General features: G+C 40.5%; 16 protein-coding genes, 1 long non-coding RNA gene and 4 other non-coding genes across 31 annotated transcripts; 12 read left to right on the plus strand and 9 right to left on the minus strand.

Moving 5' to 3' along the window:
* The first annotated feature begins 2,623 nt into the window (after positions 1–2,623).
* On the plus strand, positions 2,624–34,240 carry hectd1 (HECT domain containing 1). Of its 3 annotated transcripts, none has more exons than XM_081603505.1 (44): positions 2,625–2,876; positions 5,599–5,757; positions 6,052–6,201; positions 6,291–6,525; positions 7,297–7,524; positions 7,608–7,889; positions 7,982–8,252; positions 9,043–9,119; positions 9,206–9,304; positions 9,396–9,510; positions 10,115–10,289; positions 10,524–10,662; positions 11,960–12,130; positions 12,556–12,778; positions 12,857–13,120; positions 14,139–14,350; positions 14,438–14,584; positions 15,520–15,614; positions 15,935–16,040; positions 16,117–16,251; positions 16,352–16,491; positions 17,778–17,990; positions 18,142–18,252; positions 18,340–18,506; positions 19,405–19,581; positions 22,059–23,039; positions 23,978–24,199; positions 25,483–25,616; positions 25,733–25,889; positions 26,222–26,292; positions 26,738–26,889; positions 26,980–27,034; positions 27,127–27,355; positions 27,583–27,665; positions 27,893–28,020; positions 28,205–28,406; positions 28,513–28,650; positions 30,166–30,644; positions 30,737–30,895; positions 31,891–31,969; positions 32,122–32,215; positions 32,943–33,093; positions 33,208–33,352; positions 33,439–34,240. In XM_081603505.1, exons 3-44 carry the CDS (start codon positions 6,062–6,064, stop codon positions 33,574–33,576), a joined length of 7,719 nt encoding a protein of 2,572 aa, XP_081459631.1. In that variant the 5' UTR covers positions 2,625–2,876; positions 5,599–5,757; positions 6,052–6,061; the 3' UTR covers positions 33,577–34,240. The 3 variants fall into 3 exon arrangements, with proteins under 3 accessions (XP_081459634.1, XP_081459631.1, XP_081459633.1); XM_081603507.1 differs by having other exon boundaries at positions 22,212–23,039; XM_081603508.1 differs by lacking the exon at positions 23,978–24,199 and having other exon boundaries at positions 2,624–2,876.
* Positions 34,241–35,123: 883 nt separating this feature from the next.
* Positions 35,124–38,515, minus strand: ap4s1 (adaptor related protein complex 4 subunit sigma 1). Its single transcript, XM_017302424.2, has 5 exons — positions 37,813–38,515; positions 36,418–36,504; positions 36,269–36,337; positions 36,183–36,194; positions 35,124–35,769 (listed from the first exon to the last, which is right to left on the minus strand). The coding sequence occupies exons 1-5, from the start codon at positions 37,948–37,950 to the stop codon at positions 35,641–35,643; spliced, it is 435 nt and encodes a 144-aa protein (XP_017157913.1). The 5' UTR covers positions 37,951–38,515; the 3' UTR covers positions 35,124–35,640.
* A 564-nt stretch (positions 38,516–39,079) lies between these two features.
* Positions 39,080–64,042, plus strand: strn3 (striatin, calmodulin binding protein 3). The gene is made up of 16 exons (XM_008398680.3): positions 39,080–39,544; positions 48,034–48,137; positions 48,755–48,828; positions 48,906–48,984; positions 49,247–49,408; positions 49,599–49,737; positions 50,753–50,888; positions 53,749–53,888; positions 53,999–54,177; positions 54,552–54,599; positions 55,941–56,062; positions 57,041–57,208; positions 57,839–57,979; positions 58,059–58,166; positions 59,031–59,117; positions 59,483–64,042. The coding sequence occupies exons 1-16, from the start codon at positions 39,293–39,295 to the stop codon at positions 59,650–59,652; spliced, it is 2,109 nt and encodes a 702-aa protein (XP_008396902.2). The 5' UTR covers positions 39,080–39,292; the 3' UTR covers positions 59,653–64,042.
* A 220-nt stretch (positions 64,043–64,262) lies between these two features.
* Positions 64,263–80,398, minus strand: scfd1 (sec1 family domain containing 1). The gene is made up of 25 exons (XM_081603509.1): positions 80,278–80,398; positions 78,314–78,384; positions 77,211–77,299; positions 76,177–76,267; positions 75,726–75,848; positions 74,497–74,584; positions 73,318–73,407; positions 72,615–72,670; positions 72,080–72,165; positions 71,093–71,192; positions 70,777–70,916; positions 69,821–69,911; positions 69,636–69,709; positions 68,737–68,818; positions 68,436–68,532; positions 68,254–68,324; positions 67,648–67,727; positions 67,031–67,093; positions 66,495–66,570; positions 66,191–66,244; positions 65,920–65,972; positions 65,794–65,827; positions 65,312–65,377; positions 64,532–64,600; positions 64,263–64,431 (listed from the first exon to the last, which is right to left on the minus strand). The coding sequence occupies exons 1-25, from the start codon at positions 80,306–80,308 to the stop codon at positions 64,408–64,410; spliced, it is 1,899 nt and encodes a 632-aa protein (XP_081459635.1). The 5' UTR covers positions 80,309–80,398; the 3' UTR covers positions 64,263–64,407.
* A 1,379-nt stretch (positions 80,399–81,777) lies between these two features.
* On the minus strand, positions 81,778–93,232 carry g2e3 (G2/M-phase specific E3 ubiquitin protein ligase). Its single transcript, XM_008398683.3, has 17 exons — positions 93,069–93,232; positions 91,590–91,660; positions 90,587–90,684; positions 89,764–89,865; positions 89,490–89,614; positions 88,036–88,204; positions 87,130–87,236; positions 86,427–86,540; positions 85,478–85,602; positions 85,268–85,361; positions 85,002–85,172; positions 84,775–84,929; positions 84,460–84,644; positions 84,197–84,369; positions 83,751–83,790; positions 83,451–83,622; positions 81,778–83,299 (listed from the first exon to the last, which is right to left on the minus strand). Exons 1-17 carry the CDS (start codon positions 93,098–93,100, stop codon positions 83,013–83,015), a joined length of 2,220 nt encoding a protein of 739 aa, XP_008396905.2. The 5' UTR covers positions 93,101–93,232; the 3' UTR covers positions 81,778–83,012.
* A 1,021-nt stretch (positions 93,233–94,253) lies between these two features.
* ehd4 (EH-domain containing 4) lies at positions 94,254–126,629 on the plus strand. 3 transcript variants are annotated; one of them, XM_008398687.3, is made up of 10 exons: positions 101,024–101,155; positions 105,560–105,659; positions 106,349–106,428; positions 110,762–110,938; positions 112,911–113,008; positions 123,018–123,184; positions 123,271–123,404; positions 123,554–123,665; positions 124,061–124,225; positions 125,677–126,629. In XM_008398687.3, exons 3-10 carry the CDS (start codon positions 106,391–106,393, stop codon positions 126,232–126,234), a joined length of 1,449 nt encoding a protein of 482 aa, XP_008396909.1. In that variant the 5' UTR covers positions 101,024–101,155; positions 105,560–105,659; positions 106,349–106,390; the 3' UTR covers positions 126,235–126,629. The 3 variants fall into 3 exon arrangements, with proteins under 3 accessions (XP_081459568.1, XP_008396909.1, XP_017158129.1); XM_081603442.1 differs by lacking the exons at positions 105,560–105,659; positions 106,349–106,428 and adding an exon at positions 94,254–94,331 and having other exon boundaries at positions 100,698–101,155; XM_017302640.2 differs by lacking the exons at positions 101,024–101,155; positions 105,560–105,659 and having other exon boundaries at positions 106,339–106,428.
* Positions 126,630–128,843: 2,214 nt separating this feature from the next.
* On the plus strand, positions 128,844–136,535 carry slc3a2b (solute carrier family 3 member 2b). The gene is made up of 8 exons (XM_008398688.3): positions 128,844–129,547; positions 130,669–130,859; positions 131,484–131,657; positions 132,413–132,510; positions 133,088–133,239; positions 133,986–134,301; positions 134,468–134,527; positions 135,131–136,535. The coding sequence occupies exons 1-8, from the start codon at positions 129,186–129,188 to the stop codon at positions 135,479–135,481; spliced, it is 1,704 nt and encodes a 567-aa protein (XP_008396910.2). The 5' UTR covers positions 128,844–129,185; the 3' UTR covers positions 135,482–136,535.
* Positions 136,536–137,528: 993 nt separating this feature from the next.
* LOC103458251 (uncharacterized) lies at positions 137,529–147,344 on the plus strand. The gene is made up of 8 exons (XM_081603443.1): positions 137,529–137,863; positions 138,805–138,926; positions 139,603–139,741; positions 140,288–140,409; positions 144,261–144,371; positions 144,456–144,562; positions 144,652–144,742; positions 146,645–147,344. Exons 1-8 carry the CDS (start codon positions 137,767–137,769, stop codon positions 146,756–146,758), a joined length of 903 nt encoding a protein of 300 aa, XP_081459569.1. The 5' UTR covers positions 137,529–137,766; the 3' UTR covers positions 146,759–147,344.
* Positions 147,345–150,263: 2,919 nt separating this feature from the next.
* Positions 150,264–180,969, plus strand: baz1a (bromodomain adjacent to zinc finger domain, 1A). 2 transcript variants are annotated; one of them, XM_081603440.1, is made up of 30 exons: positions 150,264–150,416; positions 150,755–150,887; positions 152,548–152,826; positions 153,682–153,843; positions 155,532–155,630; positions 157,929–158,016; positions 158,101–158,211; positions 159,891–160,127; positions 160,209–160,304; positions 162,567–162,705; positions 163,017–163,148; positions 164,199–164,519; positions 164,974–165,139; positions 165,341–165,433; positions 165,785–165,858; positions 166,033–166,145; positions 166,649–166,884; positions 166,967–167,181; positions 168,216–168,334; positions 168,417–168,571; positions 168,672–168,817; positions 169,752–169,823; positions 170,407–170,492; positions 170,589–170,753; positions 170,845–171,065; positions 171,134–171,316; positions 171,398–171,576; positions 173,190–173,377; positions 174,750–174,837; positions 178,596–180,969. In XM_081603440.1, the coding sequence occupies exons 2-30, from the start codon at positions 150,775–150,777 to the stop codon at positions 178,769–178,771; spliced, it is 4,452 nt and encodes a 1,483-aa protein (XP_081459566.1). In that variant the 5' UTR covers positions 150,264–150,416; positions 150,755–150,774; the 3' UTR covers positions 178,772–180,969. The 2 variants fall into 2 exon arrangements, with proteins under 2 accessions (XP_081459566.1, XP_081459567.1); XM_081603441.1 differs by lacking the exon at positions 150,264–150,416 and having other exon boundaries at positions 150,424–150,887.
* A 1,339-nt stretch (positions 180,970–182,308) lies between these two features.
* On the plus strand, positions 182,309–192,258 carry cfl2 (cofilin 2 (muscle)). Its single transcript, XM_008398689.3, has 4 exons — positions 182,309–182,464; positions 187,320–187,627; positions 189,662–189,738; positions 191,144–192,258. Exons 1-4 carry the CDS (start codon positions 182,462–182,464, stop codon positions 191,254–191,256), a joined length of 501 nt encoding a protein of 166 aa, XP_008396911.1. The 5' UTR covers positions 182,309–182,461; the 3' UTR covers positions 191,257–192,258.
* A 7,479-nt stretch (positions 192,259–199,737) lies between these two features.
* snx6 (sorting nexin 6) lies at positions 199,738–208,083 on the plus strand. 2 transcript variants are annotated; one of them, XM_081603275.1, is made up of 14 exons: positions 199,738–199,860; positions 200,010–200,060; positions 201,718–201,822; positions 201,920–202,030; positions 202,152–202,273; positions 202,911–203,034; positions 203,194–203,289; positions 203,386–203,491; positions 204,012–204,087; positions 204,858–204,897; positions 205,728–205,814; positions 205,897–206,056; positions 206,144–206,229; positions 206,465–208,083. In XM_081603275.1, the coding sequence occupies exons 1-14, from the start codon at positions 199,768–199,770 to the stop codon at positions 206,516–206,518; spliced, it is 1,311 nt and encodes a 436-aa protein (XP_081459401.1). In that variant the 5' UTR covers positions 199,738–199,767; the 3' UTR covers positions 206,519–208,083. The 2 variants fall into 2 exon arrangements, with proteins under 2 accessions (XP_081459401.1, XP_081459402.1); XM_081603276.1 differs by lacking the exon at positions 199,738–199,860 and having other exon boundaries at positions 200,010–200,131.
* A 947-nt stretch (positions 208,084–209,030) lies between these two features.
* Positions 209,031–214,781, plus strand: psma3 (proteasome 20S subunit alpha 3). Its single transcript, XM_081603573.1, has 11 exons — positions 209,031–209,141; positions 210,189–210,271; positions 210,405–210,528; positions 211,391–211,492; positions 211,569–211,642; positions 213,062–213,134; positions 213,223–213,288; positions 213,638–213,684; positions 213,813–213,880; positions 214,387–214,451; positions 214,603–214,781. Exons 1-11 carry the CDS (start codon positions 209,121–209,123, stop codon positions 214,645–214,647), a joined length of 768 nt encoding a protein of 255 aa, XP_081459699.1. The 5' UTR covers positions 209,031–209,120; the 3' UTR covers positions 214,648–214,781.
* A 339-nt stretch (positions 214,782–215,120) lies between these two features.
* arid4a (AT-rich interactive domain 4A) lies at positions 215,121–240,976 on the minus strand. 2 transcript variants are annotated; one of them, XM_081603571.1, is made up of 25 exons: positions 240,851–240,976; positions 239,882–239,932; positions 236,933–237,043; positions 233,918–233,983; positions 232,870–232,960; positions 230,691–230,770; positions 230,511–230,608; positions 229,289–229,421; positions 228,015–228,094; positions 227,754–227,830; positions 227,494–227,675; positions 226,422–226,494; positions 226,002–226,096; positions 225,711–225,808; positions 224,019–224,238; positions 223,718–223,929; positions 221,265–221,426; positions 221,021–221,102; positions 219,918–220,140; positions 219,784–219,846; positions 218,261–219,706; positions 218,085–218,189; positions 217,260–217,415; positions 216,933–217,079; positions 215,121–216,371 (listed from the first exon to the last, which is right to left on the minus strand). In XM_081603571.1, exons 2-25 carry the CDS (start codon positions 239,885–239,887, stop codon positions 216,268–216,270), a joined length of 4,110 nt encoding a protein of 1,369 aa, XP_081459697.1. In that variant the 5' UTR covers positions 239,888–239,932; positions 240,851–240,976; the 3' UTR covers positions 215,121–216,267. The 2 variants fall into 2 exon arrangements, with proteins under 2 accessions (XP_081459697.1, XP_081459698.1); XM_081603572.1 differs by lacking the exon at positions 240,851–240,976 and adding an exon at positions 240,029–240,166.
* Positions 228,909–228,995, minus strand: LOC145550107 (small nucleolar RNA SNORD53/SNORD92). The gene has a single exon (XR_014085956.1). It is a non-coding gene; the product is annotated as a small nucleolar RNA SNORD53/SNORD92 (small nucleolar RNA).
* On the minus strand, positions 230,120–230,206 carry LOC145550108 (small nucleolar RNA SNORD53/SNORD92). The gene has a single exon (XR_014085957.1). It is a non-coding gene; the product is annotated as a small nucleolar RNA SNORD53/SNORD92 (small nucleolar RNA).
* LOC145550110 (small nucleolar RNA SNORD53/SNORD92) lies at positions 232,222–232,310 on the minus strand. Its single transcript, XR_014085959.1, has one exon. It is a non-coding gene; the product is annotated as a small nucleolar RNA SNORD53/SNORD92 (small nucleolar RNA).
* LOC145550109 (small nucleolar RNA SNORD53/SNORD92) lies at positions 235,157–235,245 on the minus strand. The gene has a single exon (XR_014085958.1). It is a non-coding gene; the product is annotated as a small nucleolar RNA SNORD53/SNORD92 (small nucleolar RNA).
* On the plus strand, positions 240,502–241,847 carry LOC145550088 (uncharacterized). The gene is made up of 2 exons (XR_014085932.1): positions 240,502–240,637; positions 241,018–241,847. It is a non-coding gene; the product is annotated as an uncharacterized LOC145550088 (long non-coding RNA).
* Positions 241,848–242,654: 807 nt separating this feature from the next.
* timm9 (translocase of inner mitochondrial membrane 9 homolog) lies at positions 242,655–246,310 on the minus strand. The gene is made up of 4 exons (XM_008398693.2): positions 246,220–246,310; positions 245,915–245,963; positions 244,929–245,024; positions 242,655–243,113 (listed from the first exon to the last, which is right to left on the minus strand). Exons 2-4 carry the CDS (start codon positions 245,951–245,953, stop codon positions 242,979–242,981), a joined length of 270 nt encoding a protein of 89 aa, XP_008396915.1. The 5' UTR covers positions 245,954–245,963; positions 246,220–246,310; the 3' UTR covers positions 242,655–242,978.
* Positions 246,311–246,696: 386 nt separating this feature from the next.
* kiaa0586 (KIAA0586 ortholog) lies at positions 246,697–283,768 on the plus strand. 4 transcript variants are annotated; one of them, XM_008398690.3, is made up of 26 exons: positions 246,697–247,622; positions 248,342–248,438; positions 248,636–248,861; positions 249,358–249,428; positions 250,358–250,442; positions 250,534–250,600; positions 251,169–251,295; positions 265,470–265,626; positions 265,869–266,425; positions 266,696–266,768; positions 267,421–267,612; positions 267,705–267,912; positions 267,998–268,159; positions 269,445–269,563; positions 270,512–270,655; positions 271,672–271,815; positions 272,300–272,484; positions 272,558–272,682; positions 273,330–273,517; positions 273,595–273,748; positions 274,498–274,648; positions 274,736–274,980; positions 276,412–276,464; positions 277,848–277,958; positions 278,272–278,416; positions 283,461–283,768. In XM_008398690.3, the coding sequence occupies exons 1-26, from the start codon at positions 247,340–247,342 to the stop codon at positions 283,619–283,621; spliced, it is 4,230 nt and encodes a 1,409-aa protein (XP_008396912.2). In that variant the 5' UTR covers positions 246,697–247,339; the 3' UTR covers positions 283,622–283,768. The 4 variants fall into 4 exon arrangements, with proteins under 4 accessions (XP_008396912.2, XP_081459695.1, XP_008396913.2 ...); XM_081603569.1 differs by having other exon boundaries at positions 276,415–276,464; XM_008398691.3 differs by having other exon boundaries at positions 265,872–266,425.
* On the plus strand, positions 253,338–259,359 carry irf2bpl (interferon regulatory factor 2 binding protein-like). Its single transcript, XM_017302458.2, has one exon. It carries the CDS (start codon positions 254,445–254,447, stop codon positions 256,464–256,466), a length of 2,022 nt encoding a protein of 673 aa, XP_017157947.1. The 5' UTR covers positions 253,338–254,444; the 3' UTR covers positions 256,467–259,359.
* Positions 283,769–283,826: the final 58 nt, after the last annotated feature.

A 283,826-nucleotide genomic window follows, 5' to 3' on the forward strand; every position in this document is an offset into this window, starting at 1 on the left:
ACCCCCAACCAACCCCTCAGAGTACCAACGCTCCAACATTGATATTAATTTTAAGCCTTTTTTCTTGTTGCCAAAAACCCTGTCTTAGGACACTCTGAATGCTGCTGACAAAAGCTATGAGCTCCGGGAGGGAGGAGGAAGGGAGAGAGGCTCCAGCAGCACACAGCACGAACAGTTCAGAAACAATTCGGAATGAGATAAAAGCTAATTATAAACAGATTAACTCTTAACTCCTATTTTAGATGGCCTATTGCTAGCAGATCTTCTGACTCAGAGTGCAGCCTTTCTGAATGACAGCCTTATTGCAGCCGTACCAGTTTACTTTACTTGGACCTAAAGAGGAACGATCTGGAGTCGGTGCACAGCTTCAGTTATTACAACTAAAAGCAGCGATCAGGAACCAAAACCTGGGAGTAATGATGAACTCTGAACTGAACCTTCACAGCCACATGAAGACAGTTACAAAGTCGGCCTTCTATCATCTGCAGAAGGTAGACTAATGTCTCAGCGAGATCTAGAGAAACTCATCCATGAGTTTATCTTTAGTCGCCTCGATTGCTGCAACAGTGTCTTTACAGGTCTGCCTAACAAATCAATCAAACAGCTGCTGCTGATCCAGAACGCTGCTGCTCATGTTCTCACTAAAACCAGGAAGATAGAGCTCATCGCACCAGTTCTAAAGTCACCACACTGGCTCCCTGTAGCTCAGAGAATAAACTTTAAAATACTAATGTTAGTTTATACGTCACTCAATAGCTTATCACCAGAAAACATTAAAGATCTGCAGTTGTTGTATCAACATTTCAGACTTCTCAGGTCTTCTGGTTCTGGTTCTGCTCTGGATCCAGAACCAAATGAGGAGAAGCAGCATTCAGCTTCTATGCACCATAAATCTGGAACAAACTTCCAGAAAACTGTAAAACTGCTGAAACACTGAGGTCCTTTAAATCTAGACTAAAACGCCACCAATTTAGAGTTGCTTTTGAAGCATAATCAATTAAGAACTTAACAATGGGACTTGACTTAATGTAATGTTTTGATTGTTGATTCTATATTGCATGACGTTGTGTTTTTTTTAATGATGTAAAGCAGTTTGAAATGCCTTGTTGCTGAAATGTGCTATACAAATGAAATTTGATTGATTTTTAATGGATAAAAATTAAAGATGCAAACAATGACATGTTAATGATGAGTACTTATGCTCAAATTTGCATAGACAGAAATGTGCATGTTACAGAAATCTAAGGTTTCAATCTAAGGGTTAAAATTTATTAAGTCTATTTCTTTGAAAGCAAAAATCAATCTACTCAAGTAAAAGAAGAAATATTACTCAAAATAAAAAAAATAAATAAATAATCCAGTTCAGTAAAACTACTCTTATAAGTACTTTTTCCCCCCAGAAAATTACTCAAGTAAACGTAACCAGTACCCACTTTTGAACATAGATAACAACAATATCAGCAGCCTACTGTTGTTAACAAGGTTAAGGTGACTTCTTGGTAATTATTTAGCTAACATTACCAGCATCTAAAAACATTACTTAACTCATTTGGTTAGTTTGGGGGAAAAAACGTATTTACCTTTGTTGGTTTGCTGCCATGATTTTACGTCGCTGCCGCACAGGTAAAACACACCGGCACGAGCATCTTAGCACTCATGTTGAGTTTAAAGGTGGCTCGGAAAAACACGTTACGACATGTTAACAATGGATTAAGCAGTTGTAACGACTGAAAAAAGTGAGGGATAGGAATAATAGAAAGTTGGTCACTCACAGGTAAAAATCAAATAGCTTCCAGTCCGGGCGGGGGGGTCATGGCTGACTCTGTGGGTGGACAGTCCCCCCCAATGCTGCAGGGCCTGCTTAGAAAGTGGATGTTCTCATGAAACCATCCATCCATTTTATGTACACCATCCATTTTCTAACACCCTTGTCCCTAATGGGGTCGGGAGGGTTGCTGGTGCCTATCTCCAGCTAACGTTCTGGGCGAGAGGCAGGGTACACAGAGAGACAAACAACCATGCACACACACACACACACACACACACACACACACACACACACACACACACACACACACACACACACTCAACTTGACAGTCATGTTTTTGGTCTGTGGGAGGAAGCTGGAGTACCTGGAGAGAACCCACACATGCACAGGGAGAACATGCAAACTCCATGCAGAAAGACCCCGGGCTGGTAATCAATCCCCAAACCTTCTTGCTGCAAGGCAATAGTGCAACCAACTGCACCACTGTGCAGCCTCTCATGAAACCAGTAAACATCATTATCTGTTTCTATTACTCATGAAACCAGTAATAGAAAAAAAAACGATTATTGCTTTAAAATACAAATCCAACTATTAAACTACAAATCTAACTGTTTTTTCTTTTTATGATCTAAAGCATATGGTTTAAATTTTGTCGTTTTGTGTAAAATCAATAGGAAGCAAACAAAGCATGTCACATCGTTCCCCTTATTAACAACATGACTTAAGATACAGTGGCCAAGGTAATAACTTTAGCAGAATTGGTTTGAAAGGCGACATTTAAAAAATGGTATTTCCGAGCTCTGCCGTGGCACAGAACGCTGAAATGTGATATTTCCGAGCTCTACCGTGACACTGAACGCCACAGACTTAACTCGGCTCTTGCGTTCAGTCGGGTCAGCTAAGCGCACCCCGTCACTCTGTTTTGTGACCTGCTGAGTAGAAATGGGAGCTTCTTGATTTCACCCCTGACATCGGTGATTATAACGGATCCGAACGTCATTATCTGTGTGGAATAGCTTGATATTCACAAAGCTGGGTGTCGCTTCTTTTGACGAAGAAAAACTTCGCCCCGAAGCTGATAAGGAGCTTGGGCCCGTGTCGCTTATGGTGAGTGCCCGCTGCTGCGGTGCGGCCTCAGAGCTCTCCTGGAACTCGAGACCCGCGGCTTGCAAGTGGAAGATTAGGCCGCGGGGTGTTGCTGACCTATTTGAGTAGGTCAGTTTCTCGCCATTATAGTTTAATGGCGAGAAACTCACACATGCTTACGTCTTTCTGTGACCAATAATTATCGGGATTGATGTTGGACAGATGTAATATTGAAAGCCGTAATTGACGTACCGTGATCCAGATTAGCAGCGTTATGCTACTGAATGCTAACCGGATAGCACTGGCTAACATGTAACTGTACTGAAAGCTCTGGAGTTAGTTTACGAAATGTCTTTGAGAGGCCTGTTTATTTCAGCAATGTATCAAATGGGATTTGTTAACAATTAATTTTTGCGTAACGCAAACTTTTGGATATGTCCTAAAAAAAATAATCAGGGTAATTATGCTCCGTTAGCTTTGTCAAATATGGCTGCGCCTCCCTGTTAAATGCGCATAAAGTGACCGTGTTCGTCTTTTTAACACTTGATAAGTTCGAAGTTACTCTCGAAATCGTAGACGAAGCTACGTAACATACACATAAAGTATTTTTAGGTGAATTGGTTGGCAAATACTTAAGTTTATCTGGCTTGATACTTACTACTCTTAGTAGCTGTGTGTCATAGTGCTAGCAGTGTAGTGCTTCATTTGAGCAGAAATAATACAGTTGGGAAGACCACGCTGTCGGGTGACTGTAATCTTTTCCAATTTACAATCATAATATCTAAATCAACTTTCATCTTTGTATGCAGTTAGATAATTGATCTTGTTTATATGGTAACTAAGCTAATATCAAGACAAAGGTGTTCAGTTTTTTCTCCAGGTGTCCATGTGCAATGCAGTTAAGTTCAACCACAACACAAGACAATTAGGTATATTTAATGATGGATTGCAGTAGATCACATAATACCAACTAGTAAACAGTTGTCTCTGTAAAGAAACCAGCAGATCGCCTCAAGTCGTCGCTTAATGCAATCATGCTTCCTGAGCAAACACAGGAAGACAGTGGAGAGCAGCAGGTCAAAGCCTCCAGCAGAGTGAGGAGCCGCCTGATTGGTGAAACACAGACATACACAGAGGTGCTGGGTTTGCCATGCGTTGTATGAAAATAAACAATAGAGAGAAAGTATAGATTTAATAGCAATATTTACAGTGAGCAATCTTAAGAGTTGGTGAAGTAGGCATAACAGACTGAAAAGTCTGATTAATTTGTCCTCTATTTACAAATAAATCATAAATACTGAGATGGTTCAGGAAAAACTACACCTCTGCAACTATGAGCTTTGTCAAAAAAGGAAAGTTTTAATCTCAGTCTCAGGGCTAGGCAGAGGTTTAAAGAGGAGCGGCAAAAGCAAATGAGGAGGATTAGCAGTGCTTGACAACAACCGATGGTGTCATCTAGGACATGTTACTGTGGAATATTATATCTGCTGCCTGGATATTAAGCTGTGTTTGCGCGTCATGGTGGTCATAAAATTGATAAACTGTCTTCAGTCAGAGGCCTCTTCACATTTATTGCAAGACTGACTGCTACCGGGGAAAACTTCCAGAACTTAGCTGCATTGCACCATACTTTTAAGAAGCATAAATTGTATAAGTTACGACACTTCATTGATATTTGGGATAATTAAACCATTACTGAATTGAATTGAAAATTTAACAAGGTGTCTGGCACACAACGAGCTAACGGAACAAAATGCTCTCATTTCTGTTAAGTTTAGAGTGGATGCTAAGGAAGAGAAGCTAAAATCAGAGAAATGCGGTCTCAGGTTTTTTTTGTTTTGTTTTTTATTAATCAAAGCTCCTGCTTTGATTAATAAGCAGGAGCTTATTAATCCAGTCTGATTAATAAGCAGGAGCTTATTAATCAAACTTTGGATTTACTGATGTTGTTTTGCTGCTTTGTTTGCCTTGAAGCTGAACTCGGATCTCTGAATAGTCACACAGCCAAGCTGAGCACGCTCTAGTTGCAAATTAAAAACACACTCATTGTCACAAGCGATGGGGAAGCACTCTGCAGCTGTTGCAACATGGTAGCCATATTGAAGTGGGACCTCTGGTGGTCCAGGGCCCTTAAACTTGGAATTTTCCAGATTTCCCGTGTAAGGTTGGGGTTCTGGTAGAGTCGACCGGCCTGGAGCTCGGAAATTCTGACCGGGAATATTTTTTGGCCAGTCACACAATTAAACATTTATAAAATCCTCCTACCACTTCACATTGCCCAGTCAGCACTTTCGATCACTAAAGCCATTGTTTATATACTCCCTAGTTACTGGTTCCTAGCTGGCTTCTCTTCCTGGCATGGCCTAATGTGTCCAGTCGCTGGAGAAACAAACTGTTGCATTCTACTTAGTCAATTTCTGCACCTTTTTGCTGGGGTTGTAAAGAAACACATAATATAAGCTTATAGTGTTGTTTAAAGTAAAAATATACTCTTTAAATTAGGGATGCACAGTATATTGGTATCAGTCTGATTAATAAATAAAAAACTGGACAGATATTAACAACTTGTGTCGAAAGGCAAAGGAAATGTAAACATCGGTTCTCAACCCATATTTTCCTATTGGTACATTTCTTCTTTAAATTAATAAATTACAAATATGTTAGCATAAACGTGCTTGAAATCTGAAGAAAAATGTTTAGAAAATGATCACCAAGCCTCTTAACTTCTTGCTGCTGTTTGCAGAGATCCTGTTCCATAAAGCTCATTTAGACGAAGGAAGCACCTACACACACATGTTCCAGTCTCCTTCCATTCAGTTGATTGAATGAGTAACAAGCAGCCTCACACCTGAGAGCTGTGATTGGGCACTGAGCCGGACAGGGCAGCCAACAGGGGAGTCAGGTGAGACCTCAGATTTTTAATTTTTTTTTATATATATATACATTTATTTTTTAAAATTTTATCTGGAAGAAAATGGTTGAAGGAACTAACATCAAAATTAATCTGATTTCTCTAAAACTTCTATTTCTAGTTTCAGGACACTTCTATGGCTAAAAAAAAAAAGAACCCAATTCATTTAGAGTTCTGCATTAAGACATTTTGTTGATTTCTGTTTTAAAGTCAATCATCATACCACCAAAAATGACCCGACCTACTTTTTCATATAGAGGAGATTGTGTGTTGCTCTTTCTTCAGGCTAGCCATCATGGCGGATGTGGACCCAGACACCTTGCTGGAGTGGCTGCAGATGGGTCAGGGCGATGAGCGGGACATGCAGCTCATCGCCCTGGAACAGCTGTGCATGCTGCTGCTGATGTCGGACAACGTGGACCGCTGCTTTGAGACGTAAGGCGTTAAAACCCAGACATTTGCATTCCATCTTGTGTGTGTGAGCTGGTGGCTCAGAGTGTCCCCTCTGCCTCTCCGTCTGTCAGATGTCCTCCTCGGACGTTCCTACCAGCTCTCTGTAAGATCTTCCTGGACGAGAGCGCGCCAGACAACGTGCTGGAGGTGACGGCCCGCGCCATAACCTACTACCTGGACGTGTCGGCAGAGTGCACCCGAAGGATTGTGGGCGTGGACGGAGCCATCAAGGCTCTGTGTAACCGCCTGGTGGTGGTGGAACTCAACAACAGGACCAGCAGAGACCTGGCGGAGCAGTGTGTGAAGGTAGAACGCCACAGAAGGCTGGGCGACAATAGACATGTGATCAATATGGTGGCATCTCAGAAAACCTGATATGCCACCAGTGTGGCTGTATTTCAGATATTTGAAATGAAAAATGAATCATTTATCGATATCGACTAATATGAAACACTTATACTGTGATACGTTTTTCAGCCTACTTCTAAGATTAGTGTACTGGAGTGATGAATTGTGAGGACATTTTTTCAAAAGTGACTGTTCAATAGACAGACTATACTTCGACATTTCGTGTCAAAGTGCACTCCAGTTATAGTCGGTGAGATTTCATCTGGGGAAGTGAGTCTACTCAGAATGCACATCCTTAAAAAGTCTTAAGTTCATATATTTAAAATTAGGGCCTTAAAATGTCTTGCATGAAAAAAAAATACCCAGTACATTTCACAAGCAGAGTGTCAACCTCCATGTTTAAACCACATGGTGCAAAAATGCACTTAAAACATTTCTGGAAACCTTTACAGAGATGCAGAAGTGCAGCAAAGACCTAAATCTGTTCCACTAAAACTAGTTGGTTAATACAATTTCAATTTTACAACAGGAACTGTATAGTAATGGGTGTTTTAAGCCTGAGTAAGTGGTGCCTTCCTCTGTGGAAAGCAACACACTCTGGGTGGAATCATGGAGAAAGTTTAAGTTAAAAAATGTCTAATTGAGGGTTTCCATTCTTCAGTTGTGAGAAATAGTTTCCTGACAAACTGTTTGACGTCAATGTCTTTGAACCCATGTGCCTGTGTGCAGGTGTTGGAGTTGATCTGTACCAGAGAGTCTGGTGCTGTCTTTGAGGCTGGTGGTCTGAACTGCGTTCTCAGCTTCATCAGAGACAGCGGCCACCTGGTCCACAAGGACACCCTCCACTCCGCCATGGCCGTGGTGTCCCGCCTGTGCAGCAAGATGGAGCCTCAAGACTCCTCTCTGGAGACTTGCGTTGAGTCCTTGTCCAGCCTCCTCAAACATGAGGACCACCAGGTCACTACACGGCAGGCGGTTGTAAATGAAGCCTCTAGATAAGGTTTTGGATGGTATAATCTTGAACTTGGTGTTTCCTGCAGGTTTCAGACGGAGCTCTGCGCTGCTTCGCCTCGCTGGCTGACCGGTTCACTCGAAGAGGAGTGGACCCGGCTCCTTTAGCTAAACACGGCCTGACGGAGGAGCTGCTGTCCCGCATGGCGGCCGCCGGTGGCACCGTGTCGGGCTCTTCCTCATCCTGTAAACCGGGTCGGCCTTCCACAGGCGCGACCCCCTCCGCCGCTGACTCCAAACTGAGCAACCAGGTGTCGACCATCGTCAGCCTGCTGTCCACACTGTGTAGGGGCTCTCCGCTGGTCACACATGTAGGTCCACACCATTTCTCTCATGCTTGTATAGAGGAGGAGAACAGGTTTGTTTGTGTGTGTGTGTGTGCTAACCTCCATCCCGTGTTCAGGACTTGCTGCGGTCGGCTCTGCCTGACTCAATGGAGTCTGCGCTGGGAGGAGATGAGAGGTGTGTGCTCGATACCATGCGGCTGGTGGACCTCCTGCTGGTGCTCCTGTTTGAAGGAAGGAAGGCGTTGCCAAAGTCCACAGCAGGATCAGCGGGCCGGATCCCTGGACTGCGACGTCTGGACAGCTCTGGAGAGCGATCCCACCGACAGCTCATCGACTGTATCCGCAGCAAGGACACCGACGCTCTGATCGATGCCATCGATACGGGAGGTGAGCCTGCTTTCATGTTGTTCTTTATCCAGGTTGGTTACCAGGCTACTAACAGATCATTAACATTCTGGCATTAAAGCTGCACTATTTAACTGTTGTAAAAAATTTTGTTTTTTTTGTTTTTTTCCACATTTGCTAAAACTGTCACTATGTTGTTACAGTATAACATGAGATAGCTAATCTGTGAAAAGACGGAGCTCCTCCACCTCCTGCTAGTGCTTCTACTGCCATCTGCAGAAATACACCGCTTGGTCAGAAATAACTAATCAGAGCCAGGAGGGGGGTCTCAGCGGTGACAATCAAGTTCATAGACGCGCTGCCGTTTTGCTGTAGTTGTGGAAATAGTGGAGAAGCAACTTAACTGTTACAGGAAAACAGTTTATCTGTCATCTTTGGTGGTCATGCTAACTAGCTTTAGCGTTCCTGGCAGGCTCTGTTGTGGTGAACCAGCGCAACACAGAGCAAGGGGGAGGGAACGAGCAGCAGGTACACAAGGTTGATTGACAGCACTGAAACCCTCCTCCTGTCTCTGATTGGTTGTGTCTGGGAGAGTGTATTTCTACAGATGGCAGTAAGATCACAAGGAGAGAGCAGAGGAGCTTGTTTTATTTTTTTTATATTTTCTATTTTGCTTAATATTAATAGCAAAATGTGTTTCTTATGCACAGTTTTGGTTTAATTAGTGGTCAGTTTTCTTTCAGCAAATGGCCTTTTTTAGAGCTTTTCTTTAAATAATTGAACTAAATTAGTTGACGGTTATTTCAACAATGTGAAATGTGCTCTCTCTCAGCTTTTGAGGTCAACTTCATGGACGATGTTGGACAGACGCTGCTCAACTGGGCTTCAGCTTTTGGCACACAGGAAATGGTAAAGAAACACAAACGCAAGCTAAGGGTTTCCATCAGACATGGTTTTTGCAAACGTGCTGAGCAGCTCTGTGCTTGTCGTTCCAGGTGGAGTTTTTATGTGAACGCGGTGCAGACGTCAACAGAGGTCAAAGGTCATCCTCGTTACACTATGCTGCGTGCTTTGGGCGGCCACAGGTAGCCAAGGTAAACGGAGGCACAGTGAAAAGAAACCATGTCAGTGAGACTGAAGCGTGGAGGCGTGTCAGTGTGATCCTGTGGGTTTGTCTCGTTTCAGACTTTGCTGCGTCACGGAGCCAACCCTGACCTGAGGGATGAGGATGGAAAGACCCCCCTGGACAAAGCCAGAGAGAGGGGACACAGTGAAGTGGTGGCTATACTGCAGTCACCTGGTAAGTTCAACCCATAAACCAGCTTCTAGATGAAATATTGATAGTGTTGCTCAGCAGCAGCGTCTGCTTCTTCACCTGTAAAGGGACAGTATTACGTAAAATTTACCCTTTTGAGATGTTCATAATGTTACAATGTAATCTTCTCCTCAAACTTATACCTGGAGTGTTGGCTTGATTCTTTCATGGATGTTTGAGAAATCCTTTAATCTCTACGGCAACCATTCAGCTGTGCAAAACACCTGGGTGGACCTAGCTCCGCCTTTGAGGTGCAGCTCCTCCTCAGAGCTGCAGTTTCCAAGTTTCTGCCTCACTGAGCAGCTGCTGATAGTAATTAGCAGCTCTGCTGAGCTACTTCTCAGAGCATCGCTGGTAAAGCATTGTCAGTTTTCTTTGAAGTCATATTTGATATAAACAGCATTTTTGTAACAACTGGAGGTAACACATAGACTTCAAAGTGCTATTAAATGGCACAATGGGCCTGGAAACTACATAATGCTGCCTCTTGAAAAACTCTAAATATGTGTATGATTGAAGTAGATCATTTTCTGAGAAATATAATCCAGACTGGGACATGTTAACTGACCCTTAGATGTTTCTCTTTTAGGGGACTGGATGTGTCCGATGAACAAGGCTGATGACAAGAGGAAGAAGGATGCAAGTAAGGAGGAAGAGGAGAGCACTGAACCCAAAGGAGATCCAGAAATGGCTCCCTACTACCTTAAGAGACTTCTGCCTGTTTTTGCACAAACCTTTCAGCAAACCATGCTGCCTTCTATTAGGTAAACTCATCCACACTTCCACTGTGCATCACTGATTTTTGTAACCTTAAGTTAAAAAATTAAACATAGTTCTGGTAGTTGTTGCTGACCATGCAAAATTTAAGTAAACCTCAACTTGAATCAGAACTCCAGTGGCTTGTATTTTTATTTTTCACAAACAAACTCATGTGAAAGACCTTCCAACTGGTCAAAATGAAAAAAATGAAAAAAAAAAAAAAATTTTGTGATTTTTAGGAAAGCAAGTCTGGCTCTGATCCGAAAGATGGTTCACTACAGCAGTGAAGTTCTGCTGAGGGAGGTGTGTGAGAGCGAGACGGGACACAACCTGCCCACAGTCCTGGTGGAGATCACTGCCACTGTCCTTGACCAGGAGGTAAGCTACAAGAGAGCAGGGATTACAGGGGCTCAGTCCTCGTGAACAGCAGACACTCACCTTAAGCTGCTGAACTCAGGCTGCAGAAAACAGAGCAGCAAATAAATAACATATCAACTTTCTGTCTGATAAATCTGACTTTCTCTAAAAGACGCGCAGACAAAATAAATTAAGCTGTAGGGCTGCTCAATTATATATAAATATTTAAATCATTCATTTATTATGGAACAGTAATCCATGTATCCCACATGAAGCATGGAGCATTATATTGACCATAAGCAATGTAGTGTCCTTTAACCAACTAGACTGGAAATTAACATTAATGTGCAAGATTTTTTTCTGAGAAGGAACCCTAAGCTGCAAACTGTTAAAGTGGCTTTTAGTAGTTGTCTTTGGGAATTAAGCTCCAAATATTCTTATGTACTGTATTTTCCGCACTATAAGGTGCAGCTAAAAACCTTCAATTTCCTCAAAAGCTGACAGTGCGCCTTATAATCCAGTGCGCCTTATATATGGACCAATATTGAACCACAACAGGTCTAGCAACTACGGTAAGCAGCCGGTGACTTCATTTTTGCCCGTAGAAGAAGCAGCGCTCGGTGCATGCTGGGATAGTTGTCAGAACGCTGGTTTGTTAATAAAGTTTGACTGACCCATCTACCTACCGACTGTCTAGAATCAGGTCGTCTGCAGGTCATTTAGCACCACGTTCTCCACAAACATGCTGTGCGCGAACAGAGAAGGGTGACCAACGCCCTGACCTAGTTGCGGAAGGCTCTCCTCGCCGACCGGAGTCGGACTGTTTTGTTGACATTCTTTAGGTCAACAAAGTGGCTTTAGAAATTCATCCTTTAGTGCAGCTCCATCTAGTGGATGCATAACGTAACTCCAGCCGCTACTGTAATGTCTATTCTATGTGCCTTATAATCCGGTGTGCCTTATAGTGCGGAAAATACGGTAATCTAATGCTGCATATTGATTATTAACCAGGAATTAAAGAAATAAATGTGTTTAAGAAGCATAAAAAAAAAGCCAAGAAGTCTGCAGTTGGTTCATCTGTTCTTACCTGTTAGGAAGTTTATATTTGATGGGTTCACTTATTTCATTGTCCCTTAATATTAATTGGACATTGTCTAACATTGATACATATATTAATGCTTGATCATAATGGGAGAACAGGTTATTTTTTTTCTACACCTTTATGTAAAATATGTAGCATAACTCCCAGACATGTGGAATGAAGTCTTATTAGATGCTCATGTAATGTTTCTGGACTGAGCTGTTTGGTGTTTGTCAGGACGACGACGACGGACACCTCCTGGCTCTGCAGATCATCAGGGATCTTGTGGACAAAGGTGGAGATGTTTTTCTCGACCAACTTGCTCGACTGGGGGTCATCAACAAGGTGTCAACTCTGGCTGGACCTGCATCTGATGATGAGAATGAAGATGAAGCAAAGCCTGAGAAGGTAGACCCAGAAACCAGTGCTGCCATCCAGTTGAAACATCACTCCCACCCCCTTTTGTTTATTTTTGAAATAATTGATCCTTGAATGGTCTGCAAATGTTGGCGTCTTTACATCTGGTTAGTAATATGAAAACCTGCTAATCCCAGTGGCAGGGGCACTAGTATGTTTTTTTTTGTATTAAAACTTTTTTATTTAAATTTTTTTCTGAAATTGGTGCGTTTCCAAGCAAATTTATTTTCGAAACGGCAAATTGCGCAATTGTATGGTCAGTAGAAACGCATCTATTGTTACTGGTGTATCAAAAACCTCTTTAAAATAAACAAACAACGTTTGGTGGGGGGGCAAGGAAAGCCTGGAGGCCTGCCAGGCTTACGATATCCCTGTATACTATTTGAATTGGTAAACTGGATGGGTTTTCCCTGCAGGAGGACGAGGTTCAGGAAGACGCTAAGGAAGTCCAGCAGGGGAAGCCGTACCACTGGAGGGACTGGTCAATCATTCGAGGCAGAGACTGTCTCTACATATGGTCGGATGCTGCTGCCCTGGAGCTCTCTAATGGTTCCAATGGCTGGTTCCGATTCATCTTGGACGGGAAACTTGCCACCATGTACTCTAGTGGGAGTCCGGAGGGGGGCTCTGACAGCTCAGGTACTTTGGATCTGCTTTTATGCCACTCTGTCACTCAATTTGTGGTTTGTTTTATCGCTCACCTCCCTCATCCTGCAGAGTCTCGTAGCGAGTTCCTGGAGAAGCTGCAGCGGGCGAGGAGCCAGGTGAAACCCGTAACAGCCAGCCAGCCCATCCTGTCCGTCGTCGGCCCCACCAAGCTGACAGTTGGGAACTGGTCCCTGACCTGCCTCAAAGACGGAGAGATCGCCATCCATAACTCTGATGGACAGCAGGCCACCATCCTGAAGGAGGACCTACCGGGCTTTGTGTTCGAGTCCAACAGAGGAACCAAACACTCATTCACTGCAGAGACGTCACTGGGTGGGTCTTCATCTACGATTCAAAATGTCAACAAATCTCAATGTCCAGAAGTCGCAGCATTGTTGATGACACAATCTCCCAGTCCTCTCCCACCACAACTCATTGTTGTTTTGTTATTTTTTTCTTTAGTTAAATTTTTAGTAAAAACAACTACAAATTTTTATCAAAAAATGTGAACTCAAGACGTCCAAGGTCCAAAAATAAAAATAAATAAAAAAGAGAAAAAGAAAATTAAAGGTCCTCCCAGCATTTCAGTCTTTGAGGAGGTTATGGGTTCAAAAAAACCCTGACAGGTAAAAGAAGGTCAATTAGTAATCAGCAGTAAAAAAAAAAAAAAATAAAATAAAATATATAGTTGTACTGTTTCAAAATTACATCAATGGATTAAATTAATAAGTTTTACAGTTTTACTTGTTCAATAATTCATTAATCATATGTTGCACAACAACCATCAAGTCATTAAAGCCCAGACATTATAAGCACTGCACTAACAACGCTACAAGCATCAGCATTTCTAAAGATGTCAAAAACATCATAAAAATGAGGCAGTGGAAGTTTAGCTGAATTGTTAAGGACCCTCAAAACATTCACTAAGAATAATGTATTATCCTACTTAAAAATCTTAAATGGTTTTATACGCAAACTTATCAAAATTAAACAAACCCCACTGTGGAGTTCAGTAAACGCCAAAGTGGTAAAATGGACAAAACGGGAAGTAAAAACGGATCTGAGCAGTAAAATGAGCAACTCTCAACAGATTGATCCAAACAACTTGAATGTCAAGCAGCTCACCACTGAACCTGGTGACTCCACATCTAGTTAGCTTCGAGTTTGCTCCAGCCATGCACAGCCGTCTCTTTTTTATCAGCGCCCCCAGGTGGCTGGATGAATGAACGGGTTGGTGCATGTCAGCAGCTGTTTTCCTGATGTGGCGCCCTCTCTAAAGTGCTCCGACGCCCCACACTGTGAGAAGCCCTGCTATAGCTAAGTGTTTAGCTATGTTGCTGCATGTGTGCAGGCTCAGAGTTTGTTACTGGCTGGACGGGGAAGCGGGGCAGGAAGCTCAAGTCCAAACTGGAGAAGACGAAGCAGAAGGTGAAGAGCATGGCCAGGGAGCTGTACGACGACCACTTCAAAGCTGTGGAGAGCATGCCCAGAGGGGTGGTGGTCACTCTGAGGAACATCGCCACGCAGCTGGAGTCGGCGTGGGAGCTGCACATTAACAGACAGGTAGACAAACTCTGCCACACAACCTGTTGCCCATAGAGCACATCCCAGACATAGAGTGATCTGTGTGTGTGATGTTTGCTGTTGTAGTGTCTTGAAGGGGAGAACACGTGGAGGGACCTGATGAAAACTGCTTTAGAGAACCTGATTGTGGTCCTGAAGGATGAAAACACCATTTCTCCATATGAAATGTGTAGCAGTGGCCTCGTCCAGGCTCTGTTCACTGTCCTCAGTAATGTGAGTATCTGATGAAAGCAGCAACTTTCACTGTAAAAACTGACACATGCTAACAGGACTGCTTCTGGATGGCTGAATGCTACAAGTTCTATAGAGATGGAAGCTCCACCCTACACCAGGAGGGAATGGGGAGTAAACTCTAAATCAGATTTTTTTTTTTGAATTGGCTCCTCATTAAACTTAATCAATAAACCGTGACCCTGAAGCTAATGATTATTTTAGTAATCGATTATTCTGACAACCGGAAAAAAAAATTGGCACATTATGCAGATTTTCATTTAACCGCATAAGCATATTTAACCGCATATTAGAAATTCATGAGAAAATCCAAATAAACAAATAATTCAATCCTTTTTTTTTAAAATAAGAAAATATTTCTGTGCGCTTGATCATTTGTAGTAAATGATGTCCACAGTTCATATTTCTAAAGGATTTTTCTAAGAAGTCTCATGAATCATCAGTTTTTGTGAAACTCTTCTAAGCTGAATTGGTTGATTAAGACTTTGAACTGATTAAGAATAATAAATGTATTTGTTGTTGAGCTCATATGCCTATTTATTCAATACTTTAGCAGGAAAAAGGGGGTTTGAATTATAAATGTTTATTTTGTCTAAGGTTTCTGTTAAATTATTAATTTTGATTAGCCCTGCAATTAATTCCATTAAAAATTTGAACCACCCCATTGTTTCACTGTCACATGACCAAACCCCTCGCCCCCGAAACAACAAGGGCAATAACTTGTAAACATCAGTGATTAATATCGGCCAGGTTTTACCAATGGGAATGTCCAAAAAGTTAAAAACGGACTAACAGCCCATGTAAACGTTAATATATAATATAATGTGCATTGCTAGTTTTCTTCTTGAAGTTCAGTAGCTGTGTATTCTTCAGGAAGCACCGTGACTTGAAGCTGTTTTCTGTTTGGATTCCTGCAGAGTGCAGAGCCGGACATGAAACATGATTGTAAGCCTTTAATGGAGAGAATCAATGTGTTTAAGGCGGCTTTCAGCGAGAACGAGGATAACGAAAGGTAAGCGGATTAAAACTTTGGATTACTTTTTATTTCTAATGTGGTTGAAGAGATGCTTCTTGGTTTGTGTTTTAAAAAGGCAAAGCTTCTGATGAATTATACTGCTTAAATGTAGTGGACTTTGTAAATATGAAGAACAATGATCCTGATTGAGATTGGGTCAGGAAATGTATTTCTAATAAGGCTAACTAGATTATATTGAATATATTCAATATAATATAAATGGCATGTACCTCTTATATTATCTGGTAATAAATCCCAGCTTTGTGTGTGCGTGTGTGTGCGTGCGTGTGTGTGTGTGTGTGTGTGTGTGCGTGCAGCCGACCAGCTGTTGCCTTAATCAGAAAGCTGATAGCTGTGCTGGAGTCCATTGAGCGTCTACCTCTGTACCTGTATGACTCTCCAGGGTCCTCTTACAACCTGCAGGTGAGTTGCTGCTTGTTGTTGTCATGACGCCCGTCAGTCTTTTCCACAGCTGCTCAGAATGTGATTTGTGTGTCAGATCTTGACGAGGCGGTTGAGGTTCCGTCTGGAACGTGCGCCGGGGGAGACGGCTCTGATCGACCGCACGGGTCGCATGCTGAAGATGGAGCCGCTCGCCACCGTGGAGTCTCTGGAGCAATACCTCCTAAAGATGGTGAAGCCTCACGCAACATGCTACATCACCGAGCCAATCGGAGCACCTGGTGATGGCTAACTTCCCACCGGCCTTTTGTTCTTCTGCCTTCACGGTCCAGGTGGCGAAGCAGTGGTACGACTTTGAGCGCTCGTCATTCGTCTTCGTCAGGAAACTGAGGGAAGGCCAGACCTTCACTTTCAGACATCAGCACGACTTTGATGAGAACGGCATCATCTACTGGGTCGGAACCAACGCAAAGTAAGACCAGTGGCTGCAGACAGTTCTAAAATTCCATGCACACTGATATTGCCACCACTATATTAATGTATGCCACATCAAAGCTGCAAAGAAATGCTTAGATGCAATGGCTGTAAAATTTCAGAGACCTTAAATTTAGTCAGGAAGTCTCACTGGTGTCAGAAATCTAGTTTACAGCAGAGAGCTGGCAAACAATCAAATGTTTCCCCCTGTCGCTCTGCTTCCAGGGAGCCGTTAAGAAATGTTATGGAAATAAATGTCTTACCTAAGGTGAAACACTGAATCAATCAAGAATTAATCAAAATGCATTTTGATTATTATTTTATTAAGAGATTGATTCAGAATATAGCAGTGACTCCCCTGGCCAGACCAAGGAAGTGAAGAAAAGATGAAGGTACATGGCTTTTACTATCCACTAACCCTCTTACTAAGATGGGAGAAAAAGGGAGGATCCCACCAGTTTCAGTTTACTTCACAACTTTGGTATTTGCACCTGCAGACTGTGACCCTGGAGGGTTCAAATCCAGTTCAGAAATACCCTTTATTATGCGTTTCCAGTGAGCTGTCTCCAACATGAAGGGTGCTTTATGGATATGACTGATTGAATGAAATAAAACAAAGTTTTGACATAACAGAAACAAAGGCATTACTTGTTGATGGAGGTGAACTGATCTTCACCTCTGATCACTGATCTTTAAAGGAGTCTGGCAAACTGATTTCAGTTTTGGGCGATTTTTTGTGTGTGGGGGTGTGTGGTTTGTATGAAAAGTCACTAAATATATCGGCAAAGTCACTAAGTTGGCAACAATGGGGTGACTGTTAACTGTGAACTGAAAGTAGTTCACTGAGTAATTCACTAAGCAGAACTTTCTAAATGCAAAACAAATATTGTTGTCTATGGATGGTTAATAATGACCAACTGAATCATTATGAATGCTGTGCTTTTTGTACCATCATAAACTAAAAACAGTTTAAATGTTTAGATATGTCCTTGAAACTCTCACCAGTAGGCAGTCCAGCTGTACAGGAGCTCTGCTAATCAGCTAATAGTGGAGCCAGGTGTGCTGAAGCAGGAGGAATGCACTTTGATTTAAAATGAAACACTGAATCATGGTTTCTTAAAATATCTGCATGTAATGTTTTCCTGCAGCCTTAGCAGGTACTATAGTTAGGTGAAAGTTGTTCAGCATTTTCTTAATGTAATTCTTCTGTGTTACTAACCTTGGTAAGGACGCTAGATGTTAGGCGGGACATTAAGCTTACAATGGCCAATCTTTTCCCGTCAGGACGGCGTATGAATGGGTGAACCCTGCAGCTTACGGCCTGGTAGTGGTGACGTCCTCAGAGGGCCGTAACCTTCCTTACGGGCGGCTGGAGGACATCCTGAGTCGGGACAGCTCTGCTCTCAACTGCCACACTAACGACGACAAGAACGCCTGGTTTGCTATTGACCTGGGCCTGTGGGTCATTCCATCGGCCTACACTCTGAGGCACGCCAGGTAAGGAACCCCCTACAGCCTGCAGCCAGGCTCTGCAGCCAGACACATTGAGACAAATACTAGAAATACAGAATTTCTGTATGAAAGGTGCATTGTTCTCTGAAAAACGAATTATTTTTGAAACATGTTTGTGTGTTTCTTCTTCCTTCAGGGGTTATGGGCGCTCTGCGCTGCGAAACTGGGTCTTTCAGGTCTCCAAAGATGGTCAGAACTGGTCCACTTTATACACACACATAGACGACGGCAGCCTCAATGAACCAGGGTACGACATTCTCTTAAACTCCTCAATTGCAGTCAGAAGGGAGCCGCGCCTCTTGGTAAATACTAATGCTAGTCTGTGTCTCCACAGGTCAACGGCCACCTGGCCTCTGGACCCGTCCAAAGACGAGAAGCAGGGCTGGAGGCACATAAGGATCAAACAAATGGGGAAGAATGCCAGTGGTCAGACACACTACTTGTCTCTGTCTGGGCTGGAGCTGTACGGCACAGTCACAGCGGTCTGTGAGGACCAGCTAGGTGAGCCCCCTCTGCTGACTGCTGTGGCTCAGAGTAGCAGTTTTTGAATTTGTATACTCTAGTTAACAATTAACCAGTTACTAAATTAGTGGACGATTTTTTCAATAAGCAATTTATAATTTGTTACGATAAATCTGATTAATCGTTCCAGTCCTGTACTCACCCTATTAGCTTGGTGTCTGTTATTGCTGCTTTGCTGTTATAGGAAAAGCAACAAGTTGGGCAATATGAATGGATCTGTTTGTACTGATTTTATCTAAATAATTCATTTTTCCAAGTAGTTATTATAGAAACACGTTGCAACATGACGTCACTCTCACCAGATGTTTTAGCTATCAAGTTATCAACATAACTTGCTAAATATTAAATGTTTTTGTGGTTTACAAAAGAAAAAGGGATGCAGTTCTTTGCTACTAATTATCAACACTACAACTAGATAACAAGGTCCCAGGGTATCAAGTTTCACAGCCAAAGCTTCTGGATGGACGTCTTCTTGCCCTACAGCGTTGTGCTCATGCGCAAAATGTCTGGATGTAAACAATAACATGCTGTGCTCCTATAGGTAAAGGTAATTTTATTTATATAGCACATTTTCAGCAACAAGGCAATACAAAGTGCTATAGTGGTTCCAAATATTTTGACTGCAGTCCCAACTCGTTTCTCCAATCATCAGTCCTTCAGTTAGTTGCTGTAAGACGGCCCACACTCCTCCTTGTAAACTCCACTTACTGAGAAACGAGGCAAATTATAGTTATGACAAAGGTGGGCCCTGCTTCATACCAGAGTTGGCTCTAGCATGTAGCATTACTGTAAGTACTGTAGCTATTGGCTCCATTTACAACACATTTTTTTACCTAAGTGTTTACACTAAGCATTGTGTCCCTTTGTCCCAATGCAGGTAAAGCTGTGAAGGAGGCAGAGGCAAACCTCCGTCGCCAGCGCAGAATTTTCCGCTCTCAGGTCATGAAGTACATCGTCCCAGGAGCGCGGGTCGTTCGTGGTATTGACTGGAAGTGGCGGGAGCAGGACGGAAATCCGCCAGGAGAGGGCACTGTCACGGGAGAGGCTCACAACGGTGAGTTGGTGTCTGTTTGACCGAAAGCTAGAAGAACGTGCTCTCATTTCCAAACTCTCTGTCTAGACTGCAGGATTGGCCATTTTTGTCTGAAAGGTTGTTGAGGAGTGGCCATGTGCCGTCAGTCGTATCTGTCCTGAGGAGTGAATGTGGGCAGATGTTTATCCCAGTAAACACGTGAACTTGTTTCCTTTCCTGCACTGGTTTCCTTCCAGCTTTCTCCTCAAACATCCTGTTTCCAGTCTACCTCCAGCCAGTGTCTGGTTTATTCCTCTTTAATCAACCAGCTGGAGAGAAATCATTCTGAAAACATTCTCTCCTCATTCCCTACCTGCATTACCTTCAACAAGTCTGATTTTCAGAGATTGGCTTGTCTTTTTTCTCTGCTATTGCCTAATGTTGACAGACATTCACTAGTCTCTTTTTTTCCCCAGTTATTGGAAGTTAGGGTGGAGCAGGATCCTTTGTCTTCTCAGGTCAGAGCAGAAACGGCAGCAGTCTGCAATCATTTTCCAAAGTGTTGCATAGAGAATTTACTTCTTCTGAGTCTCTGACTGTATTTAGGGACAGACAGATTGATTTTAAAGTCAGCTAGAACTTAGAACAGCTCAAAACGCATTTGGCCACATTGTAAGCCATAAAACAGGTATTATTGCTGTTATGGCAGAACCTCTGATCTCAACATACTGGGATGATGAGAACTTCACTTGCCTCTGTGTGCTCTTCCATTTGTTCCACATCTCATATTTTTAGCACCATAAATGGGATCATTACTGTTTGATTCTATTTTCTCTCTTTTTGCTGTAATGATTTATTGTATATATTTCCCGTTTTTTTCTGTTTTTGTACCTGTCACATTGTTTTCTAGTCACTCCACTAGTGATAGAAACCTTCTGTTATAAACCACAACATAATCGGAGCAACAAAATGTTTTGTCAGGGCAAACTATTTCTAGGTTGGGTGCTAGATTCTAAGCTAAAGCCCAAACAACAGAAATGAAACACTTTCAGAATAAAAACAAAACTGCGTTAAGATACTTTTTATGTCGGAGTAGAAAATATATTAAAGTAGATTGTAGATTATTTTATGAATTAATTTTTCTGACAGTCAATTAATGACATAAAAAATTGGCACATTGTGCAGATTTTTCATTGGAGCACTAAGGGCTATTTATAGTGTTAAAAATAGATAAAAAGATGCAAACAAATTTTCTTTTTAAATAAGAAAACATGTAATTGCCTAAAATGTAATATCTGTATTCCTTTGTGAACACTTGATTATTTTACCTAAGGATTCATCGACAGCTGAAAAAAACCTATGATCAATACAGTGTACAGCTGATCTGTTGACTATTTTTATGATTAATAATTGGATAGCCAAAAAAGCATACTATGAGACTTTTTAAATATTTTTTCACAGAATTCGAACCAGCTGAAGCTACATCATTTGTTATGTTATGTCATGTTTAGAAAGGGAAACGATGCAGTAATAAATGCATTCCAACTAATAATCTATTCCCTGGTCCTAAAAAGACTGTTTGGATGTTTCTGTTGGCATACATCTGTTAAGTCAGGTTAAATGTGACCCATAAATATAAATAAAACCTGCTGCTTCTTTAGCAGATGTTCTGACTCATTTCCTTTGGAACTTATTTAACAAAACCTGCCTTAAAAATGTAGCAGGAAGGCCTGTCGCAATAAGCAATGAATTAAGTTTAAATAAATGAATTTTAATGAGCAATAAAATGAATCGCCCAGTTAATTACTGGATGATAAATAGTCAAAGAAGATATTGCGATAAATGATAATGTTGTTGTTTTGAGACCATTTTGAAGTAATACAATGGTAACGGCAGAATAATGCATAATAACACATTCTCACAGAGCAATAAACTTTCAATTCTAATGAACATATGACACTGGAACTGGGAGGTATTTTAAATATCCAAAATAAATAAACAAACACAACAAATAAAATTAATATTGAAGTCTCTGTAAACAAAATTGTTCTTCAAAAAAAGGGCTAGTTGAGACCAAAGCACCAGACTGAAGACTTTTGTCGTCCAGTTTTTGGTAGAAAGAGAAAAAAACAATACATCATGGAAATGGCTATTACTGATGTCATTTTAATGGATCATACAATTAATTGATGGATTGCTTATTGTGAGAGGCCTGGTAGCAGGTTTTCTAAGGATCTGCCCATCATGCTGCCTCAACCAGTCATGGATCATATCAGTAACCAGCTGGGAAGTCTGACCAAATCACTCCTCCAATAAACATAAACATAGCCCTGCAGGATGTTGTTGTTTGACATGTGCAGCTAGGCTGGAAGTAATATTCTGTCACTGTGTGGAGCTGTTAGGACTGTAAGCTGCTTGTCCGCTGTCTGCCTTCCTCTGCCGCTCTCGCCCTGTTTCCCTCTCTGCCGCCTCTCTGACATCCATCTGTCCGTCTCCCTCCTATCTCTCTGTCCATCCAGGCTGGATTGATGTAACCTGGGATGCTAGCGGATGCTCTAACTCTTACCGTATGGGCGCTGAAGGGAAGTTTGACCTCAAGCTTGCTCCAGGGTATGACCCTGAGTCGGCTGCCACAGCGCCAACACCCAAACCTGTCTCATCCACTGTTTCAGGTCCCGCCTCATCCACGGTGGGACCCTCTGTGACATCAACAGCTGTTGGCGGAACCACCACCACGTTGGCGTCGTTGTCCTCAACCTCGTCGTCTTCCCAGCAGCCCTCCTGGAGCAGCCTGGTGAAAAATAACTGTCCCGACAAAAGCGGGGCCAGCTCCTCCAGCAGGAAGGGCAGCAGCAGCTCCGTCTGCAGCGTGGCCTCATCCTCTGACATCAGCCTCAGCTCCTCTGCCGGGATGCCCGGCGGCGGAGCCCTGCAGCTGGAGAGGAGAGCAGAGGGTCTGCTGCTGGACCAAGGCGCGGGGCCCGGAGGGGTCACCGGAGGCGGCCTGGGCTGTGACGGCCACCAACAGGAGCCCATCGTGGTTTTGTCCTCCACCGCAGAGGCTGGATGCGGGTCGGGGTCCAGCTCCGGCACGCTCACCGCTGACATGTCTGTGACCGGAGACGAGCACCACTCGCCCACCGCGGCGGCAGCCGGCACCGACCCGGCCACGGCCATCTCCATGGGTCTGGTGAGCGTGAGCTCCCCCGACGTCAGCTCTGTATCAGAGTCGTCCAGCAAAGACACGCACTCCCAGAGGCCGCTGTGCTCTGCCACCAACACTCGCCTGTCGGTCAGCTCCCTGCTGGCCGCCGGGGCCCCAATGAGTTCCAGCGCCAGCGTCCCCAATTTGTCGTCGCGGGAGGCCAGCCTCATGGAGTCCTTCGTCCGCCGCGCGCCCAACATGTCCCGCACCAACGCCACCAACAACATGAACCTGAGCCGCAGCAGCAGCGACAACAACACAAACACCCTGGGCCGCAACGTCATGAGCGCCGCAAGTGAGTACCACACTGCTAGCATGCTAATGCTACAGGAATGAGGCACCACTTCAACATTGTAGCGCAACCAACAAAGCTAGTACTCAATAGGGCTGCACCATGTTAGGAAGACTTTCAGTGTCAATAAGATTGGTAAATATTTCTGTGATGATATCAAGCGCAATATGCTTATTCTTCTTTTCACGGTTTCTCAATTTAATTTCAATTCAGTTTATTTCTGTAGCGCCACTTCGCAATAAATGTCATCTCAAAGCACTTTACAAATTCCATTCTATAGGTTGAGCTTTAGCTGCTCAACCTCTAAGCAAGGTGGGTGGCATCAGTTAGCTAACTCACTTTTTGGCTACCTAGCAACAATCTGTTGAGTAACTTGTGTTACCTAGCAACAACTTGTTAAGCATATTGAGTGAAAACTGTGGCTAAAACAGGAAATGCCACCCCAAATGTCAGCTGAGGCAATATTTCAGATTTTTAAAACAAAAACTAATCGGTTATTAGTTGAATGCTGATAGATTTGATCCAGTGTGATGTGATGAAGCAGGAAACCCTGAACATGTCTGTGCTTTTCCCACACCAAGACTATTTTATGCATTTAAAACAAAACTCCCCTAAGACCTGGAGCCTGTGGTTGTTTGTAGTGGAAACGTTTAGGTGTGAGGAAAGGAAAGTGTTGCTGTAGTTTAAACGTTTCTCCAGGCTGAGCTCTGAACACTTGTGCTCCATATTAGGCTGTTTGACGTGTCCAAGGGGAACATTTGAGACAACAAACAAACCATAATTGTTGAGTTATTTAGAGAAGAGCATGAGTTCCCTTCCTTCAGGCGTCCAGTGTGTGTGTGTGTGTGTGTGTGCTGGCAGCTGACTGCAGCATAACCAACCTGTGTACTGCTGTGTCTTCGGTTTCAGACTAACTGCAACTTGTTTTTGTTTGTTTGCAGCTTCTCCTCTCATGGGCGCTCAGAGCTTTCCTAACCTCACCACCACTGGCACCACCTCCACAGTTACCATGTCAACTTCCATAGTAACCAGTGGCAATAACGTAGCCACAGCCACAACAGGGCTTTCAGTTGGCCAGTTGCTAAGTAACACTCTGACAACAAGCCTGACGTCCACATCCAGTGAGAGTGACACAGGACAGGAAGCTGAGTTCTCCCTCTATGGTCAGTGCCCCCCCCCCCCTCACCACCACCACAACCACACACACACACACACTGAACATCATGTAACAGCATGTTTGACCTGTTACAGCTACTTGGCTGCCTAACTGAACTCTAGTTCCAACTAGAGATCCACTGATCCGATATCAATATCTGTATCGATTCTGATATTTAAAAAAAAATCTAGATGTGGTATCGGTTACAGTGTGCCCGATTCATAAGGGCTGATCTATTCTGTCTAATTCTATGCTTTTTGCTCTTAGTGACATCATTATTTCTTTTACATTATATTCAAATTCCTCTATAATTGCACTTTCTGTATCATTTGAAAGAATGTTTTAGTTTATTTTGACATGTTGACCAAAATGGTCAACCTATTGTTTTTATCAGTTTCAGTTTATTTATTATTTATTTTCCATTGGCTGTTCTACTTCTAATTACTCTGAACAAATTCAGGTTGTTTTTCCATGTTTGACCAAGCTAGTGAAGCTATTAGTGTATTTCAGTGAGCTGTACTGGTGCAGCTCACTGGGTTGGCAAATAAATTTGTAATTCAGTACATTTAGGTCTGTTAATAAGACGTTTTAAGCCCGCTATGTTTCTGTGTTGGTGTTGCCCTATGCTAAACCTCAGATATTGATATCGGAAGTGAAAAGAAGTGGATCGGCGCATTTCTAATTCCAACTGTTCTCATTTTAGAAACAAGCCTGTTGTATTTTAGTGAGTTTGGTCTTAAAACCTGAATTCCTTGGTTAACATGGAAGGTTGAACTGGTCTAAGACGGTTCATGTTGGTTCATCCCATGGAGTTAAAGTCTTAACACAAGATTTGCTCAAATCTACAAACTAACTAAAAGCTAATCGCTGCAGAGCAGCAGGAAGCACCATCAGAGGGAATGTGATGCTGCATGTTCGGTATTCCCTGCAAGGAGCTTTTGTTGTGGTTAGGGGTTGAGATGTAGAGGTGATGTGAATGAAGCCATGCCTGTGCTACGTTACACATGCAACAAGAACGGATCCAATGTGCCGGAGCAGTCGGCGCGCCGTGGGAGCTCTTTGTGATTTGAAGTTCTGTGCACACACTCAGCCAGAACCTGGAGTCATCCATGTTCTGCAAGGAGCCAAACCCAAGGTGCATTCCCAGAACAGGTTGGAGTTTTTAGCGCTGCTTGATGTTTAGCAGCCTGCTGGCCTTCGTTCCAGGTGGAGCCACCATCAGGATCAGGGAGGGTCTTCACTCTGTCCTATAGCTGGAATCATGTCAGCTGTGTTTCTGTCAACCTGCAGACTTCTTGGACAGTTGCCGTGCCAACACACTGCTGGCAGAGCTGGACGATGAGGAGGACCTCCCCGAGCCTGACGATGATGACGACGAAAACGAAGATGACAATCAGGAGGACCAGGAGTATGAGGAGGTCCTGGTATGTAAAATAAGTTCTGTTCGTGGTGTTGGGTCTGACTCTGTCCTGCAGTAGTTTTGTTTTTGCTGTTGCTGTGTTGATGTCAGACTGTGGAACAAATGTATATTCTGTTGTAGGAGGAGGAAGAGTATGAGACGAAAGGAGGACGCAGGAGAACATGGGACGATGATTTTGTCCTCAAAAGGCAGTTTTCTGCTTTGGTCCCTGCGTTTGACCCCCGACCTGGAAGAACTAATGTCCAACAGACCACCGACCTGGAGATCCCGTCCCCTGGTATGCTGCTACAGGTCTACCAGCAAATCTAAACCTAGCTAGAATTTTTTATCCAACTAACTTTAACTTTAGTAAATATAAAAAAAAATTAATTGCAAATAAGTAAAATGATTAGAACTGTTTGGTAACAGTATTGAAATGAGTCAAAGTAAGGCGAAGAATTTAAAAAGCAGTACTGGTTCTGTCAACTATATACAAGCAGTATATAAATGCTTGTATATAAATGATACATTTATTCTTTTGGGTTCTGTATCTCTGTGTAAGATCATGTCAGTCTGTGTTGAATGCACAGAAATGATTATTTGACTGGAGCTGGTTCTGTTTTGGTGCAGGAACGCCTCGGCCCGAGGCCCGGGAGGAGGTGGAGTGTGCCCCTTCTCCTCACCTCGCTCTGACTCTGAAGGTTAGTCATGAAGACGAGTAACCAGCTACATTTACTCACATTTACTGAGTAACTCTTTGGAAAAAAAAATTAATTGTTAGGAGTATTTTTATTGTGCTGTATTTTTTTACTTCATAATTGCAAAAGTAAAAGTATCATTACTCTTGAGTAAAATTCTCTTCCCACCTCTGCAGGACTTCCAGTGTTTCTGTTAGCTTCCTGTAGTCGTGGTGGGACTCCATTAAAATGTTAATATAATTAATTATAGGATCTGTAATCATTTACTCAAATTTTATTTGAAAACCATGTATTGACAATATAAGCAACATTTTCAATTAACACCTATTTTTTGGGACATTTTAAATAAATTCTGAATGGTCGTAAATGTGAATTGGGATTCTTAAATATATATATATATATATATATATATATATATATATATATATATGTGTGTGTGTGTGTCCAGGTTCCCGGTCTTGGTACAACTAGAGAGGTTGAGCTTCCTCTGTCCAGCTACAAGCTGACCATCTTCTACTACGTGCAGCGGCTTCTGCAGCTCTCCTGCAACGGCTCTGTGAAGACGGATAAGCTGCGGCGCATCTGGGAGCCCACCTACACGTAAGAGAGGAGACCCCCCAGAACTTGACCACAGCTCACTTCCCGTGTTCACACTTCACATGTTTAACTCTTCGCTGTGTTCCCCTGCAGGATAATGTACCGGGAGCTGAAAGACTCTGATAAAGAGAAGGACAGCGGGAAGATGGCAAGTCCGACTCTTTCCTTTGCGCTTTGAACAGAGTTGGAACCGTAAACCAGGAAGGTGATGCTGACCCTCTGGTCCGTTTCTATCTGCAGGAATTCTTGGACCAGAGCACGGGGGTCGGGGGTCGCTGTGGGGGGCTCAGTCCGAGCTCGCTGTCAGTCAGTCAGAGCAGTGAGATCCTGGGCTGGGTCAGGGAGGCAGCGCAGGCCAAGGCCGGCTGCAGCCAGAACGCATGCGGCATGGAGGACGTCCTGCAGCTGCTGCGCATCCTCTACATCATCGGGAGCGACTCGGTGACCAACGCACGCACGCTGCAGGAAGGTACGACGGCCACACACGACGGCGTCTCCCTGCTGGACGGGTCATTTCATCCTTTATCCCAGTTTTGCATTTCAATCATGTGAAATGAGCTGACTGATTCTAAACCATGGAGGATTTTTATAAATACAGCAAAAAGCTAGAACAGGTTTCAGTGTTGGAACATTAATATTCTGTATGTGCATTTTCACCTGTTCCTCATGGTTGTTTTTTTTTGCCTGTATTTCCAGATGTTGAGGATCTGCAGTTCAACGCATCACCAGAGGAGTTCACCAGCAAGAAGATCACCACCAAGATCCTTCAGCAGATTGAGGTCAGCTTCTCTTCTGGGACTATTTATGTAAATGTACTAAATGTTAGTGAGATTAACTTGTGATTTAAATGTTCATTTGTCCCCCTTTTATGTTGTAGTTCTATAGAACATGAATGTGTTATTAACCATTCTGTATCTGTCATAATGCTGCTCAGGGCTTGAGCAGCTCTGTAGCAAACTCCAAGTGAAGCTAAGCTAACTGAATGCTATCGCTGTTTTGTTGCCAGGAGCCTCTGGCTGTGGCCAGCGGAGCACTGCCTGACTGGTGTGAGCAGCTCACGTCCAAATGTCCCTTCCTCATCCCCTTTGAGACCAGACAGCTGTACTTCACCTGCACTGCTTTTGGAGCTTCCAGGTGAGTCTGACAGGCGCCATAGCAACCACCAGGAGAGCCACTAATGATCTGGGGGCAGCAGGCCCAGATCTGCTTGCCCTGAAACTAATGCCCAGAAATGGAAAAACATTGCAGGCAGTTCCATCCAGTGTGACTGGGTTCTATCCTTTCCATGTCCTGACCTCTGACCCCCGTGCTCCCACAGGGCCATCGTGTGGCTCCAGAACCGGCGCGAGGCAACCATGGAGCGATCGCGGCCGTCCACCACTGTGCGGCGGGACGACCCTGGAGAATTCAGGGTGGGCCGGCTCAAACACGAGAGGGTCAAAGTTCCCAGAGGAGAAGCCATGATGGAGTGGGCGGAGTCAGTCATGCAGATCCACGCCGACAGGAAGTCCGTGCTGGAGGTGGGAGAGGAAATGAACGCTTGTTGAAAACTCTGTCTCATCTGTGCTATAACTGTCTTCTGAAACTGAATCGTGTGTGTGTGTGTGTGTGTGTGTGTGTGTTCAGGTGGAGTTCCAGGGTGAAGAGGGAACCGGTCTGGGTCCCACCCTGGAGTTCTACGCTCTGGTGGCTGCAGAGTTCCAGAGAACGTCCCTGGGTATCTGGCTGTGTGACGACGATTTTCCTGACGACGAGTCCCGACAGGTCAGTCACCTAGCAACCCCTGACCCATGAACTCATGAAAAACTGCTAAGAGGCTGTGAAGTAGAGCTCTATCAGTCTGAGGTCCATCTCATCATTCTGTGTCATGATCTGTGACACTGACAGAAGAAACTGCTCTCCACACACTTCAGGGTTCTATAAAAATAATAGATTATGCATTTTATTTATAGAATATGTAATATATATTTTACAGAAATGACTAGAATGTTCTATAAACTTTAGGAAAAAAATATTCATTTTGGAATTTTTCAGGGGCTGCACAGTGGCGCAGTTGGTAGAGCTGTTGCCTTGTAGCAAGAAGGTTCTGGGTTCGATTCCCGGCCCCGGTCTTTCTCCATGGAGTTTGCATGTTCTCCCTGTGCATGCGTGGGTTTTCTCCGGGTACTCCGGTTTCCTCCCACAGTCCAGAAACATGTCAGGTTAATTGGCCTCTCCAAATTGCCCCTAGGTGTGAGTGTGTGTGTGCATGGTTGTTTGTGTGTCTCTGTGTCTCCAGACTGGCGACCTGTCCAGGGTGACCCCGCCTCTCGCCCGGAACGTTAGCTGGACATGGGCACTAGCAACCCTCCTGACCCCACTGAGGGACAAGTGTGTTAGAAAATAGATGGATGAATTTTTCAATAACAAATTAGTTGGAATCTGATTTTCGCCGATTTTACAACAAAGTATTAGAGCCATGGCCATAATAATATAAGAATGAAGTCATAATGTTATGAGAATAAAGTCATATTATGAGAACAGTCGGCATTTTACGACTTTATTCTCAAAATATTATGAGTTTATTCTCATAATGACTTGCTCTCATGACATTATGACTCACCAAATTAATCAATGATAATGATTTTTTTTAATGAACAGTATCAGTGGTACCAGTCCTGTATATTTCCTTGGTTTCTTTGTTGATGCATAAATTCCCAGAATCACACACAAACAGGAAATCGGTTGTGTGTTTTTGAGCACCTCCATATTTAATGGAAGGATGTAACATGTTAACCCTTCTAGACTGGACCATGTCGGCGCCGACACCTCTAAATTTGCAGTATTGTAATTCCGCCACACGTAGCGCTATCTGAAAAATTCCAACTGTTTCTGAAAGGGCAGACATTGCACTTTCCAGCAAGTATCGGGTTAATACGGAAACGTCGTAATTATTCCGGGGGGCACTCGTTTAATAGACGGTATATTGCGAAAATAACTTGCTGGATATTGAAAGTTCCGGTTGTTATGGATACATGGGTAAGTATATCATCTAACAGGACATTTAAAGAACTACTTACAATTAAAATAAGGAAGATTTATTTAGGCAGACGCTCGAAAATCCGGCGCAACAGGGTTAATCAGAACTGCAGGAGTGAGGAGGATGCACCAGGTTTATGATGAGTATTCACCCAGTGAACAGGAACCAGGGCAATGCTTCAATGTGGTTAATTTGCACCAATTTGACCTCCGTCTCTATGGCGACACTGCTGACCGTGTGTGTTCCTCTGTCCCCTGTAGGTGGACCTGGGCGGCGGTCTGAAGCCGCCTGGTTTCTACGTGCAGCGCTCCTGCGGCCTGTTCCCCGCCCCGTTCCCGCAGGACAGCGAGGAGCTGGAGCGCATCACCAAGCTCTTCCACTTCCTGGGGATTTTCCTGGCCAAGTGCATCCAGGACAACCGGCTGGTGGACCTGCCCGTGTCCCAGCCCTTCTTCAAGCTACTCTGCATGGGCGACATCAAGTCCAACATGAGCAAGCTGCTGTACCAGTCGCGCGGCTCGCCGCCGGGTCACGGCCCCGAGCGCGCCCACCTGCAGGCGCTGCTGTCCGAGGTGCAGTCAGAGGCGTCCACCGAGGAGAGCCAAGAGACGTACTCGGTGGGCAGCTTCGATGAGGACTCAAAGTCCGAGTTCATCATGGACCCGCCCAAGCGGAAGCCGCCCGCCTGGTACCATGGCATCCTGACCTGGGATGACTTCCAGCTGGTCAACCCACACAGGTCAGCAGGTCATTGGGTTCAGAGTTTCCTTCTTTAATTTGGTTGTGAAAACATTTACTTATTTGGAAAATGATCCCCCCCCCCTCTTCTAGAGCAACCTTCCTAAAAGAGGTGAAAGAGCTGGCTGTGAAGAGGAGACAGATCCTGGGCAGCAAGAGTCTGTCTGAGGACGAGAAGAACACCAGACTGCAGGACCTGATGCTGAGGAACCCCATGGGCTCCGGACCCCCACTCAGCATCGAGGACCTCGGGTAAAATCCTCTGAGACTCAGCTCACTGTGAAAAGACAAACACAAACGATACAAATTAAACAAATATATTTTTGCACGTCAGTTAAATCCTAATTAAGTAATCACAATGGATCTTCAAACAAGGTCATGCCGGCCCAAGGCATAAATGAACCAAGCAGCTTCTTAAGGCCCATAAATGCTAACATTTTAACACAGAGTTTAATCTTTGTGTTGGAGGTCTGTTTGTTCACAAATTCACTTCAGCAAATAATAAACAAGGCAGAGGTAGTTTAACTGCTGATTCTATTAACTCTGTACTGATATGCTGCATCAGTACAGACTTAATAGAGAGGGGGAGGGGGGCGTCATATTCTGCTTAAGGCTCCATGAAATCTTGAGCCAGCCCTGGTCACATTTCAAAATAAATACAATGAAAATTACCAAAACGGATAATTAACTGTCTGCTTAACTAAATATTCTCAATGTGCAAAATTGAAGCATTCCTTGTATAAAGTTTTTGTTGTTTGGTAATATCTGCAGCTTGCCACAGTATTTTGATTGGCTGGTTGTTATTCATGTGAATGCAGCATTTTCCAGGAATACTGTGAATGAAGAAGACATTTTCATAAACTTCATCAAGTTGCAGCAGCACCAGGCGAAACACGTACTGAATGAGAGTGTGAGCCTTAAACCCACACTCTCAACGGGAACCGTTAAACACACAACTATATGTTAAATCATATTGTGGCTCATGTTGAGCAAGCAGAGCAAAGATTTGGTTTTTAAACTTGACGCCTACCTCAGTGCAGGATCCTCCCAAGAAACATGATCCCTCACAGATTGTTCGTGTAAATGCTGGGGTATTAAAAAGAAAAAAGGACACAGCCTCAACAGTCTGTAAAAGTTTCATAACGCTCTATTAAAATGAAGATACTGTATAGAAATAATAAGTACAGTGTTTTTGTACCTGCTGCTGTTCTAAATGTGACCTGATGAAGTGACATTTCTGTTTTCAGGTTAAACTTTCAGTTCTGTCCATCATCAAAGGTTCACGGCTTCTCTGCAGTAGACCTGAAGTCAAACGGAGATGACGAGGTAACGGCACACATCCACCCAGCTGCTGCTCTGGTCACAGGATGGACTGTGTGTGTGTGTGTGTGTGTGTGTGTGTGTGTGTGTGTGTGTGTGTGTGTGCGTGTGTGTCCCACTAAACCTGCTTTTCTTTTTGTGTGATTGTGTGAGGACAGATGGTGACTGTGGAGAATGCAGAGGAGTACGTGGAGCTGATGTTTGATTTCTGTATGCACACTGGCATCCAGAAACAGATGGAGGCCTTCAAAGGTGAACACACACATCACAACTACACACAGCTGGAGCTCACTTACAGCTCACACATCATTCAAAGTAATGGAATTATTATTTTCATTCCAAGCACTTGCCAAAACCTGCATAGTGCCCACAATCACAGATGAACCGTATCTTTGGGACACCAAACTGTTGAGATATTTATTATTACACTTAGGGCTGAAACAATTAATGGGATTAATAGTGATGAATTGATTAATTTAGTCATTGATTCGTTCTTAACTGGAGCATTCCAGTTTCAAAAGGCCATTTGCTAAAAGAACACAGAGCAGTTGGTAAAACAAAACTGGACATAAAAATCTGATTTGAAAAAAACCAAAAAAACATTGAGGTGCAAATGTACAATTAATTCAAGTCATAAATAAATTTAAGAAAATAAACATTTTGTTACCTGAAAGTCAATAACAGCACGCCTGTAGTGAATGCTTGATCATTTGCAGTAAAGGATGCATCTGCGCTAACAAATACAATTAATATTTGGAGCAAAAGGTGCTTCATAGTTAGTTTTATTACAGCATTTGAGTCGGGTGAAGCTAAAACTAAGGAGTTCTAGGTAGAACAGATTTAAAAAGGTTTTTGTTTTTACTCTTAAGTGCAAAATGAATAGATATTTTTAGAGTCTGGGTAACTAAATGAGTTGATAATTAGAATAATGGGTGGATGTGACTGAACAGTGTGGGCTCACCCTGTCTGCTCTCCTCAGAGGGATTTAATCAGGTGTTCCCCATGGAGAAGCTGAGCTCCTTTAGCCATAAGGAAGTGCAGATGGTCCTCTGTGGTAACCAGTCTCCTTCCTGGAATGCTGATGACATCATCAACTACACCGAACCAAAGCTTGGTTACACCAGAGACAGGTATGGGAACACACACACACACACACACACACACACACACACACCTACACACAGAGTTGATGTTTGAGGCTAAAAGCTGATCCTAACTGTTACATTGTGCCTGCTCCTCTTCAGTCCTGGCTTTCAGCGCTTTGTCAGGGTTTTATGTGGAATGTCGTCTGATGAGAGGAAAGCCTTCCTGCAGTTCACCACTGGCTGCTCCACGCTGCCCCCTGGTGGCCTGGCCAACCTTCACCCACGCCTCACTGTAGTCAGAAAGGTAGGTTCAGATCTTCTTCAGGCATCTTTAAAAGTCTGAGTGTGAGCTGATTGGCTGCTGTTCCTGTCTTGCCCCGCCCCCTCCAGGTGGATGCAACAGACTCCAGCTATCCATCAGTAAACACTTGTGTTCACTACCTGAAGCTCCCAGAGTATTCATCTGAAGACATCATGAGGGAGCGTTTGTTAGCTGCCACTATGGAAAAGGGCTTTCACCTGAACTGACCTCCGAGCGTCGCCACGGTTACACTGAGCATGCGCCCAAACCATCTGTCCGCGTTGCCAGAACATCCAGCTGCGTGACTGTCAGACACACAGAGGCTCACAGTCAGGATTTTGACTGAACATCTCCAACCCACACGTTTCACGCTTCCCTCCTGACAACCACGTCAGCATCCAGGGCCAAGACTGCAGGCTGGTGTGTGTGAGAGTGTGTGTGTTCGCGTTCGCACACGTCCCCTCTTCTCCTCCGTTCAGTTCAGTGCCTGGTTCCACTTAGTTTTCAGTTTCTCCATTAGAGGTTCAGGCTCATTTCTCGTTTTCATCTTTTTAGTTTTTCTTCCTTTCCATTCAGCTTGTGTGTGTGTGTGTGTGAGTGTGTGTGTGCGCGCGCGCATGTGTGAGAGCATCAGTTTGGTTTGTTTCAGACCTGATGAAAAGGTCAGAGTTCAGTTTTTGGTGTTTCCTCTCTGATTAAGCTAAAGAGAAAAAAAAACACTGATTGTGTTTGATGCACATCTAAAAAAACTCTGCTCCCTGTATTTTCTTTGTATATTGTAAACATTTATTTAACTGAAGTACTGAAGTTGCAGTTTCAGGTAAACAAATATTTTCAAATGTGTATGCTCCAAAAGATAATCAATAAATTGTTTGCAAAGTATGAAGTAAAGATTTAGTTGTGTGGTTTGTAGAATTTTTTTTTCTTTTGGTGTCTTAGAAACAGAAAATCCCATAAATAGCTTTTTGATTTAGTAACTTGAATTCAACAGGTGAGATCAAGCTCCGCCCAGCCAAGAGGTTCATGATAACTCTGGAGGAGCTGCAGAGATCCACAGATGTGCCATTTTTATGGAAGAGCATCAAATAGAAAACTGTTCAAACAGATGTGAGGACTCCATTTCCCAGATTCCCAAGGTTCATTTCAAGGACGGGTAAAATTTAGAAGTTGCTCTGCTCTAGATCTGAAGAGCTGTGAATAGCACAAAAATGCCTTAAAGAAGCAGTATTTATTTTCAAGGCACAAGGTGCCATTATAAAGCACAATCAAGTAACTTTAAATCTAAATAAAATAACTTTAAAGAAATATGACTTTGTAATTTAACTCCTTGAAATTGGGCCTCTGTCTCTTTAAAACTCCTGGTCTTTCTGAAATTTGTCAGAGCATGGCTCCTCTATTGACCTTTTAACAATGTTTACAAGTGTTGCACTGAGAAGTAGCTCTATGTTTTAATGTTTTATCTTATTTATCCACTATTGATGTTCGGCACTTTGTTTTAACTGAGGCTGATGTTGAAGCGTTTATAAATAAAGTTAATGAGCTCAGCAGTTCCACCAGATGTTTGCTAATAGCTGCAGGCTAATCTGAAGTAGCTGAGTGGGATCAAATGAACAATTAGAAGCTCTGCAGAGATCAGGAGGTAAACAAATGTGTTGGAGCAGAAACATTTCTTTAACAAGCCCCCAGGGATTGGACTAGGACGCCCCCGATCTAGTGATTGTGCACAACCCCCCCGCACCTCCCTAAAAAACGCTCAAACACAGAAATAACAAAATGAGGTTTCACCATGTATTATCAGCTGTCTGAGCCACAAACATTACTTCACAATTCACACAGTTGCAACCTGTCAGCAGTATTCTGTACTGTTCAGGGTTGCTGTGAGATGCACACACTGGTACATTAGCGCCTCATGGAGACCTGGCAGCAGTTTGCTCTACAAACACTAGGGGTGCACCGATTGCAGTTTTCTGGCCAATCGCTGATCTTCAAAATGCCTGACCTGCCAATTCTGAATTTTGTTAAATATGGTGGCAAAGTTGCTAAGTTGGCAACAGTGGAGTGACTGTTGTCAACTGCACAGATGCAGATGTGACCTGGTGACCCGGTGGGAGGTCTGTCAGGGTGGTTTCAGACCTTTGCAGTGGAAGATAAGATCAGTTTCACATGTGAGTTTCGGTTGATCACCCAACATTAAGGAAACCAGGACACATTTACCGGGGCACCCCTAACAAACACCAGTCCAATATTTCTCAGAGTGCTCCAATAGTCTGTGACATCATTTCCTGCTTCCTTCACCCATCCGCCATTTTGTCGATGGCGGTGAGTGGAGCAAGGATGCGGCTCTTGTTCGTTTCCACGATGTGGCCGTTCTGGATCATCTCGTCCAGGATGATGTGAACGGAGTCCAGATTAAACATGATCTGATTTCAAGGTCAAGGAGAAACCAGCAGGCAGCAGACAAGATGGCGGAACTGAAACATAGCCAAGCTCCATTTTTTCAGTCTGCCTCACTTTTTTCACAGTGAGACAAACTGTCTCAGACAAATTCAACAAATATGTAAAAAAAAAAAGTTTATAAAGGTCTTATACTGCAGCTTTGGTGAATAAAATTCTATTTGAAAACTAGATTTTTATGTTTGCCAGATAGTAAAATTGGTTGGATGATAGGAAACATTTTGATTCAACAAAAAAGGTAAAAGCAGAAGAAGACTAATGCGGAAAATACTTTTTCACAGCACAGTTTATACATAAATATTACATTTCAAAACTATTCTGGAGCTACAAATATAACCTAATGAGCTCAGACCTGGGAACCTCCCACCATAAAGGATACATCCAGTTCACTCTGCGGACAGATAAAAACAGACAGTTAGAGATATCATGCATCCATCTGAAGAGCTTCAGCACTGATGAACTCACCACACGGCTGAAGTATTTATCTAAAACCTCCACAAAATTCTGGATCAGCTCATAGATGGACAACTCATTCTGCGGGAGGATTCCATGAAGCACGAATTAGACAAGCAGGACAACAATCTGAGCGTTGTTGTCAGATTCTGCAGACTTACCTCGCTGTCCGTCACCCCCACCACAACATACAGCGCTGCATACTGGCGGTACACCAGCTTAAAGTCTTTATACTCCACAAACGAACACTGGAAAGAGGCAGACGTACTGTAAGCACATCCTGCGCACAGTGATGCGAGATGTTTACATCTACCTGTGATTTTATTGATGTAATTGCAGAATCCTTCCACACAGGGTGGAAAGATTCTGCATCAATCAGCTTCTAAAAACAATAATTCAGTGTGAATCAACAGGGTTAGAACTACACATGCAGGTTCAAGTATATAAATGCATCCTCAATAATATTTCTATATTTTTTTGTTTGTTTTTGGTAAATCTCAAGTGGAACATTTAAGTAAAGTATTGTCCAGCCAGGTTACCCCTGCTCCCATAAAATGTTTTCAAAAAATTTGCTAGGGCTTATGGTTTTTTTGTCAGGGTCCTTGAGACCGACGCTGGGTGTCTCCCAAGTATAGAAACTCCAGCATATTCTGACAGAGAGACAGAGCCCAGGTGCAGATAATTAATTACCATAGCAACGGGTCCCAGCCAGAGGCAGTGACTCACAAACAGCCGCAGAGAGAGGTCTTACAATGCATTGTGGGAAGAATACATATTTCCTGTGACTACTCATATTTTGTTTAGTTAAAATTATTATTTCTCTGAATTTTTGAGTATGAATTAAAATCCTTAGTATGAAGGCTGAAAAATTTCGAGAAATAAACAATTACCGACTGTCTTTATTTTTTTTATTTTGTCTTTATTTATTTTTATTTCATGGTGCCCCTCATGGTGCTGAGGGGCACCATGAAATACAAACATTTCTGTATTTCATGGTGCATTTTAGGAGGAAAAATCTACTTTCATTCTGGTACTTGAAAACATCAAATTTGAAGCAAAAGTTTCTTTGGTTTCTAGTTTGGTTTGTCCTTTCCTAAAGTCTGTAGAAATATTTTATCACAGATCAGACCCGATATATTAAGTTTAAAAAGACTAATCCGGCAATTACGGCTTCCGGAAAGCCGTAATTGCTTCTGGAAAGCAAGCCCCTGGATGGGAGGAGGCGGGGGGGATCTTAGAACAGCCCCACCCAGTATAAATAGTTAATGTAAATGCTTGGAAGGACGTAGACTGTATTTTTAAATATAAACAGTTATATTCTATTAACAGAATTCATTCTGAGAAATCTGCCCTCACAAACATGGCGGCATTGTTGCTGTGCAAACCTGCTAACTGTGCTGCATTTGTATTCAGTGGCTGCTATTACAAGATGTCCAGCTGTATAATCGCCACATATTTCTGTCTATAGTTTCAGCATTCGTTCTGAAAACTCTCCAGACCTCAACAGGCAGCCAGCCAAGCAGTCAGGCAGGCAGCTATCCAGCCAGGTAGTTTACCTGATGCTTCCCGCGGCTCAGGCAGCAGCGGACAGCCACCGCTTCCAGCGCTGCTCTCTTACTCAACTCCACTGGCTCATAGTATTTGGACAGTCTGGTCTGACCCTGCTGGTTCACCATTAGCACAAACTTAATCATCCTGTCACCTTCCACAGACCAGCCTCATCCTAAAACAGTTCACTAGTTTTCCTTCCTCAAACATAAACAATGACAATGCAGCTGAGAGGTACAGTACTGCCACCTAGTGGATTGGGGTTAAGGAGAAAGTCAGTAAATAGGTGGAAATGTTTTTAATAAAATTAGAGAGAGAGAGAGAACAAGCTCCTGCTGGAGAATTAGCACAAAAAGGTAAGACATGTATATTTGGTATATTTCTCTCTCTTTTTTTTACAATGATAATACAATATATAAGAAAGCTAGTTAATTTTTTGCTTAAATTGTGTCATATTTTTGAGGATAATTCATGGAAAGGCAGTGCTGTCAATCAAGCTTATTTATATAGCACATTGCAGTTCAAAGTGAAGAAGCCTTGAACTGAAGGTGCTGGTTGTGTATTATGTTGTTGAAGTGTAATCTTCTGCTGTCATCTGTTGCTATAGCAGCATCAGACCTAGGGACTTGAAAAAACTAAGTAACCTGATAAAGAAGGCAGGTTCTGTTCTGGTTCTGTTCTGTGGGATCTCTGCAGATGATGGTGCAAAGAAGGATTCTTCATTAAGCAAAGAATATTAAGAAATACCTTGAGGATCCTCTTTATCAGACAACAACGGTATCTTCAGTCAGAGGCTTCTTCTGCTTCACTGTAGTACAGACAGCTATGGAATATCCTTCCTGGATCTACAAAAACTCTGAAGAAATTTGGAAAATATGAGTACATTTGCTCGGGTTGAACAAAGAGTCCGCCGGGACCTCCCGCGTGACTGCTGCATTTAATTTCCTATTGGGATTCAAGCAATATATACATTTGATACAGAAAAGCGGACTTTACATGAAATAAATATTTTTATTACAGCGTTCATATGTATATGCAGCATTTTTGGATTCATGTATGTATTCCACTATTGTGTGAAATAGTGGATAAATACTTCTGTACTAAATATTTCTATAATCAAAATTGGGAAAAAGATGAAGGTGGTGAGGCATGTTCAGGTGTGCATTCCATACCAGCTAGGGGCAGTGTAGAACCTATTCGCTGGCTGCCCAAAGCCAGGAAAAATGTCAAAGACGAAGACGAGAATCCCGGTGGATGTACCGTCATGCAGCGCGCTGGGTTCTTCCAGAGAACAGAGATGGCGGCCGGTTAGAGCTACACGTAAACACAGCATTTCCATTAAGCCGGACTCCCCGAAACGCTGAGGGGCAGCCAGCCTCACGCACCGCCGCGGTGACACCGCAGCAGTCACACGGGAGGTCCCCGGCGGACTCTTCGTTCAACCCGAGCAAATTTACAAACCCTACTACCAAACAAAAACATTAAAACATGGACGAACACCCTGGAGGAGGTGCAGGAGGAGGAGCGGGCGCCCCGAGACAGCCGCCTTCACCGCAGCAGGGCAGCAGCAGCAGCGGCGGTCCCCCTATCGGAGCAGTCATGGTCCCGCAGCAGAACGAAGACTTGTCCCGGCCACATCAGCAATACACTATTCCCGGGATCCTGCACTACATCCAACACGAGTGGGCCCGGTTCGAGATCGAGAGGGCACACTGGGAAGTGGAGAGGGCCGAACTCCAGGTTAGCGTCGTAGCTCCTTCCAGGCTAAACTCCGGCTATCCGCTCAGCTCCGAGTGGTCCCCTCTTTCTCCCTGTGGTGAGGTGGTCGTAAGAGGGGACGTTTAAGAAGCGCTCAGCCCGTCATGGAGGTGTGAAGCCGGCTGGAGGGGTGGCAAACAAGAAAAAACACCAGCAGCTTGACTGGAGCTAAGCATTAGCAACACATCCCCACCATGGATCAGTCTAGCTAACTGTAGCATTGCCTCAGTTAAGTGTTATTGTCCCGGAGAAGCTGGCTGTCTGTTCTTTAGCTGAGCTGAGACAAGCTGAAGGTGTCTGGTGAACGAGGCCCTGTGCCGGTCCCAGCTCATCTGGTCTGGTCAGTCAGAACAGCTGGCGGTGGTGGTCATGTTGAAACATCTCTTGGGCTGATCGGAGACCTCCAGCTTAAACCAGGCCAGCTTTGGGTGTCAGGAAGTTTTCAGTTCATAGACACAGGGATTATTAGAGTAATCAGATCAAGGACCTGCTACCAGGATTAAACGGTAAGGAGAGACGGTCATCTTACTGCTACAGAGGAAAATGGTCATAAGAGAGAGATTCATTCTGTGACAACAATGAACAGATGGAGGATGTCTTAAACATCTAAACAGTCTAGTGATGGGAATCATTCATTCCCTTTATTGTTTGAATATTTTATTTCTTCTGTTGACTCTATGAGAGCATCAATAACTGCAACATTTATGACTCAGGACATGATCGGATGCAGTTATCACAGCTACGCTGCTTCATGTTGCTGTTGTAGTGAAGTAGCTGATTTGAAAATGATTTTCTTGTTGGAGCTGTTTGTTTTTTATGAAGCCGTCTGCAGGAATACATTTATAGCCAACAAAATTATGACTCACTTTTATCACATTAACAATCCCCCAAATTATTGTAATAAAATTTGAGGTCTTTTTCTATATAAATCAGAGAAGGTCAAAATGTTATGTCTCCACAGAACAAAGTGTCAGTTACCATTCAGTAGCCTGTTAGAAAGATTTCAGTCAAATTATACTCCATCTTATTTGTGTTTCATCCTAGCTGAGTGGTGACAGTCGCAGCCTAACTCTGAAACTATGTAGTTTATGGTTACACCTTGCAGCATTTTATAATGTTAACATTAATATTACAGGGATATTAGAAGTCTGTTTTTTGTGTCTCACATTTCAGGAATCTCCTTTGTCACTTTGATGTCAGCGCTCAGTTTTTTTCCCAGTGTTGGGTCTCTGTGATCATTCCTATTGCAGCAAGGCTGCACTTTGTGGTGTGAAATAAAGCGGTGGTGAATGGAAGCAGTTGAAAATCACACACTTCCACGCTGTGATAGTTTTGAGATTAAATTACCTGACAGTAGAGAGCATCTGTCCTGCCACTGACACTATCAGTCCTTCTGAAGGGAAAATTTCTTTCACACTCTTCATGGAAGGCGTTCCATGAGTGTTTTTTATTTAAAAAATTTGTTCTATTCATTCATATCCCTTTTTTGAGATCAGACACTGATGTAGGGCATTCTTTTTATAATTGTTTTTTTTCACAGAATATGTCTCATACCATACTGTCACAACATAGTTACAGTTTCAAATATCTAAATAATAAACATCCACTCTGAACCAAACTTTACTTATAGTCAGGCAAGTCCTGTTCTCCTGCCAAACCCAGACCAGCTCCTTGGGTTGGCAGACAGAGAAGCGTGATTTGTCCCTGACATGGTGATATGGTGTGGACCGCTGCATCAGATGTTCTGCATTGCACTTAGTGATGTAATCCTTGGATTGAGCAGTTGGGTCATGAATCTCTCCATGCACTCTTCTGGAGCTAATCTGAAGGCCACATCGAGTGTAGAGGTCCAGCGTCTGCCTGTACAGAAAGTTTCCAGTTTATTTGTACAGAACATTTCAGCGACGACGCAGCCAAAGTTCTTTACATCCTAAAACACAATACAGTCACTAATTATGAAACGAGTAATAAACATTACATTTTGTGAAATATGTTGATTAATGTTCTGTTTACTGCTAATCAAAGGCAGCTCTAAGCAGATGGGCTTTTAGCCTTGATTTAAAGGAACTCGGTGTTTCAGCTGTTGTGGAGATTTTGGACGTTGGTTCCAGAGAATTGTGTGCCTCATCCATGGCCCACCACCTGATGGCTGAGTTGTTGTTCCCACTCACTCCTGTGTTTTAATACCACTAACAGCTGACTGTGGAGAATTTAGATGTGAGGAAATGTAATGGCTGGACTTGCTGCACATGTGGCTTCCTTTCACGGCAGCTCCCGGTTTGTGTGCTGAGCAGATTGCTGCAAGCAAATATGGCATAGATATGATTGGAACAGCTGGATTTAATGGCTGGGAGACTTCTGGCAAATTGAGAATACTTTTAAAGCAGCATCTAATGCTTCATAGCAGGAACTCGCATCGCTTCCATTTTACATCGTTAATGAAGATGTCCACTGGAGAAAAGCAAAGAACAGCATTCAACAGGACATGTGTGCATCGGGTCAGCTTACGAAGGGGCAGAACTTTTCCAGGAACCTTCATTTGGAAGCCAAGTTGATGAATTTTGGAAATCTTTCAAAGTGGGAACTGTCATCAGGATTTATGGCATTTTCTGTCATTTCTAGGGATTGTTTAAATTGGGAATCACTAAAATAAAGTTTGTCATATCCAAACGTAAATGTTTTGTTGCAGATAGACGTCCATCTGACGTTTGTACGTTACTCAGTGACATCAAAACTTTGTTTACTTTATTCCACAGATGAATCTGTGGCGTCTCTGGTCTTGTGCTCTTGCCTCATAAACGTGGTCTCAGTCGATTCCACGATTCTGGAAGCCCATGGATGTGACTGTGGAACGCTCGGTGCTCCTGCAGTGAGCAGGTTGCTTTGCAGGTTCCAGTCAACGTGTCAAGTAGCATCGTGCCAAGAGTATTTCAGCTTCTCAAGCTGCATTTTCTTATGAATGTTTTAGTTGCAAAAAAATTAGTGAATAAATTGTAGTTGCGTTCCACAGAAAAATCTGAAGATATTCAACTGTGAATAGGATCCACTGTACTACCAAGTGGATCCTATCCTATACTAGTGGAAAACCCTCACAACCGCGCAGAGCCGTGCTGAGGAGCTGCTAGTGAATAAGAGCCATTAGTGACTCCAGGTTTTGGGAGAAGGGGCAGGGTCTGTGTGAAAGGAGGCTGTAATTAAACAGCTTGGCCTACTGGGCCCTGTGCTGACAGCCTGATCCCAGCTGAAAGCTAAAAGTAGACCAGCCCAAAATAACCGCAATACACACAACTTACAAACTAACTTATGCGTTCAGTCATGGGAAAAGAAGGTATCCCTCTGTCATGTCTAGGATTTTACTTTATAAGTAATCTCAACTTTACAACATTCACAAATGATTTAATTATAGCCTCTAGGACAAAACCACACAGCACAGATTGCACCATTTCACACTGCAGTACATAGGCCATTGTTTATAGTGACAATAGATTAATTGATTCACTCATTTAACAGAGTTAAAAGTTACCTTTCAGAAGGGGTCAAATATTCAACTTTCAGTGAAAAATGAAGAATCATGTCATACCCTTTGACAATCCAGTTTTACACCACATTAAAACCAGTTTCTTTTATAGTAGTTAAGTATTTATATGAATTATAGGAATAACTAATTATAGAAACACTTATCTGAAAACATTGTAATACTCCATTTCTCTAAAGGTACTCCTTAATCAAAAAATGGGAATTTAAATGTTGCTGTAATGTTAATTCAAGCAGGACTGAAGAAGCCTCTAACAGGCACTCTGCTGTCAGCCTCATGAAGAGGATGCTCAGGCTTGTCCATAATTTCAGAAGAAGAATCCTTCTTCGCATCATCATCTCCAGAGGTTCCATAGTCAAGAACCAGACCAGAATCAGAACTAAACCTGAACCAGACCAGAACCAGCCTTCTTTATCAGGCTATTGAGTGTTTTTATTTCCCCGACTCTGAGGCTGCTGCAGGGTTTCTCCATGTTTATTCCTGTTTATTATAAGCCTGGCGGGCCATCAGGCTTTACTTGCCCCACATCAGGCTAAGTGTCACTTGTTTGTTTTAAATATGGTTATTGATGCACCAATAACAGTGATGGTAAAGACGGATTAAGCTAGGTTTATAGTTGACTGGCTGTGGGGGTGCGCTCCAATTGTGCTGTGGCTGTACTTGCCCATTGACGTCACATGCTATTATTTCCAAATTATGATGCCTGATCATGTACCTCTGATTTTTTTTGTAACTGTTAACATTTTTGAGACAAAACATGGTTGGCTGTTGATGGACTGCCCTAGTACCCCTACCACTGAGCTCAGCAGATTTTCTAGAGGACACCCTGTGCTGCCCCAGCAGATGATGTCTGAAGAGATGACACTCAACAACAGACTTCTAGAAGATCTGCAGCATCTTGCTGCAAACCTTGAAGGATCTTAGTTTCCACAAGAAGTCCAGTCTGTGCTGCCCCTTCTTATAGACGCTTCACTGTTGAGTTTTCAAATACCTGTCCAGTCTGTCCAGATGAACACTGAGATATTTTCACAGTTCAACCACCTTCACTTCTTTTCCCATGATGGAAATAATTTTTGACTTTTGGGAATCTACAATCATGTTGTTTTTTTGTTCACATTCAAGATGAGATGATTGTATCCAAACCATAGTACAAAGTGGTCCACCAGCTCTCTGTACTCAGACTCTTGTCCGTCTCTGATTCACCCAACAACTGCAGACTTATCTGAGTATTTCTGTAGATGACAGGAGTCGAACTTGTGGTGGAAGTCCATACTTCTCGACACCAGACTGGGTCGAACTATTTCAAACAGAGTTCTGTGTTGTGTGATTGGTCAGACGTTTGCCATGTTTTATGCATAAATGCTCTCACATAGAAATACCTTCATGTCTGCCTTCATTAAGGCTGGGGTGTGGGGACGGCTGAAAAATTCTAATTGACTTTGTGCTTGTTTTACTTTACCTGCAAACAAAGTAATCTGGGTTTGTAGAAAAGGGATCTGTAAATGATTGTAAGATCTGAAAAATAAAACGGGTCTCGCACGTTGCCTTATTTCAAGAAAGACATGCAGTGTCTTAGATATTTTGTATGGTAGATTGTTATTTTCTAGGTGTATAAATGTATCTTTGGTCTATTCTCAGCAGCAGTAACACGATATGGACACTCCGTCTTTTAGAAGGCTCTCTGTATTTAGCGTTTTGAGGTGAGGATCATTTAATGAAAGGGCGTACCCAAGTCGTCTGTAGAGTAAAAATTTCCTTGAGTGTTTGTGTTTGTTTACTATGAAATCAGAAGGACAAGATGAATCGGAAGATAAGTTTAATTAAAAATATATACTTATTGTTATTCAAACCACTTTTCATTGTAGTAAAACTGAACAGTTTTTGTCACACCTTGCCCTATAAAAAGTATGTTTGAAACCTTCTTAAAGGTCATTTTCTAAAGGCACATTTAAGCAGACAAATCAGCCTTATCAGAATGTATATTCCAATTTATTGAATATGATTGTATGCCGTCCTCAAAATCTGGACATAAGATGCATGTCCATAAATGACCCACAGACCACTGTTATTCACAAAACCAGCATTTGGTGACAGATACATGCATAAATTTCAAACTCAGTAAGTTGAAAAATACTCAATACCATATTTCATACTGCAGGAGCAGTTTTTGAAAGCATCAATGTGATGATAGTTTAACTTCTTTAACTAGGACAAACTCAGTAAGTAGGAGGGAATTTGGCCCTTATTTAGAGAAAATATAGAATGTATAATCCATTTTTTGCAAATCAGTAGACAAGATGAACCTTCAGAGTCACATAAAGACAGTTACAAAGTTGGTCTTCTACTACCTGAAGAACATTTTCAGTATTAAAGGACTGATGTCTCAGCAAGATCTAGAGAAACTCATCTATGTGTTTATCTTTAGTCGCATCGATTACTGCAACAGTGTCTTCACACATGAACCTAACAAATCAATCCTCCAGCTGCAGCTGATCCAGAACGCTGCTGCTGGTGTTCTGACTAAAACAAGGAGGATAGAGAACATCACCCAGTTCTAAAGTCCTTCCACTAAGAGAATAGACTTTAAAATCCTGAGGTGAGTTTATAAATCACTGAACAGTTTAGCAGCACAATATATTAAAGATCTGCTGTTGTTGTATCAATCTTCCAGGACCTCTTAGGTCTTTTGGTTCTGGTTCTGGTTTTGGTTCTGCTCTGCGTTCAGAACCAGAACCAAACATGGAGCAGCAGCATTCAGCTTCTATGCACCACAAATCTGGAATAAACTTCGAGAAAACTGCAAAACAGCCAAAACACTGAGTTCCTTTAAATGTAGACTAAAATCGATTTCTTTAGAACTACCTTTTGACTAATATAACTGGAATATGGATTCATTTGAATCTTTATTCCAACATTTTATGATGATGAATTTTGATGACATTTGACAAAATGTAGTGTTTCTCTGTCATTTAAAGCAGCTACAATTACCTTACAGCTGAAATGTGCTGTACATGGAACCTTGTCTATATCAACTTTGAGCAAATGAGTAACTTTGAATATTTTTTTAAAAATTGATTGTATTGCAATTTTGATTATTTTGATAAACCTACGACATCCCTATTAACCTATTTGGCCCCTACTCTGCCCCTTTGGGCCACCGTAGCTGTGTGGCATTTTCACTCAGAGACCAGACGCTGGTCAGTAATCCTCCGCTTGTCCCCCTCCACCTCTGTGGTTTCACATCGAGCCCAGCAGACGTTGCCTCAGTCTTGAAAACTTGTGAAAGGACTGAAGTGTGTATTTGAGTGTTTTCATGATGGCGTTGTTCAGAGGAATGACCCTGATGACTCATGTCCTTACATAGCCTGCTCTGATTTGTCAACCTGGTAAATCTGGGACAGATGGGTCACTACATGTACAGACTACTTCGTCATGGTGTCACCCCATTGTTTGGATCCTACCTGTGCTGTGAGGGTGCTTCACCCGTCTAAACACAGAGCACTGGCCAGGCTTTAATCTTGGTGAGTGTCATAGAGCTGGGCAGCGTCATTCCCCTGAAGCTGAGCTAGACCCAGAAGTGAAACCTGACCCAGGGCTGAAAAATGGACCAGAATGGAAACTGAGGTACCGTGTTTATTCAGTGGTGGAAAATGTTGAACTAACTTCTACTGAGTGCTGCACTGGAGCAGCTGGCATGACTGCATAGTGTGAGCAGAAATATGAGGCTCCAAGTCATTATTACATTGTGCTGTCATCACACTGTGGTCCCCACCACTGCACAAACCTACGCATACAAACAGATTTACTTGCTTTCATTTGTTTCTGTGGTAATACTAGCTCACCTTTGCAGGGCAAGAGCAAAATGACAACTTTGTGAATTATTCATTTCAGTATCAGTGCTATATCAGCTTTTTCTTCTTCAAAAGCAAACAGCTGCCATGTTCTCCCAGAATTCTGTGTAGGGATCCGGTTTCAGGATTCATGCTCTTATTGAGACAACAAGCTGGAGCCTCAAGCTGTTTTTTGTCAATATTCTTGTGGAAATATTTCTCTCTCCCTTGAATCAACAAGAGAAACTCAAGAGTTCATTAGAATGGATTAATTTTGTGTGTTCAGTTGCAGATTTCTGTTGAAAAGCAAACTGGGTAAACGCATCGATTCCAGATTTCCTTCAAATCAAGTCCCAACTTGTGCTGAAAGATCCTTGCAGGATGTACATCTGCTACTGTACTTCACTTTGTCCACATTGATTCATTGATGATTTCTTTTTAATATAAAATGTCAGATTATTATTTAAAATGATGTTAATTCCAGTAACATACTAGGAATAGGTAGACAAGTAAAAAGGAGCAAAATATCCTGTTAAAAGTTTACTTTTTGTTTTTGATCATTATTTTTATGTGTGAAACATAACTCTCTGTTACATGAAAATTTGGGCAGATGTTATCTGATATTAATATTACCCTTATGGTCGATAACCAATATTTACTGAGATTATATATATTTTCTTACCCTTAAAAAAACAACTGCACCAATGGTTTCACCTCTGCTTCAGTTAGACTTCCCACAATGCTTTACTGCATCACTGTCAAAATGAAACATCAACCGATATCGATGTCAGTGCTGACATACAGTGGATCCCTCTGTGGCAGTGGGTCCTTGGGGGCTGGTGTCCTGCATGTTTTAGCTCTTCCTGGTTTAACACTCCTGGATCAAATGATGGCTCATTTTAAGGCCTAGTTAGTTTTGTACCTTTTGGCCCTCCATAGGCATGTCACTCTCATTTTCTATTGGGAAATATTTAGATGCCTACATGTGCCTGGGCTGTGATTAGTTTTAGCTTAGCTGTATGGTGTGTGTCTGTCTGTGTTTGTGGATGTGTGTAGACAGAGTGTTTTGAACTGTGTGTTTATGTTGTGTGTGTGTTTCTCTCCAGGCCAGGATAGCGTTCCTGCAGGGGGAGAGGAAGGGCCAGGAGAACCTGAAGAACGACCTGGTTAGGAGAATCAAAATGTTAGAATACGCTTTAAAGCAGGAAAGGTAAGAAACGGGTCTTAATGCTCTGTTTACTTTTCCATTCTTACTATTACTCATATCGCTGCTAAGATTTAGTATGTTTTTGATTCTGCCTTCACTGACTGACTCTGACAGACAGCAACTGAATTCATTTCTGGATCAGTGTAGAATTGTTACATTAATGTCAGCCTCTGTGCCTATCGATCAGTCGGCCTTGATTTCCTTCATTTTGGGAGACTGGTTGATGCTGGCATGAGAAACCAAAGTTATCCATCGATCTTAACTTTATCCACAAAGGTCTGAAGATCAGCCTCTGTCACTTTGCTCTGCAGAGAGAAAAACTGCTTCAGATCACTCAGCCTTCCTGGTGTTGTCACTCTGGTTCTGGAGAAACCATTTAGATCCTGATGGATCGGTGATGTTGGCTCTTCCTCACAGGGCCAGGCTGCTTCGGGCAGCTTTTTACTCACAAATGAAATGATAACCTGACATTCTTATTATGTTATATTTACTCAGGTTATGTGATGTCAAAATGTGTTTGATGAAAATATGGGAGTATCTATGTGGAAACATTTGTAATCATTGTGTGTGACGGTGACATGACAGATTAATTAAGGTTACTCTTTGTTTCTCCTTCTCAGAGCAAAATACCACAAGTTAAAATATGGAACAGAGTTAAACCAAGGAGACATGAAGATGCCAATCTTTGAGTCAGGTAGGTGTTGCAGGAAGCTGAGCTCCAGCTGTGAACCTGACAGGAAGGCTCAGCTTGTCTCTCTTCTCTCCTTGAAGACACCAAAGAGTCGGAGGTCTCTGCTGTCCCTGCCAACAGTCAGCTAATGTGGAAACAAGGCCGACAGCTCCTCAGACAGTAAGACCCGTCCTTCAACCATGAGAGGATTTGTAGAGAAACTATATGACAACATCCCCACCACAATGAGTCAATGAACTGAAATTGAATTAGCATTTTGTATTTCCGATATTGCGTAGGAAGTGCTTCAGTTCCTAAATTAAAAATTTGTAGAATGTGCCAGTTTTTTATCCGATTAATCACCAGAATCATTGATTACTAAATTAGTCATTAGTTGCGGCCCTAGTTCAGCTCAGAATCCACTGTGATGTCATGCCTTCAGGTACCTTCAGGAAGTGGGATACACAGACACCATCTTGGATGTTCGCACTCAGAGGGTTCGCTCTCTGCTTGGCCTGTCGGGTTCTGAGCAGAACGGATCGATGGAGAATAAGAACCTGCAGCACCTGATCAATGGAACGGAGCGCTGCAAAGACCCCAAGAGGTACACACACACACACACACACACACACACACACACACACACACACACACACACACACACACACACACACCCCCACAGACACACACACACACCTCAACCAGGCCCTCCTGCACCAGTCATCCATCCTCACCTCACCTCACCGTTACCTGGTACACAGAGCATGAGGGGTTAACGTGTTTGCTCTGTGCAGGATTCCAAATGACAATCTGGAGACGTTCAACTTCCTGGAAAACGCAGAGGACAGCGACGAAGAGGAGGACGAGGAAGGAGACCTGATGGATGACATCAGCTCCGACAAACAACACAGACCTAAAAAACACAAGCCTAACGTAAGGCAGCTGAACTTCTTCCTGTTGGGTTTTTATGACATATCATTTCTGATGGATGTGGTTCCTATGATGGCTGACAGCGATACCAGCTGCAACGCACCAATGGTTAAACACACTGACAGAATGCAAAGAAAAACGATGCAATCACAGAAAATAAAAGCAAAAATCTACAATCATCAAAGCAAATGCCAATGAAATATGCTGCCACCATAAACAAAATGCTGCAACTACAGGAAATAGGAACAAGGAGGAAAACGCTGCACATAGTAAAAACTATTTCTAATGTGAAATGCTGCAAATTCGCTCCACTGCAAAGCTCCACACTGAGTCGAATAAATAATCTTTTGGGACCAGACCATAGACATACACATGTTTAAGGTTAATAGGGACATCATGATTTCATGGGAAGTCAAGAACAACTTCATGTCTCTTTGAAACAAGCAGTCTTTTTGCAATATTATTCTAGGATGTTTATGGGGATAACTTTACCAACTCCAGACGCTATGGTGGCATATTAGGGCTTTAAGAAAAAGAAGGCAGAGTCATTCTAAACCAAACAATTCAGAAGTTTTTAGATTAATTTCTGAGTTTTAAGGCATTTATTCTACCATGTTTTTCTCTATCTTCAATGGACCTAATTGTAAGACTCCCCCTGGTGGTCTGGAGCGTTTCCGTTTTGTGGAGCAGCTTTCGTAATTGTCTGTTTTTTTTTATCTTTTATTTTCTTATTCTGTATTTGCAGCATTTTTATTTGTTGTGTAAAGTATAGCTCTTTGCTTCTATTTTATGAGATTGCAAAAAATTTTATCAGCAGCATTTTTCCATTGATTTTGTGTTTTGGAACTTGTTTGCATGTCAGCCTTCTATGTTTTTTTCTAGAAAATTTCTGAGGTTAATATCAGTTTCAGAGATTTTTAGCAGAAATGTACAATGTTTTTTTTTTCCTATCGCCCATGGCCATTGTATTTTCCTGACTCTGCCTCCTTCCTTTCTCTTGCTGCCTCGCATGGTGCAGATAGGAAACGAGGGCCTGGCATCAGAGGACGACGCAGACACAGAGGAAGCCCTGAAGGAGTTTGACTTCTTGGTGACAGCAGAGGATGGAGAGGGAGCCGGAGAAGCTCGCAGCTCTGGAGACGGGACGGAGTGGGGTGAGACCTGTAGGAAACGCTCAGCTGATTAACAGTTTAGATGCTCAAATCAAGTAACCTTGTAAAGAATCAAGAAAGACTGTCCTTCAGACCTTCATGTATTATTGGCTTCAGTGAATTGAAGGCTGGTCCTGTAGTTTCTCTTAGTTCTGCTGTCTAGAGCTGATAGGCTGTTTGTTTCTGCTCTGGATAGTCAGACCTGTCTTCCCCTCCACAATGAGCTTCATTCCTGTAAACTAGATATTCTTTCATGTCAGTCACTCTGTTAACCTGCTTCTCTGTGGAAGTTCTGCACAACTGATGCCTTAAAGCTTAATTTGTCTAATTTCATCTGTCAGAAACAGCTTAGTTTTCACCGTGAGGCTCCGAGTTGTCAGACTCGACTCTGAAGGACTTCCTGCTGATCAGAAAAGCTCCACAGCTCTGCTAGGTTTCATCTGTTTGACTGGAGCTCAGAGGAGCATCTAGATCAGTGTTTCTCAACCTTTTTTGGCCCAGCGCCCCCCCAGCCTTTATCCAGGTCCCTCACTGCCCCCCACCAAAGAATTTGTCGGCTACTTTGCACTGACTATTATTTTATCATTAATACAACTATCACTATTGTAGATGTTTTGATTTTTATGCTCGTTTCTGTATTTATCATCAAAAATAATTTCCCAGAGAACAAAAAAGCCATGAGAATAGAAATTATTTTCACAGGCGTCTACAAAAAATGCAATGAACATTCAAGTTAAACTTGGTAGGCCTAACAGCAGCCAATCAGTGTGGAAAAAATATTCTTATTCTTTGCCATTTTCTAGTTGTTAAATATTCCACAAAATGACCAGATAAAAGATGTTCAACATGCCAGTTTAAACTTTGAACTATTTGCAAAACGACTGAGCTCTGCAACATTAAAACATGGATAGAACTGTAACTACATTAATCATAGATCTTCTTGTCTTCAGTATTTCTGTCGGTTTCTGGTGGTGCAGCTCTGTGCTGCCTTCAGGAGAATGGGACATCAGAGTATCATCCATAAAACTTCACCCACATGGCATTTATTGTGCAAACCAGAGCTTTCAGTGGAAAAACAAGTTCCAGGTCCTTTTAATGCCATACAAATATGAGCTAGAAACATGGATTATATCTTTATATAGACCTGTCTATTGATTTATAGATTAATAATTTTACTGGACAGAAATTACAAAGAACAAATCTGGTTCTTAATCAAATCCTAATGAGTCAAATTGAAAGTGTCATGAAGTCATCAGCCTCATGACATTAACACTGACATGAAAAATAATATTGAAGAAATAAATATATCAAATCTAATTAAAAACATAAATAAGTGATCAGTTATTTACTGTTATGGTCTGTAAGATATATTTATTCTCAGTACTAGATGTGGTCTCAACAAACCCATGGCACTTCAACAATATTATTTTACCTTTTATCTGGAAATGGTGTCCGTTTATTCTTGCCATACAGTCCTCTGTATTAATTATTGCTCTAAAGGTCTTGCCATACCAGTTTATTCCTCTGTATTTACTTTAGTTTCTTAGTTTATTCTTGCATTTTGTTCTTCATTCATTTCCATTTAGTTTCCTTTGATTAGTTTTATCCTCTCTCGGTTTATTGCTATGTCCACTTTAGTTTATTTCCTGTTGCTAGATTTATTTTATCGTTTATTGACCATCAATAATTTTATCATTTATTGACCATCAGTAACTCATCACCTGCTGCGCCGCCTAATCGTCATGTGTTTCACATCATGTGTTGATTTTTCACTGTTCAGCATCGGATTCTCTCTTTTCATGCCATAATTCACATCTAGTTCGTCGCTCCGTTTTATGTCCCGCTTCTCCTGTTTCAGAGTTTTGCGCAATGTGCGCGTCGTTTGTTTTTTTCTTGTTTTTTTTACCCCGCATATGGTGCAGGGCGGTCGGGAAACGTAAAACATAAACCTTTTAAAACAACGGAAACTATTTCTGCATTCTGATTGTTGAAATTTAAAAGTGCTGTGTTGTTCTATCACCCCCGTTTCATACCGGACCTCTTACAGCACCGGTGTAACGCTATAAAATGAACACCCTCTATTGTGGTATCACCCATGGAGGGATTTCTTTATTTAAATGGGTTCATTTTTTCAGAGGGATACAAACCGCCCACGTTGAGAACCGCTAATCTAGAGCCTTCAGACAGCTTTTCTACAATATGACTCACTATTTTTATAGTTTGGCTGATACTCAATATGTGCATGTTATATTTTTCAGATTAAAAAAAAAGAAAGTTTATCATTTTCCTTCCACTTCATAACTATGCTTTACTTGCTGCCACATAAACAACAATATGAACGTCAAAGTTTGTGATTTTGACGTGAAAAACTATATCAAACTCTAGAGGAGCGTAAAAACTTCTCTGTCTCTTTCCTGACTCCCTGGTTCAAATGAATCTGATAGAAAACAAATATGTACTCTTATTCTTATGATGATTTATGTCAATTTATTATAGAAGAAGATTAGGGTCACTAATCTTAAAGTCAAGAATTCTGACTTTAATCTTCTGAGATTAGACAGAATTCTTTCTTTTTCAGTGGACTAATCCTCTTCCGTACTTTATGTATGAGCCTTGAAAGCATTTCAATAGTCTCATTAGTACATTTCCCAACATTGGTACATACAGTTTGCTGCTGAACATTGTTTTGTACATTAAACCTGGTAATGAATATGTAGCTCTGTAATGGGTTCCCTTTGTCTGCAGCAGATGTTTTATTTGGTCCGTGTCCGTCTGAAGGTGCTGAATATTTCAGACGTCCCTGTGATCGTGGAAGGACGCGGCTTTAGTTTCAACTCTTGTTGAATTGTTTTTCTCTTTGCAGCGGAACCGCTACCGTTCCCCTCCGGTGGGGGGAAGACCTTCCTGCTGGGGGGGCCAGACGACGTGCTGGAAAGCGTGTTGGGTTTGGGGGACCTGGCAGACCTCACTGTCACTAACGACGAGACGGACTTCGGCTACGATGTAAGAAAACCAGTTCAAGTTGTACTGGGAGAGAAAAATGTAATGGACAAAATCCCACTGTCCCTGTGTGTCCCTCTCTGTCCCTCTGCGTCCCTGTTTGTCCCCACCAGCTCTCGTCCAGTAAAGAGTCTACGTTCAGGAAGACGTGGAACCCTAAGTACACGTTACGGAGCCACTTCGATGGCGTCCGGGCGCTGGCGTTCCACCCCGTGGAGCCCTGCCTGGTCACCGTGTCTGAAGACCACACCCTGAAGCTGTGGAACCTCACCAAGACCGTCCCAGCCAAAAAGTAAGCTGACTCAGCACCACACCTTTTCTCTACCGTCGTCCATAGTTACATCAGATGCAGGCTTTCTTTAACACAACTCAGTATGGAGAATCATAAAGCTCATTCATTTCAGTCATTTAATCTAAACTCACACAGACTCATTACACACATTGATAATGTTTTAATCATTTTGACGTTTTCCTTTTAACGTTCCATTTATAAAGGATGCAGCCAGCACTTTGTGAGCAAACTGCATCTCTAGTCAGTTTCCGTTTTAGCAAATATGTAAAAACCCAATTTTTTAAAAGTAGTGCAGCTTTAAAAGCTCATTTAAGAAAAGGAGAGCACCAGCCATGATGAGCCGAACACTAACCTGGATCTCCTCTATGTTTCAGAAGTGCCTCTTTTGATGTGGAGCCCATCTACACATTCAGGGGTCACATGTAAGTATCCTCACTCGTATACAGACACACACACGCGTGTTTTTGTGGCTTGTGGGGACGTTACTTTGACTTCCTTTTGTTTTCTACTAGCTAACCCTTACCATCACATATCCAACCCGAAAACAGCATTTCCCCTCATGGGGACCAAGAAAATGTCCCCTCAAAAAGCAGTGGTCCCCACAACCCCATAATGCAGACAGAAATAGGTCTCCACAAAGATATAAAACACACACACACACACACACAATGTTATATCAAAAAGGTTTTTCAGAGTGGTAGATGAAGAATTGCTGCTTTATGAACCCGGGTCCTCATAAATGGTGCATTTAGTGTCTGAAGGTAGAAGTATTCATTTTCTACAGTGTTGAAGTGTTGACAGGCCAGCCTTTCTAAATTCTTCCACTTCACTCAAAAGCTCCAGCTGAATAAAACAGATTTGAGCCACAATCTGGAGAAGAGTTGGTTTTTGAGGTGTGAGTTAGGATGGAGAAAGAAAGCTGAAGTTTATAACATCATGTTAGTGACTTTATTCCAGGTCTGGTCGTCAGCATGCATCCAGCCAGATCTCAGCAGAAATATCTGCAATATGTTCACAGAGAACTTTTTTATTCCTCCCTCAATATTGGCCCTAAAATGAACAAATAATAATTCTGCTTATTTCAGGAACTTGATCAAGTCCCAGAGCATGATGCTGCCATCTCAGTTTTTTACTGGGGAAAGTGTGTTGTTTCAGTGATGGTGTCCATTTATGTAAAATATTTAGTCTTGGAAACATTTGATTTGTCAGATCATAACTCACTCTCTGAGGTTTGGGATGGTTTCATCCAGACACTGAGATTTTCTTTCAGAGTTCTGGAAACAGATGGTCACATGTAGATCGCTGGCATTGTTTGGAAATATTCCTGCTGTTTCTTAAGTTTAATTATATGAGACTTATGTCCACTTAAAGGTGAAAAAAATATTGTATATTATTTGAAAACTGGGATTTTAATAAAAGCTTTGTTCTTTATTTTCACTGCAGGTTCTGTTGTGTTTCTTGCATTTATCTGAATTGTTTTCCATCTTATTGTTTGATTTTAACCAACTATTTTATCCTTGGTTTGTGATTTTGTTTAATATAAAATGGTATTAGAAAGTTTTTAAAATATGAGAGAAACTGCTTTCAATGGGTTAAAGTTTTGAACTTCATCAAAGTAACAGCAGAGATCTGCTGAAGAGATTGAACCTTCCAGGCAAAAGAATCCACCCTGGTTGTTGAAAGATCACCATAACTTACCGTTATTAATAGAGAGTTTATTTCCTGAAGGAATATTTTAATTTATTTCCGTCTTTTCTTTCCAGCGGCCCGGTTTTGTCCTTGGCCATGACCTCCAGCGGTGAGCAGTGTTTCAGTGGAGGCATCGACTCCATCATCCAGTGGTGGAACATCCCCAGCTCTAACGTCGACCCCTATGACACCTACGGTACTGACGTGATCCACTGGATCACTGCCGATCACCTCCCCGTTCTCTGCTTTTTCACATTTAAATCAGAAACTTTGGATTTCTGCAGAATGTTGAGTGAAAAGTTTGACAGTCAGCCATCTTAGAAAACAGTTCTTATTGTTCTGATCTTCTTCAAGCTGCTTTCTGAGTCCTTAGATGAACTAAACACAACAGCTAACGATTACTTCAGGAATCAATCAATTATTCTGATAAAATCGAATAAAAAAGTTGCTAGATTCTGGAGATATTTTTATTTAACCACTTAAGTCTTTTGCACAATATTAGAAATACATTAAAATGTGGTGATAAATAATTAAACTCCTGTTTTAAATGAGACTTATTTTACTGGCTAAAATGTAATGACAACATTCTTTTAGTGAACTCTTGATCATTTGTATCAAAAGATGAATCAGCAGCTAAAAAATCCTTCTAATGTGAACATGTGAGAAGCTCAGGCTGGATTGATCAATACAGTGTAGAGCTGATCTGTTGATTATAATTTGGATCATAATTTGGACACCAAAAGATGATTATTTTTTTTATAGGATATTTGTTTTTAAAGGATTTGAATCAGGTAAAGCTGAAACTGATTATTAAAATAGATTATTTCAATAATCAATTCATCACAATTGATCCATTGAATCGTTTCAGCCTGAATGGAACATGAAAGGTTGATGAAGGTCCATCAGGCCCAGTTTGCAGCTCTGTGTGATGTCATCAGAAAACCTGAGATAAACTGTGTCTAAAAGCCTCCCAGCTTAAATCTGCATCTTTTCTACATTGTTTTCTACAGACACATTGATTCATTAGTTCTAATGACCAGAAAGTTGGATACACTATTCTTTATTAGCAGAGTCAATGAAGAAACGGTTCAGATGGTGCCTTGCAGTGAAATCAGAAGTTGAGCTGTAGCCAAGAAAAAATCCCTCCTATAGTTTCCTGTTGTGCTGCTGGCAGATTGCAGCGTCCTGGCGGGGTCGCTGCTGGGTCACGCCGACGCCGTGTGGGGATTGGCTTACAGCGGCATCAAGAACCGCCTCCTGTCCTGCTCTGCTGACGGAACCGTCAAGCTGTGGAATCCCGTGGAGAAAGACCCCTGCATCAGCACTTTCAACACAAACAATGGTGAGAGGCAGATTACACTAGGGACGCACCGATTCACTTCTTTTCACTTCTGATACCGATATCTGAGGTTTAGTATCGGCCGATACCGATCCAATGCAGAAAAACAGCTGAACTGACTTAAAATGTTTCTTTTTTAAAAACAGACATATGTATCCTGAAATACAAATTAATCTGCTGACTCAGCACCAGAACAGCTAAATACACTAACAGCTTCACCAGCTGGTCAAACATGGAAAAACAACTTTAATTTGCCTAGTCAGTGCAGTTAGGAGCCAATGGAAATTAAATAACAAAGAAACTGAACTGATAAATACAATAAGTTGACTATTTGGCCAGACATGTAAAAATAAACTGGAACAAACCAGAAAGAGCAATTATGAATTCTAAATATAATGTAAAATATTTAATAAATCATGACATCACTCAGAGCACAAAGCATAGAATTAGAGTGAATAGATCTGCCTTTATGGATCGGAAACATTGCCACAACACCTGATCTAGAATTTTTTCTAGATCAGGACCGATACGGGATCGGTACGTCTTTAGATTGTACCAGATTAATTATGAGGTCAGCAGAACGTAGCAGGAAGTAACTGAGCAGAACTTCCTGCCTTGCTTCCCTCTCTGCAGAGCATGGAATCCCCACCGCCGTAGACTTTAACGGTTGTGACCCCGCCCACATGGTGGCGTCCTTTAACAACGGAGACGTGGCGATATACGACCTGGAAACGTCCCAGACTGCACTGGTGCTGAAGGGTCAAGGAGACAGCAGTAAGGTTCACTCTGGTCACTGACGTTCATCTCCATAACGACCTGTCACCTCTAACCTTTCCTCTGCTGCCCCGCTCAGCCGTCCCGGGTTTGAATCACATCAATAAAGTGGTGAGTCACCCGACGCTGCCTGTCACCATCACGGCTCACGAGGATCGCCACATCAAGTTCTTCGATAACAAGTCAGGTCAGTGTGGTGTGCTGACCGCCGGGTTCCACCTGGAGCAACACAAATGGAGGGGATTTTATTGACTTATTTTTTATCGCTTTTATCATTTTGTCTTAACATACTGATTGTTCTATTATTATGACTTTTAACAATATTATTGCTCTCATCTTTTGTCAATTTATAAAGTGGGACGTATACAGCTGCAGGAGTGAGGAACAGAATGTCACCATTTGTTGTTTAAAAACCCCTGAAAATTCCACACAGTCTGTAAACGCATCATGACTCACTGTCACATGACCAGCTTCTTTCTGTTCCTCCATCAGAAAGGAATGGCAGCAAGATGGAAATGAACATCAGCCCAGTTTTATTTGACTGATAGAGAATGTTAAAGAATGACTAATATTACCACTGATAAAAGTCACTAATATAGATATATCTTACATTCCTACTCCTAATATAAAGAATATAACAGATTTAATGAACTCAACAGGACTTCAAATTTAAAAAGAAATTATTAATCCCAACTATACAGAAGATGTAACGTCTACTATAGACCCTTTTTGTGTGCAGGAAGGATGTCCTGCAGCAGCCTTTGTTGCATTGTATCTAAAGAGGCTTCTGACAGAAGACACTGTTTAACAATTCTCTCATAAAGAGGACACTCAGTTTTTCGTAGTTTTATTTATTTATTTTTTTTAATGAAATGTTGAAGAGATGTGATCGGCTCCAGTTTACAGGCTAGCTGCTGGTAGCAGGAAGGCTAAAAAAAACTTCAAATTGTGATGGAATAAATGGGTTTCACTAAAACTTCTGAGGTGAATTACTGTAACGCTGCATAGATGAATTTTCAGCCCAATCTGAAGGAGCTTGTCCTCTGTGCAGGTAAAATGATCCATGCCATGGTGGCCCATCTGGACGCAGTGACCAGTCTGGCCGTGGATCCCAACGGGATCTACTTGATCTCTGGCAGTAAGTCTCCTAACGTCTCATAAAGCTCAGAGTGATTCCAGGTGTTGAACTGTTTCTAACAGAGTCTTTTTAAAATGGTTGGACCCAGCAGGGCTGTGAAGCTGCTGGTGTGTTAAATGTGCTGAACTGTTGCAGAGTTAACAAATGACCGTGTGATTGTGTAAATTAATGTCTGTTTAAAAAAGAAACATTTTAAGTTGATTCAGCAGTTTTCCGGTTTCGGCTCGGTATCGACCGATACTAAACCTAGTGGTACCGGTAGTGAAGTCAGTGGATCGGTCCGTTGCTTCAGCTGAAGTAACTGGAACCATGCGGAGTGAAGCGGCGGTTCAGTCGACCAACATGTCTCCTCTCCTCCGCCTCAGGTCACGACTGCTCCCTGCGGCTCTGGAACCTGGACAGTAAAACGTGCGTGCAGGAGATCACGGCTCACCGTAAGAAGAGCGAAGAGGCCATCTACGACGTGACCTTTCACCCATCCAAAGCCTACATCGCCTCGGCCGGAGCCGACGCCCTGGCCAGGGTCTACGTATAGAGGAGAGGAGCAGCGCCGCGCCGTGGGCTCCGAGTCAGACGGAGCCAGGATTCAGGTCTGTTCACATCCGTCTGAAGGCAGCAGCAGACTGAGACGCCCACACACACGCAGCCGCCCCGTGCCATCGCCGCCTTTGGCCACTGAATGGAGCACATCTGATCAGCTCCCTCTCTATGGTGGCGTCCAGCAGGCTGACCGCGGCCAGCCCGGCCTCCTCGTCATATTCAACTCTAGTGCAATCTCCACATGCAGACGTAGGAACGTTAAAGGAAAAATCCCCCCAAATGCAGCTGATGGGTGGAGCTGCTCCTCTCTGCTCACAGATTCCGTCCATCCCATCAACTCTTTGGCTCAGTCTCCATCACTGTCACTTCCTTATTTGTGCCATGGTCAAACATTGCATTATGGGAGTTTTAGTTTTAAAACATCCACTCACAGCAAGGCAGTCGATAAATTAGTTTAAATGTCTAACAGTGATCTGTGTTTTCATCGTCTCAACGGTTCTCCAGTTCAAAGGATGAATTCTTTACATTTTACTGTTGCAGTACAAGTGGCTGCAGCAAGACTTCTGCAGTCAAAACAGCCTTTTTGGTCCTTTAAGTTTTCCGTAGCGACAGTTTCACTTGGAAGAATCAAGTCTGAAATGATTAACTTTATCACTGCTTTCATGTTATTCTGAGTGAAGGAGGAAGTTCTCACTGCCTTTCAGCCTCAGGAGGTTTTACAGTGAGGCTCAGTGAATGTCTGCTGGGTTTCAGGTCAGCTACGTTTACTGAAGAATCCATCTTCAGATAGTCAGGGCTCATCAAGCTGTCTGCTTAGAGAATAGATGATGAGGAAATGTGTCTGATCAGACCAACACCAGGGACAGATCTGGTTTAGTGATGCACCAAGATTTAAACTGTTACTTCTGGCTTTATCAGTTTTTTACAACTTGGTATGTAGAAAGTCAATGTTTCGTCCTAAACGGTTCTGTCCTCTAACACAACCGTCTGCTGATATTTCATTCAGCCTGAAGAACCAAAGACTCTGACAGCAGGGATCATGCAGGGAGACGGATCTGAAGTTTTGAAATGGGCTTCTGTGGAGAGTAGGGACCAATAATATATTCACCAATATTTTTATATATATTTCCTACGTGTTTCAATCCTGTGTAAAAGCAACTACAAGGTCTCTGTGACACTGCTCTAACTAAACTCCCCACAGTCCTGCACTTCTTCACTGTCACATGACTGAACGTGGCTGAAACACAAACAGCAACTAGACAGCAGGAAACATCGGTTATTAATCAGCCCACTTTTATCAGACAGATACCGATATGATAAAAAGTGGCTAACAATGGCTGATAATATATACCAATATATCGTGCATCCCTAGTGGAGAGTTCCTAATCAGTAACCATTCTACCAGTCCATCTGACTGGTTGGATCTTTACATAACTGTGCTCACATGATCTAACCAGTGGTTAGCCAGAAATATTATTCTGGTTTTCATCAAAGTGAAATGCTATTCCCAATCAAACTGTGTGAAAGCTTCACAACTTTAAGACACACAGCTGCAGAATTCAGTCAGCGAGCACCGAAAGGCTGCAGCAGTGACTCAGTAATAAGAATTAATATCATGCAACACTGAACAATTTCTGATTAAGCTAATCAGCTGACACATTTTTGACCAAAATCATTTACCTTCAGCCCCTAGTTGGGCTGTTGTAAAAAAAAAAAAAAAAGAACAAGATGGCGGCATCACAAGGAAAAGTAAAGACACGTCCTGACTCTATATCAGGATTTCTACACCGTTTATTCTGCAGTTTATGAAGCAACATAAACTGCAAAACAAGAAATACTGAACGTTCTCCACTGCAGGGAAGATATTGACTACTCTCAGCATAACCCCACTTCAAAAAGCAGATGGTTGTTTTCTGCTTCACCTGTTATTGACATCTTTATGAAATACTTTAAGTTCATGTGCTGCTTTCTGTTTGTATGAGGACACTAGGAAAGCTCAGTCTGGAACTGACAGGTTGAGTTGCTGCTGCCCCTAGTGGTGTGGAGGTTCAGTTTAAAGAAGTTATCTTTGAGAAAAAATCCTTTTTTTGTCTTTTGTCATTAATCTGTGGTGACTGAACACTTGCCTTCACAGTGGTAAGCATTAAAGTGCATCAGTAGTGTGTAGAGGAGCCAGCAGGGGGTGCTATCATCTATCAGGACACTAAAGAAGCAGAAGCGCTACATGATCTGAACTAATCGTGACAAATAAAGCCAGTTTGTTTAATGTTCATACCTAAAAGTTTGGGTAATTATTTTTCATTTAACTTTCTGAAGCTCAGCCTGAGAATCACTGAACCCGACAGTCAAACGGGGGATTTTTCCTTTAAACCTACAAAGACAAAGTCTGGACTGAAGTGTGAACATCTGATGTTTGATCTCCGGTTTCTCTCCTTTTTTAAAAAAAAGAAAAATATTTAAATGTGCTGATGTTGCCAGGAAAATGTTTTAGCAGCTGTACAGTTTTGAAGAAATTTAAATTAAGAAATAAAAAACAACAACATGAGTGAGTTTAGTGTTGGAAAAACCTGCCGAACGATCACGGTTGGTGAAATGTCTGATGGCGTGTAAATCTGACGAGGGTGGAGCTGCTCGGACCGCCGAGCGCAGCCCTGCGTCTAAAGCTGAGTATTTTTGTTTGTGTGAAAGAAAAAAAAAGAAGGTCTAGTTTTTATAATCCTTTTTATAGAAATATTGTTACTGGAGCGGAGCAGCAGTCCTATCGGCCGTCCCAGCGCTCACAGATTAACCGTCGCTTGGTGACTCTAACTTCACTGCCACAGATTAAAGAGCTGAAGTCACATGGAGGAAAGGAGAATGGTTCAGATGAAACACACTGGATGGATGGTTTAATAAGAACCTACATGTTATTAAAATCAGGTATGTAAGGAACAGACACAGGTCAGCACCATGTTATGCTGTTAGACAGCAGCTGCTCTCACACCGGTGTTATGACACCTCTGGTCCTACTGGGAAGAATTAATGGCAGATTACAGCAGCAGAGCCAGAAATAATCTGCTGTTCTCATAGTTCAGAAAGAGAAATCGATAAAATGAGTGTTAAGTCAAACTGGCCACTAAATCCAGATTCTCCCTCTGGAGCTGGAAAAATATCTGTGTGACCTAAAATACCCGATCTGATTATTTAAATGATAGAATGATGTTTATTCTGACTTTTTACATCAAAAATGTCGGAGATATGGATCCAAACTGTAAACTCGATGTCTAAATCAGGGGTGTCCAAAGAGGGGCCTGGGGGCCATCTGTGGCCCTTGGACTGATTTTTGGGTGGATTGAGAATTTTTATTTTTAATCAGAGTAAAATTATTACCAACATAATTTTCTTATAATGGAAAATGTAAAGTGTAACATAAAATATTCATTTTTACAACCAGGCCAGTATAATAAGCAGAACCTTTTACTTCCTGCTGAACCCAAATCATCTTTATGAAACTATTAACAAGCATTTTGAGACAAATCCTGTTCTGATTATAGACAATTGTTCAATAAATCTGCCCAAAGCCCAAAGAATTGGGAAGCTGGTGTCTTAATATAGCAAACGTGTAAAATCCTTTAAGTTTTGTATCCATGGTGAATAACATCTTTTTCCTGAAAGAAAAAAAAATTATCTGACCACTTTGTTGGACTGTAGTATTTATTTTTTTATTTCTTGGCCTGTGATTACTTTTGAGAGAAGGTTTGGACGCCCCTGGTCTGAACCACTGAGTCTTTATTTCCGGTGTTTCTGATCCGACTGAAGTCGTTTTCCAGTGACGAGACGTTTAGAGACCCGCTCAGCCTGAACGCAGCTGTGGTTCTTCAGGGCCGACCGACTCCTCTTCCTCACATCACCTCTGTCAGTGTTTGGCTCCTGTGTGTTTCTGCAGATGTTACTGACCTCGCACACACACACACACACATCTGGAGTGTGTTTTTAGCAGGAAGCAGCCCATTGGAGCTCCTAGAAAAAGTGGTCTTTGAGTAGCCATCTTTTAGGATGTGACTTCATTGTTGTGCTTTGTTCTGATGCACAGTTTTAGTTTGACTTTTTGTTTGTTTGAAGAGTTCCTAACCTGAGTGGCTTCTGCTTGATCACAAGTCCAAATAAATGCTTTTGTTTTAAATAAGACTAAGATCAACTTTTTAACTCTGTGTGTCTGAAGCATGGTTAATCCAATAAAATATTTTTTGTAGTCTTCCCATGAAAACAAAAAAAATGCAGTTTAGATTTTTTTTTTTTTTTTATAAACTGAACAACCATTTTTCAGAACTGTACCACAGAGCAGAATACAGCAGTTAATGTATATAAAATGTCTATTATGAGTAATAAATGTTGTACCTGTACAATTTGCTGCTTCACTTCTTGTGTGGAGTCTATTACTGCGCTCCAGCAGAACGCAAAGAAAAGTTCTAGAAGTTTCCGTTTTGCTGTTCTGGTTTCTTTGTAATGATTAAATCCGTTTTTGGTTTTCTCCTTTTCCACACTGAAAGCCGGCGTCCGGTTTGCTGCTGCTCAGAGAAAAACTGCTGGTTTTCTCGTTTACTCTAATGACTTGGAAGCAGCAGCGACTTCAGACTGTTCAGGTTTATTAGGCATGAGTGGATGGAGCAGATTTACAAAGACAGAAATATTTAGTCCATTTACAGAAGAGAGCTGATATAAAACAGAGGTTAGCTAGGAAACAGAAGGATCGGTTTTATTGGTGCACAGGTCACTTCTGTCCAAGTTGAGAGAGCTGAGGGAAAAAAACAACAAAAAAGGCGGTCAGCAGGGGGCAACAACACACACAGACCACAGTCATGCAACAGGTGAACAGTAGAGGTGTGTGTTCTGACCTGCTTCATAAACTGAGCTGCGTTGAAGAGCTCACTGCAGCCATAAACCACCTTCCTCCCCGGTTTTGACTGAAAAATAAGAAAAGACCAAGAGGATTTTTACTTAGTTAGAAAGCAAAACATCGAGACAGGAAATAAATCCACAGTTTCCTGAACATTTCTAGCACAGCTGGTAAAATGTAACGGAAGAGGAACCAGCCTGCTCATCTTCAGGTTGATGTTTGGACCCGGTTCTGACTATCTGGGAATTCTGGCCCAGTCATCGTTGATGGTTTTGTGAAGAAGACTTTTTTTTTTACCTTACAGAACTGATGACCTGACATACAGAGCTGTGAAAAAGGATTTGCTCCCCTAGGAGTTACAGTGGACCAGGCAACTATGAACAAGAGCATAACTTGGCACAGATGGGGAATTAATAAAAAAATAAAAACGTTAGCCATTTTCTTGACAAAATGAATAGTTCTGGTGTTGATTCATACATATCTGGAGCCACAGAAACCACATTTTGATTTTTCCACCTGGTCACCATTGTCGTGGAAAATATGTTTTTGCATTTAAATTGCCAATTAGACGTTTGGTGTCAAATCATAGCCACATATTTTGAATAATAGAAATCATATTTTTGGTTTATTCTGGTGGAAACTTTGCAAAATGGTTTTAATGGAGAATGTTTAAACTACAAATACAATTAGCTGATTGTGGAGATGGCTAACCAAAACGTTAGCTTCATAAAACGCTAATTTGTTAAATGAGAATCTTAGCTCTGCTTATGCGGCTAACCTTAGCGTAGTCCACCAGGTTCTGGTACTCGATGTAGTTTCCTCCTCCAACCACAAACACGATGGCCTGAAACACACAAGATCTCACTGAGGCACAGAGGAAAGCAACACACACATCCAACACATGATCACGTCCACACATTCAGCACAACACCAAGGAGAAAACGATCAACATCAGAGGGTTGTGGTGGCTTGCTGACCAGTTGAGTCCACAGTTTACAGGAAAACAGGATCAAAGTACAGATGATCAATAATTCTGATCTGTAATAGTTTTCTGTAATATGCTGCTAACTTTAAAATAACATTGATGGAGATGATCCAACAATGTTATTGATGGATCATCAATAACATTGATGATCCATCAATGTTATTGATGGATCATCTAACTGACCCTTTACACTAAACTTCTAACTTTCTGACTGTAAATCCATCTTGTTCTGGGAATGAGAAGGAATCCATCATAGTTCCAGACACTAAACGTACCTCCTGAAATGGATTTTTGTTCCTGGGAATGGAGCTGAAAAAGAAGTGAGTGAGATGATGAGACAGTCCGCACAGCGCCGTCTGATTCTGCTCATCTGTTAGGGGAGTTGCTGATTCTTGTCCTACCTCTCGCTGCCCCGCAGCATCTTTGGGTCAAAGTAGCGATAATCATCAGTTTCCTGAAAGAAAAAAACCCCAAAACATCATAAACAGAGAGATGACAATTATGAAAACGCTGTAGATGCACACATCCTACATTTTGAACTAGGGATGAACAATGCATCGGCCAGGATCGGTTATCTCTTAATGTATTGGTATCAGCCCGAAAAATAAAACGGGGCCAAAATGAAGATTTTTTTTTAAATTTTTCATCTTCAGCAAAGCAACAAAAACTCACAGGATGAGATTTCATTTCCATCAGGTTGTCCACAATCCGAGTCACCGGAAAGTTCTGAAGATAACACAAGTTGTATAAGTTTCAGTAAAACCTTTTTGTACACATATACATGACAATAAAATAACCAGACATATTGTCCAGGTTCAGGTAAAGCACATTTGTTCATGTCTAAACTTGACTGTTACTTGCAAATAAAGAAATGAAAACTGATCTAAACAAGTCTTCATGACTTCCTGCCATCTGATGGCAGTTTTTTTTTTTTTTTTTTGCTGGTCCTTTAAGTAACTAAACATATTTGACTCACATGTTCTTTGAGCACCAGGTTCTTCACTCCCTCAATGACAAACTGAGAGCCAGTGTTCATGACTCTGGAGAACAGCCTGGAGCAGGAGAGGAGGACAGCGTTATGCTAACGTACTTCCTCTAACGAGCTTCAATCAGGCAGCTACAACATCAAATACATGAAGACTTAAGATTTCCTCTGGAAAAGTACCCAAAACGAAAAACAGTTTCAGACACTGTTTGGAAAGTTTTCCTTCTTAAAGTGAGTGGGTAGAGCTTATATTCATGAGTGCTCAATAGTCCAGGTATTACAGTATTATTTTTTAAGCCTTCTTTTGTAAAATATAGTCAATTATAGGTGAAAGGTTGTGCTGTGACTGTAAAACTTTTAATCAAGTAATTGCAGAATCTGTAATTAATCAGATTTTAATCAAAAACTATATATCAACAAAAATAAGCACCATTGGAAATACTTAAAATCTAATGTTCAAAGTAAAATCCCTATCAGTACGAATAAAGCAGGCTGTAAGAAAGAGCAGCAGAGTGAAGGCCGGTTACCCCTTCGGTTTGACTCCACTGTTGCCGTAGTTAGCTGGGCCGGAAGCCATTTTGGTAAACGCCCTGAGGAGAAACACATAAACACAAAGTGAGCAACAAACACAACCAACTTTACTTTTAATGTTCCACCAGTGGAACAAAGAAACACAAAGAACATTTTTGCTGCTGTTTACAAATTTGTCACAAAATTCAGGAGATGCTGATTGAAGATCCCTTTACACTTCACAAGAACAGAAAGATGTCTTCTCACTGCCAGAGCTGCGCTCCTGGTTTCACAGCTCTTCAAGAATATTTTCTTAAATGAGTTTCTGAGAGATGTGAAGGTTGTGTGCAGCAGTGGGAGAGATAAAGAGGGAGTCCTGGGTCTGGGTTTGTGTGCAGTATGAAAATATTGTGGCCAGAATAACTTTGTTCTCGTCGTCTCAACGCATTTCTCTGCTCTTGAAAAACCAACATTTAAACCACCACAAACAGCCAATCTGTCATCAAACTGTTTGGAGGATTTATCTTTATTAAGCTAATTTATTTTTCCCTTTATATAGTGACTTTATATTAACTCAATCAGTATTCAACAGTTAAATGTTAACATAACAGACGGAGAGAAGCTAAGGACTTACTTCCACTGTTTGATGTAGTTTAGAGGTGAAAGGTCACAGCCTGCGTCCACCAAAGCCTTCCTGTACTGCTCCAAATCAGACTACCAAAACACACACAGAGCAAAGTTACTAACATACATGGACATTAGGATTTCTCACAGCTTTAGAACCTTACGGCAGAATTTAAAGGTCTTAGCGCTGTCAGTCCCCTTCATGAAGGAGAACAACTTCCTGTTCCAGGAAAACCGTTTATCCGTCACCGCCGGTGGCCATGGTAACTAGCTTGAGCATTCAGGACAGGTTCTGTCATTGTGAACTAGTTGTAGTGTAACAGAGAGCATTGGGGAGGGTGTGAGCAGCAAATATATGAGGTGATTGACAGCACTAAGAACTCCTGGCTCTGATTGGTTGTTTTTGACTGTATTTCTGCAGGTGGCAGCAGGACCACAGGGAAAAGGCAGAGGAGCTCCATTTGTCCACCGATTCTCTATCTCATGTTAAACTGTCACAACACAGTGACAGTTTAACAAATATGTAAAAAAAACAAACATATTTTATAAGTTACATAGTGCAGCTTTAATGCTAAGTGTGTGACCAAAGGCCAGTGTGCTGGGCGGAATGTGGTACCTCTGAAGGAACCTGCTGAGCTGTGATGTAGTAGATGAGGAAGAGTCTCATTTTATCCTCTGGAGTTCCCGCTGTCCAACAGAAACATTCACACACACTGTCAGTACATCGCTAACATACAACATGTACAAACATTTATAAGATGAGTGTGTGTGAGTGTGTGTGTGTGTGTGTGTCCGTACCGTCTGGGTCACCGATGACGTCCAGCAGTGACTTGTCTATGGTTGATTTACTCATCAGCTTCTCTTCATGCTCAAAGTAAACATCTAATTTACGACTCTGATGACAAAAACAGAATGAAGTCAGTATGACCTAAAAACATTTGACCTAAAAACTAGATAAAAAAATACTTGGTAAGATTTTGGTGCTTTTGCAAAAAAACTTTAGAAGTTAAAGATCCCAAAACCAGGTAATATGTTGGTATGTTCAAGTTTCAAACAGCCCTGCTGGCCGTCCTGCAGGCAGCCGGACGGCCTGCGGTACCTTAATGTGGTCGAGCACAGCAGTGGCAACGTTTGTGTGAAGATCAATCAGTCTTTTCTTCTCCAGGAGCTCAGGCAGAGAGCTGGAGACAACAGGACAATGGAACAACACATTAATGCTAAAAATGACATTACATTTCTCACAAGGGCCATTTTTCTAAAGAAAGTTATGCTTTAGACAAAGGCATTGTGTTGAACGTCTTCAAAACTGATTTAAAAATACAGACTGAGTATCAAACAGTGGGGGAGGAAGAAAAAGGCAGCTGACATAACCTGAGTCACGCAGCTCCAGGAGGACATTAGCAAAATGAGGAATGCCTTGTAATCTCTAAAAACCTTTGGTTCAATTAGGGAATTTCATCCATTTGGGGAAAGGTACGTTGTAAAAACTCAACCTTTCAGTTACTCAGCCCCTGCCTGGTCTAATTACTCTGATAGGATCAGCAACCCAGACAGATTTTTGTGATTCTGCGATTGCAGAAAATAATAAGAAACAAAAATATCAACAGATTCCTGCGTTTCTTTGCTCTAATGCAATTGCTATTGCTCTAATTTTTACTTCGATGTGAGGAGAAGAAAAAAATAATCACAAAATTTCTTGCAAATATTTCTGAAGTAGCACCACAAAATGAGTGGTTATTGCAAAAGGCATAAAAATAAATATAAATCACACAAAACAATCAGGAAATCCAGGACGGTCTGGAGTAGGCTAAGATAACAACATAACATTTTTAAAACTTATTCTTTAAAAGCTACAGATGTGCTAAATGTAACTTCCTGTTTCTGCTCATTCTATGATGCTTCTATTAAGGCATCATCTCTAAGCAAAGCAACATGAATCTAGACAGAGATCCATGGACTGTTTAAAGCATTGCTCTCTTCTTCTCTGTTTCTTCTCACCTGACGGCTGAGGTGAGCTTGGCTGTGTTGTCTGACAGCATGCTGATGGCTCCTTCATCCTCGCCGTCCAAACCCTGGACATGCAACACATCTGTCATTAGTAAACTTCAATCATTGTCAGACTGTGAAAGATTTCAGTAAAGAGTAGTTTTTAGGTGTTGCGTGTGTGTTTGTGTGAGGCTAACCATAATGCTTTTCAGCCGTTTGACCTCGTCTTCCTGGGCTCTGTATGCATCAAGTTCTACCTGGACCGACTCCGCCACCTCTGGGAATGGACTGTTAGAAAGACAGCAACGTAGCAGCAGAGAGACAACTGGCGTTTTTTTTATTTAAATACGGTATAGAAACCAAACCAGTGTCACAAACCTCAGTAATTAAAGGGGCAAGTGGTGCCATATTAAAGCACAATCAAGCAACTATGTTAACTTCAGTTGTTAAAAAAATTCTATATACCGTATTTTCCACACTATAAGGCACACCGGATTATAAGGCGCACTGTCGGGTTTTGAGGAAATTGAAGGTTTTTAGGTGTGCCTTATAGTGCGGAAAATACGGTACATTAAAAATGATGCTATTTTTGATATATATATTGTACACTGTTACGTTGTAACCCTGTAACAACATTTTTAATCAGCATTGTACTGAGAGGTAGCTCCTATAACTCAGCAGATGAGCAGTTCCACCAGATGTTTGCTAATTGCTGCCGGCTAGTCTGAAGGAAGAGGGCTCTGTGAGGCAGAAGCTGGGAAGCTCAGAAACTGCAGCTCTGAGGAGGAGCGGTGTCTTGGAGGCGGAGCTAGGTCCACCCTGGTGTTTTGTACAGATGAATGGCTGCCATGGAGCGTAAAGGATTTATCAAACATGCACAAAAAAAAATCCAGGTGTGTTTTTGATGAGGGAATAACATTATAATATCTCTTAATACTCGATTTTACATGATACTGTCGCTTTAACAACCTCAGATATACAGAAAAAAGAATCACTTATTAACTTCAGGACAGAACAGAATCATCTAGTTCTCATCTAGACATTAAGGTACAAGCTAAGTGAAATTTAAAATCAAATTGTTTTAAACTTGATTTAGAGAATGGCGGTTAAAGCTCCTGGTGATGTTTGTGAAACATGTTGCTTAGGAACTGACCTGCCCTTGTGCTTCTGCCAAAACATATCAGCAGCAGTGAGGTCATACGTCTTCTTGGTCTTTTTCTTTGGTCTGGCGCCAGCGTGTGATGGATCGGTCCCCCCTCCCTCCTCCATCATCACCCTATTCAGATGGAAATCCTGATGGACACCGAAAACAATCATGTTTACTCTGCATGTCTACCAAGAGCTAAAAGCTTTTAGTATACTGTAAAACATTAAAAATTGCCCATCTGTAAATGTATTTTTAATGAAGTTTGTTCTGCATTACAGGTGCACTGCAACATGAAACATTTTACTCAGACAGGCCAACTCACCAGGACATCATGGATCAGAGCCTGATAGGTCCAGGTGTGGTGAAGGGGCGTGGCCATGTCCATGTTGCGGTCTGCTAGAACCAGAAGGGGCCTCTGGAAACTGGTAAGGACAAAATCCATCATGGATTATGGAGTTCACAGAGTAACATGTCTGACCTGTTACAGAACATCACATCCTCTCTCTCTAGTAAACGTCTTTTGTATTTTTATGTTTCAGATTCAAACAATCAAAGTTTTTTTCAGCAGCTTGTATTTTTTTTCTCAAATATTCAATCATTAGCTCTACGCTGTTGTTAAAATCAACCTAGTGCTGGACAGTAAATACATTTTTCTGTTTTTGAGAATTTAATTTTTGGAAAATCAGATTTTTTTTTCCATCAATGCTCTCTGAGTTTCCATACTTCAGAGTGATGTCAGGTCACACAGCAACTACCATCTATTTTAGCAAGTGTGTTTTACAGCTTCTATTTAGTTCAACTATAAATTCAGGTCAACCCACAGAATGAAAGATTTAAATAATAGCAAGTTTTTAAAGATATTTGCTGTAATTTTTTAAGGAAAAAGTTTGAGGGAATTTTTTTTTAATTAAAATCGGAAATTAATTTTGGGATAGTAGTTCTGTCTCTCTCTTTTTCTCATAGATCAGGTAGCATTTATTAACACTTTACAAACCCTCCATCACGTTCAGCCCTAAAGATCCATCTATTAAGTTATGCTTCCCAAGCTAAATGTGCTAAATGGTGGCTGATAAAGCTAATAATTATGTACACAGAGTGAGTGACAGATGAAAGCTGCTTCTGTTGATATTTACACTTCGGCACAAATCAGGTACAACAACAGTGACGCTACTGAAATGTAAAATGCTAAACTTGAACAAAAAGTTAAAAAGTCACATTAGCTGCATTGTCGTTAATTTGAGCAACTCAACGACTGTAATGATTGATTAAAATCTAGTTTAACATAAAAAACATTCTACTGTTCACCAACCTGAACTGTCCGGCAGTCATACTGTCTCCAGTAAACAGACTATTTCTGGCGTCCCGCAGGTTCTCACGGAGCTTTTTATCCAGCTTCTGTACACACAACACAATATACACAAAAGACATCAATCTATTGGAAATTCTTACTAAGCAAAATCAAATGTATCCTGTTCAATATGGTATAATATCCTTTGAAAATGGAGAACTTAACTGCAGACAACAATAAGAACATAAAATAAAAATGAAAACTAAAAGTGGAAGAGATTCACTGCAGATGCTTCATTCCAGAACATTCCAAGCTTCATGGTCTGTTGAAAAACATTTAGAGAGAAAAAAACGACAGAAACACCAAACAATCTCTCTTTAACCCGTCTATTGATATTCAAAGGGTTGAGGATATTTTTGGTTTAACTGATCAATTCATATGATAAAAAAAATTAATTAGGCATATTGGAACATATCAGGAATGTAATTGGAAATGTTTAGCTTTCACAACACTTCCAAAACTTCCTCCAAAAGTGTCAGATAGAAGATAGACTTACCACAGCCACCATCTCTGCAGCGTTTCCCCTGGGGCATCGGATGATTGGCACTGCACCTGAATCACAATGTCACACACTGATTAAGTGTCAGAAATTTCATAAAGTTGGTTATTTTTTACCCTGCACTTAAACAGGAAAATGCTTTGGTAAAGGTGAACATAACATCTAACACAGAGGAATCTCAGCTTCCATGTTAGAGGTTGAACGAACATTTACAGCAAAATGGGAAGCTGATTTGAGAAATCATTGACTCTATGTACAGATAATTACGACTCAAACAATTTAACAATATATAATTAGTTTTATTAGTAGTACTTCAGCATAAGTAGACAAATCTTTGAAGAACAGCAAACGTTTACATGTTCCAATTTAAATGAAACAACTGTTAAAAAATGTACGGTTGATAGTAGTTACCCATTTATTGCCAACTTAGCAACTTTGAAAAAAGTCAATATCAGCCAAAATTAGATTTGGAAGATCAGGCTTTATAAAGATTAGTGATCGGCCAAAATAAAACTGCAATCAGTGCAATTCTTATATTTTCTTTCAATTTGCAAAATTAAATGTATAAGAAACTTGATGGGATGGTTTCAGTTTCTTACATCTCCTTTTTAAAATAAAGTGCATCTATGTGCAGTCACATGTGATCAGTGTGTATTGTGTGAGTGATTCCTCTTCTTTAGCAGTATGTAATGGTACTCACCCAGAGTAACAAAGAAACAGAAGAGGCTGTCTACGATGGTGTCCATTATGGCCTCCATGTCTGTGTCTTGGATGTCTGCTCTGTTGATGGCTGCACAGGTAAGAAAGGCAGAGACAGTTTACATTAACTAGGCCAGAACTGTAACTCAGTTGTGTATGTGTTTTAGAACGTTTTTCAGGAAAAAAGGAGCAGCTGTGAGAAGTTTGAAAGGTCAACATTTCCTTTAAAGCAGACATCAGCACAATGGTTGTTTATGACCTCAGCTAAATGAATGGTGTATAAATAACACCTCACTTTTCATTCCAACAGTGCCCTTATGCATAAAGTTCAGGTTAAATGATTACAAAAAAAAAAAACACTCATATGACTGAGTGATGGTTGCTGTCTACAGTTTCACCTCTGGACCTGAGTGTTGGAAAACATTTAGGACTCATCACATGTGTTCAGGCTTTTATCAGTCCTTCCATGATGAAGAATGTGATGTTATCCTTTGACGATACATTGACCTCACCAAGAAGGACATTCAGTTCAGCATTGATGCAACAGCATTGATCGGCCAGATATCAGAATTGACCAATTTTCTCCTGACTGGTTTTGATTGGCGATCATCATAAAAGATTGTTTTTCTCATTAAATAAATGCATCAAAAGTAAGAATCCCACTGTTTTTTGTTGTTGTTGCTTAAAAACACCTCAACATTTACGAGTAAAGTACTTTGACTTCGCTTTTTTGCTTGAATAAAAATCAGACAGTGGTTAGGGACAGATGCTTTGATGTAGAAATGGAAAAAATCTTGAAATTCCTTAATTTTCTGTTGGATAGAGTCAATGAAAGAATCTGCAGCACATGTTTTTCTCTATTATGTGTTACATTCTTTGAGGAAAAAAACAGAAGTGGTAAAAATAATAATTTGCAAGTTATAGCTCCAAGAAAACTGGAAATTCAAGGGAATGAATGATCAAAGTCTGGTCAATCCAGTACAACTTAGAAACCTCAACTCCTACAGACAGCTTCCAAACATAGTTCCAGTTATAGTGCTGAAAAATCCATGCTATCCCAGAGGAAAAAAACTATTTCAGAGCTATGACTGGAAGCAGATTACAAGTAAGAAAAGTGGAGTGTCATTACTGAGGTCACATAGAGATATAACAAGAAAAGATGTATATGAATATATATTACCATGGTAAGAGATGAGCTCTTTGTTTTGGTGGCAGAGGATGAACATGTCATCTTCCAGGGTGATGAAGTTCAGGTACTGATCAAACACCTGTAAAATAAACATTATTAATATCAATCCACTGAAAATATAGGAAAACCTGTAACATGGCTTCTCGTGTCATTTGCAGCTTATAGAAAACTAGTTTATAGAAGACTAGATATGTACACTTTGTTTTTTCTTTTCCAAGCTAGTGGGTGTAGTCAGATGCATACAATAGTCTGGAAGTTAAAAAATAAAAATCAGAAGGAAACCTCTGTAAGAAAATGTTCTAGCTGTCTTCTCTGAGTTTATTTGCATACAGCAGTTAGTGAGACCTGGATCCATGTGATCCCTCAATACTGATGTGGATGCCAGGGTTGAACTGGACCGCAGTACCGTCTCATTACATCATCATAGTAATGACTGGTAGCTTATATGTTTGTAACCAGGGATGCACCAATTCACTTTTTTCACTTCAGATACCAAAATCTGATGCTAAGTATCGGTCGATACCAATCTGATAGAAAAAAATCTGAGTTGAATTGACTTAGAACTTTCATTTGTTCAGTTAGTGAAATTAAGAATAGAACAGCCAATGTAAAATAAATAATAAAGAAACTGAAACTGACATAAACAAACGGTTGGCTTCTTTGGTCAAACATGTAAAAGAAAAACTGCAAAAAACCTTTAAAAAGAATTCAGAACGTGCAATTAGGAGATCTAAGTATAATATAAAATAAATAATAAAGCATGATCTTGGTAAGAGCATAAAGCATAGAATTAGACTGAATAGATCTGCCCTTATGGATTGGGAACATTATCACCGTTCCTCCATCTAGAATTTTTTTCAGTATCAGATATTAACATGGGATCGGTACATCTCTAATTGTAATGACATTTTCTCATTATCAATCTAAAACTTATAATATAGTTAATACAAGTTATTACCATCCAATAAGTCCATCTGATGATATGAACATATTTGTATCTGATACTCATGTGTTTAAACATAACATATTCAGCTAACACATGGCTAACATCAAACAGTAAATTAAAGGAAAGGACAAGACAGGACATGAGCTGCTTGGTAAGTTCCACAATGTCCCTCAGAAATCAGTTCACTTCTATTAAGATGTTCACTGTGTCGACAACATCTATAACAGAAACAAACTGAACTCTTAACAAAGTCTAAAAACGACTGATCAGTTACCTTGGTGACTTGGCTGACTGCATTAGCAGCCAGGGCAGCACTGGCAATGTCCTCCAGTTTACTCCGACTGATGGCAGAGATGAAGTTCAGGAAGTACGACTCATACAGCTGGCTCCTCAAATCCTACACACACAAAGTTATACACAAAATGCCACTATGTCACACAGTGTTATTTAGCCACTAAATCCAATGTGGTTCAGAAATTGCTAATATATACTCAACAAAATTCTAAACGTAAAACTATTTTTCAGTCGTTTTGTCCCCACTGGGCATGAACTGAACTCAAAGATCTTCTATGTACACAAAAAACCCCTCTCTCAAATATCGTTCCCAAATCTGTCCCAGAACCAGTCAGTATCTGGCCTGACAAAGGTTGACACATCGCCTTCACTTAGACTTAATCATCAAGCTGAGTCATGTTTCAGGTATCAGAGCTAAAATGTGGGAGCACCTGACAGATCCTGTCGATGTTCTCCTCTGTGGGCATTAAGAAGTAGATGGCAGGAACGTCGGGAATAGGATCTCTGTCCGAGTGAAGAAGTCTACACATACAAAAATAAGGTGTAGCAGAACACTGTTTACATAAATACTACAAAAAAACATAACTTTGTATTACTGCTCAGTGTATTTTAATCAGCAGACTGGTTCCTCTTGTAAGTTACAGTCCCTTTAAAATACAAACACCAATTTTCATTTTTGCTTTTTAACAAACCTAAAAGTATTAAAAATGCTTTTCAATTTATGACATCTAATTTCAATGGTACAATTTCAAGACATAATAGTTGCTAGGATATTATTTTCCTGAAACAAATCAAGAAGCTGTGTGTGAAAAATGAAGTTAACCCATTCTAATTTATATTAAGAGGGCATCAGCTGCAGTGGATCCAAGTCTTTGACTAATTCTTAGCAAAAAAAAAGGATAGTTAAATTTCTGCTTAAAGGATTAACCATATTAAATATGATAAATCGAATATTGAAATAATCTAAGTTAGTAATCTATTAATCATTAACTGGAGCATACAGACTCAAAAACGGCCATATGCTGAAAGAACAACACAATGAGAGCAGCAATTAAACCCAAATTATTTATTCAGGAAGGATTTTAATACTCAGTAGCTTTATAATGTTTTATTACAAATTTAAAACTTTTACCATTTTTCCTCTTCTTCTTTTTGCGACATTGCTAAAGCCTGGCTGACTGTTTTGTACAGAGCTATATAAAACAATAAAACTGACTGCAATACCTTGAGCAGGTGGAACCTGGCTTTAAAACCCCTTTATTAGCAGCCATCTTGCCTCATGCAAATTAATCATCTCTAAAGCCCTAGCAGTGATGAAGAAGAGTCAGACAAAAAGTGGATCATTTTATATAACTGTAGTTGGTGGCAGAAATATTTTAGAGTTGTTAGCTTCCATATAGAGGCAAGTCAGTACTGTAAGAAGGTACAAATCCAAATAATAAAAATACAACAGTATATTTCTTACAGATGAAGAGTGATGCCCATGTCTCGCAGCTCTTTGACCGACAGCAGTGGAGAGATGATATCTTGACCAAATCTGTCGTATATTAACACCTGCAGAAAATCAATCATGTAAACATGAGACGCCCTGTGTTGTGTTTCTCCTTTGTTCTGCTGCTTGGGAGCCTAAAATGCAGTGGTGGCTTGTTGGTAACAGCGTTCTTTTGCTTGTAGAAAACAATTGTGCTGTACGACTGTGGCTAAGGGTTTGAAACTAACGTCCATCTTGTTTTCTAAAAACTCTACTGCCTACAGAAGTTTAACATATTTATCATCTATAAAAGGATTTTATTCTGAAAAAGTCCACATTTATACCATGGGATACTACATATGAGCTTGTGGGTTACATTTTGATTGATGACAATGCATTCTGCTTATCAGTGCTCAACTTTGCTACAATTTTTGACTTTGTTTCTGTTCTCTTCTCACTTTTTGTCACCTGAACACAGATACTCTGTGGGACAGGGTTGTTCTTCACCATCTTGATCCTTCATCATTGGGCAAAGTTAGTTTGAAGGGTTTATTCATGTCCTTTCAAACTGAAACAGCATAACACTGTTTCTAGACAAAACATGACCTTAACCTAACTGATTGAGATACTTCCATCTGAAGCCGATCTTATCCACCGCTCTTATCTTGCTCACCAAAAATCTAAATATTAGCCACTGTCCTCTTCTGCTCTGCTGTGAGAGACGTTTGACTGACAGTCTGGCCCACCAGGTCATGTCTGCATGTTTGCTATTAACAATAGTCACTCCACTGTTGCCAACTCAGCAACTTTCTTGCTGTATTTAGTAACATTTCAGATTAAAAAAAAAAATCTGCATCAGCCAAAATCAGAATTGGAAGACCAGGCTTTTTAAAGACTGGTGATCAGTCAGAAAACTGCACTCAGGGCACCCCTTGAATCATTATGTATCATTATTTATTTAGGGACAGATTCATTTGGCCTCTGTGTTCATAAAATCCCTTAATGTGCGTGAATGATGCCACCCTACTAACTTTTTGCCTGTGACTTTAATTGACCCAGCAAAGGAGAAATGAGTGGCCCAGTGACCAAAGTGTTACCTTCCATACTGGCTCAGCTGCTGCGTTCTTCAGAGGAGGAGTGTTGAAGTTCAACATTCGCTTTAAGGCGACTGCAGAAACACAAAAACACTATTTACTCTCTCAACAAGTGCTCAGATGAGCATCTTCTCATCATAAATATCTTGAACTGAAAAGATACATAAATCAGACGCTGTTCTTGGTAAATAAAGTACATAGAGGACAGGTTTTGGTTTTTAGAGAAATCTTTGGGACATATGGGACCTTACATTATTTTATGCAATTGCCATGGGACTGGAAATTCTCTAATCTTATTCCTACAGAAATTCCAAAAAGCAACCAAAAACAGCAGCACTTTGTAGCGCGACAGCAATGGAGAGATGATAAACTAGAAATAGTAACAGCTCAAAATTTAAAAACAGATTGAAATAGCCAAAATGTTCCAAAATCACAATTAGCACCACTTTGTACGAAATTCCATGTAAGGTTGGTAGGTAATCTTTTCACTTCACTAAAATCTTTCTTTTGAATGGCAGTATTCATGTTTTGGAGCCGTCCATCCAGAGTCAGAGCATCAATCTGATTTTAGCTCCCCGTGAAGGAATCAAAACATTAGGGTGATGGGAATGAGGCCTTCCAACCCAGAGATAAATCATCAAAATACCAGAGAAAACATGCAAAAAGCTGCTCTGGAATTACAGCAAAGGTTTGATTAATCTAAACTAAAGACTTAGATTATAATCATAGTTCTAACAAACCATTTTAAAATCTATAAAGATAGATTTTAAAAAATCTTGGTTGAATAGAAATCACTAAATTGAAATCTGCTAGGGTTATGAATAGTTTTGGGATTAGCTGAAAATATTATTTCGTAGAAAGTCAAGGAACAAAAATGTAGTTTGTACATCCCTGACAAACAAATATTGTTAAGGTTTAACACACACATCCTGTGTGTCTGGATGTTGGGAAGACACACAGGACGTGATTGGTGTAGAGCTGCCCCATCAGGGTCATCAGGTACAGCGTATGGCTCCTCACTCCATGATGCAGGGGTAAAGCTGGCAGGCCTCTCCACTACACTGGTACTGATGGCCCACAGTGAGATCCAGAAAAATATTCTGATACAACCAGCTGCCCACTATGGGACTGAACCCTTTATTATGCTGGTTCTAAACAAGCTGAATCATTTCTATCCCACCAGCGGCCTATTGGGGAAATTGACATAATGTGAACTAAATTATGTACAATACGTGATCTTTTCTCTCATTTTATTTTTTTTAATAAAATGTTTTAAATTTGCAACAACAACAAAAATTGTTTTTAGCATTTACTTTTTATTCCTTTTGAATTACTTTGGCTACAACGGTAGCTGAATAAAAATGTTCCATAGGAATGAAATTTGATATATTTCTGCTGAAATGTTTGGACATTTTATGTCCCCTTTAAAATTATGGGTAATGATGATGACTGTCGGACCACAAGAATTAGACCTATACATTTACATCCCACGACTTAAAGAAATATAATTTAGGGATTGTCGGCAACATAATGTATGGATGTATGGATAGATTTCTTTGTAGATCCAGGAGTTTCACGTGAAGACTTGTGTTTGAAATACATGAAGCCTTCAGCGTTAGCAGCAGGCTAGGACCATCTAGTTCTTCCGCTTGAAACCTTTCACCGCAAACAGCTGACACACTGCCACTGCTACTGACACTGACACTGACACTTTCGTTATTAGGAATTTAATACAAGTGGTAGATAAGCTAAGGTAGTTTCTCCCGAAAAGCCGCTGCTACGGGAAGCGACTCCACCGGCGGCTAGCTTGTGAAGCAGGTGGGCTGTGAGCCGGTTAGGAGGCTGGCACGCAGTTATAGAGGCTCAGGTTCTGACCCGGGTCTTTCAGAGCAGCCTGCCAGTAATTTGGCTGCCCTCCTGCCGCACAGGAGTTTCTACCAGAAGAAAAAAAAAATACTTTCGCTCACCTGTTTGCTTTTCTCGGACAGATGTCGCCATGTTTTATGTTGATAATGATGACGAAACCATTGACGTGGCAGCAACCCGGACGGACGTAGTCCTGCTTTAGAGATTAGTGGATTGCGAAGAGGTATCACTCTGTTTTCTTTTCCTGGAAACTTCATTGTGTTGGATCGAGTCATCACTCGTTCTACACTGGTACTTGTTGTAATTTTCAGTATATTAGAATGTCATTAAAATGCCAAATTATTTCCCTAATTTAATTTAAATAGTGGAACTCATATATTACATAGCAACATATTGATAGTGCTAAAGTGCTTATTTTTATCAAGTGGAACGCATGATTTGCATTAAATTAAAAGGTTATGTTCAGTTTCTCACAAAAAGACATCAAACCAATAGTTTTTTTCCGCTATTTTCATTAACCAATATTTTACTACTTTTATGGCCCCATGTACCTGACTGTACTGTTTAATAACTAAACTACACTCAGTCATTTCCATTTACTACACTGAATTTAAATATACTAAATCAAGTTGATTGAATCAAATAAACATGAATTTTATCGTATATTATTCAATATGAATTTCCCTAACAAAGTACGTTGTGTATTTAGAAATAGATAGCAAAATTTAATTTTAGTATTAGGCTATAGGTCTAATTCCAACTTCCTCCTGTCTCATGACGATGTCTCCCGGAGCAAAAGCACTGGACCCCAGAATGCCTACAGATTTGATTATTAGTTTGTTCACATTTCTGAGTATGAAAGGGTGAATGCAGCCAAGTTGTCCATTTATATTTCAGTCCTTTATTTCCTGTCATTTTTATGACTGTGGCTTACAGATCATGAAAAATCCAAATTCAATGTCTCAGAAAATTAGGATAAATACTGGAGACTCATGGTGTCACAGCCTAATCAGAATGTCAAAAGAACAATAATGAAGAAGTTGGTTGCTCAGAGTGTTTCATTCAAGAATTTTCATAGAAAGTTGAGCAGAAGGAAAAAATGTGGTATAAATGAACATATTTTTCAAAAATCTGACATGTCTGTTTGGAATATCCCTTTTAATTGGATTTTTATGTTGTATTTAAATATTCTGAGACACAGAATGTTTTTATTGGTGAGTCGTAATTATCAACAGCAAAAGTAATTAAAGGCTTGAAATATTCCATTCTATGTGTAATCTAAATACAAGTTTTACTTTCTGAAATGGGTGGCGACAAAACTATTTTACACAATATTTTTTTTTTAAAGATCCACCTTTAGATTGCACATCTTAAGATGTGGCATTTAATTGGAATGGGTAGAGGAAACGTTTCATTACTACCTTTCCTTATGGCTAAGGGAGAAAGCATATTCTCATAGAATACCTACATTTTGTAATTTTGTTTCTATTACTTATATTTTTAAACTGACACTTAATGTCATTTGAATTCTTTCATTTTCAGCTCCAATTCTTTGTACTTTTCAAAGTTCAAACATCCTCCCAAAAATCAGAGACACAGAATGAAACGCAGAGCAAGAATTCGATTTTATGAAAAGCAGAAAAACAAACATGGGAAAACTAGCACCTAATTTCAAAGCATATATAAAGTAAGCACTGTACAAAATACAAGAGACGCACATGAAAAAAGTGTTGCAAAAAACATAAAAACTAACAGAATTGAAATCTGTAATATGAAATGATTCAGACGTGGAAGCGCAAAAATCTAAAAATAGACGGTGATAAAACCAAAGGAAAATTCAGTCCTCAGCTTTGGTCCGTGTTGCTGCTCATGCAGTACAACTGAAACAGTAAAGCCAGTAATAAAAACTAAATCAGTTAATTAATGCCATGAAAATACCTAATTCTGAACAAATCTTAAGTTTGAGGGAACATCATTATATAAAAACTGTTCCTAATAAGAACTTTTTCTTCAATAAATCCCTAGATGCTTTTTTACAGCATCTATTTTTAAATGCATCACGTTTTTCCCCCTCAAAGACAATCATTTAAAAACAGCTTCCTGACTATCGTACTAGAGTTATGGATGCCAAATGCTACTCTAATTTTGAGAAAAATAAAAACAAAACTAAAGCTGTTTTTCAGATGAGGGTTGTCTGTTGAGAGAAAACGGTTTGCACTATTACGTCTGTACACACTAGTTTGACCTGAAACTAGACAGCTTTACTTTGGGAGTGTCAAACAGAATTAAGAGACATAATTCCATGTTTTGAATCAAGATGCATAATATATTAAAAATAGCATTCATAGCTATATTAGTGAGTACAATCTTGCAACCCCAAAAGGTTGCTTGGATACTGCATTTGGCAGGCTATATAAAATTTTTGTACCACCCTTTGTGGTACAAATATTAGTGAGAAGGTCAATCACAACTGAAACCGTCATCACAATATTTAAAAATAATTATGGCAATGTCATGTTTTCTTGATATTGTGAAGCCTTAAAGAAAGTTGAACTGAAGATGGAGGAGAAACATGACCATAAACCACTTCTACTCAGATTTAAAACCTCATCAAATTGAGTTAAAGGTGATCAAATCTGAAAGGAATTTCTTTGTTTTGAACCAAAATATGACCAACATGCTAAAGATTATATGCAGTGTCTCTGGGACACTGAGGTAAAAAAAAAAAAAAAAAAATTGACCAACTTTAGAAAATAGTACAGTATATTTATCAGTCAAAAGTCCACTCCACAGAGGCTGGCATGAAAAACAGATCGTCTCGTGGCCTCGCCCGCATCTAAGAGCCTGAAGGGAACAGGTGCACATGATGGCTGATGGCCTGCTCCATGGAGCTTTTAAAGGCCTTGTAGGTGGAAGTAACAGGCAGGAGGAGGTGGTTGGTCGCTGGTTTGCTCTGAGGGAAAAGCCCGTCGTCCCATTTCACCCCGTTCTCCATCTGCTCCTCCAGCTTGACATGGTGGATGAAGGAAATGGAGGGAGGTGGGCAAAGGCCCACTGCTGGAAGCTCATCAGCTCCAGTGACAAAGTGAAGGACGTCGTGGAGGGAGATGGAGCTCCTTCCAACTGAGGACATGGACACCATGTTTTAAAGGGTTTTTTACTGAAATAATCTACGTAAGCTTCAGATTTAATCTGGAAATATTTTTACTTAAGCTTGTTTTGAATCAAGAGTATTGATATTGATTCAGGAAGCAAAGATAGATCAACATCCTACCCTCACACTCCAGCAGAAATTGTCTCCAGAAGGAGACAATAGGCGTCTCTAGGTTCCGTGTCTCCTGCTGTTCGGAGAAGTTCATGGTGAAGAGCTGGCTGAGCGTCTCGGCCGTCATCGCTTCTGTAGCATCACAGAAAACACCGAAGAAGACGGATGGGAAGAGCTGAACCTGGATCAGATCAAATAGAAGTTCCCATTTTCCTCAGTCTAACTCCGGATTGTGACATCTTTGTTAAATGCTGGTGCTGTTTAACTGAAGGGATTGTACTACTGTAATGAAAATCAGCCATAAGTCACCTGATCAAATACACCCAGCGTGTGGAGGCCTTCTCGTAACCTGCAGGTGGAAAAAAAAACAAACTGTAAAGTTATTGCAGGAGGTTTGAATTTTTGAATGGCAATTTTGTTTACAGAGACTTCATAATCCATTTTATTTATAGCTTTGGTTTTATGTAGTTTTTAATTTTCCTATTATTTGTTATTGTTGGTTGCTGTGTTTTATTTTGGATGTTTAAAATATCTTCAGGTTTCAATGTGAACCGTTTTGTACAAAATTAAAAATGTACTACTCTTTGAGAGAGCAAACTTGTATTTTTATGCCATTATCAATACTTGAAAATGGTCTCAAAACCATATTATCATTTATCGCAATATTTACTAAGAAAATTTGCCTAAAAATATTTGCTGTTGTGACAGGCCTACTCATGTTCAGCTTCACCTCCACCGCGCAGTATTTCCCTCACCTCTGCAGAGGCAGCTGCATCCTGGTGATCATGGTGAAGCTGACCAGATCCTCCACCAGAGCCTCTCTCTCATCCAGACTGGTGACTGGTCTGTTGCAGCCCGCCAGCTCCAGGAACTCCCAGCTCGCTTTCATCACTTCCTTCAGCTCATCTAGAGACTCGGCGGCTGAGATCTAGATGGACACACACCAGCTGGTCAGCCTTCCCCTTCAGGGGCCTCTGTGAGGGATGCCTCAGAGCGGCGGATTCGGCCCTGCACTCACCCGGTGGACTTGCTGGGTGAAGTGTGTTTCAGGGGTCATGTGGTTCAAACTGAGGGGGCAGTTGGCTGGGTAGTTAAACAGACACTGGTAGAGACCGTGGGAGAAAAAGCCAATAGGTGGACCACCATGGACCAGACAGAGAGCCAACAGGGAGCCTATGTCAAAGTACAGATCCTCACGCAGAGCTAAATAAAACACACACACACGTTTCATTTACGGATGTCATTTGTTTCCACAGTCCACAAAAGCGACACAGAGACACCCAGGAGGCTGTCATCCTGCATGACACATTCCAGATAAAGTCCGTCTGCTCACCCTGGGAGTCCAGTGCCAGGTTTTTGGATCCGCTTGGGCCCTCAAACGCCACGGAGTTCTGGATCTGCTGCATCAGCAGATTCAGGAAGTACTTTCTGGTTGCATCTCCAGCACAGTGAGCGCTGGGCAGGGTCAGGTGCTGCTCATCTTTGAATCTGGAGACAGAAAGCTGGCGGATGAAGAGAAGAAACGGCAGAACACATCTGAGGTCAAGAACGAATGTTTACCTGACAGACAGTGAGTGTGTGGGGTCAAAGTCGGGCCTTCTGACCAGGTCCAGGCCAGCCGATAGAGCCTGGTCTCTATGGACCTCCACCTGGGCGCTGACAGGACTAGAGTGAGAAAGTAAAGACCTTAGGAGCTCCTCGGGTGAGTCTGGTCTTACACGAGTACATGGTCTAAAGAAAAACAAAAAAGAGAGAAAAATGAAGAATAAAAACAATAATGATTCAAGCAGGTGGAGGCAGAGCTTTGGAGCGTTTTGTGTGTGTACCTTTTACAGCCTAAGGGGGAGGGCAAAGTGGTCAGATGGCGCTTGGACAGTAAGCTTCTCTTCTGGCCACTCTGAGGTGATGCAACCAGAGATGCTGGAGCAGACAAAAACACGAGGTTTAAAACTGCTGCAGCAGGAATGTTCTATCATTAACCAGAGCAGAGGAGATGACATGCATATTTCGGCACACATAAATCACAGAGAACCGACCTTTCCCATCCGTTGCATTTATGCAGTCGATGCAGGCCCAGTCTGTGGTGTTCAGCTTTAGATCTGAACATTTCCTGTGGGTTCCTCTGGATCCACAGAGGCAGCATCGGATCACCTCGAACCACCTAGAAACACAACGGACACAGAAGCTGCACAGATTACGTCAGCATTTCTGATCTCCTTCTGAGACCAGCCCCCTTCACCAGTTAACACTGCTGAGTCGTCTCAGCTGAAATGAAGTCTAATTGCTCAGCTTGCACAGTAAAAATATTGATGGCATGTTTTTGTAATATTTCGAGCTGCATATTGAACTCAACTGGTAACAGGATTAATCTAAATAAAGCTGCAGAAATGTACTTTAATAAACAATGTGAGGTTTCCTTTTTACATATTTGTTAAAACTTTCGCCATGTTGTGGCAGTATAATACTGACAGATAATCTGTGAAAAAATGAGCTCCTCCTCCCTGTGGTCCTACTGCCATCTGCAGAAATAAACCGCTTGGTCAGAAACAACCAATCAGAGGCAGGAGGATGGTTCCAGCGCTGTCAGTCACTCTCCTGTACACGCTGCAGTTATGCTAGAGACAGAGAAACAACTTAGTGTTGCAGGAAAACTGTTTATCTGCTGTCATAGGTGGTCATGCTAACTAGCCTTAGCATTCACTGAGGAGTGTACTGTGAACCAGCTGTAGTAAAGAGCAAGGTGTAGAGTGTGAGCAGCGCATACACAAGAGTGATTGACAGTGCCAAGACCCTCTTCCTGGCTCTGATTGGTTGTTTCTGAACAGGAATGGTGTAATTCTACTACAGAAATACAGCATTCCTGTTTCAGTCAAAAATATCACCAGGGTACCAGGACACTGGTGATTTTAATTTTATATAATTACGGAATATACAATTTCAGTGTCAATGTTTTTATGTTTACAGATCAAGCACAACATGATGTACCCCTTCTTAGAGTATGTGCGTCCCTCGTTGCAGAGGCAGATAACAGAGTCGCAGTGATTGTAAATCTCCAGAAGCTCAGAGTATGCATTTGCCTCCAGTTCCCATGATGCATCTCTGCACAGAACAAAAAATAAAAATAAAAATACTTTTAAAACATTGAACATTAGTATTAAACACCCTTGAAATATTTAGCACAAGAAGAAATTCTATGTACATTCTTACTCTGAGCAGTTTCATAACCTGCCGTTTAAAGGCTGGATAGATTAGTGAATGCAATAATTGCAATTACAAAGGATTGCTTAAACTCCATATTTTGTAGGTTTCTATATTCTGTGTCATGCACACATGCATGATGCAGCTGATCAACAAGATAAACTGTCCTCTATGCTCAAAGCTCATCTACATTTTCAGTGTCTTAGATCTTTAAACTCACAGAGGGTAATGGAGAAATTATGAAATGATAAAGAATAATAATAATTAATATAGTAATTATAAGAACAATAAGCAGAACACATGTGGTTTAATCATGACTGACATTGTTATTGCAATTTAAAGCATTAGTATTGCCCTGAATTTTTAGTTTATTTAAAAAAAAGTCAATTAAATAATGCACATATTTTCAGAAAAATTGTGTAAAATACTGTAATATTTAAGGTATAAATAGGGTCATGTTTACTGCAGATGTAATCTAGTTAACTGTTACCTTTCTGGGATGTATATCCCCATTCTGACCATCTCCTGCTGGAAGTTCTCCTTGTTGTTACACAGAGTACATCTGAAGAAGAAGAGTCCCGCGCTGTGAGCCTGATGCTACACACAGAAAAACAGTCAGAAAACCCTGTGGTTCCTGCAGGGATTTATTTAGTAGTGGACTAAAATGTCCTAAGTAGGATTACGAAGGTAGAAAACAAAAGAGGAGTAACATTAAGGCGGCATGTACAACACAATAAAATAAATGAAAAATAATCTAACTGAGTGCCACTAATTTGAAAGAAACAGTCCCAACCTGACTGTTTCCTTTATTTAAATGTCCTGTGATATTTAGAGTTTTCAGCTTTTTTTTTCAGGATGCTCATATGCAACAGCTTTTTAACTTCCGATATTTACTTTATAACAAAAACTATTGTAAGAGCAGGAGAAGCTATGAACGAGTCAATAAATCACTGCCAATCAGCAAGAGGAGCAGATGTACTGAACTCCTAAATTTCTTGGGTTAGCCATAGTTTCCTCTAAAGAAAGCTGAACAGGCGTCATCACTTTGCATCGGAATGCTGATGCTGGGTTTACATAAACTGAAAGAACAGCTAACTGAACTCAAAGGTAAGAGTTCAGTTAGCTGATCAGAAGAATAAAGCTTCAGGATGTCCAGCAGGCCAAAGGACTGTCTTCTCCTGAGTATTGTGCTACAAAACCTTTCAGGAAAAAATGAAGAAAAAAAAAAAGCTAAAGAAAAAAATCTGCCTTATTCAAAATCGGCAGGTCAAGCTTTTTAAAAAGCCAGAAAACTGCAACTGCTACACTCCTATTAATTAGGTCACATTTCCAATTAAAAGCCTTTCAAATGTATGTTTACTCTAAAATGCTAAAGTGACTGTGGGCCATATGTTACCTGCACACAGTCTCTGTGGAACCAGCTGGCATGGCAGGACGGACACTTGAGGACAGAGTAGGACAAGACAGGCTCAATAGAGTCTAAACATATTGAGCAGGACTGAGGAAGACTGAAGTCTGAGTCAACGCAGAGAGATTGAGTTGGACTGTGATCCTGACAATAAGACCTGCAGATGAAAAAACACATTCAGGTCAATATTGTTACAGTCTTTCACATTGCAAGCAAGATTTTTCTTAAGAGGTTCAATTTTGAATTCAGCTGTTTATTCCATATAAGTTTCATGTGTTTCCTGTTCAACACCTGAGCTTCCCAACGCTGAAAAATCTAATTTTATCTGGAGTATTTTTCACCATTCCTAATTGACCAAATTTGACTAAACGTGAGTTTGCTTTAAAGGCATTTTAACCCTAATATTCTATGCAAGAATGGATATGTATATTGTTTGTACAATCTTTATGCATATTACTGCAGCAGTTTATAAATAAGTTACATTCATGTTCAATTTTTCCCCACTTCCTGGTCATTGACAAATGTCTTCTCACACTTGCAAATCAGGTGTGATCTTACACACATACATTAATCATGGGCTTCATTATGGGACACCTCAAATATCTGGACAATTAGGGGGGAGAAATCAATTAAAATCAGAAATCAGATATGAATAGTAAAAAAGTTGGAGATTTTATTTTTAAGCCAAATTGCCCCAGTCATGCTTATTGGTGATATGTCATCCACACTGAAAATGTATCCAAAGACCAGAAAACTGCCAAAATAGGTCAGAACGGTCTTCAGATTTCAGTAAGTCAAAACAAAACTTTTTAAGATCTTTTTAATGCCACTTTGAAATAAATTTAAGACAAAAAAAAAACTATAAATAGAGGGGATGATTGGGGAATTCTGCTGGCTCATATGAGTTAGTGATACATTTGCACTTACTCATGATGAATGCCAAACAAGCTAGCTAGCTAGCTAGCAAGGATATATTAGCAGCTAGTTACCAGATGCCTCGAGTCACAAACTGCAATAAAGATGTCTGTGTGTGACTCAAACTATTGTCTGACAGAAAAGTCCAGCGAGATGAAAAGAGAAAGTACATACTAAACTACATCTTGCCACAAGTAAATTTAAGACCTGAGATTAATGTATTTGAGGCAAACTTAATTTTTTTAAATGAACAGATCATTTTAAGGCCTTAATTTTCAGTTGTCATGAAGGAGCTGAATAATCCCAGAAGTCATTTAAAGCGTGGAATCTGGAGAAATCAGCTGTAATATTAGTTTTATGGAGCTAATTAAACTATTCCTGTTGGACTTGTTTACTACAGTATAACAACAAATTTAATGTGCAGAGTGGGGGGCCATTTTGATTGCAATGTTAAGTGTATGTTAGTGTTGGATGAATAGTTGAGTGTTCATCTCTACATCTGAACGGTGTTTGGTGTGGCCACTTACGGGAATATTTCGTTGTACTGTGTGATGAACATCAGCTTCCTCCCACAGGGGAAGTGCACCACCCTCCTACAGCTGCTGACGTTGCAGCCAACACATGCGCCCTTCTTCTTACAACCATAGCATGTCTGGAGCACATGAACGACACACAAATTTAAGGGTTTCTCTGTTAAAGTCAATTTTAAATGTTAAATAACCAAATTTCCAACTGTCTCGTGACTTTTTAGCATATTTCAGATCAAACAACTGATATGTGTCCACCCTATTTAGCACTCACCATCCGAGCTGCCCTCCTGACCTCCTGTTTGATGTCATCCACCAGAAAACCAAACACACCCTCGTTCTCTTCTCCTCGCTGGTAAACTCCACTAGATGTCAGCTAAAGAAGACAAGAGAAAGCTCTTTGACAACAGGCAAAAATGAACCGATATTACAGATATTGGAAATATTATACATTTCACTATGCTTCTGACACCTTGAAAAAGCCGACCCCACATCTGACTTCACCACTGCTTCAGTTAAACGTTTTACACACATGACCAAACTCCTCCCCCTCTCGTTCAGAAACAAACAGCAACAAGATGTTAATGTTAATATTGGCCCAGTTTTAGTCATTGGACCGATATGATATGCTAAAAATTGACTAATATTGTCAGATACTAATGTTGGTGCCAATAGACTGAAGAGAAGAATAAAATGCTTGTCTATAAAAAAATAAACAGCAGATGAATCTGCAGAAGACAAGCCACAGATGTTGCTGCTCTGATTGGGCAACTGGGATTTCATCCCATAGACATTTGAAACCATTAGTTTACATTCACCAAATAAAAAAAAGAAACAAATTGTTTTCCTGAAAAAACATGGTGTGAGGTGTGAAGTCTTATTTCTGAAGTGAAATACGACCAAACTTATCTTGTTTTAGGTCAGTTAGAATTACCATCTAATTTCTATTAGCTGAAAGCCACAATATGGATAAAAGGAATGTCAGATATTAATATTGATTTATCTATAATCAGTAAATAAAGGTGTATATAAATTTGCCGTTTCAGCTGCATCTGTGAACACTGAATCATGTACATATAAAGTTGATGAAAACTAACCAAACAGAAGTAATGGACAGAGAATTTGTGCTCTTTGAGTTTGACCTTTTCCCCAAATAAGGCCGGGTCATCATCACTGCATCTGCACAGAGCACAGCCTAGAAACACACAAAATTATAACTCAAAATCAACATATTCAAATTTAAATCACAAATTCACACATTTCCACTTTTGATCCTTTTCCAGTTAATACTGAACAATGAACAAAGTCTAGAATCTCTCACTAACTTAGACGAAAGTTACAACAAAACAAACCACAGGTGATCCATGTTTCAAACAGTTTTTGTATGACAACTATTCAAAAAGTAGTTTTCCTGTCGGAAAACTAAAGTTATGTGTTTCCTAAGTGGCAGGTCACCCCTGTAAAGGCCAGAAATATGTTTTAATACTCTGTTGCTTTTATGCAAATAAGCTGCAGCCCCCTCAATGATTACCATGTTTACACTCACACATTATACACATAAAAAAAGCTGCAGACAGATACACAATTTTGCAACCTTACATCTTTGACCAAACACTTCCGTCATACTTTGCCTCAGCCTTTCTCTCCACCATGGGAAATGTGTACCTGACGTTTTATCACAATATTTCTAACCTAAATGTTACAATAAGAATGATTTATTATTACTTTTTGGTAACTGTATGGCTGTGATTGTGTGTCACAGCAATTACATGGTCCCAGAAACACAAATATTGCTCTTGGGAAAACATTCCCATTTGAAATGTTTTTCTTTAGGACGCCAGTCACATAAAGAAGTACACTGATATTTATTTATATCTTTAGTGAAAATACAGTGGAGGAAATAGCAAAACAAACAATCCCAACAATATGGACAGTTTTGGGAAAATTTAGAGATCATTAATTGGAATGATAAGACATTTCTCACAATAAATGATACATTCTCTGTTACTACACCTGCAGTTTTACATGGAAACACTGATTTATACACAGCTAATTCAGTGTTAGTGGAAACAGTGGTTTTCATGATTACACATCACATACAATCTTCCTGTTTGCCGGACTTGTCAGCGTCCTTTAACCTTCTTGATTTCTTCCTCATGATGGTATCCAGCCTGTGGAGACATGATAGACACTGATGACATTTAGTGAACATTCACCACACTATACAATTACCATACAGTAGATGGCACTATAGGTTGCTGATATTATAAAAACAACATGAAAATGGATAACAAGGCTACTTGTGAGCAGCAGTGACTGCATACAAACCTCAAACTCTTTGCATCTTGATTCCTTTATATAATAATAGACTCACCAAGCAGTTTCTTAAATCAGTCAAAACATGAGCAACTCAACTAAATTTCCATCCATCCATCCATTTTCTTGCACCCTTTTTCCCTCAGTGGGGTCGGGAGGGGTGCTGGTGCCCATCTCCAGCCAACATTTCGGGCGAGAGGCGGGGTACACCCTGGACAGGTCGCCAGTCTGTCGCAGGGCAACACAGAGACACACAGGACACACAACCATGCACACACACACTCATACCTAGGGGCAATTTGGAGAGGCCAATTAACCTGACAGTCATGTTTTTGGACTGTGGGAGGAAACCGGAGTACCCGGAGAAAACCCACGCATACACAGGGAGAACATGCAAACTCCATGCAGAAAGACCCCAGGCCGGGAATCGAACCCAGAACCTTCTTGCTGCAAGGCAACAGCTCTACCAACTGCGCCACTGTGCAGCCCCTCAACTAAATTTAATAAATAAAAGTTTCTTTGAAATTGTTTATGTAAAATGAAGCAGCAGAATAATCATAAGCATTTCCAGATCAATAAACTTTAGTTTCTATAACAACTTCCTATTACCAAGTGGTCAAGTAAAGAGTTAACTGTGCCACCAAGATATTAGAGGAGCAGTAGCATGGAAATTATTTATGCTTTTCATCTAGTAACATGTTCCAAATTTGATACACCTTGATAATTATAACTGTATTGTTACTAATGTGTAGCAAATCTACAATTTTGTAACAGAATTTCTTATTTTGTTGCACATAAATTGTTGCACGTCAACTGGGACACTGTTACAGAGATCTACTGCTGAGGTTTTTCATGATCCAATCCGACCTGTGCTGCAAGTTCTTTAAATGAACAGTAGTTCAGCAGAAAATAAAGGACTTCCAAGATTATCTCCATTCATACATTATTTTATATAGTCATTGTTTCCAGTTGGTGATTAAATCAACCAACACTGGGTGGGGGGAAAAAGACGTGTAGCTGCTAAACAAAAAGGTAGCACCATAAAATACTGCTTTCACGCCGAGATGAAACCCTAGCTAAAATTAAAGCACAATCTTCAGCTATATTTTGTCAAATCAAACGTAAAGACCTGCACATTAAAGATTTTCTAAAATGTAAGCGAAGTTTTCTCGCCCACCTTTGTCGACCTGCATATTTGAAATAGTGAAGAGCCAAAACCCTCCGTTATAGTGAAAATGAAGAAATGTTCTTCCTTTCGCCTACCTTACCACCAGATGGATATTTTTAGTCTGCATTCATATTTTTCTCTTCTTTTGTAAGTTCATTTTTCTCGCTAGTCTGTTTACTCTTAACGATGTCCACTTTTAAATTTCCCTCTTTCAAAACAAGGGAAACCCATTTCCGTTTCCGGAAATTTCTGTCCAACTGAAAACATTCTGCTCCCCCTTTCGTCAGGAGCGAGCACAGCAGCCAAATGACAGAGTATTTAAGTTCTTCACTGCTGACTTTAAAAAGTCCGCAAAAATAAAAGTTGCATTGAAATAACAAACTAGGTTTCAAAAATAGCATTTTATTTTTGCTAGATTTAAATCAATATTCCTGAGAAGACTTTATGTGCGTTTAATAGCTAAAAAACTGTAAATATTTAAGAAAATTCGTGAAATTCAAACAAATCGTTAAGAGAATGTTATTCAAATTAATTAATTAGTTAAGGCATTGTTCTTTATATTTTGTTATTCAAATGAAAACATATACTTATTGGTCGAAACTCATCTGCGCAATCAGTTGGCAATTCAAGGACACCAAGTGAAAAATCTTATTTACAAATTAATTGTTAATGTTTCAGTACTACATTCACCAGATTAATACGTAAAGTTGGTTAAACTTTTTTTTTTCTGGTCCACTTGGATTGGCTGACCAGCTCCTGTTGACTGTACCAGCTCAAGCTCATGAGGATATCGAGTATTTACAGTTGTGGCTTCAGAACTGTTGCCATTAAATATCAGTCAGGTCTTTTGTTTAGTTTTGTTTTGTTCACAACTTGTTTTGTAAGTCAAATTGTTTTTTGGATTATTTTTCTTTTGTGGATATGCGCTCGATTGCTTTAAAATGTGTGAAATCCATCCATCCATCCATTTTCTGCCCCATCGGGGTCGGGTCGCGGGGGCAGCAGCTTCAGAAGGGAGGCCCAGACTTCCCTCTCCCCAGCCACTTCTTCCAGCTCCTCCGGGGGAACCCCAAGGCGTTTCCAGGCCAGCCGAGAGACATAGTCCCTCCAGCGTGTCCTGGGTCTTCCCCGAGGCCTCCTCCCGGTGGGGTGTGAAATTCAGTGGCGCAAAAAGTGGGTATGCAGCGTATGCAACGCATAGGGCGCAGCACCAGAGGGGGCCCCAAAAACTCCGTCTGGAGGGGGCGCAGCACCAGAGGGGGCGCCAAAAACTCCGTCTCGAGGGGGCGGCGCGCAGATGATGTTTTCTCAAACACTTCAGAGCGCCTCACGCTCCTTCACCTCGCGCACATAACGAGGTAAATATAGCGAGTTTTACCATTCACGTATCGTCGTCTGGGGGGGGGGGGAATCGCATCCACATTATTCAGGTGGATGCGATTTATGTTTTCGCATCCACCTGAATAATGTGTAGTTGCGACACTGGTGGGGCGCTATACCCTCCCCCCCCCCACCGCCAGGCAGCACCGTGCTACAGATCCGTGCTACAGGCTCCGGCTCGGAGCCGGGCTGCTGAAGTACAGCCGGTGGAAAAGGGACATAAAATTTTATTCACAAACAATTCTATGTTGTTAGTTGGGAGCATACACACGAATAAAACGTAAATACGTCTGTTGAAGGGCCCATTTCCGCCTCCTTCTCTGCAGTCCGCTCCAACTCACGTGACATGACGTTCGAGCTTCAGTCTGTCATGTCACCTTGCTGACGTCAGCTGCCTTGGCCCTTATGCAACACATCAGTGACGTGGCTAGATAAGTAAACTGTCCTGTGACGTCACAGAGGGGTTGTATATATATCTATATATACGTAAGATCTGTTATTTGTATTCATCTTCATTCGCATAGTATCATTATTGGACGTTCGAGAAATTTTACAATGAGTTACTTTGTGAGATTTTCTAATTGGATTGGAGCTGGACTGGGGATCAACAATCTAGGACCAAGAAAACCAGCCCAGAACTACAACACAGAGGCATTTACATATAACACAACCCTCAAAAAAGCGGGAATAATTCCAACATACAACCTGGTTGAAAAAACAAGAAGATTTTGTACAGGAGTGCCATTGTCTGGCGTTGAACTTTTAAAAGCTTTGCATTTACCAACTGAAATGAAATCCTGTTCAACTCAAACGCCCCGCAATGTTTTTAGATATGGTAATATGCCTCTCTTCCGACTTCCAGATTTTGATGAAGTGAGGAGGCCTAGAAGCTGTTGAGGCTTCTAGGCCTCAACATGTAAGGTAAGGTAAAGTAAGTAAGGTCAGATAATTTTATTTATATAGGATATTTTCTGCAACAAGGCAATTCAAAGTGGTTTACATGAGTTAAAAGGAAATACAAACAAAACTAGAAAAATAGCTGTTCCTAGCGAAACAGCCGTGAGAATGCATATTTGTAGAATGATTGCTGCAGAAATGCCAGAAAAAGTGGAGTAAAGCTTAAGAAGTAGAAGAAAGCAGAAGAAATAGAAATAGTTGAAACAGTTGAACAGTGAAACAAATAAAAAAAGCATAAATTTAGTAGAAGGAGAAATTAGTACACAACCAGAAATATTTGAAGAAGTGAAACATAGCAAAACAAAGCAAAAAGGAGCAAAAGAAGCATATTTGCAGAATGATTGATGGGGAAATACAAGAAACATGAAAACAAAGATTAAGATTTAGAAAAATCAGAACGCTTCAGTCATACATTGTAGAAAAAGTTTACGTACTGAAATTTAGAAGAATTCAGCAGAAGAAGCAGGAGTTTGTGTGCAACCTGAATTATTTGAAAAAGTCAAAAAGTGAAACAGAGGTTAAGAAAATGCATAATTATCACAGGAAGTGGAAATTAGTACAAAACCAGAAATCATTGAAACAGTTGAACAGTGAAACAGCAAAATACATAAACTAGCAGAAGCAGAAATTAGTTCAACGCCAGAAATGGTCGAAACAATTAAATAGTGTAACAGCAAAAAGCATAAACTAGCAGAAGGAGAAATTAGTACAAAACCAGAAATAATTGAAGTGAAATATAGCAAACCTAAAAGCATAAAGGATCAGAAGAAGCAGAACATTTTGATATATGAATTGCTAAAATTGATAAAAGATTGCAGAAGACCTTAGCAGAGAGTAAGATCAGTAGAAATAGAAGGCATACAGAAAAGTAGACAAGCAGAATGAATAGAAACAGATAGAAACAGAGCGCAAGAGAGAAATACATTGAAGGAATTGGAGAAGGTGTGAAAAGCATCAATAAGCAGAAGCAGAAATTAGTACAATGGCAGAAATGGTTGAAACAATTAAACAGTGAAACAGTAAAAAGCAAAAACTAGCAGAAGCAGAAATTAGTACAACGCCAGAAATAGTTGAAACAATTAAACAGGGAAATAATAAAAAGCATAAATTAGCAGAAGCAGAAAATAGTACAAAGCCAGAAATAGTTGAAGAATTGATTAGAGATTGCGGGGCTGCACAGTGGCGCAGTTGGTAGAGCTGTTGCCTTGCAGCAAGAAGGTTCTGGGTTCAATTCCCAGCCCCGGTCTTTCTGCATGGAGTTTGCATGTTCTCCCTGTGCATGCATGGGTTTTTTCCAGGTACTCCAGTTTCCTCCCACAGTCCAAAAACATGACTGTCAGGTTAATTGGTCTGTATAAATTGTCCCTAGGTGTGACTGTGTGTGCGTGCATGGTTGTGTGTCTCTGTGTTGCTCTGCGACAGACTGGCAATCTGTCCTGGGTGACCCCACCTCTTGCCCAGAATGTTAGCTGGAGAGGCACCAGCAACCCTCCCGACCCCACTAAGGGACAAGGGTGTAAAGAAAATGGATATATATATAGTCAGCTGTTGCCTACCTGTGTGGTATACATATTTTTTCATTATTATATATTTTTTATAATGTATTATAATGTTCTGTTAGGAGAACTAAGCACCAGATAAACTATTTGCTCTGAACATTGATTTATTAAAGTTGAACAATACCAGGGCAGCACATAATATAATAAAGTCAACACTTTTAGTCCTTAATCAACAACCCCCTCCCTCTCAAAAGTGTCTCAACAGTCTTTGTGTAACCAGAAAATGCCTCCTAACTTAAAGGAACAGTGACAGTACAACAGCACTAATGAACTTTTAACAATAAATTTAGATAATTATAGATTAATTATCTAAATAATTAATCATTACAGTATACACATAAAACATACATATTTAAACAAGTGCTTGTTTTAACAGTGTTGCTGTGAAATGTTCAGTGCTACAGCAGCAAAAATCAAAAACATTGAAATTTGATATATATTTGATATAAACTTCTTTGTGTTCTTTGGAGTTTCTGTGCTGATTAATTTTTTTGCGAAGCGATAAAAGCTGGTAGCTCTTGAATTGCTACAAAATAAAGCTGTATTTCCTTCAGCCCACTGGCTTCAATGTTGACACCTTGAGATGCCATGAGACCTAAATTCTGAACATCATGGCATGAAGTGCATCTCGGTTTTCCATGTCTGGCATATAACCATTCATTTAGCTTTTAAACTGGTTCTATTGATAATCAGTATCAATCATGACCTGTTTGTTCTGAAGATCCTGCAGCTTCCACTTCTCTTCCTAACATGGCGCCTCCTCACCCTGAATCTCATACTAATAGGAGGAACCACAGAGCTCTGTTAGGTTAAAGCTCATCTTCTGAAGTTGGGATATTTTTCCTCCAACAGGTTCCAGAGGAATCACCTCAAACCAGATGTTGGACTGGATTTTATTTCAATGTCATTTGTGAATGTTAGCATCTCATTTTCAACAGTGGAGCTATAAAGGTTGAAAAAGGTTATTATTTTGGAGAAAGTATCATCAGCATCAATATTTCCACAAAATAAGAGGCAAAAAAATTGTTTGATAAAGGAAAAGTCTCTCAGACTCTCAGCCCGACCGCACCAAACTATTTTTTTATATTAGACAATTTAATTTCACATAATTATCGCGGAAGAAGCCATTTGTTTGTTAAATACTTAATGAAACATATTTACCATGTTTGATATTTCTTATAAATGACGTATACCCACAAAGAGCGATTAGTCCAAGTTTGTTGTTTATTGAACGTTCAGAAAATACAGCGGCTGTGATGAGCCACAGCAAAGACAAACAACCTGAACAGATGATCAACTCTAAACCACTCGCACATTTTTACTCTCCGTCTCTTTCTGTAATTTAAGCATACCCGTTGTTATGGCAACCTCCTGCCATGACAACGGCAGAACAACTCCAGAGATTACGTTAAACAATATAACATTCAGTCTGTTACGATATCAAGCTTGCAGGCTTGATATTTATTTTGCGATCAACACAGCGGAGGTCAATTAGTTCATTTTAAACTCCTGCTCTGCTCGTTATTTTGGTAATGGAACCGAAACGCACAGAATTGCGCAACACCTTGCTGAAACAATAATTACTGAGATTATTATTGTTGTTGGGTCATTAATTTGAAAACATTTTGTTGATTTTCTGTTGTTCTTTAATAGAGTTACAAACGTTTTAAGTCAGAGGACGTGCTGCTCTCAGCCTCCTGGCGACGTTCAGTTTGTCACCTAATGCCGAGATCGACTCAAAACCTTCCGCGATCGACGTGTTGCACCGCTGCTCTAGCAAAGCACGAACAGTTCAGAAACAATATAAAATGGGAAAAAGTTATTTATTAACAGATGAAGTCGTGTTTCAGATTGTTCTTGAAAAACTAATCAGTCACGGCTGATTAGTGGGTGAACTCACGGCAGTACCCTGCTGTACCCCCTTACTTTCACCCCTGGTTATCAGTCTATCAGGTTCAAAAACCTTCAGAATATAACATCACAAATCAGCAGGAACTGGGTTACCTAGCAACCCCAGTGAAGTCCGGCCGTTACCTAGCAACAGGCCTGGCTTCAAACAAAGCTAAACCATGAAAACGCCTTCATTGTCTTTCATGGATGGTCGACATTCCTCACAGAACAAAATTCACATTTTGCAGGTTTTCTAAAAGGCTAAAAACAATTACTTTAAAAGTTAGAAGTATTTTACAGTTGATGCGATATGTGATTGGAAGCCAATGGAGCTGTTGTAAAATAGGTGTGATGTGATGAATTAAAGGGGTTTGTGTAATGATACGAGCAGCTGAATTTTGAACCAATTGTAATTTATGCAGAGTTTTCTGTGATAGACCAAAAAGTAGAGAATTACAATAGTCTAAACGAGATGAGACCAAACTGTGGACCAGAACAGCAGTGGAGTGCGGAGTGAGAGAAGGATGGAGACGGCGAATATTTCGGAGATGAAAATAAGCTGACCGAGTGATATTATTGACATGGGAGGCAAAAGAGAGGGTGCTATCGAGGATGACACCCAGACTCTTAACCTGAGGGGAGGGGAAAATGGAGGAGTTATCAATTGAAATGGAGAAATTATCAAGTTTACTTAGTATTGAATTAGTACCAATTAAGTGAAGTTCAGTTTTACTGAAATTTAATTTGATGAAGTTAAGAGTAAACCATTGTTTTATTTCAAGAAGACAGTCAGTGAGGGAGGAAAATGGAAGCATAAAAGTTCATAAAAGAAAGTAGCCGTCCAAGAATGACTCAAGTAAGAGTAAAAAAGTATTTGGTGAAAAGTCTACTCAAGTACTGAGTAACTGATCAAATTATTAATTAATATTTAACAATTAAATAATCAGACAGAACAAAACAAAGTTAAGTTTAGCATATTTTGGTATTTTAAGGTAAAAAATGACAATTCATTTAAGGAAAAAAAAAAAAACAAAATCAGACAAAAGAAAAAAAATTCCAAATCAGCTTCTTTCACTAATAAACTTATTAAACTTTAATAAAAACTGCAGGTGTGTATCTGTGTCTAGTGAGTTTTAGGTTAAAATGAGTTTGTTTTTCATTCAGTGGGTAGAAAATCCAGAAAATTTACTCAAGTAAGAGTAAAAATACTTCATAAAAAATAGTTACTAGCCAACTCTGGTTGTTGCTTAAGGGTTATCAGCAGGGGTGAAAGTAGTTTTAAATTCTTGGGGGTACTACGACAAAAATAAAAAATAAAAAAATAAAAAAAAAAAATATATATATATATATATATATATATATATATATATATATATATATATATATATATATATATATATATATATATATATATATATATATCGGGCGCCGATTTATGTTTTCGCATCCACCTGAATAATGTGTAGTTGCGCCACTGGTGAAATTACAGTTGTTTTGCATTTTTGCAGAAGAGCTTTACAAGAATACAACTACAAACGCATATTTCTCAGTGACTTTGAATTTACCTAAATAAGTAGATTGTGAGCTCAGTTGGTCAGTTGGTAGAGCGCGCGCACTATTTGCCCAGTGCTGACGCACTTGCCATGCGTTCCATTCGGGCCATTTGCTGCATGTCTTCCTCTCCTCTCTCCTCCCCGTTTCCTGTCCAGTTACTGTTGAATGAAGGTCACCGGTGCCTGAAAACACAGGTGATTGTTTCTGCCTTCATATTATCTTCATGTGACTGAACCTTCGTTACTATTCCTACAAGAATAAATGAGCTAGATTAGTTAGAATATTTTTATGGTGTAATATTGGCTAGTAAAATTGAAGAACTTTTCCTGATGTAACCGCGGCGAATATCTCCTGTCCTCTCCTCTTTCCCTCCTCCCCGCCCAGGGGAAACAGCAGCGTCACCGGGTGAAGGGCGGCGCCCGCAGGTACCCACATCAGCTGCACAAACAGCTGCAGACAGACGCAGCTCTGTGTCCAGAAGTCAAGGAGACTCCCAGGAGCTAAACCAGCTTTCTCTCTCGCTGTGGACCGAGCAGGAAGGGACGCGGAAACATCCGGAACGTTTGGAAATCTCGAAAAAGGGAAGTTGGATAGTTTGTATTTGAGAGAAGTATGTTCAGCTGGGTGAAACAGGAGCAAGGTGGCCGCAACAAGGAAGGAGAGATGTACCAGACGGTCACGGAGGGACTCCAAACTCTCTACACCAAGAAGCTGCTGCCGCTGGAGGAGACCTACCTCTTCCATGACTTCCACTCTCCGGCCCTTGAGGGGGCCGACTTCCAGAGTAAGCCCATGGTGCTGCTGGTGGGGCAGTACTCCACCGGGAAGACCACCTTCATCAGGTACTGACCGCTCTGTCAGCGGCCGAACCGCTGGGGGGTCTGGCTGTTTCATGGGCTCAAATTAACTTTGTTTGTTATTGTACTATACATGGAACTTTGTGCCAAAAATATCAAATATTTCTACTTAAATATATTTAGATGAAAAATGCTGTAAAATTGAACAACATAAGTCAAAGAAAGAATGACATCCTCATATCCTCATTTTTAGTAACAACACCAAAGTTGTGAAAATTAATTTTTGCTCAAAAATAGGAAATCTTGAAAAAAGGGAAGTTGGATAGTTTGTATTTGAAAAAATATATATCCGAGATTGTCCTCAGACAAGGTTTGGCTGGGAAATCAATTTTATTGGAATCTGGTCAGAAAAGGCAGAAGAAGTTCAGCTTCAGCTGCCAGTATTCTGATAGCCTAAAGAAAGACGGTGAAAGAAACCTGAACTAGTTCTAAAACCCTCATCACTCAGGAAGAGCAGAACAAATGAATGAATGAAAAGTCTTTTGTTTACATCAATCTGCAAGTTGTTCCACAAAGCTGAACTTCAACATAATGATATGGGATTTAGTTTAAAAGTGTAACAAGCTTTTCACATCTTTTGTCAGTAGTGTAAACTATCTGAAAAGTTCTGTATTTATTTGCTTCATTATGATCTACTCAGTCCAATGTATTCCTCCAATTCGTACCTTAAACTCTTCAGGGTGGGAATACGGCACATTTTTGCTATCTGTTATTTCTAAAAGGACTTATAGGTGCCTGGGGTATGAGGTCACTGCCTCTGGTTTGCCCCTGACTTGTCTAGTGAGGAAGTCACAGGGTTGCATCAGCTGACCTGTTTAGGGGCAAGTCGGATTCCCAGGTCAAAGGACTGATGTAGTGACGTGTGGTTTTGTGCAGGCAGGCAGTCAGAGGATTTCAGAGTGTAAACAAGACTCAGGAATCAGTTCAAGAAGAATGTTCTGGGAAATCTTGGTCTCGTGTGTGATTGGTCTGAGGGGCCTCAAAATGGCTTATCTTCATAGGATTATGACTGAAAATGTTTTGTGTGAGATGTTACAGATCAGGGGTCTGAAACCTTTTCAGTGGTAAGAGATATATAGTATAGCTAGATAAAACTTTAGAGTTGCAAATGTTTCATAACCTTTTTTTTAATAGAAAAAAGACAATTTAAAAAACCCTACCGTAGAACATTTATTGTAAAGGAAGCACCATTTTGGTTTTATTTTTAGGTTTTAGAACAAATAAAAAATGTATAACATTTGCAAAAACAGGATGGATCTTTTTTTTTTCATAGGGCTTTATTTGAGGGGGGCACATGGTGTCTAATTTAATAAGAAGAAAAATGGATTCAGAAATAAAAGTAGTACTTTTGGTGTCATTCAAGAGCAACATTTCTAAGGTAAAACTAAGACTTGTTATGATATTAACTTCCATTCTAACTTTTTACAGTCTGGGTTTATCTTGCACCGAGGCCTTTTCATCAGAAGGCTGGAAGTTTCACACCTGGAGAGCCACGGAAGGAAATGTGCATTGTTACATTTATTTTTTATGGTTCATCATATCTACCAAATATCCAACCAGCTTTGGTTTCTTTTCCTTTGTGATCGCGTGTCTCTGTTTACATCTGGTTTTCCAGATTCTTGTTTTGAGCTATTGCGCTATTTTGGAAAATTTGTGAGGATATAAAAGTAGCAGCAGGTTGTTATAGATCTGGCTTCTGTTTTGTCATGAAATATAAGTCATTTTATCTGACGTTTGGCATGTCGCTGCAGGAACTTGCATTCTGGATGTGGAGTGGACAAGGTGTAGCATCAGCACTGCAAACTGCTAAAACTGGTCATTTACTCTGTCTGATTCTGTCTTCCAGACAGTAGGTGTCGCTGATGAGAAAATCTACATGAAGAAAAACGTTTGCCAAACATAGATTTTTAGTACATAAATGTAACTACTGATGCACAATGTATCGGGATCAGCTGATGTTGGTCATTTTTAACATCCCTCCATCGGTCCGTTAAGTAAAACTGTACCGATATTAAAAACCGACACAGATTTCTATCTTGTCATTTGTGTTTCTGGAGCAAGACGAGGTTGGTCCTGAGACAGTGGTAGAGAAGCAGCACAGGATTGTGGGTGATTAAATGAAGGAGAGAAGCAATGCAGATAATGTTTTTATTATATCCTAGTAAATAAAACCCTTGAAAAAATGGGGGTAGTTACTTTTGACTACAAGAATAATTTCCAGTGAAGGAGAGTACTCTAGGTATTTATGTTATTTGCCCTCACAGTATGTTTTAATGAGACAAGTGGATGGAGACCTTGAAGTGTGTGTCTTTCTGTATGAGAAAGTTGCTCAGCAGCTGTAAAATTTGTTTACAGCCTCTGGGGAAAAACTCCACATCATACGCAGTCTGTCATAGACAGAATCCATTCAGTTCGGTTTTATTTATATATTTAAATTAATCTGCCATAATTTCCTTGTCAAATCAGTAGCTAAACAAGCACTACTCAGTATTCTGTTACTCATCTTTGAAGTGTCATGTTGATGTAACTGTCATTCAGGGTTGGAGGTCAGAGGAAATGAGAGAATGAGGTGGTAAACGGAGAGCTGTAATAATAAGCAGTCTGCATAGGCTCTGTGTTTTATTGTCCCATTTCCTGTTCACTGGAAACATTTCAAAACACACTGGGAAACACACATTTCTAGTACTTTCCACACAGAAACACACACACACGCACACACATGGTTCATCAGGACATTGTCACTGACACCATAGAGCTTCTTAACTGCTGTTACTTTTGAACTAAAGTCCAACTGGATGATTTTGTTGATTGTCTGACACTACTTCAACAAACATTAGTTTGGTTTGACATCATGAAAAAAACGTGTTCACTATGTGATTAAAATGTAACCGTTAAAGCAAAGCCCATATTAAAAAGTCCATATGGCCCACTAAAGGATTGTTTAAAAAAATAGACTAATTTAACTGTCTGGTTGAGGAATTTGCATGTTTTTTTTCTTTATCAATTAATGTTCCGTGTGTTTAGATGATATGTTTATATTTGCAATACTGATGTTCATGTCAGGAGTTCAAGAGTTAAAAAAATGATTAATTATGGTTTCCATTGCCAATTTTCTAATGGTGCACTGTTTGATGCTTTAAGGCACGTTACTTTACTGCATTCATTCTCTTCTCAATAATCAATAGAAAAGTCTTTCTTTACATTACAGCAGCCAGGAGCCCTTGTTGTTATTGATGAGCAGCTTTTTTCATACGTCTTGTTTTTGGTCATCCATCTCTTAGATGACCAAAGTCTTTATATTTGGAAGGCCTCTTTGCCATCACCCTTCATCATCTTTAGTGCCTTCCACAAATTTTCTGTCCAATTCAAGTTGAGACTGTCTAGGCCTTTCAGAAACATCAGTATTTTGTCATTTGTGAATTCTCTACTGGTTTGGGTCAACAGTGTTCTGAAATGGCTAATAAGATCAAGGTTATCTGCAGATGGCCTGATTTCAACACTGTTGAAAATGTTGATGTGGTTTTATTGTTTAAACTGATGCCATTTATGTTACTTTCTTTTGAAAATAGCTTTGAGGATTGTGCAACCTATTTGTAGTATTTCTTCATACTACATGCAGTATGTAACTTTTACAAAACTGTCACCATGTCGTGACAGTATGAGACAGATGATCTGTGAAAAAATTAGCGCTGTCAATCAACCTCCTGTGTAGTGCTCAGTGTGAGTGGATGAGCACAAGAGTGATTGACAGCGTTAAGACCCTCCTCTTTTCTCTGATTGGTTGTGTCTGACTGACACAACCAATCAGTGTATTTCTGCAGTTAGTACTGGGAGCACTGGGAAATTATTTTCACAGATTATCTGTCTCATATTATACTGTTTTATCATAATGACAATTTTAACAAATATTTAAAAAAAAAAAAAAAATTTAAACACAGCAACCCTACACCAGACACATTGTGTTCCTTGAAGCTTCAGAATTCGTGGTCTCTGTAAATTACAAAATATTTACACCGACCATGAAAGCTGGTAAATTATTTTATTGTAGCAAATTTTGCAAGCTAGATGCTTTTTTTGACATTAGTAGTTTGAAGTTTGTGATTACAGTACAAAGCATGTCTAGATGTCATGTTAAAATCACTGTTTTATTTCTGTGTATTCGATGTGGAGTGCTGTCATTCCATCACTCTTCACTCATTACTGTCTTTTTATAGTCGTCATTACACCAAATATCAGACAACAGCATACGTTTGTTTTTTTGTTTTGTTTTTTTCAAACATTTGGACAATAATGAGATATATATGCCTCCTTTGTTTTGTCTCCATTGAAACAAAGTTAAAGCTAACTTGTTGCTCTCTATAATTCCTCCCCTATGTCCCGTCGTCACAGCAGACAGAACCAGGGCGTTTTCCACAGCTCCAGTCACATTTGTTCAAGTTGGTAGAGGCTGCAAAGTGCTGACTGCCACACCCGCTGACAGTCTGACTGCGTAAGCTTGCAAAAGCCACAATATTTAGTAGACACCTAGTTAGATAATTGTATGAAGTGTGTGTGAGAATTTTCCAATCAGTTGTGAGCTATGGGGAGAGCAAGGTATGCTGTGACTAGTAGTGTGAGGTGTGCATGTGTGTGTGTGTGTGTGTGTGTGTGTGTGTGTGTGTGTGTGTGTGTGTGTGTGTGTGTGTGTGTGTGTGTGTGTGTGTGTGTGTGTGTGTGTGTGTGTGTGTGAGGCTGTATGACTCTGCAGCTGGGAACACTACGTCAGCTACAGTTACTCCCAGGTCAGAGCAATTCTGGATTGATTACTGGAGCATATTTTACTGATTGCAATGTCTGTGCAATCAATGAAACTGTAACTTTAGCTTTCAGAGCTAAAAGTTATTCAACTGTAATTTTTTCTTTAATAAGAAGATGGATGGTTTATTAAACCCAGGAAAGCAATGTTGAAAGAGATGAGACATTATATGGAGGTTGATGGAAACTTGTACTCGGACTCTGCAGGCACATGGTGTGCATTTGCAGTTCAGCATGCAAATTTCATGCCTGCAGGGTGTGTGTATGTGTGTGTGTGTGTAAAATTCACATGTTGAGTACAAAAATTAAAAGTTTTGGCAGCAAACAGTGGACGGAGAGCTGAGCTGGTGTGTGTTTCTGTTCTTTTGCTCTCTGTGTTCTCAGGATTGGTGGTCTTATAGGGGACCAAGGCCCCAGGGAGGTGCAATGCTGCAGAATTTGAAATGCTGCATATTGGAGTTGAGGTCTGTGTTAGGGTATATTCAATGTGAGGAAACTAATACATTGTCTTCGTAAGAGTATCTGTGCAGCGCTAAAGACTCTGAGGCAACACCCAGTCCTGAGGAATGCTTTGAATCACTGCAACATCTTGCCAGAAAAGTGCAGAGTCAACGTATTCTTCTTCATCTCCTTCTCCTTTTTGCCTTCTTCTTCCTCCTGATTCTGAACACACTACACAATGTGTTGCTCTACATCGCATTGTAACAACTTATCAACTAATTACATCATCATAATACTGTGGAAAATAAGTTTCTGTTGCAAATCAGAGCATCTGCTGGAAGTCTGAAGCCAACTTTTTCTTCAAACTTATTAATTTAGAGACACTGAAGTGCATGAATTCAGCATTAGCCGTCTTACTGCTGGTATTTCAATAGACATGCACCAATTTTGTTTTTTATTCCGATCACTGGCATTTAAAAAGCCTGACCTACTGATTCCAGTTTATCTGATACCATTTTTCTTTTTTCTGAAAATTCATTAAGTTGTCAACAGTGGGGTGACGGACATGACCAGGTGGGCGTGTCTGTCAGTCAGCACTCTGCCACAGCACAGCAAAAGGAAGCAGTAGCTTATCAGGCGTTTGCAGAGGCAGATAAAATTGGTGGATAAGATTAGTTTCAGCTCATCTCCCAAAATTAAGGAAATCACGGCTGATTTATTAGTGCAGACCTATATTTTAAACGGGCAACTTTATATTATTTGTAGAAAAAGAAAAGGCCTTCTCACTTCCTGTTTAGACAAAATGTAGCATTTGACCTTGAAAAAGAGACATTTTAAATAAACTTGTTGGAAATGTGTAAAAGACGGTAGCTGAAGTGTCTAAATGGTGTAATTCGGTTAAACTTGCCTAAACCAAAGCCAGAGCAAGTAAGACGAGAACTAAATCCAGTTGAAAGTCTGTGGATAAGCTTAATTTGTTGTTCAGGTGCTCTCATCCAGTCTGACTGAGCTCCATCTGTTGTAGAAAGAAGAAATTGCAAAATTAAAGTTTGTAAAGACTTTCAGCTGTAACTGCTGCTTTAAGAGGGTCTACAAAGTACAGGTCCTTCTCAAAAAATTAGCATATTGTGATAAAGTTCATTATTTTCCATAATGTAATGATAAAAAAATAAACTGTCATATATTTTAGATTCATTGCACACCAACTGAAATATTTCAGGTCTTTTATTGTTTTAATACTGATGATTTTGGCATACAGCTCATGAAAACCCAAAATTCCCATCTCAAAAATTAGCATATTTCATCCGACAATAAAAGAAATGTGTTTTAATACCAAAAAAGTCAACCTTCAAATAATTATGTTCAGTTATGCATTCAATACAGGAATCCTTTTGCAGCCTTCAATGCGGCATGGAGGCCATCAGCCTGTGGCTCTGCTGAGGTGTTATGGAGGCCAGGATGCTTTGATAGCGACTTTAAGCTCATCCAGAGTTTTGGGTCTTGGTCTCTCAACTTTCTCTTCACAATATCCCACAGATTCTCTATAGTTTCAGGTCAGGAGAGTTGGCAGGCCAATTGAGCACAGTAATACCATGGTCAGTATACCAGTGGTTTTGGCACTGTGAGCAGGTCGTGCTGAAAAATGAAATCTTCATCTCCATAAAGCTTTTCAGCAGATGGAAGCATGAAGTGCTCCAAAACCTCCTGATAGCTGCTGCATTGACCTGCTCTTGATAAAACACAGTGGACCAACACCAGCAGCTGACATGGCTCCCCAGACCATCACTGACTGTGGGTCAGTGATGGTCTGAGGAAGGTAATGCCTTTTGGCATTACCTTCTCTCCAGTCTCCAATGACATACAAAATTTGCTTTCATCTGAAAAAAGTACTTTGGACCACTGAGTAACAGTACAGTTCTGCTTCTCTGTAGCCCAGGTCAGACGCTTCTGCCGCTGTTTCTGGTTCAAAAGTGGCTTGACCTTTGACCTGGGGAATGCGGCACCTGTAGCCCATTTGCTGCACATGCCTATGCACGGTGGCTCTGGATGTTTCTACTCCAGACTCAGTCCACTGCTTCCACAGGTCCCCCAAGGTCTGGAATCGGACCTTCTCCACAATCTTCCTCAGGGTCCGGTCACCTCTTCTCATTGTGCAGCGTTTTCTGCCACACTTTTTCCTTCCCACAGACTTTCCACTGAGGTGCCTTGATACAGCACTCTGCGAACAGCCTATTCGTTCAGAAATGTCTTTGTGTCTTACCCTCTTGCTTGAGGGTGTCAATGATGGCCTTCTGGACAGCAGTTTTGATTGCGGTTTTGAGTAATGAACCAGGCTGGGAGTTTTTAAAAGCCTCAGGAATCTTTTGCAGGTGTTTAGTTACTTTGTTGATTCAGATGATCAGGTTAACTGCTCGTTCAGAGAACCTTTTCATGATATGCTAATTTTTTGAGACAGGGATTTTGGGTTTTCATGAGCTGTATGCCAAAATCATCAGTATTAAAACAATAAAAGACCTGAAATATTTCAGTTGGTGTGCAATGAATCTAAAATATATGATAGTTTAAGTTTTATCATTACATTATGGAAAATAATGAACTTTATCACAATAAGCACATTTTTTTAGAAGGACCTGTATTTACTCAGAGAGGCTAAACTTAAATGCATGCCACACTTCTTAGATGTTTATCAGAAAAATGGAAACCACATACAATTTTCCTTCCCTTCTAGTTATTAACTACTTTGTGTTAGAATATTTTGAATGCCAGGCTCCATACTGCTGTGCCACCTCTTCGTAAACAGTGTTGCTACCATTGTTGAATGCATGCAGTTCAGTGAATACCATTTTTTCCTTTTGAATATAAAAGTAGCATTAGGAATCATTGATCACTTAGATATTCTTCATGGCAGTCATCTGAACTCTCTGCTATCCTCTTTGATCTTCAAGCTGTCATGAATGGCAGGAAGAGAGAGGGCAGACTCTGAGCAGCCATTGTTCCTTCCTGTCACACTTTCCTTTCACAAGAAAAACTGTGTAAGAGGGTAATGGGTTAATGGTAAGGGGAAGGGAAAACTTTTTTTGACGTCTGCAAACACAGCTTTTATTTGAATGTTTAGTAATGTGACTGACTGAAGAGGAACTGCTGACTTCTAGTTATCTTTCAGTCTACAGCTGCTACAAGCTGTTATTAGGGTTAACAGTTTGTAATTAGTCAATTTAAGCATCTGTTTGGAAAACCCACTCCATTTTGTCTTAACTAATTTATTGGTGACTGAAACCTTCTCCAAAATCCTGTTTTCCTTAGTCACATAAATCATGGCCGACTGCTTCCCTAACATAGGTTGTCTTAAAAAATATTCTATAAAATTAATTTAACTGAGAAAACATGCAAATACTGGCAACAGTTCATACTTTTTGGTCTGGGTTTTACGCAACAATGAATTTTAAAGTGAAAGTTTATTATAATGTCATTTGGAGTACGGTGATTTATTTCCTTAATTTTGAGAAAATCAGCCACTGTCCCCTTCTGCTCTGCCTTTAGAAAGGTTTGACTGACAGACAAGGTAATGTCTGCATGTTGACAGTCAACCCACTGTTGCCAAATCAGCAGCTTTCTTTTTATATTTAGTGACATTTCAGTCAAAAAATAATGGTATTGGCCAAAATCAAAATTGGCAGATCAGATTCTTTAAAGATCATTAATCAGCGATGGGCCAAAACACTGAAAAAAAATGTAAAAAATAGAAAACTGATGACCCTGTTTTTCTTTTAATGACGCAACAAGTTTTTTATATGTTTTGGATTTTTAAGAATTTATAGATTCCATAAAAAATTTGTTTATTATAGAGCAAGTAGAGCTTAAAAAAATCTCAATAAATTAAGTTTTGCACTTTTATTTTAGTGAATGTTGTGGTCCATGTGTATTATAAATTTGTCAGTTTTGGCCCTTGGAGCACAAAGTTTGGACCCCACTGCCATACCATCATCAAATTTAGGTTCTACTGTAAAGAGCAACCAGGCTTTGGTGATCCTGACTCAAGAAGTGTATTGTGACCTTACAACACCTGCCAGTGTCAGATAGTTATTAAAAAATGTATGTTGTCCACAACTGAATAGGCAGGTCAAGTTTTTTGAAAAGATTGATAGCTGGTGATTGGCCAGAAAACTGCAATCTGTCTTAAACTTCAAACACTTGAGAAAAGGGTTTTCAGTTTTGAAAGGGTGACTTTTAAAACCTTCAAATCTGTTTATTGCATTGTTATTTGAACACAGCACAGATGTAGTTATTTATCCTTTTTCTGTCAGTTTCAAGTGTTTCAAGTCTAAAATAACTTAATGATCCACGTTTGTTTCCCAGGTATCTCTTGGAGCAGGATTTTCCTGGGATGCGCATTGGTCCAGAACCAACCACTGATGGCTTCATTGCTGTAATGCATGGGGAAACTGAAGGAGTTGTCCCTGGCAACGCTCTGGTGGTGGACCCGAAGAAACCCTTCAGGAAACTCAACGCATTTGGAAATTCCTTCCTCAACAGGTGAAGAAACACTCAGGTTATATTCACTAAACGCTGCTGGAACAACAGTTTGGATATAAAGTCTGTCAGAGTATGACTAAATTCAACTACTAATAGAACTCTGATAAAATCTATTCACTTAAAGCATTTTAAAGAGGGACTCAAACTAGCATTGAGTGTTTTTGTAGCTTCTATTTTTAGTCCACAGACTTCCAGTCTGCCAAATATTTCCTTTAATACCTAAAGCGCTAAAAATAAAATCTGTTCTGAGATTCAGGGAAAATGACTGTGGAACTCACCCAGAGTAAAATCAGTTCATCAGACACCCATTACTGCAGCTTTAGTGAGTTACATCAGTTATTGTACTTATTAGTTATGTTGTGGTTAACAAGAATAAAGGTTTAACTTTATGACACATTGCATTAGACTGAAAGGTGACCTCTACCTCCTTTCCACATAAATAGCCCTTATTCCACTCCCAATCCTGTCACTGCTGAACTCGAAGCATTTTCATCATGGGAAGTGACCCCCCTGCTCACCCTGGACAGACATGCACTAAAAGCTGTCAAATTGAAGACACGCCAGAGTTTGTACCGACATTTTAAATTTAGCTCAACCCTTATTCTGGTTCAGCCACATTTCCTGTGTCCAGTGAGGAAGTGGAAGGACACTTGACCTCTCAGCAGTGTGTATTGATGAATTCCTGAAGCACCTCTTATTTTAGGAATTCCTTCGTGTCCTGATGTGACATAGACCCCCTCCACAATAATTAGCTGTTTCCCGAGGGGAAGTGTTTTTGCGTCACCACATACCGGCTGCATAGGTTTGTTTTTTCCCCGCTCCCAGTCTTGGGCTCCGGCCCTGCAAAATAATTTATTATGGCCTGCTGCTAAGTTAATCTCTTCAGGAAGCTGTGAACGCAATCTTAGGTGATCTGTCAGACCCACCAGTGAAAAGGATATGGAAATAGCAAACACAGCTCCAAAGAAGAAAGCATTAAAAGGAGAACAGCCAGTAATCTAACTGTATGTAGGTTTGGTGGAACATTTTAATGGGAGAAACCACAATAAAATACTAACAATGCCCTGTTTTGGGACAACATGGTAAATGGACTGCATTATTAAGTCAGAGGACTCCAAGGCATTAGCACAAACCCCTACATTCAGTCATACACACTCACACACTGATGGTGGCAAGTTGTGTTGCAGCCACAGCTTACACTCAGTTGGCGCCACTGGGCCTTCTGACCACCACCAGCTGGATAAGGTAACTTTGTAATGAAGTAAAATAATTATTATTGAATTTATTTACTTATTTATTTCTCTGCACTTTTGCCAGAGAAAAATAAAAAATATATATATGAACTTTACAAACTACAATTCAGTTTTGCTAACTGTTCACACAAAAATAGGCAATTGTGGTTATTTAAAAATTGTTAGCATGTCTTACTGGTTATACAATATACAGAAGACAAGCAATAAACTCTAGGAGCTGAGTCTCATGTGGGAACATAATGCCAGTTGTTGTTAAAAAAAAATCCCATAATTAGGATGCTGAACTCAGGTGTTCCATCAGCCGTTAGGTCATTTAGACATGAGGTTTTAGTGTTGTCCTTCAGCTGTTTGTGATGACGGTGCAGGTTTCTGCAAAGAGCTACAACCCTTTCCATTAGCTTGTACTAAAACAGGTTTTAGTACAAAACCTGTTTAACTGTTGATTAGAAAATCATTGTAGGACGCATTCCTGTTTGAACTTGTAGCATCATCACATTTTTAGCCCTAGTCAACAAAAAAATCAATAAGAGACAATTAAAAGTCAAACTACTAAAACAATCACAACTTTTTTTTAATTAACCAGTGCATAAAATGAATTTAAACCTTTCCCCTTTGTGTGTGTGTGTGTGTGTGTGTGTGTGTGTGTGTGTGTGTGTGTGTGTGTGTGTGTGTGTGCGTGCGCGTGTGTGTGGGGGTGTGTGTGTGTGTGTGTTTGACAGGTTTATCTGTTCTCAGATGCCCAACCAGGTTCTTCAGAGCATCAGCATCATCGACACGCCTGGTATTCTATCTGGAGAGAAACAGAGAATCAGCAGAGGTGTGAAGTCTCTCTTTATGCATCTCTGTGTATGTAGGGGTGTGTATGCGTGTGTGTGCTTGTATATCCCATATAGAGAGGACCATTTTCACAGTTTTTACCAACAAAAGGAGGGCAGTGAGGACATTTACCCAGTCTTCTTTTTTTTTTCAGTTCAACTGCGCTCTGTTAGTTAAATGTAGACATATAGGGTGAAGTTTTGATTAAGGGTTAACATTAGAAATAGACTAGTTATGGTTAGAGTTAGGAAAGATGCCTGGGTTAAGCATAAATGCAGATACTTGGATGTGTGTGTGAGTGTGTGTCACTATGCAAGTTGCTGTTGGTGAGCAGGGGTGCTGATTTACAATAGGAATTATTGTTGACAAATTTGAAGTTACTTCCATAAGCAAAACAGTCCCATAACATGTTGCTCCCACTCCCATACTTCCCAGTTGGGATGTTCCTTTCAGGTTTCCAGTTTACCCTGCCAGTGGCCAAGCACAGTGGTTTTAGTTTCAGACCACAGGACTCAGACTTGTGGAGGTCAGCCACTCTCTTCATGATGTGATTTGATTTTCCCATGATGTCACACAAGGAAGCAGCGTGTGTTTGCCTGCAGTTAATGCAAATGTTCTGAATTAACCTGAAACTTACAAACCTATGGCATCACTACGTGGGCTTTGCCTATTTATTTAAATGCATAATAATCTTAGTGCATATAACTCTTGGCTTTATGAAGGAATTTAGTAAATACATTTTTTTTTTTGTAATTTTTCATTTTTTTTTTACAAAAAAGCTGAAGACGTAAAAGGACTGACAGGCAAAAGTAAATTAAAGAGAGAAAACATGAACATGGAAGGATCTCTAGCCATGCTCAGGATGTTCTTCTTAAACGATATGTTTTACAGCACGTTCATTATAAACTGATAAATCATCTAGACAGACCTTTTTCATAAAAACAGATGTGGAGTAGGAATGTAAGCTATTTTCCTGCTTTTTATCATTTTTATTATTGTACAACTTATTGACATCCATTGTTAGATGTGACTGTGGCTTTTTACTTTTGTCACTGTCTAAACGCCTGTAAAGAGCATGTTGATGTTGTATGTGGATATCAGGAGAAGGAAACATTTCATGGTGATTTTTAAAAATTGTGAACAATACTGAAGATCAGACATAAACAAAAAAGCCCATTTAGAACATCTGCTCTTTTGTCCCTAATAGGCATTTCCCCGAAAGGGTGCAAGAAGAAGATTTCTTGTATTCACTTTTTTACATCCTGTTTTATCTCACCATCTGTTTCCTGTCATGAATCAATACTGCTGATCTCAAACCACAGAGGTTAGAAATGTAGATCTGAAACTAAAGGACACCATAGCAGGATTCGATTCTCAGGAAGGGTTCTCCCATGCTATTGGCAACTGTCATGTCTACACGCTGTGGCCGTTTAATATTTACAATCTCTGATTTTTTTTTTTTTTTTTACCTTGAGACAAAATATGACAGCTTATGTAATTGTAAAGGCAAAATTATTTCTATTATTATTCCTTTTGGAGCTCTTTTTTCTTTTTTTAATTGTTAAGCTGAGTTACAGCTGTTGAAATCTTAGAAGATGTATAAATGAGAACTATGACATAATGCCCAGAGAAGAGGAGAGATATTCTGAGGACATATGAATTTTAATCATAACTCAGTAAGTGAATTCACCTTAAATAAATTGCAGCTTTACCTGGTGTTGAAATTCAAGAATGTTGCTGTTTTTATGTCATTGGGATCAAATAATGCATGTTTTGGAAACGTCTATTTAATGTTTGACTAGTAATTTAGCTTTCAGAGGGACAAATATTATGCTTAGCATTTATTACCATCATGATTACCAGTAAACAGAGGGCCCAGCCCATATTTGTTATGATGACAAGTGTCAGGCTCAGTTTTTGTGTGGTAGGATATAATTTGGCTGTTGCTCTCTAAAGATCTTTGCTTTGCTAAATAGCACAGTTCTGCGATGGGAACGGCACAGGTTTCAGAAGGTTTCAGTTTTTAGATATGCATATCTAACACATTTTATTAAGATCATAGGAAAACTATGCAAGCTATCTGAATCTGTTTTCTGTATACTTTCGTGGCGTGTGGAGAGTTTGTAAAGTTGTGTCGTAGTGTTAAAACCATCCATTTGAGAGAACAGCTCTTTGGTTGGCACACACAGATTTCATAACAAGGTTGATGTGAGGTCAAATCAGGCAAAAGAAAGTGAGTGGTAGGAAAATACAACAGAGAAGTGGCTGAAAAGGCCTAGAGTTACGCTGAGGTCTCTGAGCCATGGGAGAGTTTAATAGGCTTTTACTGTATATCATAGAGAATGCAGTCCACAGAGCATGTTTTACTATTCTTAGTAATGCGTTCTATAAAATGCAGAAATTCATTAATGGGATAAATAGTCCTATAAACTGATAGTCCACTTGTACTAAGTAGGGCTGAAACAAACTAGTCAAATTAATCATGAGGAATCATTTAATGAAATAATCGTCAACTAATTGTTACTGATTAATGCTAACTGAAGTATACAGACTTGAATAAAGGCTGTTTGCTGAAAGAACAGCTCACTCAGTGCAGTAATTTAGACAAAACTGTACAACTGTCTACATTTTACATTTAGGATACAAATAAAAGCTTGATTTATAAATCTATTCTATCCAGAACTCCTTAAGTTGCATAGTTTTAGCTTCAACTGGTTCATTTTCTCTTTATTTAAAAAAAATAAATACATTGCTATTAAGCACCTTTTGCTATCTCACAGAAGCGTACTGCTGTCACGGAGCACAACACATTTTCGAACACTATTACGTTATAATGTGATATTATATTGTACAAATGTGCCAATTTGTATTGTGTGCTTCTCTACTACCCTGTTCATTATGTTTTGGATTAGTTTAATCAAAAACATAATGAACACATGAGCTCTACATTGATGTTTTCACATTGTAGGAGTATTTTTATGCATTAAATAAATAAATGCTGTTATGGCATTTTAGGTAATGAAATGTTCACTTTAACAAGAATAAAATAATTATTTTAATTTTTTAATGTATTTGTAATGCAGTATAAAACAAGCTTTAGTGGTTAAATAAAAAATCTGCTGAAGGTGCTAATTACTTTATCCAGTTAATCATCAGACTCATCAATGCCTAAAATAATTGCTGGTTGCAGCTCTTGTGAGAAACAGTTTCATGTATACAGGTCTTTTTTTTTAAATTATGAAAGTCAAAAATTGTTGCAGCAGCTGCTGATTTCATTAGTTTAAACTGCAAAACAACTGGATCTTTTGACTAGCATGTATCTACATGTCTTAAATCACATTTGTGAGACACCAAATCTTGCCAGGCTCCAAACGTGGGGCTTGTGATGACAATAAGAAGATGATCAAACCCAGCATCCTGCAGCAGCTGCATGTTACATGTGTGTCCAGTGTCAATATTTGTAGCTTCTGTATTGATGTGCTCTGCTTGCAGAAACTGCTGCTTTGTACGGTTGTTCTGGTTCATAACATGCTAATGAACAGAAATTGAATCCATTCATCTGTCTGTGTTTTTGCATCCCAGATGCTAGTGTGGTTTCTCTTGGGAGCTTCCAGGACTTGACATAATGTTATTTATGAGAATCTGTAAATAGACTCAGCTAAGTTAGAAATGACTTTATGATCTTGCGCACATGTACTAGCTACTTGCAAATCAAATCATTTAATTGCTCATCTCTGGTCTGCATGTGGACTAAATTACGTCCAAATTCTATCCGTCGTTCTGGGTGAGTAACTCAGTGGATTGTAGATGTAAAGCGCAGCCGATGCTGAGAAGCTGTTGTGTTTTCAGAGCGGATCACGTCTGCACTGTGGACAGCTTCAGGGTCTGTTTTTCTAGCTGGTTCAACAGGTTGAGTTGAATTGGCAAAAGTCTATCAGTCTTGCAGTACTATAAATATATTCCCACTTCTTGAACTTTGTCACGTGGTGCTACTTTATTGCAGTCTGATATTACATATTGCAATGATGGTAGTCTGTTGAGATTTTAAGTTACAGACAAACTCAACATAGTTTAATTTGAAGTGAAAAAGATGTACGGTTTAAAAAAAAAAGTTTGCTAGGAAAATCTGAAAAGTGTGGCATTCTGCTCCCTTTACTAGAATATGCCAAAATAAAGTAAAGGTTCTCCCCATTAGAAAATGGAATCTACAAGCATCATTTTGCTTTTCACTCCAGAACCATCTTATGGTTCTGGTTGCTGAACACTGACTCTGTTGCCCCTGCATTGAGTCAGCCTGGGCGAATGACGGCATCAGGCTAAAGGCACCGGCTTGCTTTGCGAAGGACCGAACATGGAGAATGGGATGAGGAGGGGGAGGAACCGAGAGCCGTAGGAAGTGTGGGCTGTTCCTCCATCTGGAAATATTTAGAGCTTTCAGCTGATGTAAAATTCCTCCTGGAGACGTTTGACAAGCCAGCTGCTATTCAGCACCAATGCAAACTAATTCAACATTACTGACAGATACCATTTCACCACCCAGAGGTCGAGGTCATTGTTGGTTTTCAGTGTTTTGTCAAGGGTCTTGTTGGATTTTTAAAAATATATATATAAAGCAACTGTGCTTGAGAATTTTTTGATGCTCATTTTACATTTCAGTGGGGCCACAGTAGTAGGAGATTTTGCCTCCCGTTCCATCCAGGTTGTAAAGATAAACCACAATAATGATAACATTTTGAGTGCAAAGCTACAAACTGGATAAATTGAACAAAATAACTGAAAAAACTGAACAAGGTAACATCCAGTAAGTTCCTGTTACATCTTTACAGTCATTGCAAAAAGGACCAAGCAAAAATATGCTAAAAAGCACACTTTTGAGACTATTGCTTACAAATATTTCATCAAAGAGGATGAATGCATGAATCTGGAACAGGAAAATGTCTAACAGATTTATCCTTTACATAAGGGTGAAAAAAAGGCATTGTTGAAATAAAGCCTTATAGCAGGGGTCTCAAACTCTTGGCTGGAAGTGACCCGTGTGTTCCCTATCTCCAGACCTAGACTTCATGTCAAAAATATAATGGCCATAATGCCATTAAGCCAGATACAAAAATATATCTATTTAAAATGATATATGTAATTGTACTACGAGCAGTTTTTGATGAGCTCCAGGAGAGATCAGATTTGAAGGAAACACTGTTATTAAAACTAAAACTGTGACTTTGACTCTAAAGACACTGCTTTTTGAATATTTATGTTTTAGCAATTAAGGAAATATGAGCAGAAAGCATAGATATGATGAGGGACTGGCTCAGCAGCAAAGAGTTATTTTTAATGACAAAATGTGTATCTTTACATATGTCTGTTTTTATTTATGATAATTATGAAGTAAATAATAGAGTTGATGTTACATGATTGGCCAGAAAGAAAGAACCAGATTGTTTAAGCTATAACAGGCATCAATTAGTTATTTAATATTTGTAGACAGTTTGCAGTTTTGTATTATTTATTAAATAATTAGAAATTCAAACATTATTATTTCAGAAAATTCTATATGCATATAATATTATACATACTGAATGTCCCTCTGAACACACCATCCTCATGATGAAACTAATAACCTGCTATTTATAGAGGTTCTATCCAGTCTTACTAAGCTTGAGCTTTTTTTTCAAGGTCCAATGGGCAGAAGCTTCCGTCGGTAGATGTTCTAAGACACACCCGAGAAGATCTGCAGCTAGACGTGCAGTGAAACTTGATGTAATGAAGCATTGCCTCAGGAAAGCTTAATACAAAGATCAGACTGTAATAGTTTTGCAAGACCGTTGGCAGTCCATGATGACTTAGCAGTGGGAACAAGGTCATTACTCTGGGTGTGTGCAGGTGAAATCCTGGTTCAACATCAGCAGTCAGTAACAAGACACTTTGGATCTGAATCTGTGGGACTTACTGCTGGTTTGGGAGGTTATTGCAGCTCATCGGCACCTGATGTGCTGAAATAGATTTGATATTACTGTCCTTGTTAATAATGGATTCCACTGGGCTGGGTTTCAGTAACTGGATATAAATGAGACTAAAAAGGGGCCTAAAAGGTTTTAGCTGGTGACAAGGAATGTGTTTCTTGTTATGAAGCACAGATGCTTCCAGTCTTTTGAGATTTTCTGTATGGTAATTTTCTGCTCAGGATCCTGGAATGGAAACGGTCTGAGCAGGCAGAGCTGTGCGAAACGCTGAGTGTGTTACGTCCACTTTGTTTGTAGTGTAACCATGAATTGTTTATTCTGTCCCACTGAGTCTTAGTTTTGCTGTGAGGGATTTAAAGCTGCATGGAAAATTCCAGCTGCATGTTGGGCTGCGGCTTGTCTGCAGGGTGGGGCCTCGGTTTGCCCACTGGGCTCTGCTCCAAGTGCTCACAGAACATCTCCTGCCACTCTGTCATCATCGGAGGGTGGAGTCGCACTCAGTTAACAACCGGGCAAGGTTTCAACTGGGGAACTCTTCATTTTATATTTTTCCACAATTACTGTTAATTTAGAGATGTCTGAGACTTTTTTTTAATGTTGTATTTTTTAAGATAATTTTAATAATGCGCATTACTAGTAGTAAAATTAGTGTTTTCTTCTTTGATGAAAAAATATTTCTAAAATCTACAATGTCCTTTTTTGATAAAATGTAATTTTGGATAACTGGAGCTGGATGCCTGACTGGAGCAGGAACTCACCAAGCAAACAGTGAATCAGAAAAGTGAAGTGATTTGTCTCCAAAACAAAAACTGCATTATGACATATAAATGGCTTTCTATACACCATTCTTCTTATATTTGCTTCTTTTACATGCAGATCACACACAATCTACAGTCTGTTGTTTCAATAGATATATTGGTCTCTTTTGTCTAATAAGCACTGCACAGTGGCGCAGTTGGTAGAGCTGTTGCCTTGCAGCAAGAAGGTTCTGGGTTTGATTCCCGGCCCCGGTCTTTCTGGATGGAGTTTGCATGTTCTCCCTGTGCATGCGTGGGTTTTCTCCGGGTACTCTGGTTTCCTCCCACAGTCCAAAAACATGACTGTCAGGTTAATTGGCCTCTCCAAATTGTCCCTAGGTGTGAGTGTGTGTGTGCATGGTTGTGTGTCCTGTGTGTCTCTGTGTTGCCCTGCGACAGACTGGCGACCTGTCCAGGGTGACCCCGCCTCTCGCCCGGAACGTTGGCTGGAGATAAGCACCAGCAACCCTCCCGACCCCACTGAGGGACAAGGGTGTAAAGAAAATGGATGGATGGATGGATGTCTAATAAGCTTTTTTGGAGTATGCTATTTACAAATTACATAAGTAACATCCTAAGTAAAAATTAATTTTTCCAACATGCTTATTTAGTATTTCTGGGCACATAGTGCTATAAAATCAAGTAACCTTAAGTACCTTCAGTAATTTTAAAAATGCTGTCAAATATGACTTAAATAAATTGAATCTTTAAAAAAATATATTAATAAGTAAACTAAAGAATTAGTTCAAAGGCCTGTCATGATAACACATTTTGTTGGACGATAAATTGTCCCAAAGGTTATTGTGATCAACGATAATATTGTTTTCAGACTATTTTCAGGTAATATAATGGTAATGGCATAATAATGCAAGAACACATTCTCAGAGATCAACAAACTTTAAATTCTAGTGAACATTTAACACTGGAATTTGAAGATATTTTAAATATCTAATATAAATAAAGAAAATATAAAATGGATACTGAAGTCTTTGAAAACAAGATTCTCCTTCAAAAAGAGGGCTTTGGTCGTACAGTTTTTAGTTGAAAGAGAGGGAAGAGAAAATTATTGAGTTTGTTTTCATTTATCCTGCGACAGGTTTACTCTTTGGACTAAATAGTTCAAAGATATAACTGAGGTGTTTAAACAGAGAAGAGCAGCCAGGAGTAAACTGTTCCTGTAGTGCTTGCTGTTTACACTCAGGAATTTCAGTCCAGACTGGAGGAACAGGAACTCACCAAGCAAACAATGAGAGTTATCTCAAGAGATAGAGCTGATCATTAGCTGATACTGACCGTACAACCCGGTCAGCCGACCTGACCTGCTGGTTCTCTGAGCTCTTCCCCTTCAGGGACCGGTGTCCAACCCTTCACTGACTGACTATAAAAGTTCTAGAAGCCATCATCATCATCATCATCATCATCATCAGTGTGTTATTTGGGAGCAGGGCGGTTTGTTGCTGGCCTCCTTCCTGCTCTCGATGCCTGAAGTGGTGAAATCCGCGTGTGGAACATATTTCAGAACTCTCCACCGTTTCATCTCAATGTTGTACTCTAAATATGTGAAAGCACTGCAGGGGAAGTAGTATTGTTAGACTGAAGGTGTTTCCCTTTTCAAAGGAAGTGGAACATATAAAGTAATCAGTCACCCTGTTCTAGAAGCAGAGGGTAACTAGACCTCATATCAGAGGAATTTCCTTGGTTTTTAGACCTGCTGGAGTTTTGCTTCCTCTCTGCGTTGCTGTTGTGTGATTGCTGTCAGCTGAAATGTGTCTCAGAGGTGCAGGAAGTGTCCTTGCTGATGACAGTAGTTATTGTTCGGCATCATGTCCCCTGGGCTGGTCCTGAGCCAACACCTGAAGCCTTTGGTGTAACCCGAGCCCTGACGGAGGAGGCGGATGGGGATGTCGTTCTGTTGCCTGTGGCAACACCCTCACTTATTCATGAGAACCTCCAGCCTGGGAATATTCCACCAATCTCAACTGGGATGTATAAAACAACCTCGTTCATTTGAGATAAATCAGGCAAAATGTATCTTAAAAGAAGTGGATATATCTGTATTTACAGTGTTACAGAGTGACTGTAACAGTAAACGACAGTAGAGGCTGATTATTTCAGTGTAAAGCCTTTTACCATACAGGACCATACAGGAAGAGTACTTCATGTACTTGTAGACCTTTGAAAATAGTTTGAGTTTTTGCCTGTAACCAGTCTTTAACTTAAAATATGAAAGAGAGGCCCAAAATTCTCTTAAAACCTGCAATTCTAGACATATTTGGTGTCCAGTCGGGAGTGTTTCCAGCCGGAGCATGATCACCTATGAGCTATTGCTGTAAATTTCCGTTTAATGTTGAAAATCCTTGCCTGGATTGAGTTTCCAGGTCTGAGCTCACTGTTATCGAAACGGACACACCCTCACTGCCACAGCTCACTTTACACACATGCTCTCCCACAATTAAAAGGCACAAAAGTTCAATAAGTGTGCCCTCACAGTTTGTACACCACTTCTAAAACTGTGTGTTCTGCCAGAGAATAGCTGCAGCAGATGTGTGTGCTGAGCCTGAGAGACTGCCATGTCTCCCAGGCCAATAAGTCAATAGCTTTCTGCTATCTTGGACAGTTTTTGGATAAGCTCTGTTTGCTGGTCTGCAGTGGAGTGTGGACTCTTTTCTTCGTGTTTGACAAATAAAAAAATGAGCCGTTGCCATAGTAGCTCAGTAAACATGCTATATAGACACATCTATACAACAGAGCTCCCAGACGGCTCTTAAATCTACAGTATGTAACTTTTATTTAATATGTTTTTTTTAAAACATTGTCACCATGTCATGACAGTATAATATGAGACAGATGATCTGTAAAAAGATAAATCTCCTCCACTTCCTGTCTGAGCTACTATTGCAGTCTAAGAGCTAGGGGGAGGGGCTTAGTGCCGTCAGTCACTCTTGTGAATGTGCTGCTCGTATGCTAATAGCGGAGAAACAACTCACCATCCGGGGAAGCAAGGCACACAAAGGAGTGATTGACAGCGATAAAACCCGCCTCCTGGCTCTGATTGGTTGTTAGCTCTGGGAGAATGCTGAGGAACTCTAGATTTTTCTAATTTTATTATCTGTCTCATACTATTTTGTCACAACATGCTGACAGTTTCAACAAGTATGTAAAAAGATACATATTTTTTATAAAAGTTACACACTGCAGCTTTAAATGAACTTTTCTAATAATTCTCTTTCTCTTCTCTTCCTCCCACCTTCAGGTTATGACTTTGCAGAGGTTCTGCGCTGGTTTGGGGAGCGAGTGGACAGAATCATCCTGCTGTTCGATGCCCACAAGCTGGATATTTCTGACGAGTTCTCTGAAGCCATAAAAGCTTTTAAGGGACAAGACGACAAGATCCGGGTGGTCCTCAACAAGGCCGACCAGGTGGGACGGGCAGAAGGATTCTAGAGACCGGAGTTCAAGTGTTCATCTAGTCATGCTGAACACCTGCCTTTCCCCTATGGGTTTAGGTGGACACCCAGCAGCTGATGCGGGTGTACGGCGCCCTCATGTGGTCACTGGGGAAGGTGATTAACACCCCAGAGGTGGTGAGAGTGTATCTGGGTTCCTTCTGGGCCAAACCACTGCAGAACACAGAGAACAGGTCTCACTCAAAAATCCATTCATTCGCTCATTCAAACCTGGGTAGAGCTGATGGCATTGCCATGCATTTATTTATGTTTGGACAGTTTATGTGTGGTTGTTTGTTCACGTAAAATGTCACCTCATTCATTCATTTCTGCTCGTCTTCAGGCGTCTGTTCGAGGCAGAGTCTCAGGATCTCTTTCGGGACATTCAGAGTCTTCCAAGGAATGCTGCTCTCCGTAAACTCAACGACCTCATTAAGAGAGCGAGGCTGGCCAAGGTGACAAAAGATTCTGCATGTTCAGATGCTTTGAGAATCATGGGAGTACGAAGAAATGTTGCTCAGAATCCAAGATAAATAGAAAATCTTGCACTTTTAGTGTTTAAAAAAAACATTGCTGAGTGTAAAAGCCTAAATGGTTGCAGTGGGTGGGGTAATAGTGTTATACATGCATGTAAATTATGCAAATGTTACATATTTTCTCAAAAGAATGTCTGAAAGCATTGTAAGAGTTAGTGATAAAGTATTAAGAAGTCAGAATTTTGTGTAAAATGAGCCACATTTGAAAATGTGTAGAACAGTAGTCTGATTTCACGGTTATGTTTGTTGCAATGTGTGTAAATATCTGAATTCACCAACTACACCCTCTAAAATCTCCTGGTCTTGTCCCTTAGGTGCATGCTTACATCATCAGCTACCTGAAGAAGGAGATGCCTTCTCTTTTTGGGCGTGAAAAGAAGAAGGAAGAGCTGATCATGAGGCTACCAGAGATCTACATCACCCTGCAGAGAGAGCATCACATCAGCCCTGGAGACTTCCCCAATGTCACCAAGATGCAGGTAGGAGCAGAAGTCCTCCTCCTTTTAAAACCAAACAATATGCAAATGAATCGTGGCTGATTCAAACACTGCAGGCTGCTTTTCTGCAATACAGGCCCTACATCTGGTTAGTAAGGAAATGAAAACGAACTAGATCCTGACAGTTCACTGCTGCTAAGTCAGTTTGTCTAACTGTTGATGAAAACTGTTGAGATGTTGTTACTTCATAATGACAAGAAGATAAATGGAGAAGCCTGAAGCTTCATTTTGAAGTATAATTGTGTGTGTGTGTGCGTGTGTGTGCGTGTGTGTGTGCGTGTGTGTGCGTGTGTGTGTGTGTGTGTGTGTGTGTGTGTGTGTGTGTGTGTGTGTGTGTGTGTGTGTGTGTGTGTGTGTGTGTGTGTGTGTGTGTGTGTGTGTGATCGCGATGCTAAAGAGGTTTTTGACACTTAGGACAGAACGAACTCGGCTGCAGCTGGTCTCTGATTCCTGTAGGGAGATGCTGATAGTGGGTGTGTGATTTCCCAAGTTGCACTTAAATAGTTGGCTGTTGGTGGATGTTTGAGAATTTTCTGTCCCCTGTTTTCTGCCCCCAGGGACAACAACAGACACAACTATGGTCTGTAGCTTTTTGAAATGCTCTTCCTCTTTATAAATCTTCTTTCCTTTGTTTTGAAAGCCTTCTTGAAGGCTGTGGCCCCACCTGAACATATAACACTGACAGACAGGCTTTGGTGTTGCCCAGTGGTCAGAAAAGATGCTGTGTCCAGCTGCAAACAGCTGTCAGTTTGATGGTCAGCTGTATTACTGTGATACAAAACAAAACTCTCCTTAATGTTGCCAGTTCACACAGATGTGAGGTTAAAAACCCTACAGTCAAACACTTTTCTTGTTTTCCTTCAATTTTACATTACAGATGCAGATAACTTCTAATACTCACTGTCAAACTGCTAATCACCATTTTCACTGCTTTCAAACTTGCAAAACACTTAAACATATATTTGAGACTGTCAAGTGGTTAGACATTTATTTTCATGTTCTTTGAAGTGTGTGAAGACTGTTTAACAGTTGTTCTGTTTCCTCTCTTCTTTCTTTCCATTAACTTTATTTTGAACAAGAATTATACAGGAACAAAGAAACATGGACAGTATACAACAGGATAAGAACATAAATACAATATACATAGACATGTAAATTATAATGTCAAAATTAAATTGTTTCTCAAGGGTTGTAGTCTTTCAAGGGCAGATATAATTTGAATTGAAACTAGCACTTTATCATTAGTTTTTGTTAAATATCATGTTGATGTAGCGCTTAAGGGTTAGCGCTACTAACTTTTTAGTTAGCGGTGCCGCTGGGATCAATACGTCATTCAAGCCACAGAATGTTATTTAATGGCAGATGTTAACATGTCTTGCATACAATGCTAAATTAGTTCTGTTGACCTTGTGCCTCTTACTCTTCTCCTCCAGGACATGCTGCAGCACTATGATTTCAGTAAATTTCCGTCCCTGAAAATGAAACTGATTGAGTCAGTGGATAAGATGCTGGCCACCAAGATTGCAGTTCTGATGGCAATGATCCGAGAGGAGGAGTCCAAGCTGCCTCCGGCCATGGTGTCCGGTGGGGCGTTTGAGGGCTCTGAGGACGGGCCTTTCGGTCGGGGTTATGGTGAGGGTATTAGTGCCGGCGCGGATGCAGACGACTGGATCGTCAGCCGTGACAAACACCGCTACGATGAGATTTTCTACACACTGATGCCCGTCAATGGTAAGATCACCGGCGTCAACGCGAAGAAGGAGATGATGAATTCCCGGCTACCCAACACTGTGCTAGGAAAGATCTGGAAACTGGCTGACTGCGATCAGGATGGCATGCTTGACGATGAGGAGTTTGCCCTCGCTCAGCATCTCATTCAGATCAAGCTGGAGGGCTATGAGCTGCCCAACGAGCTGCCCAATCACCTTGTCCCTCCGGCCCATCGTAAGAACCCCACTGCAGACGCACTGTACAACCACACAGAGGACTAGAGAACTCACAACGTGCCAAACAAGCCACCAAAGAGAGAGACTGTGATAGAAGAAGGTCCTAATGTGGAGAAACCACAACAGATCAACATCAGACAATCAAATAACTTTTAATGTTACAGCTTGAATATTTCAGCTCAAAGACTCCTGAGAGGATAAATCTGGTTTCAACAGTAAACTGTTTTGAAAGAGAGCTTTGTTGTAAAAACCAAAAACGTTCTCCTTCTCTAAACTACTTCTTGCCTCAACTATTTTGGATTTCTGTCTTCTGTTTGTGATGTATTACAACTTCAGTTTATTTCCACTTTATCACCTACAGTATGTTGACGTGAAAAAATGTGATTTTTTTCCATTGCTATTTTTTTCTGACAAATTAAAGAACTGCTTTAATATTGTAAGGAGTAGTACAAAACATGTTTTTATTCAAACATAATCCTCCTGGTGTTTACGTTGAGTGCTTTATCAAAATTTTCTTAGTATATTTCTTTTTGTTTCTTAAATTGCATTTTAGAAATATACCAAAGCTGAAGTAGACCGACACTAAAATAGTTTTTATTTTTTACATTTTCTACCAAAATACAAATTACAAGCGTGGTGATACTTAAAAGAAACTTTCTCACAGAAAACCCCAAATCAACGCCTGGATGGACCAGATTTTTGAAATTTCCAGTTTTTTATATATTTATATATATCATTGGATTTTTTTTTTTGGTCAAGATTTTATTTATAAAGAATCTCTGTCGTCTCTACTGAGATGGTAGTCACAGCAGAGCTATGACTCTGTTAGTCTGGCACCAACTGTTAAAAAAAAAAAAAGAAACTTGGAATCATTGTTGTTATCCAATATAAAACAATAACATCTAACAATTATTTTTCAAATATATGTAGAAAGTGTCCGGGGTCATTTTTGTTCTACCACATTAGTGGAATGCCATTTTTGTTCCCAAATTTCATTAGATTTCTCTGAATAAGCAGACATCCCCTGATGAAATACCATCTCTTTTAGAGTTTGAACCCTGTCACTTCCCAATGCAACAAAGTAGAAACACCGTCAACTACAGGATTTATGTGGAAGTTGAGCTTAGGTTCCATCCCTTTGCCTTGACCACATGTGAAACTGATGATGATAACAACAATAACAATAGAACAGAATCTTAACTGATATAAAATTGTATGAGGCTGTAAAATCATCTACAACTAACTCAAAGTGTTTTAATAATAGTCGGATGGAAACTTCAGAAAATGAAGAGAACGAAGCCAGATTGATTCTAATGTTCCACATCTGCATGGTTATTAAACCACCCTGTACTCCCTGTGTACTATCACAGAGAAATGGTCATGGGAGATGGCATTTGATTAGTCATGTGACAGTGATAGGGATGCAGCAAAGGATTGTGGGGAGTTAAACTGATGAAGTCAGCAGTATAGTTGTTTTTTTTTAAAGGTTGTTGAAAAGGTTGTGAAACATGTACTTACCAATATATACGTATATTAGTTATTAGCCATAACGACAATATTAATATTGGATAAGGATATCAGGCCAAATTATCAGTCCTTTTGGCACTAATGCCACAGCAGCCTCCCACATTTTTCACACCGGATTCCCTTACTGGCTCTACGGTAGGGGCAAAGGCTCAAACCAAGTCTGCAGCCAACCTCCTACCACCCAATGTGACTGCTGAAAGTGTAATTCAGGGAATTAATTCTTCCTTCACTCTTAAACATCTTGCCATGTCTGCATAATATACAAAACAAACAAACAGGGTGCGGCTGCTGTGGCTGGTGGGCGCCCCGTGAATCTAACTCTGCTTTGGGCCCTAGTCAACTTTGGACAGACCCTGAATGAATGTATCATTTTATTGCTAAATACTGGGCAATGCTCACTACTGGCATATTTACAAATGTGTCTACTGATTATAGATGACATAAATCTGAATGTGTTCATTCATAATTGAATAACTACTAGGAGGCAGTGCCAGCCCAAGCCTTTTTGTGGGGCCCTAAGCAGATCTTCACTGGGGCCCCCCATACCAGCATGACAAACATATTCTTTATTGTTGCTAAGCTGCTCTATGAGTGTAACATAGAGTAGCTACGTGTGTTGCATAGCTATTCTGATATATTATTAGCATAATTAGCATAATCTGTAATTATCTTACATCATACCAGTGTTATTATGGCTACTAGTTTTAACCTTACATGAGTAGCAAACTAAAGAAAAATTGGATTTTGAAATGCAGATCGGTCTTTAAGTGGGTCATATTTTAAGTATTTGAAAGTAATAAACATTAAATTTACAGTAAAAAAGTTAAGTTTGTTAGCTTACATTTCCCCAGCAGTGGCAGCAGCAAACAGCAGGAAAAAATCCAACTATTTTTTTCAACAACTGTTATAGTTTTTTGATGTGTAATACCCTTTCTTTCTTTCTTTCTTTCTTTCTTTCTTTCTTTCTTTCTTTCTTTCTTTCTTTCTTTCTTTCTTTCTTTCTTTCTTTCTTTCTTTCTTTCTTTCTTTCTTTCTTTCTTTCTTTCTTTCTTTCTTTCTTTCTTTCTTTCTTTCTTTCTTTCTTTCTTTCTTTCTTTCTTTCTTTCTTTCTTTCTTTCTTTCTTTCTTTCTTTCTTTCTTTCTTTCTTTCTTTCTTTCTTTCTTTCTTCAATGTTATTTTGCATATATAAATATATACGTGGTGTTCTTGGGGTCCCCCAGCAGCCACTTAACTCGCAATACCTTGGGCCGCCTCTGCTAGAAGGAAATCCATCTTTTTATCGTCAGCTACTGAGTGGAGCTGAGTGTTTCCTACTGCACTTGAAGGCAGCAGATAGAGCAAGCCTGGCAGACGCTGATTGATTTTTACAAGCTCACCAGCAGACACATCGTTTACAGCAAACCTCATCCTTTAAAAAAAAAAAAAGAAAGAAGGAAAGCTCGGGGACAGACAGCGAGCTGGAGGCGAGATGAACACGGAGGAGACTAATGTGGAGATGAAGGATGCTCAGAACATCAGCGCGGAGCAGAAGGACGGCCCGGATGAGGCTCCGGATGAGGCTCCGGATGCGGCCCCGGATGCGGCTCGGGCCGCTGTGGATGCTGATGCTACCGAGGCTGATGTGAGCGAGGCCGACCTGGACCAGGAGGAGCAGGAGAAGCAACCGATGACCGCCGATGGAGACCTGCCCCCGGAGGCTCCTCCTGAGGGGAGGGAGGAGGTGGACGCGGAGAAAAATGGCTCCGTGAAACTGAAGATCCTGGATGAGGCGGAGGAGACGTTCACCGGCCTGAACAAGGAGGAGCTGCTGCGGGTGGCGGGGACTCCTGGGTGAGGAGGACACGCTGTTCACACGGACACACGGTCCTGTTTGTAGGAGCAGGGGAACCGCTTTCAAATGGGGTTAGATGCTGGTTATTATCCTTTAACAACTTGCAGAAAATAAAATGTTTTTATTTTTTTAAATGTGAAATATCACTTAAACTAGAGAGTTTTATTCAGAAAATATCCTGCAGTATTGATCTATTTCTAGGTTGCTGTACAGGGACACACTGTGTTTCATACAATGTTGTAGCTTCAGTTTTTATGCTGATTATTTTTAAAGATTCCGTTCGGCTAAAAACGGGTTAGAGTCACAAATATCACATGACCTCAAGAACAAAAGACACAGTATAATTTTTTATTATTTATTATTTAATTGATTAACTACAGGAAATCTGTTGTAATTATTGTTGAAAGCTACTATTTTATTCCTATGTTTTATGTTAAAGTATAAAGAAAACATTTTTAAAAAGAAGATGACTACATTTTTGTACATGGTATGCTGATATTTTCACCCAAGCTAACAAGAAAAGTAGCTCTAAATAAAAATGATTGGTACTTTTAGTGTCATTCTGTTGTAAACATGAAATGAAATTATTCCATGACAAAACCTGCATTTGGTATATCTATTTTTAAAACTTAAGTTGTTTTTTAAAATCAGTTTAGTCATTCTTTTAAGAGTCATTTTGGAAGGTCCAAAGATCCTCTTGTGGCCCCAGAGCCACATGTTGCCGTCCTCTGTGCTAAAGGGGCAGATTAATGCTTTCGTAGAGCTTCGTTAACTTAGCAGTAAAACAGTTTTGTCCCAAATGATCAGCTAACTTCACCTCAGTGTAATAATCACATCATCAGCACAGATGAAGCTAATAAATTCATTAGTACAAGAAGATGTGAACAAAGTTGCTGAAATACTCCAAACATCATTTTACTAAAGTGACTTTTAATAAGGTGATGGTGCACTAGAATGGTGTTATTGGAGCATCATGCCACCAAACATCAGGCATCAAGCTGTGTGCTATGAGCTGATGGCGTCTTACTTCTGTAGACTCAATTATGATAATTTAAACTGGAAGATTTTGGAGGTTTATGGTTGTTAAGGGTCCTCTGGATACGTTTTGTTCTTTCCTTAGTTGGGTAAGAACCCGCTGGGCGCTGCTGCTGGTGTTCTGGCTCGGCTGGTTGGGGATGTTGGTAGGAGCTGTCCTCATCCTGCTGCAGGCTCCTCGATGCAGAGAGCTGCCGGCCACCAGCTGGTGGAACCAAGGCCCACTGTACCAGATAGGAAACATCCACGCCTTCACCGACACACACAACCTGAAGGGTGAGCTGCTCCCCATGCGTCCGCTGACCTGCACACACACGCACGCACGCACGCACGCACGCACGCACGCACACACACACACACAATTGCAGGAATGATAAAAGTGAGACGCATAGTGCTAAACAGAATGTGTTAGTCATATCTGGACAGAGTAATTATCTGCTACAAAAGTAAAGGTCTGTTCAACTATGACAAATCATCAGGAGTTTGTAGATCTTAGAAAAAAAGAGTAGATTTCTGCCCAAAAAAAAAACTGAGAAAATTTTAGATTAAATTCAGAAATTTTCTAGAAAAATAACTGGGAAATTTCTGAGTTTATAAAATCCAAATGTTTTCCACTTTTAAAGCTCAGAAATTTCCAAGTCAATTCTAGAAATTTTCTGAGATTAATCTACAATTATTTTTTATTTTTTTGGTGGAAATTTTCTCCTCCTTTGATTTTATATCCAATGACCCTAATACGGCATCATGTGATGTAAATCAGATGAATAATTTTTTTTTTCTGCTCCGTGTGAGATCTACCAAAACATTCTGCTCGCTCCTGTTTCTCAGTTTTGTAGATAGTTGATTCTCTTTAAAAGAATGAATAATCAAAGAATCCTTCCTGACTTTCCATCCTGGAAGGTGTGGAGCAGAAGATGACCAGTTTGTCCCAGTTGAAGGTGAAAGGTTTGGTGATTGGACCGATTCACGTTGCTCCACCTGATGAAGCCATCAGCCTGAGGTTTGAGGAAATTTCACCTGAAGCCGGAAACCTGGAGCAGTTTAAAGGTGTCATCCAGGCGGCTCGCCGAAAAGGTGAGGAAACTCTGGAAAATGCTTTTTCAGAGCCATACTTAGACTATGAAACCCAGGAATGCACAATATATCAGATTATATCATCCATCATAACATTTCGGTATCAGACCAAGAAGTTAAACTGGGCTGATAACAACTGATGTTTATGTTCATCTTGTTCCCATTTGTGTTTCTGGAGGGGAGCAGGTCAGTCAGGTGGTCTCTGTTCAGTCATGTGATAGTGATGCAGCAAAGGATTGTGGGATGCTTAACTGAAGGAGAGAAGTAGAGTAGGCTGTGGTCACTTTTACATGATATCAGAAGTGTACCGAAACATATATTACAGATTTATCTGTAAATACTGGTCAACAGCCATAAAGCAGAATTAATATTGGATATTGATATTGGCCCAAATTGGTGCGTCCTTCATAAAGACATTCACAAGGTCCAGTTTTTTCTTTGGCTCATCTGTTTATTATGTACATAGAGATTATATTTACTCAAAATCCCAAATGTAGACTATAAATATTCACAAATAAATGTCATATTTAGCTAAGCAAAAATGCTTGGTAAACCCTGAGAAAGCATAACTAAATAAAATCTTCACAGAATTCTTGCTCTCATTATTGTGGCATTTAGCCCATTAAAACTCCTCTCAGTAACACTAACTGATCTAAAACAGGACATATTTAGCCTGATTTAATATCAGACTGGAAAGAAATGATGTATCTTTTATACACAATATATAAATATCTTATTTTTTTTGTCTTTTGTAGATATTTCTGTGGTTTTGGATTTGACTCCAAACTATCAGGGTTCTTCTGGACCCTGGTTCTCCAGAAACAGCATAACAAACGTAGCAGAGAGACTGAAGGTAACGACCGACTGGAAACCAACATGAGCTAAATGTACAGGAAGTCATCAACATGAGGTAGAAGTGAGCCAAGACAATAAACCAAAAATAATGATGTGCTGCAGCTGCTTGTTAATATATACACTGCTCAAAAAAATAAAGGGAACACTTTAACATTTAAGTGAACACTGAAGTGTTCCCTTTATTTTTTTGAGCAGTATAAACATTATATATAATGAAATGGATTTAAACTTTTTACTGGTCCCCGTAAGAAATGACAAGCTTCAAGTTTTACTTAGCTTGAACTTTGTCATATTTAGTCAAGGTACAGCCAGAAGCTGCAGTGTGTTTTATAATCACAATGTTTAAAAAGTGAAGTTGGTTGTAAAATCACAGACGTCAAGAGATATGAATAATATATCTATTTTTTATAAGTCTCTATATACTGTATGAGCTGCAGAATCAAAATGAAAGTTAATTGTATATTTACTCAGTGTCACCTACAGATTTTTTTAGGTTCAGCACAGAGAATTGTGAAGATAAACTTGAAGTGTTTAATACGATGAACATTGAGTGACCCGTGTCCCTGTGGTTCCAGTCTGCCCTGGTGTTCTGGCTGAACCAAGGAGTGGACGGAGTCCAGCTGTCTGGAGTGGAGCAGCTGGTCAGCACGGTCCCAGCTCTCTGGGCTGACATCCGGGCCATCGTCCAGAACGGGACAGACCAGGATCTGAGAGGCGGGTCAGAAAGGTGCAGGGTTCATCTGTAACCTCTGACCTCTGATAGGATCAGGCTTTTTCTTTTTGTTTCAAAACCCAAACATCTGCTTCACATGATGGTTCCTGCTTCCCAGATCGCATGTTAAAGAGAGGATTAAATATGTCACACATTAAGCTCTGCTTTTATTATTAGTAAATGTACATTTTAATACATTCTGATTCAATTATTTCAAAAGAAAAATGTCCAAGAACAAGAATGTCTTCGTCTTTAAGGAATACTCTGTCCCCTTTCTGCTGCTCATTCTAACTTAGCTTTTTCAAACTGAAATATTTGATCAGGCGGAAACTTAAAACTCCTTAACGCTTTAGAGAATAATGGATGTTTCATTTCCTGGTGCTTGTCTTTGTCTTGATGAACCCTTTTTATTTTCTTAGCATGTTTTTAGAAACATATGCTGAATGTTTCTAAAAATTTGCATTTTTAATAACCAACTTGGGGGTGCTGTGGTGGCGCAGGGGCAAAGCACAACCCATGTATTGAGGCCTTAGCCCTCATGCTGGTGGTCGCAGGCTCGATTCCCAGCCTGGTGACATTTGCCGCATTTCTTACCCCTCTCTCATAACCCTGCTTCCTGTCAAACTACCTTCAAATAAAGGCCACTAGAACCAACAAAACCTTTAAAAAAAAACCAGCTTAATGTCTGAGTTTTAAAAATACCTCTGGTAGCAGAAATGAGCAGCTTCCTGTGAGTTGTGGATTTAATCTGTGTCTTTCAGACTCCTGCTCGGCGTCACAGAAAGCTCCTCTGCTGACGGTGTGTCTGCTCTTCTGTCCTCCACTGAAGTGGACCTCCTCATATCCAAAGTTCTGACAGCGGGCGGCCCTGAGCCTGCCCGCTACGCCCACACCGTCCAGAGGCTCTACTCCAACCACACGCAGACCAAGCTGGCCTGGAATCTGGGGGGGCGAGACGACGGTCACCTTGCCTCATTAGTTCCCCCAGCTCATGTCAAACTGTACCAGCTGCTGCTGTTGACGCTGCCTGGGACGCCTGTCTTCAGCTACGGAGACGAGATCGGCCTGATGGACGGGGTGAGAGCCGCTCAGCTGACAAACAGACCTGCTCTGAGATTTTGCTCAACAGGAAATAAATCCTTAAGTTCTTTTAGTAAAATTTGTATCTGTGATTCATTTCTGAATAGTTTTGAATTAGAAACTGTTTCACTTTTTTTTTCTAATCTTTTCATGTTTGCATTAGGAATCCAAGTTTCCCAAGATGCTTTGGGACTTTGAAGACGAGCTGAATGGAAGTCTGCAGGTAACCTGCTGCAAAATCTGTCACCAGGATCTAATGCTCACATGCTTCACAGTGATTTTATAATTATGTAGTTTTACTCTTATCCCTTTAGGGTGACTTTAGCGTCTGTCTAGGAACTGCAGGTGAAAAACTCTGGGATATACTGTACCTGTAATAAAAATAAAAAATACACACACATCAGTGTAGTCACTCAAACCTTCTGGGAATCTTCTGGGAAAGGCTTGTTTGTGATTAAGGAAGGTTGAGGCACAATTTTTCATAGATTATAGTTAATATCCAGGAAACACACCCAGGGGCGTCACTAGCTTTTGAGGACAAGGGGGCCATAGTCCCCCAAAAGAGGCACAAGTTGTGAGAAAACAGCAGGCAAGTACACTTCTCAAGCAGCAGTAAAAGCAGAAAAATTGTTTTTACACTTTTAAAATATGTTATTTATATTCTGGCCACAGTAAATTTAATTTGTTGGTAGTATTTTTGTAGAAAAAAAATCAACAAAAACCCCTAAATTATTTAGGGGACCTTGAGAATCCTTTAGGCCCCTAAAATGGCCCTCTGGTCCAACCTAAATCCTGATGTCTCCTCTTTCTGTTTCTCTGTCTCCAGGAGGATCAGTCTGACAGGCTGTCCCTCCGCAATTTCTTCCGCTCTGTGAGCGAGCTGCGGGCCAAACAGCGCTCCCTCCTTCACGGAGACTTCCTCCTCCTCTCCAACTCCTCCTCGTCTCTGGCGTACCTGCGGGTCTGGGATCAGAACGATCGCTACCTGGCTGCCTTCAACTGGGGGCCGGAGGAGGAGGCGGTGCTGCAGACAAGTGAAGCGGCGCTGCCTCGTCATGCTGCGGTCGCCCTCAGCACCAACAGCAGCGCCCTCCCTGAAGGCAGCAGCGTGGACCTGACGGAGCTGCGGCTCGGCCCCGGACAGGCCGCGCTCATCAAGCTTCCTCACACCGGATAGAGGAAAATGTTTAGTGTTTGCATTTCTTTTATGTCTGTATTTATTGTGTGTCAACCTGCAGAGGATGATGCTGGAGAGTGGAGCACTGAATCAGAGCAGTTATTGTTGTGACACATTGTGGCTTCTGTTGTCTGCGGGGATTCCCAAACTTTTCCATGCCGCGGCCCCCCAAACTGCATCAGCTTCTGAGCTTTGCCCCCTTTGCAAAACTCACCAAATATATACATGAACGCCAACTTTTAGACTGATTTTCTCACTTTTATTCTCTATTCTCAATTGTTTGTTTGGCATAAATCCTGCCTCACACCTCTTGATCTAATAGTTGGCCATCCTACGGTTACTTGAGGAGTAAAGCAAATGTTTTTATTTTTAAAAATGTGGAAAAACAATGTTTATGCGCCTTGTTCAAAAAAATCTGCCTTACATCAGAGGTGAGTGGCTCCTTGGTATGTTAACAGAGAAACCGGTCGTCCACTAACAGTGTAAAAACAGACTGAGTTCATTGTTGGTCAATGAAGAAAGAACAGGAGGAGCGGAAACATCTCAGCATTTAATGATTACTAAGAGGGAATACCTTACCTTTAGGAAGGAGAAAAGAACATGACATGAACTTTTATGACATTATCATGAATTTTGTTGAATTTGATAGTTAAATACAACACGTGAATAATTGTAAGTTGTATGGATAAATTAAACTAAGTTGAGTTGGTGAAGGATGTGGAGAAGAAGAAGAAATATGGACAGTAAATGTAAAAGCATAATGATGAGAGGAGAAATGATGTAGGGATGAAGAGTGGATGGAGGTCTGACAGTGTGGGACAGACTGATAACACAAGGCTGGGCAGGAAACATGGAAATCCCTCCAGCTGTGTGCCGTTACTGAAACTGATAAACTAACAAATAGGAATCATTCTCTTCTTCTTTGGTCTTATTTTACCAGGAGTTTTGTGTGTAAGAGGTGAACGTGACTTTCGTCTGTATCTGTAACACACTGTGCACTTATGTATTGCATTCTGTGAAAATGAAAAACATAAACTGTTTTCAAGCAAGCAAAGAGATTTCTGATGGCTAGTATTCATAATTAGAAAAATAGATTTTATCCAGAAAGCACAGCATCTTGCAAACCTAGGCTTCAACATATAAAGGCGTAAAAAAATTTTTTTGCATGTACCACTTTAGCAGCATAGATGTTTTGTTACAAATTTCTCTCAATGTTATGGCTAAATGTTGACTCATTATTCTTTACATTAAACTTCAGTTTTAAGTTTAATCCGATTTAAGTTTCCCAGGTTTAGTAGTTGCTAAGTAAAGTCCAAATCAGTTGGGATCCGAAAATTTTTTTGGGGGAATCATCAGTAATATAAATGTAAAAAAAAAAAAAAAAAACATAAAACAGGAGTCCGCATTTGTTTGTCAACTGCAGGAAATGAGCTCATTAGATTTCTATCCAGAAAAGTCATAGTAGAGGAAGTTAAATACATTACACTTTTGTTTTCTTCTATCTGTCCACAGTAGGTTTGGTGATGATGAAGTTATCTTCACATAACAATGGATCTGTCCACAGGGAAAAAAAAAAAAAAGACTTCGTACTTTCCTTCAGGAAATCAGCTAAAAAAAGACCTGGAAAAAATAAAAATTTTGTGATGGATAAAATAAAAATACCTGACAGCACTTCACCATGCTGATCTGTCTGCTGGTGTACTGTATAGTTGGAACATTGCTTGAACACATCAGTTTTCAATTGACATCACAGAATAAAAAAAAAAAAAAAAACAGAAGAGCTGCAACAAAATACAAAGCATCTCTAATGTCTTCTTTAATGCTTCCATCAATCTTTAATGCTTCTATGACTTTATCATCTTACCCCATCTAAAAAGGGTGAGTTTAATGAACGTTTTACAATGTTCATGTGTTATATAAAATAACTGTGTCACACTTATGATTTAGTTTCATTGGTTATGAACAAAACAACTAAATGATTATATGGGATATTCCATGATGATTCTGTATTTTTGTCCTGTAAGTGTAAATGCTCCAACTCTCATCGGTTAGTAGATTGGAGCCTGCAGTAATTATATTTTTCCACAAGGTGTCAGTAAGTCACTTCTACCTTTAGAGCTCGGAGCGGTGAAGAAGAGGAAAGAGGAAAGGTGGAGTAATAATAGTAGAGATGATAAAGTAAGCTCCCCCGGTTCCCCTCTAAAGTTCTAGCACGTGTTTTTCGGACCGGGACCCGGAGAGAGGCGTAACACTCGGCCTGTTCTCGAAGCTTCTACTGAGTCATCATGAACGCCGATGAGGCCAGGCTGAAGCTGCGGGAGCTGCTGGGCCAGGTGAATCCCTCTGAGCTCCCAAAGTTACTGGACTGGATGAAAAACTCAGGTAAACACCTGCACGGATGTCTTCCCTCCCACTTCTCGCGATACTTCATTCTGACCAGCCTGACTTTGAGGCTAAGCGTGGTTCTGACAACAGGAATTACCTGTGACTAGTGACGAGCAAACTACAGTCTCAGTTCAGTACTTTAGAACACTGAGCATGGTCTTTACTGTAATCTTACTTTTCCAGAGCTTCGTGTATTTGAAGGGCTTAGTCAAAGTATAGATCTAATTTAAGTAAAATTAGATCTAGATTTGAATTGACATTCATAGATGCTCTTTGTCCAATCTAAAATATATAAAAATGAGCCAGGTTCCAAGTCCTGCTGGAAAATGAAATTAGGTTCTCCATACAACCTGTCAGCAAAAGGGAGCATAAAGAACTCTAACTCTAATACTCTGACGCCACTGTATGTTTTTAAAATGGTCTTTTTTTTAGCACAAAGTTTTGATTCATGTTCCTAGATATATGTTTTAATCTCTTATTTATTTATTGGTTTAATTGTATCCATTGTAATAGCTTTGTTTTATTTTCTGTGTATTTTTTAGACTTTTGTAGCCCTTTGAAATCTCAAGATACAAAGGACATTTTAATAAAATCTATTGTATCATTATTAAATACAATGTGCCACATTTTGGGAGCAAAAGTCGGTGCTGACTTAGCAAATAAATTTGTAATTCAATACATTTATGCCTTGTTTTTTGTTTTAAAGAAACATTTTAAGTCGGTTCAGCACTTTTTTCTGCACTTCACCTTTGCTGTCATTCTTAGGTAGAAAAAGCCTCCTCAGCTCATCAATTATCTGAAACTGTTATACAGGTTTTTGGTAGAGCCTCTGATGTTGCTTCTTAAAGAACCAAAATGTCAGTTGTGTGTGTGTGTGTGTGTGTGTGTGTGTGTGTGTGTGTGTGTGTGTGTGTGTGTGTGTGTGTGACCCTCTGCAGATGAGCTGGATCAGCTGCTGCTTGACAACAACAAGGTGATCCTGCAGAGCATTGCAGAAGACTTGAGAGCCAGACTGCCGGTTGATGCCATGCTGCCATCTGAGACTGCTGCTCAACACAAGGTTCCTCCATGGTTTCATCTGCTGCCATCTCGAAGCATCTCATTACTGAGCTGCAGTTGTCTGTTTCTGATGTGGATAAACAACCACAATAATCCTGAAAAGGGTGCAGTCTGCATTCAGACTTTAACATGACCGTGCTCGCATTCATCTGCACGGACTTAAATGGTGCATGCATGAATGAATGAGGCGTTTTCATTGGTCTGTCTGACCCTGTCTGGCTCAGGTTGTCATTGTGGTGTGATGTGATTACATGCCTTTGTGTTCTCCAGTAATCTGCACACAAATGATGTAGAGAAGACGTAGTCTTAGCGTGGCAGTATTATGTAAAATCAACTTTTTTGAGCTTCACATTAAGTCATAATGTTATCCCCTCATCAAAAACAAACCTGCAGTGTTCCGTTGACTCTTTTATTCACTTCTTGAGAAATCTTTTAGTCTCCATAGTAACTATTGAGATGTGCAAAACACCTGGGTGGACCTAGCCCCGCCTTTGAGGTGCAGCTCCTCCTCAGAACTGCAGTTTCTGAGCCCAAGAGCTTCTGCCTCACAGAGCAGCCTCCCCCCCACGATTCCCCAGTTCAGCTCCTCAAGACTATCCAGCAGCAATTAGCAAACACCTGGTGGAACTGCACATCAGCTGAGCTCATTACTCTACTGATATGGTTCTGTCTTGTAGATGCAGCAGCGGCAGCGGCCCACGGTTCATGTGGACAGCTTTCTGTACAGTGAGGACCAGGTGGACGTTCTGTGTGAGGAGGGCGCCATGAGCAGGAACTACTGTCTCAGCTGTGGATCCTTCAGGACTGCCCCCCTCGGTAGGAACATGGCTCTGCCTTCTGCCTCCACACACACGATGATGATGGAGCAGCTTGTACTCCAGTGTGATTGACAGCTCTAAGACCCTCATCCTGGTTCTGATTGGTTGTCTCTGACCATGTGGTGTATTTAAACAATAAATGAATTGATCCAACTGGGACGATTCATTTATCACAAATTCTCATAAACATTTGACACTGGAACTAGAAGACATTTTAAATATCCGAAATAAACAAAACAACAAAAACAACAAATAAAATTAATCATGAAGTTTCTCTACATGAAATTGTCCTTTAAAAAAGGAGCTAGTTGAGACCAAAGCAAAAGACTGAAGACTTTTATCATCCAGTTTTTGGTAGAAAGAGAGAGAACAGAGAAAAACAATAAATCATTCAAATTGAAATTATTGATTTCATCTTAATTTATCGTAATTGATTTATGTGATTATCATGACAGGCCCACACAGACTGAGTGTCATAAGTAGTGTACTTATGAACATGCATGTAAACCTGGATGTTTACTCCTGTTCTCTTCTTCTCCTGCAGATTTCATCTCACACTCGTTCTCAGTGTCAGAACTTCAGTTCCTGTTCCAGAATGTTCTGCCGGACCTCAGTGGTCGGACTGTGGTGGATGTTGGTTCCCGACTGGGAGCAGTTCTTTATGGGGTCAGAGTTGGTCTTAACCTTAGTGAAACCCACACATATCCAGAAACGTGTCAATGCTAGTGATAGTTGTCATAAAAACCTTGTTTCAGATGGTGCGAGGTGAGGTATGATCGAAATGATCAGAACATGTTGCTCAGTCATGTGGTGGTACTTTGTGTTCTTTCCCAAAATGAATCAGCATGTCTCTTTAATCAATCAATCAATCAATCAAATTTTATTTGTATAGCACATTTCAGCAGCAAGGCATTTCAAAGTGCTTTACATAATTAAAATAAAAACAGAAATAAACAGTGAGAAAGAGAGAAATTTAAAAAATAAATAAAAATAAAAAAAAAACAAACTCCCGTTGTCCTTTGCGGAATTTAACTAACTATAGAGGACTCCGCCGTCCTTTGCGGAATTTAACTAACTATAGAGGACTCCGCCGTCCTTTGCGGAATTTAACTAACTATAGAGGACTCCGCCGTCCTTTGCGGAATTTAACTATGTCATAGAGGACTCCGCCGTCCTTTAGCAGGGGACGCCGCCGTCCCACACAGAATTTAACTAACTTAGAGTTAGGGGAGTCTGCCCTCCCGCGGACTTTAACTGCTTTTATTGTACCTGACAGTGCCTAGGATTCTCAGGGTTTAACTTCCTTTGCGGAATTTAACTAACAATAGAGGACTCCGCCGTCCTTTGCGGAATTTAACTATTTCATAGAGGACTCCGCCGTCCTTTAGCAGGGGACGCCGCCGTCCCACACAGAATTTAACTAACTTAGAGTTAGGGGAGTCTGCCCTCCCGCGGACTTTAACTGCTTTTATTGTACCTGACAGTGCCTAGGATTCTCAGGGTTTAACTTCTTACCAGAGGACGCCGCCGTCCCACACAGAATTTAACTAACTTATAGTTAGAGGAGTCTGCCCTCCCGCGGACTTTAACTGGTTCCATTCCATTTCCATTCCACTGTAATTTTCATCGTTTTCCACCCTCATTTTTCACTTTCTTCCCCATACATAAAAGAAAGAAGAAAAAAAAAAAAAATTCAAAACATTAAAGACATAAAAACATGGAAGACATCAAAACCCGCACTCTAACCCTAATTTAGCCATAAGCAACTCTAAACAGGTGGGTTTTAAGTTGAGATTTAAAGGCACCCAGTGTTTCAGCTGTTTTACAGTTTTCTGGAAGTTTGTTCCAAATCTGTGGTGCGTAGAAACTGAATGCTGCTTCTCCTCGTCTGGTTCTGGTTCTGGGGATGCAGAGCAGACCAGAACCAGAAGATCTGAGGGGTCTAGACGGTTGGTACAGTAATAACAGATCTTTAAGGTATTGTGGTGCTAAACCGTTCAGAGATTTATAAACTAACATCAGTATTTTAAAGTCTATTCTCTGAGCTACAGGGAGCCAGTGTAGGGACTTTAAAACTGGTGTTATGTGCTCTATCTTCCTGGTTTTAGTGAGAACCCGAGCAGCAGCATTCTGGATCAGCTGCAGCTGTTTGATTGATTTATTAGTCAGACCTGTGAAGACGCTGTTGCAGTAATCAATGCGGCTAAAGATAAATGCATGGATGAGTTTCTCTAGATCGTGCTGAGACATAAGTCCTCTAATCCTAGAGATGTTCTTCAGGTGATAGAAGGCCGACTTTGTGACTGTCTTAATGTGGCTCTGAAGGTTCAGGTCAGAGTCCATCACTACTCCCAGGTTTCGGGCCTGATCGCTGGTTTTTAGTTGTAATAACTGAAGCTGTGCATTGATTCTAGTTCGTTCCTCTTTAGGTCCAAAGATAATAACTTCAGTTTTGTTTCTGTTTAGCTGGAGAAAGTTTTGGCACATCCACACATTTATCTGTTCTAAGCATCTATTCAGTGATTGGATGGGTTCAGAGTCACCTGGTGACATCGTGATGTAGAGCTGTGTATCATCCGCATAATTGTGGTAGCTAATCCTATGTCCTGTTATAATCTTTGCCAGAGGGAGCATATAAATATTGAAAAGAAGGGGTCCTAGGATTGAACCTTGGGGTACCCCACATGTGACCTTTGACCTCTCTGATGAGAAGTTTCCAATTGATACAAAGAAATCCCTGTTCTTTATGTAAGATTCAAACCAGTTGAGCACTGGACCGGAGAGTCCGACCCAACTCTCCAGTCGATTCAGTAAAATGTCGTGGTCAACAGTGTCGAAAGCTGCACTGAGGTCCAACAGAACCAGCACTGTGGTTCTCCCACAGTCTGTATTTATATGGATGTCATTGAACACTTTTACAAGGGCCGTCTCCGTGCTGTGGTGAGCACGAAAACCAGACTGGAAGGAGTCAAAGCAGTTTGTTATTGTTAGGAAGTTATTTAATTGCTTAAAAACAGCTTTTTCAATAATTTTGCTGATGAATGGGAGGTTGGAGATCGGCCTGTAATTCTGCAGTAGGGATTTGTCTAGGTTGTTCTTTTTTATAAGTGGTTTGATAACTGCTGTTTTCAAAGCCTGGGGGAAAACACCTGAAGAGAGCGATAAGTTGACTATTTGGATCAGATCATTGGCAACAACAGGCAGGACTTTCTTAAAGAAATGTGTGGGTAGGACATCCAGACAGCAGGAACTGGAGCTTAATTGACTTATAATTTCTTCTAGGGTTTTATAATTTAGTAGTAGAAATTGGGTCATTTTTCCTGCATTTGTTTTGTTTGGGCACAGCATTGGTACTGTCTTTGGAGTGGATGAGCAGATTAATCCTCTGATCTTTTGAATTTTCTCTGAAAAGAAACTAGAAAACTTGTTGCAGGCGGCAATAGATTGAAGTTCAGGTGGTAACGTCATTGGAGGATTTGTGAGCCTGTCAACAGTGGCAAATAAAGCTCGAGCATTGTTAATGTTTTTGTTTATGACATCTGCAAAGAAAGCTTCTCTCGCATGTTTCAGTGTTGTGTGATAGTTACGTAGTCTTTCCTTGTAGATGTCATAATAAACGTGCAGTTGACCTTTACGCCATTTCCGTTCGGCCCTACGGCAGAGTTGTCTTGCAGATTGAACTACTTGTGCATTTCTCCATGGAGATTTAAGTGAATATTTACTTTATAAAGTTCTTAGTGGATGTTTTGATGAGTTCAGGGACATGTCTGTGTGTCAAGGTTTTAGATTTAAACAGAGGAATTGGTGTAATGTTTGGTGTAAATTAGTTAGCATATCATACAGGCAACTACATATATCTTGTTTTAGTCTAAAAAAAAGGGTCATAAAGTCCAAAAACTGAGTTAAATCATGTTTAATAGATTTTGTGTGTAGATCAGTTTGTTTGTTTTCAGTGAATATCAGCAAATCAAGAAATACATTTAAAAGATACAGACCATTATTGACAGTACAGTCAGTTACCCAAACAACAAGCAGATTCAGGCGTTCTGATAATAAGGACTGGAATAAAAACACACAAGAAACGGAGACAAGTTTACTGCCAGTGTTATTAATGAAACATTCACCCTGTTAGCAGGTTACTCAGGTTCTCTGTCACTGTGACTGTTATCGATCAGTACCTTTCAACACAAACTGATCTAATTTATATACAGAAATATGTTATATATATATATATATATATATATATATATATATATATATATATATATATATATATAGGATGTTTATAACAGAAGTTGATTGTATAGTTGATTATAGTATAGTTGATTGTGCTATAAAATGATAAGTGGCTGGAAAACACATAACACTGCCCCTTAAAGATTAAACCCTTTTCTTTCCAATCTTGAAATGTTTCAAGTCTAATTTAGAAAACAGTGCTATTGAAATCATTGGGAAAGACTTGAAAACCATGTAAATCATTGTTGTATCATATTGTGATGAACATATCATGTGTTCAGGGTTGTGTGTACAGTTCAGCCTCTCGCCTCATTGGACTGGAGCTCAGTGAGGACTTTGTCAGGCTGCAGAACGACACGCTCCACAAATATGGCCTGTCTGATCGAGTTCAGGTTCGTGTCTCTGATTGGCCCTCATCCCTTTTCATACACACACTCTCACACTCCTTTAATAAAAACTCCCCGTCGCCCCTGCAGGTTCTCCATGCAAACGTCTGCACTCAGGAGGTTCTGCTGCAGAGCGCGGATGTTCTGATCATGAACAATGTTTTTGAGTACTTCATGGAGCCCACCGAACAAATTGGGTAGTTCTTCTGAGACTGTGCAGGAAATATCCATAAAACACCAACTGTGACCTGCATGCTCTAAAGGAACGTTTGCTCTCTGTGTTCAGAGCCTGGAAGTTCATCATGCAGTCCTTCAGGAGGAGAGGAGCCTTGCTGGTTACTGTTCCCAGTTTGCAAGAGAGTCTGGATGCTCTGCAGGTACCTGGAAAACACCAGAATGTTGCATTTCTTTCAACACAGAAAAGAGAATTACCGTAGTTTAGTTTTGCACAGCCAGAAAATCAGCTTGGAGCCACACCAGTTCGTTTTTCTTTCAGATGTTTCTGATTCCTGTCAACAGACTTAATTTTATTGTGTTTAGACATACTTATTCACAACATATAGGTCTGTCATGGTAATAAATTTTGCCAGAGGATAAATTGTCCCAGAAATTATTGCAATAAACAATAAAATTGTTGCTCCAGAATTGTATCATCTAGGTTTTGGTAGAAAAAGAGAGAGAAAAGAGAAAACAATAAATTATGCTAATGGGAACTACTGAGCTAATTCTAATTTATCATGTGATTAATTGATTTATTACAACTGGTTTAACAACATACTAAGTCTGTCTGTGGAAACCCTTTATGATCCTGATCACTATTTCTAAGTGCTGATTCATTGCCTGTCGCTAAGCAAATTTCTAAACACCAGCTAGTGACTTTAACCGTGATTTCCTGACTATAAGTCATTACTGTTCACACGCTTTGAAAGCTGCAATTCAGCTAATGTACAGCTTTTTAGCCACTCCACACAACTGGTTTGGAGTGGCTGGACTCTGTGTGAGGACAGCATGAGCTGAAGAGCAGGACGAATGTGACATTAAGAGCAACGACGAAAAAAACTGAGGAAATGTATGAAGCTGGTCAACTCTGACACTGAAGAAGACAACTTTAGTGGTTTAAGTGTGCAGAAGGAAGATGAAGATGGTAGACTGTTTTTTTTTAAAGCCGCCATTTACAGGCTGCTTTAAAAAGGAAATGTTCGGAAAAAAGCATTTAGTGTATGTATTTCATTAAAAGTTTCAATTATCTTTCTATGTAAATATGTTGTGTTCTTGCATGGACACCTGCACCTTTTGACAAGTGCAACACTGAATATGTAAACTTTTTTTCTTTTCAAAGTTGTTGGGTGTGGCTTATATGCAGCTGTGGTCAAAAGTTTGGAAATTACGTTAACAGCTGAGTGTTTGAAAAGTTCTGAATCAGTTTGTCCATTATTCCAGCTGCCATTTGGTCCCTTTCTGCTTCCTCTGCACACCTGCAGCTCTTTCTGTACTCATGTTTTTAACCAATTCATATCGCTTTATTTTAGGGAACCACAATATATCGGCCCTAACATGGGTATCAGCCGATAGTTGCCATTTTTTTAACATATCAAATCAGTCTGATAAATAAAACTGGATCGATATTGACAACCGATATTTATTTCCATCTTGTTGCTGTTTGTTTCTGGAGGTTGGTCATGTGGTGTTAGTTTGGTCATGTGGCAGTAGCTGCATTTTCGTTTCAAATATGGGCATAACCATGTCAATTTTATGATTATGTCAAAAAAAACATAATTTTACAATTCTGGTGTTTCCATTAAATAAGAAGCTCAATTAAAATCACATCTGAATAAGTTTGTTGATGCAATAAGTCATTTAAAAACATGCTGCGCTTTGATCCTCCAGCTGATTCCTGTCATTTTCTTCTTTATGCTTTGTGGCAGTGGTAGCATCAGGTTGTTGATCATGTGACTGGGATGAGGGGAAAAAGTCTTTCCATTTCAGTTTTGCTAAAAAAACCAAAACTTTTTATTGCTTTTTTAATTGCCATGTTTCCATTAAGTAAATTTATTTATGAAATGCTAAATTGTGCAATTATATGGTCAATGGAAATGCAGCTAGTGACAGTGATGCAGCATTAATATTGCTATCAATGGGCAACATGGGGAGTTTAACTTAAGCCGTGGTGAAGTAAGGGGTGTAATGAAATTGGAATATGTATCGCATGTTACTATCTATTGACTTCTGTTTATTGCAACCTATCTCCATCTCTATATATCACTTCTCACATCCTTCAGGTGCCACTACCACCAGGCTGGGTGGAGGAGCTTCCTGTAGACTGCAACGTCTACCTGGGCCGAGATGTAGACCCTGAGGAGCTCAGACAGATTCATCTGTACCGGGTCGTCTGACGCTGGCAGCTCCACCAGGATGAGGTCAGGTGACTGCGGACAGAAACGACCCTACAGAGTCATGTGACTGCAAACGGAGCTCCTTGGAATGGAAAGTATGACTATGAACAGATCCAGCTGGACGAGGTCATGTGACTGGAGACAAAGTGACCTGTAGTGGATCAAGTGACTGCAGAATGAAACAGCTGTTCTCAATCATCCAAGCACATTTCTCCACCTGTCAGGAGGTGGTGCAGCTCTGTGATGCAGGTGGTTCCAGATCTTACTGGAAGTGGTTTGAAAAGGTGGGAAATTATGCTGGACTGGATATGTTTTAACAAAAGTCTTCATTTGCACTCAGAGTTCAGACTTTCTGAAGTCCAGGATCAACTTAAGTCCGAATGTGAACTTCGAATGTCTGAATGTGAGCTCTAACTCAGAGGTTCTTTACCGCCCGCCGTCACGCCAAACGTGATGGCGGGCCGTAGCTTGGGGACCACTGCCTTAATCCATCATTGAGAATATTTTTTTATGTTTATTGTTATCTTTCTAAGTTTCTGTTATGTAAAATTTGATACATTGCAAAATATAAAAGATACCAGCATTGTCTAGTGTTCGTTTACTTGATCTTATAGACAGGCAGTGGCGCAACTACACATTATTCAGGTGGATGCAAAAACATAGATCGGCGCCCCCCCCCCCGACCGAGGGACGGAACGTCAGGGTGAAGGAGCGACGCTCACTCAGCACCCCCCCCCCCCCCCCCCCTGAGAGGCGACGATACGTGAAGGGTAAAACTCGCTACATTTACCTCGTTATGTGCGCGAGGTGAAGGAGCGTAAGGCGCGCATTAGTGTACGGGAAAACATCATCGGCGCGCCGCCCCCTCCAGACGGGGTTTTGGCGCCCCCTCTGGTGCTGCGCCCCTATGCGTTGCATACCCTGCATACCCACTTTTTGCGCCACTGTAGACAGGGGTTGATTTTGGTCTCCCTAATTACATTTTTTGTGTTTTAAGTTGTGTATTATGACATGTTAGGTCCTTAGTAATGAATCCTCTTTAAAAGTCTTATCCAGGTGAATCTCACTGAAGGTGGGCACAAACAGGAGACTTTAAAAATCAAACTCAACTATACTTGATGTTAAGAAAACTACAGAACATGTACAGAACCAGGCTAGGACCTAAATGTTATCACTCACATGGTCTGTTCCTATATCCTTAGTGAACTGTTCACATAGTGATTTCAGGACCAGAACTGAACAGAGACAACATAAAGTTCTTTGTACTCTGTTGAACTTTAAAAGAGGCAGTATTATTTATTTTCCAAGCACATAGTGTTATTTTATAGAACCTCCGTCTTCAGCATGACATCACAACATTAAGGTGTTAACCGTTCTTATCAGCTTTGCACTGAGAAGTAGTTCCTATGATGAGGTTGGCAGAGGCGCAGTTCCACCAGGTGTTTGCTAATTGTTGCTGCCGCTAGTCTGGAGGAGCTGAGCTGCCGAGGGCTGCTCTGTGAGATGAAGCTCGGCTGGGGACTGCAAGCTTTGTGAAAATAGGCGGAGCTTTGTGAGAACAAGTGTTTAGACTCCCATGAATGGCTGCATGTGAAATTGAAGCCTTCCTCAAACATGCATAAAAGAATCAAAGCAACATTCAGGTTTGCTTTTAAACAGTGAATAACATTACAGAGGCTAATTTAAAAGTGGCACTAAGCAAAATAGTCATTTTTACATGTTTTAAAATTATTTATTTATTCTTCATCCTCCCAGACCTGCCTTCTGTCTTTTCTAACTTTTTCTAACAAACTTCTGAGTCCATAAACAGAACAGCTGCATTTACACACATCTGGACTTTATTCGTACACAGGCAATTAGCTCTGACTTTGCATTACAGGTATAAAACTAAAGGGGGCTCAATACACACCAGAGTTCTCAGCGTTTTTTAGATTTGTTTTATTTTGCTTCCATGTAATAATTTTTCTCCATCCAATAAAGTCCCAATAAAATTGATTTAGGTTGTAATTAGATAAAAACTGAAAGAGTTCAAAGGGTATGAATTCACAGCATCTTGTCTCAGTGTGATGTTTTTCTATCATTGCTTTTACCATAGAAACAGTCAGAAAAGCCACCTACAGACGGAGAGACAGGAAAAGAGATGAGGCGTTGAACAAAGTCGAATCACCTTTGCACATTTTAAATTTTCATTCAAAATTGTAATAGATCAGACCTCAGATAAAGATTATGTGTTAGCTGCATCAGGTAAGCTGATGCCTATAAAATTGCTTTTTCCATATAATGGAAAATACATATTTTTCAGCACTATTGGAGCACTGTGTCATAACATTCAAGTGAGAGAGTGGTTGAAAGGTTGAAACATTTCATTTTGAAGTAGCGAGCAGAAATTTACCCAGACCGTAAACCAACTCAGAACCTGTTGCGAGTCTCAAAAAACAGCTGGAGAAACCTAAGCCAACAAATAAGACAACAGGTTACCATGGGGATTTGGGCATCTGACTGTATCCAGCATTCATTGTCCTCTGTTTATCTGAAATTTCAAGATGTTTGCTTTGATTCTGATTTTGTGTTGAGTTATGATCAAGACATGCCCACCTTTCTGTGATTGACTAGAGCCCCCTGCTGACCGGAAGTTCTCTTTGGGGTCCCCAAAAGAATTTAGGAGGGAGAAAACACAGGTTGACAAATGTAGTAGTTATTCTTAACAAGTTATGTTAATGGGGTCATAATTAAATTTTAATTTAATGTGTTCAAGGTCCACATTTAACACGAAGTCTTTTTTTTTTTTTTTTTTTAGAAATGGCTTCTTATTCTGGAAATACTTGAAGAAAGTTATCAAATGTCACCTTTATCCACTTCAAATGATCTGAACAAGTTAAGGAAAAATCCAAGAGGCCAAAAATATCTGAATTTCCTATAAAATTGCTTAAAAAGAAGGAAATTAGAGACTTTCCTGTCTTATTTCATCCTGTTTAAGCTCAACTTTGTAGTTACTTTGAGAATTGTTTCATATTATTACTATTTAAAATCTTTAACTGAAGTACTATTCGTTTGATAAATAATGCAATGTGACAAAAACATTATGCTCTACTGTCATTTAAAGAATGCTTACAGGAAAACTGCAAAACAAATAGCTTTAAATGCAAAATGGAAAAATAGTCAACCATGGAGAAATAAACGTCAGTGGTGGGTGATGGGTTAAATAGAAGTGTGCCCCAAAATTCCATTCTGCTTATGGCTTCATTTAAATTTGAATAGGCGCTGTCGATCATTACAGTCTTCGGCGGGACTCAGTTTCTTTATTTTTTTCCCTTCCAGCTCTGTTACTTTGTCAAGATGATTGAATTTGAACCCGCCTGTCAATAAAAGTGTGCAAATATTTTTTGAGTGTGTAAATTTTTTGACAAAGGTGTTTTAATATATTTAAAAGATCTTCCGAACACTTTATTCTTAATAAATGGACCCTGTTGTTGCGGATTCACCGACATTTTCCTTTTCTTACGCTCAAGAAACAAACGTAGGCGAAGTACTGAAAATTCCCAGCTGACCGTGAAGAGGCTTAAAACTTCGTCAACAAGCCGCCAGTGAGACGGCTTAGCCCGGAGTTCTTCCTCCTCATTTCGGACCGCCTGTTATCGCTTCATCGTTTCACAACTTGGTAAAGACCGGCCGTTTTTATCGGTTTCTCTGTCTGTTTTAGCGTACCGAGTGTCGGAGGAATGAAGTTGTGAGCTTTGTGCTGAATTGGCTCTGAGTTTAGCGTGTCGGCTGGGAGATAATGAAGAGGAGCACTTCCATGCGGGCTGGATTATCGGCGCGTGTAACAAAAGACCCGCTCACCACCTCCTCTTCACTCCTGCTGTTCTGTCGAGCTCCTGCCACATTCTAACCGGGGCTCTGCTTCAGCGCTGGGCTTTTAGCTGAGGCGTTTCACTTGAGTTTTCGTGTTTTATTCGGTAAAGACGAGTGACCCGGTTTCGCTCCTCTTTCTTTCAGAGTGGAAGCGGAGCGAAGAGATGCCGCTACTCCACAGAAAGCCCTTTACCCGACAGAAACCTCCGGCTGATCTTCGACCGGACGAAGAAGTGTTTCTCTGTAAAATTACTCATGAAATCTTCAGGACCTATGAGTAAGTAGCAGCCTCCACTCTTAAAAAAAAAACAAAAAAAAAACGCTTAAAGTAAGTTTGGGATGTTCTATCAATGAGAAAAACTTCCACACAAAACATAAAAGCTAACTTTATAGTAAAATAGTATATATAGGTTATTTTTTTACCAAGATGCGAGAGCCCCAAGGACAGTAGGAAACAGGTTAAAGCGGGTAGTAAAAGGTCAGTAGGAGCGGGACAGGTGTACGGTTGGCTAGCTAAAGTGACTGTTAGCTTGGTAGCTACCAGAGCTTAGCTTGGAGAGTTTAGCCCATATACACAGTCCACTCATTCACATAATCTAGGAGGGTTATTATACAAACAAAAACCTATAAATATGAAATATTTGACTCATGTGGTGACCCGTTAACTTCTGAAGTCAGACATTGTATGTAGGAATGATATAAAACCTAATTTAGTCATGAAATTCGGGAACTAGTAGGATTTCCTAATAATTGTGCTCAGTGATCAGGCTAACCACCATCAGTAAACATAATCACATCGTCTACTACATTTTGTTCTTTCAGACATTGTTGCTCATTTTTATTCGATTAGGCTATATGTTACAGTTTGTGGAAACTATTTAATGAGGATAAACTTAGTTAAAAGTGCAAATAAACAGTTTTTAACTGTTACTGTCAAAAGGCAGCCATATTGGATGTCGGGTAAAAAGACTTGTGAGAAACCTACAACTTTCCTGCTGACAGGTTTGATTCTCAGGGACCTTTCTGTTAATTTCTCCAGTTACAATCTTAAAAGCTTCAACTTCTGAATTAAAACTCAGTGCATAATCAGTTTGCATCATTAAGTAAACATGCCAGGGATATACATTTTTTTTATTTTTGTTTTGCTCTTACATGGTACCATAAGAAACTGAAACTAGTGGGGTAATGCTGTCTAAAATGCCCCAAAAAATGGTGGTTGGGAAAGTCAATTATTGACTGAAGTGCCATAGTTTCTAAAACATTTGAGAACCAGTGTTTCATACAATTCCCTAAAAAAGAAACCACAAAAAAAAAACATGACGTATTACACAATTACTAGTCATATTCATCTTTGAAAATGTGCATTGTAAAATTTACATGTTAAATCTATGTAATAGACAACTTCCGTAAATATCGAGTGACAAAAATATACATGGAGACTAAAATAAAAGGCAGCCTAACAAGTGGGCCAATGGTTTATTTCTGCAAGCTCTAGTTTTTGATTGTTTCTTGGAATAAGTATAAAAATTACCTACAGAAATGCTCAAATTTGATTCTTTGACAGTTTTATTTTTATTTTTTAAGCCATTCAGCATCCAAATTGATATGCGGGCTTCAACTGTTCCAAAGAACCAATATTTACATACATGTTCTTGGTGTCAATGGAGAAAAAAAATTATGCCAAGGACAGGAGTTGATTTTTTTTCCAACTATTACATCTTAGCTGATATAAAAGAGAAAAGATCAAGATGGACAAGGGTTATTATTAACAATTTAGGTTTGACTTAATTATTGGCTCACCAAGGTTCTGAACATTTCTTTGTTTGAATCAGAATTCCCATTAGCCTGTGTGCTGTTTGTATCTAAAAATTGCAACATGCTGCATGAAGTTCTGTGAAGATGTGAATCAGCTGTTTTTATGTCCCTCCCTCCCACAGTGAGTTCTTTGAGAGGACCATCCTTTGCAACAGTTTGGTGTGGAGCTGTGCTCTGACGGGCCGAGCCGGCCTCACCTACCTGGAGGCTGTGGAGAGCGAGCGGCGGGCGAAGCAGAGCCTGGAGAGCTTCCCTCAGGCCCTGGTGGTGCCAATGCTCCACCTGGCTGCTCTGAGCCGCCACTGCAGGCTGTCGGAGCTCTGCGAGGACGTCTACGGCTTCGTCAAGGATCGGTTCTTCCCAGGAGAGATAGTGGATGTGAGCGGACGCAACGGAACTAGGTATGCACCAGTAACCTAGTTTTAATGTTCATCTTCAGGCTCCGTGAGTCACCATCAAGGACATCTATAACTACGTTTCCATTTACCATAAAACTGTGCAAACTGGTATTATGAAAATGAATTTGCTTAATGGAAACGTGCCAGTTAAAAAATAAATAAAAACTCATATTTCTTGATGAGTTTTGGGATTTATCAGCCATATAGAAACCAGTGGAGAACTAGCAGCCTTCAGCTCTCAGAATTGATGCATTTCACAAAACTTGAATGGAAACTCTTTTTTTCGCATCATGTGATCAACATCCAGATGTTACTACTGGTGAAAATTACAAAGATGATGACAGGAAGTGGTATTAGGATGACAGCACTGCATGTTTTTTTTAATGACTTGACCCATGAACAATCTTATTCACGTGTGACTTTAATTTCTTATTTAATGGAAACGCTGCAATTGTGATTTCTTTTTTTTATTATATTAGTGGAATTTCAAAAAAGTTTTGTGTACATTGGTAATTGAAAGCTTTTGATCATTAGAGGCAATGTTCTTCTCTACTTTTGGTTTGGGTTGCGGTTCTGAACACTCTTCCTGTTAGTCCTGTTCACATAGCATTAGCTCACAGCTGCCTGCTGACCTGTAGGAGAAGCTAATTATTGACGAGTTTTAATAGTGATAATTCTTGTCAAGCTGTTATCAGTCTTCATGCTTCATAGCTATGTCCCATCACCTTACATATGAAATGTTTCAGTGTTCAGTTTATGCCTGACTTGTTGACTTTTAGTAACATTTCAAGAGTCTGTAGGTGAGTCCTATTGGACTATTCTCAGCTTTCCCAAGTGTAAATGCTGTGTGTATTTCAGGCGTGTGTGCGAGATCGTGCAGGTGTTGTCACTTTACGCTTGTGCTAACGGAGCGCCACTCACTAACCGGCAAAGCAAGGCAGCAGACAGCGACACCATTGTGATTAGTGACAGCGACGAGGAGAGTGACGCCTTCCAGAGCTCCACAGCACATCTCAACGGGTTAGTAGATCACAAAATACTCTGGAACACAATTCCTCAAACTGTTTGTATGCAAAAAAATTGAGCTGGGATTATTTGAGTTATGGACAGGCAGAACAGGGTTAGCGGATTTGATCCAGATCTGCAGTAGAACCATGTAGCCAACAGCAGATTCAGGCTCCATCCAGTTAAAGCAGGAGGTTGGCCTTGTTTCCAGTGCACTAAGAGCTTTGTGTATGATGTGCTTCCTGTGTCGCTCTTCTGATGTTATTTCTGTTGCGTAGTAGAGCTGTGGAGATTTCCTGTTTCTAAGATGTAAAGAAAATCCCACATTTATGTACTTATGCCAATTAGTTCAATTCAGTTTATTTATATGACGACAATTAACAAAAAATGTCATCTCGAGGCATTTTATAAGCAATTCATTATACATACATTCCTATTGATACTAGTTATCAAACAGTGTAAGAAATTTAGTTCATTATTCTAATTAGTTTTAAAAGTTTCTAAGTAAACCCAGCAGATTGCATCCAGTCATTGACTCGCAGTATTCACTCCTCCTGGACCAGCAGGGGGCAACGGTAGACAACCGCTGGCATGGAGTTGTTGATTTTACTGCAATCCCTCCTACTCAGCATGCATGTAGTGACAGTGGAGAGGATAAACTCCTATTTAACAGGAAGAAACCTCCAATTAACCAGAACCTGGGTCAGTATAAGCAGCCATCTACCACGACCGACTGGAGGTCTGAGGAGACAGAGCAGAGACACAAAAGAAACTTTTTACTAACCTTCTGTGTTAGTAAAAAATGAATAGCAGGAGAGGGAGAATGATTAGGTGATGTCATCATTATGTCACACGATGGCCTCCTCCAGAAAGGACTCGCAGCCAAACAGAACACCAGACCAGAGAAACACTAGGACAAAACATAAAAGAAGTGAAATTAGATAGATGCTTAGAACAGATAAATGTGTGGATGTGCCAAAACTTTCTCCAGCTGAACATAAACATAACTAAAGTTATCTTTGCACCTAAAGAGGAACGATCTGGAGTCGGTGCATAGCTTCATTTATTACAACTGAAAACCAGCGATCAGGCCCGAAACATGGAAGTAATGATGAATTCTGATCTGAAACTTCAGGGCCACATAAAGACATTTACAAAGTCGGCCTTCTATCATCTGCAGAAGGTAGACTAATGTCTCAGCGAGATCTAGAGAAACTCATCCATGGGTTGTACTGATTACTGCAACAGTGTCTTTACAGGTCTGCTTAACAAATCAATCAAACAGCTGCTGCTGATCCAGAACGCTGCTGCTCACGTTCTCTCTAAAACCAAGAAGATGGAGCTCATCGCACCAGTTCTAAAGTCACCACACTGGCTCCCTGTAGCTCAGAGAATAGATTTTAAAATACTGTTGGTTTATAATCACTGAATGGCTTATTACCAGAAAACATTAAAGATCTGCTGTTGTATCAACCTCAGGTCTTCTGGTTCAGCACTCTTTTAAAATGGATCAATGGAAACATATATTTACTGACAGAACATTTAAAGAACTGTGTACAATTGAAATAAACAAAATTATCCAGATGAAGATTTTAAATTTAGGACATAAAAGATTAAATAATATAGAACGGCATTGGAACAACGCAGGTTGTGTTGACACAATAAATCTCCCCTTCTCATAAACTGTTTATTTTGTGTTTTAGTGGAAAGAAGCCCTTGAGTCCATCAGCGTTTAATTACAGAGTGAGGATTGTCAAGGATGAAAACAGCGAACCTTTCACGGTCAAAGCCAGTCAAATCAGGTAAGAGTCTAATCTCATAATTTGTTTTTGTAAACTAATTGAAGATGCTTACTCTGAGAATTCCAGAAGGGACACATTTCCAAATCCAGCCTGCTCCATAACAAAGGATCAAACATGATGTACACCAATCAGCCTTCAACCTCATGGATGTCTCAACATGTCTGAGGAAAGGCAGTTCCCTTTTAAGTAGCTGAGTTTTATTTGACCTGTTTATTTTACGTCAAGGGTTATCTTTCACTTTTTGAAGTAAGGTTTTGTAAAGTTAGAATTAGCCTTCAGATAAGCAGCTTTTAGATAACTTTAGCAACTGAAACGACAAACTGAACATGTTTTTTTTTTTTTTATCGACAAGTTAAAAGTTCTTATCGAAGTGATAAGTTCTTTACTTATCAGTAAAGAACTTATCACTTATTTATGTTTTTAATTAGATTTGATATATTTATTTCTTGGGGCTGCACAGTGGCGCAGTTGGTAGAGCTGTTGCCTTGCAGCAAGAAGGTTCTGGGTTTGATTCCCGGCCCTGGTCTTTCTGCATGGAGTTTGCATGTTCTCCCTGTGCATGTGTGGGTTTTCTACGGGTACTCTGGTTTCCTCCCACAGTCCAAAAACATGACTGTCAGGTTAATTGGGCTGTCTAAATTGTCCCTAGGGGTGTGTGTGTGTGTCCTGTGTGTCTCTGTGTTGCCCTGCGACAGACTGGCGACCTGTCCAGGGTGACCCCGCCTCTCGCCCAGTACGCTATCTGGAAATGGGCACCAGCACCTCCCGACCCCACTGAGAGACAGGGGAGTAAGAACATGGATGGATGGAGATTTCCATTACATTCGTTAATTTTAGCTTAACCCATTTAAGGTTGTACATAAAGATAGAAGCAGAGGGTCAAAGTAATTTTGTACATACATACTGCCTTTCTGGTATTTTCTTTTACAGACTGTTACTAATTTTAGTTGTGAACGATAACAAAAATTAACAACACTGAACAAAAATAGGGATTGCACCAACTCGAGCAATAAAAACCACATGAACATAAAAGGGCAGGACACATAATTCACAAGAATAATCAAATGAAGTCAGATCTAATTGGTTTTACATACTCAGTCCATTTGGTCCAGATCTTATAAAATTTTCCTATTTCAACTTGGAGGGAAAAAGAAATCTTTTCCATAGCATAAATCCGGTAAACAATCTCAATCCATTCATCAATAGTGGGTGGGTCTGGTTTTAGCCATTTCCTTGTGACGGCTTTCTTACTGGCTGCCAATAGAATAGCCAGCAGTTTTTTGTCCTTATTGGTCCATGAGTCTAATTGTAGGTTGCCCAGGTACAACGCTTCACATTTGAATGGGATGTTTACATTGAATACATTTTCAATATGTTTGTGGAGCTCTTCCCAATATGGTTTTATTACCTGGCAGTCCCAAAAAACATGGAAGTGGTTGGCTCCCTTAGACCCACAGAGTCTCCAGCAGGCGTCTCCGTTTCTTTGATATCGTCTCTGAATGGGTGTAGCAAAAAATCGTGTAATGTTTTTCCAGCAAAACTCCCGCCATGTGTTTGAGCCGGTCGAGATCCACTGCAGTTGACATATTTCCTGCCAGCTTTCTTGTGAGATTATTACCTTCATTTCATTTTCCCCTTTTCTCTTCATATACTCTGTATTCTCTTGTTTAGATGGCTGTATGGCATTATATAATTTAGAGCTAATTCTGCTGTCTGATCTGGGCCTAATTAGTGATAGAAATACCCCCATGAAACTTGAATCAATTTTTCTCAACACCTCTTTAACATTTTTAGTAAAATAATGTCTCACCTGCATGTACCTAAAAAAAATAATCTTTTTCCAGTCCATGATCCTTCTGCAAGGTTTCAAAACTCTTAAATATCCCATTGTGAGCGAATGAATAAAACTGAACATGTTTATTAGTGAGTCATAATGTTATGACAGTGGACAGCAAGACTCTTTGGATGCTGTTTTGTTCAGCTGAACAGCGTCCAGATTTGTGTTTGGAGTTACCATGGTTTAGCTGGTTAATCTGGAGGAGCGGAGTTTGCTGGAATAATTTTCAAACTGATCTCTGTGAGATTTTTTCGCACAAATCTTAAACATCATCATTAGTTCTGGGCAGTGGTGATTAAACTGCCTCACTAGCATGGAGTACAGCTCTACAGAACTATGCTGACGAGCTGAAATTGGATATTGGAAGCAGACAGGAGACCGGCTCTGAAGGTCTGGAGTTTGAGACCACTGGTTCTGATTCTAAAGTAGTTGTTACTCTGTTTGTTTGGTTTTTTTCTCAGTCGTAAGAAAACGACCCTATCCAGAGAGAGACTGAAACTCCTCTTCAAGCAGCATTGTGAGCCTCAGAGGGGATGCATTGTTCTAAAGGTAGGAGCTCCATTAGTGTCACCTGCTCTGCAGGAAATGACAGTAGATCCTGTTAACTCACAGCGGTGTCCGTTTGTTTTTTAGCCTTCTACAGTGAAGAAGTACAGGCTGTCTGAACAGACCTTCTCTCAGTTCTTCCCTGATGATCCCCCCATTTTCCCCTTCAGCCTCCACTCTAATGGCTCCCCTGGACAGGTACGTGCACCCCGCAGGATGATGAGAGGCAATGCTCATTTGTAATAAGACCTCAAAGAAATCTGGAACTCTTATTGGTGAGACAAAGCTGAATATTATGTCTATCTTTTCTTGTTGGTCAATTCTTTCTAATTTAGCAGTTATTACTGCTTGATAAAACACTAGCTCTTGTTCAGACAATGTTTCTGTGTTCATGCTGAACATGAGGCTATCAAGTCTTGGTTTAATCTTCCCTGTTTGGAGCTTGCGTCAACATGCCCTGACTTACTCAGATACTAGTAGACGGCTTTAACGGTTTACATCTGATCTTAAAATCTGGGTCAGATGATCACATCTGTTATCTTGCTCTACAGGCAAATAATGTCGGTGTGCTGTCAGCAAGAACTTCAGAACGTTTTCTAATGTTTCTATAAAATCATAAATGCATTTAAATACTAGAACTATATTAGGCGTACATTTCTATGGCTGGGATTCAGTCTTGTCAAATGTTTTGTTGGCTAACATTAAGGCTAGTAATGAGATCTAAGAGAAGTATTCATGATATGTGGTTTCTTGAAGCTCAGGATTATATGCAATAAAAGACCAACACACAGACCCATTTAATAAATTACAATGTTATTGAAAAGTCAATTTGTCAAGAACTTTACCAGTAAGTGAAACATGTTACATACATGTATATATTAATTACACACAAACTGGTATTACTCAGCTTCTGTTAAAGGGTTTTATCATCTAAAATCAACTTTTTTTGAGCTTTCCATAATGTTATAATGTTATTCCCTCACCTAAAACATACCTGGAGTGTCGCATTGATTCTGTCATGCATGTTTGAGAAATCATTTAATCTCCATGGCACCATTCAGCTATGCAAAACGCCTGGTGGACCTAGAACCGCCTTCGAGTTTCTAAACACACAGAGCAGCCCCACCCCGTGGCTCCCCACTCAGCTCCTTCAGACTAGCCAGCAGCAATTAACAAACACCTGCTGAGTTCATTACGATCTATTTCTCAATAGAGCCATGTTGTCATGACTTCCTGAAGGCGGAGTTTTAGAAAGAGCAGGAGTTTTTAAAGGGACAGAGGCCCTATTTCAGGTTGTTAATTACAAAGTCAAATTTATTTGAAGTCATGTTTGGCATAGTGATTTTATAATAACTGAAGGTAGTATAGTTACTTGATTGTTCTCCAGCCCCATTTTATAGAACATATAATACTGCTCCTTTAATTATAATTTTCTGCTTGCAGCTAATGAAAATGACATTTAAAATTAGAATATTACATCAGACCAATAAAAAAAACACGTTAACATAAAAAATATGCTCAATACCTGCTGAAAGTTTATTTTGAAAAGGTAAATTTAACCTGTCAAATGAGCTTCTTCAGATAGTAAAAACTAATTTATTGAAGACTGCATGCAGTTCATAGTTATGACCAGCAGACAATAATGAACTCTTCTGCTCACCTAACCAAAGCTCTAAGTGGGCTATCCCTTTAACACCTGTTCAGATTGTTGACGAGAACTTTCCAAAGTCCAAAACAAAAAGCTTAAGGTTATCTAAACTTTGTTAGTCATCTGAGAAAAAGCTGATGGAGGATATTTTGTCATTCATTCAGTCTGAAATGTTAAGGTGGAATATTTCCAGTCTATTTAAGGCCTCATTGAGTGAACTTGCTTCCAGACGTCGTCAATAAATGTGCTGGAGGAGAAGCTGATGCTGCTGCAGAGGCGGGAAGAGATGGCTGCTGCAGGCTATGAGAAGGCCCGGCTGAAGAGGGAGAGGGAGGAGGCACAGGAGGCCAGAAGGAGGGAGCGAGAAGGCAAGGACAGGCTGAGGGAGGTGCAGAGACAAAGGTTTGAGGAGGAGAAGCAGAGGAAGAGGGAGGAGAGGGAGCGTAGGAAACTGGAGAAAGACAGAGTAAGTAACTGGAAACATCAAAGACACTTTTCCAGTTTGAGAGGAAAACTTTGATCCGCAATTTTACCAACTGATTGACAGGAACGAGAGAAGCTGAAGGAAGAGAAGAAGAAATATGCCCAGCGACTGAAGATGTGGAACAAACCCAGAGAAGACATGGAGTGTGAAGACTTAAAGGTCAGTGAATGCAGCATCTTCAGAGGTTGGGCCAACAGATATTAGCCAACATGCTCATTGAACTACTTTTAAATGTAGAAATATCAACCAATTAAAGACAAAAATAACAACCAGATGTATGGTTGTTCTTCACTTTTAGAAAATTATATTTAAATGTCATTTAAATATTAATACTTTATCATTTCTAGCACTGTAGGAAAATAATAAATTAGTAGGCAGACCGTTGCTGAATGTTCTGCTAGAGTAGCGGTTCTCAACGTGGGCGGTACCGCCCCTCTGAAAAATGAATCCATTTAAATAAAGAAATCCCTCCATGGGTGATACCACGATAGAGAGCGTTCATTTTATAACGTTAACATGGTGCTGTAAGGCATCCCAGTATGAAACGGGGGTGATAGAACAACACAGCACTTTTAAATTTAAATAATCAGAATACCAAAATTGTTTCCGTTGTTTTAAAAGGTTTATGTCAGTCTGCCTTTTCCCCATTGATACTCTTCCCGACCGCCCTGCACCTTAGGGGGTTAAAAAAAAAAGACGTTCACATTGCGCAAAACTCTGAAACAGGAGAAGCGGGACATAAAACGGAGCGACGAACTAGATGTGAATTATGGCATAAAAACAGAGAATCCGACGCTGAACAGTGAAAAATCAACACATGATGTGAAACACATGACGATTAGGCGGCGCAGCAGGTGAGGGGTGAAAGTTACTGATGGTGAGCGTCAATAAATGATCAAATAAATCTAGCAACAGAAAAGAAACTAAAGTGGACATAGCAATAAACCAAGAGAGGATAAAACTAATCAAAGGAAACTAAATGGAAATGAATGAAGAACAAAATGCAAGAATAAACTAAGAAACTAAAGCAAATACAGAGGAATAAACTGGTATGTCAAGACCTTTCACGCAATAATTAATACAGAGACTGTATGGCAAGAATAAACGGACACCATTTCCAGATAAAGGTAAAATAATATTGTTGAAGTGCCATGGGGTTTGTTGAGACCACATCTAGTACTGAGAATAAATATATTTTATAGACCATAACAGTAAAGAACTGATCACTTATTATTGTTTTTAATTAGATTTGATATATTTATTTCTTCAATATTATTTTTCATGTCAGTGTTAATGTCATGAGGCTGATGACTCCATGACACTTTCAATTCGACTCATTAGGATTTGATTAAGAACCAGATTTGTTTTTGTAATGTCTGTCCAGTAAAACTATTAATCTATAAATCAGTAGACGGGTCTATATAAAGATATAATCCATGTTTCTATCTCATATTTCTATGGCATTAAAAGGACCTGGAACTTGTTTTTCCACTGAAAGCTCTGGTTTGCACAATAAATGCCATGTGGGTGAAATTTTATGGATGATACTCTGATGTCCCATTCTCCTGAAGGCAGCACAGAGCTGCACCACCAGAAACTGACAAACACTGAAGAGAAGAAGAGCTATGATTAATGTAGTTACAGTTCTATCCATGTTTTAATGTTGCAGAGCTCAGTCGTTTTGCAAATAGTTCCGTTTAAACTGGCATGTTGTACATTTTTTATCGGGTCATTTTGTGGAATAATTAACAACTAGAAAATGGCAAAGAACAAAAATATTTTTTCCACTCTGATTGGCTGCTGTTAGGCCTACCAAATTTAACTTGAATGTTCATTGCATTTTTCATAGACGCCTGTGAAAATAATTTCCATTCCCATGATTTTTTTGTTGATGATAAATACAGAAACGAGCATAAACATCAAAACATCTACAATAGTGATAGTAATATTAATAATAAAATAATGGTCAGTGCAAAGTAGCCTGCAAATTCTTTGGTGGGGGGCGGTGAGGGACCTGGACAAAGGCTGGGGGGGCGCTGGGCCGAAAAAGGTTGAGAAACACTGTGTAACTTGTTTTTCTTGATCAGTTCTGATGATACAAAATATGTTAAAAGCATTCCATTCCACTGTTTTTTCAATGAGAGTAATACATACCAATAAATTAAAAAAATATGTGTGGAGTTTAGTGATAAAAAATGGTACTACTTTATGTAACTGATGTCCTAAAGACACATATTACAAATGGGAATGTTTTTAAACAGAAGTGAATGCTGTACCATGCAGTCACATTCAGACAGTTTAAAAAATGAGTTAAAAATTGTTTATATCATCACTTTTACTTAAGGGACATGGAATTTGAAGAAAGGCTTAATTTTCTAAATTCCGTTCATACAAATGTAGAATACCTGTTTGTTCCAACAGGAGTTGCCCAGCCCAATGCCGGTGAGAACCCGTCTTCCTTCCGAGCTTTTTGGAGAAGCTCTGATGGTGCTAGAGTTCCTGCGAGCTTTTGGTGAGGCCTTTGACCTGAAAGATGAGTTCCCTGAGGGAATTACTCTGGGTGAGTATTCGTAAGTATTGCTCTGGAAATGTTTATGAATTCAAACCTACACATGCAGGTTGTTCTATTTTGGAATGATGTTTTTTAGTCTCACAATCATCTTTTTTAATTTGTTCATGTGCAAAAACCTTAGAGGGTGCACTTTCTTTTTACTATTGCTATACATTATACTGCTGTGTATTGAGTCGCCCAATGGGGTTTCTGGTGTTTTGCATTAATATTAGAAATAATTTCTTTCATGAAATGGAGTTTTGCAAGTGTTTATTTCCAGATAAAGTGGTCTGTCTAAGCAGATTTTTGTCCTCCCACAGAGGTTCTGGAGGAGGCTCTGGTCGGCACTGACCCAGAAGGTCCTTTGTGTGAGCTGCTTTTCTTCTTCCTGACGGCCATCTTTCAAGCTCTGGATGAGGAACAGGAGGAGGTGGCCAAAGATCAGGCTGAGGGTGGGACACACACTGATCAGTCCACCATGATCCCTACATTAGTACCAGTTCTTGATACCATCCTTTCTTGTGTTTTGTTTTAAATTAAAGGGATCCTGTTATGCAAAATTCATAATAGGTCTCCTTTGCATGTTTTTGTGTTTTCATTTGTATCTCTATTGCTTTTTTTTTTTTTTTTTTTTTTACAAAAAACAAATGCTTTAACCCAGTGTTTCTCAACCCTGGTCCTCACCGCCCCCCCCTGTCCTGCATGTTTTAGGTGTTTCCCTTCTGCCACACACCTGAATTGCATCTCTGGGTGATTAACAGGTTTTTGCAGTACTTGATGGTCATGCAATCATTTGAATCAGCTGTTCTGGAATAGAGGCACATCTAAAACATGCAGTGCAGGGGGGCGGTGAGGACCAGGGTTGGGAAACACTGCTTTAACCAATAACCAAGCTGGTTTTTGGCAATAATTTGTTTAATTTATAATGTATAATTTATGTCTGGAAAGCAAGTAGTTTAAGAAATTTTCAGAATGTAACATCACAATGTCCGGAATGCCCTGCCACTCACCTGGCAACCTCAGCGAAGTCCAGCCCGTCACTTAGCAACCCAAGCTGAGCTCCAGCCAATTTGGTCAGCTGGTTTTTCTAATGTATTCGCAAGTGTTTTGTTGTGCATTTACCATCCAGACACCACTTGCTGGAGGCTCCATTACTGCAAAGATGTATGGTTGTATAATCGTGCATCTGATGGCAGTTGTTTTTTCATGTGAATGTTAACTTTGATATGGGGGCGTGGCCAACAGCAGCTTATTTGAATTGAAAGTGATGGAAGCCCTAAAACAGCTCATTCTGGAAGGAGCTCAACATAGTCAGAACTAAGCAGACTGAAATGTCACTATCTCAGAATGATTTTGTACAAAAAAATGTGAACATCTTTTGTAGCCTATTGACCTTTCCTTTAATAGGTCACCTTTAAGAGCTATATAGCTGCCAGGGCTTTGCACCCCCTGTGGCTGAATGCTGCCAGTACATCTGATGTTTCTCTGATTCCTCCATGCAGACCTGTGGGAGGCTTTGGAGGACGACTCTGATCCCACTCAGTCGGCTCTGACTGCTGTCGCCTCATTGGCTGCAGCCTGGCCCCAGCTGCATCAGGGCTCAGGGCTCAAACAGCTGGACCTGGACAGCTGCACGCTATCTGAAATCCTGCGCCTCTACATCCTAGCCTCCGGCGCCGATTGTAACCATAGCAACGCAAAGTTCCGCTACCAGAAACGAGGTGGTTTCACGGTCATGGACGACCCATGCGTGGAGCTGCGATTGTCTGACCCAGCGCTGCTGAAGAGGTTGTCGTGCACTCCAGTATATGACCTCACACCAGGTCAGTAACTTGGTAGGAAGTCTTTAGACAGGACAGATGAGACGATTTCACAGTGAGCAAAATCAATAAAGACGAAACTGCTCTTACATTCAGATAAAATCTACAACACAGACGGACTGAAAGATGTGAAGGACTTTGAAATGCCTTGCTGCTGAAATATGCTATATAAATAAAATTTGATTTGATTTGAAAAAAAATCTTTGCCTCTGAAAATTTGACGCTTGTTGCAAATGATCACTGATGCTAACAAGGAGTTGTTCCCGTTTCTCTTTGTTTATATGTGTCAATATTAAACACTCCATAAGTCAGTTTTTATTAATGGCAGTAATCAATTCCTTATAAACTAGTCATCCCTTTATGTTCCTTGCAGTAATCAGTCCACCTTTCAGTTTATAGAGATAATTCAAAGTGAATTTTAAAACAATCAAAGAAAAATAGATTATATTTTTTGCAGCGGAAAAACTGAAGATCCTTCAGGCTCTGGTGGGGAAGCTGTTGACTTTGGCTTCCAGCAGAGATCTGGTAGAGGACTGTGTGGATGAACAAAAGGCAGCCAGGCAAGAGCTGAGAGAGATCAGAGCAGAGCAACACCGCCGAAAGAGGGAGGAGATCGCTCTAAGGTAGGGAACACACACCCTGCTTGTAAGTATCATTTGATCTCTGACCTCTGCTTTGTAACACTAACATCCTAAATCAAGACGTTTCACTCTGGGTTGAACGTTAAAAAAAAAAAAAAAAAAAAGGGTACATTGATGTTTTGTGTTTTTTACTTCTCATGTTTTAAGTTTCCCATCTGATGTGTTTAACATTTTTGTTTTTAGGGCTCGTGTTCGAAAAGAGGAAAAACTGAGGGAGCAGGAGCTGAGACTGAGGGAGAAAAAGGATCGATTGAAGGAAAGACTGCAAGCTAATGGGTATGGAAGAAAGTCTTCACCCAGAATAAGGAGGCTGCATTGCTTTTCTACACAGGCCTCAGGGCTGCTTCATGTCCTATTCTTTGATAAGCATTCCCTTCTCTTTGTGTGTGGATTTTCTGTCAGCTTCTTTGGAATTGTTTTTAAAACTGGATGTGTTTGCAGAATACAGCATGTCACCTTTTTCTTCTGGTGATTATATTAAAGTAAACACTAAATACTGCTTCTGGGAAAGACACTCAATACTTTCAGCTGGCTTGGAATTGAATCACTTCTGGAGAAGGGCTAGTAGCATTAAAGCTGTAAACGGTGGAAATGAGTGGTGTTCAGTCCTGTTTCCTCTGTCCTCAGTGAGACGGCTTCTGAGGGAGAACAGCACGATAAGAACGCTAAAGAAAATGCTCCGTCCAGCACACTGAAAACAGGTAACATCTGATCCCCAGCAGGGCACTTTGACTCAACATACTGCACTAATGGGTAGAGGTTTTCAGCTCAAGCAAACATGACAACGATTATTATTATTATAGACTGATGATTATATTTGATTTGTCCCAAGATGAAATACATTTCATCATTTAGTTTGTCCTGTTGTTCTCTAGGTAAAGGGAGCCAAGATGAAGACGGGCAACAGCAACAAACGCATTCTGATTCCAAACCCTGCGGCCTGACCTCCAACCTGAGCCCAGAGGAGCTGGAGAAGGAGCAGGAAAAGGTCACATGGTCACTTTTTTTAAGGAGAAATGACGAGCATGACACAGTGAGGTTGTCGCTAGCTGCGTTTCCATTAACCTTAAAATTTAGCCAAATGAGCATTCTGGAAATAAATACACTTATTGGAAACATGGCAATTGTGAGAGAACTTGTGTTTCTTGATAAAATGTTTTTCGATAGATTGAGGGGATTTTTTCCCCCGGCCTTATATAAATTAGTGCATTTTGCGGAACTGCAATGGAAACACTTTTCACATCACACGAGTCACGTCCTCAACAACAGTTGTTACTGACAGAAAAGACGAAGTGGTGGTAGGAGGGGCAAGGCGCGGAATGTTGTTAATGACCTCAAGTTTCACATGAACTAAATTCCAAAATTAATTGCAAAATTCAGTTTTTTTGACATTATTTGAATACCAACAAAGTTTTATGCACACGTAAAACTGGAAATGGAAAGTTTGCTAGTGTGTATTTTGTGCTTATGAGGTCTGTGTCTTTCTGGCAGGTTCAAGAGTTGCTGCAGCGAATCCAGAAGGCGGCCGCCTGCACCTGCCTGCTTCCTCTGGGTAAAGACCGGTTGTTCCGCAGGTACTGGCTCATCCCATCAGCCTGCGCCCTGTTTGTGGAAGAGGACTTCTGTGGCCTGACGGAGGACATGCTGCTGCCACGCCCCAAACCTTCTGAAGACGCTGCAGCTACTATGGAGGAAACAAAAGCTGAGACTGAACAACCTGGAGAAAAGTGGGTGTTCATCAAATATCTCTGAGAGCTTAAAGTTTAAAGAGCTTCCTAATTGTGATTTTCTGATTTCATAACCTGACAGTGCTGGTTCCAGCCTCAGTGCACATGGAGTACCAGTGAACCGTCCCAACCAGTGGTACTTCTACAGCTCCATAGAGGACGTAGATCAGCTGATCGAGGCTCTAAACCCTCGAGGTCACAGAGAGAGCGGCCTGCGGGAGGCGCTGCTGCAGGACAGAGACAAGCTCCAGCTGCTGCTGCAGAGCTGTGACCAGAGCAAATACAGGCTCCCCAACAGTGAGTTGACCTTTCTGTCCACATATGATGAGATTAGCTAGAAATCAGCAGTTTTCTTTAGGGAAGCACTGACCCACTTTTTCACTACCAATACCAATATCTGAGGTGCAATATTGGCCGGTACCGGTCCGATACAAAAAAACAGTGCTGAATTGACTGAATAGACAAATTTATTTGCATAGCAAAATCATGTACAAGACAAGTCAAAGTTCTTTTTGGAAAAATGTAATGATTAAAAACAGGCACAAGTTAAAAAAGATAAATCAAATGGAATACAAGGGAAAAAAATGACTAATTAACCCTTCTAGACTGGACCATGTCGGCGCCGACACCTCTAAATTTGCAGTATTGTAATTCCGTCACACGTAGCGCTATCTGAAAAATTCCAACGGTTTCTGAAAGGGCAGACGTTGCACTTTCCAGCAAGTATAGGGTTAATACGGAAACTTCGCAGCTGCAGGGCACTTGTTATATTGAAAGTTCCGGTTGTTATGGATACATGGGTAAGTATATCTCACAGGACATTTAAAGAACTACTTACAATTAAAATAAGGAAGATTTATTTAGGCAGACGCTCGAAAATCCGGCGCAACAGGGTTAAATTAGAAGTAAAAGATTTTTTTTTTAATAAAATTCTTTTCGCTGTAATTTGCATGGCTAAAAAAAAATTTTTTTTAAAACGGAGACATAAATATACTGAATTATAAATTCATTGCCAACTCTGCACAAGTACATCTCACTGAAACACACCGTCACCAGCTGGTCAAACATGTAAAAATAAACTTTTACAAACCATATTTCAAATGGTTCATAAAGTGCAATTAGGAATTGTAAATATAATGTAAAATGAATAATAAAACATGATGTCACTCAGAGCACAACGTATAGAATTAGACTGAATAGATCTGCCCTTATGGATCGGGAATATTGTCACTGATACCCAATCGACAATTTTTTTTCAACATCGTCACACATATTAAAATCAGATCAGTGTCTCTAGTTATCTCTGAGACAGCAACTGTTTGTGTGTCCAGGTGAAGCGGAGCGCTCACCCTGCTCTGCATCTGCTGAGACCCGGATGGAGGTCAGGTTAAGAGACCTGCTGCTGGACCTGGAGGACCGCATCCACCAGGGGTCCCTGGGAACCCTGAAAGTAGGCTCAGCTGCTTACAATAACAAATGACCCGTAGCCTCTAAGAGATGCCGTGCTCAGCTTTCATTTTGGTGTTGCTAAGGTGATGGACAGACATGTTTGGCGCTCTGCGCTGGAAGAGGGAAACTACGAGCTTCTGGCATCTGAGGGCAAAGAAAACGGCGTGATAAATGGACAGGTGGAGCCCATGGAGATGGACTCTGGTCACATAAAAACCAGAGACAGAGGCAGTGACAGGTAGTCTGTGCACTCAGCATGGCTTGCTGCACGCTTATGTGATGGAATGACCTCAGTTTCCTTGATGAGAAGTGTGTGTGTGTGCGCGTGTGTGTGTCAGGCTGCAGGAGCTGAAGTCCGAAGCCACTGGGAGGACCAGCGGCAGTGAGACTCCTCAGGTGATCAGCAGCTCGGTTCGAATTCTGGCTCAGGCCCTCTGTCATGTTGAACAAGGGATCGAGAGACGCTTCCTCAAACCTCCACTGGGTGAGTCTGCAAACCTTGTTCAGTGGTCTTCTGCTGATTTCTGCAGTTTCCAAACACACAGAGCAGCCCTCCCACACATCTCCGCAACTCAACTCCTTCACACTAGTCTGCAGCAATTGGCAAACATCTGGGGCACTGTGTATGAGCTGAACTCATTATAGGAGCTACTTATCAGAGTAATGCTGGTAAAATGTTGTGCATGCTCGTGATTTATTATTTATTTATATTTTGTCATATTGAACTATCTTATCACTCTTAGGTATAAGAGTATATGTATATATTTTATAAATTTTGCCTCGTATTATTGTATTTGTATTATTGATATTTAATACCTCAGGTGGAGTAGCTTATCAACGAATAGGAAATTTTCCCTTGGGGATCATGAAAGTATATTCTATTCTAAAGGGTTAATAGAGGAGCCATGTTGTGATGACTTCCTGGAGGCGGAGTTTCAGAAAAAGCAGGAGTTTAAGATAACAGAGCCTCTATTTCAAGGCATTAAATTGCAATGTCAAATTTTCTTTTAAGTTGTGTAGCATTTTTATAATCAAAGGTAACATGGTTACTTGATTATGCTATAAAATGGCACTATGTGCCTGAAAAACACATGGTACTGCCCCTTTAAATAAAAAGTTGAACTGACCAAATATTATAGCGGTGACTTTTCTCTCTGTTAAAAACGTTGGGTTACTTAATGTAATCGCTGGTTCTTTGATAACAGAGTGAGGTGCTGAAACACCGAGCAAAGTTAGAAAAAAAACTGATACAGCAAAATCCTTCAGGTTATGTGGATGGGCTTTTCAGTCACTGTTTCCGTTGATCCAGTTTGAATCGGTTTCAATCATCTGCATTTCTCTCTGCATCTCTAACTGTAACAAACTCTGAGTGGTCGTCTGAATGTTGCGTTCACTGTGTGTTAATGACACACTTTCAGGTGACGAAGACTCAAAAAAGGACCAGAAAGTTAAGAAGAACAAGAAGAAAGACGACGACCAAGCATCTGATGGTAGGACTTCAACTCATTAAAAGGGATATTTTAAAAAGAAATGACGGGGTTCCGTAAAGTATGTTTCTACTTACTCAATACTTGGTTGGGGCTCCTTTTGCATAAATTATTGCATCAATGGTGTGTGGGACTTACGTGCTCTGACAGCTGCCCTCAGGTCATCTGCCTTGTTGGGTCTGGTGCATCTCATCTTCCTCTTGCCAACAGCCCAGAGATTTTCTATGGGTTAAAGGTCATAGTTTTCTTGACCATCAGGAATAATAGTCATTGAAGCAGCTTCCAAAGCATCACAGACTGTGGAAACTTATCTCTGGACTCTAAACCCCAGTAAATGTCCTCCTCAAATTGCTTCTATGTTGGTCCATGAGGACGTTGGTGTCATCATAACAGTTAGAGTTTTAAAGCAACATGGATTTTGTCCCTCTCTTCTCTTCCTCCAGACTCAAGCACCTTGATTTAAAATTAAAATGCAAACTTTACCTTCATCTGAAAAGAGAACTCTAGACAACTGAACAGCAGTCTGGTTTTTTTTACAGCTTCTTCCAAGTAAGATTTTTACTACTGCCTCTTGTTTCTTTGCTAGATGGCAGCAGTGACGGCGGTCGGGTGGGTAGGACGGTGCTGGACCGATGGAGGGAGTCGCTACAGGCCTGTTCAAGCTCGTCTCAGGTCACTTTCTCTAACTCAACGTCACCGTTGCCAACGTCTAGACATCCAAACTGGTTGTGTGAACACATTGCTGTACTTTGTGTCGAATCCATTCAGGTGTTTGTTCACTTGTCCAGTCTGGAGCGGAGCGTCCTCTGGTCCCGCTCGGTCCTCAATGCCCGCTGTCGCGTCTGCAGACGCAAAGGAGACGCAGACAGCATGCTGCTGTGTGACGGCTGTGACCGAGGACACCACACCCACTGTCTGAGGCCCCGCCTCAAGGCAAGCCACCATCATTCATGACTGACATAGCTGTCCTTCCACCAAACATATTTATTAAGTAATGAGGGAAAATGATCCAACTCTCCTTCAGCATGTTCCAGAGGGCAGCTGGTTCTGTCCAGACTGCCGACCCAGACAGAGATCCAGCCGCCTTCCGTCCAGACAGCGCTCCTCCATAGACGAGGAGGAGGAGGAGGAAGAGGATGAAGAGAATGGGGAAGAAGATGACTCTGAAGAGGAAGAAGAGTCGGAAGAGGAGGAAGATGATGATGAGGAGGAAGATGAAGAGGAGGAGGAAGAGGTAGCTGTGAGGTGAGCATGGAATGGTTCACGTTTGCTCAGTTTTTAGTCAACCCAAAGTAACACTTTCCACTCTGCAGTGCCAAAAAGAGCCAGGCTGCACCTCCCAAAGGCAAAACACAACAAACCACGCCCAAAACACAACAAACCACGCCCAAAAACCAACAAACCACGCCCAAAAACCAACAAACCACGCCCAAAGGTCAACAAGCTCCGCCAAAGAGCAGCACTACTTCATCAGGGAAAAACTCTTCAGCCTCCAAGTATGTATTATTATTTATTTTTTTGGTAAAAATGCCGACTCTTGTTTGTTTTTTTGCTCAGTAACATCTGTCCCCAAACAGAACCTCAGGGAAGAGAGCTTCTGCATCCTCGTCCAAAGCAAACACGACACCGAGCGAAAGAGCGTCATCTCGCTCAGGACAGCGTGCCAGCACCCGCCTGAGTAATGAGATTCTCGCCCCAAAGAGCAACGTGAAAACCTCACCTGGTCAGAGGGAGGTCAGCAAGAAGCCCTCAGCAGGTAGAGCAACAGATGACCTCAGCACATGTAAACACCAGCAGGCATAAGACATGGAGCCATGAAAGTAAAAAAAAAAACAAAAAAAAAACTTTTTTTTAGCTTTGCATCATGTTATGTTATTCCCTCATCTAAAACATACCAGGAGTGTCCCCCTGGATTTTTTTTTTTCATGAATGTTTGAGAAATTCTTGAATCTCCCAGGGCAACCACTCAGCTGTGCAAAACACCTGAGTGGACCTAGCTCTACCTTCGAGGCGCAGCTTCTCCTCAGAGCTGCAGTTTCCGAGCTTCTGCCTCACAGAGCAGCCCTCTCTCACTCAGCTCCTTCAGACTAGTCAGCTGCAATTAGCAAACAAGTGGAACTGTGCATTAGCTGAGTTCATTATAGGAGCTACTTCTCAGAGCAACGTTGGTAAAAATGTTGATAAAGGATTAGTAGAGGAGCCATGTTGAGATGACTTTCTGTAGACGGAGTTTCAGAAAGACACGTTAAATTACAAAGTCCAATTTCATTTGAGTCATATTTGATATAAATAACATTTTTATGACAACTGAAGGTAACGTATCATATTTGACCTGATTGTGCTATAAAATGGCAATGTGTGCCTGTAAAAACCATAACACTGCCCCTTTAAGGATTAAAACTGTCGAACTATGAAGTTGTACTATTGCTACAGCTTTGTTTACTCTGTGGACCAGAGCAGTGCAGTGCTCCCAAAAAATAATGGACAGATCAACTGTGTTGTAAAGTGTTTCAAATTTTAGAAGTTTGTTGTTTTTAGTTGCAGGTGCATGTTAGTTTTCTTAATTTAAAAAAATTATTGAATTATTTATTTGCATATTTAATTCATTTGTAATATTGTATGGAATATGCTCAAATGGTTAAATAAAAAATCTGCAGATGTTGCCAATTATTTTCTGTCAGAATAATTTCGTCCCGAAATAATTATTAGCAGTCCTAAAACTGACCTGCAGCGTGCGTTTGTACTGACCTCGTATGGAGATTTTTGTCTGACACAAAGTAGGTGAATTATTTTTCATGTTTTAATGTAGAATTTATTCATAAGTATGTTTTATTGTATTTTTAGTGCTTAATCCAGTCAGAGGGCTCAGTCTGCAGAGGATGTTGTAGTTATTGGTGTGTCACTTCCTTCCTATCATCTGCAGCTTTCGAATATTTTCAAGAAAAGTCTGGAATTAAATAATTCCTTTCCTGATTATCTACCATAAATTTGTGGTATGCTCTTATGAACTTATTAAGAACTTAAGAAATTAGCATCTGATGAAGTAATTTACTTTTGTTATGAGAACTGGACAGGAATCCTGGACATTCCACAGCAATGTCTGTCGCTTAGAAACACATTTCTGAACTGTGACTAAGGACCCAAGTACACACACACACACACACACACACACAGATGTCTGACACTGAGACTTTTTCTAGCATGTGCCTACATTTCCGCTTAAACCAACAATGGGCTCCAAGGTCAAACTGTGTTCTTGAGATTTCCTGTTACAAAACGACAAGCAGCCTCCATGTCACTGCAACACATAATCATATGATCCATGCAGCTAATCCTTCTGAAATGTTGTGTCCCCGTTTCCTCCCACAGAAGCTACACCTCCCAAACCATCAAAAACCGTCCTCCCAGTTCTCTCAGCAATGTCTTCGTCCTCCAGCCGACGCTCCTCTGGGAGGAATCAGGGTGTCCACGAGCTGTCGGCCTGTGAGCAGCTGACTGTGGAGCTGGTCAGGCATGAAGACAGCTGGCCTTTCATGAAGCTGGTGTCCAAGACTCAGGTATACAAACCTTCAGTATGGAGAATTTTTAGCTGGCTGGGTATGGAGGCAGATAATGAGGATTTCAGCAACAGATGTATCCCCACACCCTCCCACCGTTTCACTGAGCAACTCCTGAGTAGGATGGAGTTAGGTTCTGGGTCTGCAGTGAGCCATAACAAGAAAACCGTAGTTAGCCGCTTCTTTATTTACTCCTGAACAAATATGAAGTCCTGATTGGTGCAGAGCAGCTCTATTGTAGTTCTGTTCTGAAACCCAGACATCAGGCTTCTCTGGGTGTTTCTGGCTTAGCCTTCAGACATGTACAGCTGTGGTGGGGATTTTTTGGGGGTTTTTTGCGCATTTACATTTGTTATGGTAAATTACATAAATACAGAATTGCAGATATGACTTAAAAGTGAAGTGTGCAACTTTTATAAAACATGTTTTTGCATATTTATTAAAACTGTCACCGTGTTGTGACAGTTTTGAGGCAAATAATCTGTGAAAAGATCGACCTCCTCCAACCTCTGCTACTATTGCCATCTAAAGAAATGCACCGTTTCCGACTAAATCAACCAGTAACAACCAGCAGGCAGGTCTTAGCGTTGTCAATCAAACTCATGTACTCACTGTTCAATTTGCTAATGGTGGATAAACAACTTACTGTTACAGGAAAACCTTTTATCCACTGTCTTTAGTAACCTTAACATTCATGACAGTCTGTGCTACGTGTAGCATAGCAGAGAGAAAAGAGGGTTGAGCAGTGCCACATAGAGGAGTGACAGACGGATTGAGTCAATGAATCTTAAGGTACAAACTAGAATCAAGCAGCATCCTTTCAAAATGTTATTGCTCATTACTCATAAGCATTCTAAATTAGATGTCTATCTATTGATTGCATGATGAATAAATGAATGGATGAATGAATATATTTTATTAACCCCCAGGGAGGAAATTGACATTTCAGCGCAGCCTGTTCAAAGAACAGAAAACAAACATAAGACATCTGAAGCTGAAGCCCTGAGAGACGCTGCGCTTTCGTTAGACGAGAAAAACATTAAGGTAGACGAGGGAAAAAAAATCATCTATGCAAAAAAAACCCTCTGAACATGAAAATCAACATATTGATGACATAAAAACACAGGCTTTTGCAGTCCACAAAGTTTTTGAAATTCGTCGGAATATAGATGTGAAAGATGGTTAATTTCATTGTTTATATCAATCCATTATTTTTAGAGAATATGTCATTCCTAAAAAATATAACGGTGATGGGCATTCTGACACCACAGCTTCTCCAGCATTGACTATTTCCTGGTGAGAACTTTGACGTGGAGTGATAAAATAACGGCTGTAGTGATTCTAAGTTTCCTCCATGTTTGTGTGGTTCCAGGTTCCTGACTACTATGATATTATTACGAAGCCCATCGCTCTGAGCACCATCAGAGAGAAGGTCAACAACTGTGAATATCAGACAGCAGGTGAGAAACAAAACTATGGATCATTAGACCTTGAATCTTCTTGGCTTGCAGTCAGTTCAGAAATAGTTTTGGTTTGTGATTAAAAACCGAGGTGATGTCACTGCTGTCTGTACACAATGACATAATGCTGTTTGTCTTACTCAGACAGACCAAAGGTTATCCCTTCTAAACTTTGCCAGCCAATAGAAATAGACGCAGCTGAGCACAGACTCATCTAATGGCAGTTTTCCATTCTATGTTAATATATGGTTTCACTTTGCATGGGGATCATGTCCTTATTTTTCCACTGCTTCTCAAAGTAGGTGGGACCAGCTGCTGATCACAGCATGTGAAGTTGTGTTAACCTCAGACTACAGTTTAAGTACCTTTATTAAGTTCTATGTAAACAATTTAGCAAGGTATGGATGTATTCAGAGTGTATCAGAAGAACTAAGTTTGCTTTTTTGCCTTGATATTCAAAGCTGGACAATAAATCGATATCACCGTAGACACGTGATCAATATTGATAGGTAATGTGTCTGGTAGAATATTCAATATATAGAATAATCACTGAACTTCAATCCAGAACCGCACAGCATTCTGGGGGATGTAGGCAAAGGAAAGACTTTAGCTACTCAACCTCTCACAGCAAGCTAAGCAAGGATTGTTGGCAACTAACTGACTGAATAACTTGCAGGAGTTTGAGGTTTCACCACCGTGCCTCACAAATGCTTTTAAATGATAAAAAGCAACGGAGAGAAAACTGGATAAAACAGGAAAGGTTGCGATACTAGTATTTCAAATATTTAAAATCAACAATTATCAATATCAATAATTATGGACATGAACTAAAGTGAAATGCTTATATCTTTATAAATTTTTCAGCCATATTGTCCAGCCCTGTTATGTATAGTGCTGTATTTACTTGAATTGTTCCAGATTATCAACCAGATGTTGGTATCAGACAAAGGTAACTTAAGTACAAAAATCAGTTTTCAAATGATGATTCGGTTCAATAAAGGAAAACAAATTTGAGGTGCTCCATGCAATGGAGAACCTAAATACGATTACTGACCCTTTGATGGCACCAGCTAATGCTGGCTATGTATGAATGATGCAGACGAGCTCAGTGAGCTATAATGTGAAGCTTTTCTAAATGTTTGTGCACAAGATTTTTCTACTGTATTCTGTGGGTCAGAAGTTTACATACACCGTGATCAAGAATGTAAAATTAATTTGAAGCATTTATACAGCAAAAACAAACATGTGAGTCCATCACTAGTGGGAGAACTGACTCATGGTATTTTAGCAAATACAAAAAAGAAATCCTCCAACCGCTGAACGTTGAATAAATAAAATATGAGTCCGTTCCATTTTTTTTTTTTTTTTTACATTTTTTGAAGAAGGAAGTTGCGCTCCTTGTTTTCTTCAGAGGTTTTCATGTTGTTTCCTTAAGTGGTTCACCCACAGATGAGGTGGAGGAAGGTTTTTCAAAGGGTTTGACACAGTGCAGTGTGAACAGAATCATATGAAAATGGAACAAATGCTGCAATTTTGATCCCCATCAGGTGGGCCAGTTGTCAGCGTTTTTTCAGTACCAAGAAGGTAGTTAGGTTGCTCTACACTGAACTTAATAACTTCATCTAAAATGACATCAAGCTAAAGGTAAACATCATTGGTACTGAGAAAACTCTGCTCCAAACAACTGTCTGTAGCATTCAGTCTCCTCCATGGGAGTCTAACAGGAGACATGAGACCACTCACTGGGTGTGTGTAGAGGCCAACATTTACACATTCAAATAAATGTAAATCAGCCCTCCTGGCTGCATGGTCAGAAATCAGTTGGAGACGCTCGTAATCCTTTAACAGATTCTGTGACTACTAATATTTTACTTGCAAAATCAGGCATTTATTAATGTTGTCCAGCATTGCCATGAATCACACATGCTGTTTTTGCTTACAACATTTCTAAATGCTGTAAACTAGGCGTGGGCAATATTGATTTAAAGTTTTATCAGAATGTTTTGTGGTAATATTGTAATATAATATGATAAAAGTGACAATAAGTACTATTTCCTATGTTTTATATAGCCACCCCTACTGTGAAAGCAGAGGCACTTGGAGAAAGTGTACATAACTATGACGGAGTGAAGTGTTAAAACAGCTGTGTGTGTGTGTGTGTGTGTGTGTGTGTGTGTGTGTGTGTGTGTGTGTGTGTGTGTGTGTGTGTGTGTGTGTGTGTGTGTGTGTGTGTGTGTGTGTGTGTGTGTGTGTGTGTGTGGTTTAAAACAGATGGAAATGCTAATAAATGGTTTCTATTGACAATCTTCGTTAGGTCTTGTATTCATGCAGCCATATTGGATATTAATTGCATGGTTGCTCAGCAGCTCCAACTTTCTTACCTGCAATTCTCACTTCTTTGGTTATTTTTGCTTTAGTGAGAACAGAACATTTAAAACTTTATGAAACACTTTTATATCAACGGATTACACAGCAATGAATGTTACAACTGGAACCAGCTGTAAAATAAAAATAAACTATTCAAACCATATGGTTACTGTCCAAATTTGATCTTCCCAATTGGGATTTCTTTCATGGTGGTGAAAAATGTTTGGAGTGTCACAGTGGTTGGGAGTGGCGCCTCGCAGCTAGAGGTGGGATTGATTGACTCGTGATGCATGGAGTTAACATGTTCTCCCTGTACACACCCAGGTTTTCTCTGGGTACACTGGCTTCCTTCCACTGCCAAAAACAATTGGCTGATTAATTTAGCTCTCTGTATCACCCTTCTCTGTCTGTGTGTGTGGCTGACCATGGAATGTGATGATAGATAAAACGGTAATTCCCCTTTATTACTTTGTTTCAACAATTTCCCTGCTGATTAGAGAAAAAGCTAAAGACTGAAGCTGCTTTCATGATTTCCTTCACTCTACTGTACTATTGGCAGTGAATCAGACTCTTAGCATGATGCTACCACCACTATGCTTGACAGTAACAGAGCACTCCTACCATCAAAACCTCAACATTCTTCTTGTCATGATCAAACAGCCCAGTCTTTGTCTCTTGTTTTTCTGAAACGTTTCTCCAGTAGGCAGTGTTGTCTGTGGGTGTAGGTCCAAATTTCAGACGTGTCTGAACTTTTCACTTTTGGTGTGAACTTCGCTTTTCCTGTCATTGAAGGGATCAGATGAGGAAATACTTTGGCATTATTGGATTTTCCAACCAGATGACTATTCCAAACACATCCAGTCTGGTTTTGGAATGGATAGAACTGACATTGAGGTTCTGGACTGGCCTTGAACTCATCCCTGTTGAACATTCACATTACTTTTTACTTAAGTTTATTGAACATGTTTATTTTTTTTGTTTTAAAAAATGATTGAAAAATATTATAAAATCCCCAAATGAATGTTATTGATGCCTGTGATGAGTGGATGTTTCTTAATGATCGGCGATCAGTCATAAAACTGCAATCAGTTCACCCCTACATTCAGTGCTGCCACCATGTTGTTTTGTTATGATACTCATGTAGTGATGAGATGTCACAAGGCATTAAGGGTAAGGAGAAGACATTAAAAGGGTCAATTTAAGGGTTGTATAAATCAATATTGGGCCATTCGAAGAAAAATCGATTCAAATCGATTGTTAATAAATCCGACCGTAGTGTTTATTATCCGTAGATCTGCATTTGCTATTCAAGTGAACAAAGCCCAAGACTGTAAATTCTGTGTGAATGCGTTCTGATGATCATCAAGCCTTTTCCTTCTGGGTGTCTGCAGGCGACTACATCTCCGACGTGGAGTTGATGTTCTCCAACTGTCTTCAGTACAATCCTCGCCACACTAACGAGGCGAAGGCCGGCGTGCGCCTGCAGCAGTTTTTCCACTCGGAGCTCAACCGTCTGGGCCTCAGAGAGCGATGCTCCGCTCCACCTGCCAAACGCGCCCGACAGTGACCTCGCCACCGTACGTCCTGCTGCTGGCTCCGGGGCCCACACTTACAAACTGACTCTCACAAAGTATTGATGTTGTTTCCAGATTATTCCTTGGTGACCTTTGACCCAAATGGGCTGGCGGACGCAGCCAAGAGGCTGTAAGAGTTGAAATAAATGAAAGAAGGCTTTCAAAACGGTGCAAATTTGATGAGCAGATGTTCCACAAAGGTGGAGTTATCTCAGAGTTTACCCCTGGTTACGTTGGCTCACCTGGTGTGTTACCCTCTGTTATGTCTGCTGTGAGATGACAACGTAGTAGAAAAGCTGTGGGCTCCTTCCTGAGGCAGTTGGGTCTGCGGGGAATTTCTTTGACCGTTTCAGCAGGCGGGCTGAACACACAGACTTGGTGCTGTAGGACAGTAGAGCCAGTAGAGTCCCTGCTAGTTCCCCACCTTTTGAAAAGCAAAAACCACTGAGGAACATTTGCACTGATCGGTAAGACTCGGACGAGGTTTCTTATGTTTTGCTCAGGGACAAAATCTTAGTTGTAAATGAAAACTTGTTTGTATCAAGCAGCAGATTTTCACTCTTGTTATGCCACTGGTGCTCAGCGTTCAAATATATGGAAGTCTGGTGCTGCCGAAATCAGAATGATCAAATGTATATAGATGTGAACTGGCCTAATTGGGTATGAGAGATAGCATTGTTTGCATTGAAACAATTCTTTCATACTTCATTAGTCACTGTTAAACTAAAAAGAGTGGACATTCTTACAACCACAAAAAGAGGAATTGTGGAAATATTTAGTACTTAAAAACAAAAAAATCTGACAGTATTTTTTTCCTGTCATTTGTGTTCTTCTCTCCCAGCATACAGAACCATGATGACATATTATCATGGCTTCCTCGATGCTTTTGGGTCAGCTTTGAAAACCACTGTATATATAAATATACAGAGCCAGTTTGCAGTGTAATTAAAAAAAAAAGGTTTTTTTTTTCATACTTTAATCAAAGTTTTTTATTTTGGCAGCAATGTAGCATTTTCAGGTGTACATAAAGTTAAAATGAAAGCCATACATTATGGAAAGATGTCTGTTAAAATGCCTTAAAGATCAGATCCTAAATCTTTTGCTTTTACAAATAAATAGAAAATTACTAATTAATAAAGAAATGTCATTGTGTTTGTGAAACATTTTGATTTGGCTGTTTGACTAACAGGTTTTTTTGTTGTTGTTGTTTTATGGGGCATTAACATGCATATCCTTCTAAACATTCAGACTTTAAAGTTTTTTTTCCCCATCTGACATTTAAAAAGTGAATTATACCAGACATTTAAAAATAGTTATGTTAACCATAAACAACTATTGATTTTTAAAGTGAGGAGACCACAATTCACTTTTTATGGTTAGGAGAGGAGTGTCTGAATGTCAGGAAAACGTCTGTCCTGGAAAGGTTGGACATGGATTTTGTTCCTGGCAGCTGACCCCGCCTCTCAGGGATTGGTGTTCTGTTATTGGCTCAGAGTTTCACATGGACCTGGGATGTTTAGCAGTCTGAAGTCTTTTTTTCTAAGTTAAATTCCTTGTTTTAACACTGTATACAACTCTGCAGTCACAATCTGTTTGCAGTAATGGCTGCTGCCTTTAAACAAAATTAAAGACTTAAGGTTGAGAGATGAGAGGAACACCAAGCTGACATTACATTCAGAAAATAAAATCCGGAAGAAAAGCGGTTCTGTTGATGACTTCAGTTTCTGCAGATATAATGGTCTCAAAAACATGTCTGTTGATTTCCATTTTCACACATTTTAAATTTGTGTTAATTCACATTCCTTTTTAAAATCTTAGAGTAAAGTTGGATGTCTCTTGCTGAGAGAGAAGGCAAGATGGTTCTAAAATTGTGAATTGTTCCTTTAAGACCTCTAGTTGCTGCAGTGGGCTTGTAGTTAGTCGTTTTTTTTTTTTTACTACTGCACCATTTCCTGTCTGATGTTTTTGTACACTGTTCTGCTACATTCCCACTCCCTGATGCTGATGGTGGTGTGTCAGCTGTGGACACTACACTGGAGCTAATGCAGCCATCTCTCTCTGCTCTATATTTATTTAGTTGAAGCATTCATGTCACTGTCTTTATTTATGACTGCTAGTTGCCCTCTTAGCTTCTGATGTTGTTCTAATGTAAAAAATAAAGTGAGTTTTTACTGAAACTGCTATTCCTGAACCCTCAATGTTTCTAAGTCTGTTTGTTGAGCAGTATTATGTATTTTCCAGACACACAGTGCTGCTTTGTAGCATAATAAAGTAAACGTTGCCTTCAGTAGTTATAAAAATGCTATGTATATCAAATATGACTAAGATTAAATCCAATGCAAAAAATACATGCATCATAAGGAAAGATGTGGAAATATTTAAGTGGCATCAGAATTCCTAAGGCAGGAAGTTGGAGCTTGGACATAAATTGGTCTTTTAAGCAGATGACAAGAAAACAAAGAATGTTTTGGAGTGTCCATCACAAAACCTAGATCTTGGATTCATGAAAAATTTGTGTGCAGTCCTCAATTGTGTGTTTTTGAAGAATTGTAAAAAGTGTATGGAAAACCAAACTATTGCCTTGATATTGGTTTCTAAAAAAAAAAAAAAAAAAAAAAAAAAATTCTCCTCTTGGCATAGAAAAGACTTAGAAATAATATTGAGTGGTTGGTTTGCTGTATGGTTTTGTTCTCTTGAGGTTGGATTTAAATCATTTCAGACCCTAGGATGGATAGAAAGTGATTTTTTCTTACCGCCATGTGTTCCAGCAGACAGGAGATTCCTACAGAAGAATACTCTTTACTAAAAGTATCACAATTTAATACTGTTTGCAAAAAGATTTTAAACAGAGCTCTACAATTTAATCCACTGAAGCGTGGCAATCCATTTATGCCACAAAAGCGATCTTTTTTCCCACTGTTTAAACTTGAATTAAATCTGATAGACATATGCTTAGCTGCATATGTAATTATGCAACACCTCTATTGTTTTATTGGTGTTAAAAATTCTACATCTAGAAACTGGGAGCACATTTTTTGTCTTTCAGTTTTTATGAACTTTAGAATAAAAAAATAGGAATTGGTCAAATTTAGAAGTAGCAGGTGGGAGCTAAACAACACCTGAAATTTTTATCGGCCAAGAAAAAAACCTGATCAGTAAATAGCAGAGATGGGGGAGAGGGAGGGCTGAGTTGTTCTTTTCTGTTTAAAACTGACAAAAAGTCTGGTAACTCCAACGCTTGATAATCCACCGGAACAGCTTTGAAAAATGTGTCAAGGTTATAACTTTTCAAACATCGGTTTATTTTCATACTGGTAACCACACGGTGTACGTGTAAATGTTCCGACAAAATGCCTTATGAGTGGATTTCTAATTTAAAAGGCAAATGTATTCCAAATTACCAGCCTAAGAGATTGAATTCCATACATTTGTAAGTAAATGTGTATGTATATCCAATAAGACCGCAATTGAACCAGTTTCTCCATAAGAGGAAGTTTCCATTTAAAAAAAAAAAAAAAAAGGAAGGAATAAAGTCCAAGAAGAAAGGAGACCAGTTGTAGCCCCGCCTCTCAGATCCCTGCTCCTTCCTCCTCCTCCGGTCAGTCGGCTACATTCCCTGCTACCTTTCACCCCGAGAAACCTCAGTCTGATTCCGACGCAGTGCGGAAAAATCCCGGAATAAAATGGTAAGTACTATTCGGAGATTTTCAGCCTGATGTATAAAGCTATGTGAAATGGGTCTGGTCGCCGCATCAATCCTGCGGGTCTCCCGCAGACGGTGAAGCAAGTCGGTGGGTAGCGTGTTGTTAGCTAGCATGGCTGCCGCTGCTCTTAGTCCGCAAAATTCTGCCTCTATTCGTCGCCAAGAAACGGTTATGGTACCAAGTCTCTTCCTTATGTTCTTAATGGAATTACATAATTTTCATATTAATTCAAAGCTATGGCGTCGAAGCCGGTACCCATTGTAACAATCTGGGCCGGCCCTGCCCTGTGGCCGTGGCGTGGAGCTTCGGGCGGCCATCTTATCTGCTGTGGTGCTGCTCGGCCGACCAACCCGCACCCAGCTGTCCCGGGCTGATCCAGGCCCGCCGAACGGATCGAACCGCGGCTGTGAGGCCGACTGTCTGCCAGGCTGAGTCACACAGTGACGGTGCAGACCGTGTGGGTCTACTGGGAGAGTTCTGCTTCACTCACTCCTCGTAGGAACAAAATATTTAATCAAAGAGAGTAATTTAATGGACACAGAAACGATTGGAATTAATTTATTTAATTCCGTTTTAATTCCGTTTACAAGTTGTCAGTTAATCTGTTAATTTCAAAGTTGGTTTCAGTTAGTTACACTGTGTGAGGAGGAGGAGGGTGGGGCATTTTAATCACAAGGCTTATTGTAGATTATTTTAATCTAATCCATCTAATCTAGTTTTTCTGGCACACCTTTTATTTTCTTGAAAACAATGAGACATGAAACTACTGAATCATTTAAGAACTATAACTCAGACTTGGTTATTAAGCATACATTGATATTTAGCCTGTTTACTTAAAAGCAGCAGGTTTAAGCGATGTGGAAACACAATAGTGATAATTTACTGAAGTTTCACGTAAGAGTTGAATGAAGGTGTTGATTCAAGTCTGTCCAGTTCTAGAAAACCTCTGCCTGTTTTCTCTTATCTAGCTAATCTGTCTGACCTCAGTCAGCCACACCTTGAGGCATAAATGGTGACATGTCAGGAATCAATTTTATCAGATTAAAAGTCTCACCTTAAAAGGTATAACTCCTATGATCATAAATGTCTTCAAACTACAGGTGCACAGTGATTTCCCATCACTATTTGTAAAGTTGTGACCTGTGATTTACTTGTGTTATAAAACTATAACACAGTTCTTTTTCACTTATTCACATATTGACGTGTTGAACCGTCTTGATAAGGCATATTTAAAATACGCTGATTTCTCTGGAACAGTCTCTCTCTCTGTCAGCAGTTATTGAACAGAGGTATCAATACAAATGAACCCAGATAAAATTAGAATTTAAATGACTCCTTTACAAGACAGGTGAGTAGCTCAAAATGTTCTCCTTTGCACAAAACATCACAAGATGTTAAATTTGATTTAGTGTTTAAGAAATAGAATTGTCCAAAAAAAAAAAAATCAGTGCATTCTGTAAGTCCTCTTGGTTAAAATAGCTGAAGACTACTACAGAAACTTGGCAAAGAGCTGTTCTGCTGCAGTAAAGGATGTCACTGTATTTGAAAAAGTAGATGAACATTACTAAAAAAAAAGAAACGGTCTACTGATTTGTGATAAAGTTGAACTGTTTGGTGAAAACTGCTCAAAAAGCTGAATTAACGAGCTAAGCTGTGCTTGGTCGACTGTCCATCTACCAAAAACTGTGAGCTGTTCAGGGGGTCCTGAGCTGAACCTTATCAAGAACACCTGAAATAGGATGTATGCTGTAATTAGCAAAAATGCTGTTGGATGACATGGTGCTGGTTGGCCAACATGCTCGGCACGTTGGTTGCCTTGGCTCTAGCATGTTGGATAATCTTAGCTTGCACCATCTACTGTGCTAAGAGCCATTTAGGAAGAATTAGCTGAAATACTACCACTAGCAGGTTGGCAAATGTTAGCTTCCTACCAACTTAGTAGCTATAAATGAGTTAAGATACTAATATTAGCTTGTTAAGGCTATCTGGTTGAGTAATATTGATTTATTTCTACTAATGTTTAACGTTTATCTTTAGCCGCATTGATTACTGCAACAGCGTCTTCACAGGTCTGACTAACAAATCAATCAAACAGCTGCAGCTGATCCAGAACGCTGCTGCTCGGGTTCTCACTAAAACCAGGAAGATAGAGCACATAACACCAGTTTTAAAGTCCCTACACTGGCTCCCTGTAGCTCAGAGAATAGACTTCAAAATACTGTTGTTAGTTTATAAATCACTGAACGGTTTAGCACCACAATACATTAAAGATCTGTTATTGCTGTACCAACCGTCTAGACCCCTCAGATCTTCTGGTTCTGCTCTGCATCCCCAGAACCAGAACCAAACGAGGAGAAGCAGCATTCAGTTTCTACGCACCACAAATTTGGAACAAGCTTCCAGAAAACTGTAAAACAGCTGAAACACTGTGTGCCTTTAAATCTCAACTTAAAACCCACCTGTTTAGAGTTGCTTATGGCTAAATTAGGGTTAGACTGTGGGTTTTGATATCTTTGATGTTCTTGATGTTTGTTTTTTTTTAATCTCTTTAATGTTTTTATCTTTACTTTTTAATTTCTTTTTATTTCTCTTTCTCACTGTTTATATTCAATATCACATGCTGTTTTTATTTTAATTATGTGAATCACTTTGAAATGCCTTGCTGCTGAAATGTGCTATACAAATAAAATTTGATTGATTGATGTGGATCCTCCTACTCTGGTTACATGCAACAAGTTGGTGAAATGTTGATGTCAGTTAAAATGTTAATGTTGGCTAACTTACTCAATTTGGAAACTAAATTGCTGAAATTAGCCTAAAAGCTAAAGCAAACTTGGTGGTAAATTATTTTTTTTCTTTTAGTATGCTAATAACACCATTGTAGGACAAAACCAACTAAAATATTACTGTTAGTCAAGATGCTATGATTGGGTATTGCTACCATTCTAGCCAAAATTAACATTTTCTAAAAATAAATAAATAAATGAATTAAAAGAAAAAGTCAAATGAACTAATAGAGTTGTACTTAATATTTAGATTTATAAATTAATTATCCAAAATGCTGATTTGCGTAACGATCTAATCTGACCCATTCCGTCTCAATGTATTGTCCTTCTTTGGACAGCGCAGCAATCAGCCCCTCCCTTCCTGTCAGTGACTCACCTGAACATTCATGGTTGAGAATAAAACGGTGATCTGGGAGTTTCAAACTTCATCTTTTAAGCAACTTTTAAGCTAGCAACACACTGCACCTTTTTTTTCTTTACTTTTATTAATTGCACAATCTTGCCTTTTATTTAGCATGCAGTAGTTACACAGCCAGTCCACCCAGACCAGAAATCTAGATGACACAGATTAATGGATTAATTATGCGTTGTTTTTTTATTATCTAGTTCATTCATTCATTCATTTTGTTTGTTTGATAAAATGCATACTGAGAAAATCCATTGGGCTTGTGGTGTAGTTATGGTGATGGATGAGAGTAAAATTATTTTATTGAAAACAGATTTTTGTCTTGCTGCCAAGACTGGTTAGGATTACCTTATTGCTTGACACCAAAACTGAACCTTGTAGTACCTTCAGGGTTTTGGCTGTAGGCCTTTCAACCAATAGAGTTTCATCCCATTTCAACTTCTTAGTCTGAGTACGTAGCCTTTTACAATCTGTAAATGTCCTTATTCAGACATTAGCCCATTGCAATGTGATATAATAATAGTAATAAAGTGCCACATTTTCAGGACATATGCCCTGATCACAGCTTTGTGGCCAGTGTCCCCCCAGCCGTTGCTCTCTCTGCCTGAATGAAGGATAAATCTCTAAGCTTGTCATAGAAAACATCCCTGTGCTTACCCTTACTTACTTTTTAAACACCTCACCGATAATAAAAATTGCTTACTTTGATTATTCTTCTCCATGTAATGGCTTCCACAGCAAGAAGCGCAACTTTGCAGACATAGCTGGATTCCGTGCCTTGACCAATCAGATGTTGGCGTTTCCTACTGGTGCTTTATGATTGGGTGACGATCAGCCTGGGACTGTTCTAATTCCAGTAGGACTGACATGGTTAACTGGATTAATGGTTTTGAATCAATTATTGAAATGGTCAACTAACTTAGAAATCGGATCAAGTGGAGTGTACAGACTCTAAAAACACCCTATAGCAGTAATTAAGTTAAAACTACCAAATATATATAAACTCTGTAAATATGATGTCAAGAACACCTCAAGTGGCATCGTTTTAACTTCACTCGGTTTAAAAAAATAAAATAAAATCTCCCATTCAACATCTTTTGCTGTCCAATTATTAATCGGTCAATCCAAAGTATAATCAATAGATCAGCTCTACACTGTATTGATACTAAGCCCTCTTCACACGTAGATGTTAGGATGATTTTCTTTTGGGATTTTTTAGCTGTAGATTCATCCTTTCCTACAAATGATCAAGTCTTCACTAAAGGAATGCTGATATTGCATTTTAGGCAATAAAGAATGAATTATTTATTTGCACCTTTTTTACCAATTACCAATATTGTGTAAAAAGACTTCAGTGGCTAAATAAAAAATGTCTAAGAAGTGCCAATATTTTTCATCTGATTAATCAATAGAATTATTGCTTCCTAAAATAAGGGTTAGCTCCAGACTTCAGCTTCTTGGTCTCCTGGTGTTTGGTTTCTGTCTGCACCACACTAGAGGTCACGTGAGAGAACTAAAGAATCATCAGATGATTTGGGACTTCAGAGCCAAGTGTTGCTGTAAAATGCTGACTGTTTAAACAGGAAAAACCAGTGCTGACCACAGCAGAGCTGTGACTGCCTCCCCATCCTCTCTCCCCCCGCAGGCATCAGGTGTGACAGTGAACGATGAAGTCATCAGGGTTTTCAACGACATGAAGGTGAGGAAGTCTTCAACTCAGGAAGAGGTGAGGAAGAGGAAGAAGGCCGTGCTGTTCTGTCTGAGTGAGGACAGGAAGAAGATCATTGTGGAAGAGGGGAAGCAGATCCTGGTGGGAGACATCGGTGAAACCGTGGAAGACCCCTACGGCTGCTTCGTCAAGCTCCTCCCCTCCAACGACTGTAGATACGCGCTGTACGACGCCACCTACGAAACCAAGGAGTCCAAGAAGGAGGACCTGGTCTTCATCTTCTGGTATGGTGCTGGTGGCGTGGTGATGGGGGAGCATGAGGTTTCAAACGGGGTTATTAATTCCTGGGTTAAACTTTTAAGTGACTGAAATCATTTTCTGTTGGGTTTTTTTTAACAAGCCTTTTGAGAAAACTTACTATCAATTCAATAGAAACACCGTACCACAGTATTCCTGCCTGTCACCATAACATTTTGCTGGACAATAAATTGTGCCAGAAGTTATTGCGATGAACGATGATGTTGCTGTTTTGAAACCGTTTTCACGTAATATAAAGAGAATGGCATAATGATGCAAGAACACACTCTGTAACATCAATAAACTTTAAATTCGAGAGAACATTTAACACTGGAACTGGAAGAAAGACATTTTAAATATCCAAAATAGACACAACAAATAAATGAATTATGAAAGAAATGCCTGTAAACAAAATTGTCCTTCAAAGGAAGGTTTGGTTGAGGCCGAAGCACCAGACTGCAGACTTTTATCATCTTCAGAAGATGGTTTCTCTTCAGTAGAAAAACAATCCTGCAAATTGAAATCGTCCAGCTTGTTTTAATTTATTGATTTATTGATTTTTGCGGTAGGCTTATGTAATAATTTTTCATTGTTTGAGATGACGGTCGGATCATGCCGCTGCATACTCGCTCGCTCGCTGGAAGAAAACACCAATCAAAGCAAAGTGACAGGCAGCAGGTTAACCCAGCGTCCATGTTTCCACTCCTCAGCCCTGCGGCGCTTTAAAAGGAATGTAATCCTCAACCTGGCTGGGATTACATTCTGTCCCATCGACTCGGAGTAAAGCCAAACCTGCTCTGCATGGCTGCTGTTCTGATTGGCTCACAGGAACGACCACCAGAGACTCACCTGGAGCAAATCCTCTCCTGGAAGATTTGTTCTCATTGCTCCGTTCTGCTGTTTCAGCTGCAGGTTTACTGATGCTAATATTCACAGGAAGCTCTCAGGTCTGTCTAGTATGAATGTCTGCTGCAGTTTAGCAGCAGAGACACCTCCATTCAGAAGCAGTTATTGCACAGACGTGCATAATATTTCAGACATTATTGGTGTTTTAGGGATTATTTGGTGGTCGCTGGCAGCAGAACATGATCACACAGTGATGTCTTTAAATGGCCTGTTTTTAGAGCACTACGTTAACAAATCCTTTTTTTAAATGCTGGCTCTGTCGGGCTGCTTTCAGACTTTTTTTCTGCTCACCGTCTCAAAATGCCTAATTCACGTCAACATTTAGATTTCTCTCGGAGCAGCGATACATTTTTAGCATTTCTCAGACGTTAGTTCAGCCTTTGTCTCAGTCTAAAATTATACTGTGCTGCTTTCATTTTTCTGCCCCATGTTGTATTTAAGTTTCCAGCTGTGACAACTCATCTCAAGCACTATGTCATAATTACTTAACTAAATTCCCCACTGATGCCGATTAAAACCGTAAAAATCAAAACATATGTCGGCTCTACAGATGCGTTCTGTCTGGCAGCCATTCCTTTAGTCACAGTTGTAGCAGCTCAGTGTTATGTGTGATGTATTCATTCTAATATATCTAATAAAATCATTTTTACGTATCTGTATCCGTCTGATAAGTAAAACCTGGCCCATGTTAACATCCAATCATTTTTTCGTCCCCTGTCTGCACTGTGGGGAGCTTAACTGAAGTAATGAAGTCCGTGGTGTGGTCATGTTGTGTTGGGAAGGTTGTAAAAAGCAAACAAACATATATGCATCAGTTATCAGCCATACAGCAGTATTCATCAGCTCAAATGTTCATATCTGTACAGTCCTAAAAAAAAAATTGGTTTTGGCCAAAATCAGAATCAGCAGGTCAGAGTTTTACAGATCGGCCTGAAAACTGCAGTCAGTACAGCCCTAAAAATGACTAACTGGTAACAAATACACTGCAAAAAAATCCTCTGCTTTTATGTTTCTATGTGTAAACACTGAACCGATATAAAGAGCTTTAACAGTTGACTCATTAAAGTAAATAAAAAATTTTTTAAATGATCATTTCAACTTCTTTTCCTCCTCAGGGCCCCAGAGAGCGCTCCGCTGAAGAGCAAGATGATTTACGCCAGCTCTAAAGATGCCATCAAAAAGAAGTTTACAGGTGAGGAGGACGTGGTTACAGAGTTCTTGCAGCAACACGAATGATCTCCAGATTAGATGTTATTGTAACTTTAGGCTGTAGAAAGTATTAAAAACATTCTTTCCCTTTAGCTGGACACTTGTACTGTTTGTGAATTATGTCAAATTTTTCTGAACTTGATAATAAGCCCATCAAATGCATTGTGTTCTCAATAACACAGGACTTTACTGACCCATATATATGACACCAGGCCCCACTCATCATATCATTTATGTTGAACCTTGTGTGACGGTGTTGTTGCGTTTTGTCTCATGCTGTGTGTTATTGGCTACCTAGTTGCTGGTTGTTGTTGTGTATGTGGAGATGGGAGTGCAGGGTCTGGTTCGTGGAAAATAATTTCCTCTTGAGGACAACGACGTCTAAAAATCACATCCTTACCCATGAAAAAACCAGAAAACCGTAGAAGACTGCTGGCCTGGCCATTACCTCAATAAAATCTGGCTTCACAGCTCAGTTTGGGCTTTTTGTAGTTCACTTTGATTCCCTCCGGTAGATTTTCTACCAGCCCAATCAGGGAACAGAAGGTGAAGAAATGAGATTATCTGCTCTGTTTTGATATTGTAGTCATCCTACAGTTTTAGCTGTGTCAGCAGAGGAAGTGAACGAAGCCATTCAATCCATGTCGGCAACATTTAAAAATATTGGAGAATTGTCCAATTTTAGTTCTGATATGTTTTTTTTAATATGTTGTTTCATGGGCAGTTTTTATCCCTTTCTCCTGACTGATACCTTCAAAGAGGCATGGTTGTCCTTTGGGACGTCACTGTGACTTATGGTTTTATCTAAAAATCATAAGTCTGGAAATCACCTGGAAACCTGACCTTGATTTCAGCTTCATCAGGTTGTAACTGAAAGCAGGAACTCAGTTAGACATAAGTTTGCATGAGGTGTGTAATTATGTCACTGCCACTTTTTGTTTTATTTTACATTTTATGTCTAACAATACGTTGTTCACATAGATATTACCAGATGTGCAACTTTAAAGTTTAATCAGGTTAGGAAGAGACTGATCATAAAAGCCTGGTGTTTAACTTTGCTGTTTCTGGAGAAAAGCAGTCGGCTCAGTGACAGAAGAGCCGTAAACACCCAGCTTATGACAAACACACTTCATCTCAGGGTGAAGTCTTCCTGTTTTCTTAATGGCTTTGTTGAAGCGGAGGATTGATCTAGACGGCTTCCTGTTAGTTCTGTGGTAGCTCTGCTTTTGTCTGGGTTTTAGGCTCATTCATTCATGACTGGTTAGAAAAGGAGCTCTGTGATTGGTCAGACCTGCCCAGCTTGTGTGTGTGTGTTGGTTTGCCGTGAGTCAGTGAATGCTCGGGCGTGTTCGTCCACACCTGCGTTGACTCTGGGAATGTCTTCTCAGGTATCAAGCACGAGTGGCAGGTGAACGGCCTGGACGACATTCAGGACCGCCGGACGCTGGCCGAGAAGCTGGGCGGGAACGTAGTGGTGTCTCTGGAGGGCAAGCCGCTGTGATGCGGCGGCGACAAGCCGAGCGGAGTCAAGCCAACCGCCGTGCCATCAGGACCGAAGCAACCAACCCCACCTGAACACCGTCACTTCACCCAGAAGCTTGCTCTGTCTATATCCATGTCCTGAAGGTGTTAGCGTCTTTAGGCTTCTTTGTTTCTATTTTTTTTTGTCTTGGTTCTTATTGCTTTCTTTTTTCTTTTTCTTTTTTTTCTTTTTTTTTTCCTAAACATGGAGATCTCATTAACATAATGATATGCAAACACCTCCCAGTTTGTCATGTGACCTTTGCTTACATGGCGGAAATAAAACAACACTACCAAACCCCACCAAGGTTCTCTCTCTCTTTCTCTCTTTCCCTCCATCCCTCTCTCTCCCCCTCCCTCACACACAGCCAGAGTTTTGCCAAAAAAAGTTGATATGAAGGAAGCAGCCACTGTTGTGTGACGAGAGCGCCACAAAGCACTGCCTCCTGCTGTACACGGGTTGCACTCATGAAGCTTTTTACATGAATATTTATTATTGTAATCTTTTGTGTCCTCTCCATTTCATTCAACCAGGCTGACACGTTGTGTTAGACTATGCATAAGATTATTGTCCAGCACTTTTCATTTGAACACTACAGGTTGAGACTGAAGTTCCTGGTGTTAAATTCCGTTTTTTTTTTGTTTGTTTGTTTTTTGTTTCCAAGTGAAGATTTGTTTACCTCAGTTCTCATTCTTGTATGACTGACCATCATTAGCCGTTTGCTTGTCGCCTTATTTCAGTTTGAATGTAACCGTCACACCAGAGTCGGAGTGCACTTTTGTTTTGTAAAGGAAGCACTACAGGAAGCAGGTTTAAGCCCATTCACCACTCCCCACCCTCTACCTTCCCCAACAGTGAGAGATGACTCCCGCCACCCACGACAACATCATCATCATCATCATCATCTGGAGCCTTAAAGTGAAACATTGTTTCTGAGATCACAGGAAGCCACTTTGCAATAAAAGCCTGTGGCAGACAAAATGTCTCCTGGTATTTTTTTTTTTCTACCAATCACAAATTAAATTTATGAAAATATTTTGTTGTACGGGCTGCACAGTGGCGCAGTTGGTAGAGCTGTTGCCTTGCAGCAAGAAGGTTCTGGGTTCGATTCCCGGCCCTGGTCTTTCTGCGTGGAGTTTGAATGTTCTCCCTGTGCATGGTGGGTTTTCTCCAGGTACTCTGGTTTCCTCCCACAGTCCAAAAACATGACTGTCAGGTTAATTGGCCTCTCTAAATTGCCCCTAGGTGTGAATGTGTGTGTGGATGGTTGGTTGCCCTGTGTGTCTCTGTGTTGCCCTGCGGCAGACTGGCGACCTGTCCAGGGTGTATCCTGCCTCTCGCCCGGAACGTCAGCTGGAGATAAGCACCAGCAACCCTCCTGACCCCACTGAGGGACAAGGGTATATGAAAATGGATGGATGGATGGATTTTGTTGTACTTTAAATCTTTAAGGTTACTGCTAGCTTCAACAAACTGTTATATAGAGGGCGTGATCCGTATACCTGATGCGGTGTTCACAGGTTCGAGTCCTGACCTGATGACCTTTAGCACATGTCTTCCCTCTAACTCACAACCCACATTCCCTGAAATAGAATGTGGGTTCTGAAATAAAGGCCACTAGAACTGATAAAACCTTTAAAAAATGTATGGGTTAATAATGACAATAACTTGGTCTCTAAACAGTGAATATGGCTTTTACTGTTGTTTAAACCTGGGTTTTTCTTGGTATACAGGTCCTTCTCAAAAAACTTGCATATTGTGATAAAGTTCATTATTTTCCATAATTTAATGATAAAAATTAAACTATCATATATTTTAGATTCATTGCACACCAACTGAAATATTTCAGGTCTTTTATTGTTTTAATATTGATGATTTTGGCAAACAGCTCATGAAAACCCAAAATCACTATCTCAAAAAATTAGCATATCATGAAAAGGTTCTCTGAACGAGCAGTTAACCTGATCATTTGAATCAACAAAGTAACTAAACACCTGCAAAAGATTCCTGAGGCTTTTAAAAACTCCCAGCCTGGTTCATTACTCAAAACCGCAATCATGGGTAAGACTGCAGACCTGACTGCTGTCCAGAAGGCCATCATTGACACCCTCAAGCAAGAGGGTAAGACACAGAAATTTCTGAACGAATAGGCTGTTCCCAGAGTGCTGTATCAAGGCACCTCAGTGGAAAGTCTGTGGGAAGGAAAAAGTGTGGCAGAAAACGCTGCACAACAAGAAGAGGTGACCGGACCCTGAGGAAGAGTGTGGAGAAGGTCCGATTCCAGACCTTGGGGGAAGCAGTGGACTGAGTCTGGAGTAGAAACATCCAGAGCCACCGTGCTCAGGTGTGTGCAGCAAATGGGCTACAGGTGCTGCATTCCCCAGGTCAAAGGTCAAGCCACATTTGAACCAGAAACAGCGGTAGAAGCTCCTGACCTGGGCTACAGAGAAGCAGAACTGGACTGTTACTCAGTGGTCCAAAGTACTTTTTTAAGATGAAAGCAAATTTTGCATGTCATTGGGAAATCAAGGTGAGTCTGGAGGAAGACTGGAGAGAAGGAAATGCCAAAAGGCCAGAAGTCCAGTGTCCAGTACCCACAGTCAGTGATGGTCTGGGGAGCCATGTCAGCTGCTGGTGTTGGTCCACTGTGTTTTATCAAGGGCAGGTCAGTGCAGCAGCTATCAGGAGGTTTTGGAGCACTTCATGCTTCCATCTGCTGAAAAGCTTTATGGAGATGAAGATTTCATTTTTCAGCACAACCTGCTCACAGTGCCAAAACCACTGGTATACTGACCATGGTATTACTGTGCTCAATTGACCTGCCAACTCTCCTGACCTGAACCCCACAGAGAATCTGTGGGATATTGTGAAGAGAAAGTTGAGAGACCAAGACCCAAAACTCTGGATGAGCTTAAAGTCGCTATCAAAGCATCCTGGCCTCCATAACACCTCAGCAGAGCCACAGGCTGATGGCCTCCATGCCGCATTGAAGGCTGCAAAAGGATTCCTGACCAAGTATTGATGCATAACTGAACATAATTATTTGAAGGTTGACTCTTTGGTATTAAAACACATTTCTTTTATTGGTCAGATGAAATATGCTAATTTTTTGAGATGGGAATTTTGGGTTTTCATGAGCTGTATGTCAAAATCATCAGTATTAAAACGATTAAAGACCCGAAATATTTCAGTTGGTGTGCAATGAATCTAAAATATATGACAGTTTAATTTTTTATCATTACATTATGGAAAATAATGAACTTTATCACAATATGCTAATTTTTTTAGAAGGACCTGTATACGGAACCTTTAAAAACTTGCACCATTTCCATAATTCCTCAAGATTCCATAGCAACTAAAAAATTAACAAGAACTTGCCTCTGTATGCTTGACATTTTTATACAGTGCCTGATATCATAGTGTTTTCATTGATGATGTCACAGAGGTTCAAAGAGGATGTATTTGAGGAACAAATACTGTGCTTCTCAACTTTGTTGAAAGTAGATTGCTTGCAGGGAGTGAGACGAAATACAGTGATTTTATTTTACAAACATTTCAAATTGAGCATCCAGTCAGCATGGCTTTTGCTCAATCTGTTGTTGGTGCCATATTTACTGAAAAGATCTGCATAAAAGATGATTTGCTTGAAGTTAGCTCTGAAGACAAGAATGTTGATTCTGAAGCCTCTACTAATGCTTTGGTAATGCAGACCACAGAAAAATGTGCTTTTGCCAGTGGTCCCAAAAACCAAACCTGGAACCTGGAAATGGAAACTTTCTCAGAGGATGAGGAGGTCGCTTTTGACGAATTCAATGTTCCTGGTCTCAAGATGAGCGCAGGTGTGGAAGCTGGCTTAGTGGCTGAGCAAGAAACCACAAAAACAGAAAATATGTTGACGGGTTCCGAAGAAATCCTTGATTATTTTACTAACTATTTAGCTCAAGACGATTTACTTCAGTACCTCACTGACAGCGAGGATGAACAATCCAGTGATGAATCCTATCCAGACTCTCTTCTAGATTTGATGTTCACACTGGATGAACTTGGTGTTTTCTCTGTGGATGAATTACAAGATGATGCTGATTATTTCTACACAGAAGAAGACGATGAAAGCCCAACAAATTCTCTTCTTGATCCAACCATGTACTTCTGCAGGTTTTCCAACGACTTCAATAACTGTTGGATAAACGCCACATTGCAGAGTATTTTGAACCTGAGTATTACCAGAAGGTTTGTGGCTGAATGTCCTGAAGAGATTTTTGGAGCTTTGTCAGGAGCTCCACTGTGTGCCAGGCTTTTCTATACAGCCATGCACCAGCCGGGAAAATACTTTTCCCCAGAAGAAATTATTCAAGTTCTGTTGGAAATAATTGAAATTATAGATTCAGAAAACTTGATACAACACAACGACCTAACAAACTTTTTGTTAACTATTTTAAACTGGCTTAACCCATGTGGCATTAACACACTTTGTGTGGTGTACACAGTTGCTGCTTGTGAAAGATGTCAGGAGGCTTATCAGGACGTCTGGGAGCTCGGTCCCATTGTTCGTCTGCCAGTTCCTCAACCATATGACAGTACCGCTTCTCTCCTTCACCGTTGGGCTTCTGAGATCTATGCAAAATGTTGTGACATCTGCTACTCCAACTTAAAGAGAAAATACTTCCTCAACCACACTGATGTGATAGCCCTGTATCTGAAACGGCCAGACAGCCAGGAGGATCTAAGACTTCCTGTGATTCCCAGTTCGACTATTGACATTCCTGTAAAAACTGGAACACTGTTGTATCGTCTGTCCTCAGTCATTTGCCACCAATCTATGAGTTGTCTGCTTGGCCACTTTTACACATATCTGATGTGTGGAGAAATGGTGTATAAGGCTGAGGATGACCAGATAACAATTTCAGATGTAGATAGTGCACCTGACATTTGCCATAACGGGTTTATCTACATCTATGAGAAGTACACAGAAGGACATGATGAATTCAGTGTTGGGCTTAAGGTGACCACACCAACAAATACACCAACAATGACAGAACTTGGAAAGAACCTAAAAGCTTTGACCTATCCCAGCTCTCAAATAGATGAAACCGTCACAAAGAACGAACTAAGTGCCTGTTTTGAAGGGGAATAAATAAATATGGAAACCACAGCAAATATTACAAGTCCTGGAGAGCTGAATGAGACATATTGTTGCACCCATGACATTAGTGCGAAGGACGGAAGTACAATGGAGGATAAAGAGGGGACTATAGGCGATGAAAGCAATGTCAGAATGACAGAAAACCGATTGGATATTAGTAGTTCTGGAGGTAAAAGTCTTGTCTGGAGGTAAAAGTCTTGTGGTCCACCCAGATCTTGTTCAGAATGAAATTGTGAATGAGGTTGAAACTGAGGGTGAGGATGAACAAATCAGTCATGAATCCTATAAGGACCATCTTCAAATTGTAATGATCACACAGAATGAACTTCGTGTCTGTTCTGCAGATGAATTACAAGATGATGATGCTGATTATTACTACACAGCAGAAGACGATGGAAGTCAAACAATTTCTCTTCTTGATCCAGCCATGTACTTCTGCAGGTTTTCCAATGACTTCAATAACTGTTGGATAAACGCCACATTGCAGAGTATTTTGAACCTGAGTATTACCAGAAGGTTTTTGGCTGAATGTCCTGAAGAGATTTTTGGAGCTTTGTCAGGAACTCCATTGTGTTCCAGCCTTTTCCTCACAGCCATGCACCAGCCGGGAAAATACTTGTCCCTGAAGAAATCTGCCAGGTTCTGACGGAAATAAGTGAAAGTGTGCCATCACTAGGCCTGGTCCAGCAGAACCAAATAGCAGCTTTTTTGGGGGCTATTTTTTCCTGGTTTTACCCATGCGGTATTAACACAACTTGCATGCTCAACAACATCATCACTTATGAACAATGTGAGGTGGCTACACAGATCTTGTCAGAGCTTGGTCATATAGTTTACTTGTCGGACATAAAACCAAATGACACAACTGCTTCTGTTCTTCACCGTTTTGTTCTTGAAGACTGCTATGAGACACAATGTAACATCTGCCCCTCCGACATTAAAAGGAACAGTTTTTTTTAACCACACTGATGTGATGACCCTGCATCTCCAGCGGGCCACCAGTCAGGGAGACTTTAGACTACCAGTGATTCCCAGTGCAACGATCGACGTTCCACTAGAAAACAGAGCTCAGGTGTACTGTTTGTTCTCAGTGATTTGCCGCCAAACCCAAAGTTCACAGACTGATCACTTTTACACGTATCTGAAGAGAGGACAACTCATGTTTAAGGCTGACGATGACCAACTTACAATCCTTTATGAGGACAGTGTGGAAGATCTTTTACCAAAATGGGTTTATTTATATTTACGAAAGCTATACAGAAGGATGAATGAATTAATAAATAAATAAAGACAAAAAACAGAAAAAAAAGCTACCAAATAAATGTTATTGGGGCTCTAAGGTGGCACAGTAAGACCCCGGCTGGTCTGAGTCTCAGCTGGGGCATTTCTGAGTTTGCATGTTCTCCCCGTGCGCGCATGGATTCTCTCCGGGTACTCCGGCTTCCTCCTGCAGTTCAAAAGCACGACTGTTAGGTTAATTTGCCACTCTTTATTGACCTTGGGTGTGAATGTGTCCATGTTTTATTTTATTTCATTAGTGTCTTGGAAAAAAATATTTATTTCTCAAAACAAAACAAAAAAAAACAGTTTCAAAGTATGTGGCTTCTTTCCTGGAAATAAGAGAAAAACTAATATAAAAGAACAACACACATATTAATTAAATAGCAAAAACAACCCTGTTCGAACCGATGAAAAAAGTGATTATGTCAGGGTTTGATTTGCTGAAACTAGTTTTATTATTATTCTGTATTCTTTACTCTCTTTAATTGAATCAGCCTTGTTTCTGTTTTACCTTAGTTGTTATTCTTAGTGATTCGAGTTTATTATTCTTTGTTTCTAGTTATTCATTGCTATGTTTAGATTTATTCTCTTAGTTTCCTTATTTGCGCTCTCTCCCCTCACACCTGCAACCAGTTAGCTAACCAGCTATTGTTCCACTTTCACCATCACAGTATTTAAACACATCTCTTGCTCTCACTCCTTGGTGGTTCCTCCTGTTGGATCACGTTGCATCCCTGGATCACCTTGTTGTTGTTTGTTTTTTTTTTTGTTTGTTTGTCTACCTACTTCAAATCAGACAAAATTTGTGTCAATCAACTAGACTATGTTTGTGCAGCAAAATGTGTTGTTTGTGCTGCTTTGGCTTTGAAGATATTAATGAAAGTTTAAAAGTAAAAAGGTCAACCAGCCCCTGTTCACTTTTATGAAATCAAAATGATCTTTAGACTTTCATCTACTTGCTGCTTCTGTCTCTCTGCATTTGGGTCCACTTTAAAACCAATAAACCATGATGGGTCATTTTGGTTTACTGCTAAAAGACGTCTTATATCACAAAATAAAGAGAAGCAAAAAATGTAGCTAAGTAAAGAAAACAAAACAAAAATAACAAGAGCTAAACCTTTCATGAACATTAAAAACAACTGCTAAAAGAGGTTAAGCATTTCCTTTTTGGTGATATAAACAAATACAGTTGTTAAGATTAAATGAACAAACAGAAACAGTCCTGTGTCCTTTTGGTATTCGTAGTACACAGTGTGTTTTTGTTGATATGGTAGAAGAAGAAAGAAAATAAATAATAAACAATTTTAAAACAAGTCCAGGTCACTGTATGTTTGCAACAATTCCATCAATCTGGGAGCTCCTGACTCTGGATCTCTAAAACTAAGGAGTACAACATCATCAGTACAGAGGCATATGTTGTATTCTGAGCCCCTTATTTGTTATGGTTTGTAAACATGGCCCCTGGCTTATAGCTTGAACAAGTGGCTCAATAAACAACCATGGGCTGATCCGGACAGACCTGGCAACATCCATCGCAAATGTATGGTTCCCAAAGACCAATGAGAGAACTCTTCAAAAACCACCATTTTAATCCCTAACCGCAGTGTGAAAAATAGTATTACGTAACTTGGGACAGGATACTTTTTTTTTTTTTTTGAAGATACCTTTCTTAGAGTGAGATTCATCTAGGCAGACTGAAAAAATGAAAGGGAAAAATTGAGTCCCTCTCCAAGAGCGAGTTTATCCGACTTGTATGTTTTTTTTTACCAATATGAGAAATAAGAGCCACCTCATGCTGTCCAAAGTTGGGAATCCAATAAAGAGAGGGAAAATACGTAGGCCTGTAGATATGTGTAAATATTTTTGAATGTTCGACAACAAAGGTGGTTATTACGAAATAGTTTAAAGAAAACAGATGGCAGCTCCTTCATGAAGTCACAATCTCCACACTTCTTCAACAACCCTTGTCTTTAGTCTTAAAATAATGAAATTGAAAATTATAGTTTTTAGTTTCATAGTGTTTAGGAGATCACCGTTCCTCTTTAAAAAAAAATTAACCGACTCCTATGTTTCCGAACGTTTCCATTATTTTTTTTTTCTTCTCACGAGATTTGGCAACTGTGTCCACTTCCTGTCACCAGCCGTTCGCAGCCATGATGGTGAGTTTCTTCTTTTCCTCGCCCTCTTTCTTGTTTTTGTGTAGTTTTCTGAGCTTGGTGGTGGCCCGCACCGTGATATACACTTGCAGTAATTCCTTTCAGCTCGAGCTGCGGTTAAAATAACTGTGTGTTTGTTTGTGTCTCTGCAGCAGGAAGGGCTGGACGACGGACCCGACTTCCTCTCCGAGGAGGACCGGGGAGTGAGTGCCCTCCTTCTGCCTGTCTGTCTTTGTACCAATGAATCTGTTCGCCTGCCCAACTATATGTTCCAGTATGCTCTTTGATAGAGTTATTGTTTTTGTTCAACTCAGCTTAACCACTGAATTTTAATTCATACATTTTAGCCTTGTTAGCCGTCCAGGCTAATGTTAGCTTCATGCTAACTGGTTTACCGTCTGTCAGTTGTGGTCAGACTGGTTACCACTGCAGAGAGTCAAAATAAAGACAGTGGCTGATGGGCCTCTAGCTTTACATGCTAACACAGCTAAAGAGATGGCTAACAGTTCGCTGGGATGTTCGGTTATTTTTTTATTTTGAACTGATATTATCGGTTTGTGCTGTCCTGTTCACAATCAGGCTGTCACATGACTTGACACACCTCTCCTCTTTGTGTTTCTTATTTCTTTTTTTCTTTTTTACTTAAAAGAAGTAAAAAAAAAAAAACATAAACCAGTATGTTGTCACTGGTTTACTTTTAAACATCATTGTCCAACACAGTGGAAAATGTGCACCAGACACATTGCCTACTGTGGGAACGGATTCATTTTCCAGTGAAGTGGATCTACAGACGTGGGGTTTGGCCCCCATCTTAGCTTTTCCTAAAGCAGAAGTTCCAACTTTTGACCCACAAAATAAAAATGTAAGAGGCTCTTGACCCTGACTCTTAGTTGAGACTTCAAGCATTTTGAGTAATTTAAAAAGTAGTATATTGATTACACAATCAGCATCAAGTCAAAAATAACAACAAAAAGACTTGAATAAATAAAAATAACATGTTGCTTAATATGTTATATTTGGCAATAAACTTTATTTAACAAGGGACCATGTACAGCTCAAACATAAATGTCACCATTCCAGATTCTAACAGAAGCTAATTTGACATAGGTTTTAAGAACTGGAAATGTGTAGTGGTGACAAAACCTGACAATTTATTGTTTTATCCAAGTTTTTCAAGGTGGAATAAGAAAAGTGTGTTTGTGAACCAGTCAAATTGAATTTTGTTCTTTTCTTTTCTTCCTGATTAAGTCTGTCACAATAAGCAGTTAATCGCATAATACATTTAAATAAGATTGATCATTTAAATTCTTATGATATTTTTTGAAGGGAAATTTTATTTAGAGACTTTAGAGACCAGTTTGTAAGTAGTGTGTATTTGTGTTTTGGTGTCATGTTCTGCTTTGGATAGTTAACGTGTCTTCCAGTTCCAGTGTGAAATTTTCTTTACAAAATTAAAGTTTATTGGTCTTTGACAGGGGGTATTTGCATTATTGTGCCATTGTCAATACATTATTTCGAAATGGTCTCAAAACTAATATAAACTCAAAAATATTATCGTTTATTGCAATAACTTCTGGGACAATTTATCGTCCAGCAAAATTTGTTATTGGGACAAGCCTAGACTTGATGAAATGACTAATACTGTTTTGTTTCTTTTAGTTTATGTTCACCAAAAAGTGTTTGCAATTTGTTTTTTCATATTTTAATCAATAAATATAAGCAGTAAAAGATGGCATATAGGTTGTAGCCACAAACTCCCAGTTTGATGCAGGTGGATCTCGGGGCTCTATGCCTCTCAGCCTTCAGGTTGATCTCTGACAGTGGTGGCTTTTGAGATGTATGCTTTGTGTGGTCCTGCAGCCGCGAGCGGTAAACGTGGATCTGGAAATGGACGCCACGCTACAGGTGGACATTTCTGACGCGCTCAGTGAGAGGGACAAGGTGAAGTTTACCGTCCACACCAAGGTGAGACGCACATCAGTTTATTCTCTCATCCTCACTCTCCTGCAGAGGGTGCTTGGTTGTGTCAGGATGTTAAGTCGTGCGCTCCATGTTTCCACAGAGTACGCTCCCCAACTTCAAACAGAACGAGTTCTCTGTGGTCCGACAACATGAAGAGTTCATCTGGCTACACGACTCATTCGTTGAAAATGAAGACTATGCAGGATACATCGTAAGAACCACACACATTCAAACGGAGGGGCTGACTTTGTTCAAATAGTGTTTGAACATCCAGTTTAACTGATTGTAGCAAATAGAGCTATTTATCAGTGTCGGTGTCTTGTGTTTGGCAGATCCCTCCAGCCCCCCCCAGACCTGACTTTGATGCATCCAGAGAGAAGCTGCAGAAACTGGGGGAAGGAGAAGGATCCATGACCAAGGAGGAGTTCACCAAGATGAAGCAAGAGCTGGAGGCGTAAGTCACACACCTTCTCTGCATAGTCGCACGTACTAAAGGGGCAGTGTTATGTAAAAGTAACTTTTCTGAACTTGACATGTTTTAATGTTATTCCCATAAAACATACTTGGAGTGTCGCCTTTATTATTTCATGCATGTTTGAGAAATCATGCATGTTTTCTCATGCATGATTGCATTCAGCTAAAACCCCTCAGACATGCAGTTTACAAGCTTCCGCCCCACAGAGCAGCCCTCCCCCTTGAATCCCTCATTCAGCTCCTTCAGACTAGCCAGCTGCAATTAGCAAACACCTGGTGGAACTGTGTATCTGCTACGGTGATTATATGAGCTACTTCTCAGGACAACGCTGGTATAAACATTGTTAAAGGGTTAATAAAGCAGCCATGTTTGATGACTTCCTGAAGGCGGAGTTTCAGAAAGAACAGGCGCTTCTTAAAGAGACAGAGACCCAATCTCAAGGTGTTAAACATCAAAATCAAATGTCTTTTAAGTTGCATTTGATATATACAGCATTTTTATAACAATGGAATATAACATAGTGGCTTGATTGTGATTATAAAATGGCACAATGTGCCGGAAAAATGCATAATGCTGCCCTTTAAAGCGTGTACCTGACTGGTGTATTTTCATCCAGAGAGTACCTGGCTATCTTTAAGAAGACCGTTGCCATGCATGAGGTCTTCCTCTGCCGTGTGGCTGCTCATCCCATCCTCAGGAAGGACCTCAATTTCCACGTCTTCTTGGAGTACAACCAGGATGTGAGTGTCAGGCACAGCGTGTACAGTGAATACTCTGAGTCTTAATAGGTACTAATATTTCAGAGTTGATTTATAAGAAGTAATGGGACAAGTCAGGAATAGCTGAGGAAATCCATGGCTATGCAGTGTGTGTGATCACCACCATGTTGTCCCTGACAGCTGAGTGTACGAGGAAAGAACAAGAAGGAGAAACTGGAGGATTTCTTTAAGAACGTTGTGAAGTCGGCTGATGGTGTTCTAGTGGCTGGAGTCAAGGTAAAACCAGAAGTAGAGCTCACTCCTCTTGGCTGCCTTTCATGCTCTCATGTTTGGCTTTTTATGGAAGCGTGTTGTCTCCTGCTTGTCTTTCAGGACGTGGATGATTTCTTTGAGCATGAAAAGACGTTTCTACTAGAATATCACAACAGAGTCAAAGATGCTTCGGCCAAATGTGACAGAATGATCCGCTCACATAAAAGTAAGCTCGAGCCATGCAAAATCATTGAGTCATTTAGAAGTTTTCTAGATGAATGCTTCACGTTTCCATATTACTCTTTTGACCTCACCTTGGTTCTGCTGACTCCTTGAAATGCGTTAATGTGTTTTTCTACCAGTTCTTGTTTGTCCCTAGCCTTGAAAACATTGAACTAAACTGAAACTGAGGTGGTTATTTTATGGCATCTATTTTAAAGGAATATTGACATAAATATTATCTGTGTAGTTAAATTGTCCAGGCACTAACAACCTTAACAAAAACGCAGAATTAAACTGAAGGAGGATCAAACAGTAAATGACTGTGACCTTTATAATGACTAGGCGCTAGTACCAGCTGCAGTTAAGAAACTGTAAGCTCCATGGTGGAAACATCCACCTAGAAAAACAAAAAACACCTATTAGTGTTTTATTGATGATGTTTTCCTGGCAGAGAGAGCAGGTTGAAATGCTGTCAGTGTGTTTGTGCTGTGATCGCTGTCTGATGAGTATCTCTGCCTGTTTAGATGCTGCTGATGACATGAACAGAATCGCCTCCTCTCTGTACACATTAGGAACACAGGACTCCACAGACCTCTGCAAGTATGGACAAATCTATTTCAGGGCTCATACAATTAAGTGGATTAATCCTGATTAATCGATTGCTGAAATAATTGTCAACAGATTTAGTAATTGAATAATCAAAAAAAGCAATTTGGTGAAACCCCTCTGCCCCCAACATATTTAGACCAGTAATTAAGTCAAAATTTTACAAAAAATATAGATACATTTTGCATTGAAGATAAAAATACCTCTGTCTGTAAATGTGTTTTAGCCAAAACTCCTGGGGTGGCGTGGTTTTAACTCCACCTGGTTCTGATTTACTGCAGGAGTGCTGCGTTAACGCATTTCAGGCAATAAAATGTTTTTCTTACCTAAAGAATTAATTTTGCATATTTTAATGTATTTCTAATATTGTATAAAAAAAGACTTGTGTGGATAAATGTAGAATCTGCCAAAATTTTTATCTGATTAATCATCATAATCCATATATCAACTAAGATAAACGTTTTTGATGACACGCCATCTTGCAGCTAAACATGACGCCTACTGTGGAGGCGTTTGTTCAGTTATGTTTTATTCTTTTAACTTGAGCTGTTTTTAGTGAAATCACAGACACAATCATCCATACCCAGTTGATTTTTCAACATTTTCTGTTGCTAGAAAAAAATGTGTGCCTCTGGATGGAAAATGGAAGATTGATTTTCTAATTCCACAATGAAATCCTATCCTGACGTACCTTCTTCACATTTATATTCTGGGGGCGTCTGAATGTAACCAGCATAATGTCCCTCTTTTTTTCTTTCCTTAAGGTTTTTCCTGAAGGTATCAGAGCTATTTGAGAAAACTAGAGTAAGTGTCTCTTCATTTCTGATCCTGGTTAAATGAGGCGTTAACATGGCTACTTGTAGGCTTGATTACAGTTGACAAGAAGTTCAGTTTGATAAAGGTTTAGTTGGAGGTGATTTGTCCTGAGGCCATGTGGTTGTTGGGTGGGAATGACGGATAGAGCTGGGTGTCATCAGCATGGCAGTGGCATGTAGCAATAGGCCTGTCATAATAAACAATAAATCAATTAATTGCATGATAAACTAAAGCAAACTCATTTGCTTGATTCATTGTTTTTCTCTTTTCTTTCTCTTTTTACCAAAAATGATCTTCAGTCTGGTGCTTTGGTTTTAATTATCCCTTTTTTGAAAGACAATTTTGTCTACAGAGAATTTAGAATTCATTTTATTTGTTGTTTCTGTAGTTTTTATTTATTTTGGATATTTAAAATGTCTTCCAGTTCTAATGTTTAAATGTTCATCAAAATTTAAAGTTTATTGATCTTTGAGACTGTTCTTGCATTATTCTTCCATCGTTACTATCATATTAGTTGAAAGTTGTCTCAAAACAACAATATTATTGTTTATCGCAACAAGCTCTGGGAAAATGTGTTATTGTGACAGGCCTATGTAGCAATTGATCTTTTGTAAAAAAATGTACCTTTATAACTCGGATGTAGAATAATAGTAAAGGTAATCGCTGAAACATTACTGGGAAGGAATTTTTCAATGCTACTTAGAACGCCAAGAATAATTAAACCCAGAATATGTAATAATAACTGCTCTGAACTGGACCTTTACCTGAAAGTCTTTTTCCTGAAACTGGTTGTTTCTGTTTTGGTTTTTGTCTTAAAGAAAATTGAGGCTCGAGTTGCAGCAGATGAAGACCTGAAGCTGGCTGACCTCCTCAAATATTACCTGAGGGAGTCACAGGCTGCTAAGGTCTGAACACATACTGAGATGAGTCACCAATAATGAGCCAGCTGAGTGAAAGTATTGATTTTTCATGTGCCACCCTGGACAGGACCTGCTGTACCGGAGGAGCCGGGGCCTGGTGGACTATGAGAACGCTAATAAAGCTCTGGATAAAGCGCGAGCTAAAAACAGAGATGTTTTACAGGCAGAGACAAACCAGCAGCTTTGCTGCCACAAGTTTGAGAAGATCTCTGAGTCTGCCAAGCAAGGTCAGTCACTGCTTTAGTGCAAATTATTGGAATTATGGTCAATTATTTTGTTAGAAACTCTAACAATGCGTCTCCTTCTGAACGTAGAGCTGATAGATTTCAAGACGAGAAGAGTGGCAGCTTTCAGGAAGAACCTGGTGGAGCTGGCAGAGCTGGAGCTCAAACATGCCAAGGTACCGATGTCACTCTGGGGTCAACTTCCAACAGAGTGTGGGGAGGAGAGTCCATGGGTTAGAGTTAGGGTCATCATTGGTCCAGTTTTGGGTTCCCTAAGGGAAAAATCCTGATGTTTTGTGAAGTAAAGTTTTATGGTTAGATGAGACAGATATTTTTATTTCCTTTCTTTGACACTGCCACAACAGACTGAATTGTGTTTTTTATGGACTACTTTTCTGCTTGTGTCTCTAGGGTAACCTGCAGCTACTGCAGAGCTGTGTGGGCATCCTGAAAGGTAACACTTAACCGTCCCGTCCTGCCTGCAGCCAGCTGGACACGCCCACTGTTAGGACGGAGCCTGTGAGAATGGACAAAACACTGAGACGTGGACCAGAGAGACAGCTGGGGGTCAAAAATGACACGAAGTCTGTTTTCTTCATCAGTAACCAAACACAGTCTTCAACACTCTACTCACTATCCCTAAAGCCACCCATGCTTGTCCTTCTGGTTCATCATCAGAACCTCAGCACCGGCACTGGTCCTCTTGGCCGAATGCAAGCCCTGCAACACTTTTAGCGTGCTTTCATTCTAGTCTATCACTTTAGGTATTTTCTTGATTTCTCCTGAACATCCATCATTTGAAAGTCTTTATCATCACCCAGAGAACAAATCCGGTCCATCTGGGCTCTGCAGTCTGGATGTAGTTCAGCTCTCAGCTGTAGTTGGACATTTATTAGTAGTTTTGCTGAGTTTAAGCACCGTTCTAAGAACTCTTTTAAATACTCTACATGAAATAAATTCACCATATAATCTACAAATAAATGCAATGAGATGACAAATATGATTTGCTGATGTGTTCCATAATTGTCCACACTATAAAGCAACCTGATGCAGTATATAAAGTTACATGAACGCCACTCGAAGGTTGATAGTGAAAGCAGCATGTTTATCTGTACAAAATGCCTCCAGTTTGTCAAATAACCATCAACTTATTAACCCAACAGTATCTAAAGATGGCACACGGAAGTATTTTGTTCTTAAGTGAATCAAAACAATTGATGAGAAAACATATCAACTAATACAGCAAACATCATTATAGGAACACAAATATTAACTATTTTTAGCTTCTCACTCTTCTTCCACTTCTGCCAGATTTTTCTCCTTACTGACAACACATATCTCCGTTGATAAATGTGTGTGTCACGCCGGGACGCTTTGTCCATTTACAAAATTATTGAGAAGCAAATCAGCAAAAAGACAAAACTACTTCAATCCTGAAACGTTTCTGTTTTGCATTATTTTACTGACAATACGTTTGCTTGTTACCCATCATGTCCCCGTCCACATCTTCCTCCTCTGTTGTTTTGGTGACGCTTGTATGTCTTTATCTGTTTTAACGTGTTACTGCTGGTGTGTGCAGGTGGAAGCCGGCTCTTGGTTCCTGTTCTAGTTTAAGTGTCATTTAAAAGAAAAAAAGAAAAAACTACAAAAATTTACTTGTACTTGTTTGTATTAACCAATGAATGCTAATCGTCTGTTGCTTCGGTTTGTTTTCCATTCCAGTCGATGGTGGAGCTTCAGTCTTTTTGCCTTAATGTCAGTCGTTCAGTTTAACTTTATTTTTCAAAAAAAAAATGAGAGAAAACTACACAAGAAATGTTTTTTTTTTTTTTTCAACTTTACTGTATATGAATGTTTTTCCACTCTTATGTGACCAAAGCTTCCATTACCGAATAAAAATGAACAATTAAAAATGGAGGTGTGATGAAACAGAAAAGATTTAAATGAATGATTATTTTATTTTAATCTTCAGCAGGTCTGTAATCCACCCTGGTCATCCTGAGATTCAATAAAACTTTATGGACACTTTTCTTACAAGTGCTGGGTTTATATGATTTTCTAAAAACACATAATACCTGACTGTTTGGTAGTGAAATCTTCCAATCTAGTTTGTGATGTATGTAAACAAATGTGTAATTTTTTTCGCCCACAAAACATGGCCAGGTAGTTTACAAACCTAGATTGTTATTTGAATGCTGCTTTTAAACATGGCTTCAATTTTTTTGCTAAAGTAATAAATTGATCATAAAGAGACTAATTTAGCACAAAGCTTTTTTAATTTGAAAGCATAATACAACAAAAACCTTAAATGTTCTACCACACACGATCAGCTAACTTAATTTCTTCATAGCACATTGAAGCTGCAGAAGAGATCATCTGAATTTACTTAAGGTTGCTATAAAGAGAGGTGGATGGTCCTTAAGTCGTTGCCTTGTGTTATCCTCCCTCACGTATGTGTGTAGCTGACATTGCATAGCAACAAGAGATGGAGGAAACCACAGCTGAGCATGCTGCAGTTCAAAGAAAGTTTCTTGATCAGAAAGAACTCCATGAGAGGATCAGTTGCAGTGAAGAAGGTCAGAGCATCTCCCGAGTTCTCAAAATGACACTCCTCCTGTAGTGGGCGCTTCAGAATTGTGTCGCCACCACCACCATCAAGTAACGTAGTCAAACTAAGATAAAAATATAAAAACAGAAAAAGTACATTCGAATAAATAGTCATGTGCATCAGAGTAAGACTATTTTATTTTTGTGTGAGTATATATATATATATCTCTCTCTCTCTCTCTCTCTCTATATATATATATATATATATATATATATATATATATATATCTCTCTCTCTCTCTCTCTCTCTCTCTCTCTCTATATATATATATATATATATATATATATATATATATATATATATATATATATATATATATATACACAAAATATTTGCATCAAATATGCGGACATCGGGCGCTTTTATTGTGAAGGGCCAACACCGGAAGGGCAAAGCTTTTCTCCGGAAAAGCGGGCTGAGTGGTGGAGAGGTGTGCTGAAGTCATAGTTCTTGTCAAAAATGAGCTCCATTGGAACCGGGGTGAGTGTTTACAGACTGTGTTACTCTGTGGTTTTGTTAAGTAAATGTGGCATTCTCTTTGTTGGCAGGTTTCTAACTATTTTTATATTTCACTTTTAAAAAGCATTTGTCTGATAGCAACATGTAGCTTGTCGTCTGCCGTGTTAGCCTGCTGAGTCACAGGCAGGCCTATTAGCACAGTAAAGTGAAAGTAAAATCCCTCTTTGTTTCATTATATATGTATTATTTTACTGTTTGTTGAAGCGCAAACGCTGAGCGTAATTATTGATCTTATTAAATAAGTTTACTTTAAATCTTCTGATCTTGAGATGTAACTTTACTAATGCTAACAGCTAGCTGCGCTGTCAGCCAGACTGTTTCAGAAATCTACTTTTAAGTTGGCGGTTGTGTCAGTTAAATATCAGTGATTAAAGAGCACACTAACATGTTAACTCACTGTTCAAACATTTTTGCTTCATTCGGGGTCTCACTTATTACCCCAACACCCCTCACTGGGGTAAAATCCAGTATATGTTGTCTGTCCTTTAATGGATTTTTATTCACTCTTTAGTGTTTTGATTTTAGAATATATTTTTTTATATCAGCAAATACAACTGATTCAGTAATGTTATTTAAAGGTTACCTTAAACTTTAGTTCACGTCGCTAACATCTGAACATGAATTGAAAGTTTGAACACACACACACACACACACACACACACACACACACACACACACTCTCTGGCATAATGGGAGATTCAGATGCACCTCAACATATCTCTGAAATTACAGTTTCATTCAAATCAAAAATTAAAACCTATTATATTGAAATATCAGAACCGACCTTCAAAGGCCTTCAGTTTATCTAATTGTCATTTTGCCTTTTTTTCCCCTTTGTCTACTTTTGTTCATGTTATTTTTCTTCACAGTTGCAGTTTTGAGAAAAAAATAATTACTCGTCATTCACAGAAGTTGATATTTCTTATTGTTGCCTTTTAATAGACATTAATGTAAACTCTTTGTGTGTGTGTGTGTGTGTGTGTGTGTGTGTGTGTGTGTGGACTGCAGTACGATCTTTCGGCCTCCACCTTCTCTCCAGATGGCCGAGTGTTTCAGGTGGAGTACGCCATGAAGGCTGTGGAGAACAGCAGGTCAGTTTACTCATCTGCCCTGATGAAAGGCCTCCTGATTGACTCATCCGTGTGGATTCTGGTTCTAGTTTGAGTTTTGGTGATGAGCTGCTGGTTTCTGTTGGTGAACTGTGAATGTGTGTTTTGTCTGCAGCACGGCCATCGGGATCCGCTGTAAGGACGGGATTGTGTTTGGGGTGGAGAAGTTGGTTCTGTCCAAACTGTATGAGGAGGGCTCCAATAAACGCATCTTCAACATTGACAGACACGTCGGCATGGTAACGTAGACAGAGCCCTAACCTTCAGATCAAATGATACACTGGAGGGAGAGGACAGATACAAGTTAGTGGGATTCTTCTGACTGTGTGATGGGATCAAGTGTTGCTTTTATGACCGATGGAGGTGAAATCAGAGGATACAGTCAGGATCAATAAAAAAACTTCTGATTTGTTGATTTTATAAAATATAAAATCAACAAAAGTCGTAGATTTTTCACCATCTGCCTTAAGAAGTCTTGTCATTGTAAAGGAGCAGCTAATCTTTCTGTCTCATAATTACAATTAAAGAATACATAAATACAGATGCACAGACGAGTCTGATGGCAGATAGGAGAGAAATAATTTGTGTTGCAGATTTCTGCCTCAATAAGTCCACAAATTCCTCAACAAAACTAACAGTCATCAGTGACCTAACGGTCACATGTTCTTTATGTTTTATCATAAATCAGAGGAAAAATTATGTGACACACACACATCAGTGTTTAGCTGTTCAGAGAAGGCTGTAGAAAACTTTAAAATGTAGCCCAGCTTCTGGTCAGATATCCACACATAGTTGGATATCTGGTCATGGTTGGTTTGAAGCAATCTGATTGGCTGTCATAGGTGTGCTCTACACTGCCCCCTATGGGTTTAGCATGTTTAAAACAACCGTTGGACGGATTTGTTTGGACTCATGTGAAAACTTTTCGGAAACCGATCCCATTTGTACGATGTATATATTTTTTAAGAAATGTGGTGAATACGGCTTTAGTGTATGACTGGATCAGACTGGAGCCGGTTCTGTAGGTGGTGTTGTAGCTGTGTAGCTAACGTACCAGCCTGGCTCTATAAGGTAGAGGTGTTGTTCTGCCTGCTCCTCCAGGCGGTGGCCGGCCTGTTGGCTGACGCTCGCTCCCTGGCTGAGGTAGCCAGAGAAGAAGCTTCCAACTTCAGATCCAACTACGGACACGACATTCCTCTGAAGGTAGCCACTCTGCAGAGCGAAGCATCATGTCTCCATGTCTCGGGGCTCAGTTTAAGAACATGCCGTGTTGTTGCAGCACCTGTCGGACAGAGTGGCCATGTATGTCCATGCTTACACGCTGTACAGCGCCGTGAGGCCGTTCGGCTGCAGGTGAGTCAACATGGCTGCCGGGCGCCGAGGCTCTTTCAGCCAAAGATGTTTCTATCCACACTGTGAAAATACTGACTGCTGCTGTCATGCATGTCTGCTTCACTTCTTCTTCTCTACATCTGAGCCCAACAATTAGGCCTGTCACAATAACAGGTTTTGCTGAGTGATTGTCTCAAAATGATTGTGATAAACTTGTGATAATATTGTTTGAAGACCATTTTAAACTGATGTAATTGTAATAATATAATAATGCAAGCACATACTGCCAAAAATAAATGAACTTTATTTTCAGAACACTGGAACTGGTAAACAAAACAACCAAAAACATAAATAAAATGGACTATCAGTCTCCATTAACAACAAATGCACTTGAATGAAACCTAAACACAACATGAAACCAAAGTGGAAATAAAAACTACATTCAGCCAAAAGAGTAGATTATGAAGTCTGTATCCTAAATTTCCCTTTAATAACCATTAGATTTAGATAGAGAAGATGGGCACATCCGACTACCTGATGCAATAGTTCCGTCCTCCCTCACACTAAGGAAATGAGGAAGAGAGCAGTCAGAGCACCGGAGCTGAGCCTTTTTTCATCCAGTGTCAACAGAAAGAGAAAAAGGCAGGAAGAAACGATAAAGCCGACAAACTAAAATCAGGTTGATCATTTTCATTTATCATGCGATTAATTGAGTTATTGTTTATCACGACAGGCCTACCAGCAATAAGCAGATTTGCCCCAGAACCTGCTCTCCACTAATATCAGTCAGGTCTGAGGATCCTGCTGCAGCTGCAAGCCTAAGTTTGACATATTTGTTAAAACCATCATCACTCTCCTGTCAGTGTGATGAGACAGATGATCGTCTCTCCACCTCCTCTCTGAGCTGCTGTTGTAGTCTGAAGAAATTCTCCACTCCTGGTCAGAAACAACCAATCAGAGCCAGGAGGAGGGGATTAGTGCTGTCAATCAACTCAGGTACTCGCTGGTCAACGTGCAAATGGAGAAACAATTTACTGTTACAGGAACACCATGTATCTGCTGCCTTAGGTGGCCATGCTAACTAGATTAGCACTCATGCTGTGCTAGTTGCAGTAAAGAAGAGAGGAAGAGGAGGACAGAGGGGATGATTGACAGACCTGATTGATGGTTGGTACTGAGAGAAGGCAGAGGAGCTAGGTTCTATTTTTTTTCCCCCCAGATTCTCTCTTAAATTATTCTGACAACATGGTGACAGTTTGAACAAATGTGCAGCTTTAAGATGCACAACTTTCGGTCATATTTGTAACGTTGGACTGTGATGATGAGAGGAAACGATGAGCTCCATGGATACGGCCCAGCTTCTGGTCATTGTGTGTTTTGAGCAGGAAGGTGATTGTTTGCTGCGGTCAGCGGCTCTCTAACAGCTCTGTGTTGTTTCAGTTTCATCCTGGGCTCATACAATAAAGACGACGGGGCGCAGCTCTACATGGTCGACCCGTCAGGCATCTCATACGTGAGTCTGTCAGAGCTACAGCAGGGAGGGAGCGCTGCTGATGGCACTACTAACCATGTGGTGTGTGTGTGTGTGTGTGTGTGTTCAGGGTTACTGGGGATGTGCCATTGGAAAAGCAAAACAAGCTGCCAAGACAGAGATTGAAAAGCTGCAGGTGAGACGCTTCTACAGCTGACGTTAACGGAAACTGAAGCTGTTGAACATAATTAGGAAATTTAATGCTATGTAAAAAAAGGAGTTGAATTATTTGTTTTACATATTTTCATGTATTTCCAATACTGTGTGAAATAAGCCTGAGTGTTTGGCAGAATTTGCCAAATTAATGGGTAGAATAACTGTGCTCTGGTTTCTACTGCATGTCTAGAAGTGAACCTGAAGGACAAACTGCTGGTCAGTTTCTAAGACAGTCCAGGACTGTCTTCTGACCCAACATCAGTGCTCTGTCACTTCACACAGAAAAAAGAGCTACATGTTCACAGCGCTTTGTTTTTATCATCCACCAGATGAGAGAAATGACGTGCAGAGAACTGGTTAAAGAAGTCGCCAAAATGTGAGTAAAAGCCAGACGAGGTTGTCAGGAATCATCCTGGTTGGAGGTTTTAGCTGGAAACGGATTTTCCACATCCAGTCCAGACAAATGGTTCCCAGTTTCAACTCTTTGTTCTTTTCATTCACCAGAATCTACATCGTACACGACGAGGTGAAGGATAAAGCGTTTGAGCTGGAGCTCAGCTGGGTGGGAGAAGGTAAGAGCCAATCACGTTCAGCCTGCTCTGCGTTCAGTCGGTAAACGCTTCAAACTGTTTGGAGTTGAATGGCAACCAGAAGTTTTGGCACATCTTTGGTGTTGATGATGATCCTACCATTTTATTTTATTTAAGCACATTTTTAAAATTTTATTGAAAGAAAATTTTTTTTTTAAACGACATGTCTATTAATCTCTAAATGTTTACAATGCAACAGAAATATTTTTATTTTGCAGACATTTTGAGCTGATTCACCCGTCTGTCTGTCCAGTCAGTTTATTGTAGTGTTTACTACGTTGTGATGTGTGTGAAGCTGTGTGTAAGACGGAGTGTTCCAAGTGTTCAGGTCAGACTGGGAATTGACCAGTAAAAACCTGATTGGTGTGTCTGGGGGAGAAAAATGCTTGTTCCATTAAACTCCAACACATGAGCCTGAATTAATGTGCACATCACATTCAGTATACATGGTTACCATAGTAACACAGCTGATTCTTGTGTTTCTTCAGTGACGAATGGACGACATGAGTTGGTTCCCAAAGACATCAAAGAGGAAGCAGAGAAATATGCAAAGGTGAGGCGCCAAGACAGATTGTTATGAATTCTATAATTCATGTGAAACGGCCGGACCCCCTGCCTCCAGGTTGGGGGTCCGGTCTGTCCTCCAGGTGGTTTGTGGGAAACGTTACTGCAGACGCTCAACATGGACATGTTTTTTGTTTCAGGATTCTCTAGAGGAGGAGGATGACTCTGATGAAGACAACATGTAAACATCTTCCTCTTCGTCACATCCTGCTACTCAGACTCATCTGAGCTATTTTTTATATTGTTTGACTTTTCATGTCTGGTTTTTGATTTCTTCTTGATTTTGAGCTTAAATAAATAAAACTAAACTCGTTTCTGATGGGGTTGTAGAAAGTGAAATCAGCAATAAGACCAGGAACATCACACACACACTCAGCAGAGGAACTGCGATGCTTTCATTTTGTTTTAAACAGAAGGTAAATCACAGACACAGGTGGAGGCCTCAACAGTCACCTGAATCTACGAGACTACCTCACACACAGACCAGTTTGTGAGGGAATCAAAGTTAACAGGAGAAAGCCCTGACTGAGCAGTGAGTGAGATGTGAATCAAGCAGAGTGGATCTGGAAGGCAATGGAAACATGGTCTCCATGACGCCATTTTCACACATCACATCATGAAGTATCTGGAAAATGAGACGATGCAGCAGCACGAGAGACCTGGTTAAAAACTTTATTAGAAACAGAGAGCGCTGCTTGTTGCACACACACACACACACACACACACTTGTAGCATGGCTTGTGTGCGTTTCTGTATTTACATTTTTGCTCTCAAATCTCCGCCAGCAAAACACATCAGAACCAAAAAGACAACCAAGGAGTAAACAATAACTACAGTACAAACAGTCTCTTAGAAAATATTAGAAATTATTCTTTTGGGGTGTGTAAAATGTAGTTCTCAAATACAGGTGTGGTTTTATTCTTTTAACATTTTATGTACAAAACAAGCAAATGTTGAGGAGCTGCTAGCAGCCGTCTGTCTGAGCCTGATGCAGAACCGAACAGGAGAAGAGCGGGTCAGTGCCAAGTTGGGGTCCAGAAGCAGGAAGATTCCTAACTTCTCATTTTATGCATTCTTGATGCTTATGGTCACATTTCATTTACACAGTTTGAAATTTTGTGAACTGATGTTGGGTCAGTTATGAGATTTCATTTCAAGAAATCTAATTGTACCTCAGAAATGCTTAAGAGTTTCAACTTAAATTTAACTTTATGTAAGAAATTTTGTCCAAAATTTATCTAAATAAAAAGAGGGGAAAAAAACCCTGAATATAAGAAATTCTGTCCACAAAGCCAATAAATACAAAAGGAGCTTCAGAATATTACATTTAATTTACATAAGAACTAAAAGTTCAATTTTTTTTTTCTCACCATCTTATTAAAATAAAAACTTTGATTGGATAGAAGATAAAACTGAAACTGGAAGCCCGTCTTCTTCCTCACCTACATTTCTCAGTTAAGGTTAAAAATGGCGGCCAGCCGTCGGTTCTTTACTGACCGCTGACCCTGAAAGCAAAGGACAGGAGAGATGGTTCTGGAACCAGAACAAGTATTGGCACCCTGCAGGGGAGGGAGGGGAGACAGGAAGAGTTCTGCACCAGTGCAACAAAAGGCCGGCTCCTCAAACAAAGTCAGCCATCAGGTGAAGTGGGCGGGGCCTCTTTGTGCGGCTCCTCCTCCACTGCTGGGAAGAAGTGCGGGGTCCCATGTCACAGCGACATGCCATCCTCTGCAGTGTCCTCACAGCTGACTTAAGTGGGGAAAGTCTGTGGGGTGAAGGGTCAGGGGGTGGGAGTGGGCGTGTCATCACCTGCACTCCACCGCCACGGTGTTCTGAGCGGGCGAGGCTGAGGACGGACTCATGCCTGTGTCTGAGGACCCTGAGGAGGTGGACGCCGTCGTGTGGGACACTGAGGACCAAAGACAGCACAGTCAGTCTCCGTTTGCTGAACCATGAAATCAAGTTGCTGATTAATAACTTAACATAAAGTTGATTGATCTCATCAAGCCACTAGTGGTTAACTGATAGGCAGCCATGGCTGTCCCAGCAGTCAGGCAGCTCAGCTCAGAGTGATGTTTATGTGAATCTTAAGGAGCTTGTTGAATGTTTGTATTTATAGACAGAAACATAAAGAACATTTTGCATCCCACATTGGTCTCCATTTGGATCGGATCACTCCCTCGTTCTGGTATGGCTCCGCTGTCTGTATATTAAGATCCTTCATCTTAAGGATGACCAGCAGTGCCCTCTGCTGGATGGTGGCCAAATTACAACACTAACAAATTAAGGTTTAAACTACTATTATTATTTCATCTAATTGGTACTCATTTAAATCTAACAAACCATTAGTCAACAATCAACCGTTTGAATCCCTAGTGTGAACTGATAACATACTGATCAGGACAGAAACAGAGTGTAATCTCGTTCAGGATACTGAAGTGAAATGCATTTTCTGCTCTGCTGCTCCCACCTTCTCTCTCCTTCTTTTTTAGTCTCTTCCTGCGTCTGTCGATGGAGGCCACCTCAGACTTGAGGCTCATGTAATACTTTCTGATCTCCTGCAGCTTCTCCTGCAGGAAGGAGATCCTCTCTGTGCTCGACATGTTGTCCAGCTCGTCTGAGGAACAGGAGACAAGAATCAGCAGCTTGGTACAGAAACAGTTCATATAACTCAGGCAGAGGAGATCACTGACTGTTTATCAGCTCTTACTGGCCATCAACAACACCTGATTGCTGTGTGAAAGCAGCTGATGTGTCCAACCACAGCTAACTGTAATGAAAGTGTGTGTGTGTTTACCAAGCTGCAGGGTCCACTTGTAGGAACGCTGGGGGGAGGGGGAGCTGTGTTTATCTTTACTGTGTGCAGACGGAGACGACAGACCAGGACAACGAGATTTCTGGGATTTGGACAAGGACGAGAGCCGAGACTGGTCCTCACTGTCACTGCTGTGTCCTGGGGACAGGAGGGAAGGGCAGGAGGGGACATTAACTTCCAACATGAGAGACGGAGAGAAGCACAGAGGCACCAAGAGTCAGAAGAACTGAAGTGGTTGAGTTTTAGCTCAATCAATCTGATCAGATGCTAGCAACTGCTGTTACACACACACACACACACACACACACACACACACACACACACACACACACACACACACACACATCCTTGTACTTCCACCCTACTGGGGACTTTATATCCATTTCCTCTCATTTTAGTAACAGCATTAATGGTTAAAGAGATATTTTCCTAAACCATTACTAGTCTAACCTTAACCAAACCTTAATTCACCCCACATCTCAGGGAAAAAGTCCACAAATGACCTCTGTTTGTGGGTCACACACGGTGTGACGTGGACTCTGTTTCTAAAACATTGGGCTCAACTCAGAGTGATGAGCAAGTTTTCCTCTGTTCTTGTTGAACTAACACAGGAGGTAAAAACAGCAAAATCATCTAAAGTTGAACATTTTTCAACTGTCTGTTGTGTTGCTAGGCAGCATATCCATGTCCGTGTTTATGAGCTCAGATTTCACATGCACAAATTTTGCTGGTCGTTTGGCTGTCCAGTCGCCTCATCACACAAGTTTCATAGGAAATGAATGGAGAAGGATCATGACATCACGCTACCTGCTCCATTCTTGTCGGCCTTGGCCGGGGTCAGGGTCCGTTTCTGGTTCCGTTTGTGTTTCTTGGCAGTTGGGCTGGAATTTACGTCATTCACCCTCTTCTGACCTGAGGGGTCAAAGGTCACAAATGAAACATAGAGCCTCCGCTGAGGACTCAGTGGTGTTGCGGTGTCTTACCTCTGTCCTTAGGTTCCTGCATGAACAGCAGGGAGGAGGAGGATGAAGTGCTGCCCTCGAAGCCGGGGCTGGAGTCGCCCCCCTGCTCACCCCGGACTGGCCCCCGCTCCTCCTCGGCCTCAGTCGGGTCCTTCGCAGGGTGGAGCTCCTCTGGACAGACGGGGGGAATGGCAGTCATCAAGAAGGGCCTGACCTGAGGCTGGGCAGGGTGGGGGGGGTGAACAGCGAGGGGCAGAGTGGGAGGAGCCTGTTTCTGCTCCCGCATCATGAGGAGGGGCTCTGAAGAGAGAGGGGGCTTGTCTTTCTCGTCGGGGTCGTCCAGGTCGACCTCATGGCACACCAGGGCTTCAGGGCCCATCTGAGGCACCAGCTCTTCGACTGGGGGGGGCACTGCAGGAGTGCCTGGGGGCTCTGCGGCATGGACGGCTGTCCCAGCATGCACCTCTGCGTCCTGATGAGGCGTTAGGTTCTCCTCGGCCACAGCACTCAGCTTGTGCTCTGCGGTGGGATGAGGGGTGTTCTCTGGTGCCCGTTCCGGCTGCTGGGCAGCAGGAGGGGCGGGGGGGTGGTCCTGCCTGCCGACGGTGCAGAGCTTCTTCTCTGCTGTTCTCTGGTCGGCTGCTTTGCGCTTTAGCTGCGTGCTGCCCCTCTCTTTAGGCTCCACCTCCTCCTCCTCCTCGGTGGCAGAGTCTGTGTCGGAGTTGATAGAGGGGGGTTTGGGCGGGAGATGCTGGGAGGGCAGGCAGTGCAGGACCACCATGGGCTCCTCCTGTCTCTTCAGAGTGGACAGCAGAGTGGCCTGCAGGGGTGAGGGGGCCGGGGCCGCGGTCGGGGCAGGGCCAGCATTGCAGTGAGGGATTGTGGGAGGAGTCTCAGAGTCCCTGAGGTTGACCCTGCGACCTTTGCCCCTGGGGGTCAGCAAGGGTATGACACGGCTCTCGTCCTCTGCTGTGGAGGGCAGGGACGGCAGCGAGGGTGACGTCCTGCTGAGGGGCGTGTCCAGAACCACTTCCTGTCCAGGTAACGTTCTCGTCCCGGCACACAACTTAACCTCCTTCTCCAGGTGAACCGCTGACTCCCGGGGCTCCTCCGCAGGCTCCGCCCCCTGCTGCTTTTCTGTTTGGTTCAGACGCTCGTCTGCTTTCTCCTGAGGCATGCTGGGACACGGGGAGGTGGGGACCTCCGTCAGCACAGCACCAGCTCCTGAGGACGCCATATTGCCGTCGGCAGCAGTCTCAGCCACAGACTGCTCCCTCGTCTCCTCCTCCTCCTCCTCCTCCTCCTCTTCCTCCTCCTCCTCCTCTTCTTCCTCTTCCTCAGGCAGGGCTGGCTCCTCATCTGGTTCACAGGTTTGAGGTTCGGATCTCCCTCGCCACGGCGACGGTTTGTCAGTTTTCTCCAGGGTGTCGTCTGCGTCGCTGTCATCAGACGAGTTCCCAGAATCCTCTGTAGGGTCAGACAGCAGTGGTTTTAGCAGGTGGGCTGACTGTGCAGCAGGAAGCAGAGTGCGATGGTCTTCTTACCGTTAGACGGTGGGTCGGACTCGTACAGGCCAGAAGTCCTTCTGGTTCTCCTGCGAGGCGTGTCTGCACAAAGAACACCATTCAGCACATAACCTAGCAAAGCTTCAGAGTTCAGGATGATCCTGGACTCCTACCATTCCCATTGGCCAGGCTGGGCGTGGCGTCGGGCCGAGAACTCTTCCCATTGGCCTGGCCCTCGCTGCTGGGGGTTTTGGACACGCTGCGTCCCGCCGGGCCGCTGGGCGTGGGCCTGGTCTGAGGGCGGCCACGCTTCAAGCCTGTTGGCTTCAGAGGTGTTAAGGAAGCTGGCTTCTCGTCATCCTTTTCTCCCTTCTCTGAGTCTTCCTTGTCTTTGTTCTGTCAGAAGAAAATTTGAGGAGGAAAGTTCATACGGGCACAGAGATTACCCTCCGAGAGCAAAAATCAGGGAAACTGCACCGACTACGGAGCAAACACAATCACTCCTAAGGGCAACTTGGGTCGACCTGATGTGCGAGCTCAAAGTCTCACCATGGAGAGACCTCAAGCTGGGATTTGAACCCAAAACCTTTTTCTTAAATGGGAAGTACTATGTATTTTCCAGGCATATAGCACTATTTCACAGCACAATCAAGTTACTATATTAATTTCAATTCTGTATATAACTTGAAAACTTAGATTTTTTAATTTAACCCTTTGAAATTGGGTCTTTGTCTCTTTAAAACCTTCTGCTCTTTCTGGAACTCCACCTTCATAAAGTCATCACAACATTACAATGTTTTTGCCAGCAATGTGCTGGAAAGTAGCTGGTATGATGAGCTCTGCAGATGATCAGTTCCACCAGGTGTTTGCTAATGGCTGCTAGCTAGTCTGAAGGAGCTGAGAGGGGGAGGGGCTGCTCGGAAGAAGTCCAGAAACGTGGAAACTGCAGCTCTGAGGACTAGATGTGTCTCGAAGGTGGAGACAGGTCCACTCAGGTGTTTACACGGCTGAATGGTTGCCATGGAGATTAAAGGATTTCTCAAACATGCATGAAAAAATCAAGGTGACACTCCAGGTATGTTTTTGATGAGAGAAAAGCATGACATGATATAAAACTCAAAAAAGTTGACTTTACATAATTGCCCCTTTAAGAACAAAGCTAATATTGTTTTTTATTGTTAAGCAGTTATGAACCTGACCTACTAATAATGTGCTGATGAACCACAAGGTGGCAGTAAAGCACACAGTGAGCATAGAGGAGCATCTCTAGTCCTACCTTGACTTTTTTCCTCTGCCTCTTCTTGGTTCCTTTCTCTGCAGGCCAGATGATGCGGTCAGCCTTCACCCATTCATCATACCTGTGGATCACACACACATATTTAGTGTTCTTAATCAGTTTTGTGTCTGCCGTTACCAATCACTACACACTGCCCACCTGACACTAATATTACACACTTCTAAAAGCAGAACCAGACCTGTTCTCACAGAGGCTGATATAACAGAGAGCTGGTGGCACTGACCTAACATTCCAGCCGTAGTAGTGAACCAGGTAGAACTGCTCTCCATTGTCTATGTCCGTCTTCTTGATGTGGGCCTCATAGATCTTCTGGGTTTTTCCTCTGCCGTATTTCACTCTGACCTTGGTTCCTGCCAAAGAGTCTCCATCCTCTTCATCTTCACTTCTAAACGAAAAGACAAACAAATAGCACAAGGCATATCAGTTCTATTACATTTAGCATTCTTATTTTAATCATATTCATAAGCAGTACGTTTAATTTCTCTAAGCTAACTCTCACTTTGAATAATCCACCATATTCTAGAGTAGCGGTTCTCAACGTGGGCGGTACCGCCCCCCGGGGGGCGTTCAGAGGACGGCAGAGGGCGCTGGCGGAAATGTTTACAAAAGGGGGGCGCTGGGATTCTTCTGTGGGGCGTTTGGTCCAAGGTAAACTTTATACCTTATATGCACAACAATACCAGTTTAGACTTTGAGCAACTTGGTAAAACTGTATTGTGTAACATTAAATCATGCTTGGCTGCAACGATATAGATGGCAGCTCTTCTTCTATTCAGTGTTTGTAGCTTTTGGCACAGCTTTGTTCTCCTGCTACTGGTAGCGTCACCGCATCAGTTCAATGTTACACCAGCTGATGTCTGGTATTTTTGTACATATGTTTTGGCAGTTCTGTGATCATGTTAAGCAGCAAGTTATATTAAAAAGTGTTTTATTTCCGTTTGAAGGCTGCCCGCTTCCATGGAAGGACAACAGAAAATTGCTCTTATAAACATGTAATTGCTAAAATCATGATACCCTGACTTTGTATCCCTCTTAAAAATGAACCCATTTAAATGAAGAAACAAAGAAATCCCTCCATGGGTGATACCACGATAGAGAGTGTTCATTTTATGGCGTTAACACCGGTGCTGTAAGTGGTCCGGTATGAAACGGGGGTGATAGAACAACGGTACCACAGCACTTTTAAATTTCCATAATCAGAATGCTGAAATTGTTTCCATTGTTTTAAAAGGTTTATGTCAGTCTGCCTTTTCCCCATCGATACGCTTCCCGACCGCCCTAAACCTTAGGGGCTTAAAAAAAAAAAATTGCGCAAAACTCTGAAACAGGAGAAGTGGGACATAAAACAGAGCGACAAACTAGATGTGAATTATGGCATAAAAACAGAGAATCCGACGCTGAACAGTGAAAAATCAACACATAATGTGAAACACATGATTAGGCGGCGCAGCAGGTGATGAGTGAAGATTACTGATGGTCAATAAATGATCAAATAAATTTAGCAACAGGAAAGAAACTAAAGTGGACATAGCAATAAACCAAGAGAGGATAAAACTAATCAAAGGAAACTAAATGGAAATGAATGAAGAACAAAATGCAAGAATAAACTAAGAAACTAAAGTAAATACAGAGGAATAAACTGGTATGGCAAGACTTTTCGAGCAATAATTAATACAGAGGACTGTATGGCAAGAATAAACAGACACTATTTCCAGATAAAAGGTAAAATAATATTGTTGAAGTGCCATGGGGTTTGTTGAGACCACATCTAGTACTGAGAATAAATATATTTTACAGACTAACAGTAAAGAACTTATCACTTATTTATGTTTTTAATTAGATTTGATATATTTATTTCTTCAATATTATTTTTCATATCAGTAGCCTACAAATTCTTTGGTGGGGGGCGGTGAGGGACCTGGATAAGGGCTACAGGGGCGCTGGCCCAAAAAAGGTTGAGAAACACTGGTCTAGAGTAAATATCTGGATTTTGTTTCTGATCAATCTGCTCATGATGAGCACACCTACCGGCAAACTCATTTGCATAAATATTTGTGTTGGAAATGGAGATTACAAGGATGCTCTTGTAATCTCCACAAGGAAAGACAATGGTTTCCTTATTTTCAATTTAATTCAATTCAAAAATATTTTATTGATCCCAAAAGGACATTAAATATTGTAAGTCATTAATTCAAAGTATTCAAGGGGTTATTGTAGATAGTGATGGCAGGAAAGGTCTCTGTGCTGACCTAAAACAATTATTTTGGGTCTGGACGACATGGCTGAAAAACGTAAGCGTTTTATATTAGTCGATTATTGGTTTGTTTTTTTGTTTTAAATACTGCCAAACTGGTGATGAGACCTTTCCTATTTAATCCACAGTTTTCACTTCATATTGTTTTTTATTGTTAAGCAGTTATGAGGCACAGTGGTGAAACCTGAAACTGCTGTACGTTACTCAACAGGTTGTTGCTAGGTAACCAAAGATTGAGTTAGTTGATGCCATCAACCTTACTCTATATCAGTGTATTTTACTTGATTCAGTTGATTATATTATTATTATCATTTCTGGGCCGTTTGTCCAGCAAAGTGTCTTCAGATGACATTGTTGACTTGCAGGGTTAAACTGAATGTTGTCATGAATAAAATTAAATCATTTAAAAAAAGAAATCTTACCCATGTCGTCTTCTCTCCTCCTCCCCTTCTTCTTCCTCGTCATCGTCGTCCTCTTCCTCATCGTCAGAGCCTTTCTCGGAGTCGTCCAGTCGTCTGTTGCTGCGCCTCCTCACCTCTCTCTGCTGCTCCTCACTGTTCTCTGCCCCTCCCCGTCCAGGGTTCTCTGGCTTGGGGGGCAGTTTGCCCCGACTGCCCACACCTCTTCTCCTCCCCTACAGTCAGACCAATCAGATGTCTGCTTTCAGATTCAGGTGATTCGTTTTTCAAACAAACCTGATGTAAAAAGAGGGGAAGTTCTTACCCTGGGTGACGAATGTCTCTCCTTCACCTCCTTTTCGCTCTCGCTCTCTGAGTCAACCTCTTCCCTCTTGTCATCAGCAGACTCTGACTTGATGGGCACTGTGAAGGCCTCCTTAAGCTCAACTTTAGCTTTCTTGTGATTGGGTGGGGGGTTGTTGTGGTGGATGGTTCTGAAGGTGATGCCGGCAGAACAGCAGTACTCCTCAAACCCAGACAGATACCTGACAGCACACATCACAGATAAATACTCATCCAAGCTGCAGTCAGCCACCTCTTCACAATAAGTACAACACATCCAAACTTATGAAGCCTGGAAACATTCAGCTTCGGTCAAACGGATCAAGGACAGATAGAAGAACCGTCATAAGCCATTACATCCTTGAAGACAATGTCCAAAGTTAAAAAGCTCTTTGATATTTCCCATTAGAGATTAAGAATACTAAAAACACAGTGTATTAATTATTATTTTTATTATTATTTTAGAATCACTGCATTACTTAACTAAAAACTTTTACTGGAAACATTTTCTAAAACATCAAAAAACAGCTCAACTGTCGATTGATTCATAAAATACAAAAAATGTATTTCCCATTAATGGAAAGATGATTATTTTCTGAGCAGCATCAGCAGGGAGGATCTGAACTTTACCACAAGTTATTTGATCAGAGCATCTCTGTCAGCAGTACACAAGTTTAGGATTTTACTGACACCAACAGCGTAATTAGTGATCACAACTAGGCCAGTAATAACTAATTTTACTGGATGATAAACAGAAACAATAATTTTGTTTTGAGTCAATTTTCAATTTATATATTGATAATGGCATAGTAATTCCTTCTGAAAGACTAAAACTTTAATTTAGTACAGAAGGCTCCACAAAGGAACTGGAAGACATTTAAAATATCCAAAACAAAAACAAGCTAAATTAATAGATAAAACAGAAATAAAATAAAATAATAATAATAAAAAAAACACTGAAAGCAGAAAAAAATGTATTATGAAGTCTGTGAACAAAAACTATGGAATTTATTGAGCTCATTTTAATTCATCATGTGATTCATTGATGGATTACTTAAATGCAACAGGCGTACTCACAATACTCCACCAGTAAAACTCGAAAAGAATAACTTCATGTTTGTTGACACCGAGTTTCTTCAGTGGTCAGACCCAGAAGACCTCATGTCAGACCAGCCCTATGAATCTTAGATGTATGGAGGTAGCTTACACATTCAACTTGCACAAAGTTTGTGCACATGAGCAGGGCTGTGGCAAACGATTATTTTAGTAATCGAATACAATTCTTTTGCTAAATTAAATTCTTCCATAACAGCAGCATATCACTGCATTCCTAACAATTACTTGCAGTATCTTAGAAAATTAACATGCAACAGCAAAAGCTACTTTTCTATGTCACCCTAGACAAAAACTGCACAAAAATCTGAAATTATATAAATGTTAACACTGAAATTAAAAATAAAGCAGCACATATTCATCTTCAGTAAAGGTAATAGATGAGTTGTCACTTTGCACAGCTTTTTATAGCTTTTGTGTGCATGTGAGTGATGGGATCTTTGTCATAATTGGAAACGCATTTGTTGCTGTGTTAGGCTGGTAGAAAATTAATTTTCTGCTTTGTCTGTAAAGCTACACTTGCACTAAGCCTCATCTGCAGCCCGATTACGGCACTTCTTACTTTTTGTAGGCTGTCTTAACATTGTAGGATGCAGCCGAGTTGAGAACAGGGATCCCCAGATCCATGTAGACCTGCTTCCACACGGTGCCAGACTCGATCTGAAACAGGCAGAAAAACAGAGCTTCAGCCAGCTGCTGTGGGACTCCTATATCTGGACAATACTGATGGGTTCTGTCAGACAGCCAAGAGGATCATCAGGACTTCAGTCCAACATGCGAAACTTCTCTCAGGATCATCACTCACACAGCCCGGCACTATAATCAGTCTGCAGCTCTACAGTGACCTCCTCACCTTGCGACAGCCTCCCAAGTGGTAGACCAGCCTGAAGAGCTTGAAGAGGTTCAGGTCTTTGTAGCCCAACACCGGGGGCTTGTTGATGGGAGTGCCTGACAGAGAACATGGATCAGACGTCACTGCTTTCATTCACCAGGAAACATTCTAGTTAAAACCAAGTCAGGCTGGAAATGTCAATGAAATGCAAATCACATCTGTGATTTAAGAGTCGAAATGTTTGTTTCAATCAAACCATGTTTATCACAAGGACACCGATAAATCGGTCATTTCCACAGAAAATAAAAGAGTTCATTCCTACTAACCTTCAGTTAAAATGCCAGAGAAGCCACTAATGCATGACACTATTACTGTCTTCTTCCCTTACTTAGGAGCTTTTATGTCCTTTCTTAAATGAAGCCACAGACGTTCAAGTCTTACCTCTGTCCTCCATGAATTTGTAGAGCTGCTGGAGGAAGTTCTCCTTCTCCTCAGGGTCTGCCTCCTCCTCTGGCTAAACACACAGCGCATGAGAGAGAGAGGCAGCTCTTTAGACAGACTTTGTTAACTACTAGCTGAAATATAACTATGATAAATAACTACATAGACCTGTAATGGCTTGTATAGATGCCTCGATTTCCTTAGTCTTTAGAGAAACTAACCTCATCTACTGACACAAAGGTCTGAAAATCAGCCCCAAGTCTGAGAGAAACTGACTGAGGCTGACCACCAGGTTACATCTGTCAACAGTCACCCACTGTTGCCAACTTAGCAACTTTGTTGCCATTTTTTTTTTAGCAACTTTTGAGACAAAAAATAAAAAAAGAACAAAATTGGCATCTGCCTAAATGGGAAGTGCCAGGTTAGGCTTTACAAATACAAAAAAAGATTTATCAACCAAAAAATTTATGAAAGATGTAATTTATTTATAAAAAGGTTTATTAATATGAAATTCACACCAGATGTCAGACAGTTTGGGTGAGCATTGATAATCATTTAGAGTAAAAAATTATTTATCACGATGAGAATTTGGTTTTATTATGACAACAATAAATTCTGATGTCTGAAAAGCCCCCAAAACTAAAAATATTGTCAGGGTTATTACTTTTAATATTTTCTCCACGTTTTTATCCAACTGGTTTCCAAAAGCAGTCTACTACTGATAAAATTACAAGTCCACATTGCAAACCTCTAGATGTATTGAAAACATGAAAAAAAGGAAGCTGCAAACAATCCATAGAGGCAAAACAGAAACAGAATCAATTCTAGTGAAAATCACTACCAGCTGGTTTAGTCTTTAATGAAGGCCTAGAAAAAACTCATTTCTACGGTGAAACATCTTATAATAAACTTAAAGTGAAAAGCTCTCCAGATCCTCACCTCATTCTAAAACACACTGATGACACTCATTATGTTCCGTCTTCTCTATAGGATTACAGCGGAACCATGTTCTGTTGCTTATTTGTCTCCAAAGAATCATGTAAAAAAAATTTTTTTTTAAAAAGACACTTGCCTCTTCCTTGATGTGTTTCTTTCTCTTTTCATCCTCAGTCTCCTCTTCGTCCTCCTCTGCCTCACTCTCCTTGTCATCTTTGTCATCTTCACTGGAGGAAGAGTCTAGAATCTGACTCATATCCATCTTCCACGCTTCTGGAACCTCTCTGCTCCTCAGAAACATCTGGGCTCCTTCAATACCTGCAGGGCATGGAGACAAAGCAAAGCGTGAGACAGATGTGGAAAAAATGAGAAGAGCAGGAAGGAAGGGCGCCTCACCTCTTCTGTTGGAAAAATCTGGCTTGCTAACGCTGATGGCGTTGACCAGGTGAGCGTGTCTCCTCCCCACAGTGTAGCTGCAGCATTAAGACAGAAGAGAGAAATGTTCTATTCAAGTCATGCTGATCTATCACATTAAAGTACATTGACTTTTTTGTGGCTTTAATGACACATTTGAAGAATAAAAAAATAAATCAGTATGACTGCTTAAGTGATGAGGAGCAGATTTTTGTATACAAAGATAATAAAAAGTAAACTCACAATTTGCCATCACAGAAGGACCTGACCAGACACTGATCCTTCTTCACCAGCAGCTCATCACTGCAGCTGGGAGACACCACCTGCAGAAGCAACACAGCTTAACCTCTGCTAGTCAGCTGCAGATTTTACACCGGAAGCAGGAATTAGTGATCTACCGATCTGATATTAATATCTGTATCGGCTCTGATGTTGGGGGAAAAAAAGAAGAAGAAAGAAATAGCATGAATCGGGTATTGTGACAATGTGCTCAATCCATAAGGGCAGATCTACTCCATCTAATTCTATGCTTTGTGCTCTGTTATCATGCTCTATTATTTATTTTATATTTAGTAATAATTCCTAAATGCACTTTCTGAACCATTTGAAAGGTTTATTGGAGTTTATTTTTACATGTTTAACCAAAGTAGTCAACTTGTAATTTTAGTCAGTTTCAGTGTTATTGTTTTTACATGTTTGACTAAGCTTGTATTGGTGTATTTTAGTGTGCTGCACTGGTGCAGAGTTAGCAAATAAACCTGATATTTGTGTCTGTGTTTAAAAAAGAAAAGTCAGTTCTGTGTTATTTTTCTGTATCGGATCGTATTGGCTGGTACTAAACCTCACATGTCAGTATCAGAAGAGAAAAAAGTGGATTGCGCATCCCTAGCAAGAGCCAGAAATATAACAAAAACTAAACTAGTTATGTGAAGCAGTTCTTCACCTAACTGATAGACTGCAGTGGTTTTAGTCAGTCAAGCTGCAGCCCCATTTTACTTTGTCCTCTTGTGTTGGAACACAGCAGTGAGAAGATGTTTACTCAGATTTGGTGCTTTATTAAAACAAAAATGTAGCACTATGAAGCCTTTTCTCAAAGTGGCAATTTTTAATATTATCATCACTGTAACTGGCAGCGGATTGGTCAGACAGCCAAGAGAAATTGTGACATCACATGACATCATCAGCACATAAAGCGAAACCATTTCTCAAGTATCATCACTCCTTTCCCAGATCCAGTCACAGTAGCAGCTGTAGTTGTTTTCTAACATGAAAAGTAACGAGTGCTTTTACAAATCTGCGAGAAACCTCAAAATTAAACAGCTGACTGTCTTTCTTTGTGGATTGCCAAACAGCTCAGAGCTCATTCTCCTGATCCTCTGCAGTAAGACACAGCAACATATTCTAGAAGATGTTGCGAGGACCAATCATCTTCTAAAGAAGAAGTCTGTATTCCAAATATTAAACATGATGTTATACAGATGACATCAGAAATCAGAAAACTGTTTTCATGTATTTACCAGAGCCATGAACCAATCAGTGGACTCCTCTGTGTTCTCTATGCTGCAGATCTGACCCAGCAGCCCATCGGTCAGCCTCTTCTTGTCGTCGTCCTCTTCTTCGCTCGATGAAGTCTCGTTCTCCTCATCAGCTCTGAAATACATAAGAGGAAGTTGAACCTAAGTGACAGGAGACAGGAAGTGAACCAAAGACTAAATGTGCAAATGTTGCATGTAAAAACAGCGTTTAAAAATAATAAGCTTTTGAAGTGATGGAAAATTATTCTTTATTTTCAGAACCGCAGCAACATTTTTTTTTAAATCAATAAAAATAATAAACACACATTTCAGTAAAAAGGCAATCATTTCAAGTCCTGAAAAGAATTCCTATTGTATCAGTGCTGAACTACATGACCATCTCAGAAACGGATAAGAACATCGCAGGAAAAGAGATCTTTTTTTTCTGTTGTTCATTTCAAAAAGTGAAACTTGGATTATAAAAGATTCACAGCTTTGAAATACTTCAAGTTTTATTTCTTGTCATTTTAAAGGTTATGGCTTGCAAATTATGAACACAAAATTTTTAACATGACATGACATCTGTCAGCTTTGGACACACCTTGTATCCTGCATTTGTTCTCTAAACTGACTGAAACTGATAGACTGCAGTGGTTTTAGTCAGTCAAGCTGCAGCCCCATTTTATTTTGTCCTCTTGTGTTGGAACACAGCAGTGAGAAGACGTTTACCCAGATTTGGTGCTTTATTAAAACAAAAATGAAGTGCTCAGCCGTATAAAGCAGATTCTTAAAGTGCCAATTTTTTATATTATCATCACTGTAACTGGCAGCGGATTGGTCAGACAGCCAAGAGAAATTGTGACATCACATGACATCATCAGCACATAAAGCGAAACCATTTCTCAAGTATCATCACTCCTTCCCCAGATCCAGTCACAGTAGTAGCTGTAGTTGTTTTCCAAAATGAAAATTAACGAGTGCTTTTACAAATCTGCGAGAAACCTCAATATTAAACAGCTGACTGTCTTTCTTTGTGCTTTTGTAGAGTTAAACGTCACAAATGTATGTTGACAAACAGCTCAGAACTCATTCTGCTGACCCTTTCCAAGAGAAACTTGGAAAGATGAACAGTAGCTACAAACATTTCTCTGATCTCGCTGTGGCTGTTGTCACCTCGCCCTGCTTGTGTCTGGCTGCTCAAAGCAAACCAAGAGCAAAAACTCACACGGCCTGGGACGAGCGTCTTCCGCCTCTGTTTGACTTTTTCCCGATGACCGGGGTGCCGAAATGCTCTGGGTTAGTCAGCGGCAGCTGGTCCAACGTCTGCGTGGGAGAAATTTAGAACATTTCTATCATTCTGAACTTTTTTGTTTAGGAAGTGACAGTCATCCGTCAGGAAACTTACCTCGCTTTCTGCAAAATGCCTCTCTCCCTTCAGACACAGGGATGATCGACGCAGAGTTTTCTCATCACCGTCATCAAAGACTGAAAGAGACAGAGCGGTCAACACATCATCAAAAGCCGTCTAGTACTGAACGATAAGATCTAGAGTAATGGCCAGGAGCAGGGATCTGCTCCATGGGAACTTCAGATTCCTACAGTGAGGAGGAATCTGGGTTTTCTCACAGTGGATCATTTATCACTAAGGAACAATAAAGACACAAAAACTATATTGATATTCTAGGGAGAAGTAGTTTTCCCACTGCTTTGCCTCTTCTCCATCTCTGATCAGACAGTCTGTAAACCTGTGCATCATTACCCTCAGCACCTGCAGTGAAGACTGTTTACTTCTGAGAGGAGGGCGGTTCTTCTGGGTGAGCTATAAATACTGTGACTAACGACACGTGCTGGTTCTGAAGTCCAGGCAGACAGGTACATCAAGCTCTTAACAGAGTTGTGTAGATAAAAAGATGTCTGCAAACCTCAGAAACAAAAAAGCAGCGCTGGAGAGGAGACTGAGACTCAATCAAACAGAAAGCTACTGATGGTGGGTCTTTTTTCACACACAGCTCTTCCATGGCGGCTTCTTCTGTGCTTAATGAGCAGTACGTTTGTGGATTCTATGGTGTCTTTGTCCAGTTCAGGTTAGACTTTAACCATTTTAGAATCTAGCAAAGAGCAGATGATTTTTAGCTAGTGCTAAGGCCCTAAGAAGACCACTTTAGAGGAACATGGTTGTTCTTTTACTGCAACACAAACTTGATTTACAGGTGATTATGCTTTGTTGAATGGGCTAGGGTAGGTCTATGGGCTGTACTAAATAAGATCATCAAATTTTTTGCACAAAATCATCTTCTTAGTCCCGACTATTTTGAGCTCCTTTCACAAACCTTAAATCCAAGTAAGCTGCTGCAGGCCACGCCCCCCATGTCAACGTTGATGCTCACACATAAATGGCTGCAAACAGACGTGCAATTATATAGTCGTATATCTATAAAAGCAGAAGTGGAGCCTCCTGCACAACCATCAAGAATTCAGCAAGTGGTTTCTTGGTTTTACGTCAACCACAAAAAACAGTGCATACCAGCCAACCAAACATGCTCATGCCCTGCTAAGGTTGCTAGGGAACGGGCTGTGTTTTACTGGGTTTGTTGGGTAACGGGCTGGGCTTTGCTGGGGTTGCTATGTGAGGGGCAGTGCCTGCTGATTTGTGACATTATTTCAAAGGTTTATGAAATGGCTCGTCTTCCAGACACCAAAAACCGTCAGTGTTTTTTAGAAGCAGTAGAAACAAAAAATATACAAAAACAAACAAACAAAAATTAATAAATGCAAGAAATCAGAATTTATCACAATACGTTCCCTTTAAGGTCTAACATTTTCACTTTATTGCTGCTCCAGTAATTTCTCCCTAGAGCTGCAGCTTTAGACACCTGGTTGGTGATTCTAATCAAAGAAGATATTGTGCGTTGTGGTTTGTCACTGTATCTGGCGGATTGGTCAGACAGCCAAGAGAAAATGTGACATCACATGATGACGTCATCAGCTCAAAAAGCGAAACCATTTCTCAGCATCATCATTCCTCACACACAGTAAGGTCTAAATGTTCTGCAACTGTTCTGTTAGCGAGAAAATAATGTCCTGTTGCTAGGGAACCACCGATAAACTGCCTCACATTTCCTCAACTTTGGGGGATCGGCTAATACTTTCAGCTTGCAGGTTCACGGTTAACTGTCACCCCTCTATTGCTAACTTAGTAACTTTGTTGTCATATTCAACACCACCACACACACACAAAAAAATAAATAAATAAAAAACAACACACAGTACTGGCCAAACTCAGAACCAGCCGGTCACACTCAGAGATTTGTGATCAGCCAGAAAACTGCAATCGGTGCACCGCTACCTCTCACCACTAATGCAGTGGGACAGACTACTACCAACTGATGCTGCTGCTCTTCCAGGGGCTAGCTGTAGTCAATGGGAAAACTTAAAAACAGTCTCCATCTAAGGGCTTACTATGTTTTTATGTGTATTAACAGTAATTTGTTGGAATAAACTGTTAAATTTAAGCAGCTCATCTGTCCACCCCTCAGACCAGCATGCTGATAGCAGTCCTCTGTAGATAACTTGTCAACACTCACCAACAGTGTAGAGGCTGGCATCTGTCAGCTTACTGATGACGGCCTCACTGCTCAGACCCTCACTGGTCTTCACCTCCACAGTGGAGCCCACCTGAAGGACACACAGCAGATCATTTTATTTAATCTAAACAGCAGACTCATCAACAAGGTTCAATTTCTTTGGTGGAGAGAGGGGAGGGGGGATTTTATATGAAAGACCGACAGAGTTGTGTATAATGATGAAGAGGAAAAAAGTGAATACTCCACACTTTTCAGATTCTCGTGCATAAAACTATGTGTCATGTTCCTCTTTTACATGTATCTGTTAGTCTATTACAAAGGACTGGACGATATGGACTTACACTCTTATCAGAATATTTTGTGGTAGTATTCTGAGAACAATAAAAATTATGATGAAAAACTATTTATGACATACTTTTTAGGTAACTGTACGGCTGTGACTGCATGACAACAATTACAGTCGCACAAACAAATACTAATTGTGAAAATTATTTCCATTTACAATAAGATTCTTCAGCAAGCTACTAAAGGAATAACTCAAATGAGTCAGGTTTACATGACTAAACTGCACACAGTAATGGTATCATATTTCTGAATTTACTGAAATTTGTTGATGCTCTCAGAATGTGAAGAAAATAGTAAAAAATAATATTTCCAATGATACCTCCACAGTTTAGCTTCTTATTTACCATCAAGAACTCAAATTTATTACGATGATGAATCTAAATTATAATAATAATAATAAAAAAAAACAATACGATAAATACTCACCCCTACTGTCACATGATACCAGAAAACATTGAAGTTTTCTTCAATTTCCTTTCATGGTAGGAAAGTGTTCCTACCATGTGAGCATTAAAAAGGCTCACATGTTAGGAACACTTTTGTGAGGCTGAGGGAAATCAACTCGGCCATTTTTATTTTTGCATGATCAGAAAATAATGCTCATGTGATGTATGCAGCTTTGATTCTTTAAATAGCTTCTGCGTGAAAGTCTGATGCAGACAGAAAATAAAACCTCTCTGTCTGATGCATTAAAGCAGCTTACCCTCAGAGGACCTTTGACCTGGTCGTCCTGCACTACCTGGGACGTGCTTTCACCTTTCAGAGTCACCTGGGGACAGAGATGGACGGAGGACAGGAGGTCAACATCTTCCTCTCTCCTTCACTTGGAAAGGAAATAGGAAGTGATCAAAGTTCACCGGAGAACATTTTTAAACTGAAAAATGAAAAACTGAGAAGAATTCATGCATTTCTTTTATTATTTCATTTTAGTGAAGAAATGTGAGATTATTTAACTTTTCCCTGCAGATGATTAATATCTTCTAGGACAAAGAAATCAAGACAAGTGAGTCTCTGCCTGCTTTCAGTCTAAATGTCATCCCTAAGTCCAGGATGTCTGATCATTGCTGCATTTTCCACAAAAGATTTAGAGTCAGCAAAGTTAAGAATTTTGGACAAAATTGGAATAGTCTGAATGCAGAAAGTTTCTGTGACATCCACTTTGAGGAGAGACGTTCAAATTATATTAACTGCATGTTCTAATCCCAAACTCACCGGCCACAGCCCCTAAAGTATGAAGTTATGAAACAGGAAACAGTTCAAACTCATTGGAGGGATACTAAAAATACTAGAAATGGTCTATTTGTTGCCCTGCAGTATTCATTTGTCTGAACTGTTTTTCAAAATGTAATCGGACATGACTTAAACATTAACCAAAGGGTTTTTCCATCCTTCCTTCCTTCCTGTCTAAACACTGACCAACTGCACTACAAACGGTTAGAAATACAAGTAGTACTTCAACATGATTAGCATATTTGCCATGTGGCTCATTACCATGTTGATAATATTCGTTTCAAAGCATTCGGAAACAAATCCTCGTCCCTGCATCTTTCAGATGAGTCAATCTATGGTGGATTTCTAATTTGGGAGAATTCAGCCAGCTAAACCAGCCAAGAACTGGTTTTAACAACGCCAGCAGCTGTGGCTGGACAGTAACTACAGAGCTATGAGAAGGTAAACATTTGAGACAAACCAATCTATCACAGTCTGCTGGTTTAGATCTGGTTTGCTACATCACAGCATGATCATTTCATGTTTTGAATTGCTAACAGATAAAAACACTCATTCTTTTATTACAACACAAACTGAATTTATGGTCTAACATTTTCACTTTACTGCTGCTCCAGTAGTTTCTCCCTAGAGCTGCAGCTTTAGACATCTGATTGGTGATTCTAATCAAAGAAGATATTGTACGTTGTTTTTCATCACTGTGTCTGGCAGCGGATTGGTCAGACAGCCAAGAGAAAATGTGACATCACATGATGACGTCATCAGCTTAAAAAGCGAAACCATTTCTCAGCATCATCACTCCTCACACACAGCCAGGTCCAAATGTTCTGCAGTTGTTCTGTTAGTGAGAAAATAAGGACTTGTACAAAATTTAAACTCAATAATTAAGAGGAATCAACACTATAATATTTCTATTTCACTATTCTACATTTTGGGGCTGCACAGTGGCGCAGTTGGTAGAGCTGTTGCCTTGCAGCAAGAATGTTCTGGGTTCGATTCCCGGCCCTGGTCTTTCTGCATTGAGTTTGCATGTTCTCCCTGTGCATGTGTGGGTTTTCTCCAGGTACTCTGGTTTCCTCCCACAGTCCAAAAACATGACTGTCAGGTTAATTGGCCTCTCCAAATTGCCCCCAGGTGTGTGTGTGTGTGTGTGTGTTGGGCGCGCGCGCATGATTGTTTGTCCTGTGTGTCTCTGTGTTGCGACTTGTCCAGGGTGACCCCGCCTCTCACCCGGAACGTTAGCTGGAGATGGGCACCAGCAACCCTCCTGACCCCACTAAGGGACAAGGGTGTAAAAAAAAATGGATGGATGGATATTCTACACTTTCAGGCCAAATTTTCTACATTGTTTTTCCTTCATTTTCTGTTGATTTGATAAGCAGTTGAGTGGAAAACCTTTGCCAATTTGGGTTTTATTAACCAAAGCTGATTTCCAAATAGGCTGAATGAAAATAAAGGTATTATTTCACCAATGCTTGGTGAAGAACCTTGGGTCTGATCTGAAACCAAAAAATGCAAACTGTCATTTTTCAGTGAGTATGTGTTTCATCTGTTAGAAATTCAGAGACCCAAATGATCAACTAGTTGGGACAAAAAAAAAAAACAAAAAAAAAAAAAAAAAAAAATCACAGTTTGTGGCACCAAACCAAAGACAAAGCTCAATGACTCTGTATTTCAATACATTTTGATGTTTCTATTTTTACTAAAGGATATAAGATATAAAGTTGAGAAACCGTTTTCTATTATAGATTGTAACTCTGGAAAGTGATTTTATCACTTTCCAGAGTTTTCAACAGTAAGAACTTTGTTAAAAGGTTTTGCACATAAACTACCAAAAATGTACTGATTATTCACAAGTATAAGTAAATATTAAAAAATGGTATTTGATTTTGAAAGCAGAATTATTTCAACAACTGTACAGCACATTTCTTTAAATCCAAGTAAGCTTTTGTTAATACCTGCGCAATATTTTCTTAAGTTTTCAATTTGCCCTTACTGGACAGCATGTTATTTTTAGTTCTATTTTAATCTTTCTATGCAAATCTACATGCTTAAACTTGCCTGCTGTACTTTGCTAGACCTGAATTTTCCCACTGAGGGACAATAGAGGTTATTTCTATTCTATCTATAGTGGAAAAAATTAGATAATAAAAATCAAATGGAAAGAAACTGATTTCATACGGCTGCTCCCTCCGACGACTTTAGATGAAACTAAGAAACCCCCGAAAAATAAAGGAAGAGGTTTACTTTTCTACATATTTCATAAATATGGAAGCGTTTCACTGCAAAACAACTTGAGGGAAAAGAAACAGAAAGGAATAAAGTTGTGAGTCCAGACATGAGGGAGGTTTGGTATGAAGTTCAGAGTCCTGTGATGGTTCACACAATGCTCAGAGCAGAGCATGGCGCTCTAGAAGCTCTGCTGGCTCCTGAGGTGGTGGATGCCAGGTGGTGGTGTGGTGGGGTGTGCTCCTGCAGCTCCAGCTCTTACCTTGACCTTGACCATGCGTTTAACAGTCTTGATTTTGGCTTCGCAGAAGGCTCCTCTGTACTTGGCACTGACATCTGTCCCCACTGTCAGGTAGGCAGGCTCATCTGCTGCCTGAAACACACGGGCTAATTAGCATACATGCTAATGTATTAAGCATGTAGTGCAGCAGTTCTTGTGATGACTCAGTAGTTTTACACATATATTCTATCAATAGTGATGCTGTATTGACATCAACCTTTTAACATAAAAAGTCATGTTGCTGCTTTTAACCCCCACCCATCCACAATTAATTTTTGTTTTTTTAAGTAACTATTTTTACATAAACTAAGCTGCACCATAGATCACCATCCTCACTGCAATATCAATGTAAACAGAATCACAACTGCAATAGACAGTGTGGATGCAATATTTGGTAAAATTATATTTTCAAGCACCATGTATGCCATGTATTCAGAATAAGATACATATCTGGTCTGTTGCACAACTATATTTATACTTGTTATTACAAGATAAGATAAGTCCATTTCAAGATAGAGCTTGAATTATTTTCTATCAGTTCATTTTACATCAAAGTGAAAAACAATCAAGTCAAAAATCTCTTTCTAACCTTGCAAACAGCTTAGCATTTTTAGAGATCTGAAATGTGTGTGTTTAAACCAGTTTTCACAGCAGCTGGTGATCACCTATTTTCACGATGGTTTAAATATGCTCTGTGGTTCTGGTTCTATTGCTCTGCTGGTTAAACAGAGCTGCACAATGTACCATATCACAACTGACATTGCAATATCAATTTGTGCAAAATCACAATTGCAAAGGACTGCTTAGTCGCAGTATTGAGTATGTTTGGTCAGTTGGACGGACTCTAACTGGCCATGATGCCAACATCTGATGTGTATGTTAAATAACATGCTAAACGTCACAGTGAGGCGAGGACATGGTGTAATTATAATATATTTATGATACCGAAATTCAATAGAACATATAGTTGATATTAGTATATTTTGTTACTAATAAATACCTTTTTTACTACTGTCTATGCTTAATTTTCCTGAATCGTCAGTCTGATACTTTAATAAACTCCAGTCCTGCTCCTGCTCCTCTTTGTGCTTAGTGAGGCACTGAAGTCCTCAGCTAACGTTGGCATGTGTTCCCTCCAACTGGATATAACTAGCTGAAAATTCAGCTTTTACCATTTAAAGTACCTTTCCAGTTTACTGTGTGTAGACAAAACATACAAAAATGTTTTCTTTTCTATAAATTTAATGCTGTGCTTTGAACATCATCTACTTTATTGAAAAGTGTTTCGGCTGCTCTCTGCACAGCTTTCCCCATCTGACAGTGTAAAGACCAGGCCACATGACGCAGACATGGAAGGAGAAAATCAGAGCTGCGTGATATTAGAAAAGCTTGCAGCAATTATATCACGGGTCTGATAAATTACTATTTTCCTCTCTCTCCTATGTGCTTCCATCAATCTGTGGCCTTTAGTCTTTATTTGAACCATGTCATTTGTATATAGTGTAAAACTGCTGCCTAAATATTACATTAACAGTAAAATGCAAGTTCATATCACTTACTGGACTCCAAACAGTCTTTTGTGATATGAATATTGCACACACTCATCCTGCGCAGGTGACAGATTTTGTAACCTGTGTGAAAATCTTTAAAAAATATCAGGAACATATTTGTCAGAGGAAACATAGACTTGTTAGATCAATAAAATATGTACGGCCTATTATTACACATCTCTCCACTAACAAGCCATAATGAGAAAAAAACAAAAAGGTGAGAAAACTGAAGCAGTGCAGCTCGGTTGGGGAGGGGCTGATGAAAAAAGTGACAGCAAAACTTTTTCTGCCGTCTATAAGGACTAGTTTCTCTGTAGTGATAAGAGGAACTTTAGCAAAGTCTGAAAAAGGGTTTTGTCTGACTATTGTAACATAATTATATTTTATGGGTCCCACTTGTCGTATGAAGAGCTGAATTACACTACTTGCTAATAAATGCATCGTCACTGGACAATTCTGTCACATTTTAACACAAGGTGCCGAGTTAGAATGCACTCATTTGACCCCAGATATGTCAGGTCTACTTGAAAAGGGTACCTTTTAAATACTTTTGATCGCTTCTTTATGTTTTTTTGAAACCTATGTGACTTATTTTCTCTCAACATCTGGAAGAAGCAGCTGCAGCAGAGTTGGCGTTCAGTCCAGGTAAAGTTGTTGTTTTTTGGATGAAGAAGCTTCAGCTATTATCTGTATTATGGACATAATGAAAGTTTCAGATACGTGAAACCATGTTATTTGAGTGTAAGGCAGATGTGACCAAGTCCAACTGCAAATCATGCAACAGCACAAGGGGATAAATGTCTTGTTAAAAAGAGGTTCAGATTGCAAATCATGCAATCTGAAGTTACAAATGTAGTGACTTCTTTCTTTGCCAGGAGAATGAACTTGTTTTAGGTGTGTATTTGGTCTTCATTTTACTTAATATGCCCCCCAGCATGGTGTAAACAATATAAACCCCGGTTTATATCTGATGTCAGTTTATTATGTCTGTAATTGGTTAAACCTGACTCAGAGGAAAGATTCATTCAACAATTCTTACACTAACAACTGAATTTCTATCAGAATGAAAGACTTTTATCCATAGCCATCTTTCTGTTTTGGGTTTATTCGGCAATAAAGAGGAGACTCGCCTGTAAAGATGGAAATAAGTCATAATTTTCACCACTGAATGTTGGCAAGAAAATCTGAAGGATGTAGTGCTGAAAACAGACGTGACCTTCCCTGTGACTGTCGATCATAAAAATCTGATCGAGGACTGGAGTGTGTGAGCTGGATAAACACCGGTGTGCAGGCCAGTAGCTGGTTCCAGCAGGATCTCTCATCGGAATGGGAACATGGAGCTAAGACTGACAAGAGTTCATGGCGCAGGGCGAGCACTCACCTTCATCTCTCCGGCTAGTCCAGGGGTTCCAGCTCGAAGGATTTCGGGTCACTGGAAGACAGAACAACGAGATGATTAAAGCTGCCGCTGCCATAGAAAATACTCTGTCCCGAAAGAACATTTTTAGCTAACCAACTAGCCACGCACTTGTGTTAGCTCTGGCATTCTTTGCTTTCTCAAAACTGCCCCCGCCCCCACTTCACCCGGATCACTTCCCAAAACTTATCCAGAAACGTTTACTTCAACCCATCGTGTAGAGACGATCCGAGTGGGCTGCTGGGCTCCGTGGACGGCTCTGTGAGGGCGCAGGGTGACTGCAGCGCGGCCATTGAGAAGGCTTTTCACTTCCCGCTTCGCTCCCAGCGCCTCTGAGTCACGTCGCCATCACAGCTCGCCATGTCAGTTAGCTCGGCTATCTTTACCATGTCCGTCTCTATCAAAGCCGCCTAGTGAACTGTTGCCGGGTGGAAAAGTCCCGCTAAAGAGCCGAGTCCCAACCCAAACAAAGTCCCAGCAGCAGGAGAGCCGAGCGGGCTTCGCCCCCCCTCCCGTCCGCCTGCGCTGAGCGACATTTTAGCTAGCTGGCTATCAGGCGATTCAACTAGCCAGTTTGTCATCACGGCGATTTAAACTGGCTCCGAAGAAGGGCAACCCCGACACGAGAGCATACGGGACTCCGTATGGTTTCTAAACGCACACCAAGTTTTACACCGGTGAACAGATAAGCTATGACAACGGCCAGAACGAAAACTGCTGGTAAGTTATTTATTTAATAAGCGGCTCTTCCACAAAGGCACAGGAGCTTCACATTGCTTCACTGCCATTCACTTCACAGCCAGCCCCGTTCTGTAACAGGCAGCCAACCTCTCTACTGACATAGACTCGCTCCTCCGAAGACATTCAATGAATTAATTTAGCGTTCGAAGCAAACTGTTATTCAGGTTTACACCAGAAAGGTTTATTACTTACATTATCATACGCCGTTGCTTCCTCTCTAGCTCGGGCTGCAAAAGCGATACACGAACAACAAGCTGTTGAGCCCCGAGCTCTGTTTCCCGAGATATGATTGGCTGCAGTGACAGCAGTAGTCACAATTGAGAGATCTAATTGGTGGAACATTTCTCCCATTTCCATAGGACGTACCGCATGTGCGACCCCTATTGGTGGATACGAACGCGGCGCCACAAGGGAAATGACGACAACTGCTGGAGGACTGTCCAATCACAGGAGAGGTTAAATGAAAACGCTAAATAATACAGAATAGAAGAGCGCTAATTGGTCAAATACTTTTCATTCCAGCACTTGCGGGTTATTATTGGCGGCGCGGCCTTCCTTGTTTGTACCAACATCATATGAAACCCATCCCATCTACGTGCTAGAGATCTGCGCACTATACTTCATACAAAGATAATCGGTATTAGTTGGTTTTTATACAAGGCTTATGTCTGAACTTAGGTAGTTCACTTCATTAAACACACACACGAGTCGATAGCGTCACTCTCCAAACATATTTAGGAATTTCTTCAGACGACCTTTAAAGACCGTCTGATCCTGACGTCGCGTCAGTGACCCGTTGAGCAGTTGCTGCTAGCATTAAGGGTATACACCGCTTTAACGAGCCCTTCGGGTTTTAGTCTGGATGTTGCCTATGAATGGTACCAGAAGTCAGCACGGTAGAATCACCGTGAAGAACGGCGGTTAACCGTCGGTATCTGAGCCCTGTGATTGGTGGCGAGGCAGGCGCCGTGGCGCTCAGAGCGGAACTTTGACGTCATACGGCATCGTAACAGTATCAGCCAAGGGGGGCACGTTGATTCCATGTGAATGTTGATCCTGGTCCTGAACAAAAGTCCTGGTGTCATTTTCACTAAGGAACTGAAGACATTTAGGAATGACGTGTTATTTTAAAAAGCGCGTTTGGCGGCCAGGACATTTTAAAACGGCAATAAACAAGTTCTTCACACTTTCTGTTGGTCAAACATTATTTGGACAGCGAGTTTTCTCTTCACACAATTTCTTATTGAATTCAACAATGTTTTTACCGCAATACATAGAAGACAGACTTGCTTAGATATTTTGTGTTTGGTACGTGTACAAATTAGAAAAACAGTGATCTGACAAAAAGTAATCTCCAGCAGGTGAGAAGCATTTGAAAGAAAATAAATGAAAAAGAAAACTTGTAAGATCCTCCAATTGATATGTAGGCTTTCATAGATTGTTATTTGGGACTCATCTGATGTATAATAAATAAAAAAAGTGAACATATTTAAATAATTTAATATTCATATATTACACATTTTTATACACAGAATATAATTCAAAGCACTTGTTTTTAAATTAGTTGATTCTAGCTTACTGTTAATTAAAACCCAAACTCAGTTTCTCAGAAGATTAGATTACATGCTGACTGGGGAAACGTCACGCTGGACCTCTAGCAGCATATATTTACCATTTTTTGTCAGTTGAACAGACTGTGGCTTCACTTAATGCCCACACACACTCTGTACATGAACTTAGTGACTGGGGTGCAGCAGCTCCTCCAGAGTGGTGGGAACAGGAAGTAATGCAAGAAATGCAAGTGTTCCTTGTGTCATCGCACGCTCCTCAGCCATGTTTTAGAATCCTTACTTCAGAAATATGGAAAGAATATGAGATTCTACGAAAAAATAAATAGAAATTGAGTGACAGACCCAGAAAATAACGAAATCAAACAGTCTAGTAGAAAGCCGGTTAAAATCTATAAATTAAACATTTCATAAACAGACCAAACCTGTAAAATCTTGGACTTTATTATTTTCAGAGAAACATCAAAGCATCCAGTCACAAGCTATAAACCCCACATTAAAGGATAAAAGCTCCGTTTCAGTAAACAAGATGCAGAATCTTAAAGCCAGCTTTCACATCATGTTCTGGGGTTTTACTCTGTGTCCTGCTGAGCTTCAGCAACTGATGATTCAGGCTCCACTGGCAGCTTTGCCTCGGTTTCACCCTCAACATCATCACCATCATCAGAAGTGTCTTCAGTTTTTTTGTGATGACAGAGGTTCTGCTGGACCAGGATCAGTTTAACCATGCTTCCCTTCAGTCTGAGAGCAGCTCAGCGAGGCTGCCCCAGCAGTCCTGCCTTAGCAGCCAGAGCTTCGTTCTGCTGAATGTGGTACTCCTGGAAGCGCATGGAGATCCGCTGAGTCATTTTTAGGTACTTCTGCAGGCAGGACTCAGAGCAGCTGGACTGGAAGACAAAAAGGAAACAAATTAGAGAAGACGGGAAGTTACCTGGGGCTGAGGATGAACAGTTCAAATATTCTTCCAAATTGCTTTGGTGATTTCACAGACTGTCCTTCTTGAGAAAGCTAAGATCCTTCAAAGTCTACAGCAAGATGAAGGATCATGCTGCGAGGTTTGCTGTTTATTGCTGAGAGTGTCATCTCTTCTGCCGTCATCTGTTGGGACAGCAGCTTCAGAGCCAGGGAGCTAAAAAGGCTCAACAACCTGATAAAGAAGGCTGGTTCTGTTCTGGGGATGACTGTTTTAACCTCTCTTTTAATCAAGAAAATTATGGACAACCCTGACCATCCTCTTTATGATGCTGTCTTACAAAAACAGCATTTTCTGTCAGAAGCTTCTTCAAAGTCACTGTAAGACAGACTGCCACAAGCAATTTTCTGAGAATAGCCATTACCATGTACTAAATCTCTTTGAAGAATTAGAATTAATATGAGTTACAACATTTAATTTCCGTTGGGATCAATAAAGGATTTTTGAATTTGAATGAAGCCTTTAAGCGGCAACTCTTAAAGAGATAGTGTTATGTGTTTTCCAGGCATATATCCCATTTCATAGCATAATAAAGTAATTATGCTACATTTAACTTGGAAAAAAATGCTACACCTTGAAATTGGGTCTCTGTCTCTTTAAAAACTCCTACTCTTTCTGAAACTCCACCTTCAGGAAGTCATCACAACATGGCTCCTCTATTAACTCTTTAACAACATTTTTAACAATGTTGCACTGAGAAGAAACTCATAAGGAGTTCAGCTAATTTGCAGTTCCAACAGGCGTTTGCTAATTGCTGTTGGCTAGTCTGAAGGAGCTAGCATAAACTTACAGAGCAGTTGTGAGTTTATGCCTCACAGCTGCTCTGTAAGGCATAAACTCAGAAACTAGAGCTCTGAGCAGGAGCTGCGCCTCGGTGCAACCTGAAGCGTTTTGTACCGCTGAATGGTTGAAATTGAGAGATGAAAAGATTCCTCAAAGATGAATAAAAGCATCAAGGCACTCCAGGTATGTTTTGTTGTAATGCTCAAAAAAGTCAATTTTGCATTATGTCATTTACTGTCCCTTTAATGATTAAAAATTAAATTATATGAGATTTCAACATTGATATGACCAGTGACCCCCATAATTCATAAAAAGTACTCACTGATATGAATGACAGAAGTATTTTTTGTCTCTTTTGTTTTTTAGGATATTAAATGGATGTGATAATGGTTACTATGACAACACATGCCATGAAATGGGGTAAGAAGTGGTGATGGGAACAACCGGAGGTAAGAGGTAAGAAAAGTTTCGTTGTATGGAATATTTCAGCAACAAGCAAGCAAGAAATATTACATTTGCGTGAATATCATCAGCACATTAATCATTATAAAATATTTGAATAAAGACTCAAATTAATGTTCCAGTCATTACAAAGGCAACTCTAAGTTTGTTTGATGTGATTTGAAGGAGCTCAGTGTTTCAGCTGTTTTGCAGTATTATGGAAGTTTGTTCCAGATAGCAGGGCTAACAGGGGCCCAGCAGTGAACCCTGGGGGACTCTGGGTGTGATTAGGCAAGTCTCAAACCAGTCAAGTACTGGACCAGACAGAGTAGATGAACTAATATTTAACCATTAGCATTGTCCACAACAAGTGACATAAAATATGGAGATATTTTGACCCCCATATCTGCTATTCCTAAAGCTGACACAAAAAAAGGTTTAATACCTGTCTGCTAATATTTGCAAAAAAAAGTCAAGTAAAAAATGTCAGGTTTTTTTTTTTTACCTCCTCAGGTTTCACATCTCTGGTGGTGAAATCTTTGACACAGTCCATGAAGCAGTTCTCCGTTACTTTGTTGTAAGTCCCCAAAAACTCTTTGAACTAAAAGTTGAGCAGAAAATACACTCGTCAGAAGCAAACCATTATTTTCCCAACTTTTACCTCATGCTGAGAAGGGTTAAGTGGCTGTATAAAAAGGAAAGACACTGAACATTTGAGTGATTTTCTCCAAACGTTCTCTTAGTGGACAGAACAGTTGCTCTTTAGCTGTATGAGTTAAAGACTTGGTACTTTTGTGGAAAAAGGAGCAGGAGGTGTGACAGTTTAAGATCCTTAAAACCTTATTTCCTTCAGTTTCTTATTTCTAAGAAACATTTTGTTCTATTCTAACTTCTAGGAGTGATTCAAAACCTGGCGTGTTAATCCTCTAACTGGAACAGGAAAGATTAGGGATTCACCAATTGCCGTTTTCTGGCCGATTGCAGATATTTTTAAAGGCCTGGCCCGCCCATTAGGATTTTGACCAATACCAATTTTTTTTTGTCTGAAAAGTTGCTAGGTATACCAAGAAAGTCAATAAGTTGGCAACAGTGTGGAGACTATTGTTAAGTGAGCATGTGCAGACATGATCTGGTGGGTGTGTCTGACTGTCAGTCCTCAAAATTGCTGATTTTCAGAGGTAGGTAAGATCAGTGGATAGGATCATGTCAGTATCGGTTCCTAAAATGGAAGAAATCAGGGCTGATCAATCGGTGCACCAATTTTTAATGAAGGACCGAAGGTCATCATACAGTCAGACTCACACAGCAGTTCAGTCCACTTCTACTGTCTGCAGAACAAGACCCAACTAAGAACACCTTATTTTGCTAAACTGGAGTTAAAGAGTACAAGTGGAAAACAACAGGACTGTAGTCTGTGTATGATTACATTACTTATATATGTAATAACACTGTTTTTCCATTCTATGGTGTGGTGGTACTATTGTATCTTACCTGTTTGATCTGGTCAGACTCGGTCACCTGGACGGCCATAGTTCACAGTCTGAAGGAAAAAAACGTGACAGTCACACCAGCTTTATTCAATAACTATCCTGTACATCCACACACAGTAACTCCACTGCTGTCAGGAGGAAATGCTGTAAATATCCTCATTCTACACGAGCATCAGCTTTCTGGTGCATAAAAATCCTATTATTATATAAATGATACTAGATTTGTTTTCCACTTGGGTATTTTTTAAAATTAATATTCTCTATTCTTTAGCAGGGACATTCTCGGTTTGCTGCGATGACTGTTACCTGTGTGTGTATGTCCGCGCTGGGCCCACGCTAGTAATGGGGACGACTCTCCGTGTGTGTGATGCAGAATCTTTGAAGGGCGAAAAGACGAACACGGCCGCAGATTCTCTACAAAGCTTTAAACACATTCATTCCAACTAAAACACACTGTTGGTCCAGCTGTAAGCCTCACATTCACAGAACTACAAGGTTACAACTCTGACAGCACACCATGAGGAAACCTTTGTCTTCTTGTGTTTTACGGCGGATGGCAAGTCAACTATGAGCGCATTATCGCCACCTATTGAAAGGGAGGATGAACAAGAAATGGCAGCAAACAAAAAGCTTAACCAGGGAACATTAGGGTTGAAAAAAAAGGAACCAACTAAAATCCCTAAATGAGTCTAAAACGTATGTTTATGAGTGGGCAGATTCTTTTTGATAAAAAAGAATTGTATTTCTACACAGAAGCAACTAATGTAGAGTAGTTTTTCTACATTACTTGCCATAATTTAGATTTTTAAATTATGACAATGAAACAGATGAATTCTTGAGACAACGTTGTTATTTAAAGTGAAGGAAAGGGATATCTAAATATCATATAAACACAGTATATTTAAAGGAAAGAAACTATATCAGCAGTAAGGGAAATATGATCGGATAAATTGCCAGGTGCAGAAAGGGAGTTGAGTAAGAAATCGGCTTGATGACATGATGTTGCTCTTCCAGTAGGTGGCAGTATAGACTGAAAGAGAGCCTAGACGAGAAGGAAGCAATAACAGCGCCCATTAGGGGCAGTGTAGCACCTGGTAGTTTGCAGATAGCTACATACTCAGTAGACAAAGAAGAGGTGGGGAAAAGCGGAAGTTAAAAGTAGAGTTTCCCTAACAGCCAGGGATGCATTGCCTCCTAAGTTTGTTCGATTATTTTACACTTCAGCTGTTTTTAGTAGGCGCTCTTCGCGTTCTGTTCCTGTGCAATTAGCTTCCATGCTCTGGTTTGTTTCAGTCCAGCTTATTCTCCAAGCAGAAAGTCCACAAGCGGGAAATTTGAAATGTGTTTTGCTGAGACTTGCTAAACCTGCTGTAACTGTAAAACAAAACTGTTCCATCAAAGCTGCAATACATTAGCTGCTGCCTGCATGTTGTCTCCGGCTCCCTCTGACTCAACCGCTTTCAGTCCGGGTCAGTCGTCGTGCAGTCCGGACACCGGGGACGTTTTAATCCGTTCCACTCGCCTTGTTCTCCCGGAGCGAAGGCTGGAACCCAGTGAGATACCCCAACCCGTTCAAATAACAGTCCAGAAGCTGGGGGACCCTGTGCGCGTCCAGTCCCATTGGGCCAAGGAAACGCAGAGGCCACGGAATCCCGGACACAAACCGGAGGTTGTTGACCCAGCTCGGGCAGCAAACGATTCCCACACCGGTAAGACATAAAAAAACTGGGGGCCAGTGTGTGTCACTGTCCCGAAAATGTTGTAAAAAAATGTTCGTCAACGTTTTATTTGCTAAAATGAAACTTTGACTCTCCGAACCTTCCAAACCGATCACCATGGCAACGTAAGATGTAAACACAACTTTAAGAGTTTCGAGTTTCGTGGTTGGATTGTGACACTTCTCACTTGATCCACTCTGACCTTAGAATGCATTAAATTCCACTTTTACGACATGAAACTGAGCTTGTTGTTGCTGAATGGAGTTGCATTCAATTACACTGAGATACAGACAAGAAACAAATACGCTGATAGGGCCACAACTAACAATTATTTTAGTTATGGGTTCACCTATTGATTATTCTAACGATGAATCACATTGCAGAGTTTTCGTATAAGCCTGTTTTATACAATATTAGAACTTCAGCATATTAATAAAATGCAAATAACCAAATAATTTAAATAATCTTTTAAATAAGAAAACAATTCCTAAAATGAAATACAATTTTTGGGGGGCTTTAAGAAAATTATAATTGAATAGCAAAAAGTGCCTAATAGATTTTTTTCTTTCCAGGATTTGAACCAGGTGTAGCCTTGCACTACACACATTTTATAATGGACGTGGTTTCCAAAGACCTTTGACATGTTGTAAAGATGCTGGCAAACAACCACAGGAAGTGTCTCTGAGATAATGCTGACATGTTGCTTCCAGGACCCCTGGCTCAGTCATCCTCCTCGGGTCAGGAGCTTCAGACATCATGCTTCAAGTCTGGGGGGCGAGGAGTGGTGCTGGGAGCGCTGAGACAACGGTAAGAAGATTCACCAGAACTTCAATTTATATTCTGAGCTCCGTCAGCGAAAACCTTTAAGTTTTCAACTCTGGTGTCTTGGAAATCACACTTGATTTATGAGTATCTTTTCTGATATTGGGCTGTCAATAGACAGCCCAATATAATATATAGTTTGGTCATTTTTATAGTTAATATAGTTGTGTCCCTCTGCCCAGCTGCCACAGCAACCACCACAAGAGGGAAGTCAGCGTCCAACTGTTGCGACCAAGGCCGACTCCGAACACATCAAACCGTTGGAACAGCCCTGATCAGAGCGCTGACGATGCAGAGAGTGTGTCGGGTTTTCAGACCGAGGCGTCATCTGGTCGCCTTGGAGACATCAGCAAAACTGCAGCAGCTGCTGCAGCCGCAGCTGTGGCTGCAACCGCTCCTCTCATGAAGGTAGTTAGCTGGGATGAAAAATGCAGAACTGCAATGCCGCTGTTTATTAACTGACCAATTCTTTGGATCATCAGAATTTTACTCATTTTCTTTTTCTGGTCTCTGTCATGTGTATGTATTAAATCCCAAAGTCCATCCAACTGGCCAATTATATTACTATATTAGTGAGCAGAATTTGACTGCATGGTGACTGAAAATTACTACCAAAAATGACACCCAAGAAATTGATACATAAGATTTTACACATATTGAAACTGGAGACGATTAAAGTTGTTAGGGGCGATTAATTTTGGGGGATCAGCGGTCAACTGGTACATGACAAGCTGATTTTATCCACTGACCTTATCTACCTCTTGTAGTTTTAAATTATAATTCACCGTGTTTTTTTTTATTTTTTATATTACTTGAATTTTTCCGAATTGTTAAAATTGCTTTTTAAATATCAAATTTTTCAGCTAGAATAAGTGTCTGAGCTTGTTCTTGTGTGTCTGTTCAGGCCCAGTCAGACATTGAAGCTCGAATGTCTCAGTTGTCTGAAGGCATCCAGACGCTGCTGCACACAGACAGGTACACAAACGCTTTGTAGCTGTTTTTGCTTCCGCAAGACCTTGTAATAAAGAACTGACACTCGTTGAATGTTTTGTCACACTACAACCACAAATTTGAATGCATTTGGGATTTTATATGGTAAACCAACACAAAGTAGTGGATAATGGTAAAGTAGAAGGACGATGCATTCTTTTAACGGTAGATATCTACTCTGACCAGTTTAGGTTTAGGTCAGTGTAAGGAGATGTCCATGTCTTTATTTTATTTAGAGGTATCAGAGAAAAAGGGGGTTGAATAGATCTGCACGTCAGGGTTTGAAAGGAAAACTTGAAAAATGATGCTTGGCTTTCCTTCAATTTCACAATAATTACCTAGTTTATGTTGGTTTATCACATAAAATCTCAGAATTTTTTTTTAGAAAAACTTGGAAATTTCTGAGTTTCAGAAATTTTACATTTTGAAAACTCGATTTCAAGGCATTAAGTCCATTTATGAGATTTTTGTCGGAAATTTGCTATTTATTTTTTCTATCTACAATGGCCCTAATGAGCTGATGTAGAACCCTGATGTAGAATCTGCAGCTTGCAGAGAAAAACAAAAATCACAAAGGTTGAAACTATTTTTCTGAACATGTAGTAACCTTGTTTTGTCTGTAGAGGGCTGCAAAGTAACTTAACACAGAAATGACATTTTTTGTTGTAGCCTGAAAAAACAAGGAAGTAGTATTATTATTACCCCAGGTTTTGAAATGTGTGTTTGAATAACTGATTGAATAGGAAAAAAGTAATAAATCCCAAAAATATTAAGGGGTCGATTATGTTCTGGTGGATCATACCTGACTGATTGGATTGTTCTGTGTGATTGTGAACAAGCTGCTGTGCTTTCGTCGTATCTGAAGCAAACTGCCTGTGACAGCTGTGTGGCCTGACTATGTGTTCTGATATAAGGGAGGATGATGGCTGGAGACAGAGTCTGAGTCAACACACACTGCATCGCCTGGAGACGCTGCAGAGCCAGCAGCTGCAGCTGCAGGTAAACTGCTTCACCTGCTCAGATGCACTGCTGCTGCTGCATCCTCCCTCTGCCTTCTCACTGATTATTCGTTCTCCTCTTGTCCAATCAGAGCCAGCTGCTGGAGTCAGCTATCAAGATAGTGACGGGTCAGGATTCCATTGCCTCAGACTCCAAAGGTCAGTCTGCTGTCACCAGGTGGCCGCCTGCAAACACACACTATCACACCCAGAACCCTCAACCCAAACGGATTTGTTAACTACAGCTGGGTTTATTTCTGTTTTTTATTTCAATAATGAGAATAAGAAAAAGTGAATGGAAATGGGTTGAACTTAAACCGACAGGTTATCTTTGTCTGATATTAAATTATAATCTGAAATATTTTAAGTGTGACAAAAAAAGCAAAAACAGAAGAAATCTGTAAGGGGCAATAAATGGATTGAAAGTGACTTCAGATGGCCTCGTTAGCGGCCTGGTGTTCTGATGATATGACAAGACTGAAAAGAAGTGAGCTCATCATTTTGTTCCAGGTCAAAATACAGTAAATGGTTTTCTATTGGACAATCTACAATTTCTCTCAGCAGCATGTGAATTTGACTAACAGCCCCTTTGTTTGCTGAATATGCACACATTACTGCATTGCTGTCCATTTTGTCGCAAAATTGACAGAATCCTGAAGACAAAATGACAGAATGCCTTCTGAATTTCTAATCATTCACAAAAACGTTGTCTCCTGTCTTCCACTAGCCAAAGTCAAGGACCAGAAGCCAAGCTCGTCAGGAACCAGAGGGCCTGCTATTGCCCCCGCTGTCATGCCGACGGATGCAGTTGCCATGGAAACGTGCCACTGTGACTTCAGGCCAGAGCAATCCAGGTAAAATTGGACACGCTTACAGACGGTATCTCATCACTTCTGTTTTGTTCAATTTGTTCAGCTTAGCTTTGTGTGTAAGGCAACAGCAGCTTCACTGTAAAAAGGCAGTTTGCTGCAGTTGGAAAGCAGCCAGATTCAGTGAACGCCCCTATGTTTATATATTTATTATCAAAGAAGCATTTTGCACCGTGAATAAACGGACGGCTGCCGGCTCTCAGAGCCGGTATTGGCTTGGTGCTGTGGGGGCTGACACCTCACAGCTCTGATGTTTTCTTAGTTTATGGTGTCTCTGTTTTCTTTGTGGGTTTGCTTTATGCGCCTCAAATGTCCCAAACACCCATGTCAGGTTCATTGTTTATTCTGATTTTATGTTTTGAAACTCCCCCAAAAAAGATTACTTTAGATGTTTGAATTCTGGTTTTTCATTGTTTGTTCAATGAGAGCATCAATGCCTATAAATATACATTTTAACATATAATTGAATTCAGTTATTGTGTGCTGATTGACAACACGGGCACTAATTAACGTAAATGATGTCATATATATGATAATCCATATGTTTTATTTTTAGAATTGTGCTTATGGGGCTTTGGCTGTATATAATGATGGATATATTACCAAATACTTTGTAAAGATATTAGTTTTTTTTGTCTATTTTAGTGTTGCAACAATAAACATCACAAATATTCTATTATTGTATTGTCCATGATAACACCAGACAATACAAGTTGAGGGATTTTAATGAAACACAAAAAGGAATATTTGCTTTCTACAGATTTCTTTCTTACAGCTGTCCTCAATCCAAACATGTCAGCAGTTTCTCCAGCAAATGGAAGAAGACACTATTTTTTGTGTTAGACACATGAAGCAAAACTTCATTATTAAATAGAAAGGTGCAAATTCAGGTGAAGCATTGATAGTTATGCATAGATGTAACTATGCATGTCAGGCTTTGTGTTTGACCAAGAAAGGATGTAGATTTAGGGGAGAGAATCTGCATTCAAAGCACCAGAATGTTTTAACTGAGCCCAGCTCTGCTCGTATGTGTGTGTTTGTGTGTGTTAGGTGATTTGCATATTTATGCATAGAGAGTGAGAGTTGGGGCGAACAAGACTGCAGCTCATGATGTTCAGCAGATTCCTCCCCCTTTCTTTGTGGCCAGCAGACGGGTTTCTAGGGCAACACAGGGTACCCATCAGAGGGATGCCTGTAGGTGTGTGTGTGAGAAGAGCTGGCAGAGAGAAAACGCTACCTTGATGAAGGTGTGATGTACTCAGATTGCATCAGCATAACATCAGATCACAATCTGGTATGTTGACAAAAAAATTAAGTATTTTTTTTAATACAGTGATTAAAAAATACAGTGAATAAAAATAGCTTACTTATATTTTAGGTGTCTTCCTGTGGTAATTTTTCAGGTATTTTATATACTGTTTTGCAGCAGGTATACTGACTTCCAAATGGATGCACAATGATTTGGGCAGAGGTGGCAGTCAGCCAGTTTCCCATCGATCTGAGTAATCGATCAGCCAAAACCTGTTGCATCTGAATTCTGTTTGAGGTCGGGAACTCATGCTGTGAGGCAAAAACAGGAAGGATTTTGCAATTTTTTTTTTTCTCTTTTTTTGTTGGATTTAAAACTTCTAACTCTAACAAAGACATAGTTTATAGTTGAAACAAAATCTAAACTGGGAAGTAAAACACAGCAGATAAAAATTCTAATTGTGTGAGAAAAATATGATAAAATTAACGGTGCGGTGATCAATCAGCCGCCTAATCAACCAATCCCCATTTTCTTTACTTTTGATAGTCAGCCGATCCTTAAACCTCCACAAAGGTCTGAAAATCCAACACTGTCTCCTTTTGCATGACAGAGACAGACAGACCATGAGGTTACCTCTGCATGTGAGCTGTTAACAACAGTCACCCTGCTGAAAACTCAACACTTTGTCGCTATGTTTAGAGACTTTTCAGACTCCAATAGCAACTTTTTTTTTTTAAAGGCAAATTTTGACAGATCTAATGACTCCTTTCTGTGTTACTTTGGCGACATTGTCAGTTATAAAAGAAAAATCTACAGACAAAATCGGAATCAACGGGTCAGGCTTTTTAAAGATCGGTGATCAGTCAGAAAACTCTAAAACTGATGTCAGTAACTCCAGTCACAATCTGCATCACATCAGGCAGAGATATCAGCGCATCAGGTCTGGCTGTTGATCTAGTTATTTGTAGAAGAACCAAACTGTGAAAATAGGGAGGAAAAGAACGCTGGTGATTGTTGAGGTAAAAGATGACATAAACTAGGCTTCTGTTCTGTCTTAGCAGCATTTTTACAATTCACTACAGTGAATTAAAGACTATGGCTATGAGGTTGATACCACAGTGATTACAAAGACTAACTAGAAAGTGAAACTGGCCAGGAAAAGCCTGATCGGAGTGTTTCTACATGCAGGGTTTTGTGTGTTTGCAGTTCTGCAGATGAAGTGCAGTAAAACTGCCTAGCAACACTGACATATCTGCAGCATCCCTATTCTAACCACCATCAACTTTAGAGTGCTCATATAGTTTCAAAACATTCATTGTTTTTAATATTGATGCTGAGCTGATTGGTTGATATAGTTATTGTAGAACATGGGTGCTTTATACTCGGCTAATATTTAAATATTACAACGTCTGATCTCTTCCACTCAACAAACCTTTTGTTGCTAGATATTGGACCTTTTTTTCTACATTGCAGTTTTTTTTTTTTTGTTTTTTTTTTACATGCAAGCCCAGCGTTGTTTTTTTCTCTCGCCATCATCTTTTGTTGTGATTGTTTTGTCACAAACTGCAGCTGCTTCTTCCTGACAGTAATGAGAGTGAAAGGACAAGCAGTATTCTCCTGCTTGCCAAGAGGAATCCCTTAGTCTTCCAGGTGGCATGGCTGGGAGGTTGCAGAGGGGCGGGGTGTTGCAAGCCAAATTCCTAAGCCTTCCTGAGAGGATGCGGGAGGAAACGCACAACACCCCCACCTTCTCTGCTGCAACATCACAAGGGAGGAACAATAACACGCCGCAGTCTGTCCTCCTCATTCATTCTTTTTAGGCTTAGCAGCGGAGGGTGAAAGCAGCTCAGAGGAGGAGGCAGGGAGGGAGACCGACAGAGGGAAGATGTCCTCCCCGCAGGTCTCCTCATCCCGCAGACAGTCGTGCTATTTATGCGACCTGCCCCGCATGCCCTGGGCCATGATATGGGACTTCACCGAGCCCGTGTGTCGGGGCTGCGTCAACTACGAGGGCGCGGACCGGATCGAGTTCGTCATCGAGACGGCCCGCCATCTGAAGCGGGCTCAGGGCTTCCAGGACAGCCGGTCCTCTGCAGGCGGACTGCCCGCGCAGCAGCAGTCCGCTGCCGCGAAGAGCCAGGCGGTTTTACTGAGTGGGAAGGAACCTCTGGGGCAGCTGAACCACTACCAGGCGGATGGACAAGGGAAATCTCAGCAGCCCAGTTTGGACCGATACGCACAGGTAGCGGATAGCCGGGCTCGGTTTGACTACTCGGTGCACAGCTGCAGCAGCAGGCCGCCCAATGGATTCGGAGGGCTGAACGGCTTTAAAACAGATGACGGACCACCTGAGCTGAACCGGCAGAGTCCAAACTCCCGGAGCAAAAGCAACGGTGGGCTGGTATCAGCACCAGCCCAGATGACCGTACCGCCGAACCTCATGCCTCAGACCGGAATGAACGGACCGACTTCGCATAGCTTGGCGGGCAGACCCCCTACCAGCTCCATGGTGGTCGTCTCTCTGCCCGGCCAGGTGGGACACTCCGAGCTGGGTGGAAAGCGACCCGCCTCCGTGTCGAGCACAGACCAGGAGCGGGAAATGAAGGAGAAACAGCGGAACGCGGAGGCTCTGACTGAGCTAAGCGAGAGCCTGCGGAACCGACAAGAAGATTGGGCAAGCAAGCCGAAACCTGTGCGGGAAACACTTGTCCTCCTCTCCGGGTGCACACCGTTTGATGTCCGCTTCAAGAAGGACCACGGTCTGGTCGGCAGGGTGTTCGCTTTCGACGCTGTGTCCAAAACCGGGATGGACTATGAGCTTAAAATATTTATTGAGTATCCATGCGGCTCCGGGAACGTGTTCTCCAGCGCCTCGGGGGTCGCCAAGCAGATGTATCAGGACTGCATGAAGGACTTCGGCAGAGGCCTGTCTTCTGGGTTTAAGTATCTGGAGTACGAAAAGAAGCACGGGTCCGGGGACTGGCGCCTTCTCGGAGACTTATTACCGGAGTCTTTGCGGTTTTTTAAAGAGGCAGTGGGGGAGGATATGCTGCCGCAGCCTTACATCGACGGCAGCTGCCCGCTGCTGCCAACATCTCTCGTTCTTCCAGGTCGAGCTTCGGCTTCTGGCAGTGGGAGTAGCACCACCAGGGCCGGGGCGAGGAAGAGAAAAGCCTCCCCGGAACCGGACTCTGCTGAGAGCAGCCTGAAGTTGACGGATGAGCAGCAAAGGCAACAGTGGATCAACAGCCAAGCTGAAGCTCTCAAACTCTCGATGGCTGCGGGCTCGTTTGCTGGGCCTCCGCCCCCGCTGACCCCGGGGCACCCCGGTGTCTCCTCCGGCCGCACCACGCCTCCAGATGCCGCGGCACCTCAGAACAGGCAGTCCCCGATGGCTGCGCTTTTGTCAGTGGCAGACACGCTGGGGAACTCGTACTCTCCCAACAAAGACAGAGACTCTGTTCACTCCACCACTTCCTCGTCTAGACACAATAGCAGCAGCCCAGTATCTCCGCCCTCCGTGTCCGGCCAGAGGCGCCTCTCCTCACGGACCGGAGACACCGGGTTGTCCGCAGCGTCGCAGTCCGCCGGTGCCATGGACCAGCTCCCGTCCCAGAGCGTGCCCGATTCACCGATGGCCAACAGCGGACCTTTGTGCTGCACTATCTGCCACGAACGCTTAGAGGACACGCATTTTGTCCAATGTCCCTCCGTCCCTAACCACAAGTTTTGCTTCCCGTGCTCCAGAGAAAGCATCAAAGCCCAGGGGGCGTCTGGGGAGGTGTACTGCCCCAGCGGGGACAAATGTCCCTTGTTGGGCTCCAACGTGCCCTGGGCTTTTATGCAGGGGGAAATCGCAACCATCCTGGCTGGAGATGTGAAGGTTAAGAAGGAGAGGGACCCGTGAGGAGATTGAAAGAGGACCCTTAATGTCAACCTTGGTGAGAGAGAGAAAAAAGTAACATATCATGACCACACAGTGGTTCTGCTGCTGAGCCTCAAAAACCCCTTTTCTACATGATTAGAGGAAAATGTAAAAAAATAAATAAATAAATAATAAAATCAGTTTGCTCCTAATTTTTAGATCAATGCATTTTAGTTACCTAATGAAGCTGCTTCTCTGACAGTTTCAGTAGATGATACAAAAATTACTTTTGCTATCATGATTAAAATAACTTTGTAGGTTGTTTTGTTGTTTGAATGAAATCTGTGTCAATGTGCTTTTTATGTTGCATTTTGTTTGACCAAATCTGTTGAAACAAAAGAATATTCATCAGGTTTTTTCAAACTTAAACAATAACTTTTTGCTTTCTTTAAGAAAGCACCTAAACAGTTGATAAAATACTATGTACCAATGAATGAAGTTGTAATAATTCTTTTATCATGTCATATTTGCAGGATATCCGTTTATTGGTGCTTTATCTTCCAACACTTTAAATATATACAGCAGATTTCCTGTTTAAAATGTGGTGTTAGTACTATTATTGCAGTGAAGGACCTATTAACGCTTCCTCCACTACTTTGTATACATGTTAATAAGTATATAAAGAGTGCTTGGATGTTTAGATTACAGTATAAAAATAAAGGTGGAGTTTGGTAGTGAAGACAGTTGACTTCCTGTTTCATATTAGTATTTCTCTCCAGTTGGTTCTGCTGTTATCCTGCAGTATTTTAATGGATCAGAAAAGCTCTAATGTTCTTGTCTGGTCTTGAAAAAGGTAGCGCTGCTCCTAGCTTACTGGGTGGTGATGTGTTGATGTCTGACTGTCTCTGTTGGAGCCCTAACAAAATTTAAAGATGGTTGGTATTTAAAGGTGTAGTTCCACTGCGGGAACATTTTCTTGGAACCTGGGTAGTTTTATGGGGGAATTGTCCCCTCCTGCATTTCTACAGCATTTACCGAGGCAAAAACAAATGACCAGAGTAGAAAGTTACTCCAGAAAAGAGCCTGGTAAAGAGGTAATAGTTTTGAGCGCAGCTTTTTAAGGGAAGACTGCTGAGTATTTTTGCACTGGTTACCTATTCCAACAATGTAATTCAGTCAAATCCATGTAAAATATTCTAAAGCTCATCCTTTTTTTTTAACATTAGCTGAAAAAGATCCTAAATCATCTTCCTTCATTTACTTCCATCTGTGGTAAAAGAGGAAGTATTTTCTTTGTTTGAAAGAATATTTTAGGGTTCTGAGTGGTTTACGTTTTGTTGCACAAATAAAAACCACAACACCTTAGGATCAGTGACAGATTTTTAAAGAAACTATTTGTTGCTGCTGTGTGTATGTGGTTCATGCTCCCATGAGATATGACTAGAACCCCAGGACTTTGTCCCAAACATGGCTGCTCATCTCCTTCCGTTACCTCTGAAGTAAAGGAACAGCGATGTCTGCGTTGGTGAAATACTGTGGAGGTTTTTGTGACTCTACATAAAGTGTAAAGCATAGTTGCTGTAAAAAAAGAACATTTATGGTTTTATTGCTAAAATCATGTTTTAAATCCCTGTAAGAGGATTCCTTCTCCCACTCTATGAAGAGCAAGAGTTGTGCTGACTCCCCTACAGTGGGAGGGGTTATTTCAAATGAGAGGAGCTATGTGTGCAGTGGGAGGGGCTACTAACCCTGTTTTGGACTTTATAGTGGAAAGATAGTTCCAGATTTTATAGTGAAATGCACCTTAAAATCCTTACAGCTCATTATAAAGATTTTTCTTTATTAATTTAACTATTTGCAATTTTATTGTGAAATAATGAAGGAAAAGATTTTTAATTTATATTATTTAAGGGTTAAAACAGGCGCAATTAAAGCAAAATGTAAATCACTACAGTCCGTCCATGGTATTAATATAAAAAAGGAAGTTGAGAGAATATTTGAAATGTTTTCTGCTGAATTTCTAAAGTGAGTTAATTAATTTTAAACTGTACATTATTTATATTGTCTATTCACCAGATTTTGAAATTGAAAAACAGAAACGTATCGGTGTCATAACAAGTATTGTCATACTTTATGAATTCGAATAGAAAACTAATGTTGATGTTGATGAATTTCAAAATCAGTGACAGAAAGCCGGGTCATTTTTAAAGACTGCATGTGTAAATAATTTAACAAATGTAAGTTTTTCTTGAACCTTTATCCAAATCTGCTGTTTAAAGGAAGAATTTTTCAGTAAGAAAATATTAAAAAGGGTTATCACATATTTATAATTTAATTACAAAAAAAACAGTAAATGTGTACATCGAAATACTGTCTTTATAGGTAAATGAAAAGTTTGGATAGCTTATAGATGAGCAGTTTTGGGTGGATTTATCCGTACGGTACAGTCAGTCTTCCTTTTCCCCAGCTGACACATCTGAATGAAATCGTCCAGGACTCCCCTCCACCCCCAGAGCTGAGGTTGTAGCAGAGGCACAGTTGAACATAAATGTCCACATGCTAATGTCTCATAAAAACTCATCTAACAAAGTGAGAAAAAAAAAAAAAGAATAAGAAGAAAGTGGTTGTGTTTTATAGGGAAGTGTTATCAGTGATGTTTTTGGAGAACTGGACAGACTTCATCACATCATAAGGAGCTGTCTATAAGCGTAATGATTTCATCCAACTTTTTATTCCAACTGTTTAGTCATTTTAGTATGTTTTCAGTTGGTCCTAAAACAGTTTTGTACATTTGGGAATCTGTTCTGTATTACGGACCGTGTCTTTTTGTTATGCCCTACTCTGTCGTGATGCATACATATGATGAAACTAACACATTTGATATTGTAATGTGCCTTGGGGCTGAGTGAGTTCTAATAAATTCCATTGGAGTAAAGTTTTCATTGAAATGCATCTTTTCTATTTGATGTTCCATCATTCAGAGTCTGAAGAGACTCAGAGCTTTAAATACTTTTTGTCTTTCAACCTGGTTCTCATTGGAAACACTAAGGTTTTTACAAAGGTGCTGCATACATGACAGGTTTTACAGCACTGTGCTGACTGACCAGAGGTCTGTGGGTGTTCTCTTTTAATCACGGCACAATACAACCAGCAGACCTGAGGCAATCCAACAATGTTATCCAATCTCTTGCTGTTGACTGTAATATTCTTATCAAGCATTGAGCTTGAGCTTTTCAGTCATTGTTGTGACAGCCACTACTAGGTTCTGTTCTTCCTTTCCCCCAAACAGTTGAATAATAATAAATTAAATAACTTAAATGAAGTAACATTTTGACACACTAAGTTTTCAATTAACATTACAGCTTGCATGTATAGGGCATCTTTCCATGGGCCTCATAAACAGGAAGTCAGTCCTCTGAATGACATAACATCCAACTTGACAGTTTCCCATTTGCAAGCTGGAAAAACGATGAGATTTACTAATGGATGTGGCTATTGACCAGTTTAGTTACAAGTGACATTATAAATGTTGCTGTGCTTTCTTTTCAATTTCCCTTTGGGATTAATAAAGTATTTTTGAATTGAAATAAATTGAATTTCTTGCATTGTGACAAAAGGAATTCTGATAAGATTCAATATGTTAAAATACTTAAGGACCAATTTCACAAATGGATGTTATCCATTGAATCATTTTATTCTTTCACCACACTGTTCCTTTATAAACCACATAAATATTAAGCCCTCTCTGAGCTGTTGTTGGTTTCTCAACTGGGTCACCAATCAAGATGATACTTTCACACACAAGAACTTTAAAAAATCAAGGGACCAAAGGAGGTGGGGAGCAGAACTCAACTCAGCTGAGTTCCACATTGGGGCTGAAATTTTTGTCAGACACTTTACCAGACTATTCCCTCTCTGATTTCTGTTGGTTTTTGCTTTTCTTGTCACACTTTTGACGGTATTTCTTTTCCGTCAGGAACATCAAGCAAAGATGATTTCCGTATATACAAACTTTAAATGTTCAGATGATGATTTTAACCTTTCCAGAGTATAGAACCCAAGCACCACCAGGAGTACACATCCTACAGCTGGAGAACCACTGTTTTTAAGAGTACTGGTACATGTTTTTTTGTTTGTTTTTTGTCTTGAAGAGACATAATCATGCAGAAAGGTCACTGTTATAGAACAATCATTAGTATAAAAAATAGAGTTTAAAGCTGCAGAAAAGCTATGCAACAGTCTGTTATTCATCTGCTATTCTATATTCATCAATAATTATCTTGCTTGTATTGATATTTAAGATAATGAAATGTGTTAAATGTGAAATGTGTTTCTTTACAGCAGGTCTCTGCTGTAAACTGAAGCATCTGTTCAAATGAATCTCTGGGAGGGTTCTTCCCAGGAATATTAAAACGTTTCGCACACGACTCAGTGCATGCACATTAGCATGCAGGCTACAAGCTGAAGCACTGAGCCAAGGGCACCTTAACTATCAGTTGCTACACACAGTTCAGGTGAATTGTTGCTCAGAAAGAAAGATCCGCAATGCAGCTGGAAGCAGCACAGCCAGGCCTGCTGCTGTTACTCTGACAGGATAGATAGCTGCTGTGCTGTATTCCAGTATCACTGATCCTGTTGCAGTTCAGTGTAGAATCGAGGCTCCAGGCTCCTCTGGTCTGTGGCGGTGATGCAGCAAGGCATTTCCCTCTAAAACTCAACACGTAATATCAAAACCTGGCTTCAGTTCAGCCGTCATGTGATTGGTTGATGAGGTGTCTAATGTGATGGTTTTCAGTTTGCTGGCTCAGCCATTCTGTCGCACAAAGTCTCCATACTGCACTTTTTCTTTCTGTCTGGATTTAGATTGAGCCTCTTTGAGACCTGCTCACTTCCTGTTAGCTGAACATGTTCTTCTCTGACTCCAAATGTGATGGAGATGGTTGGACTGATGAGTAAAGTCAGTAAATGCAGATGCACGTTTGTTACGTATTCAGACAGCCTTTAGAATGCAGAAAGTACCATTTTAAATTCAAAAATACTTTATTGATCAGAGAGGTAAATTAAATATTGTTGTAATTCATGTTAATTAAAAATTATTCAAAGAGTCATTGGCTGATTTCTGATGCATATTAATTCCATACCTATAAACGGGAGAGAAAGACTGTTGATATTACCGTGGAGACAGAGAGCTTTAGCATACAGTTCTTCTTACTATAATCTGTCTCCTTTCCTGACTGTACATCCCTGCAGTTTTCACCCCTCCTCCTCTGTTGCTGTGGAGGAAGATGTGGTTGCCATGGTTACAACTTCCTGACTGCAAACGTAATTTATTCAGGAATGTGCGGCGGAAACGGGGAGGCAGAGAATGCGTTGTGTATAATCTGAACTGAGCTGATTTATTACAGTAAAAACACCGATGAATAAAACGTGTTTCTGGCCGTCAGCGGCGTCAGTGAAGCTGCTCAGCCAGCCGCTGATTCTTCCCCACAGACTCCTCTTTTTAATTTTTTTTTCTAAGCAGCGACATCATTTACCAAGCATCCCCCCGCACCCTCACACACACACACACATTCCTTCACCTAGAGACTCAGTTGTGTCCCCTCCCCCTCGCGATGTGATCACATTCCTCTGAATGTTTGTAACTGACGAATGAAGCATTTCTGAGTCTGACCTTTTGTCCTTGATCAACACGGCTCCCACCAACATATATGAAGTTTACCTGCTTTGCTCTCTATTTTTACCTCCTCTCTAAACACATAGATAGATTACACATTTCAAACCAATGCACCACCGAATCTCACCCAAAAAAAAAAGCAAAACAAAAAAAATACCATGCACCACAAACACAGATAAGCCGTTTATTTTTAATTTGCAATTTCAATGCTGGGGAAGAAATTTGAAATAGTACATTTTGTGCTGTGCATCATAATCAGGTTCTGAGTAGATCTTCAATATGGAAGAAGAAGAAACCAGAACTAGAGACAAAACATAGCGGCCAATTTGTTGAAGACATTTATTCTCAAATGAGGATGAAAATGCAGGTTATGAGGGTCCATCCCTGCCAAGGTTAGATGCTGTAGGTCAACTATTTTGCTTTTCTTAAAATGTTCTTAGAGTTATGAGACAAAAATAGTCAAGTGGTACATTTTTAAAAAAATTATTTGTGCTGAGCTGGGGGATCAAACTGGCTTTCTTTAAAGATACAGACTCATCTAAATGAAAAGCCCTCACTGAAACCACCTGCAGCCCAATGGTCATGTAATGCTTCTGTGAGAGAAGAGCTTGAAGAACAAAAAACAGCTTGTGAAACCAGGTATCTTACCACACTACAAACTGGACTTTAGACTTTTCATAACAAGGAATTCCAACTGGAGAGCTTTTTGCTCCAGAGCGATGGAGCAGGTCTGGAGCCGCAGCGGGTTATGTGGAGATGACGGGCATCTCAGTGAGCTACAGTTCTAGTCTGATGACTTGAACCTCGAACAGGAAAACATTTCAGATCACATGCTTGTCTGACAAAAGACTTGTTTCAATTTCCTTTATGCAGAGATCTTCACTGTGGAGCAACCAAGTTGCTAGTTGCTTCAACTAGTGTTGTGTTGCTTGAGGACTCTCATCTAAACAAGGTTTTGAAATGATTAACAAGAACTGAGATGTAATCTAATAGTCAATAACACATGAGAACTTGCAAAGTTAAATATTTTGATACCTAAGGAAAAAGGAAAGCTGCGTTTCTTTGTTTGACACAATCACTCTAAGAGAAGCGTTTTTTTAATGTTATAATTCTTTTTTAATCAATATCTTTTTGTTATTGTAGTGTTTTAGACTGAAAAGAAGCAGAAACTTTCTAGAATGTTAAACTGTCCTGGCAATAATTTCATATTTGGATTCAATAATTATTATAATTATATTATTATAATATAATTATAATACTGGAAATCTTCTTCAGACTTTGTCACCTGAAGAAGCAAACTGTTTAACATTCTCCTTCTAGCTTTAATGTTTTTGCCCCTTGTCAGGAGATTATACTACACATATTCATCCTTTTAATGTTTGCTGCATAATCTTTCCAAAACACTTCCTTGTGAACCTTCTTCAGATCAGTCTTAGGAAGATTAATGCAAACCAGGTCAGAGGGGGGCAGCGTGAGACTGTAAATAAACGACTTTCCCTTTGTGAACAGCGGCTGCTATCCTCCACCAGTTGTGTTGCTTAGCAACAGCAGAGACAGACCGTCTTCAACAGCTGTTCGGGATCATTCTGAGCAGCTTCATGACAGAGCAGGAGGTCGGAGCGGCAGCCATTTTATCCCCACTCATTTTACAGCTGCAGGCAGAGAACGGTTCACGTCTGCATTCACACAATGGATTCTCAGACTCTAACCTTTTAATACCCAACACTGTCCGTGTTTAGCCTGAATCTACAGTGAGACATAGCTGATAGAAGATTGTGTTTGTATAGAAGCTTTTGTCCGATGCTCCTCTCCGTCTCAACCCAAGTCACCCAACTGTAGTTTGAGTCTTGTGTGAAATGCTGTAGATGTTGAAGGTGTCGTGTGTCAGAATAGGGGCTGAGACTAAAGTCAAAACCTTTCTGGCACAACCATCAGGCCCTGCTGTCATTATGACATCTGTCTGATTTTACTCAGAAATCCAGCATAATCCTGTCTCTACAGCCAAGTGGTAACTTCAAAAATCCCAGAGACATTGTTCTGGACTGCAAGAAGTATAGTTGAAACAAACCTGAGTATCATATCTTTCAAGCAATTATTCAGACATTAAAATTTGGCATCAGTAATTTAGATAAATGAGGTAACTTTAAACAATGTCACAAAAAACGTATGTATTTTTTTCCCATCTTTCTTTCCATTACCACAATATCAAGGGAGTCGGTCAAGGGTGGTCAAAGTACAACCTACTGGCCAAAAGCAGTGGGTAAGATAAATATTGTACACGTCAATGTTACTCTAAACGCTGGAGCCATAATCAGGAAGTGGAAAGAACATATTTTCCCAATTAACCAGCCAGAACCAGGTGACCCTTGGGAGATTTTGAACAGAGGAGTCAAAAGAATAATAAGAATCGTCCCAAGAGTCGAGGAGCTTTAGAAAGACTTGCAAATACTAGGTGCAGTTTTTCCCGTGAGTAAAATAAGTAATGCACTGAAACACAACAGCCTCTATAAATACTCGGTGCATAAGACTCCACTGCTGAAGAAAAGCGTATTGTATCAGTTTAACAGTGAAGAAACAGTCCAAAATCTCCCTAAGTTTGTTAATGGGTTGTATAGTTTAGAATAAGGGTGTTGGCATAATATTTATGAGCTAATATGTTAATGGCCCAATCACATTATGCTAATTCACAGTTACCTCTAGCTATTCTCACATTCCTGTCATTTCTTTGTTTAGTGGTTACTGATAGTGGACTGATATATTTTTTGCATTTCTCTTGTTCTTTAGTAAAGAACCACACAGGAACCAACCAGTTTTAATTAAAAAAAACAAACATAAACTCAGAAAACTGATGCCCCCTTTGACCACAAAGCCACATAATTAGCTTTTTGATTTCTATGACTGTGTAGCTTACTATGATTATTGATATTTGCCCTATTAAACCTACAAGTAAAACCTAGAAAAACATTGACATATCCAATGCTTATTTTACTTGCTGTGTGAATTCATGACTCTTGAAACATTAATCTACAAACTATTACATTAAGTGCAGTGTTGCACTTAATATTTTGATGGTGGCGTGTTGAACCCAACTGGAAATTAATCAAGCCTTTTTGCCTTATTAAGTTCTTTGGGATGAACTGGACAACATTTAAATCAACTTTTTCTAATGGATTTGTGGGGTCTCTTTAAGAAAACTGTTCTTGCCATTAATCTGCGCTGTACTTTATAGATTCAGTTAAAATGTGCAGTTACTTGTCTGTTATTTAGATGAATAGATAATGTACAAACCTCAACATTTTATAGCAATATAGAATTGGTGTGTGCAACAGGTTCTTTTATTTCTGTTTCTGTGGGTCTTTTCTTTGCTTCAGGAGCAACCTGTATCTCCAGCAGCATCCAGCTAATCCTGTGGCTGCAAGCGTTCATCTTCAGTCTTTAGCAAACGACACTCAGGAAGCGGTAAGGAGAGCCAGTGATATGTTAAAGCAGATGGAGTGTCTGAAGACGGAGATAAAGAGGCTGCTGACCGTGAGTAGTCAATATAACTCCACTTACAAGATTGTAGTAGAAACGGGTAGAAAGGTAACGGTGCTAGTATGCTCTACAGAGCTCTGCAAATGAGCTAATACTGGAGCCAGGTGTGCCGAAGCAAAGAGGCATTTAAACTTTGCAGGACACCGGCCCCTTGAGAACTAGAGTTTGAGACCATTGGTTCAGGCTAAGGGATATTTTTCCAGTGTTAAGTGTATGAACCACTTTCGTTCATTCAGCAGCAAGAAGACTCCCCAGGCTGGCTCCAGACCCAACAAAGCCAACCTGAGCCCCACCAGAGCAGATCCAAGCCAAAGGAAGTCCAGGTTCAGTTCCATGAAAACCAGCTCTACCAGTCAAACTCTGATCAGCACCAGGCCCGGCCAAGCAGTCTTCAACCAACCGACCCTCAAAACACTCACCCCCTGTTTCAGGCTTCCCATGTCCAACACAGACAGTCACAGGAGAACGTGGGTCCACAACTGCAGTCCCAATGTAATCAGCCCCTTTCTCAGAATCTGATGCCCATTACCACACCACCCCAAACTGGGCCCTTATTAACTCACCAGGAAGTCCAGGGTCCATCTAGCCAGAGTCTTCAAACCCTTTCCCATCAGTCCCAGTTTTCACTGCTCCAAAGGAAACCTGGTGGCTCCTCTACGCTGGAGGAGGCAGGCCAGGTTCTCCGACAGGCTCGGAGACGGAAGAAAGTTCTGGAGAACAACCTGGACGCTCTGCTGAAGGCTAAGAACGGAGAAATCCTACACTGCCAACTGGAAGCCTTGGCTGCTAACAGGTGACGCATGTTTACATAGCTAATGCTAATAGTAAGTTGGTGGTAAGTGTGAGCACACACACATTATCACTGGTGTAATCTGGAGGAGGGGCTGGTCACTGGTGCCTGTCTTCAGGTGCCAATGGACCAGTCACTGTCCATACCAGGGCAACACAGGAGACTAAACAAGCAACCCCCATTCTAAGGGCAACTCAGAGAAGCTAATTAAGCTAAAATGCATGTTTCCACACTGTGGGGAAAAAGAGTAAAGTCTACTTTTGTCGCCTGCAGAGACCTAACTGAAGAGGTCCGGATAAAGAAGACAGTGGATGCCTGGATCAACGCTTTAACCAGAGACGTTCAGGTAAACATTCAGAAATCTAGAATCAGTCCTGATCTGCATAATTTTCATTTATGTTGTGTTTCTTTATTCTCCTTGGTTTGCAGAGCTTCAAGCATTTTTTTTCTCACATTTTTGCATTGTGCAACTACATGCTGCAGTGTACTTCACTGAGAGTTTATGTGACAAAACAACACAAATGATGCATGCCTGTGACGTGAATAGAAGGCTACCATTTTTGTTTCAGGGTATTGGATTCACTGAGTCACACTTTTGTGGAACATTTTTGAAAGTTATTGTTTCCCTTCTGCTTTGGTAATGACAAAACAATGCAAGAACACATTCTCAAAGAGTAATAAACTTTAAATTCTAATAAAAATTTAACATTGGACCCAGAAGACATTTTAAATATACAAAATAAATAAACAAAACAACGTAAACGGCAAATAAAATGAATTATGAAGTTTTTGTAAACAAAATTGTCCTTCAAAAAATGGAAGACTTTTGTCATCTAGTTTTTGGTAGAAAGAGAGAGAAAAGAAAAAAAATGCTAGATCACAAAAATGGAAGTTATTGATCTTGTTTTAATTTATTGTGCGATTAACTAATTTATTGCTTATTCCAACAGGCCTAATAAGGTCCTGATGAAGTTTTCTAAGCTGTCTCATTTCTTCAGACTCTGGGTCATCCTCCCCCTGCTCAGGGTGCCATGCCTCCTCTAGATGCCATTCATCGCAGAGCAGCAAATGCAACAAAGTCCCAGCAGAGGGCTGCAGGCAGGGGGAAGCCAGTGAGCATGCCCAGAGGAACGAGTAATCAGCCAGTGATGGGAAGAGGAGGCAAAGACCAGACTGCTGGACACAGAATGGTCATTCCTGATTTTGCTGATGGGGCTAAATGTTCTTTTGGTCAGTGAAGTCCAGGTGATAACTTTATCATTGATTTTTTGTGTGACTGCAGGAGGCAGAGCCTGCTGGAGTCCCAGGTAACCTGATGGGCAGCCAGCAAAACGACATGGATGGAGAGCTTTATCTGACTCGACTGTACGGCAGACTCCCTCACGAAGGTCTCAGGCGAACCCTGAAGAAGAGCCCATACCCTCGTTTTAGCTCTCCTGTGTCTCCTCTCGGCAGGAAACAGCACCCCCGCCTGGTGGAAAGCATCAGAGGTCAGGAGATACATCCAGTCACTTCTGTTCATCTGTGGAGACTGTTCATTTCCCTGATTGGACTGTGGTCTATGTCTCCTGTCAGGTATAAGGCTGAAGTCCTGTAAGACTCAGACCAGTTTTGCTCCAGTCCTCAGTCAGTCAGCGGGACAAGCTTCCCAACACGTTCACTTATCCTTACTCCACTCTGCTCGACCTGTGGTGAACAGTGCAGAGCTCGCCACTGGTGCCAGGGCAATCCCACTGCGTCAGTAAACCACTGTACATCTACACTCTGAGCACAGTCACTCTTACTCATGTTGCTGTCAATCCATCCATCTGTCTGTCCAGCTAGCTGAGTTTTGTATTTACAACCTCTCTTTAGTTTAAATTTATGCAGTAAACTCATATTTAATCTTTATCAAAGGATTAACTCTGGCATAATGGTAATAAAATATGTGTAGGATCCCTGTTTTTTTTTTTGGGGGGGGTTAAGTGAAACATTAGTTGTATGACTCCAACAGCCTGTTGGAGTGTGACTCCGTCTGTGCCTGTTAAGACCCCTGGCTCTTAAATATAAGAAACACCAGGATTTTCTTTCACAAATCTTCTGTCCTCAGTAGCAGTGATGCTACTGAGGGAGCATCAGGGAGGGAGCAGCTGAGGGAATTATGGATTGTTGTAAGCATTGGAGACGGTTTTTGGTCAAATTTTTTAAATCGTATTTTCAAGATGGAGTAAATGTGGATCGCACTCATCTGTTTTCTTCTTTGGAAGGAATTTCTACTGTATTAGTCTCATGGCCTGATAGTGTCTTGGTTGCTACAGACTAGTTTTAAGAACACATAAACACTACAACACCAGCATGTATCTGATCAGGTCTGTCCTACAAAAAGGAAATAAAAATTGGGGTGTGTATAAGATTCCAGTACACTGAGGTTGAAACCCTTAAATGGTTCAAATGACTTTTCAAAAACAATTTATTTGAAGATGAATTCTTATTAGTGTGGTCTTAGCAAGTTCTTTTTTCTCTAGCACTCTGGACCTGTCCGTCATGTCTTATGGTGTAGTAATTAGCTATAAAAACAAAAGATGCCACTGAGTCATCTAAAGTGGAGTTATACTGTAGCTCTGCTGTCTATGACAGGTTGTAAAATAAACCTAACCTGAAGGACACCAAGAACACACAACCAAACCCATTATTTACAAATAAAAGATGGAAGCTAAGTTCAAGAAGCCAAGCATACAAAACTGAGTAGATGTCACAATCCTCAGGTAGAATCAACATTAGTCGCCGTACGTTCAGTAGTTTCTCTGTTTCTCACATTGTTTCTGATGTTGCTTCAGTTCATTGGGGTTTGAAGACATTTAATTTGCATGAAAAAATACACTTTGGCTTGAATTAGTTGGGACATCCAGCCAGTTGAACAGGTGTGAAATTTGCTGTCTCTTTCTTTTTTAAATAAAAGAATCATTTATAATGAGCTTCATTTAAAGGAATAATGAAAGTAGTATAGATCTAAAAATGACATCATACATGTTTGCTTTTGCAGGTCTTCCCAGGATGGACTCCTCCTCCAGGTGTGAGCGTGTTCAGGACAGAGCATCAGTACTTCCTGTTCCTCTGCCAGAGAGCAAGGCGAATGTCAACAATGGAGCCAACAATCACCAGGTGAACTGCATCATAAGTCTGCTCATTATGCCACATAACATTCATCCAAACACTTCAGTGCAACCTCAAGTGTTTTGTTAAAGATTCCAAGTCATTCCTCATATTCACAAGTAAAATTTTAAAGGGCTAAAGTGTTATGGCGTTTGGTTTTATCTGCCTCATTTAGTAAATAGAAACTGACTGAATGTTGCCCAAGAGCAGAAATTCTCACTCTGTCATAATTTCCACTCACTAGATGTCAGTTGTTGTTTTGTTCTTTTTTTTTTTAGGTGTGGTTGTTACATTTTCAGATACTTTGTGTCCATTATATGAATTAACATATGGAAACATAAGAGACCAGAAAAAAGTCCTCTTCTTCTGCAGAGGACGAGGACAGAGCGTTTTGGAGCTGCTCAGCCTCTCCCCACTTGAATCTGATGGAGAATTTTTGAAGGCAGCTGAAGGTTAAGGGATGAGGAATTCTAGCCCACTGTTTTACAGAAATGTTTTAATTCACAACCAGACACATTAATTCAGTAACGTTGGAGGGGCTTTGAGTAGGAACATCCTTCTTTAGGTGATATTATGTGATCTGAACTGGATTTAACTCTAGACTTTGGCAAGGTCAAAGTGTTTTTCTGTCTCACGATGCAGACCAGTCCAGGTCTTCCACATGAAACCCACTCATTCCTGGATGAACAGGAAGAAATGTGGTTTATTGCTGGTGGCCAGTGTTGGGAATTTCTCCTGTTTTTTTGTGTGTTTTTTTTACATAAAGCTTGGAACTGTTTTTGAAAATGCTCGATTATTTGTGGTGTTCTGTTTTCAATGTTTGTTCTGGGTTTATTTATCAGTTGATCCACAACAAGTAATTGCTCAGTAACTAAATTTACTTTAACTTCATTATTTTTTCGTATGTTGAAAAAAATGCATGTCTGAGTGCTCACTCTGGTGATTTGATGTTGACAGAAGCAGCAGGTGGTTCCAGAAAAGCCCCCATCTTCTCCATCACATGTCACTGAGATCAAAGCAGCAGAGCCTCTAAAAGATGACGAGGATGAAGAAAACAGCTTCCCTGGAAATAACTTTCTCTCTGTCACTGATGTCCACCAGGTAACCCGTGACTTATTTAGTGAATCAGCAGCGCCTCCATTTGTTTTTTTGCTTTGAGTGTCCTGTCAGGCAGTGTAGCCCTCAGGATTGTTGTCTGAGTGTCGAGGTGAGACCCGACAGCTTTACCTTCCCAAGTGGAGCATCACTAAGGATTTCCTGTGGATGGGGCCGGCCCCGGCCTCGACGCCGGCCCTGTCCACAGAGGGCCCCCTGCCCACAAGCCCTGATGTGGGTTCCTCCACAGAGCCACCCCCTAGCAGCACACAAACACTGAACATGAGCTACCAAGCACAGAATCTCCCATCCACAGGGGGGCGCAGGAGAGCTCCAACCCCAAAATGCCAATGGGAGCACACCTGTAAAGGGCAAACTGAAGGGAGATCTGAAAAGGCTCCAGAACCTTATAAAAAAGGCTGGTTCTGTTCTGGGGATGACTGTTTTAACTTCTGGAGGTGATGATGCAAAGAAGTATTCTTCATAAAATCAAGATAATTATGAACAACCCTGACCATTCTCTTCACAAGGCTGTTTTACAAAACCAGTGTCTTCAGTCAGAGGCTTCTTCAGATTTGCTGTTATACAGACCTCTACAGGAGATCTTTCCTGCCAACAGTCTCACTATTGACTGTAACTCTTTGAAAAATTTTAATTAATATGATTTACAACAACATTTAGTTTCCTTTTGAATTGACTTGAATTGAAGTGAATTGATCGCCACTGGAATTAAGAGCCACGATCTAAAAATCTGAACGATCCTGGGAGAACCGGAGCGCTGCCGGCCCCAAGCCCTAACAGCAAACAGAAGAACAGTGGTGTGAGAAGACCCCATGGACCCAGTCATATGTGATGTTGATGTTACATAATGCATTACAAATGGGGGCGTGGGGCGCTGGCCGGAACAGAATTATTCTTTTTTTAAATCCTACTTGAGAAATACTTTAATTTGACTATTTCTAGATAATTTCTCGTGGAAAAAAAATGTCTGAGTGCTCACTCTGGTGATTTGATGTTGACAGAAGCAGCAGGTGGTTCCAGAAAAGCCCCCATCTTCTCCATCACACATCATTGAGATCAAAGCAGCAGAGCCTCTAAAAGATGACGAGGATGAAGAAAACAGCTTCCCTGGAAATATCTTTCTCTCTGTCACTGATGTCCACCAGGTAACTGCCCTCTCTTCCTGACTTATTTAGTGAATCAGTAGCGCCTCCTGCTGGACACAGATAGATTAGCACACAGCAACATACTGTGTTTATCTTGTTAACGGATCAGGTCGGCCTGATTGAGGTGATTTTATGTTTCATAAACTCTTGTGATCGTAGCATACTGCAGTGAAACACCATTATCAGTTTGGTGGGAATACATCGATTCACCATGGCAACAGTTTCTTCGGTGTTATAAAGGAAGCTCCCAACTATAAAACAAAGTGTTCTTCTGACTTACATAGTTTTAATATTTCTGGGCTGACGTACATATTATTGGCTTTCTGAGACACTCTGGAAAAACATTGTGGAGAAAGTTTCTTTGCTGGTCACCAGGGTGAAGGTTGTAAAACTCTAAATATCTGCTGCCACATCAGACCAACTTCTGTTCCCTTCAGTCGCAGTGAGAAAGCTTTTCCTCTGCTCTGCACCAATGACTCTTCAGGCGGAGAACAGTGATGTGGGTGAGGAGGTGATGGTGTTGGAGGGAGGCCCCTCCCCGGCTCCAGTGCGGTTCCACAGCCCGGCCTTCCCGCCTGAAGCCCCCTCCTCTCGCCATGCTGAGATTGTGACTCCTGTGGCGGGCCGTGGCCGGACGCAGGACATCCTGGAGAACCGGCTGGTGGAGTGGTGAGGCCTGGGTCTAGACTTCACTCATGCTGCTGCTGCTGTGTCTGACTCTGCTGCTGCTGGTTCTGTTAAGGGTGGAGCAGCAGCTGATGTCCAGGATGATTGCTGATATGTATCGCCCTGCCCCGCCCGACCCCGCCCAGAATGACTCCACTGACCAATCAGAGCTTGAGGAGCGGAGTTTCACCTCAGATATTGGTAACACAGCAATATGTAATGATGAAATAACATCGACCTTCAGAATGTAATAAAACATAATTAAAACTACAATATGTAATAATAAATGCATAATGTACTAAAAATCCTTAAATAATACTTGTAATACTTTATACAGCATTATGTAGTAACACTTTTAGATTTTGCACCGATTATTACATAATAATGTGGCACATTATGTAATGTTCTGATTCTGGTTACCTGACTGATTCCACCGTCGCCTCTGACGGGACATCTGACTTTGTAAAGAGGCACACCTGCTCTACAGCCAGTCTTCATTAAGGAAGAGCCCCCTGTCTTTGCTATCATAATGATAAATAGTTTGTTATTTATAGATCAATTTACCATGGTATCCATTTTTTCTTGAGTACTGAATAAGCTGTTGAGCTGATAAACATGTTTAAAAAGTACACTGGTGCTCCTACTACCTACACATTTTATAGTAATATGCATAAAATATAATGTTATAATGTTGCAGAAAGTATAACAAAGTGTGTTCAAGGATTTTGACATTTTGCGTAACATAGTTTTACATTTTGAAGGCTATTATTACATAATGCAGGTTTCATGGTGAGTTTCTGTCCTAACTTGTGATGAACGTCTTGTCTCCACCCGCCGTGCGTTTGCAGTGGAAGCAGCAGGAGGTGGAGGTCTGCAGCTCTTTGTAGACGCCAACATCTCGGTGGATTCGGCTTTGATCAGGCAGCTGGTGAACGAGGTTCTGACTGAAACCGTGGCCCAGATGCTGTCCCAGACCAGAGCAGTGGCTACGGCTCCAGAACCAGGACCGGAAGCACCGCAGTCAGAAGAACAGGAGGTACTAAGAGCTCCTCAGATCCCTGAGATGATGTGAGCTGTTGTTTCACCTTCTTATGTTCCACATTTCTGCACCAGGACAAAGCGGCTCCACTGGTCCCGACACCAGTCCCATCACCTCCACCCAGCAGGCCCCAGCTCAGCAAAGACTCCACCCCAGCAGCCACTCCTCTTCCATCTGAACCATCCAGCCCAGTTCCCCAGGACTCTCCTCAGCCAGTCACAGCTCCAGGTCTGTCACCAGTAGACTTTAATAGTAGTATTGATCTTATATTTTAAGTGTGAAAGGACCAAAAGTTTGTAGTTGGCAAAACTTAAGAAGCATAAAAATCTTTAGAAGCATTACACTTTTATGTTTGTGATGTTTAGAGAGAAAATGCTTCACTTTTCCAGCATCACAGCCAGTTAATGACTTGGCATGTTGATGATCTGTAATGGTTGTTGTGGAGCCCTGGTGACAACAGCATGAGAGCGTCTGTAGAGGCCAACCATCACTTTCTACAGGCGATTTGGCTACAAATAAATGTATCTCAACACCACTTAGTTGATTGTTGGATCTTCTAGATTTTTAGAATTTCTTTTAAAGTTTTTTACAGTGTGACCTGGGTGTGACACAGGTTTTTACATTTCATAGGAGTGTGTTTTTAATCAAATCTTCAGCTGCAATCTGATTTCAGCCCAAATTACATTGATAAAATTTTTAAAACTTGATTACAGTCCAGTCTGTTTATGGTTATTGTATAGTCTAGGTTTATAGTCTTTCTGCTCTCCTCCTGTAATCTGTTTATAGGCTTGTGTGGAAGCTGATCACACATTTGTTGTAATCTCTTTTAGATCTCCTTGTTACCCATTCCAGCCTGATCAAACCATGATGACAGTCTTTTTATCTCTCTATAATCTGATATACATGTAACATTATTCTGGTAAGGATACTTGATTACAATCATGCATTAATGTACTGTCCTCCGCCTGTGACCTCAGAACCTGTAGCTACACCGGCTGCCACACCAGAACCCTGTCTGCCCGATGAAAGCTCCTCTGCTGCTCATCAGGTCCCGACCCCAGCCTCACAGAAGGACCCACAACTTTCACTGGACAAGCTGGAAGAGCTGGAGTCACAGGAACACTCTCTGTACGCGCGCGCACACACACACACACACACACACACAGACACACAGATTGCGTGGCTCGTCAAACTCCATCCTCTCTCCTACATCAGGGCGCTGTCTGTAGCAGAGGAGGAGCCGGCGGTCAGCAGCCCCGCTCCTGCTCAGTCCCAGCCTCCTCAGGCAGAACCCAGTCCTGTTCCTCCTCCCAGTCATCTGGAAACCAGTAGCTCCAGCAGCAGCAGCAGTTCCAGCAGCAGCAGTAGCAGCGCTGTAACTGCAGAGACCGAAGCTGCACTCAAACACATCTCAGAGGGCGAGTTACTCATCAGCGTCAACCAGCTGGCCCCTCTGACAGGTATGAGCAGCAACTAGGGCTGCACCGACTACAGTTTTTGGACTGATTACTAAACTTTACTGAACTGATTCCCATTTTGTCCAATACCAATTTTTTTTGTCTGAGTGTCACTAAATATAGCAAGAAAGTAGCTGAGTTGGCAACATTGGAATCATTGTTGTTAACTATAAACATGCAGACATGACCTAATAGTGGATCAGTCAGTCAAACCTCTATCACTGCAGAGCAGAAGAGGACAGTGGCTGATATTTAGACCTCTGCTGAGGTACATAAGATCGGGGGAACAGATCAGCTTCACATGTCTAGTCTCTGCTCTCCCAAAATGAAGGAAATCTGCGCCAATAAATCGGTGCACCCCTAGCAGCAACATCACGTTACGTTTTCTGCAACTTACGTCCAGGACCTCACCTCATAAACCAGGTGCATCTTCCCTTTATGAAAAAAAAGATTCAAATTTTTTTCTAGCTTTAAATAAGCTTCAGGCTCAGGCTGGATATTTGAGGACTGATGAATAAAAATGAGTCAAAATGTTCGGGATCCACTAAAGTTTCAGCCGATCAGCAGCTGGAAGCTGCTGGGACACATTAATTCTGTGTGCTCCAGAATTAATGTGGCATTAATGTCCATGGTGAGAGGATGAAGATGTTACCATACTTTGCAAAAAGAAAAGATTAACCAGTTCTAAGAATTTTTATTTAGGAAAGAAAAAAATCACAAATGATTCTTCCTTTTAGATCTGAAGTGTTGCCTAACAAATAAACTTGTCAAAATGACTATCAAACGTATAGGTAGTTGGGAATAAATGTAATGAAATAAACATTAATCATCAATTTATTTATTTATTGTTTTTTAATTTCCTGAGGAAAATATGAAGCAGACTGATATTCCAGCTTTTTTCATTGCCACAAAAAATGCATCGTCATAAAATTGATGATAAATGCAAAAATCATTAGCAAAAATCTGTTCCTTTGTTGAGAGAATTGTGTCCAAAATTGAAGTGTTTTCCTCTGCGATGAGCTGACAGCAGCTCACCTGCTGTCATGCTGTCACTGATGGTGGAAACATGCTGATTCATCATGTTGGTCTAACTGCACCAAGTTTCTGTTTCCTTCCAGAATGGTTCGTGTTTGACGAAAATTTAGTTTTGTTCTATTCTTTGTGTTCTGTTTGTTTATGCTTTTGCTTTTGGCAGAATATTTTACTTAAACCTCAGAAACAGAGCACAGAAAGAGATTAAAGGGAAGTGTGACTAATTTTTTGTGTTCTTTTTAAAAAAATTGTTTTTAAATCACAGATTAGAAGGTGGCTCGGTAATATTTCCTGTGGTTTTTGTTGTTTGTTTCATAAATCCAGTATGGTGAAATGAGTTCTGATCCTTTTCCTGTAGCCGTGTTTGCTTGTTGCTGTAATTTTGATCAATTTATGTTTCAGAAGAGGAGGAAGTCTGTAGCTTCTCTAGCTCGCTACAAGAGGTGGAAGACATGGTGAGTAGTCGATGCCTGGACTGTGGGATCACTTCCTCCTCTGAATTCTCACTGATCAGTCAATCAATCAATCAATCAATCATAGCACGTTTCAGCAACACGGCAGTTCAAAGTGCTTTGCATTTTAAAAACACAAAAAGACACCACATAGTCAACAATTGAGAAAACCAATAACAAACATTACATTTCATTGAGTGTCATCATATTATCTTCAATACATGTCATACAATATGTTAATCTTTTTACCTCTAGCTGCTATGAGCTATTGTGGTTTTGGTATCAGCAGTAAGACAATAACATAGAGTTTTTTTATAATCTACAAATTTTTTTAATCAAAATTGCCCAAAAAAGACTGTTTTGTGTTTAGAACAACAAAAACTCAACCGATGAGGAATTTTGGCCCAGTCTCTTTTCTAACGTTGCTTCAGCTTCTTGAGATTTGCAGACTTGGTTCTGCACAACCTACTAGATTTGATTCTTTCCTTTTTCAACTATTCTCTTGCTTATTTACTGCTGTTTCAGGGTCATTGTTCTGTCCATGGCCCACTCTGGTTCCATCTTTACATTTGACTAGAGTTCATAGTCAGGTCAATAATGTCTCCAACATGCCTGTTTGTGCTGATATGCATCAAACATCATGATATCCATGATGAATTTTACATACATTAAGGATAGTAGGGCTGCAAGACAACAGGCAAATATTTAATTCAATACCTCTGCTGATTATTGCTGATGACATTGATAACTCGCATTTTCCACAACTCTTTTCATTATTTTTGTATCACAATTTATCCACCATTCATTGTCAGCGTTAGCATCTCTCTACAAACATAAATCATGTATGGACAGAGAGGTTTGTAAAAAAACCAGGAGGATACAGAACATCATCCAGTTCTAAAGTCCTTCCACTGAGAAAATAGACTTTAAAATACTGATGTGAATTTATAAATCATTGAACAGTTAAGCAGCACAATACATTAAAGATCTGCTGTTGTTGCATCAGCCTTCCAGAACCTCTCAGGTCTTCTGGTTCTGCTCTGCATCCAGAACCAGAACCAAACGTGGAGAAGCAGCATTCAGCTTCTATGCACCACAAATCTGGAACAAACTTCCAGAAAACTGCAAAGCAGCTGAAACACTGAGTTCCTTTAAATCTAGACTAAAAACCCACCTTAGAGTTTAGAGTTGCTTTTGAAACATAATAATTGAACATTGAGCAAAATATTCGACGTGTTTTGATGATTTTGATGATGGCACTTGACAAAATGGAAAGTTTGTTTCTGTTTTCTCATTTGATCTGATTGGTCTTATTTAAAGCCTAAGATGTTTGGATTAAAGTCATTAAGAGCCTGTTTGTTTTGTCCGTCTGTGTTTGTCCTGCAGGCCTTTGACTCGTCCACTGTAGAACAGGTTGGAGGTCGTAGCATTCTGCTGACCCTGTTGACCAAGATGGATCAGGGAGTCACTCACAGAGGACAGAGGCCACAGCCTGAGGTTTGCTGACCAGTTGCACTTTAAAACCAGAGTCAAGCACATTTGAAAACATGAATTTACAGACTATCAGGCTGTTTAAAGAAATCTTGAGGATTTCACTGTTAACCCTAAAAATCTAATTCCACCCTAGTAGCAAACCTAATAAAACCTCAGAAGTTTTTCTTGTACCATTGCAAAGGTTATTACTTTTACTTTGAGTTGATGGACAGCTCAGTGTTTCAGTGATTATGCTACATTTTATTACTGAGAATAGGAGGTAAGTGAAGGGTGTTAAACATTCACGCTCTGTAACCTTTGACCTGCCGTGTTTTAGGGCTCCTGGGGGAGGGAGGAGATGGAGGACGAGGTGAGTGTGGGGGAGGTGAGAGACTGCGGGCCGGCAAAACCTCAGAACCAGACCAGAGACCCGACGGGACTGAATCAAAGCTCCGCCTGCGGACAGATCAGCCAGCCGTCAGGTCAGAACGTCTGTACAGTATGTCTGGGCTGGTGAGGTCATAGTTGTGACAAAATACATGATATTATTTTGCTGAGTGGGATCATGGAATTCCTTATGAGTGATGAGTGAGACTGTTACCTTCAGTCTGGAGAAACAGGAAGGACTTGTGTTTTGTCGTCTAATGTGTACAAATATAAGACGACAACCTGGATTTTTAAAATACTGGTAGAGTTCTAATAATATGAGGAAATAATTCAAAACAAAGAAAAAATCGTTTACATTTTCTGTAAATAAAAAAAGCAACATCTGACAAGGTATAAATTGGTACACCCTAAAATTTCTTCCCGCTTTAAATTTCTTAAATTTGACGGACAGAGAAGGTCTGTTCAACCAAAAACATCTAGATCAGCCTTGGTTTTCTATGTCTAAAACATAGAAAAATATTTGCTGAAAAAATTGTAGCACTGTTATTATTTTGGTGAGGTACCAATTACTGGGAAAGAGACTGGTAGCAGTCCGCTCTACTGGCACTACATCCAATGAAACACCTGAACCAGAGTTCAGCATCCCTTTCAATCCATATGTAACTTTAATAATATCCACTTTGAAGAGATTGCTTTGCTATACGGTTGGTGCTCAGCACAACCGATTTGTCTGTAGCCTGAAAGAGTTCTGAGCTATAATCTTTGGTGGTGTCACATGAAGTAAAGGTTAGAAGCCAACACCAATTACTGCTCTGTGTTACAGGCCTAATGTTGTGTAGGGGAAAAGCGTAACATTAGTGTTTAGCTGTTTCTGAAAACTTTGCACATCAGCATTTTCTGCCAACTAGCTGTGTGGAAAACACATTTTATTGTGTTTCTGCTTCATCTTCAGTCTCTGGTTGTCATGGATGCATGTCTGATCTCACACTTACCAGCTCAGCGCTTCTGCAATTTTCTACCAGCATTATTCTTTAGGCAGTCAGACAGCTTGGTGGGTGTGTGTGTGTGTGTGTGTGTGTGTGTGTGTGTGTGTGTGTGTGTGTGTGTGTGTGTGTGTGTGTGTGTGTGTGTGTGTGTGTGTGTGTGTGTGTGTGTGTGTTTCTTTGCAGAGGCTACTGTATCCCTGCATGTTTGTATTTTCTGTTGATAATCACAGAAACCTGCAGACCTGTTGCATAGCAACAGTTTCTGCTGGACTAGATACTAAAACCTATAAGAACCAGGTTAAAGGCAGATAGTTTTTCCTTTGGCATTTTAACATGTTCTTCATAAAAATGAGTCCAACTATTGCAGGGCTTTACTGTTGCTATGTTGCCATGGAGACTCTGAGAGTAAGCAGAAGAAGACTCAAACAAATGAATGAATAGATTTTTCCTTTGTTGAGCTGCTGACTGTGAAGTCTGCTGTGTTGTCTTTCCAGCATTTGGTCCGGCTCTGCCATCAGGTGTTTTTAAAGACGTGGATGTTACCTGTGCAGATGTGTGTGTTTGTGCCTCTGTGGCTGTGCAGGGCGGCGTTGAAGCACACTGAGCCCTGTGTTCCAGAGGCCTTAGCTTTACTCTCTGCACACTCTATCCTTTCACTGCCCAACTCGGTTTCCGTTCAGCTTATGGAGCCTGTGAAAGGCTCGTCTTCATTTCCCCGGTTCCCGCTGATGCTGCCAGCCCAGAACACGCACTCCCTGCCCCCACACACTCAGAGCCCACCCAGCTCGGCCTTTAGAGTTCTGATACCGTAAAGCAGTTTGTTAATGGCTTCCTGGTAAAGTCTTCCCCAAAATTCCCTGGCAGGATTGTTTTAATTCAGAAAGCATGGACTTTCTAACATGATCGGCCTGTTTGAAGTCCTTTCACAGATTTGAGTCCATACTTTAAAGCTGCAGTATGTAACTTTAATATATTTTTTACATATTTGTTAAAACTATCACCATGTCGTGACAGTATAATATGAGACAGATCATCTGTGATAAAATCAAGTTCCTCTGGCTTCTCCCCATGGACCTGCTGTCACCTGAACAAACACACTGCTCTGTCAGAAACAACCGATCACAGCCAGCTGGAGGGTCTTAGCGCTGTCAATCACCTCCATGTATGCACTCCTCACAACCTCCCCCTTCCTCTCTGCTACATTACACCTGATTGTCCAAAACAGAATCTGCCATGAATGCTCAGGCTAGTTAGCATGATAACAGCAGATAAACGGTTTTCCTGGAGCGGTAAGTTGTTTGTCTACCTTTAACATGTTTAGCAGTACATACCCGAGATTGATTGACAGTGTTAAGACCCTCCTTCTGGCTTTGACCAGGAGCGGAACATACCTTCTGATCAATCAAGAGTACTTGTATAGCACATTTCAGCAACAAGGCAGTTAAAACACATCATAAACATGTCATATAATCAACAGTTGAGAAAAGCAGTAACAGACATTACATTTTGTCAAGCGCTATTATTGTTAGCGCATACGTACACATGAAATGTGTTGGTTAATATTCCATTTATTATGGTTCAAACGAAGCTCTAAACTGAAGAGGTTTTAGCCTGGACTTAAAGGCTCTCTGTGTTTCAGCTATTTTTCAGTTTCTGGAAGTTTGTTATAGATTTGTGGTGCATAAAAGCTGAATGCTGCTTTTCCATGTTTGGTTCTGGTTCTGGATGGAGAGCAGAACCAGAAGACCTGAGAGGTTCTGGAAGGTTGATACAACAACAGCAGAACTTTAAACCGTTAAGTGATTTATAAACTAACATCAGGATTTTAAAGTCTATTCTCTCAGTGGAAGGACTTTAGAACTGGGTGATGTTCTCTATCCTCCTTGTTTTAGTCAGAACACCAGCAGCAGCGTTCTGGATCAGCCGCAGCTGGAGGATTGATTTGTTAGGTTCATGTGTGAAGACACTGTTGCAGTAATCGATGCAACTAAAGATAAACACATAGATGAGTTTCTCTAGATCTTGCAGAGACATCAGTCCTTTAATTCTATCCTACAAAAATGTTCTTCAGTTGATAGAAGGCTGACTTTGTAACTGTCTTCATGTGACTCTGAAGGTTCAGGTCAGAGTTCATCACTACAACCAGATTTCAGACCTGATCACTAGTTTCTAGATGTAATAACCGAAACTGTGACTCTAGATCAGTCCAAAGATAATAACTTCAGTTCTGTTTTTGTTCAGCTGGAGAAATTTTTGGCACATTCATATATTTACCTGTTCTAAGCATCTGTTCAGTGCTTGGGGTTGGTTCAGAGTCACCTGGTGACATTGTAATGTAGAGCTGTATGTCATCTGCTTAGTTACATATAGATATTAATTAAGAGGAGTCCCAGGATTGAACCTTGGGGTATCCCATATATGACCTCTGTCTGCGTCACTGAGACGTTTTCTATTGAAACAAAGAAATCCCTGTTCTTTATGTAAGACTCATAACCAACTGAGTGCTGGACTGGAGAGTCCGACCCAACTCTCCAGTCTTTCCAGTAATATGTCGTGGTCAACAGTGTTAAATGCTGCGATGAGGTCCAACAGAACCAGCACTGTGGTTCTTCCACAGTCTGTATTTATGTGGATGTCATTGAACAGTTTGATGAGGGCTCTGTGGTGAGCTCGGAAACCGGACCGAAAGACGTCAAAGCGGTTGGTCATCGTTAAAAAACTATGTAACTGTTTAAATAAGATGGCAGTAGTAGCACTGGGAGGAACTGTAAGAGCTGTTCACAGATTTTCTCTCATTACACAGTCTGGACATGGGATAGTTTTAACAAAAATGTAAAATAAAAAACTGCGGATAAACGGTTTAAAAAAGCTTTAAAAAACACCCTACTTAGTTTCTTTCAGAGGTGGACCTGCTGCTCCCCCCAGTGAGCTTATGCTTAAAGGCCTAACCTCTGGTCAGACATTTATCTTAAGGTTTTCTAGAGAGCAGAATTTATGGTTCCATCAATGAAGTAGCAAAGCAGCCCCAGACCATCTCACTACACTGTTAGACAGTATGATGTTCTTTTTCTAAAATACAGTTTTATTACATGGCCATTGCCTCCTAAAACATTTCCGCTTGATTCTCATGTCTTTTCAATGCTCCGTCTGGGATTTCTTCCATTGAGCTGATGATGTTGATTTTCTACTATAGTCTGCCTGTAATTTGGCAATGGCAGCGGATGAAGAGAATGACACCGTTCAGTCCATGTTGGCCACGCTTCCACAGTATTGATGACTTAAGGTCAGGTCATTTCTGGCAGAAAAGACATTGAGCTCGAGACTTCTGTCTTTGCAGTGTGGGGTGGTTGTTTCACACTGTAAACAGTGTTTGCTGTTTGTGTTTAAAATGTTAGCTATTTTGGCCAATCACTAACATTTGGCCCAGATCAGATCCAATCGATTCAAACTTCAACAAAGGCTTTCAGGATGTCCAGACCCTCTGCAGGAAGCAAAGCATAGAACAAGGGGCTGTTTGTTGCCAGGATACTGTTTTATTTATTTATTTATTTATTTATTTATTTATTTATTTATTTATTTATTTATTTATTTTTCAGGATACTGTTTTATATCAGATGTAACAAAACAAGCACCTTCCAAACAGTTCCATATCCTCAGTCTCTTTCATGTTGAATCATGATGAACTCTGACCTTAACTGAGGCAGTATGGTCATTAACAGTCACCAAAGACTAGATTATTTTTAACCCATATGTAACAATCTGTTAATCTTGAGTGCATGTAAAATATCTTCTAGTGTAAAACAGGAAATCAAATGGCAGTTATAATGTGTAAAAAAAATAAATTAAAAAAATTGTGAGTCAACACAAGAAATGTTAGAAACCTACATTGTTCTGTTTAGTTTAAATGTTTATAAAAGACTTGAAGAAAAACTGCAGATTAGCCCAAAAATGCTCAATGGAACCAATTTTTATTTGCATATATACAATACAAAAATAAATATGTATTTAATGTCAAAACATAAAAAACTTTTTTTATGGGTACATATTTAATTACTTAACATAATGGCTTTAAGGCGAGCTAGACTCTAGAACAACACTGACCTTCCAGTGAAATTGCTCAGTTTATAGTCAATAAAGTTTTTTTTTTTCTTAGACGTTGGACATCTGGACAAACAAAATCCACAGGGAGGAGCCAGGAAGACAGGTGTTCATCTGGCCACCTGTAGAACCCAGGGTAGAAACGAGGAGGACAACGAGCAGACCGACGGGTCAGTGGATCCAGACACAAACTCCTCCACCAGTGACGTCTTCTGATCAGACTCTCATGGTTTCCTTTTTTTAACTTTTTGCAACCATTCCCTGCAGCCTTTCACTTTTGTAAATTTGAGTGATTAACTGTTTGATTGTTTTAAATGTTGTCATGTTCTTTCAGAATAAAAATTACATATTTGACTTTTAATACACATTTTGTTGTCTTTCACTTATTTTCAAAAGTAATCATGAAGTAAGAATCGGATTT

This window comes from Poecilia reticulata, chromosome 22 (assembly GCF_904066995.2).
Source record: "Poecilia reticulata chromosome 22, P_reticulata-male-v2, whole genome shotgun sequence".
NCBI lineage: Eukaryota > Metazoa > Chordata > Actinopteri > Cyprinodontiformes > Poeciliidae > Poecilia > Poecilia reticulata.

Coding starts and splice junctions, on each gene's coding strand:
- slc3a2b (XM_008398688.3), top strand. CDS start 129,186: ATGAACACGGAGGAGACTAATGTGGAGATGAAGGATGCTCAGAACATC. Junction 130,860..131,483: donor CGACACACACAACCTGAAGG/GTGAGCTGCTCC, acceptor CCATCCTGGAAG/GTGTGGAGCAGAAGATGACC. Junction 134,528..135,130: donor AGCTGAATGGAAGTCTGCAG/GTAACCTGCTGC, acceptor CTCTGTCTCCAG/GAGGATCAGTCTGACAGGCT.
- baz1a (XM_081603440.1), top strand. CDS start 150,775: ATGCCGCTACTCCACAGAAAGCCCTTTACCCGACAGAAACCTCCGGCT. Junction 160,305..162,566: donor TGGAGTGTGAAGACTTAAAG/GTCAGTGAATGC, acceptor TTGTTCCAACAG/GAGTTGCCCAGCCCAATGCC. Junction 166,146..166,648: donor TGGAGAAGGAGCAGGAAAAG/GTCACATGGTCA, acceptor TCTTTCTGGCAG/GTTCAAGAGTTGCTGCAGCG.
- ap4s1 (XM_017302424.2), bottom strand. CDS start 37,950: ATGATTAAGTTTGTGCTAATGGTGAACCAGCAGGGTCAGACCAGACTG. Junction 36,505..37,812: donor TGAGCCGCGGGAAGCATCAG/GTAAACTACCTG, acceptor GCCTCTTTCCAG/TGTTCGTTTGTGGAGTATAA. Junction 36,338..36,417: donor TGGGGGTGACGGACAGCGAG/GTAAGTCTGCAG, acceptor ATCCTCCCGCAG/AATGAGTTGTCCATCTATGA.
- hectd1 (XM_081603505.1), top strand. CDS start 6,062: ATGGCGGATGTGGACCCAGACACCTTGCTGGAGTGGCTGCAGATGGGT. Junction 26,293..26,737: donor ACCTCGCTCTGACTCTGAAG/GTTAGTCATGAA, acceptor GTGTGTGTCCAG/GTTCCCGGTCTTGGTACAAC. Junction 28,407..28,512: donor ACAGGAAGTCCGTGCTGGAG/GTGGGAGAGGAA, acceptor GTGTGTGTTCAG/GTGGAGTTCCAGGGTGAAGA.
- cfl2 (XM_008398689.3), top strand. Junction 187,628..189,661: donor GACCTGGTCTTCATCTTCTG/GTATGGTGCTGG, acceptor TTTCCTCCTCAG/GGCCCCAGAGAGCGCTCCGC. Junction 189,739..191,143: donor CATCAAAAAGAAGTTTACAG/GTGAGGAGGACG, acceptor ATGTCTTCTCAG/GTATCAAGCACGAGTGGCAG.
- arid4a (XM_081603571.1), bottom strand. Junction 219,707..219,783: donor GTCCGACCCACCGTCTAACG/GTAAGAAGACCA, acceptor CTGACCCTACAG/AGGATTCTGGGAACTCGTCT. Junction 217,416..218,084: donor GGCCGACAAGAATGGAGCAG/GTAGCGTGATGT, acceptor TCCTGTCCCCAG/GACACAGCAGTGACAGTGAG.
- scfd1 (XM_081603509.1), bottom strand. CDS start 80,308: ATGGCGACATCTGTCCGAGAAAAGCAAACAG. Junction 72,166..72,614: donor CTGCAGAGATGGTGGCTGTG/GTAAGTCTATCT, acceptor TTGTGTGTACAG/AAGCTGGATAAAAAGCTCCG. Junction 68,533..68,736: donor CTGTGCTCGACCACATTAAG/GTACCGCAGGCC, acceptor TTTTGTCATCAG/AGTCGTAAATTAGATGTTTA.
- ehd4 (XM_081603442.1), top strand. CDS start 100,926: ATGTTCAGCTGGGTGAAACAGGAGCAAGGTGGCCGCAACAAGGAAGGA. Junction 110,939..112,910: donor GGAAATTCCTTCCTCAACAG/GTGAAGAAACAC, acceptor TGTGTTTGACAG/GTTTATCTGTTCTCAGATGC. Junction 123,405..123,553: donor CTGCAGAACACAGAGAACAG/GTCTCACTCAAA, acceptor GCTCGTCTTCAG/GCGTCTGTTCGAGGCAGAGT.
- timm9 (XM_008398693.2), bottom strand. CDS start 245,953: ATGGCCGTCCAGGTGACCGAGTCTGACCAGATCAAACAG. Junction 245,025..245,914: donor AGTCTGACCAGATCAAACAG/GTAAGATACAAT, acceptor CTCAACTTTTAG/TTCAAAGAGTTTTTGGGGAC. Junction 243,114..244,928: donor GAGATGTGAAACCTGAGGAG/GTAAAAAAAAAA, acceptor TTTGTCTTCCAG/TCCAGCTGCTCTGAGTCCTG.
- snx6 (XM_081603275.1), top strand. CDS start 199,768: ATGTTTCCGAACGTTTCCATTATTTTTTTTTTCTTCTCACGAGATTTG. Junction 199,861..200,009: donor AGCCGTTCGCAGCCATGATG/GTGAGTTTCTTC, acceptor GTGTCTCTGCAG/CAGGAAGGGCTGGACGACGG. Junction 202,274..202,910: donor ATGAAGCAAGAGCTGGAGGC/GTAAGTCACACA, acceptor ATTTTCATCCAG/AGAGTACCTGGCTATCTTTA.
- kiaa0586 (XM_008398690.3), top strand. CDS start 247,340: ATGTTGTCTCCGGCTCCCTCTGACTCAACCGCTTTCAGTCCGGGTCAG. Junction 267,613..267,704: donor AGACTGCTGGACACAGAATG/GTCATTCCTGAT, acceptor GTGTGACTGCAG/GAGGCAGAGCCTGCTGGAGT. Junction 272,683..273,329: donor GAGTTTCACCTCAGATATTG/GTAACACAGCAA, acceptor GTGCGTTTGCAG/TGGAAGCAGCAGGAGGTGGA.
- strn3 (XM_008398680.3), top strand. CDS start 39,293: ATGGACGAACACCCTGGAGGAGGTGCAGGAGGAGGAGCGGGCGCCCCG. Junction 54,600..55,940: donor TACACATTCAGGGGTCACAT/GTAAGTATCCTC, acceptor TTTTCTTTCCAG/CGGCCCGGTTTTGTCCTTGG. Junction 56,063..57,040: donor CGACCCCTATGACACCTACG/GTACTGACGTGA, acceptor TGCTGCTGGCAG/ATTGCAGCGTCCTGGCGGGG.
- psma3 (XM_081603573.1), top strand. CDS start 209,121: ATGAGCTCCATTGGAACCGGG. Junction 211,493..211,568: donor GACACGACATTCCTCTGAAG/GTAGCCACTCTG, acceptor GTGTTGTTGCAG/CACCTGTCGGACAGAGTGGC. Junction 213,289..213,637: donor CAGAGATTGAAAAGCTGCAG/GTGAGACGCTTC, acceptor ATCATCCACCAG/ATGAGAGAAATGACGTGCAG.
- LOC103458251 (XM_081603443.1), top strand. CDS start 137,767: ATGAACGCCGATGAGGCCAGGCTGAAGCTGCGGGAGCTGCTGGGCCAG. Junction 144,372..144,455: donor GCCTGTCTGATCGAGTTCAG/GTTCGTGTCTCT, acceptor TCGCCCCTGCAG/GTTCTCCATGCAAACGTCTG. Junction 144,563..144,651: donor GAGCCCACCGAACAAATTGG/GTAGTTCTTCTG, acceptor CTCTGTGTTCAG/AGCCTGGAAGTTCATCATGC.
- g2e3 (XM_008398683.3), bottom strand. CDS start 93,100: ATGCAGACTAAAAATATCCATCTGGTGGTAAG. Junction 85,362..85,477: donor AAATGCAACGGATGGGAAAG/GTCGGTTCTCTG, acceptor TGTCTGCTCCAG/CATCTCTGGTTGCATCACCT. Junction 83,623..83,750: donor CGCTGGGTGTATTTGATCAG/GTGACTTATGGC, acceptor GATCTGATCCAG/GTTCAGCTCTTCCCATCCGT.
- irf2bpl (XM_017302458.2), top strand. CDS start 254,445: ATGTCCTCCCCGCAGGTCTCCTCATCCCGCAGACAGTCGTGCTATTTA.